Source organism: Bos taurus, chromosome 4 (assembly GCF_002263795.3).
Source record: "Bos taurus isolate L1 Dominette 01449 registration number 42190680 breed Hereford chromosome 4, ARS-UCD2.0, whole genome shotgun sequence".
In the NCBI taxonomy this organism is placed as follows: Eukaryota; Metazoa; Chordata; class Mammalia; order Artiodactyla; family Bovidae; genus Bos; species Bos taurus.
Window position 1 is genome coordinate 52270350 of NC_037331.1, and position 288358 is coordinate 52558707.

At 36.4% G+C, this 288358-nt stretch overlaps 1 protein-coding gene across 9 annotated transcripts; it reads left to right on the top strand.

The window, feature by feature from the left end:
- The first annotated feature begins 11800 nt into the window (after positions 1-11800).
- On the top strand, positions 11801-229273 carry TFEC (transcription factor EC). Of its 9 annotated transcripts, none has more exons than XM_059885686.1 (10): positions 11801-12073; positions 56811-56858; positions 89094-89172; positions 164414-164665; positions 183940-184026; positions 205496-205610; positions 208270-208326; positions 220143-220218; positions 227288-227435; positions 228320-229273. In XM_059885686.1, exons 3-10 carry the CDS (start codon positions 89146-89148, stop codon positions 228695-228697), a joined length of 1140 nt encoding a protein of 379 aa, XP_059741669.1. In that variant the 5' UTR covers positions 11801-12073; positions 56811-56858; positions 89094-89145; the 3' UTR covers positions 228698-229273.
- The last annotated feature ends 59085 nt before the right edge of the window (positions 229274-288358 follow it).

Genomic DNA, 288358 nt, shown 5'->3' on the forward strand with positions numbered 1-288358 from the left:
TAATCTAAACATAATTGTTGATGTTGTTGTTGTTTAAATCACACCATAATACCTCTGCTGATAAATTATATAATAATAATAATAAGCTTTATCTCTTTTCTGCACAACAACCCTTCACCTATTTGAAGGTCTTTATTATGGGTCCCTGTCAGATCTTGATAAGAAAGATGATAAAGAAAACTGGTGGGGAGGAAATAGCCAAAGTACATGGAAGAGTCATTATCAGCAGAAGAATATGAGGAAGAATATGAGTGTGTAGAATCAGGAAACTGGGCGCAGAGGTCCCACTTTGAAGGCATTTTATTTATTTACTTATTTTGGCCATGTGGTGTAGCATGAGGGATAAGTTTCCCAACCAGGGATCAAACCCATGCCCTCTGTATTGAGAGTGCAGGGTTTTAACCACTGGACCTCCAGGGAAGACCCTGAAGGCATTTTAACTTTACTTAGAGTCCTCTCTTTTGATTTTCCCCTCTACTAAGTCAAGTCAAATAGAATCTTAGACTCAAAGGATTGGGAGTAAAATTGCAAATGTCGAACTGTTCAATGCTGAAATTCTAAAATACCTCGTAGTGTCATGGTAAATGTTTAGCTACCAGGTCTTGGGGGAAAACAAAGACTCTTATTTTCAGTGTTTGCTGATTTTTGTGGTGAAAATACTCCCATGGAGGCCAGTTTCAACATACTGAAATGATGTCAGTGGAGTTTGGAAGAGTTCCTAGCAATGATCTCTTATGAGTTAGTACAATCCAGCATTAACAAACCATTGATAGGTTGATTAGAACCCTAAAATGTTACCTAGCCTTAGCTTTGAATTGTCCTGGCATCAAACATTGCCACTCCACTGTTTGATATTAATAGTTTTAATTATTATTGTTCTTTCCCTGGTTGTGCTTCTAAAATTACCTTTGCTCCACTTTGATCCTCTAGCCTTAGTTTTCCTTCTTTATTACCATCTTAAATCTTTCATTTTCCAGGATATATATTCTTTGCTAATTAAATCAACATATATATTATGTATACTCAGTCACTCAGTTGTGTCCAATCATTTGTGATCCCTTGAACTGTAGCTCTCCAGGCTCCTCAGTCCATGGGGTTTTCAAGAATACTGAGTGGGTTGCCAAAATCCCATGGGTGGGGAGCCTGGTGGGCTGCAGTCTATGGGATTGCAAGAGTCGGACATGACTGAGCGACTTCCCTTTCACTTTTCACTTTCATGCATTGGAGAAGGAAATGGCAACCCACTCCAGTGTTCTTGCCTGGAGAATCCCAGGGACGGGGGAGCCTGATGGGCTGCCGTTTATGGGGTCGCACAGAGTTGGACACGACAGAAGTGACTTAGCAGCAGTAGCAGTATATATATATAACGTTTTCCACATGCTGAATCATTCTGATAACCCTGCCTTGGTTATAATTTTTATTGTTAATATTCCTTTACAAATTTAATGTTTTTAACTGACCACATAACACAGTTCAGTAGAACTCTTATCTCCCTTTAGATAGATATTTCTAATACAGACTAAGTCTATATTGTTTCTCTTCTCTAATTAATTAATTTTTAGTACCCACATGACTTAACTGGTTACTTCTGAGCTTGTGATCAACTACCAAAAATCCCCTTGGTCTTTTTCATGAGAAGGGCTGTTTGTACATGTCTTCCTTATCTCAATCAAACAAACTATAGTATGTTATCACAAAATGATCCACTTGTATATTATCTAGTCCAAGCTCCTTATTTTAGAGATGAGGGAATTAGAGATCACAGAGGTTAATTAACTGAAATAAGATTACATAACTTGTTGGTGACAAAGTCGAGTCTAGATCTGATGGCTGCTATCATTTCCTTATACTCTACTATTTCCTCTTATTCTTAGAACAGCATTAGATAGGAAAAACAAATTGTATTAACTCCATTTTAAACATGGTGATATTTAGAATAAGAAATACTAAGTGATTTGCTAAATCTACATGGGCAATAACATCAGATGATTTTTTTCAGCCTAAATGTAAGGCTGTTACAATTTATATTTTTCAGTTACAGCCCCTTATATTAAACTGTGAGATAATTTTTAATTTTGACTCTGTGGCCTAGGATTTTAACATTCTTCCATCTTCCTTTCTTTCACAAGTGTCATAAGCATAGGTTTCTTGTCAGCCAGGATCCTGGCAGAAAGCAGAAGCTAACTCAGATGGTTCAGTAGACTTTAATAAAGGTATTGTATTAGTCTCCTAGGGTTTCCAAAGCAACTTACCACAAATTCAGTGGCTTAAAACAAAAGTTAAGGAGGCCAGAAATCAAAAATCAATGTGTTGGGAGATTTAGTTGCTTCTAGAGGCACCCCACTCCAGTACTCTTGCCTGGAAAATCCCATGGATGGAGGAGCCTGGTGGGTTACAGTCCATGGGGTCACACAGAGTTGGACACGACTGAAGTGACTTAGCAGTAGCAGAGTCTCTAAACGGGGGAAAAAAAATGTTCATGCTTCTCTTCTAACTTCTAGTGTCTGCCAGCAATCCTTGGCATTCATTGGCTTCAAAAGGTATCTTCATATAGCCTTCTTTGTGTATTTTTCTTTTTTTTTGGCATCCTTTCCTCTTTTAGATGAGGATATCAGTCATTGGACTTAAAGTTCACCCTAAGTCCAGGATGATTTTATCTCAAGATCTTTAACTACATCTACAGAAACCCTATGACCAAATAAAATTACATTCTCAGGTTCTGGGTAGACATGAAATTTTGAGCGATACTATTCAACACTATAGGTTCATTTATGAAGTTGTGTGTGGACTAAGAAAACAGGTGGTTAAAGGGGCAAGGAGAGGAATTGTGCCCCAGGATCCTACTGAGCTGGACCAGTGAAGCAGGGGACCATGGCAGTAATTCTAGAGATCTGAGTGGTAGAGATGTGAGTGCCCTGCCATGACACTGGTTTCAGAGCAGGTATAGAACAGACTCAATGGATTCAATCACTGGCTCGGTCACTGACTCAATGGACATGAAACTCCAGGAGACAGTGAAGGACTGGGAAGCCTGGCATGCTGCAGTTCATGGGTCGCAGAGTTGGACAGACTTAGCGACTGAATAATAACAGCAACATAGAGCAGGAAAAAAACATTTTCTCCTTTCAATCTGCACTCTTCTTTGGATGATTCCCATTAGCCACATCCAACCAGAAGCCAGGTTTATGCTTCCTGTTACTGCTGTAAAAATGACTACAAACTTCATGGCTTAAACCAATTTAAATTTATAATCTTATAATTCTAGAGGTTAGAACTCATACAGAGGTCTCACTGGGTTAAAATCAAGGTATCAGAAGGGCTTATTCCTCTAGTGGAGAATCCATTTCCTTGCCTTTTCCAGCATCTAGATGTCATCCTGAGCGACTTCACTTTCACTTTTCACTTTCCTGCATTGGAGAAGGAAATGGCAACCCGCTCCAGTGTACTTGCCTGGAGAATCCTGGGACGGGGGAGCCTGATGGGCTGCCGTCTACGGGGTCACACAGAGTTGGACACGACTGAAGTGACTTAGCAGTAGCAGCAGATGTCATCCACACTCTTTAGCTCAATCCTCCTTCTTTAAGGTCAGCTATGGCAGACTGAGTCTCCATATAGCATCACTCTGACAATCTTTGTTCTGTGAGGAAACATATTTGAAATTTAGGGGTAAGAATGTGGACATCTTAGGAGGAGCCACTCTTCCACCTATGATATCAGTTGACAGTCTTAAAGATTTAGCCTCCTGGGCAGGGTTGGATACAGGTCATGTGGCAATGAACTTTATACAATTAGGAAGTACTATACAAGAAAAATAATTCATGGTCTTCTTAGACACAATGCTTGGAAGGGGCCCTGAAGCAGAAGCTTTATTAGCTCAACAGTAATTCAGACTCTGCTCCTAGGCACAGAGCAGAGCAAAGCAGGGCAGAGGATAATCTGGGATGGGGAGAGAATGGGTGAGAGTCAGAAGACCATGCCTTAAACTTTTCTACAGTTGATTAAACATTTGACTTATGAGGAATCTGCTGCATTCCACTAGGGCCTATACTTCAGAGTGAATTCAGTAGTTTTCAATCAGCCATTAATCAGCTAATTATTGATCATGAGGATAGCATAATATATAGCCAACAGCTTAGTGACATTGACTTATACCATGCCTTCATCGAAGCCATTTTTTCTTCTTATTACATTTAGGCAAATGTATAGTTGGTGTATTCCTACTCAACAGTATTCTTTAGCCTTTTAAGCAGTGTAGATTTCACGAGCACTTTCCCGCCTGTATGTGTGTGTGTGTGCTCAGTCACATCAGACTCTTTTGACCCTGTGGACTGTAGCCTGCCAGACTCCTATGTCCATGGGATTTTTCAGTCAAGAATACTGGAGTGGTTTGCTGTTTCCTCCTCCAGGAGATTTTCCCAATCTAGGGATTGACCCACATCTCCTGAGTCTCCTGCATTGCAGCCGGATTCTTTACGTGCTAAGCCACTGGGGAAACCCATCTTCCCTGCAAATGACCTGTGACAAGTTGTTCACTCATTCCACAGAAGGTACAACTGAACCTTAGATTTTATAATGAAAAGTTCAGTCTTACTGTGCCACCCATGGAAGTTCCACCTAGCCATAGTCTATTCAATTCTGAATTTGCTTCTTTCTTGTGACTACTTGGTACATTTGATACAGAATTTTTCTTCTAGATCCCCTAAGTTCTAGGACTTCACAGTGCAGTCATGTGAGAGTGAGTCAGCAGTTTAATTCCAATATCTGTCTCACCACTGTTAGGGACTTTTTAACAAGAACCAAGACAGTTATTAGTTTTATTATAACCCAAATAGAATAAAGAGGAACTATGTTAACAAGAATAGAGAAGTGAAGAATACCAAATGTCCATGTCTTAATAGTTTAAAAAAAGGGAAAGAAAGAGTAAACTCTGCTGGACATTTTACTTTATGAAAATAGACCGACTTCCCAAAGAAAGTGTGGTTTCCAGGGTATTTTCTTGCTTTATTTGTTTTATTTCCACAGGTAAGATGAATTTCTGATTGCTATAATTGAACCAAACTTCCAAATCAGAATTGCATTGATCATAGAAAAAGTAAAAGAATTAATTGCACTTAAAGACTGAAGAGGTTAGTGTACATAATATAATGATGGACATTATGGCTAATGTTCTTAGGGGATCTAGAAGAAAAATTCTGTTTCAAATGCACCATGTAGTCACAAGACAGTTTAGGGCCATTGAATGAGCAAGTCACAGTTACTATGTATAAAATGCTTACTGTCACCATAGGCAATTATAGTACAGTATTACTAATATCAATTGCACTGAAATTTATAATTAGTTTATGTAACTTTTTTTTTGTATATTTAATCTTAAATAGGATTCCAGATTTTAAAATAATCTCTAGCTGGAGAATTATAAGCATTTGTTTGTTAATAGTAGCAACAATTTTGAGTAAGATATACATCTTTCTCAGTTGAAGGGGTTTTCCTTTGAGGATATGAGCTGAAGGTATTTATTAAAATGTGTCTCCTTATTAGTAGAAGAAATAGAGAGCTCAACTATTGCCATGTTTTACACAGCATGTTCTGTAATTCTTAGTCTTCAAACTCTTGGGCCACAAATAATTTTTATAGTACTTTATGAAAGAATAAAACTATTTTCATCAATATTCTGTGTAATTACAAAGGATATAAATACTTAAGGAAACCAAGTTCTTGTGATTTTATAGTGAATGATAGCAAGGAAACTCACTGATTTTCCAGATTTTTCTGAATAGGTTGAAAGATGTCATAGAACTATATTTTAGTTTCTTCATCTATAAAATGGTGAAGATTAAATCTGTAATCTTTTCCTTTGATGTCTCACATTGTAATACTTTATTAAGTTCTCTATTGCAGAGTTTTTTAGATGTTACCAGGATGCATTCTTTCCTTCTTTATTAAAAGAAATCCTGAATTTTAGTAGGGAGCATGGCTGTCTTCTAGGCCTTATTTTTCCCAGTTTCCCTTACAGATTTAGTCCTGACCAAAGAGATGGGAGAGAAAGTGATGCTTGCCACTAGATGATGATGGAAATGGCACAGGTACATTGGCCAGAAGATGGAAGCCCCCTGTTGAGAATGGCAGATCGTTCATATCAGTCCTGAGACTTCTTATCTTGATATGATTACATGAGCACAAAGCAAACCACCTGTATTTGAGGTCTCTGTTGCAAAAGCTTAGACTATGCCCTCATAATTCAACCCACCAGAGGAGCATAGCACTGTACTAGAGAAAAAGTAGGTGGTTTCTAGATTAACATTGTAGTAGAGTCTCAGCAGCAGAGTCTTTACCACACTGAGTGTACACTCCTGACAGTGAATAGTGGTACTTAGAAACATCGGAGTTCTTTAAAAATTCTAGAGGTTCTTAATGAGCAGCGTAAATTTATAGTGCTGAACTGTGCAAAAATTAATAGTCCCAAAAGTTCTCAGTAGCTATTCTCCAGCCTCTTGGCTGCCTTGACTTTAAATTAACTCTAAGTCAAGGAAACTTTTCCTCTTTACCTCCAGACTGCCCTATGCCCACTGCTTTGGCATGCCCCACTCAGATTATGCCTCTCTGTCTTCTTCCTTACACAGGGCATGACTGCCAACCAAATTGAGCAACTGACATTGTAAACTGTCCTTTAGAACTGCCTGAGAATGTGGGAGAAATGCCTGAGAATGCCTGAGAAACTAGTCTGGCTTCTCTGGGATTGACCCCTGGGTGATATTTTAAGGGGGTCACCTTTCTATTGGGTCAGATTTCCCTGAAGTTTAGGAAATTGCCTTCTATAGAGAGTCTCAGATTGTAAGTTCAGACACTGGTAATGATTCTGCTGACTATATGTAGCAAAGGGACATGTTCTTGCAATAATAGAAACCAACGACTATTGAATATTTTGCAAAATGATGTGTCACAGTAATACTATAATATCTCACGGTTTGCTTTTACCACCTGTTAATATTGGGTTGCATAAAATTGATTTAGAGGCTCATCTTGGACTTCAGGCTGATGTATCTGTTATACTTCATAAGCCTACACTGCCTCTTGCTGGCTGTTCTAAATAACTCTTCTCATGTCTCTAGTAATAGGTCCACAGGTCATTTTATTTTAACTTATTTTGTATAGGAGTATAGCCAATTAACAAACAATGTTGTGACAGTTTCAGGTGAACAGCAAAGGGACTTACCATACATATACATGGATCACAGGCGATTTTTTTAAAGCCATGTGTGTTGCCCCCATGTTCTTCTCACTATTTGGATTGTTTTGATTCCCAGTCTTCCCACTGAAGGTCACTTTTTGAAAATAACCAAACGTTAGCAAATAAACCAGTCCATCCAAAAGGAAATCAGTCCTGGATATTCATTGGAAGGACTGATGTTGAAGCTGAAACTCCAATACTTTGGCCACCTGATGCGAAGAGCTGACTCATTGGAAAAGACCCTGATGGTGGGAAAGATTGAGGGCAGGAGGAGAAGGGGATGACAGAGGATCAGATGGTTGGATGGCATCATTGACTCAATGGACATGAGTTTGAGTAAACTCCGGGAGTTGGTGATGGACAGGGAGTCCTGTGGTGCTGCCATCCATGGGGTTGCAAAGAGCTGGACGTGACTGAGTGACTGAACTGAATTGAACAAATAACATTTCTCCTCTACCCCTACTTCTCTTTCTTCCTCTACACAGACTCTGTTCTTGTGCATCTCTTTATTTCTAAAAAATTTTGTTGAAGTGCAGTTGATTTACCATATTGTGTTAGTTTCAGGTGTACAGCAAAGTGAATCAATCAAATATATATACATATATCCACACTTTTTAAAATATTCTTTTCCCACACAGCTCATTACAGGGTATTGAGTGGAATTTTCTGTGTTACACAGTAGGTCTTTATTAGTTATTCCTTTTATATATGGGAGTGTGTATATGTCAATCCCAATTCCCACTTTATCCTTTCCTACTGCTCCTACTTAACCCCTGGTAACCATAAGTTTGTTTTCTTCATATGTAACTCTATTTCCGTTTTGTAGATAAGTTCACTTGTACCCCTTTTTTAGATTCCATATATAAGCAATATCATACAATATTTATCTTTCTGACTTACTTCACTCTGTATGACCATCTCTAAGTCCATCCATGTGACTGCATTATTTTATTATTTTTATGGCCTAGTAATATTCCATGGTATATATGTACCATATCTTCTTTATCCATGCTTCTGTTGATGGTCATTTAGGTTGATTCCATGTCATGGCTATTGTAATAGTGCTGCAGTGAACACTGAGGTGCATGCATCTCTTTGAATTATGATTTTCTCTGGATATATGCCCAGGAGTGGGATTGCTAAATCACATGGTAGCTCTATTTTTAGTATTTGTTGAGGAACCTCCATACTGTTTGGCATAGTGGCAGCACCAATTTACATTCTCAGTAACAGTGTAGGAGGGTTCCCTTTTCTCTACATCCTCTCTAGTATTTGTTATTCGTAGACTTTTTAATGATGCCCGCTCTGACTGGTGTGAGGTATACCTCTTATAGTTTTGATTTGCATTTCTCTAATAATTAGTGATGTTGAGCATCTTTTCATGTCCTGTTGGTCATCTGTATGTCTTCTTTGGAGAAAAGTCAATTTAGGTCTTCTGCCCATTTTTTGAGTTTTTTCTTTTATAAATTGAGCTGCAAGAGCTGCTTCCCACGTGGTGCTAGTGGTAAAGAGCCTGCCTGCCAATGCAGGAGACGTAAGAGACATGCGAATGATCCTTGGGTCAGGAAGATCCCCTGGAGGAGGGCATGGCAACCCACTCCAGTATGCCTGACTGGAGAATCCCATGGACAGAGGAGCCTGGCAGGCTACAATCCATAGAGTCACAAAGAGCTGGATATGACTGAAGTGACTTAACACTCCTGAATGCAGAGCTGTTTGTATATTTTGGAGATTAATCCCTTGTTGGTTGCTTTGTTTGGAAATACTTTCTCCCATTCTGTGGGTTATCTTTTTGTTTTCTTTATGGTTTCCTTTGCTGTGCAAAAGCTTTTAAGTTTAATTAGGCCTCATTTGTTTACTTTTGTTTTCATTTTCATTACTCTAAGAGGTGAGTTGAAAAAGATCTTGCTGTGATTTATGTCAAAGAGTGTTTTCCTCCAAGAGTTTTTATAGAATTTAGCCTTACATTTAAGTCTTTAATCCATTTGGAGTTTATTTTTGTGTATGGTGTTAGGGAGTATTCTAATTTCATTCGTTTATGTTTAACTGTCCAGTTTTCCCAGTGCTAATTATAGAAAAGACTCCATTGTATATTCTTGCCTCCTTTGTTATAGATTAGGTGACCAAAGGTACATGGATTTATCTCAGGGGCTATTCCTGACATACTTATACCTCTGCACATGCAGCACTTTCCTTGGCTCTCTAGTTTGACTCTTGCCATAGCAACATAGCTCTGAAAATAGCCGCAGAAAGGAAATATGATCCATATATGCTGTATAAATATGTTTACTCCAGTATTCTTGACTGGAAAAATCCCATGGAAAGAGGAGCCTGTGGGCTACTGTCCATGGGGTTGCTAAGAGTTGGACACAAATGAGCAACTAACTCTATATGAGTTTATATTAATATAAATACACACACACACACACACACACACACATATCTGTCCAAATATCAGTGCTGGAAGCCAATTGTCTCACTTGGACTATTTCAATAACCACCTTCTTTTCCTGCTTCCATAGTTGGCCTCCTACAATCCGTTATCCACAAAGCAGCCTTGATGAGCCTTTGAATATGTAAGCCAAACCATGTTCTCCTCTCCTTAAAACTTTCTAATGCTTTCTATGTCATTCAGAAAAAATTCACTGCCTTCATCATAGCTTATAGGAGATTTGGTTCTTTCTCTGCATCTTCAATCTCATCCTTGTATTCATCCTTTTCTCAAGGTATCTCAATCTAAGGGGCTTTCATGCTGGTCTTCAAACACACCAAGAACACCCCTGCCTCATGGCTCTTGTACATGCTGCAACCCACTGCCTGGAACTCTGTTTCCTCAAGTATTCACATGGTCTACATTTCTTCTTTGAATACTCTTGCTTAAATGTCAGCTTAATAAGGAGGTCTTTTCTGACTGCTTATCAAACTCTTCCTTGCCTCCTTCTTTTTCTGCTTATGGCCTCTGCTTGTCACTGTCTGTTTTCCTCCATCACATCAGAGAATTTGCCTAAATGGCTTAATTATCCAGTCCTCCAGGGCATAGAGGGATCTTCCCAGGTGGTGGTAGTGGTAAAGACCCTGCCTGCCAATGCAGGAGACGTAAAAGTCTCAGGTTCGAGTCCCAGGTTGGGAAGATCCCCTGGAGAAGGAAAAGGCAAGCTTACTCTACTATTGTTGCCTGGAGAATTCTGTGGACAGAGGAGCCTGGTGGGTTACAGTCTATGGGGCTGCGACGAGTCAGACAAGACCGAAGCAACTTAACATACACATTGCATAGAACAATACCTGTCATGTGGTAAGTCATTAATAAGTATTTAACACATTAAAATAATTAAATACTTTGCTAGTTAAAAGTATTTCCTGAAAGAAATGTTCTCAGTTCATAAACCAGTGTTAGACATTGATTAAAGGCTTAAATAACTATTAAAATAGAATTTGCCTTTGCCTTAATTATTAACATTTATTTAGTATCCATTGTGGTATTGGTGATTTAGAGAAGAATAGAGTGCATTTCTATCCTCTAGTAAGGGCAGCACATAAAATTTGTACATTATTGTGTTACTCAACTTGGTTGTATAAACAGAGATGCTATTATTGTACCCATTTTACAAATGGGAAACTTAAGGTTAGAGTGCTTAAATGACTTGCCCAAAGTAATGCAACAAGTTAGTGAGAAGTCCAAGCTTTGCTGCTGATTAGTTTGCATTGCTTTGGACAACATGCAGATCCCCAAGCATTGTCCTCTTTCCATACCACTATTCTGCACATTCATTGTAGAAGGAAGGTAGCTCACAGGAGAGTGCAGAGGCTTGTTCTTCTAGACATGGGTAGTTAAAGGTACACTATTTTTGAAAATAGAGTACTTATAATTTCATCCCCTAAACCAGTTAGAATTGACTAGGTTAGACATTTAATCTCCAAATCTCAGTAGTTAATAAAATAGTTGTTTTTCATTTTGGCTATAAGCTCAATGTAGGTTATAGGAGGATTTTGTCCACCAGAGTCATTTGGGGCCCTGGGTTGATGGAAACTGGACACTTGCTTCCACAACCACCAAGGCAGCCAGAAAGTAAGGATGTAGAGCCAATTACCAGCAAGTAAATGTTTCAAACTCCTTTACTTCTCTGTGCCAAAGTTAGTTCCATGGCAATGCCTAACTTCAAGTGTCTGAACTATAAGAGACTGGAATATGAATGAAAACGGTGAGCATTGGTAATGATTCCCACACTCATCCATTGCCAAATACACACACAGACATAGATACACATATGTATGTAAGTTACTTTTTTGTCTGGGAAGATTACTTGCTTTACAAATCTTTGAAGCAAGTTCAGTGTTTCCAACTTGGACTTATTTGTTGACCTTTTTGGATGAAAATTTCTAAAATCCAGAGGAACAAAGCCAGATAATGATGACAAAGGAATAATTTATCTTTTCCTAGGAGACTTCACGTAATGGTGGCAATATTATCCTCTTATTACACATTGAAATTTGTGCTTACTTCTCAGTTTTATATTAATCACTTCTAACTTTTATTTGTATGTAGAGCATTTGTTGGTAAAATATTTGATAGGGGGGAAAAGGAACTGGGTTGTTTTTTGCTATTGCAAATTATTCAAATCATGATCAGTTAAATATTACTCATTCTCTTCAAAATTATAGTCAGAAATATGAGAAATGAATGTAATGCCAAAAAGAGGAACTAAATCATGGTTTATATAGCTTGACCTCCCATAGAAGTAGAACAAGTAGAGAAGTAAGAGTGAACAGAAAGACAATGCTTATAGTACATAGAAAGCAGATGGAGAGATTGACTCTCACAGATTATGTTCCTGAGACATTACAAAGGTAATTTTTTCCTCTAAATAATTTAATTAGAACTATAAAATATAGAATTATATATATCTAGGGATTTAAAAGCACATAACTATAAATTTCAACTTAATTTTAAAGTCATGTATTAAAAACATTTAAATTACATTTTGCTCTATAAGTTAGAAATAGATAAAATTTTAGTGCTATTTTAAAAATTATTGGTAACATTTGATTATAATGTTTCAGTGATGAATTTGATAAAAGCAAAAGGAAACTATGAATTGAAGAAATGATATTTGAGATTTCTAAATAGTTTTCTCTTTCGGCTGTACAAAAGTGGCTTCAAATTTTGTCAAAGTTTATGGAGAATTGACATGAGTTTGTTTATCTCATTTTATGCAATACATGTGTTTAGAAAAAGGTGGTTGAACATATAAGTATTATTTGTAGTGTAAGGAATATAATCTATCATCTATCAATCATTTATCTAATTTAAAGAAAGAGCATCAGATAAAAAAGTTATTTTATAGAGTACATTTTTGATAAAGATGTATATACATTATAAGTTTGAAATTTTGAAAATGATATTTCCTTAAAATGAGGCTAAATAGATTTGAATTTCATAATTTAAATGCATGAAATTTATTTCTCATTATTTATTGCAGTAAATACACCTGTAACTTAAGTGCTCATTTCATTTATCACACTGAATCTTAGTTCAGATAGCCCTTAAATGGAGAGAAATGAGTTATTTAAAAGTAAAAACTACTAAAATAAAATAAATAAATAATTTGAATTATATATGTATGCTCTCAAACACAGATTGTTCATATTTATAATGATAAATTGTATAATAAATTAGCACAACATTTTATAATCTTTTAAGGTCAAAAATTTAATAACATTTGACTATACCTTTTTGTTACTTCATATATTTAATATGAGTAAATATCAAAAATAATAAAAGCAAGTACAATTAAGCAAAGGCCCTCTTCAATTCATAATATTAATCATGATTTGTGGAATATTATAATATAGAATTTGCATTGTTATAGTATGGCATTAGTACTATATATTTATAGCTGTATATAATCATAAAAGAAAGGAGAAATAGCTGTTTATCCATTATGGTTTAAGCAAAGCCAACACAGGTCTTTATAAAATACTTTATAGCTCAGACTTATTTTTTTTCTCCTTTGGATATCATTTAAATTTCCCTTAGTGTTTCTTTCACCTTAGGAGGGAATTTTTTAGAAATAGAAAATAAATTTCTTTGAGAACATAATTAAGATGTGAATTTGTTAAATTTGTCTAGAAATATATTCAGTTGCTTAAATTACATAAGGCCAACAGGAAAAGGGAAGAGACACTTCAGAGGTTCGCATACTTTTTCACACAGCTAAATAGTTTGACTTAGTTTAGATATGTCTTCTCTTGTCCATATTGCTCATTTAAAGCTAAGATCTTTAGTTGATATTTCTTGTTGAAAATGAAGGAGAACATAAAGAAATAATCACTAAAAAATCCTCAAAAGGCTGTGAAACAAGCCAGAAATATCTTTTAATAGCATTCTATTGGAGAAGCTTATGTGACAGATATAGGATTGAATTTCAGAAATAGTTTCTGTTTGCTTATTACCTTTACCCATTCATAGACTTTGTAAAACATTTAAAAAATATTTGTACTTAAATCTGTGAAATTTGAATGGTACTGTTGTTATTTCTTAAAAGACTCTCGTGAGACAAGAAAAATTATTGAGGGAAAATAGTGATGGGTGTGAACCACATTCATTAATAGAAAAAAAATGAATGTGTAAAACAGAGAAAGGATTTTAAATGTATATGGAAAAGCATCAGTTATGGAAAGGTGAAATAATTTAAGTATTTGAGTAGTAAGGATTTTCTGAGATCTTCTATGGGTGGCCTAACACAGAGATTGTGACTTTCAGAGAATATGCTTCAAAAATCTTCGGAAATAATTTCTAAAATGTCAGCTGTTGACTAAAATCCTCCCCAGACTTTCTGCTGGTGAGATTAGTGTAATCTTCTCTAGCTCAGACTAAAAATCACAAAGCTTCTATTAATAGCTAGGAAAAAGCCCCTCCCACTCAGCTTCCTCCAAACAATTAACGGTTCTCTGTACTGTAGTGCCCAAGCTTACACTGACCAGAAACCTCAGGTTTATCATAGGAACTGCTTGAAAATGATGAAGAGACAAGAGTCGTCATATTTCTTCATAGTGCAAAATAAAATAAAATTTCAGTTCCCCAGTCACCAAATCTAGTTATTTTGTGGTTCGTTCTTCATCCTTTGGGTTATTATTGGATTTACATGGTTCAGGGAAGACACTCTGAGACTTTGTGAGTCTGCAGTGGTCCATTCGAAGGTCCTTGCTGTCAGTGCTCTGCTGTTTCCATGCGCTGTGGGAGACCTGTCATGTCAGGGAGCCAGGTCTACTGCACTGTAGAACTTGCCCGCAAACCTCAGGAATCCAGCTACCAGGCATTAGACAATTTGCTTTTTTCATCAACCTTCAGAGGCATTTCCTTCTCACAGAATCCAGTTTAATGTCATTAAAAGTTTGAGGCTTTTAAAAATAAAAGTTTGATAATTCCCCAGTGCTTAAGGAAAGCTCAACCCTAGCTGTTTAATTTTAATCCTGAGGTAGTAGTTTCCTGGGCTCCCCTGATAGCTCAGTTGATAAAGAAGCCACCTGCAATACAGGAGACCCCAGTTTGATTCCTAGGTTGGGAAGATCTGCTGGAGAAGGGATAGGCTACCCACTCCAGTATTCTTGGGCGTCCCTTGTGGCTCAGCTGGTAAAAGAATCTGCCTGCGTGGGAGACCTGGGTTCGATCTCCTTGAAAAGGGAAAGGTTACCCACTCTAGTATTCTGGCCTGGAGAATTCCATGGACTGTATAGTTCATGGGGTCACAAAGAGTGGGACACGACTGAGTGACTTTGGGACTTCCCTGTAGCTCGGATGGTAAAGAATCTGCCTGCAATTCAGGAGTCCTGGGTTCAATCCCTGGGTCAGGAAGATCCTCTGGAGAAGGAAATGGCAACCCACTCCAGTATTCTCGCCTGGAGAATCCAGTGGACAGAGGAGCCTGGTGGGCTACAGTCCCTGGGGTCGCTAAGAGTCAGACACAACTGAGTGACAAACACACACACACAGTAGTTTCCTAATGTTCTAAAAGAGGAGGTTGTGGCTCAGAAAAATCTTAAAAACTAGTGTATGTTTACATGAATAGTAAATAGGGGACATAGAATTTGAAACAAGCTACCTCATATGTGTCAGATGAAGAATTTAAAGTTGAAAACTATACAGTGAGTCCTCAAGGAAACTCATGTTTAGTGGAAAGCAGGACAATGGATAAGCACATAAATAAATGCCTTTCTGTGTGATAGAATTTAAAGTGTGTAGTAATATTAGAATACAAGTGATAAAAAGCAGAGAATAGATAATTCAATATGGGGTGCTCAGGTAAGGCTTCTGAGAAGAAGCAAGAGTTTTGAAAGTTGAGAGGAGACAAAGCTTCCAAAAGAGGGGAGAAGTATTTTCAGTATTTTTGCAGCTGTCATCTATCCCACCTCCACACTTATCTTTATTTTCCCCCATCTGTTTCCTGGTTTCTCTCCCCCTAAACCCTGTTCATTCCTTACTAAATGTATTTTGTCATCACATATTATTTATAATAACTAACCCAGTTGAGTTATGGCTTATATTTTCATTACTATGTTATTCCAAATGCACTGAATATAGTATGCATTGTATCTATACCGTCAAATTAAAATTTGATTTGTAATGCTGTTTTACTTGCTTTTATGTTCTGAACTGAACATTTAGGATCTTCCCAACTGTCATAAGGGAAGTTAATGGGAGATATGGGGAGAAAATTAGGAAAAGCAAGTGAAGGCAGAAAAAAGAAGAGAATGGAGAGAGAAAAGACAGGGGAGGGAGGGAAAGAGTGAGATGGAGAGAAAGGAAAAAGAAAAGTTTCTTAAGAAATATAAACAGTGCTAACCTAGTTCTTTTCATGTGCTTGTGAATCTTCTGCATGTGAAAGGAAGGTGTTCTGAGACAGGACATTTTAGGGAATATGATCCAAGGACACAATTTAACGATAGAACATGAGAAAGTATAGGAAAGATCATCTGAGACATGATGGAGGCCTAAGGTATGATATCAAAACTCTTGCTACTATTGGAAATCCCCAAATTACTTTCTAATTGACAAATTTTAATTGAAGATACTCCAAAATTGGGCTCCCCAGGTGGCTCAATGGTAAAGAATCTGCCTGCAGGGGCCACAGGAGATGTGGGTTTGATCCTTGGGTTGGGAAGATTCCCCTGGAGGAATGGCAACACACTCCAGTATTCTTGCTGCGATAATCCCATGGACAGAGGAGCTTAAAGAGGTGGACATGACTGAGCACTGTGAAGTATAAATAAGTATTGCATAGCCTAGTGGTTTTCCCTACTGCTACTCCAAAATAAAGGTTAGTATTTACATACAAAACCAGAGATGAAGATGGAGTGCCAGTAAGTCCAACTTACACTAAATCTCCCATATGGTCTACAATGCATGTATATAACGGAATTACCTGGTCATAGGCTATGAATATAACAAAGTATGTTAATAATTTTTTCGTCCAAATCCTTTTTTAGGTACGAATAAGGAGCCATTAGGAGTCCTGCCTAGATTTCATAGCCTGGGTTCTCTTCCTTTTAAATTGAGGCTTAATTAACATTAACATGGAAAATGTCAGATTTGTGAGCTACACTCAGGAAACATAAAAAGTAAACCCTTGAGAAACCAAGCAGAAATTCTAGAGAATCACAAGAAAGAGAGGGCTACAATTACATGTGACCCATTTCTACACGGCCAAACTGTTTTAGAGATTCATGGCTGAGGATGGGTAGAGTTATGGGGAAGCCCACATGAAAAGAAGTATTTCTCTGGTTTTTAATATCTTGTTTTCCTATGTTTGAAATGTATTTTGCTAATTGTAATCTTAGAAGTAGTACTGAACAAAGCAAAACAACTCTTTGTTTTAGCCCTCTAAGTAGACCCTGGCAGGCTTGCTGTAGGTTTCAGTAACACAGTAAGAAGTCCACCATGGAACTATGTCAACTGTATAGCAGGGAAGTGCCTTTTGCAGAATAGTCCTTTGATATCTTAAATAATGTGATATTTGATCATCTGACTTCCCTTTACCTGGCTAACTTCTATTCATACTCTATTTCTTAGTTTAAACATTAATTCTTCAAGGAAACTCTCTCTGATTCCCCAGTAGAGATTAGATCTCCCATTATATATGTTCTTTGGCCCGTGTACTTAACATTAATCAAAATGATAAATGTATCAGTCAGGGAAACAGAAATCACACTAGATCGTTCAAGGAAGGTGAATTTGATAGGACAAATTAGTTATACAAGTGATAAAAGCATTGGTTCCATACTCTGGGTTCTTTTTGAACTAGACTGGGGCCAGTTGACAGTGATACGGAAAAAGGGGGATTTGCGGGCTATACTTAGGAACTGTAGAAGTAAAGTGAGGTAACCTGGATTGGGAGTGTGTTTTTGACTTCTTTGGTGCCTACCAGAGTGCTAGAACTGCCAGACGGGACATTTTAGCATGGACTACTATAGCTGAGTTAGGGAAATCAAGAGCCAATTATGGGACCTCAGAAGTGTCACAGCCACCTTCAGAGACACCACCACAAAGAAAGCAAAGAGGAATAAATGCCCAATAGGGAGGAAGACCCAAGACTTTCCCTCTCCTGTCACCTTCCAATATTATATCAATTCCTCTTATCAGCCAAATCTAACTGGAAGTCAGTTAGCAAGGAATTCTGGGAAATATATTTTCTGGGGGTCTCTGGCCCCCTGTAGATACAGCACAGAGCATGGAAGAAAGTGATTGACCTCAGACAAATAATTAATGCTAGTATATGCCTGGAGCCGGTGTGAGGAGCTTCACCCATGGCAAAGGTCGTGAGGAAGGAGGCTCGGCATACGCAAAGGTGGGATCGAGCCTCAGGAGTCCCCCTGGATATTCTCGAGCATCTGCCCCCAAAAACCAGAGTCTGCCTACTTTACTGCTTTGTGCTCTCACCTCTGACTTTACTGGGGGCTATCCCCCACCACCATCTCGCTCTCTCTGATAAAGAGTTAATTTACAGCTCCAGTTAATAAGTTCCTGGGCATTAGGAGTGTTTAAATCCAAACCCCTTAGATAGCTCTCTAACTCGCCTGACAAGTTTACCCAGACTCCTACAGCTATGCATACGATTGTTTACAGTCTCCCAGCCTTGAGAGGCAGGGGAAGCTTAAGATATTCAAATAGCTTAGAGCCTCTCAAAGAGTTAGAAACTGTCAGAATAAAACCAGTAAAAGATTTCATTGATGAGCCAATGCTTGCTGCCAAGTTTCCACATCCCCTGTTTTGTATCCTTGAATGTGTATTAATTAATATAGTTGGTATGTAGAAAAAATAAGTAGTGGCCTTGGTGTTAGCAGCTTTAGACCCTTAAGGTAATAAATTCTTTCCTTTGTTGTAAACCCACTGCACTTCTGCCCTATAGGAATGCAACTTTATCTAGCACCTTCGGAGGATGGCGCCAAACCTTAAGATAATTACTCTTAGAGAAAATAAGTCTTATGGATTCACAAACCTTTGTCAAGAGTCATAAAATGTTAATAGGCCTTCTGGCCAGAAGATGATGTAAATCACCTAAACCATTTGTATAAGATAAATTTGCAGGAAAGAAACCCTGGTTTCGATAAGGATCAAAGACTGCTGACTTTGCATGATTTCACATCCCCTATTATCCTCTATGTGCAACTTAGGGTATAAAAGTCCCTGTTGAAAATAAAGCTACGGGCCTTGCTCACCGAAGCTTGGTCTCCCCGTGTCATTCTTTCTTGTTTCCTTTTCCTCCTTTTCTCTTCTGTTCTTCCTTCATGCCAAAATAATTTGGAACGTGGGGGTCCTCTGCGACCACTTATTTGCCTGGGCTTCTAAGACCCACTTGAGAAGGTGCCTAAGGTGGGGCACCTTCCGCTATTCGAGAGGGCGCCTGTGGCCTCCGTGGTCAGAGCAAGTTTGGTGTCACGAATTTTATTGATTTCCCACGTAAACCTGTTATTATTGAGCATCTAATAAATCTCTCAGCCTTTGCTATCCCTTAATCGCCGACGCCGTCATCCTGAGGGAATCCCTGGATCCAACCGGGGCTGGACCCTGGCAAGTATACTAAACAAGTATATATTAATTAATGCTATTATCAGGGTAATGTTAATCTCTCCAGGTATTGTCATTTCCATGGGTTAAGAATGTATTTGCCTTATTCACTAATATATTACCAACACATTTCATAGTGCTTGGCCCATAAAAGATTTTGAATAAATAAAAAAATACATGGATGAATATTGTTATTGCCTCCATACGTTCAAGAGTCATGATCTCCACTGAGAGTTATGTGCTCCTTCCAATGCCACTGTGAATAAGAGCTCTGTGATGTACCAAGAGATAATAAGGCCTCCATCTGAACAAAGCAGGGTCATAGAGGTGTGAGAGAGGAAGGAAAGGAAGGATATTAGTAAGTGACAGACTTTCAGGTTATAAATTTCAGTTTATAAAATTTTCTTCAGCCTGTCTTAACTGCTTTATCCGTCTCACCCTCACACCTTGTAGGCCATTCCAGGACATGTATCTACTTGGGAAGATTTTTGTCAGAAATGGGAAGATAGGCACCATATAAAGAATGGTCACTGTAGATCAAAACTATTAACTAGAATTAAATGATGATCTTCCTAATGTCAACTGTTGGACAGTGTTTAGTGAACACTGTGTTGTTTAATATTATGCTAGGGCAGAATCACTCTTCTCTCCTTATGGTTTCATCTAATCCTCTGCTTCAAGGGATGGGCCACAGATGAAAGCTTTCAAAACCTAGAAAACTTTTTTATTTCCCTTTTCCTTCTGTGACTCTAATTACATGTATATTAGTCCACTTGAAGTTGTCTCATAGCTCACTGGTAATCCCTTAATTTTTTCAGACTTGTTCTGTTAGTTTAATTTTGAATAGTTTCTGCTATTACGTTTTAAATTCACTGATCTTTCCTTATGTAGTGTCAAATCTGCTTTTAATCCTGTTTTTTTTTTTTTTAAACTTCAATATATATTTTGTTTGGTTTGCTAAAACAGTAAAGGAACAGAGAGCATTTTTTCCCCTTTTTCTAAATATTGCTAATCACTATGGGTAAGGCAAATGATCATAGGTAGAATGAAAAACACAAAACAAGCAACTACAACTATAAAAACTATAACACCACAGGAATAGAATATAGCCAGTTTATAAATGTTAGAAAAAATCTATTTTGAATTTAAATAAGATTCATCAGCCAATCTTTCAAAAGAAATTCAGACTTTGTCACACATTTATTCATTTCCATGTGCTAATAATGGTGTATTTGGAATGCTGCACAAAACTTGCATTATTTTCAAAGGAAATAAATGAAAATATTGTAGTTTGAATAAAATAGTGTTTAGAAGTTGTAATTTTAAAACCTCAAATGTTGATTTTATATTATTAATTATACTCACTTTTAAAAGAGATGCATATCAAAATTAATGTTTAGCAAATTAAGCTTTGAGCCAAGAAATCATATATCATAAGGGCTTTATTTCTATATGAAAAAATATAATTTGAGTTTGAGTCAAACCTACATGTTTTCCAATCATCCTTACTCTACCTCTGAATGCTAATATGAGAACACGAAAACTCTTCTCATGAATTTTTAATGTTAGTTTCACTTCCAGTTAACATAGCATTAAAATAGTATTCCCCTAAATATACACTCTACAAGAAAGTAAGGTGACAGCAATAAAAATGCAAACATATTCTCTAAACATATAGACACCAAGGTAGTTGTTGTTGTTTTTATTGTTGTTGTTTTAATATTATCTTTAACCATTTGTATATCACCATGTGACTGCAGTGGTGTAGCTTTTGAGCAGAAAGGTGAGCTGTGAATTTTTTTTCTCTTTAAGACCATTGAATCATAGTTCTAATGACTCTAAAATAAAATTTAAAGACAAGGAAGTTCATTGTATTCAGTATTGTAATGGAGGCCTCAGAAGATATAATTTATCCCTTGACTTCAAATTTAAAAACAGATTTAATTATTTTTATTATAAAACTGATTCGTGTATATCATTGAAAAATTTAAAACCAAAAAGAAGTTGGGAGTTGGAAAGTCATAGTTTCACTACCCACAGAAGAGGAGCTTTAACAGAAGCAATTTTAAGTAAGAGACAGAGATTAGTAGTAAACTATAAAAATTAAACAAGGTATAACAAAAAGAAACTTTAGACTAAATGTGACAAATGTTTTGGTCTGTTGGAATGTGTAATTATTTGGATTTTAAAAGTCAACTTAATGTCTAAAGTCTGGAATTAATTTACTTGGTGGGGAATCAAGACAGGGAGGAGGAAGTTTTTTGAGTTAGTCTGATTTCCATCTGGTTGCACACTGGCTGTTGTAAAGGAATTACAGTGTGAATGTGCCATTACTTAGAGGCAAGACATAATATTTGAGGAGTTAATGGTAAATTACTGAGTTCAGTACCTCTTAATGTCTTTTTTCCAGTTCTTTATTGTCCCAAGACTGAAAAAGTTATATAAATTTTTGTTGAGTGTAGAATGTGGGAATTGGGAGAATGAGAGAAAAGCATGAATTTTTCTGTTGAAATTTGAAGATATCCCCAAATATAACATCAAATGTATTATTATTTGGAAATAACTCTGAAAGACTCTATTGATCCTTGCAACTTGAGAAATGATGATGCTTGAATTTGTACATACATACACACACCAGTCATATACTCTTCTTACTTGTGTGCTATTCTTTACACAGTATAATAGTTGGTATTAATTATTTATAATCCTCAAAATTGGATATTATTATTGATTTATTTCCATAATTTCTTCTTCTTTGATTGTAGTTGATAATAGTCTCTTTTATTTATTTAATGGTAACAAGTAAACTCATTTTGTAGGCTTCTGATCATTATGAGATTAACCATCTTTGAGAGTCTGAGTTGGCAGTTTCTTGATTTATATCTTAGTTCTCATTTATAGTTGTTTGATTCTTTAGTGTTTGATGGCTTTTCACTGTGAGCCAACCTTGAAGCATTAACTGTGAGACTTTCTGAGATATGTTAAGGTGAGTTTACCTATACATATGCTTTTGCTAGGAACTTGTGTTTCCTACCAAACCTGGATCACTTTAATTGACATTTCCAGATATGGGTATTTTAGACCGTAGAGATAGCCTGATTTTTCTGAGACAGGCTTGCGGTTAGGAAGGGAAGACCATTACATTTCTCTAACCTCTCTCTGCTCTCCACTCAGAGATAAAGCTGTGGCATACAAGTGTCTCTACAGGCTCTATAAACAGGGCAGCTTCTTTCAGGGACTGACCACAGTGTCCTTTCTTCAGGGGTTCTGACTTTGGTGGACTTTTTTTGATTGAATTAGGTCCTAGACCTTTGTCTCTCTCCCCCAACTGTGAGCCTTTCAAATTTTGATCGTTAGTTTGTCAGGGATTGGCAAATAGTCCTGGACAGACTCCTACTCTGGAGTTTATTTCCTCCGAGTATGCAGTTTTTTTGTGTTTCTGGTGGTTGAGGAATTTCTTAATTGTCTCCTCTTGCTCAGATAGACATTAAAGTGATTTCTAAAAATGCTATTCACTTGTATTAGGTATATTACACTGAAAGATTTTTCACTTGATTTCTTGTCCTTCATAGTGCCAGAAACAATTCAAACTTCAGTGTTTTATCTTGTTTATAATTTTAAATTTGTTTTTCTCCATTTTATTTTGAATTTGAATATGTAAAAAAATGGATAATGATTGATTTTTATCATGTATTATACTTGAATCTTGAAATATTGCTTTTTGAAATGTCACAGAAATTAAGGTACTTCAATTTGTAAGCAACTTGAGAAGTTTTGCCTACTCTAGAATTATTAATACCTTGTTTTAGTGGGTGTTATGGGTATTTCTAAGACAAAGTTACTGAGGAATACTGTGTGTGGACCTAAATTAATCCAAAATAACTTTATTTCCTGTAAGTATTTATGAAACTGAAACTACTTGAGACCTGATTATAGCTCCTGCCTCTAATAAATAAAAACTTCATTTTTGGCTTTGGAGTCTTAGTACTTAGTTGGAAATTCCCTGTTTCTAAGAATTGCCTGTAATCATTGAGTCCAGAGCATTTACAGGATGTGAGTCTAGCAATTATGATATTCTATATACATGTAGAAAAGGAAGTGGGCTCTGTGGTGTTATTTTTTGGGTGATGCCTGCTGACCAAATGATTCCCTCCTCTTTTTAACTGTGGTTCAGCAATGACAGTTTTAGCCACTTTACATATACAGCAAAAGCAGGAGTGACTATCTTCAGATAGTTCAGGGAAAGGGCAGGATTTATAGATATCAGCCTGCTCTCTCCTTAGCATGGATTTGATTGTAAGATAAAGTAAATGTCATTTCCCAAGGTTGAGAGCCTAGGGGGAAGAGATTTCGGACAGATATATTTCTAGGGAAAGAAGAGGAACCAATTTTACCTTGTTTGGACAGTTTACTGTTGTGAAAGAATAAGCAGCCAGAATTTTCTAAGATTGGAGGAAAATGGGTAATTAGTAGTAGTATGTATTTTTTTTGTAGTTATTTTTACTTTTTTTTGCCAAAGTAAACCAGGATTGCAGTTTTTCCTAGCAATACAATTTTTTAATTAAACTTTTTATTTTGTTTTGGGGAATAGTCAATTAACAATGTTATGATAGTTTTAGGTGAACAGGGAAGGGACTCAGCCATACATATACATGTATCCATTCTCCCCTAAACTCCCCTCCCATCCAGGCTGCCATGTAACAGTAAGCAGAGTTCCACGTGCAAAACAGTAGTAGCTCCTTACTGGTTATCCATTTTAAATATAGTCATGTAAACATGTCCAACTCCCTAACCATCACTTCCCTCCATCTTTCCTCCCAGCAACCGTGAGTTCATCCTCCAAATTGTTTTGTATCATTTCTTTTTGGATTCCACAGAGATGTCATACGATATTTCTCTTTCTCTGTCTGACTTACTTCACTCATTATGACAATCTCTAGGCCCATCCCCGTTGCTGCAAATGGCATTATTTCATTCTTTTCAACGGCTGAGGAAATTCCATTGGGTATATCTTCTTTATGCATTCATTCCTCTGTTGATGGACATTTAGGTTGCTTCCGTGTCTTGGCTATTGTGAATAGTACTGCAGTGAGCATTGGGGTGCATGCCTAGCAATACAATTTTTATTAGGCAAAAAGTCCTCCACAAAATCAGTTAGGCAGGTTAGGCAAAAAAATTGGTTAGGCAGGTGGAGACAGTAGCAGAATCTTTTTCCTAAAGGTCAACCAGGTACATTGGTTGATGAGTCGGCTCTGTCATCTCAAATGTGTTTCTGTTTCTGGTCCAAGACAGTTGTTCCAGTGGTCACCATTTTCCAGTCAATGAGAAAAGAGGAAAATTCAGGATAGGCTGCTTGTCTGAAGGAGATAATGCTAAAGTTGCATGCATCCATTTCATGTACATCATATTAGTCTGAACTCAGTCATATAGTCACACATAGCTGCAAAAGAAGCTAAGAAGTGAAAGCTTGAGCTTGACAACCATGTACTTATCCAAAACCCAGATGCTACTGTAAAAGAAGGGAGAAGAAAGAATACTGGGCTACAATCAGTGGTCTGTGCTACATTTACGCTTGGCATTAAAGTGTTTATTACTGTTAGATAAGAGACGTTTTTAAAAAATTAAAATAATAGAAACATGCTTAGCTGGCCAAAACAAAAATGGAGAATGTATTATAAAGACACAGAGAGCTCAAGTGTGAAAATGCAGCTGGACTTCAGGAAGAGACTAGAAACAGGAACTGGAAATTGTCACAATCCTCCCATGTCTGCATCTCTGCTTCTTTCTGCAGTTTTGATTTGTTCTGTTGCCATAGCCTGCCTTTTTGTGATTGTCAGGCCACATAAGAAAAAGAGCATGCAGAGTCCCAGAGGTAACCTGCAAAAATTCCAGCAGCATGGAGAACTCATTTGGCTTCTCTGAATCCCAATTCCAGGTTTGGATTCTAGGTGGGGGAATTAGGGTCAAGTCTCTACCTCTGTCCACTTAACTGTGGCAAAGAGGTATTGAATGATGCAATTGCAGCTGGTAGAGCCCCACGATGTGTGGGGATGCATTCTGAAAAATAAGATGGTGCTCCTTAGAATGTGTCCACAATGCCAGCCTTATTAGTCTTTATAGAAATCCATCACTTCAAAGAGAGCCCTTATCTTTTGTGCCTAGCTCTTCCAGTTTACTGATAAAGTGAGTGCTCCTAGGGACAAGCAGGATTCATAGCAAATTCTCATCAGTTGGGAGTTGTGAAGAAAAGGAAGAATTACTTCTGAAGATGTACATTTTCTCACTGTATCATCAAGCTTTGCATCACAGAAAATTGTGCTTGAGGAAAAAGAGCAGCTCTGCGGCTGTCAGTTGGTAGCTGACCTGATTCTAACTTGATTCTAACAGCTAAGGCAGGGTGTTCTGTTTATCCTAAACAGCACCAGCACGTGCTGAGGTCACTCTGGGATCAAATAGAACGAAACAAAAACCAAACCCACAACAATGGCCAAACAACTCCCTCTAATGGCTAACAGGAATGACTACATTTGTTAACCAATTTAAGGTTTAGATAATCCGTGTTTTCCCTGATTCCTATACTGGTATCCAACCACTGAATTATCCTGATAACATTCAATCTAAAACTAAGAATGCGTCTTTGAACTGTTCTTAAAAATCACCTAACACAAGCCCAACCCCTCTAACCAGCTCCCTGTAGCACCCTTGAACTGAGGTGTTTCCTAGTTCCCCCATGGAACATGGTCTCTCTGGATGCAGCAAGTAATTAATCTAACTTTGTTTGACTGTAGCATAGTCCTTGGTTGGTGATGCATCTCTAAGGCATCTGACTGAAAGAAAACCAACAAAACAAAACAAAACACTATAAAAGCACAAGTGCATACAGAGACTCTTTGTCCCTTTGAACTTCTGTACAGATGCTCTGCGCATGTTTTTAGGCTGGTGAGTTGGTTTGTTTGGAAGATGATTGCTTGTGTCCGTGCTCATTCGCTTCAGTTCTGTCCAACTTTTTGCCACTGTGTGGACTGTAGCCTGCCAGACTCCTCTGTCCAGGCAAGAGTACTGGAGTGGGTTGCCATTTCCTTCTCCAGGGGATCTTCCCGACCCAGGGATCGAACTCGGGTCTCCTGCATTGCAGACAGATGCTTTACCCTCTAAGCCACCAGGGAAGCCAAATACCAATTCAAGCAATAGCTTGAATTGCTCCAGCTCCTTTTCACAGTTTCAGATATTTAAAATTACTCAAGTACTTTAAGTTTGGAAATGACAATTAGTCTTTAAATTTTTACTTTTATTCACTGCATCATGACTAACTGATATACCCCTCCTGTGAATTCCTGGAACAACTGCAGCACTTGCTTACCCTGCAGTATTAATTAGCATCTAACAGGTATGATTCTGTTTATGTACTTGTGTAATTTGTTGACTGTAAATTTCAGAGAGTATTGACCACATAAGAGGGTTTCTCCTAAGTGTCTCACAGGGCTTGATACTTTACGCAGAGTAATTTTTTGAATAAATATGTTGCTGATATCTGGATGCTGGGAAAATTCAGTGCCAGGCTGGAAAGGACACTAGATTACAAGTGCCTTGAAGGCATTAGTTCAGTTCAGTTCAGTTCAGTCTCTCAGTTGTGTCCCACTCTTTGCGACCCCATGGACTCCAGCACGCCAGGCCTCCCTGTCCATCACCAACTTCCGGAGCCTACTCAAACTCATGTTCATTGCATCGGTGATGCCATCCAATCATCTCATCCTCTGTCGTCCCCTTCCCCTTCTGCCTTCGATCTTTCCCAGCATCAGGGTCTTTTCCAGTGAGTCAGTTCTTTGCATCAGGTGGCCAAACTATTGGAGTTTCAGCTTCAGCATCAGTCCTTCCAATGAATATTCAGGAGTGATTTCCTTTAGGATGGACTGGTTGGATCTCCTTGCAGTCCAAGGGACTCTCAAGAGTCTTCTCCAGCACCACAGTTCAAAAGCATCAATTCTTCAGCACTCAGCTTTCTTTATAGTCCAATTCTCACATCCATACCTGACTACTGGAAAAACCAAAACTTTGACTAGATGGACCTTTGTTGGCAAAGTAATGTCTCTGCTATTTAATATGCTGTCTAGGTTGGTCATAACTTTTCTTCCAAGGAGAAAGTGCCTTTTAATTTCGTGGCTGCAGTCACCATCTGCATTGATTCTGGAGCCCCCCAAAATAAAGTCTGTCACTGTTTCCATTGTTTCCCCGTCTATTTGCCGTGAAATGATGGGACTGGATGCCATGATCTTAGTTTTTTGAATGATGAGTTTTAAGCCAGCTTTTTCACTACCCTCTTCTGCTTTCATCAAGAGGCTCTTTAGTTCTTCTTCGCTTTCTTCCATAAATGTGGTGTCATCTGCATATCTGAGGTTGTAGATAGGTCTACCAGCAATCTTGATTCCAGCTTGTGCCTCATCCAGTCCAGCATTTTTCATGACTTATTCTACATATAAGTTAAATAAGCAGTGACAATATGCAGCCTTGACGTACTCCTTTCCCGATTTGGAACCAGTCTGTTGTTCCATGTCCAGTTCTAACTGTTACTTCTTGACCTGCATACGGATTTCTCAGGAGGTAGGTCAGGTGGTCTGGTATTCATATCTCTTTAAGATTTTTCCACAGTTTGTTGTGATCCACACAGTCAAAGGCTTTGGCATAGTCAATAAAGCAGAGTGCATAGATTGTGTCATATTCAACATTATGAGACTGCTTTCTAAATATTGGCTAAATGATGGAAAGACTGCAGTGGTATTATCTCTAGAGTGTATATAGTCTGGTGAGGGGCACAAATGGGAAGCGGAAATTGAAAACAGTTTTCACCTGATACATCATTTGCCTCTAAGTCTAGGTATGTGGACTACCATATCCGTTTAAGTAATACATTTAAAATAGTCATTGCTACTCATGTCCTGTAAGACACTGCCAATATGTCACTGTTTTAGTTTATATTGCATATAGCTTCTTTCATTATTGTTTGTTTTAATGATATAATACCTGCTGTGACTATATTTTCAGAACATTCCTTCTATTGCCTCATGTCCCCAGCATAAATATTGTACTGGCTCTCCTTTGCTTTTTAAACCAGTGGACCTTTTCCTCTTAAACTCCCACAATCCAGTCTACTGGAGGCTATGTCCATTCTGTCCAAGTGCTTCTGAATTCCTGGTCCAGCTGGCTTCTTTCTGTCTTTGGCTTGTTCAATGGTCATTTTTGTATCTGTGCCCTTTCACTTGATGATTTCTCATCTGGTCTCTCCCTTTGCCTCCTATTTTCCCTCCCACTTTGATGAATGCTTTAAGATTTAGTTCAAGCCTCCACTTCTTTCTAATCCCTTCTTTTCTAGGACACAAATATAGTCTCCTGTGAAATTACCATAGTAATTCTTCCCAGGATCCCATAGGTTATTACTAAATTGTTTTCTAGTTGTTTCTTATGATTGAATTGACATTCCTAACCCTGATAATTAACTAAATAAATTCAGGGCTCAACGGTTTAAACTCTTCTTTATGACATTACCTCTATTCTTGGCATGCTTCTAAATAATAACAAAATGCTATAGTGATGAAAAGTGAGCTTTAATCAAAGAAAGCATGATCAAGAAGTGGCTCTTGAATGGAGAAGGTTTGTTGAAAGGCTGGCGACACGTTGGGAAGCGGTGAGAATGGTCCATTGTTCCAACACCATGCGGGAAGAAGTGCTGGGCAGTGAATGGAGCTGTCAACTCTGGTTAGACTTGGTCATTGTTCCTGAGAAGCTGGTGTTAGCTCCGAGTAAGAGATAATTCATCAGAATGCTCTTGTACTTTTTCTCTCTCTTGCTCTGGGGCAGAAACTATTCTACTTCACAAGCTGAACTTTTTACCTCTTGCCCTGCGAGGCAGAAACACGCTGCCTGAGTGCTTCCATTTGGAGACACCTTGTAGGAATCCTTATTGAATTGCTTTAGAAGAGTAGATTCTCAGTCCTCTAGAGCAGCCATCTGCCACAGCAACCCCAGAGGGTGTTATTTTTCAGTCAGAGGCAGAAGCCTCCTGTAATATGGGCTCACTGGGCTTTGGGGGAGAAAAAGACTGCATTTTGCAAGCCTAGTTCTAATTGAACATCCCCACATTACAATTATTATTGTATTTCAGTCTTGTAGCCTTTGTTATCGAGGTTTTTGTGTGAGTTAGGAGGGAACGCTTTGGGTGACTGTTCAGGCTTTTACATTTTTTCTTTAATTTATTAAAGTTCAAATTAAACAAGGCTCCTGCTGTTACCACAGTTTTCTGAACTATTTTGTGTAAATGTTATTCACCCTTTGAAACCAATACAATTAAAAGTTGTGTTAAGAGTTGTTCTCTTCAAGGCTATGAACTTTTTCTCTAAGGATTTTGAATTTGTTTCAAGTCTTTGATTTCTTCAATGCGTTTCAGAAAAGAAGATATACATGTTCTTTAATTGCTTCTCAAATTGGCAAAGTTATATTCTGTCTCTTAGACAAAGATCTTTAAATGATTGCATTTCTCTGTAGATTAGCAGCTTGTTAATTTTCAGGATGAAATGCACTCAGGAATAAAAATCACTTGACAAAGTATCTCAGGAACTCACTTCAAAAGGAAACAGTAGATGCAGATTCTAACAAGGCCCCATCTGAGATCAGAGCTTCTGTATGACGCGCTGGGGACATCTAGTGGACAAAAAGTCAGAATGGAACATGAAATTACATCCAAGGATGAGCCTCACTTTCAAATAGCATACTTAAAAAAAAAAAATCAGGAAAAATGTCCCTCCTATACGAAAATCAGTAACTTGCTCTGAAGATAAGATGTTAGGTTAATTTGAAGTGTTTTAAACTTTGTATATTATTTTGACCTATTTATGAATATAATGGCTTATCTTGTTTGATTAATCTGCTATAGTGTATTGTGGCACTGTTAGATGCTAATTTAATACAGTTTACATGTAGAAGGAGATATCTTACAATCAACCTGAGAAAAGAAGATTTACATAGAACAGATGAACCATTGATTAACTATTTGGCTAGTTATGTAATTTTTGGAAAGCCTGTCTGGATCTCTTTTCTTTCAAGATAGGGGCTTAAAAAAATGTTTTCTTCTGGTTTGGAATCTGGGATCTTATTTTTATAATATTACTTTTGTTTTCTATTCTAATGAATACGTTCCAATGGTTTTTCACAACTATTATATAAATTTATAAAATAATACTTAGTATTATTTATATATAATACTTAGTAAAGATGTCCTGTTATTTAATTCAAATCTTATTCATTGATGCTCAGGAAGGTGAGGGGACTTGTGAACTGAAGAAAGAATCCAGGTTTCATGGCACTTAATCTGACACCCTTCTAGGAGATGTCACTCTTGGTGCAATGCCAGTAAATTTCTTAATGTTTGGGGGGCCCAGCTAAACAGGCAATTAGAAACTATCAGCTAGCATCTACCATTATCATATCCTTTAAAAATCATTGCATCCATCTTAATAACCTTGCAGAAAAGGATTGTTTAAACCCTGTTTAAAGTTAAGAAAGTTAAGACTCAAAACGAAATAACTTGCTCAAGCTCATCTGAAGGTCTGTGACTGGTCCTGTGTTCACATCCAGGTCTCTGACTTTGTTATACTAAACTGAAAAGCATCCCTTAACCAAGCCAGGGAACCCCAGAAAGCTGGTGCCTCATGTGTTTATTTCATCTGACATTTTAGAATCATGTGGGTAGACATTCCTGAAGTTCAAACTAGACCTCTGGAAACATAAAAACATAGGCACATAAATACAACTTAGAGCTGAATATCTCAGAAGACCTGGTGAGTCTTCTACTGAGGGAAAAGACCAAGAAAATTTATGACAATTGCTGGTCCCTGTAAACTCTATATTAATAAAAAATGATATTTAAGATATGATAGAAACACAATAGGACATGTAAGTATATTTCAAGATTAAAATAATCAAGGACAAATTTATGGAAGAAGCAATTCTAAATAGCAAAATTGATTAAATTTGAAGGAATAGTACATTGATTAGCAATTTTTACACATTCTCATTTGCTTTCAAAATGTATAAGGCAACAAAAATTATTCATTAAGAAGCAACATGGAACAGAGAAAAGGATCACTTAAGTAGATGGGGTGACTTAAAAAGTCACATAATTTATTTTGATAACATTGATTTGACTAATTTTACTTGGATAAAAATATTTTTAAAATATCACCAGCATTAATATTGGTCATATCATTAGAAACAACACCTTTTTGGTATTTCATTTATTTTCATACAAATGCTTAATTTTACAAATAAATTGAGAAACTATTTGGATGAATTGCATATTTATATAAAACAGTGCTTAAGAATCAACTGTCTTTCGAGAACTTGAAAGTCAATGAGTTAATATTTTAAATAATATTAGCATTTAAATTTCTATTGTTTTTGAAGACATACTGTGATTTACATTAATGGTGAAATATTTACATTATTATCTTTGATTATGTTAAGAGAAATTTATTGTTTTCAGTAATTACATTTTGAAAGAGTAAATCTTTCATTGTGGAGAAAGAATCCACTTGCTGCTGCTGCTGCTGCTAAGTCGCTTCAGTCGTGTCCAACTCTGTGCAGCCCACCAGGCTCCCCCGTCCCTGGGATTCTCCAGGCAAGAACACTGGAGTGGGTTGCCATTTCCTCCTCCAATGCATGAAAGTGCAAAGTGAAAGTGAAGTCGCTCAGTCGTGTCCGACTCTTAGCGACCCCATGGACTGCAGCCTACCAGGATCCTCAGTCCATGGGATTTTCCAGGCAAGAGTACTGGAGTGGGGTGCCATTGCCTTCTCCCAAGAATCCACTTATTAGTGTGTAATTATAGATTTCACCTTAACTAGATCTATAATCCTTGAAGTATGTCTTATTTACAACTTATAATTGGCTTGATAAAATTTACCAAAAATTAATAAGTTGTTAGCATTTAGCCATATGTGAGTTTTTATGCAACTCCAATTAATATAAATTAATATACATTTTAAAGCAATACTTTTAAATCATTGAGTGTTTTGGAGTTATTTTCATTAATATAGTTCAAAATATTACTACTTACAAATCATATCCATTAACAATGTCATATTATGGTTTCCCCCAGCCCTTCTGTTTTCTTGAGTAAATTAAATGCATGGCTTAAAATCAATTTCCTGTGTAATGCATACAATAATCTCAACATCTTCTCTGTAATATAGAAAAATACATAGAAAAGATTTATGTCACTGAATCAAAGAAACAGTAAGGGTAATCAAAATAAACAAATGAATCACATACATACTAATAAGCTTCAAGTAAAGCTTTCTTTTTTCACAGTGAGGAACCAATCTGTCTTTGCAGAGAACTCTAAAAGCTAATTTTCTAAAGCTATATTTTTTTCACATAGTTTTAGTGATCATGCACATTATAGGAAGGTAGTAACTAAATACATACCATTTTAGTTTAATTGGATTAGAAATTAGAAATGCAAATTCTCCTTGTACTGTATCTACAAGCCCTCATCTCTGTTTTTATGGTAATACCCTTTTAATGGTTTAAGCCTATGAAGAAAAAACACTGAAGATTTTTAACTAGCCGCTTTGCAGGGGGCAGAAAGGAGCAAAGAAGATTTAGTGGTGAAAAGAGCAAATAAATAGGTGCTCCAAGATTAAAAAGAGGGTAGAAGTGCATGCTGAGCTGTTGAAAGACCTCTCTGTGTTTAAAGAAAAATATTGTTTGGTGCTTTCACCAGTGCATGATCAAAATAAGAGGTACAAATTAGTTCATGGCTGCTGAAGCTACAAAACATCATGCAGAGCGCTGTCTTTGGGAACGTTTTAATGAGGAGAAGAGGTCATCAGACTGTGACATTGCTTTTCAGAATTCTTCAAGAACAACACAGACTTCCTGTTCCAAATGTGGTAGAGAATAAAACAACCTTAGTAGTAATCGTACAACTTTTGAACCATGTTCCTTGGAAATGCCGTACAGTGCTCATTTTGTAGCTTTAGTTAGCCATCTCAAAGGAAACGCTTCCATATTTTCCATGTGCCCTTAATTCAAAAGTACAGTGAAACGGTGGAGCTTTAACATGGATTATATTTATAAAATAAAGTTTTATTCAGGCTTCTGAAGAGATTTTAATGTTTTCATTGCTCCAGGTGAAATGGTACACGGTGGCTCTGTTCATTAACATTTAGCATCAGTGTAAAAAATCAAGGATTACCACATACAGTGTAAAAGCAGGGATAGTATGACTTTGAAATTAAATTCAGTACAATCTTAGTTTTGCTGCATTTCAAAACGTGATTTTAAAATGTATAAGTTGTTAATGACATTCTAGGTCAAATATTCATAGTCTAATATCAGTCCTACAGAGACTGGCATTATTCAAATGTTGCAACATATTTGAACAGAAGCTGAAGAGGCTTTCCTGACTCTTAATAAATAAGGCATTTATTTTGGTTTCAAAGACGAGTATTATAAATTTTCTGATACTTCAAATATAGGTTAGTACATTTTTGCCACTCTGCTTTGTAGCTAAAACATACCTTTTGTTTTCCATTAGTATGACCACATTTGTAAGATTTCTATAGATAGAGAAGTATTTGTGCCCTATGTTTAATTCAGATATCCAAATAAAAGACACAAAAGCAGGACTTCTAATTTTTCATATAGTAATGCTTATAATCTTATTAATCTCAAAGTTTTCTAACAAAATTTTTCTTCCTCCCAAAATAAGAGATTCACAAATAATCACATTTCCTCTTGATGTGTAAAATTAATTGTCAAAAGCATGAAAATAATGTCAGAGACCTACAGAGAAGAATTTGAACTGAAGCTGAGAGGGAAGACAGGTCATTGCTGTACGCGGTAACATTTCTGATAAACTTCTAAGAAGTAATGCAGTTTGTGTACAATTCACTGATTGAAAGGGTGCATCTTTTTGTTCCCTCTTCTTTTTTTTAATGTCATTTTCTGTTTTATTTTTAGCATAGAATGGAAGTCAAGCATAGACTCCCTGTTTAACGTGTGATAAAGGATAAAAGCTGTAACAGCTTTTATCTAGTTTAACAGCTTTACAACTATTTAGTTGAAAAGTTTCTGAACTTACATAGATCACTTACCTGACTCAGTCTTTTATATTAATTTTATTTGTTTTAACGTACGCAGTCTTTGTTCTTAAATAGTCTTATTCATAAACCAGACACATTTACGTTGACATGTTTAGTATGCAGACTTTTTCTACAAAGACTAGTGAGGTAGTTATTTTTAGCCTCAGCTTTCAGATTGGTTTGCCTGGACTGCTGTCTTTTGCCTTGATTTGCAGGCTTTTCCTGTCAGTGATTACATGTTAGAAGCTTGTGTCAATCTTGAGTTTTTTGGTTTGCTTTTTGCGTTATTATCTTTCATGACCCATTCTCTTTTATCTGCTCGATGAATTCAAATGTTCTACTTCATCAGCATTGTTTTAAATCTTTAAAAAGTCTTAGGCATCTAATAAGCTGCTACACATTAGGCTTCAATTAGCACTTACTACAATAGCATAGGTTAAACCTTAGAAAATAACGTGAGGAAATGAAAAATAGAGGTAGAAATTTAAAATTTTCTTATAACTTTTTCAAAGTACACTTCAGTCAGGATAGTAAAGGCTGAATTTTTTTGGAAAACAACAAGGTTAGCATGAAAAACCTTTAAATGATTAAGTTATGTTATAGTTTCCAAAACACATTTATCAGTAAAGAAATTTTTCTAATAAAGAAAGGAATTACTTTTTGGTTGCTAAAAAAGGAATTTTTGCACTTTTTTTTATCACCAGAAATCTTAACATAAGGCATTGTTATTTAAACAAATATTAAAGTACTATTTATCACTATATAAATAACTATATAACTTTTGAAAATCAACAGAAACCTAAAATATTATAAGCACTAAAATTTATAAGCATAAAGATTTATGACAGCTTGTATTGCATATATTTATTTCACTTTTAGTTACTGTAATAATGGCTTTCTTCATCTCCTAGTCTAGAAAAAAACTATTTTGAAGAAAAAATTAAACAGTAACTGGCACAGCTTTAAATTGACGTTGTTATCAAAAAAGGACAAATAAATGGGATAAAGCAAGAATAAAAGTGATTTCAAAGTATTACCTATTATATTGCTTAAATTTTATATGTTTATCACATAAACATTCACAATAAAATTACTTTTTTCAGCTACTAATATTCTATAGTTTGTTAAAATTTTGATTAAATGCTATAGTTCTCAAAGAGTGTTCCATAATTCCCAGTGAATCTCCAAGACCCTTTTAGGAGGACGACATTGTCAAAAGTACTTTCATATTAATTGTAAGATGTTCTTTGCCATTTTCACTCTTGATACGTTCACTGATGATGGTTCAAGAGCAATAGTGAGTGAAATGTCTGATACATGTTCATGAATCAAGGCAGTGGCACCAAACTGCTAGTAATTACTAGGTTATTTACTGCCATTTACTCACAGTTAAAGAAAAATATTGCCAGTTTTACTTAAGAATGTCCTTGATGAGGCAGTAAATATTAACTTTATTAAATTTTGATCCTTGAGCATATTCATTTTTTGAATTGTAATTCGTTGATAATACTCCAAGTGACTCCTGGATAATAACTTTGATCTCTTTTGCACTTGTAGTTTTCATTCAATGTAGACTTAGATGGCCAAATATTTCATCTGATGTCCAAAGAAGTAGAAATTCTCTCAAATCCTTGAGAAAACATTGAGAAATAGTATTTTTGAACAATGTTGTATGGACAACACTAAAGTATACAGATTATGGTTGATTGAAGGGATTTCCATAAGTAATTTTTTGGATTTATGGGTCAACTGTACATTTTTTTTTGTTTTTGGATTTATGGGTCAACTTTAGGCACTAACTCCAAAAAATGATGCTACTGGCTGCTCCATAGTATTTCCCATCACCTGCTGTTCATGTGGTGATGGAACATCATCTAGAACTAGTTTATCATTTAAAAAAAGCAATTATTCCTACCTCTCCATCAAATGCTCTACAGATTTTTGGAGCATAAAGTGAAGTATAATGATCTAATAAGATTACAGGCAAGAGTAAAACTTAAAAGGAACATTTTTAGGAGTGCTGAAACTGGCAACCATAATTGACTACCTGTTTCCTACCATCTTATTGTGCCATGTAGAGAAAAGCTCCTCTCAGGCAATTTTATATTTAATATGTGTTAACTTCTCAAGGGTACGAAATACTGCATCATCACTGGCAGTGAGTGCTTCTAAGGCAAAGACGCATCCTAATTGTTACTATTGCTTAGAGATCTCCTTCTTTATGATAATGGAAATTATATAAAAGCCAGAGGAAACAAAATATTTGAGGAAACAATTTTTTTCAAGAACTGTCATGTTTTCTAGAAAAATATGTTTAAATATAAACAATCAGTTCAGTCGCTCAGTCGTGTCCGACTCTTTGTGACCCCATGAATCGCAGCACGCCAGGCCTCCCTGTCCATCACCAACTCCCGAAATTCACTCAAACTCACGTCCATCGAGTCAGCGATGCCATCCAGCCATCTCATCCTCTGTCGTCCCCTTCTCTTCTTGCCCCCAATCCCTCCCAGCATCAGAGTCTTTTCCAATGAGTCAGCTCTTCTCATGAAGTGGCCAAAGTACTGGAGTTTCAGCTTTAGCATCATTCCTTCCAAAGCAATCCCAGGGCTGATCTCCTTCAGAATGGACTGGTTGGATCTCCTTGCAGTCCAAGGGACTCTCAAGAGTCTTCTCCAACACCACAGTTCAAAAGCATCAGTTCTTTGGTGCTCAGCTTTCTTCACAGTCCAACTCTCACATCCATACACGACCACTGGAAAAACCATAGCCTTGACTAGACGAACCGCTGTTGGCAAAGTAATGTCTCTGCTTTTGAATATGCTATCTAGGTTGGTCATAACTTTCCTTCCAAGGAGTAAGCGTCTTTTAATTTCATGGCTGCAGTCACCATCTGCAGTGATTTTGGAGCCCAGAAAAATAAAGTCTGACACTGTTTCCATTGTTTCCCCATCTATTTCCCATGAAGTGATGGGACCAGATGCCACGATCTTCGTTTTCTGAATGTTGAGCTTTAAGCCAGCTTTTTCACTCTCCACTTTCACTTTCATCAAGAGGCTTTTTAGTTCTTCACTTTCTGCCATAAGGGTGGTGTCATTTGCATATCTGAGGTGACTGATATTTCTCCTGGCAATCTTGATTCCAGCTTGTGCTTCTTCAGTCCAGCGTTTCTCATGATGTACTCTGCATATAAGGTAAATAAGCAGGGAGACAATATGCAGCCTTGAAGTACTCCTTTTCCTATTTGGAACCAGTCTGTTGTTCCATGTCCAGTTCTAACTGTTGCTTCCTGACCTGCATATAGGTTTCTCAAGAGGTAGGTCAGGTGGTCTGGTATTCCCATCTCTTTCAGAACTTTCCACAATTTATTTTGATCCATACAGTCAAAGGCTTTGACATAGTCAATAAAGCAGAAATAGATGTTTTTCTGGAACTCTCTTGCTTTTTTGATGATCCAGCGGATGTTGGCAATTTGATCTCTGGTTCCTTTGCATTTTCTAAAACCAGCTTGAAAACCTGGAAGTTCACTGTTCACGTATTGCTGAAGCCTGGCTAGGAGAATTTTGAGCATTACTTTACTAGCGTGTGAGATGAGTGCAATTGTGTAGTAGTTTGAGCATTGTTTGGCTTTGCCTTTCTTTGGGATTAAAATCATTCTTTTCACCTTTATTTATTTTAGATTATTCTTTCTATGAGGTAATATTTTATCTGGATTTAGTAAAAATAATATGAAATAATTTGATTACACTTGTTTTTACAATAAGTATAATGTTGTTAGACTGACAAATAAGAATCTTTTCTCTATATGTATTTTCATGGTATCTTTGTGGCCAAAGTTGAAAATATATGTTCTGAATGATGGTATTGTTAATTCATTTTAGCTAGTAACAGATTAATCTTGATTAGTGGATCCATAGTACCCAAGAAAAAAGTCTGTGGTGGCTGATTTGCCAAGCCCAAGTGTGTGTGTATGTTCTTGCATTTGTGGTAGCAGGAATGTGGTGCCATAAAGAAGAATGGAGAAAAAATGTACTGAATCCTTAACATCATGTTGGGAGGACAAGGAGAGCACTGGGAGTTGAAGGTGGTAGGGAACCACCATCTGGGGAAAAAGTACCTCAGGAAAAGACATCTGAGGGAATGACAATACCTTTCCCCTTCTCAATTTGGCTAAGAATTGGCCTCAGAAATTATAAAAATGTAAAAATACAAGGAACCACAAAGGTAACTCCAAAGCATCATACAAAGAGGATTGTGTTCTAGACCTTGTTCTTTCACCACCATGTTATCTTTTAAAAGCAGGCAAGAATACACGTTGGAGAAAAGATAGTCTCTTCAATAAGAGGTGCTGGGAAAACTGAACAGCTACATGTAAAAGAATGAAACTAGAACACCTCCTAACACCATGCACAAAAAAATAAACTCAAAATGGTTTAAAGACTTAAATATAAGGCCAGAAACTATAAAGCTCTTAGAAGAAAACATAGGCAGTGCACTCTAACATAAATGACAATAAGATCTATTACTCACCTCCTAGAGTAATGGAAATAAAAACAAAAATAAACAAATGGGACTTAATTAAACTTAAAAACTTTTGCATAGCAAAGGAAACTATAAACAAGGTAGAAAGACAACCCTCCAAATGGGAGAAAATAATAGCAAATGAAACAATGTGACAAAGGATTAATCTCCAAAATACACAAGCAACTCATGCAGCTCAATATTAGAAAAACAAACAACCTGATCAAAACGTGGACAGAAGACCTAAACAGACATTTCTCCAAAGAAGATATAAGATGGCTAATAAACACATGAAAAGATGCTCAACATTGCTCATAATTAGACAAATGCAAATCAAAACTACGATGGGATCACCTCATACCAGTCAGAATGGCCATCAACAAAAATCTACAAACAATAAATGCTGGAGAGAGTATGGGGGAAAAGGAACACTCTTGCATTGTTGGTGGGAATATAAATTGACAGAACCACTATGGAGAATGTTATGGATATTCCTTAAAAAACTAGGAATAAAACTATCATTAGTTCAGTTTAGTCACTCATTTGTGTCCGACTCTTTGTGACCCCATGAATTGCAGCACGCCAGGCCTCCCTGTCCATCACCAACTCCCGGAGTTCGTTCAAATTCATGTCCATCGAGTCAGTGATGCCATCCAGCCATCTCATAAAACTACCATATAACCCAACAATCACACTACTGGGTATATACCCTGAGGAAACTATAATTTAAAAAGACACATGTACCTAAATGTTCACTGAAGCACTATTTACAATAGCCAGGACATGGGAGCAGCCTAGATGTTCATTGACAGATGAACAGATAAAGAACATGTGGTACATATAAACAATGGAATATTAGTCATAAAACGGGACTCATGTAAGCCAGTTCTAATGAGGTGGATGAACCTAGAGCCTATTATACAGAGTAAAGTAAGCCAGAAAGAGAAAAACAAATATCATATATTAGCACACATATATGGGATCTAGAAAGATGGTACTGCCAAACCTTTTTGCAGGGTGGCAATGGAGACAAAAATAGAGAACAGTCTTGTGCATACAGTGGGTGAAACAAATTGAAAGAGTAGCATGAAAACATATATATTACCATATGTAAAATAGATAGCCAGTGCGAATTTGCTGTATTACCCAGGGAGCTCAAAACCAGTGCTCTGTGACAACCTAGAGGGGCGGGAGGTGGGATGGAGGTTCAAGAGGGAGGGGACGTATGTATGTGTGTGGCTGATTCATGTTGATGCATGGCGGAAACCAACACAATATTATAATGCAATTATCCTCCAATTAAAAATAAATTTAAAACAGACCACACACACACAAAAGGAAGTTATAGAAATGTAAAAATACTAGGAAGCACAATAGTGTGAAAGTGTTGGTTGCTCAGTCGTGTCTGACTCTCTACATCGACCCTGTGGACTTTAGCCCACCAGGCTCCTCTGTCCCTGGAATTTTCCCGGCAAGAATACTGGAGTGGGTTGCATTGTCCTTGAACCACAAAGTAACTAACAAGTGGTTACATACAAAACACCATACAAAGAGGGTTGTGTTCTAACCTTGTTCTTTCACCACTTTATTGGTTAGTCTTAGTAATCAATTATATTACCTTCAATACACAGATTACATTTGATAGTCTCTGTATGCTTAGTGAAATATGGTGTGCCAGTCTAAAGGCAACATATGCAAAAGAAAATGTAAATTTGTGTTTGTTTCCCTTACATCTCTCAGTTAACGACTCTTACTCCACATTATACAGGTTGCCTTCTCAAGCCCAGTCATCCACATACCACTTTTATATTAATCTTTACTCACTTGCATTTTTTTTTTTTTTTTGGTCAAAATAGACTTTTTTTTTTTTTTTTTTTACCGTATTCTTTGGGTTTATAAGGCCTTTCTAAATAAACAACCAAAGCTAGAAACCACAGAAAAGATAAGAAGGTAAACTATTAAAAAAGAGGTAACTCAAAAGGGATTATATATATAGCTTTTTGAAAACAAAATAAACATACTCTGAAGCAACATTCAAAATGGCCAATAAAACTGAGGCTGTGAGCATACTAGTTTGGAGCCATATAACCCATATTCAGGAAGTTAAACCAATCTAAATGGATACCCAGCAGAACATCATATATGAAGCAGAAATATTTAAAACTAGTAGAGAGAAAAGAATAATTACCTTTTTAAAAGAGTGAGAATTAGAATAATTCTAATTATTGAAGATTTCTTATCAGAATAATTGAAGATTTCTTATCAGCAACAATAGAGACCAGAAGACAATAGAGTAGTGGATGGAAAATAACTATAATGTAAAATTTATATACCTACCTAAATTACGACTCTAGGGTTGGAGCCCCAGCTTTTGTTTATTTTTTTCAACTTTTAGTTTTGAATCCCACTTTCCTCTTTTTCTTGATTTACTTCCACAATTGACTAAAGTGGCTTATTCAGTAGTAGTCAGAAGAGTATACAAGGGAAATGAAATTTCATGATCTCACATGTTTGTAAGATTTTTTATTTTTTTTTTTTGCCTGAAACCTAGGCCTAGTAACTAACCTCATATTTATTTGTTTAGTTAGTTGAAATGGATTTTTTCCATTCTAGTGCATTCTGATTATCATTTCATAAAATATATTCTTTTATCGCTCTGAGGCTAATTTCAAGTCTTTTTTTTTTTTACCTTTTACCTGCATGTACATTATCTCATTTACTTTAAGTCTTTTTTTGTTTGTTTGTTTTCCTGTGATGTTCTTACTAGTAAGTACTTTTGTACTGCTTGGTTTAATTTCTCTAGAGTGAATTTCGCACCTCCTACCATGTTGGAAGAGTACTAAATGTAGAACAAGGACATGGGGAGCTAACTGATAACTGATTCTATTTACCCTTTCTCATGATCTCCCTATTTTTACTACTAGGCTTCTTGGGTATCAAATTGCCTTTTCTTGCTGTCCTTTGTATAAGGTCTGAGATTCCAGTTGTTCAGTTCTTTTATACTCATTGTGGATGTTTTCCAAATCAACAACTTTAATCTCTGATCTCAATTGTCCTACATTGTAATTCCTATCTGGATATTTCATTCTGAAAGGCACTTTAAGCTGAAAATATGTCTGAATAAAGTCATCGACTCCTCATAGATACCAAGCTGACCCTTCTTCTGTTCTTAGTTCCTAAGTGGCATCATCTTTGAGATGATTCTCTTGGTTCATATTTCATATAATCAGTCATGTTTGACTCTTTGTGACTCTATGAACTATAGCCCACCAGGCCCCTCTGTCCATGTGATTCTCCAAGCAAGAATACTGGAATGGGTTGCCATGCCCTCCTCCAGAGGAGTTTCCTGAGCCTGGGATCAACTTGCATCTCTTATGTACCGCTAGTGCCATCTGGGACGCCCTCTATAAGCCATAACTGGGCTTCCCAGGTCACACTGGTGGTAAAGAACCTAACTACCAATATAGAAGACATAAGAGAAATGGGCTTGATTCCTGGGTTGGGAAGATCGCCTGGAGGAGGGGTTGGCAACCCCCTCCAGTATTCTTGCCTGGAGAATCCCATGGACAGAGGAGCCTGGCAGACTACTGTCTATAGGGTCGCATAGAGTTGACAGGATTGAAGCGACTTAGCATGCACATGAGTACATGAAGGTGAATCACAAATTTTGCTTCTTCTATCAAGTCCTCTCTTGTCTTAGTTAACATATCTGCCATGTGTTTTGTGTTAGGAATACTGCTTTTGAGGGTCAGTTGTGTAATCGATTTACTTCTTATTCCCAAATACCTAATATAGCATCTTGCTAATTGTGACCTTCTAATATTCGTCCCTTGGACTGCAAGGAGATCCAACCAGTCCATTTTAAAGGAGATCAGCCCTGTGTGTTCTTTGGAAGGAATGATGCTAAAGCTGAAACTCCAGTATTTTGGCTACCTCATGCGAAGAGTTGACTCATTGGAAAAGACTCTGATGCTGGGAGGGATTGGGGGCAGGAGGAAAAGGGGACGACAGAGAATGAGATGGCTGGATAGCATCACCAACTTGATGGACGTGAGTTTGAGTGAACTCCGGGAGTTGGTGATGGACAGGGAGGCCTGGCGTGCTGCGATTCATGGGGTCGCAAAGAGTCAGACATGACTGAGAGATTGAACTGAACTGAACTGAATATTTGTTGAGGTGTAAAAATATAGACTACCTGTGTAAGATGCAGTATATTTAAAAGTTGCCATGGGATTTTTTACCATCTGTTAAATTTTAAATTGCATAGGCCTTCTTGCCCCAGTAAGATACTTGAGGACAGGGTCTCTGTCCTTTATATTCTTTGTTTCCCTCTGCAGTATTGTGCAAAGCCTTGTATATATATCACTCTTTTCTGGTGAAATAGCAATATATATACAGATATAAGTAGTTGTTCTTTTTTAATCCCTTTGAAAATGTCAGTTTGAAGAATTGGCGGGGGCGGGGGGGGTTGGTGGTGATTTACATTGGAGAAGCATTTTTTTTTCTCTCTCTCTCCTCAAAATAGAATCAGCTCCTACTCCTTAAAATAGTCTAATTATTTTCCTGGAGGCCTAGTTATAAAACTACTTGCAGTTGCACTAGAAATAGAATTCTGGTGTCACTTAATGAGATTATTCAAGTTCACATTACTTATTCTGCAGGCTTCTTCATTTGAGTAGATTATTTAATATTTTATTTGTTTTATTATTCACATTTTGGGGGTAAAATATTTCTGTTCACATTCGAAGTTGGTTGAATTGTATGTCAGAGTTTGAGTGCAGAAGACTTTCTCTTGGTCCTGTTACTTCCAACTGTGCAGCTGCCTAATCTGTCTGTAATTCACATCCCTGGAGCAGACTTTCTCCTGCTGCCCAAGAATTAAAACTTAGTCTTACCTTAGAATGCAAGTTAACATTCCATTACCTTTTAAATAACAAATTGTTTTTCCTGTTTTTCCTCCTCTTTTATCTGTAAAGTGAGCTTCTCTCACTGTTTGTACCCAAAGCAACTATATTAACCATATTCTTCTGAAACGTTCATGAATAAATTGTACTACATACTTTGAAATATTAGTTTAAATGTATCCTGGAATTTTGAGGGATACTTTTCTGTTTAATTTGTCACTGCTCTTTTATATGATAAAGGAGGATAGAATTAATATTTTTCAGTTCATAAGGTATAATTACAGCAATCTTTCCCTGTCCCACTTTTCCCCTCCTTTTCTCTTGTCCCTCTCCATCAGACCACCAAAAGCACTTTAATTACAGAAATTCTTTTCTATCCCTTTCTAAATAAATAACTTATTTATTGCATTCTGTTATGTTCAATACCATGCTGAGATTTGTGGGAGATACAGGTATACTTAAGCTACGGAACATTTTTTGCAGACATAATATACATAAAGCAATTAGAAAATAGTTAAATAGTGAACTCAGTGGTAGTAACCATGTAAGTAGGAAGTTAGAGAAGAAAGAAGTAGCCCTAGCAGGGGTGGTAGGTGAAAAACTGATGGAAAAAGTGTAGTTTGAATTGGATCTGAGTACTCAGAGATAGGTAAAAGGGTGGTTGTATCTGAGATTGAAGACTGAAGCAACAGTGGGGAAAGTAGCTTATAGGGCAGGCAACATTAGCTAAGTGGAGTATGGAGTTCTGTGGGTTAGATCAGGCTTGTTAAAGATCACAACAGGACCTACTTAAGAATTTAAGCTTTTAATAGGGGAGTGGTATGACAAAATGATGCTTCAAGAAGCCGACTTCAGTTAAGACTCATAGGGGCTTATGGCATATAATAAAAGAAGAGGACTCAAAATGTGACAAAGTAGACAGCTAATTGTAAAGATTAAATAAAGATAATTGTAAATAGAAGGCTTTAGAGACTATTTAGGATAGTCTATCTAGGAAAGACCAAGACAGAAAGGAAAATAGGAAGTTGGAATCTGAGGGACAAAAGGAGAAGCTTCAATGTTACGTTACATTCTTGGAGGAAAGCCCAATACTTCGAATTTCAATGCGCTTTGTTTAAGTGCAGTTACCCTGCTGGGGCCGCTAGGTGGTGATCTCTGTTAGTTCCTAACTCTTGATTCCTTAATGATACGAGATCAACAGTTGCAGGAAAACTCAATTTTTTGCTTCACACCATTTCTGATGTACATTGAAACCTATGGATATACTTCTAGAAATGTTTTTCCTTCTCCTTTATTCTTTTATGTCTGTGCTCTCAGGTAAGGGAAATAGGAAGGAAATAAATATTTAGATCTCAGTCCTTATACCTATTTGGCTTTCAACATTATTCCTGGCATTTCTGTCTCCTGGTCACTTCTCTATGGGAGAGTGAATCAGGAAAAGGCATCTTTTGTCTTATTGGCCTTTACTGTATTACCTTTATTGGTATCACCTCCTAGGGCTTTCCTCTTGTAAAGCCAGTGTGGCCATGGTATGATGAGTGGGGAGAGGGGAACAGGCAGCTTGGCAGATGGATGGTTCCTATGCCATCACCTTGTTTTACTTGTTCCCAACCCTTATTATGTCTCCTTGCTCTAGAGCCTCATCTTTGCCCCTATAGGAACCCTACCTGATGGAGTTTATAAGCTAGGCCACAGGGTACTTATTCCAGGCTGAAGAAAGTTTCCGACATGTCAAATGGAAAGGGAGACAACATGTCAATGGGCCTGGCCCATAGCAGGTGTTACCAGGTGTTACCAGTCCTTGTTAAATGAGTGACGGAATGATGAATGAATGAATGAGCATCAGTAATGCAGTGGAGGGAAAGGGTGGTCTTGGTCTCAGAACGCTGAATGAACGTTTCCATGGAAATCATTTTACACATGTGTTGTGCTCTTTAGTACTGTTGAGTATCGATTACCTGGTCCTTAGTACCCCATGGACACAACCACTACGCTAACGCTGATCTGTGGGAAAATGTTTTCTGAGCTCCAAACATTTAACTTACTAGTGAACTTTGGTTAACTTGTGACTTTATTCAAAGTTATTATTAAATTAAATAATAGCACAGTTAATAAAAGTCATTTTGAAGTGCTTAGTCACAGCAATATGTAATTAAGAGTAAAGCTTTAAAGTGCAAACAGGGGTCTTATCTATCCAAATACTTTTTTAATGCTAAGCTTCCTGATGATCTTTAATAAACCCTAGCAATTGTAACAACAATTACAACTTCAGTGACTTCAGTAGGTCTGAAGGCTCCTCCTAAATTTATTTCCAACATTTCTCAGTAGAGAAGAAATTCTGGGCACCTTGCTATAGCCATAGTACATCTGTTACCTGTTCTGAAAATTAGGTTGTCAATTTTCTCTTTAGCAGAAGAAAGGAAGGTTATTTCCTTTTCCCCCAATAGCTAAATTTTAATGAATTTTTTATTTTACTGATTTATTCTTGACTGCTTTTTCCTTCCATTTGACCTTTTGGGCCAATCAGGGCTTTTAGCCAAGAATCAAAGAAATCTGAGTCCTGGCTTAGGCAAATCCCAGACTCATTTCTTTTACCTCATTTCCCTGCTTTATCTCTGTCTAGTAGAGATAATCATCACATATCATCTGGAACTCTGACCCCTGAAATAAGTGAGTCTGTAGCACAAAGTTTCTTTCTAGCAAGTCAGTACATTTATGCTACTATATATTAAATTAGTAATTTACTTTTATTTATAAAATTCCCACAACATAAAATTCACCATTTTAAACTGTAGAATTCAGTGACTTACAGTAAATTCACAGGAATATGCAACCATCATCAATATCTAATTCTAAAAGAAACCCCATACCCATTAAGCCGGCTCATCTTTACTCCTTCCCTCTAGCCCCTGACAACTACTAATCTGCTTTTTCTCTCTATGGATTTGCCTATTCTGGACATTTCATATAAATGGAATTAAGCAGTATGTATCTTTTTAATTTTTGTATCTTCTTTCACTTAACATAGTAATTTCAAAGTTCATCCATGTTGTAACATGTATCAGTACTTCATTTCCTTTTATGGCTGCATAGTATTCCTTCATATGTATAAAGTACATTTTGCTTATCCATTCATCCATTGATGGCCTTTTGAATTGTTTCCACTTTTGGCTATTATGAACAATGATGTTAACATTCACGTCCAAATTTTTGTCTGAACAGCCGTTTTCCAATTCTCTTGAGTATTTACCTAGGAGTGGAATTACTAGGTCATATGGTAATTCTAGTTTTAACTTTTAGAAACCTTTTTTTTATTTTATACATGCTAATATTGGTTATTCTTCAGAAAGTTATTAGAAAAGATTTATTACACACCATGAAATATTATTTTCACATGATGTCTTTTGGGTTAGAATATTTATCCATTAGCTTTTGTCTCTATAAACAATAGGAAAGCTTGAAAGACAGAGTAATTTAGATAGCTAAGGAAACATGCAATAGTATTTCTTCAGTCAAAATCATTGAGGTTTTGCTCTCTCTATCCTGTGCTTTCACTCAACATTCACTGGATTCCATTTGTGTATCGAGAATGATTTTGAGAACTAAGGACACAGGCAAAAAGACAAAAAGATTTTTGCCTTAATGGAACTACATGCCAGAATGGAGAAAGAATTTTAGAGATGAATAAGAACTATGAAGAAAATGATGAAAGAGATTGGTGTGGGTTATCTATTATGGACTATAAAGTCAGTGGTTCTCAAATGTTAGTGTGCATGAGAATCACCTGGGGACGATGTTAAACTACAGATTTGAATTCAGTAGGTCTTTGGTGGACCATGAGATTCTGTCTTTGCAACAAATTCCCAGGTGATGACCAGGATGCTTTGGGTGGGCAGAAAAGACCCTGCAGTTTAAAGTGATTTTCTTCAGTGGAATATATGGAATATGCATCAGGAGCCAGTCAGGTTAAAAACTAGAAGAAGAAATTTCTAGGAAGAGAAAATAGCCCTTGCAAAAGCTTCATGGGGAAAGGAGGCTTGGTACCTGAGGGAAAGTGATGTAGAGTAGCAATCCATTTTTTCCCCTACCATATAGGAGGGAAAAATACACTACACTGAATAAGCGGGAATTCCTTGTCCCCTCTTACACTGGTGTCTCCACCAACCTATTTCCCACCAACAAATGAACTAATTCTTTCTTAGACCCTAGTGTGCCTTTGTATCAGCTTCTTTTATCTTGTCCAAAATATTTTTGCAAAAATATCCTCTTCTCTTATACTGTTTATTACAGCTCTAATTCTTTTTAACCTTTAGTTTATTTGTATCTTTCCATTTTCACTTAACATTGAGAGCATTTCCAATGTAATTAACTACTCTGAAGCATGATTTTTTTTTTTTATGGATATGTTGAAGTGTATTTTAGAGTTCCTGGATTTGTGTGGCTTCCATTGTTTTAATTCTTTTGGGAGGGGACCTATTACAAACAATACTATGAATATTATTGGGTTTAAATCTAATGGCTTATCTCCAATTAGTTTCCAAGAATACATTTTTAGACATTTGTTGATAAGAACTAGACTTTTGACAAACAAAGTTTAATTATGCTCTAGAAAAAATGTTCTAATTTACATTTATACCATCAGTAAATATTAACTGGTAGTATAATCATTTACTTTTTAACTTTTTATTGACATGCAATTTATATGCTATAAAATTCATTCTCTAAAAGTAAACAATTCAGTAGTTTTTAAGTACTTTGATAAGTTTGTGCATATAGTTAACATTTTTCTAATTTATTATATTAAACTGGTTATTTAAATTTTTGATTGTTGATTTTTCTTAGGTTTTCTATATAGCTATTTGTATCATTTACAAAAATAATCATGTATCCTTTTAGCAGTCTTAATTCATTTCTCTTTCCTGATCTATTGCAGTAGCTGGATTCAAGTTTTACTCAATTATTGCTAAGACTATTTTGCTATATAATACAGGAGTTTGGAACATATGTTTTGAAGTCAAACTGATATGAATTTAATATTCAGTTTACTAAATATGTAGCATGGGGCAAATTACTTGTGATTGTTGTGTTTCAGTTTTTCCATTTGATAACAATAAAGAACATTTATAAATAGGCTTATTGAAAATGTTGAAGGAGATGGTAGATACAAAGTGCTTAACAAATTTTCTGTATGATATTGATATCTTTTTAAAATGAATTTCTAAAGATTCATTCTGCCCAGGAAAAAAAGAAAACTATGTGAAGATGATATTACAGCAGACTTGTGCTACTATTAAATTACGTTCATATAAGCTCCAGTGTTCTTGCCTGGAGAATCCCAGGGACGGGGAAGCCTGGTGGGCTGCCGTCTATGGGTCGCACAGAGTTGGACACGACTGAAGTGGCTTAGCAGCAACAGCAGCAGCAAGCATACACAGTTGTTGAACAGTTTCTTCTAGACATCCTTGAGCTAGATTATATCTACCTTTTCTACACAGTTATTTTATTTTATTATGCTGCTTGCCTGTAACTAGGATAGTATTTATGCCAGCTCAGAAATGTAACTGTTTATATCATTAAAAACTTCCAAAGAATCTGCATTCTCTCCTAGATAACTCACAGAGGTGCCTCACAGTCCTTATTGCTATAAATTTTTAATCCCTAAATTAGATATTTCCTACTGTACTTTTGGACTTTTTTCTTTGGTATCTCAATCTTTTATGATATGCAACTATTGAGTTTGTTTTTGTTAGAGAAGGACTGTTAGACTATACTAATCATGTCTAAATCCTTTAAATATACCTCATTTATTACTTTCAAAATAATAGGATAGACCTGAACAATTGTGTATAGGTACTGGACTTATCTAGGGAGTAAAAGAGGCACTAGAATGCCTTGAAATTAATTTCTCCATTAGGAAGAGATGCCAGTAGGCAGCCACTTGATCAAAAGAAACTGTTACAACTTTTAAAAAATGCAGACACAATCAGTTGGTTATTTTTAATATATAATTGAGCACAAACATTTTAGTGACGAGCTTAATAATAACTGAATAATGTAGATTATTTTGGAATTTAAAAATAGTTTACAGTTTTGAATGTATTTGAAATGGAGGAAATACATAATTGAGTAGAAAATTTTAGTGTTCTTTAAATGATGAGAAATGTTTTTTCTTTGTTAGACTGACCATCAGCACTGGTATGAAACAATGATTCAGAGGCAGGAATGTCTATTCTTGTCCCAAGTCAAGGCATTCACTGAAAAAATTGCTTCAGGCCATAACTTTGGCATGCCATGGGTTAAATAAAGGTCAGCTCCAAGTGAAAAATAAAAATCAGTTGATCTTTTGGTGTTAAAGGGGCAAAATAGTTATCATTTTAGATTCTTTTAGTCCTCTTATAATTCAAGGATTTTGGATTTCTTTTTCCCTCAACTGAGAATTTTCAGGCCAGTGGTGTCCATAATGTATATGAGTGCCTTGGGGCATTTTGAAGGGGAAGAGAAGAAAATTTACCATATTTTAAAAAAGTTCTTACCTATACAGGCTCTTGCATGATATTTAATAACTCGCTAGCCCACAGGGGCTGACAGTGCTTTTTATATTTAAATTAGTCAATAGTCATTTGGAACACTGTTATCTGGAGAATTAGGTCCTAACCCCATCTTTGGCACACTGTTTATTTTTATAAAGGACATCTAAATACAGACTTGTAATTACGTTTCAATATTTCTTCTAACTTATTGGTCTTTGTTAGGGAGGTGGTTAAAGACTGGTTTATCAGTCAATGGGAGCTCAAGAGCATGTCACTTTGCATTTTAATCTTGATTTCATCGCATTCATTAGACAAGAATAAGGTAACATTTGCTCAACAGGGTGTTGAAAAGATTGCCTATGACGGTTCACATGACGTGACCATCACATAGTAAGACCTCATTAAAGGTCAACTTGTATCAGGGTTATTACTATCTCTGCTTTGTGTCTTCTACAAAGAAAATATCGTGAGCAGAAAAAAATCAAATAGAGGGCTATCCTATTATCTGGTTAATTCTGACACATACTGGCAGTTGTATAATAAATGTCAATGGGTGCCGTGTGATTAAATGTCATATGGGTGGTACACACACTGGGCACATTTTGCACAGTGGTTGGAGACTTTCTTAGATTACCTGTGTAATTTTGGGTCATTCTCCAAAACAGTCTTCCTTGGCCAGAGAGATTAGGTGAGAGGTAGGTAGACAGCTTCTTAATAATTCCCAGGACAAATTGGACTTAGTAGAGTCTTACCATAATTAATTTGTTTGTGAATCCACAAGAGTGAGTAAAGCCTTTGCATAGCTTTGCCAAAGACAATGGCAAAGCACACTCTTCAGAAATGGCATGTGCTTCAGATCAAATGAGAAGGATTCCATTTTTCCCCTTCTTGCCTTAAAAGGTGTTATCATTATACTTGTTTGCCTAGGCTGAAAGGAATATAAACTAACTATTGAGGAATAAAATTCTCTTCTCTCCTTTAAAGAAAAGCCCCTACTATCAGAATGCAAAATGAGTGATTTTTACCTATAAAAAACTGACTCTTTATTGTAGAAAAAGTCTCCCTGTGATTAGTGATTGTGAAAATAAAAGCTTCTGTAGATTACACCAGACCAGAGAGCCTGGAAGCTGAAGAATCAGTAAACTTGTTGAGAGTCAGCCTGAAATGTGCCCATTTTTGTAACATGTGTTATTTGTTTATTGATTGAATAGTAGTTTCCATTATTTTCAGAGTTTTAAGGGGCCTTACAGGCATGGAACACAGAAGATATTCAGTAAATATTTGCTGAATAAATGCATGAATGTATTTTAATATTCCTTTCATGGTTGAAATCCTTTCCATCTTTTATATACTACAGAAAGTCACTTAGCCTGTGCTTGAACATTCCAATGGACTAAAAGCTTACAAAATTCTCAAGCAGCCTTTTCCATTGGTAGATCACTCTAATTATTAGATCTTTCTGTTTTTTTGAGGCAGATTTTATCACCATATAATTTCTACCCTTAGGTTTTAGTTTGGTTTTATGGAGAGACATTAAAATAAATCTACTTCCTATTTCACATGAAAGTTCGTCACATATTTCAAGACAGCTATCATGTCCCCATAATTCTTCTCCAAGCTAAACTATCATTTTCCAGATGATAGCATTTCCAATCCTTAACTATGCTTATTCTTCTTTTCTTATTTTGGGTTAGTCTTTATTTTGGTCAATGCCTCTGATATATTTATTTATTTTACCATTTACAGTGTAATGAGTACATTTTGAATGAACAACACTGATAACTATTTTATATACATTATTTTATTTAACCCTTTTCAACAATCATATAAAATAGAATTTTAGCAGTGAAAACACTGTATGAAGGCCACCACGTTAAGAGGCATGATTTGGATTTATACTGCCTCTAAAAACCCACAAAACTGTCTGCAAGTAATTTATCCTTTCTGTGACTCAGTTTGCTCATAAGTGAAGTAGGGATTATAATAATTCCTACCTCCCAGGACTCTAATAACTCTCATGTGTGCTCAGTCATGCCTGTCTCTTTGTGACCCCATGGACTGCAGCCCTATGGTTCCTCTTTCCATGGGAATTTCCAGGCAAGAATACTAGAGAGTGTTGCCATTCCCTTCTCCAGGGGATCTTCCTGACCCAGGAATTGAACCCACATCTGTGTCTCCTATGTTGGCAGGTGGATTCCTTGTAAGTGAGCCACCTGGGAAGCCCATCTCCTAGGGACTAATATAAAGATTAAACATGTTAATATTTGTAAAGCATTTAGGAAAGCATCTGGGCAATTAAAAAGCATTAGAAGTGTTTGTGAAGCAAGCAAAACTAAATAGTTTATGCTTTCATGAACCTTGCAGATGTGATTAAGGATCTTGAGATGGGAATATCATTCTGGATTATCAGGATGAGCCCAATGTAGTCACCATAGTACTTATAAGAGGGATGCAGAAGTCGGAGTCAGGGAGAAGGACATATGACCACAGAAGGAGATTGGAGTGCCCAATGTGAAGATGGAGGAAGGGGCCACAAGGCAAGGAATGTGGGCAACCTCAGAATCTGAAAAAGCAAGAAAATGGATTCTCTAGTGACTCTAAAAGGAGGCTCTGATGACCAACAGTTGACTTAAGCCCAGGGAAACCAATTTCAGATGTCCTATAAGAGAAAAATAAATTAAAATTATGTTCTTTAAGCCACCAAAGTTTTGGTAATTATTTTATAGCATCCATAGAAACTAGTTCAGTGAATAACTAAAACCATTTGAAACCTGTTATTGAAAAGAACTCAAGTATAAAGAACCTGAGTCACTTTTTGTGATCATTATCACAGGCATTGTGTCCCAGTCAGCATCTAGGAAGGTTGAATACATTCAGCATACATTCAGAAGGTTCCCCATTGCATGTGATATTCCTAACAGCCTTGAAATAGAGGTTTAATTGACAAAAAGCCACACTAACAGCACTAGATCTGCCCTGCTTTGTCCCATTTTCTTGGCCATCACCAAAGTTCGTAACAGTGTGAGCTTTTCTTTGCCTGCCTTTGTCTTTATCCTCTGGCAAATGTCCTGCCTTCCTCTTTACTTTTGGGATTTCCTTTGGATATTGGAGAGTGATGTGCTCCAAAGTCTCTTCCTAGCTGGTGTTTTTCTATTAACCCGTCATATGCCTGTGGCCATGTTTTGCATACTTCTATCTTAGCTGAAGGAGACTCTGATGTTTCTTAAAACTGCTGTATTTCTTGGGTGCTGCTATTATGAGCTTCAATTGCTTCCATTGCTTCAAGTGAAGCAATCTAGCCTTCACCCAAATCTTCCTGTGACATTGATTTGCATGGCTTGGGAGCCTACCTTTTTTATCTTCCTGAAGTTTGGATGGGAATGTACAGAAAACCCCCATCTCCTTTGAAAGTCTCTCTTCTTTTTCCGTCACGTAGACTATTGTCAAATGTAAAGAGGAGAATTGCTGCTTTTAGGGAAAAAAGACCTCTTAGCCTCCCTTTCATTGGATTATCACAGGCTTACTTACACCTATTAATTCATACCAAATTCTTGCTTTTGTTGTTTGTTCTGTTTTTGTTTTAGAGGCTACAAAAACTGGACACTGAGACTTTGCTCAACTGCAATCTCCAGATATACTATATATGCATTTATGGTGAATTTAGACATTTTCCACTTTACATACTTTAATAATTTTGAACCCAAATGAAATACTATGTATTTTCCACCTAAGTGAGTTTGACCCATTATTTAGGCTATTATACTATTAATAATAATAATAATTACTATCTATTATGTATCAAGTACTAGTAGGTGTACTGTTAGGGGTTTAAATTTTTAATTGTTTACAATAGTGATTACTAAATTATACTATAATATAAAATAATAATAAATAGTTATTAAGATAATAATAAGAATTTTATTTTCAAATGTTAAGTTTGTGTTCAATTTTTTTTCTCCCAACTTATTTTTTCCTTATATCTGAGTGGCATTCATTCTGTGTATTTCTTTAAGTCTTTTTAAATGTGTTAAAAGCAACAGGTGAATGAAGGTCCTGTGTCCACCATTACAAGTGTTTCTCAAGATCAGTTTCCCAACTTCTGTCCATTTGTCTGCAAGGGCCCTAGAATACAGCTATCCAAGGCCTGAGAGCTATTTTCAACATATTGATAGGTAGATTTTTGGAAAATTTAACATTTATGTTGAATTATTAATCACCTGCCTTGGGAATGACAGTTTGAACAACTTTGAACCTAACTCATAATTGAGCTCACATAGATTTATTTTATTAGTGAGTGCATTACAAGAAACTTTGTGAAATGCTTTGCTGAAATTAAGAATTGCTAATGAACCAGTCTATTCTAAAGGAGATCAGTCCTGGGTGTTCATTGGAAGAACTGATGTTGAAGCTGAAACTCCAATACTTTGGCCACCTCATGTGAAGAGTTGACTCATTGGAAAAGACCCTGATTCTGGGAGGGATTGGGGGCAGGAGGAGAAGGGGACGACAGAGAATGAGATGGTTGGATGGCATCACCGACTCAATGGACATGGATTTGGGTAAACTCCGAGAGTTGGTGATGGACAGGGAGGCCTGGCGAGCTGCAGTTCATGAGGTTGCAGAGTCGGACATGACTGAGCTACTGAACTGAACTGAACTGAACTGATGTCGTTCTGACAATCACCTCAGAAAGATATATCACTAATCTCATTTTATATACTAGTGGGTTAGTTTTGTAGATGTGTCATAACAAAATACCAAAAACTTGGTCACTTAAAACAATAGAAATGTATTTTCTCACAGTTCTGGAGGCTAGATGTCCAAAATCAAGGTGTTGTCAGGAGTATTTCCTTTTTGAGAATGGAGAGGGAGATTTTCATGCTCCTCTCCTGGCACAATTTCAGTGTCTGCCTCTGTCATCAGAAAGTATTCTTCCATCTGTGTCTGTCTTTTCTGTGTCTTTTCTCCTCTTCGTTTCAGGGCACTAGACACAGACTAAGGGCCCACTTGCCTCCAGTATATGCTGTGCTGTGCTAAGTCTCTTCAGTCGTGTCCAGCTCTTTGTGATACTATGGACTGGACCGTGCCGGTTTCCATGGTCCATGGAATTCTCCAGGCAAGAATACTGGAGCGGGTTGCCATTCCCTTTTCCAGGGGATCTTCCTGACCCAGAGATTGAACCTGTGTCTCCTGCACTGGCAGGTGGGCTCTTTACCACTAGCACCACCTAGGAAGCCTCCAGTATGACCTCGTCTTAATTTGCAACTTAATTACATCTGAAAAGAATGTGTTTCCAAATAAGGTCATATTTACAGGTACCAGGGCTTAGGACTTCAACAGATTCTTAAGGGGAACACAGTTCATCCCACAACAAATAGGGGGAAAGAGAAATCATTAAAGTAACTGGGGTACACATTTATAACAGGAATCCAAGACTTCTGTCTTCATGCAATGTTCTTTTGACTTCATGCAATACTACTTCCTAATGATTTCCGCTTTATTTTTCATGGCTTCCTAGAGTATATGTTTAATAAATCTGCTTTGAATTTCATGGGGGCTAAAAATCAAGATCACTAGTTCTTGGTATCCAAATATATGATTTCCCATTTTTAATAAGTTATTCTTATCACTAACTTTGGTTCCTCATAGAATTTCCTTGTTCTAAGCTTACACAGTTATTCTGGGCCTGGACAGGAATTTAATTTTTTAGATTGGTTTGCTGATCCCTTATTATCTTTCCCCCTATACTAGTCTTCAATTTCATTTTAATCATGGTTCTGTACATTTGAGTTCAAAGCATTGTTCAGAGTTGAGTCGTTCTGCTCTTCTGTGTGTATATCCATTGTTTCTGTGTGTATATCCATTGGGCTGTAATTTTTCACAGAAGTTGTTGATGTCTTCCTAGATCCACCTCCCCTTTATAATTCTTCTGTCTTCCAGGAAAAGATTGGTAGTTCAAAGGGGAATATGAAGTCTCTTTCAATTCCTATTATGATCCAGATGCGGGTTCCAACTACATTAAAAAATAACAAGAAATCTTGCTCTCGAGCAACTTGCATCCTAGTATGGGGGACACAATAGAGCAAATAGGCAATTATAATAATGCCCAGTAATTGCTACAAAAATAGTTGAGGAAAGATGTCCCTGTACACAAGAAGAGGACCATACCTAGCTTTGAAAAAAATAATACCATGTTGTAATTAGCTATACTTTCTGCAATATTATTCCCTTATTTTTCCAGATTATTATCTAATTTTTAAAGGCATATGCTTTTAAAAATATATCGTGCTATGCTGAGGACTGGAGCTATCACACTGAGCATCTAATTTTTATTTTTGCCTTACAGTAATATGGACATAGTAAGCAAATAAAAACAGTATTTTTAGAGCTGAACATTAACCTCTTTCTCTCTCTTTTTTTTTTTTTTTGCAGATTCGTATCAATGATATAGTCCTCTAGAGAAAAATCAGAAAAGCAAAGGTTGGTATGATATCTTATAAATGCTTAAGCCAGAGTTTATCTAAAAGGGGTTATTTAAAGATATGTTAGAGCATTAATTCTGAATTCACTGCGGGTGCATTTGTTTAATCCAGTCACTTCTCATTATTACAGTGTCTTATGTGATGAGAGATTTTAAAGAGACTAGAGAGTAAAAGATGTTTTTTCCCAGAAATACATTGAACAGAAATAATAGTTTTTTCCCAGAAATGATATGAATAGGTATTAGCTACACATTCGGTTCCTCTAGCAGCTTCCTTGTTTTATTTTCATGGCTTTTTAAGAAGTGACTTCTAGGACAGTGTTGCTCTTCAGTCTGTGATAGCTCAAGTCAGAAATGGCCAGCGGAAAACATAGCATCTATTGTGGTCTGTTTTTCTATGTGACAATTGTTCCTGTTTTGTGTTTGTTTCTCCTTTAATGAGGATACAACTTTCATCCAGGGAGATGTATGGGTCACTTGTTAGTGCACTTAAATGCACTTAAGGCACTCCAGCAGCTGGAAATTGTGACTTGTAGTTGAATTATTTTTGTACAGCGAATGGTTTTCCTTTTGACATATTTTAATATACTTGCACACTGAGAGCAAGAGTGGGTGAACAGAAAACAGACTGTTTTATTAACCCAGCAGTCACCTTTGAGGTTTGTACATGTCCACTTTTTTTCTTGCCTTTGTACATAATCCCAAGAGACTGGTACCTGGCTTTGCTCAGAATAACAAAGTCAGGCGCAAATCTCCAAACACAATTGTTAGCTGAATGCCAACTGTTTCTTCTCATCTTCTTTTTTTTTTAACTTGAGCATTAAGAATTGCATCTTTGTGGGTGAACCATAGCCATTAAAGAATGTGTTTGTTTTTCTATTTCAGATGCTTCCCCTATCATTTACTAGATTAAGGATATGTAATCTCAGGTGATAAAAGAAAATATTTTTGTGCATGTTTCTGGCAGAGATTCTTTTTTTTTCTTTTTGGTTGCAAATCATTAATAGTGAAAAGAAGAGAAAAATATGTTACAAACTTTGAGCAGACTCCAATTTTAAGTGTAAGAGCAGTTAGGAGAAAAGGAGAGGAGACTTCAGTTCAGCCAGGAAGCTAGGGCCGAACACAAAATTCCACATACCATTTTCATACAAACCAATGCTTGCAAGACTTTTCCCAATAAGACCAGAAATTTCTTCAAGTCAGTTACCATCCTTTTTCAAGCTATATATCTTAATACATATATAGCCATGATTTCTAAGTAAATGTAGTAGGTAATCACCTACTTTTAAATTCTTACATTTAAATTGTACTCAAAAATTGAAGAGAAAATAAGGATAAAAATCCAGAGCCTCCTCTCAATTCCCAGTAATGGTTCATTTAACAGCATGTAAATAGTATGGCAAAAAACATTAAAAGTACATAATTTTCTATTTCCTATCATCATCATTATAATCAACATTATCATTAAGATAATGCTCAGTTCAGTTCAGTTGCTCAGTCGTGTCCACTTCTTTGCAACCCCCTGGACTACAGGAGCCAGGCCTCCCTGTCCATTACCAACTCTCGGAGTTTACTCAAACTCATGTCTATTGAGTCAGTGATGCCATCCAACCATCTCAATCTCTGTCTTCTTGTCCCCTTCTCCTCCCACCTTCAATTTTTCCCAGCATCAGGGTCTTTTTGAATGAGTCAGTTCTTTGCATCACATGGCCAAAGAATTGGAGTTTCAGCTTCAGCATCAGTCCTTCCAATGAATATTCAGGGCTGATTTCCTTTAGGATGGACTGGTTGGATCTCCTTTCTGTCCAAGGCACTCTCAAGTCTTCTTCAACACCACAGTTCAAAAGCATCAATTCTTTGGTGTTCAGCTTTCTTTATAGTCCAACTCTTACATACATACATGACTACTGGAAAACCATAGCTTTGACTAGATGGACCTTTGTTGGAAAAGTGATGTCTCTGCTTTTTAATATGCTGTCTAGGTTGGTCATAGCTTTTCTTCCAAGAAGCAAGTGTCTTTTAATTTCATGCTGCAGTCACCATCTGCAGTGATTTTGGAGACCCCCAAAATAAAGCCTGTCACTGTTTCCACTCTTTTCCCATCTATTTGCCATGAAGTGATGGGACAAGATACCATGATATTAGTTTTCTGAATGTTGAGTTTTAAGCCAACTTTTTCACTCTCCTCTTTCACCTTCATCAAGAGGCTCTTTAGTTCTTCTTTGCTTTCTTCCATAAGTGTGGTGTCATCTGCATATCTGAGGTTATTGTTATTTCTCTTGGCAGTCTTAATTCCAGCTTGTGCTTCATCCAGTCCAGCATTTCTCATGATGTACTCTGCATATAAGTTAAATAAGCAGAGTGACAAGATACAGCCTTGACGTACTCCTTTCCCGATTTGGAACCAGTCTGTTATTCCATGTCCAGTTCTAACTGTTGCTTCTTGGCCTGCATACAGATTTCTCAGAAGGCAGGTCAGGTGGTCTGGTATTAATATTTCTAAGAATTTTCCAGTTTGTTGTGATTGACACAGTCAAAGGCTTTGGCATAGTCAGTAAAGCAGAAATAGAGGTTTTTCTGGATAATGTTACTACTTCATATTTTGGAGCATTTTATACTATACAAAGAAGTTGTGATATCATCTTATTTGACAATGTAAACCAATTGGTGAGCTGTGCCGTGTAAATAGGAAGTTTATTAAGAAGTGATAAGCTTTCTCAAGTCATTTGAAGACTTTATAACACAAGTAAGTGCTAAAGTGTAAAGAAAGGATACCATCTTTGAGTTGAAATTCTGGGTCTCTATTGCTGACTATGATATTGGGTCTTTTAGAGTATTGCTTTGTTGAATTGTTCAATTTGAAATAACAATTATGTGAAAAAGTGGTTATGAATTTTGAAAATTACTTTTTGTAGAGGGTCTATCTTAGTGTGCAAACCTAGCAAATGCATTTTAGATGGAATTTTTGCACTGAAGTAAGAGGTTAGAGTACCTAACTTTGAAGTCCATTGCAGTGAGTGTATGACTGTAAGGCTAGTGACTTTTAAAAAAGGAAACCACTGAATCAATGACAGAGGCAAAATAGAAAACCATTTCTTCTGACTCCCAGTAAATTTCTAGAGTTCAGTTTAATATTTGAGCAGCTACTTTTGACCAAGTTCTTGAGCTATAGTTATAGTGTACAAATATGAAAAAGAGAGACCTTGCTGCTATGTAGATTTTATACATGTAGAAGGTAAATAAATAAATACAATGAAAAGCTAAAGAACCATAGGTGTGGTGTCTTATAATTGTACAAAGATTTGGTGACATCATGAAAGGCTTTATTATTGTGGAGGCATTTGTATTGGGTCTAAAAGGATTGCTCCATTCTCAGGGAATAACTATATCAATCACATTTGCTTGTTTTTATGTTAAGTGTATTAAAAGTAAGACTATTTCATTAACTTCTAGGGAAAGTTTGACCATAAATGCTTATTTGTTTCAAATTAAGCTTTTAAAAATCATTGCTTCTTAATGTAATGGAGATGTTTTGCTTATAATTATTGCTGGCTATATTATGCTTTTCTTTTTAGTCCGTGTAACTTTCTTTTCTGAAATATGTGTAATTGGGCATCTTTTAATATAAAAATTGCACAAGATTCTGAGTTCTATAATCTTTTTTTTTTTTGAGTCCTATAATCTTTATCTTTTCAGGTAATCATCATCATTATCCTCAAATCCTCTTTCATAAATCTAAAATTTTAGCACTTTTTAAGAAGCACCTGCTAATACTTTCCAACATTATTCTTAATTTTTTAATAATCCAGTCGAGTAGCTATGAGCCTTATTTTTCAGGTAATAAACTGAGGCTCGAGATTTTAAGAAATTAGCTCAAGATTGTACATTTAGAAAAAATGTTATTGTTCTATGACCATTAGAGTGTTGGCAGTTATTATTTGTCCATCTGGTTGAGGTTTACCACTTTCTCACTAGCTTTATTTGGAGAAGGCAATGGCACCCCACTCCAGTACTCTTGCCTGGAAAATCCCGTGGACAGAGGAGCTCCCATCTTGAGTTTAGATGTCAGGCCTCCAGAACTGTGGGAGAGTACATTTCTGTCATTCTAGGCCGGCTTGTCTGTGGTAATTTGTCACAGCAGCCACAGGATAAGGATAAGCCACAGGATAAAGAGATGTACTCCATGCAGGCACATCCACACACACAGGTAGGCTGCAGTCCATGGGGTCACTGAGGGTCGGACACGACTGAGTGACTTCACTTTCACTTTTCACTTTCATGCATTGGAGAAGGAAATGGCAACCCACTCCAGTGTTCTTGCCTGGAGAATCCCAGGGATGGGGGAGCCTGGTGGGCTGCCGTCTATGGGGTCGCACAGAGTTGGACACGACTGAGTGACTTAGCAGCTGCACTAGCTTTATTAGTGAGGACTCAGGTGATGTCCAGTAGGAACAACCCAGTTGGAAGTAGATTAAGTCACAAAGAGAATAATGTTGACCCCTAGGAAGGATAGCTGATATCAGAGGTGACTGTAACAGAATATTATTGAAAGAAAAAGTGAAAGTATTTGTTGCTCAGTCATGTCCGACCCTTTGCGACCCCATGGACTGTAGCTCTCCAGGCTCCTCTGTCCATGAAGTTCTCTTAAGAAACTTCAAATACTGGTAAGGAGTGCTGATTTCTCATCTGTATTTTTCTCTGCATGTTGCCAACTCCTCCTTGCAGCACACTGTGTGGGTTTCATTCTGTTTAGGCCCACATCCTCACAACTTGTCACATAGGAAAAGAGAGGCTTATATGAATTACTCAGCTCCAGTGTGAAAAATTTCAGATAAAAATTTGCTGGGATCTCATTTCCAGCACTTGACCTGGTTATTAAGGTGATGGTGATGATATGATCAGTTTTCATTAGTCAGGTATTCACTTTTGTGGCTATAGGGAGAGATGGAAGGAAAAATATGTTATTAGAATAAGGAAGACAGCACTTTGCAAACATGGCTCCAGAAATTACTACGAGTCAGGCAGTCATTCCAGTTTGTGGCTATTAACACAGGCCATTATGATACTCATTCTTGTTACCAAAGTTAATTTTCTACCCGTAAAAACATTCAGTTCTGTTCAGTTCAGTTCAGTCGCTCAGTCATGTCTGACTCTTTGCGACCCCATGAATCACAGCCCACCAGGCCTCCCTGTCCATCACCATCTCCTGGAGTTCACTCAGACTAACGTCCATCGAGTCGGTGATGCCATCCAGCCATCTCATCCTCTGTCGTCCCCTTCTCCTCCTGTCCCCAATCCCTCCCAGCATCAGAGTCTTTTCCAATGAGTCAACTCTTTGCATGAGGTGGCCAAAGTACTGGAGTTTCAGCTTTAGCATCATTCCTTCCAAAGAACACCCAGGGCTGATCTCCTTTAGAACGGACTGGTTGGATCTCCTTGCAGTCCAAGGGACTCTCAAGAGTCTTCTCCAACACCACAGTTCAAAAGCATCAATAACTGATTATATTTGTTAAATCACATCTTCAGCGTAGGGGGCTTTGTCTAATTTGTCTATTAAGCTGAGGTCTGTCAAATTTGTTTTGAATATATGAGGCTGGTTTGAGCCAGATATATTTTATATTTCTTAAACATTTGTTATTTATCTAAGGTAGAAAATTCTGTTTCTGACTTAAAATAGGACCAACTTCTAAAATAAAAAGAGCTAAAGATAAAAATGTAATGGATAGTTTTTAGATTTTGTATAAATAATATAGGGACAGGCACACCTTATACAATGAGCCCATTTTGTCACCTCCGGCTTTTGTTAGCATGTGCTAGTGTCTCAGAAACTGATCAGTGCTCCGTGATGTGATAAAAATTTAATTTCTGGGTTTAAATAGCTGAGGATCAGATCTTTGTCTGACTATGAAGTCCTTCCCACTTTGAAGCTCTGTTTGACGTCATCAGAGCACACTTTTGACTTTTTAAATGTTGAAGCACACTACTCTAAAAGAGGCTAAACTTTAGTGACTCATACTATGCTAAATGCATTTTAAATACTGTGAAGCTTCTTAATATATTTAATATAAGTTTCAAGAAATATTTATAATTTATTTTAAAGAATGAAATTTAGCTCTTTTAAATTACGTGAAACAGAGTCCTGTTTAAAGTAGAACAATTATTTCTTTCTAAGCACTGTCATGAGCCAATCCTGTGCTGAATGTGAGTGTAGAGAGTCTAAGTGAAAAGCTCTATCCTCTTTGTCGTTGTTTTTCAGTTGCTAAATCATGTCCAACTCTTCAACCTCCATGGACTACAGCATGCCAGGCTTCCCTATCCTATACTGTCTACCGGAGTTTGCTCTAATTTATGTCCAATGAGTCAGTGATGCTATCAAACTGTCTCATCCTCTGTTGCCCTCTTCACCTTTTGCCTTCAATCTTTCTCAGCATCTGTCCTCTTAGATTGTCTAATTTTACTTTGTTGATAACTTGTAGAGAGAATAAAAACTACGAGAAAACCATACCCTTTTGTTTTCTATAATGATTTAACATTTTCCTTGAATTTCTTACTCCCAATATTGTATTTTACTGGGTAGTTGTGAATGTTAATAGATGGAGAGGATGAAATGGCTAATTACTGGGAAAAAATTTAACTCTTTGACCTGGGTAACTTCCTCCCTGATGGTCTTTGCTTGGCATGGCTAGTAGGCTTCCTGTTAGCTCCCACTACCAAGTTGACTGGGGGCTTCCCTGGTGGCTCAGACGGTAAAGCGTCTGCCTGCAATGTGGGAGACCTGGGTTCGATTCCTGGGTCGGGAAGGTCCCCTGGAGAAGGAAATAGCAATCCACTCCAGCACTCTTGCCTGGAAAATCCCATGGACGGAGGAGCCTGATAGGCTACAGTCCATGGGGTTGCAAAGAGTCGGACACGACTGAGCGACTTCACTTTCACTTTCACCAAGTTGGAGCTAATTAGATTCATGATCTGCCTCCATCAGAGGTAGCATCAATGGTCAATGCCAGTGGACCTTGGACATCAGTTACAGAGCCTAGGGATCTGCTGGAATATTTGTCAAGTCATCATTTCTGATCGGCTGTGGTGACTTAACACTATCATAAATGGAAAATGGAGCTAAATCCCTCTTGTTTATGTCTCTTCTCTCTAACGTTTCACTGCATGCACAAAAATGGTTTTGTCCCAGAATAGGGAATTATTACCCTCATATCTGTCATCTTGTCTCCTTTTGTCCTCTTACTATATATATTTTTTTCTTTTGGTGAAAACATATTACTTCTAGCTTGATCTGCCAAGAACTTCCTATGTCTTCATTTTTCTGGTGTTGGCATTTGTCTTTACTTTTCTCTGGAGTCATAGGGCAGGAGGGCTGCAGGGAAAGAAGCTGGGATACAAACAATGAAAAATCCACAAGAGGTGTGTATCAAGGATATTAATTCTGTTGGCTGCGCTGTGCTGTATTCAGTCGTGTCCAACTCTGAGACCCCATAGACTGTAGCCTGCCAGGCTCTTCTGTCCATGAGATTTCCCAGGCAAGAATATTGGAATGGGTTGCCATGCCCTCCTCCAGGGGTCTTCCTGACCCAGGGATTGAACACACATCTTTTATATCTCCTGAATTGACAGGAAGATTCTTTACCACTAGTGCCACTTGGGAAGCTCTATATTAACTCTGATGCAGAGGTAAAACTTAAAGAAAAAAAGAAAAGGCTAAAAAACCAAAAATCCAATCACAGAATCAGTTGCTAAATCTTTCATGCTTAGATCATTTTCTCCAGTTTTACTTTGGATGTTCTAAATTTGTTAAATAATCAATAGGATTTAGCCATTTCCTCCAGACATAGATTTCATTTACATTTATGCTGAAGAATTAATGAAGTTATCTATTTCAGAAACTTCTTAAAACCCTTCTCTTTTTTCCTAATAAAACTCAGACTTAAAAAAGAAATGATATCAAGTGGCCTGTGTATTATACCTAACATACTCTAAAGGCCCCTCCGCCTCTAGTGTTGATGAAAGGGATAGAAATTACAGAAGCTGAAGAGCTGCAAACATAAAGGAAGAACTATAAACTGTTTACTTGGACAGTGAGTTTGAGCAGGCTCTGGGAGTTGGTGATAGACACAGAAGCCTGGAGTGCTGCAGTCCATGGGCTCGCAAAGAGTCAGACACAACTGATCGACTAAACTGAATCTGATGCACTGTTTATAAAAATATGTTTTTGACCAGAGTGGGGAGATGTTTTCCACAAAGTTCCCTTTTGTTTAAATGTGAGGAATGAATGGTTGGATCTGAGCAATAGGAGCTACTACTATCTGATTAAGAGTAATGGATGAACTGAAATGGTAGCTGTGGCTTCACTAAGTTCATCCAAGTTATGATCAACTTCATAAGTCTCAAGAAGACACCCAATCCCCATGGTATTTTCTGAATAACACTTAGTATACACCTGAGACTAGTAGCATCTAATACCCTGTGAAATATCTTCATAGCTCGAAAGCTTACCAACGGAGTAGAATGGCTCACTGAAGTCAAAGGGCACAAGAATGGGAGATATCTGTTCTCTTGGAGACCTCAGGTATAAGATAGTCTGGCACTATGATCCTTATTAATCCTCCTTTTCAGGGCCTCTCTTGATTTAGGTAATGAAGTAGAGAGAATTTTGGGTAATATATTGTGGCATCTACAGAAATTATAATATTAATGTTTTTATTCACTTTGATTGGCCTGTAAGTTTAGCCTAATTTCTTTTTATTTATCTTGAAACATAGGAGATAGGTCACCTTTAACTTTACAGTCTTCCTCTATAAAGGTGAATACTGTTGTCCATTTTCAACTTTTCCTTGTATGTCTCCTTTTGAAGCTTTTAATAAATTATTATGATTTCAAATTCCAAGGAATCTTCAAATTTCTCATAGCTACTTGAGATTGCATCATGGGGATTAACCAAAAACTTTTGTTAGAGTTTTAAAATAATATGTGTTCAACCTATAAATTTGTTTTGCTAATTCTAATGGCAACACAGCTATCATCATTAAAAATTACTTCTTAAATATGTAAGTCCAGATATACAGAGGCTAATTATTTCAGTAGCTTCCAATAGATAAATCATGGTGTCTAGATGTGGTAACTAATCCTGTGAGCGAAATATCAAACATGAATAATTGAGAAAAGCAGGAATAGTGTGCATTTCCATTCCAAATTACACTTTTAATATTAATATATAACTATATTAAGGAAAGGTCTCACCTTGGTGTTTTGTTAATTGTTTTAGCTCACTAGATTCAACAGTTCCCAATTCCTCTTTAGCTTCCTTTTAACTTTCTAGAGTTTAGATTCAAGGCACTTTTTTTCTACAACTTTATTGAGACATGTCCAGCTTGACTGCACGCTGTGTAAGCAGCAGTATGGGCAGAGAAACGTTTTTACTTTCTGGTGGTTTTATTGGAGAGAAACCTATCTGTTTTCTGCATCTTGTTTGGCTTGTGAATTGCAGCAGCTTCTCTCTGTCCATAAAGAAGCTATTCCTATTCCTGCTGCATTTCCCTGGAGTCCCAGCCCTTCTCTCCTGCTTTCCTTTGTGTGCTGCATTTTCTCACCTCTCCTTTAAAGTGTTCCACTATCTTTCGGGCACTTGTTATCACCATGTGCTATTGTATTTTCTATACAAATCCTCAGAGTATCTATCATGTTGGAGATTTTTGCTCTTATTTATTTACAGTTTAACTGGCTCAATCCCTGAAAATGTATGTTACATGAGTGAATGGACCTTATTTGTGTTATAGATGGGGATTAGAACAGAGTAGGTGCTTACAAAATATTTGTTTAATAAATTGTTTCCCTTGAAAATGTTTTTGAGATTCATTGCTTCTGTCTTTTCACATTGTCCTGAGGCAAATGTAACTGTTACCGTGGTTTCAATAAAGTAAATGCTGCTTACCTAAAAATATTTGTCTTCAATTTACAGCCCTCCTCTGAGCTACCCATCCAAATATCCAACTGCTTTTATCTAGATACCTCTTCAAATTTAATCCAACTGGATTAATAGTCTATCCCAATGCGTTCACAAAAAACCAAAACAAAGACCCTGCTCCATCTTCAGAATTTTGTATTTCATAACTGGAATACTTTTCCATGCCCTTGCTCAAGCCTTAAACAGAGATCATCCTTACATCCTCTCCCTCTTTCATCTCTGTTATTGCAAATTACTGCCTGAGTCTTCCTTATACTGTTGAGTCTCCCTCATAAATAGTTTTCAAACCGCTCCACTCCTCTGTTGCTGTAGCCACAGTCCTAGTAAGGTCATCATCATTTCTCATCTATGTTACTCCTGTGCTCCACATTTGTGTCCTTGCTTCCTGTCATGTCACTCCCCAGTCTTTCCCTAGCATGTATTCCCAGGGATTTATCATGTTGTAAGGGTGACTGTGATACCCTTCTCCCAAGCACACGCCCAATGAAAGCTTTTCAGTGACTTCTCATTCTTTTTAAGTTAAACTCTAAACTCTTTAAGTGGCCTGGAGATGATGGCCTATCTTTATTCCTCTTACCTTTCTGGCTTTGAGTCCTCAGAAGAGTGTATGATTGATCCTTAGGCAATTTCCCCTACATTCCCCTACATTATTGTCAACTGGACTATAGCTAAAATAAAATTTTGAGATTATAGTCTCAAATAAGGACTTTGTATCCTGTTTTTCCATATAGACAATTGTGGATGGATGATTAAACTTTGAAAACAGATGAACATGGTAGGATTAATATCTTATGATAAAATTATATTTCTAAAGGTTAAATTACATACAAAGGGATACCAGCAAGCAAACCTTAGAATTTTCTTTAAGAATCATCTTTGGATCTGCTCTAACACACAAACAAATGTTGACTCAGAGTTTTCAGACAATATTGAATGGCCAATTACTTTTGTCCCAAAATTTTCTAAGTACTTATTACTTGTGTCTAATTATACTCATAGAAATATATCTGTAACATCCTGAAGCATTTTGTAATTCTGAGATTTCACTTGATTCCTGTTAATAATTTATACTATATTTATTATGGTTCCCCACTCCAGCCCCAAGTTCAAACTAGGGTCTCCTGTATATCAGGCAGATTCTTTATCTCTGAGCCATCAGGGAAGCCCCTTTTTTCTGCAGTCAATGCTATTTTAAAAGTAAAAATTCCTTTTCTGGTTCTTGTGAACAAAAACATTTCTCCTCTTTCTCCAACCAATTATTTAGACAGTCAATTAGGTCTGCTATTGAGGCAAATAGTTTGAATAATTTTAAAACTTTAATCCTTGAAATGTGAAAGCTACATATATGTTAAATTTATTTAAAATGGTTACTTTCTGATTCTACCTTCATCTTCTTTTCTTCCATTACAGTTGGAGCATACTGCAATTGCCTTCTTTCTTCACTGTTATTAACTTTTCCCCTTTTATCAGAAAAAGGATCTTGATTTCTTTGATTCTCTTACTGATATTTTAAAAGAACTTTTTCCCTCTCTTGCTGTCTGTCTCAGGCAAGTCTCATCTCAATTGTACTTTGTCATTCATTGTTAGTCTTTGTGTCCCTCCTCTTATCCCAGCGTAGTTTTTTCCTCTTTTTTTTTGGGAGGAGGGCGGAAAGGAGGGGGCACTGGTGTTGGCACATCAGTTTCAGGCCTACAGCAAAATGCATTCATTTCAAATGGAAATTTCAGTTTATATAAAAAAGGCAAAGTTTCTTGATTTCAATAAACTGAAGTCTTATGTAATACATTTTCATCTAAAGAAATTTTAGAATAGAACTTCTAAATAACTAATAGCTGGAAAATTTGGATCTTGGGCTTTAGTTGCTGCAGATAAGGAAAGACATCTGCTTCAGTACCCCCATCTGGCTTTTACACATGCCTTTCAGACTCAGTATGCTCTTCTTCTTCCTTTTATATTTGCCCATCTGCTTGTATGGTGTGTTCCCACCCTAACATATTTTCAGACCCTTGCCATAGGGCAGAAGTGCCAAGCAATTATTTGTTGAGATAGATAGCCCACATAATACTGTAAGTGACATCTGTTCTGTAGGAAATCCCTCCCTTGTGGCAGCAATGTCATATTGGCAGCTCATAGGAATATCGGAATTGACATACACAGGAACAATTGAATGTTTCATCTTGTCCTGAATTCTCACTCAGAAAGCATCCAATACCAGATGCTTTAGAGGGTCATGTAACCCCCTGACTCTTTCTCTTGTTCTCTCTACACCTATGATAATTGGCAATACTATACTATGGGGAAAATTTCTTCCTGACCCCAGCTGGTAACCAAATTATGCCCTAAAGCATGAAGATTGGCATATTTTAATGTTTATTGTAGCAAAGATGGTGAAAAGGAGATTTTTTTCACATTAATGTTCTTATTAGATTGACCTAAATAATAGCTTGAATAATAAATTCCACAAATTACTCTTAATAACATTATTTGGCACAATTACAATGACAGATGAACATTTTAATCTTTTTAGTGTTGACCTCCATGTTTGGCAGTTAGTTCTTGTTCTTTAAACTATTTCAGAAGATGATAAGAAAGACAGTCGAAGTCCACTGTGCTTTGAGACTTGAATGTTCATATTAAGGTATAGTTGGTAAAACTTATATTAATTGGTTCTGAGTAAACTCTGCCAATTTATTGATCTTTAGCCATTTGATATACAGAAAGCAGGCAGAATTTGAAGCCAAAATCAGTAGTGGCAAATTAAAAATATGTTATGTAAGGTGGGTCCCGAATAAATTCACACTTAATTCAATTTCCCAAATCATCTACATTGATATTGTTACTCTCTTTGGTGATCCTCATAACACTATGAACAACTTCAAATTTAAAAAGGTTAGACTGTATAACTATGAAGTGCTTTCAAAATTAAAGTCAAAAGTACTCAAGTACATAATTAAATCAACTCATTTACATAAATTTAAATAAGATTTAATTATTTAGTAATAATAAGCTATATCAATTTTGTGTGTTGCAATACCTACTGCTGTGAAAATTAGTGGCCAAACCAACTATTTTACTTCTTTATGATTCTCTGGGTCAACAATATGGGCAGTTCATTTTAGTGATTCCTTTGCTGCTAATTTTGCATAGTATCTGGTGACTATCCTGGGGATTGATGTCTAAGACAGCCTCACTCAAAAGTCTGGTTGTTGGTATTGGTTGTCTTTAGTAGGATAACTTGGCTTCTTCGTACCTAGCAGGGTTCTTAAAGTAGGAAGAGACGGGGCCAGCCTTAACGTAAAAATTATTTTAAACTTCTGTTCTGCATGATGTCTCATTGGCCAATCCAACATGGCTAAGCCCAGGATCTCTCCTTCCTTCCTTCTTTCCTTCCTTCCTTTCCCTCTCTCTTTCTTTCTCTATTGTTTTTGTCTGACTTCGATATCAGGATAATACCGACTTTGTAATAAGAATTTGAAAATATTACTTTCTCATCTGTTATCCAGAAGAGATTATGTAGCTGGTTGTTGTATGGTGATAAATGCTCAGTCATGTTTGACTCTTTGCAACCCCGTGGACTATATAGCCCACCAGTCTCCTCTGCCCATGGGATTTCCCAGTCAAGGCTACTGGAGTGGGTTGCCATTTTCTACTCCAAGGGATCCTCCTGACCTGGAGATCGAACCTGCATCTTCTGCATCTTTTGCATTGGCAGGTGGAATCTTTACCACTATGCCACAATTCTTACTTATTGTTTGGGGATTTCTCCATTGAAGCATCTGGGTTTAGAGATTATTTTTTGTTAAGTTTTTAATTCACAAATTCAATTTTATAACAGATATGGAGTGTTGAAATCACTAGTTAAATTGATTTGCCTTCTCTTCTTTTTGGTTCTGTTACTTTTTGTTTCATGTATTTTGATCCTCATGTAAGACTACTATGTCTCGTTGGTATGTGACCCTTGCATTTTCTGGGACATCTGGGAAGATGCTGTAAAGCATTTGTAAAAGGGAAAATCCTTGGCTTATTTATGATCTTAGTGAGAAAGCTTTGAGTTTCTCACCATTAAGTATGATATTAGCTGCAGATTTTGTGTAGATTTTTTTTTTAATCAAGTTAAGGAAATTCCTCTTTATTCTTAGTTTGCTAAAACTTTTGTCATGCAAGGGTGTTGTATCAAATGCCTTTTGCACCCATTGATATGCTTATCTGATTTTTCTTCTTCAGTTTTAAAATGGTGGGCTACATTAATTGATTTTCAAATGTTGAACCAGCTTTGTGTAAGTGGGTTAAATTGCACTTGGTCACAAAGTATAATTATTTGTATGCACTGTTGGATTTAATTTGCTAATATTTTGTTGAAAAATTTTTCATTTATGTTCATAAGAGATATTTGTCTATAGTTTTCTTTTCTTGAATTGTCTTCTCTGGGTAATGCCATCCTTATACAATAAGTTAGGAAATAGTCCTCTGCTTTTGTCTTCTGGATGAAATTGTAGAGAATTGGTATAATTTCTTTCTTAAATATTTGGTAGAATTTACCAGTGAGCACATCTAGGCCTCATGCTTTCTATTTTGGAAGGTTATTATCAATTCAATTCATTTAATAGATATGGGTCTATCAGATTGTCTATTTCTTCTTATGCAAGTTTTTGCACATTATGTCTTTCAAGAAATCAGTCCATTTAATCTAGGTTATCAAATTTGCTTATAGAGTTTTTATAGTATTCATTGTCTTTTTATGTCTATCAGCCCTCTAGTAATGTCTCTCTTTTTCTTACAGAAGCTTATTGCTTTTATTCATATCTTCAAAGAATCAGCTGTTGTTTTTATTGATTTTTTTTCTCTATTGAGTTCCTATTCTCAATTTACTGATTTTAGCTCTAACTTATTACTTATTTTCTTTTCGTTACTTTGGATTTAATTTGCTCTTCTTTTTCAAATTTCCCTTAGCTTATTGATTTTAGATTTTTTTTTAGTCTCCTCATTCAATGCTATGTATTTCCCTCTAAGCACTGCTTGGAGAAGGAAATGGCAACCCACTCCAGTATACTTGCCTGGAGAATCCCACAGACAGAAAAGCCTGGTGGGCTGCAGTCCGAGGGGTAGCAAAGATTCGGACACAACTAAAGAAACTTGCTGCTAAGTCACTTTAGTTGTGTCCAACTCTGTGTGACCCCATAGACGGCAGCCCACCAGGCTTCCCCGTCCCTGGGATTCTCCAGACAAGAACACTGGAGTGGGTTGCCATTTCCTTCTCCAATGCATGAAAGTGAAAAGTGAAAGTGAAGTCGCTCAGTCGTGTCTGACTCTTAGCGATCCCATGGACTGCAGCCTACTAGGCTCCTCCATCCATGGGATTTTCCAGGCAAGAGTACTGGAGTGGGGTGCCATTGCCTTCTCCATAAAGCAACTTAGTATAGCATAATCACTGCTTTCATGGCATCCCATAAATTTTGATAAACTGTATGCTTATTTTCATTTAGCTTAAAATATTTTTTACTTGCTCTTGAATTTTCCTCTCTGATTCATGTATTATTTAGAAGTATGTTGCTTAATCTCCAAGTTTTTTGGGATTTCACACTATCTTTCTTTTGTTGATTTCTAGTTTAAATTCACTGTGATCTGAGGAAATACAGTGTATGATTTCTATTCTGTTAAACTTGTTAAGATGTGTTTTATGGTCCAGATATTGGTAAATGTCCCATGTGAGCCTGAGAAAAATGAACATTCTGCTATTGTTGATGGGGTACCCTACAGATGTCCATTATATCCAGGCAATGGGTAGTATTATTGAGTTCAACTATGTCCTTAGTGATTTTCTGCTTGCCTGGATCTTTCCACTCTGATTGTGGGATGTTAAAATCTGCAACTATAATAGTGGATTCATCTGTTACTCCTTGAAACATCAGTTTTTGCCTCATGTATTCTATTTTAAGGATTGCTATGTCTTCTTGGAAAATTGACTCCTTTCTCATTGTGTAACACCTCTCTTCTTCACTGTTAACTTTCCTTGACTGAAGTTTACTCTGATGAAAATTAGTATCAGTTCAGTTCAGTTCAGTCGCTCAGTCGTGTCCGACTCTTTGTGACCCCATGAATCGCAGCACGCCAGGCCTCCCTGTCCATCACCAACTCCCATTTTCTATTGATTACTGTTAGTATGGTATATCTTTCTTCCTTGATTTACTTTTGATATATGTTAAGTGAAGTGAAAGTGTTAGCCACTCAGTTGTGTCTGACCCTTTGCAATCCCATGGACTGTAGCCCACCAGACTCCTCTATCCATGGAATTCTCCAGGCAAGAATATTGAAGTGGGTTGCCATTCCCTTCTCCAGAGGATCTTCCCAACCTGGGGATTGAACCTGGGTCTGCTGCATGCAGGCAGATTCTTTACCATCTGAGCCACTGGAGAAGCTCAGGTGGTAATAAATATATATGTTTATTTATTTGTATGTTTATTATAAAAATATAAATTTATTTATTATATATTATATTTATATAATATTTATATTTAAAGTGAGTTTCTTATAGACAGCCTAGAGTTGGGTCTTCTTTTTGATGCACTTTGGCAATCTTTTAATTGATGCATATAAACCATTGTTGGGCAAAGTAATTATTGATATAGTTGGATTAATATCTACCATATTTGCTACTGTTTTCTCTTTGTCATCCAGTTCTTTGTTTCTGTTTTTCCCTTTCACACTTTTCCTACCATTTGTGGTTTTCACTGAGCATTTTATATGATTATAATTCATCTCCTTTTTAAACATATTCATTATACTTAAATTTTTTTTTTAATATTTGACCTAGAGTTTGCAATATATATTTGCAAATAATCCAAGTCCATTTTCAAATAACACTGTATCACTTCAAGAGCAAGTACCTTATAATAACAAAATAGTTCTAATTCTTCTTGCTCTTTATATCTTTGCTATCATCCATTTCACTTACACATAAACATACACACAAATATACAAAATTTATAAAACATTGTTGTTATTATTATTTTGAATAAACTCTTTTCTGTTAGATCAATTAAGAATCAGAAAAGCAAAATATTTATTTTACCTTCACTTAGTTCTTCTCTGACGCTTTTTCTTTATATAGATCTGAGTTTTTTTCTTTATATAGATCTGAGTTTTTGACCTATATAATTTTTCTTCTCTCTTAAGAACTTCTTTTAGCATTTCTTGCAAGGTAGGTCAACTGGCCACAAACTTTCTCAATATTTGCTTGTCTGAGAAAATCTTTATTTTGTCTTCACTTTAAAGGATAATTTCACAGGATATAGGATTCTGGGTTGGTGGGTTTTTTTTTTTTTTTTTGTCTCTCAACACTTTGAATGTTTCACTATTGTTTGCTTGCATGTTTTCTAAAGAGAAGTTGATGTTAATCTTATTTTGCTCCTTTGTAGGTAAGGTTTTTCTATCCTATGACTTCTTTCAAGATTTTTTCTTTGCCTTTGATTTTCTAAAGTTTAAACATGATATGCCTAGGTATAGTCTTTTAGGCATTTATCCTGCTTGATATTCTGTAAGCTTCCTGGATACATATTTTGGTGTCTAACTTTGGGAACGTCTCAGTCATTATTGCTGCAAATATTTCTTCTGTTCCTCTTTCTCTTCATTCTCCTGGTATTCCCATTACCATGTACATTATACCTTTTGTAGTTGTCCCATAATTCTTGAATAGTCTTTTCTGGCTTTTCAGCCTTTGTCTGCTTTCCTTTTCAACTTTGGAAGTTTACATGGTCGTATCCTTAAATGCAGAGATTCTTTTCTAAGTTATGTCCAGTATGGTTATGATTCTGTCAATGACTTTCTTTATTTTTGATACAATTTTTGATTTCAAACATTTCCTTTTTATTTTTTTTAGTATTTCTACCTCTCTGTTTATATTATCTACCTGTTCTTACATGTTGCTTACTTTTTCTACTAAAGCCCTTTTTCTACTAAAGCATGTTAATCACAGTTTAAAAAAATTTTTTTTGGCTTTATATAACAAATCCCTGCCATATTGTATTGTGGATCTGACACATTTAATCTTCTCAAACTGTTTTTTTTTTTCACCTTTTAGTATTCCTTATAATTTTTTGTTTTTGTTTTAAAGTGGACATTATGTATTGCATGAAAGAATCTTCTATAAAAATGTCTTCAGCAATATAGTGGTAAGCTGTGGGAGTAAGGGAAACATTTTAAAGTCTGTGATTCAATCCCGGTCTTTTGGTGAACCTAAGTCTCTGTACTGCACTTCACACATTCTTAATCTCCACTTCCACATACCCTGGTGGGACAGGATGGGTTGGTGAGGCTGAAGTTGTATGTTTCCTTCTCTTCAGTAGGTTAGGATCTGGTAAAGCAGTGTCTTGTGAGGGAAGGTCTTGTTAAGAATGATAGAATGCTCTAGTTTATTTTAAAATTGCTGCTGTCCCCTTCCTTTTGCCAGAAGCAGGAGGGAATTTGTTTCTGGTTATTCACTATGAGAACCTGGTAGGACTCCTGGGGGTAAAATTCATGAAAGTGGGAAACCCCTTTATGTCTGGGTTCCCTCAGAGCTTGTAACCACAGTCCCGTACTCCCTGAGCTTCCAGTGATTCACCAGTTACAGTTCAGGTGTTTCTACCACGCTTCTGGTGCCCAAGGAGGTTTCTGCTTGTGGATATCCGCTTGAGTAAGTTGTGATTCTTTGTATTCTGCTTATCTATCCCTCCACTTTGGGTGGCGGGCAAGAGTTTCCCTGTGACTTCATGTTTTAAACATATCTAAGAAGAATTGTTGATTTTTTAAAATTTGTTCAGCTTTTTACTTATTTTTAGGAAGTACGTCTAAGCTTCTTATATTTGGACTAAAACCCAGAAGTTAGGCACTTGTTTTGTTTTGTTTTTGCAGTTGGTATAGTGGCATTAGTGAAATAGTTTTTTCATTTCAATGAAACAGAAATACTTCACAGAAATAAATAGATTTTGAGGTGAGCTAAGGCAACAGAGTTTTGAAAATTCAGTGGTTTTATGGTTAAATATTAAACTGCATTTTGAAAAGGTCAACCTTTAAAAGGAATATTAAGTAACCAACTTTGTATAATAAATTCTATAAATCTTGGATACAATTTAATGATATCTTTGCAAGTGGGTATTACACCTGTTAATTAAAGTTGAAAAAAAATAACCAACAGCCTCATTATTAGTAACTATAAGTAGCAATTCATCTGCTAGATATCCCAGGCATATATATTTAAAGCACAATGTGCTACACAAAGTCAGTGATAGTCAGTTTAATTAGCATCTGATGGGAGTTAGCAATTTAACTTCAATTTACAGCATAAAGGTTAGGTATGGTGAGCTCATTCTATAATACTGGTGTTATTATAATAATGAACAGTAAATTGACCACTGAATAAAAAATAAGAGTAGAGAAAAACCATACATAAGTTTGGTAATCTGTAAAGCTACTACATTCCAATAAAAAAGCATTCTGATTTTTAATTTTAAAATACGTTTGTCATTACATGGTAGTGCTTATGGGAAGCTAAAACCTGAAAGCTAGGCTGCTGCTGCTGCTGCTAAGTTGCTTCAGTCATGTCCGACTCTTCGTGACCCCATAGACTGCAGCCTACCAGGCTCCTCCGCCCATGGGATTTTCCAGGCAAGAGTACTGGAGTGGGTTGCCTTTGCCTTCTCTGGAAAGCTAGGCTAGTCCTAGACAAAAAAAAAGTAATCTCATTAATGGAAGTTGGTCTTAGCCATCTGACTTCAAACTAATTCCGATTTTTGTAAAATTGTCCAGGTTACCAGATGTTGAGGCAAATTCTCTGTAGTATTTATAATCTCATATTCAGAAATCAAGATAATTTGTTCCTTTTTACCTCCTTAATGTAAAACTACTTCATATATTATTTTGTTGATCTCCAAACTATCTCAGCAGTTTTAAAATGTGTTCTTTATCCTTTTAAATACCTCTTGTGATATTTGTTTTTGTAAACTTACCTCACTTTTATAATAAATTCTGTCAACTTGTACAGTTTGGGGGAAAAAAGGAAAATGAAACAAAATAACAACAAAACCCTATGTTTTGCAACTTAAAAATTCTGGTATCTCATGTTAAGTGAACGTAGCTCAATTTCTGATATTGACCTTTTTCTGGGTGGGGCTATGTCTATAACAAACTTAGAGCTAATTTATATCTACCTATGCATGTATTTCTTCAATTTAAGTCTGAATTTGGCAATAAGGAGTTCATGATCTGAGCCACAGTCAGCTCCCGGTCTTGTTTTTGTTGACTGTATAGAGCTTCTCCATCGTTGGCTGCAAAGAATATAATCAATCTGATTTCAGTGTTGACCATCTGGTGATGTCCATGTGGAGAGTCTTCTCTTGTGTTGTTGGAAGAGGGTGTTTGCTCTGACCAGTGCGTTCTCTTGGCAAAACTCTATTAGCCTTTGCCCTGCTTCATTCCGTATTCCAAGGCCAAATTTGCCTGTTACACCAGGTGTTTCTTGACTTCCTACTTTTGCATGGCAGTCCCCTATAATGAAAAGGACATCTTTTTTGGGTGTTAGTTCTAAAAGGTCTTGTAGGCCTTCATAGAACCATTCAACTTCAGCTTCTTCAGCATTACTGGTCAGGACATAGACTTGGATTACTGTGATATTTAATGGTTTGCCTTGGAAACGAACAGAGATCATTCTGTCATTTTTGAGATTGCATCCAAGTACTGCATTTCGGACTCTTTCATTGACCATGATGGCTACTCCATTTCTTCTGAGGGATTTCTTCCTGCAGTAGTAGATATAATGGTCATCTGAGTTAAATTCACCCATTCCAGTCCATTTTAGTTCGCTGATTCCTAGAATGTCAACGTTCACTCTTGCCATCTCCTGTTTGACCACTTCCAATTTGCCTTGATTCATGGACCTAACATACCAAGTTTCTATGCAATATTGTTCTTTACAGCATTGGACATTGCTTCTATCACCAGTCACATCCACAACTGGGTATTGTTTTTGTTGTGGCTCCATCCCTTCATTCTCTCTGGAGTTATTTCTCCACTGATCTCCAGTAGCATAATGGGCACCTACCAACCTGAGGAGTTCCTCTTTCAGTGTCCTATCATTTTGCCTTTTCATACTGTTCATGGGGTTCTCAAGGCAAGAATACTGAAGTGGTTTACTAGTCCCTTCTTCAGTGGACCACATTCTGTCAGACCTCTCCACCATGACCTGCCTGTCTTGGGTGGCCCCACACGGCATGGCTTAATTTCATTGTTAGACAAGGCTGTGGTCAGTGTGATTAGATTGACTAGTTTTCTGTGACTATGGTTCGTGTGTCTGCCCTCTGATGCCTCTCCCAACATCTACTGTCTTACTTGGGTTTCTCTTACCTTGGACATAGGGTATCTCTTCACAGCTGCTCCAGCAAAGCACAGCTGCTCCTCCTTACCTTGGACAAGGGGCATCTCCTCACAGCAGCCCCTCCTGACCTTGAAGGTGGAGTAGCTTCTCTTGGCCCCACTTCATGGGAAATAGATGGGGAAACAGTGAAAACAGTGAGACTTTATTTTTGGGGGCTCTAAAATCACTGCAGATGGTGATTGCAGCCACGAAATTAAAAGACGCTTACTCCTTGGAAGGAAAGTTATGACCAACCTAGATAGCATATTCAAAAGCAGAGACATTACTTTGCCAACAAGGGTCCATCTAGTCAAGGCTATGGTTTTTCCAGTGGTCATGTATGGATGTGAAAGTTGGACTGTGAAGAAAGCTGAGCGCTGAAGAATTGATGCTTTTGAACTGTGGTGTTGGAGAAGACTCTTGAGAGTCCCTTGGACTGCAAGGAGATCCAAACAGTCCATTCTAAAGGAGAACAGCCCTGGGTGTTCTTTGGAAGGACTGATGCTAAAGCTGAAACTCCAATACTTTGGCCACCTCATGTGAAGAGTTGACTCATTGGAAAAGACTCTGATGCTGGGAGGGATTGAGGGCAGGAGGAGAAGGGGACGACAGATGATGAGATGGCTGGATGACATCACCGACTCGATGGACATGTTTGGGTGAACTGCGGGAGTTGGTGATGGACAGGGAGGCCCTGGCGTGCTGTGATTCATGGGGTCACAAAGAGTCGGACACGACTGAGCAACTGAACTGAACTGAACTGAACTGATGCATGTATTTTCCTAACAACTGCTTAGATATTGTTTCACTATTAAAGCTTCATAAATCAATGAAGTTTTAATAGTTAGAAAAAAGGTAGAATGTCTTTTTTAAATAGGTGTCAGGAAGATCCCCTGGAGAAGGGAATGGCAACTCTATATTCTTGCCTGGAGAATTCCATGAGCAGAGGAGCCTAGCAGGCTGAGCAACAGGACAAAGTTATAAAATTAAACAGAAACAAAAAACAAAAGCAAAACGGCTCTAAAACCATGTAGCAGGATAAGTCATGTATTTAAGTGTAGATTAGGTAAATTTAATCTTTGGAATTCAAAATATCCGATTCCACATTCTTTATTTTTCTTGCTAGTGCCCATTTTCGCTTGTTTTATTGCCTTGTGACTTTAGGATCTCTCTTCCTCACATGTGTGTCCTTGAGAAATTTTGCTTTAAAAAAACAAAAATGAGGTCTCTTGTATAAACTGTAACTGTAGATTTTTATTTTACTTTCCATTTTTTAAAGCATGTGTTTTCTGAAGACCACACTACAGAGTTCATGTGCCCTCTTAACCGTGGTTTCATGGCTGTCATATATTGGCTCTTAATAGGAAAGTTTCCTTTGAGGACAAGATCCAAATCTACTGCTTTCTTGCAACTTCACAGTATTCATTTTCTGATATATTAACTCAATAGGTACTCAGTAAATGTTAATTGGTTGAATAAATGAACCAATGAAAGGGATGCAAATTCTTTCACCTTTGTTAAGACTGGTTAATCTGTTCTTGCTCAGGACTGGCTTAAATTGCTGAAAGGGCTTTTGGTGGAACTGTTTCTTAATTTAACTTGCTTTCTACTTGTAGAACCTGTGGGAAGTTGGCTAGTTATCTAATGTTGATCATATTCACTTTGCATATATTTTTGGCCAAGGATTAGAGATCCAATTTGGCAATTATTCAGTGACTATTCAAGTAACCTATATTTTTTACATCAAAAAAATATGGGTAAAGAAAGCAGTAGTGACCATCAGGAAAATATGTCTTGTTTACTTGGTGGAGACTGCCCAATTCAAATTAATTAAAATTATTAATGTGGTGAGTATCTCCTTTAGCCATGTCTCTGATTTTAAGTCAAAAGAAAACTACCAAGCAAGAGTGCATATTGAGTAAAACTTACACAGAGACACATCAAGCTTTCCTTTTAAACTTTGTTTTAAAATTTTAATAATGGGAAAAAATACTTTTAGCTAAAAAGCAAAATGCTGAAATATCTGATTATGCTTATTTTGCCTCAGGTAGCATATTTATTTTAGAATTCATGGGATACATGAAAGATGTATTTGCCAAGATTCTTGTCTATTAAAATCTGCAGTTCCAAGGCAGTGTTTTAATCCTATTAAAGCTAATTGAATGGATTCTACAGGCTTTGTCAGTTAGGTGAAGTTCAAATTGTAACTAGTATTAAAGGAAGAAAAATATTGTGTAAGAACCAAATAGTAACGTCTAACTTCTGCCATTTATTCTTTCCACTTGAACCTAGGGCAATGTGAAAGAGTGCTTTCTGAGTTCACAGGGCAATTCATTGGAGACATTGGGATGAGATCTGGTTTCCAAAAGGACAATTAGTACGTAAAAAAGGCCTCGGTGTTTGGAAGTTAAATTATGTCTTTATGGGTCCAGTAGCTCTACTGGAGACAAAGGTCTGACAGTGTTTCCATTAAAACACCACTTTCCAGAGCAAACACTGTCAGTGTAAAAATTTGCTCCAGGCTAAAGTTGGCATCAAGATTCTAGCCTAGAAGCTATTTTGTTTCAGAAATTCATTTGGGCCAGTTTAGCTTAATGGTTAAAGGGGATGGATATATATGTGTCCTGTTACTTTTTTTTTTTTTAGTGAAGTTATGAAATTCTTTTTTCAATGGAATGTGCACTGGATAGTTTTTTTCCATACAGCAAAATAGACGTGTTTATAAAAAGAGCAGTTTGGAACAAAACACATTTTCAGTCTTGGATAATTTTGTATATTGGGCTAAAGGATTAGTGTTCTTGTTTATTTTTATTTTCATTAAAAAAAATTCACATTGAAGGTGTTTCTTCATTTAAATGCAACTCAGCCCAAGTTGACATCAATTTGAAAGCCAAATATTTGTTTATATATGGAAAGATTTTATATGTAAATAGTACTGATTTTCTAAAGGCAGAAATTACAAATATTTATAAACTGTTTTATATTAAAAGTCTCCTGTTAGTGATGACTTAACTGAGAGAAAAATTAGCTGGGAAGAAACGCAATTCCAAACTTTTATGTAACAGGCAGGACTGATAATTTATTTCACCATTTGCACAGTGTTTTTATTTAGGATCTTACATCATTTAATAGGGTTTATAACAACTGGAAGCTCTGTATAGTCTAAACTATAAGATTTTATAAAGACCATTTTTCATGATAAGACTATCTCCCACTGTATTATTCAATATTCTTCACATAATTCTGATCTGTATAATGAATTTTCCTAGAGGATTTTTTATGCATGAAGTCTTGGAAAAAAGAGTATTTTCTGTGTATTCTCTTTTAAGTCCACAGTTCAAATCTCTAGAATAACCTCTGATCTTTTAACATTGCATGACTATTGGTAAAACATTTTTGAGCATCTATAAGTTATGTATTATTACATTTAAAAATATATACTGATAATATCATACTAATATAGTTTCAAATAAAAATAGTTTTATATTTTTGTCTTTGAGAACAACAAAAAAATAGGAGTAAGAATTCTAGTGCTCTCTGCTACCACCCCGGTTGTTAAGACCTTATGTTGAAGACCCACATCCTTGATATCTGGGAGAAGTTGTGCTGATCCTCTGAGGTTAGGGACTTCGTCCCAGAGGACTGGATTTATGTAATCCAAAATATATGAAATATCCAGAGATACTGATTAGTAGAACAGAGAGAAGGACTTACCTTCTTTGTTTTAAAATCAGCTTCTTATTTGTGTGCATCCTTCTACCATAGCTAGTGGTTGACATCCACCTACCTCAAGACCCAGCTTTAATAATCCTTCTTCAGAGATATTTCCTTAGTCTTTTTCACCCTCAGTGGGAATTAATATCTCTTCTCCTAAATCATCATTTGAATTTCTATTTTAAGAGTAGCCATAGCTGCCCTCCATTAGAATTTTGAAAATGTATATATATATATTCCTCAGTTTACTTGATTAGTTTTTTTAACCTATAAGGCTAATGTATATTTAAACATTATATGTCAATGTTTGTGATTTGTACCTGATGGAGGTTCAAGAAACGCTTTTGGCTAATCTCTTGCTCAGACCACTACAAAAACTTTTAAATGGCCTCCTTGCTTAAGAGTCCACCCTCTCCCATCATCTTGCATATTGTGACACATTACATTCCGGAAGTAGAGATCCAGTTGTGTCAATCTTCCACTAAAAGTTTTCACTGGCTACTCTTCCAAATATTATTCATCCTTGTATTGTAGGCCTTAAATAATCTGTCCCTTTCTCATCTTTCCAATGTTACTGCTTTACTACTTTTTATATACCATATTTTCAGGACCAAGTATGACACTAATTATTCATCAAATATACTTCAGGTTTCTCTGTGATAAATTCTGTAGAGTAATTGTAGGTTCAGAGGATAGAGATTGTTTCTAGTTACTATAGATTTAAGCAAATGCATGCCAAAATCATAATGAAATATTGATCTGGTGATAATTCACTGCCCTGTGGTAAATTTATAGTTGGTTAAACATCTACAGCAAAGAGATTAATAATGGAAGCAAGCAAGCAACTTTTTCAACTTTGTACAATCATTGGGTGCAAGAACTGAGACTTAGACCTGTGGTTGATTATGTCCAAAATCCCTGTACTTAACTAATACATTTCCCTCTCTACCTGTCCCATTTTCTCTTTCTCTTCTCACTTCCTTCTCTCTGTCTTTGCTTCTATGTGTATGTGTATATATATATACACGTACATATATATATATATAAAACATACAAATAGTATATAGTATGTATGGACTTCCCGGGTGGCGCTAGTGGGAAAGAACCACCTGCCAGTGCCTGAGATATATAAGAGACATGGGTTCAATCCCTGGGTCTGAAAGATCTCCTGGAGGAAGGCATGACAATCTACTGCAGTATTCTTGCCTGGAGAATCCCATGGAGCCTGGCAGGCTACCGTCCTCAGAGTTGCAGAGTTGGACGTGACTGAAGTGATTTAGCATGCATGTACTCATATATATATATATATATATATATATATATATATTTCTTTATTAGTATTTTAAGTGAAAACACTTAACAAATACATATTTCAATTACCTCGAACAATTGGGTAAGATGACAAGTAACTAATATAAATGTTAAGCTTTTCACTTATTTTTTAAAAGTCAACACTAAAAGTACAAAATTGTTTAGTCATGGTTTGATATTATGTGAAAAAGAAAGGGGTTTTAGTTGACCACACACACACAAAATAACCATTTATCAAAACTTTCCTATGTATTAGGGACTTTTCTAAGATTTTTTATATAGTGACCCACTTGATCTTTTCAACAATCTCAGTGAATGGATACTGGTCTGATTTCACTTTATGTATAAAGAAACCGAGGAACACCATGTTCACTATTCCACCTCATTCATTAGTTTTCCAGTTATTTCACAAATGTTTAGCTGATTTCTACCATGTGCTCAGTTTTGGAGATGTGTCAGTGATTAAGGCAATTGCTTTCATCAGAGAGCTGGCTGTCTATTTGGAAAATAGAGGAAAACAGAAGAATTATAGGACAGTATGAAAAGTTCCATAATGGGTCAGCACACAGTTCTATAGTAATATTATGGGTGAGGGTGTGAGTGGTTATCCAATCCAGTTTTTGAGACTAGGAGAGACAGCATCCCAAAGAAATTTATCCCTAGGTTAAAATCTGGTGAATGAGAGAGAGGTGGCGTGGAACAATAGCGGGTGAGGAAATAGTGCTCCTGGCAGAGGGAACAGCAGGTACAAAAGTTCTGAGGTGAGAAAAATCATGAAGAACTTGACAATAAAGTCATACAAAGAATCATGAAAGAATAAGTGCAGTATCTCAGAGATCAAATTTAAGATTGGATCGATGTGATAGCAAGTATTTTTTGAAATATTTGTGTATGGGGAAAATAATCTTTCACATTCATCTGAATGAAGAATGAGAAACAGAAATTAACATGTTTATCACCATGTTAACTTGTTAGAATGTGGTGATTTACAGTTTAAACATAAACATTTAAACTATTAGATTGATCCAACAGCAGAATGGGTTTGGCGTCTTTGTTACTGGAGGCGCTTAATTGCAGTTTGGAAAATTTTCCAAATTTTTCTTTTTTCACGAATAATTGAAAAACATGTTTTTCTTTCTCTCATTAGGAAGTAACTTAAAATGTTCTCAAAGGTACTTTCTACCTCATTCACCCCTGAAAACATTACTAGATTGGAGATAGTGTTGTTAAGAAAAATGACAGTGGTATGTAGCAGTCTAGAGTTGCTGACTATAGAATCCATGGAAAAGGACATATAATAATTGAAGTTCAGTTTGTAAGCAGTCTTACAGCTCATGGACCCCTATTTTGAAAAAATAGTGAATGAATATAAAATTATGGTCTTCTATTGTATACAATTTCAGTTTAGATATGAAGAGTAGGATATTCTCACAGGCAATAGTGAAAGTGAAGTTGGTCAGTCTGTCCGGCTCTTTGCGACCCCGTGGACTGTAGCCTGCTCGGTTCATCCCTCCATGGGATTTTCCAGGCAAGAATACTGGAGTGGGTTGCCATTTCCTTCTCCAGTACTAGTCAGTATATTTTAGTGTTCTAGACATTCTATCTTGAGAGGGCATTTGTTTTGGAAGGACCTAACATTAACATTCCTAAAGGAGATCAGTCCTGGGTGTTCATTGGAAGGACTGATGCTAAAGCTGAAACTCCAATACTTTGGCCACCTCATGTGAAGAGTTGACTCATTGGAAAAGACCCTGATGCTGGGAGAGATTGGGGGCAGGAGGAGAAGGGGACAACAGAGGATGAGATGGCTGGATGGCATCACGGACTTGATGCACATGAGTTTGAGTGAACTCCAGGAGTTGGTGATGGACAGGGATGCCTGGCGTGCTGCAATTCATGGGGTCGCAAAGAATCGGACGCAACTGAGTGACTGAACTGGACTGAACATTAACATGCAGTGATTTTTATTTTTTAATTTATATCTGAAATTGTCCCTTAAAAGAGAAATAATTTAATATATTTTAATAATTTAAAATTACCATATGGAATGATTTGGTACAATGTTTAAATACCATTTTAAATATAGCTTATGCTGAAAAAATGTATTTTAAAGATAATTTTATTGGTATAAAATTCAGGACCCAAAGGTTTGAGTTGGAGGTATGGAAGTTTTTAACATTAACTGAAATGCCTTCTCTTCTTTGACCTTTGACTGATTGCAGATCATGTACCAAAGAGTTTTGCCATAAAATTCCCAGTAATGGTTCAAATAGTTGCAGATTAAGTCAGATAGATAATAAAATTACCAATGGAAAATAACTCAAATATTATTGCTGCTGCAGTAAGGATGTCATTTCACTTCTTTTTATGCATTTGGCAGATTCAGAACTATCTCACTCATACATCCAGGAGGGACTATGTCAGAATGATATCTTGTGAGATATTAGGAAGCAAATGTGGAGGCAGAAGTTACCTAATTATATAGTTTCCAATCTATTTTAGTACAAGCAGTTTACTAGTAGCTTATAAATAGAGGAGGGAAGTTTAGAATCATGAGTTGGCAGAACATTCTGCTTTCTCTTTTTCCTGTGGATTGCTGAATTATTCTTCTGGAATCTTATACCTAACGATAAAATCCACCTTTCTTGAAGTATTGGTATTGTTACCCTGCATTTGCTAGCAATTCATTGAAGGACAGTGAATTTATTGTGTGTTATAAGATTACAACTTGGGAAACAGTGGAGAGGGTAATCATAAAAGAAACATTCAAGATCTTAAAAAATGAGGACAACAATTGAATGGTCCTTTGGAGTTGGTCTTTTTTCAATTTCCCTGGTCCTAAATGTAGCCTCACTATTTTAGAATAGCACCTATAACATAACTAGCCAGAAATAGAGAAAGAGAAATATTTAGTGTGACAAACTGGGCCAGGGGAGATGAAGGGGTTTGGAATGAAGCAAATAAGTTCTTTGAATTCTGCAGGGGGCAAGAGGGAGTTGGGGAGGGGAGTGCTAACATCAATCTAGAGCACATCTCTTTACTTCAAGTATAGAACTTTGAGTTAAGAGATGAAATCATTAGAATGAAACCACATTTTAAAACTATCATTTACCTTTCACTAATATTAAGAAAAATGGCTTAATATCTTAATCACGAGTGAAAGAAGTTAAATTTAAAAGAGAATACTGCATTCTAAAGATGAGAAATAGGCAAGCCACAAGTCCTGAAAAATGTATTTTTACAGATGTTATGTAAGATTCAATTAATTCATGGAACTATTTTTGCCATCCTAGTGTTAATGTTAGAGCATCTTATGAAAGAGAGGTTAAAAGGATACATTTAATAACTTTGGAATCATGGTTGGTTATTTTTGTGTTAGCTTTATCAAAAGGTCAATCTGAAAAGTTCTGTCATGGATAGCACTGTGAATGAACTAACCAAACACATTTAATACAGGGTTGCAGTCAAAGGTGACATCTATGTAACTTTGAATGAATGATTGGTATAACTTCACTGGCACTAATCATTTCATTTTGGCTTCATCTTAGGCTTATTTTATTCTTCTGACATTTAATAAAATCTATAAACCAACTTAAAAAACAAATTCAACAATTATGTACTTTGGGCTTTTAAACATATTTTATTTAAGCCAAGAAGTTATTGGCCTGTTCTTTTGACACAGTTGCTTTGTGGACTGTAGGATTCTATTTATCATCTGTTTAATGGAGATTAACAAATAGAATCTATGCGGTCAAATTGGTTTTGTAAAGTAGAATCAAGTAAGTTTTATGTGTATGTGCAAAGAATGCTGTCTACCACAACAGTAATTAGAAGATTTATGAAACTTCTATTTAAATACTGATCTCTGGCTTTGCTTCTCTTTTAGTTTAAAAAATGTTTTGATGTATTATTCTTCTCAACAATGTAAAAATAATCATAAAAAAATAATGTAAAAATAATAGGCATGTTCCTTAAATAAAACAAATTTGTATCATAGTCTAAAACACCCTGCATGATCTGGTTCCTATTTTCCTCATCTAGTATCCAGTCATTCTTCTTTCCCTCACTATACTGCAAACTGGCTTAACAGTTTTTCAAAGTCAGCTTGCTTGCCTCTAATGGGGAGCTTTTTCATATGCTGTTCCATCTGTCCTGCTCTTGCATGCCTGCCTCCTTTTCATTCCCGAGGTTAGTGGTTCTGTTTGCTAATGGGCCTCCTTCTTCAAGGGAGCTTGTTTGTTAGTATTTATGTTAGCATTTGTTTATCTGTTGAAATTTTGACAGCTCCATTAACCTAAAGTTCTGTGAGAGTAAAGACTCTTTTAAACTCTTTCACCCTTTGTCCATAGACGCCAACAAATGCTGGATATGTAGTAGCTCCTATTCAATGAAAACGATTGCATTAACTGAAAACAGAGTACTGAATTAATGAGCTTCCCTGATGTCTCAGATGGTAAATAATTCACTTGCAATACAGGAGACCTGGGTTTGGTTCCTGGATCAGGTAGATGCCCTGGAGAAGGGAATGGCAACCCACTCCAGTATTCTTGCCTGGAGAATTCCATGGACAGAGGAGTATGGCAGGCTACAGTTCATGGGGTTGCAAAGAGTCAGACGTGGCTGAGCAACTAACACTTTCTTAACTTTCTTTCAATTAATGCATAACTCTGAAACAGATGCCTTCAAACAGTTGCCAGATACTTACTGAAACTGATAACATGAAATGCAATGAATTCTTGAAGATTTTGAAAAAATATAAAGACATATAAGGCAAACTCAGGAAGTGTTACAAGATAGGATTATTTACTTTTGGAATTCTTTAAATATCCTGATAATATTGGGATTAGTTCATATATTATGTTGCTGTTGTTTAGTTGCTAAGTCATGTCTGACTCTTTTGCAATTCTATGGACTATAGCCTGCCAGGTTCCTCTGTCTATGTGACTTCCCAGGCAAGAATACTGGAATGAGTTGCCATTTCCTTCTCCAGGGGATATTCCTGATCCAGGGATTGAATGCACATCTCCTGTGTCTCCTGCATTTCAGGCAATATTTTACCTGCTGAGCCATATAGAAACCTCACTATGATGTATAAAAACTAAATCTCATTCAGATCTTGGTTGACAAATGTGCAAAAAGTCATTTATATTAGAATGGGCTGTGACTCAGTGTAAGAAGATAGAATGAATAATTTAAAATTGCTAAATGTTTAGCAATTTGTGAAAGTATTTTTGTTACAAATAATGTGTTTATGACAATTAGTACAGAAGAAAATGTAATTGTATCATTGGAAGTTTATGAAAGATGATATCATAAAGTAAGTTTTAATCAAATTTTAAAGTTGCTTGATGTATTTTGTAGGTAACCCAGCGAAAATATTTTAGGCAAAGCTCGAAAAGATGCTGGAAGTCCAAGCAAAAATGCCAAGAATTGGGTTAATTGGCATAATACAAGGTGGCTGGGCACAGTTGGGGAAAGTGTCAGAGTAGGGAGAATCCCTACCAAGAAAGACGGTTTGTGCAATTAGCTCTCTGAACTTTAACCCTTCAAGAATAATTAATGAGTAACAGAGGGGATCAAGACAAAGACACAAAGTGATATGGTGGGTGCTAGCAAGTAATACATCAAAGAATGCTCATAATTGGCCCTGTGGCTTTCATTCTTTGCCCTATTTCTTTCAATTCATTGACTCAAAATAATGGGTTCAGGTTCATTATCAACAGGTTTTTAGCTGTAAGAGTACAACATTACAACAAAGCTTGGATTGTGGCAGTGTTGATGTCTAAGAAGTTGTAGTTGGTAACCACACTTTGAGGAGGGAAAATAACAGATTCCTTCTAAATGAATCAACAGCTTTTACAGACATATTCAGGATCTTGAGAACCTTATATTCTCCAACTCTACAATGCTGGAATTTGGTTGGTGTGGGCAGGTATGTGTATTTCTATTTGAATGATTGATGTTTGAGACTGTGGGGAAAGGTTTATCCTCCCTATATTATTTTAAATGAAATGGAATTATTGACATATGATGCACAAAGATACCAAGTGTTTTGTCAATCTATGCATGTAACTATAGATTATTTCTTATATTTTTGCATTATAAGTTTGTAGAAGTTTTGGTTTCCTTTGATTATTTACTTTAGGTCATTATGGGAGAAAAAGTAGAAAGTTTTCTGAGAAATTGCTCAGTGTTCTGAATTCTTTTAATTTAGTAAGCTAAATTTAATAAGAACTTATATTGTTATGTACAGATATATATACATTTTCAAGATTTATGCTTTTCATTTTATTTAATTTTGTGTGGTCATTATGTAAGACAGTAAATCTTATTTTTGTACTTGAATATTAAAAAATATCTTTCTTGATTAATAACTCCAGAGCTTTTGGAAGTTATCATTGCAGCTATTAATTTATATTACCATATTAGTACAGCTAATTTCAATTTTAAAAATTATTATTATTATGTAATTGTAAATATCAGAGCCTATTAATGCATCTAATGTTTATCATTTAAAATTTCAAATATTTTCATAGTGCTTAATATTAGCATTTTATTCAACTAAAAGCTTAGCTATGTCTTTTGAAATAGAATTTTATTAAAAGCTTCTATATTTTCAGTTACTTGTTATATTGTCTTTCTCAAAATGGTACCGTTTACTGGTAAATAAGCCATTTATTTATCATTAATGTTTCAATCAATTTCTCTCAACTTGAAATACGAACTGGAGCCAAATACTGAATATGTGATTGATTGAGTTAGACATTTAGCTCTGGGATTCCCATTAATTAAACATCCATTAAAATGTATTGAAAATGCTTGATGGAGATAAAATTGACCAGAAACATATATATACATGTGTGTGCATATATATATATATGTATTTCATTATTGTATGCATTATATATATTATATATGTATTATATACATATATGTATTGTATACATTATATGTATTTCATATATATATGTTTTTGGTCAATTTTGTCTCCATCAATCATTTATATATATATATATATATATATATATATCATTATCTCATAGTAATGAAATCAGTACTAATTACCTAGCATGTATCTACTGAGAATATAATTTGTGCCAATAAAAACTGTATGACATTATCACTAATTCATATGAACATACTGTTGGAAATCATAGTGCCTATGATCATTATGATTCACTCTAATAACTCCATGAATTTACAAATTTAGCTTGCATATTTTCTGGTGGACAGTGTTTAACAATGTATTTTCTTTTGTTTTCAGTCATAATGGTACATTCGGTTTTAAATTAGGAATGTAACAGAAGTTTTTTATCAGTTAACAGAAAGCATCTTTCATTTTGGTTAGTAAATAGTTCACTAATATATAATATTGGCCAAATATTTCCTGTAGTGAATTAAAATTTTCTTGGACTTAAAATTTAAGAGTTTTAAAGATTCTAGAGAGTGTCTTTTGACTTTAGGTTATCAAGCTAATCTAGCAAAGATCCTCCTAGCTCTGATGTACTGTGGTAAATCTGGGTGAAGTAGTAAATTTAGGACTGAGGCTTTTGGAGGATTTATCTCCCAGTTTTAAATTCTCCACTTACCCTGAAGCAAATGTGTATGCATACACATTCATTACTTCTGTATACATTTCATAGTTAAGTATTAACTAAGCATTTCCTGATATAACAAGCATTCTAGTTGATGGATTGGAAAATCAAAGATGAATAAAAGTGTCATCATTAAGCTCACAGTCTACTGGGGGAGACAGATATATAAACAAATAATAACAATACACCAGTATTCAGTACTATAATGAAGATATGAAAAAATTCTTTCCAATCAGAAGAAAGGAGCCACTAAATATGACTGAGGAGTCTCCTGTAAGACTTCATTAAGAAGGTGGCCTTTAAACTTGCATCTTGATTGATAAATAACCCTTAGTCTAATCAGACAGAAAAGGTGAGAGTGGAGACAATGTATTATACAAAGTTATTAAGTCATAAAGAGCACTGCTGGCTCAGATGGTAAAGAATCTGCCTACAACGTGGGAGACCTATGTTCGATCCCTGGGTTGAGAATATATCCTGGAGAAGGGAATGGCTACCCACTCCATTATTCTCGCCTGGAGAATTCCATGGACAGAGGAGCCTGGCAGGCTACAGTCCATAGGATTTCAAAGAGTTGGACATGGGTGAAGTGACTTAGCACAGCACAAATTCAAATAGTAGCGAATTGTTTGAAAGATTACTTTGAGTACTGAGTACTGGTTGGAAAGTTGTAGGGACATTAGGCTAGTTTGTTGTATGGGGTCAGGTTGAAAAGTACCTTGAATCTATGCTAAAAATTTTGGACTTAATTCTGGGAGCTATAGAGTAACTCTGGAATATTTCTAAGAACACGTTTAGAAAGACAAGTGTATAGGCAGTGAATAGCTGGTCTGGAGAGAGCAGAGACTGGTGGCTGACAGCAAGGACTTCTGGGAGTCTACTGTGATTGTTCAGATAGTAAACTATGACCTGCTTAACTGAGGCAAGGGCAATGAGTCTGGAAAAGAGTAGGGCAGATTTAAAGACTACTGAATGAGTTGCACAGGATTTAGATACTGCAATGTAAAGAAGCTGGTATAGCTGAGAGAAAGCTCCAAGATTTTGTGTGTGTGTGTGTGTGTGTTTGAGATATTGTAGGTATAGTGTTTCTTGTGGGAAAATAATGAGATAGACATTATGTTTTAATAAAAAGCATCTTTGAGATATAATTCATATAATATACCATTCAGTTCACCCACTTAAAATGTGCCATTTAATATTTTTTTCTAGAGCATATTCACAGAGTTATATAAACATCACCACAATCTAATTTTAGAATATTTTCATCATCTTCCCCATAAAACACCATAGCCATTAACAGTCAATCATTACCCCCATTTCCCAACTCTGGGGAACTACTACTATGCTTTCTGTTTTTGATCTATTCTCATCATTTCATATACATGAACACACAGTATGTAGTCTCTTGTCCCTGGCTTCTTTGACTTACCATAATGTTTTCAGGGTTTAGCCATTGTAGCATGCATGAGAACTTTGTTCTTCATTCTCTTTTATTGGAAAATAATATTTTATTGTATAAACATATTTCACTTTATTCATCCCTTAATTGGTTTATGAACACTTGGGTTGCTTCTACTTTTTGGCTATTTTGAGTAATGCTGCTATAGTGTATAAGTTTTTATGTGGAGGTATTCCTTCATTTTCAATTCACCAAGGTGTTAACTATGTCTTATAGTAACTCTATATTTAACATTTAAAGAACTGCCAAATTGTTTTCCAAAATGACTGCACAAATTTGCATTCCTACTAGAAATGCATGAAGGTTCCAATTTCTCCATATCCTTATCAACACTTTTACTATCTTTTTGCTGTAATCATCCTGGTGTATGTGATATCATGATTTGGTTTTACATTTCCCTAAGAGTTTTGCCAAGAAAATGCACTGGTCATAGCAAACACTCTCTTCCAACAACACAAGAGAAGACTGTACACATGGACATCACCAGATGGTCAACACCAAAATCAGACTGATTATGTTCTTTGCAGCCAAAGATGGAGAAGCTCCACACAGTCAACAAAAACAAGACCGGTAGCTGACTGTGGCTCAGATCATGAACTCCTTATTACCAAATTCAGACTTAAATTGAAGAAAGTAGGGAAAACCACTAGACCATTCAAATATGACCTAAATCAAATCCCTTATGATTATACAGTGGAGATGAGAAATAGATTTAAGGGCCTAGATCTGATAGATAGAGTGCCTGATGAACTATGGAATGAGGTCCGTGACATTGTACAGGAGACAGGGATCAAGACCATCCCCAAGAAAAAGAAATGCAAAAAAGCAAAATGGCCTGTCTGGGGAGGCCTTACAAATAGCTATGAAAAGAAGAGAAGCGAAAAGCAAAGGAGAAAAGGAAAGATATAAGCATCTGAATGCAGAGTTCCAAAGAAGAGCAAGAAGAGATAAGAAAGCCTTCCTCAGTGATCAATGCAAAGAAATAGAGGAAAACAACAGAATGGGAAAGACTAGAGATCTCTTCAGGAAAATTAGAGATACCAAGGGAACACTTTGTGTAAAGATGGGTTCGATAAAGGACAGAAATGGTATGGACCTAACAGAAGCAGAGATATTAAGAAGAGGTGGCAAGAATACACAGATCAGATCAGATCGATCAGTGGCTCAGTCATGTCCGACTCTTTGCGACCCCATGAATCGCAGCACGCCAGGCCTCCCTGTCCATCACCAACTCCCAGAGTTCACTCAGATTCACGTCCATCAAGTCAGTGATGCCATCCAGCCATCTCATCCTCTGTTGTCCCCTTCTCCTCCTGCCCCCAATCCCTCCCAGCATCAGAGTCTTTTCCAACGAGTCAACTCTTCGCATGAGGTGGCCAAAGTACTGGAGTTTCAGCTTTAGCATCATTCCTTCCAAAGAAATCCCAGGGCTGATCTCCTTCAGAATGGACTGCTTGGATCTCCTTGCAGTCCAAGGGACTCTCAAGAGTCTTCTCCAACACCACAGTTCAAAAGCATCAATCCTTCGGTGTTCAGCCTTCTTCACAGTCCAACTCTCATATCCATACATGACCACAGGAAAAACCATAGCCTTGACTAGACGAACCGCTGTTGGCAAAGTAATGTCTCTGCTTTTGAATATGCTATCTAGGTTGGTCATAACTTTCCTTCCAAGGAGTAAGCGTCTTTTAATTTCATGGCTGCAGTCACCATCTGTAGTAATTTTGGAGCCCAGAAAAATAAAGTCTGACACTGTTTCCACTGTTTCCCCATCTATTTCCCATGAAGTGATGGGACCAGATGCCATGATCTTCGTTTTATGAATATTGAGCTTTAAGCCAACTTTTTCACTCTCCACAGAAGAACTGTACAAAAAAGATCTTCACGACCCAGATAATCATGATGATGTGATCACTGACCCAGAGCCAGACATCCTGGAATGAGAAGTCAAGTGGGCCTTAGAAAGCATCACTACGAACAAAGCTAGTGGAGGTGATGGAATTCCAGTTGAGCTACTTCAAATCCTGAAAGATGAAGCTGTGAAAGTGCTGCATTCAATATGCCAGCAAATTTGGAAAACTCAGCAGTGGCCACAGGACTGGAAAAGGTCAGTTTCCATTCCAATCCCAAAGAAAGGCAATGCCAAAGAATGCTCAAACTACCGCACAATTGCACTCATCTCACATGCTAGTAAAGTAATGCTCAAAATTCTCCAAGTCAGGCTTCAGCAATACATGAACTGTGAACTTCCTGATGTTCAATCTGGTTTTAGAAAAGGCAGAGGAACCAGAGATCAAATTGCCAACATCCGCTGGATCATGGAAAAAGCAAGAGAGTTCCAGAAAAACATCTATTTCTGCTTTATTGACTATGTCAAAACCTTTAACTGTGTGGATAACAATAAACTGTGGAAAATTCTGAAAGAGATGGGAATACCAGACCACCTGACCAGCCTCTTGAGAAATCCGTATGCAGGTCAGGAAGCAACAGTTAGAACTGGACATGGGAACAACAGACTGGTTCCAAATAGGAAAAGGAGTACATCAAGGCTGTATATTATCACCCTGCTTGTTTAACTTACTGTGTGGATCACAATAAACTGTGGAAAATTCTGAAAGAGATGGTAATACCAGACCACCTGATCTGCCTCTTGAGAAATCTGTATGCAGGTCAGGAAGCAACAGTTAGAACTGGACATGGAACAACAGACTGGTTCCAAATAGGAAAAGGAGTTCGTCACGGTTGTATATTGTCACCCTGTTTATTTAACTTATATGCAGAGTACATCATGAGATATGCTGGACTGGAAGAAACACAAACGGGAATCAAGATTGCCGGGAGAAATATCAATAACCTCAGATATGCAGATGACACCACCCTTATGGTGAAAGTGAAGAGGAACTCAAAACCTCTTGATGAAAGTGAAAGTGGAGAGTGAAAAAGTTGGCTTAAAGCTCAACATTCAGAAAACGAAGATAATGGCATCTGGTCCCATCACTTCATGGGAAATAGATGGGGAAACAGTGGAAACAGTGTCAGACTTTATTTTTCTGGGCTCCAAAATCACTACAGATGGTGACTGCAGCCATGAAATTAAAAGACGCTTACTCCTTGGAAGGAAAGTTATGACCAACCTAGATAGCATATTCAAAAGCAGAGACATTACTTTGCCAACAATGGTTTGTCTAGTCAAGGCTATGGTTTTTCCAGTGGTCATGTATGGATGTGAGAGATGGATTGTGAAGAAGGCTGAGCACTGAAGAATTGATGCTTTTGAACTGTGGTGTTGGAGAAGACTCTTGAGAGTCCCTTGGACTGCAATGAGATCCAAGCAGTCCATTCTGAAGGAGATCAGCCCTGGGATTTCTTTGGAAGGAATGATGCTAAAGCTGAAACTCCAGTACTTTGGCCACCTCATGTGAAGAGTTGACCCATTGGAAAAGACTCTGATGCTGGGAGGGATTGGGGGCAGGAGGAGAAGGGGACGACAGAGGATGAGATGGCTGGATGGCATCACTGACTTGATGGACATGAGTCTGAGTGAACTCTGGGAGTTGATGATGGACAGGGAGGCCTGGCGTGCTGCGCTTCATGGGGTCGCAAAGAGTCAGACACGACTGAGCGACTGAACTGAACTGAATGAATAATGATATTTATCATCTTTCCTTGTGCTAATTGGCTATTTTTTGGAAAAATGCCTAATCAGATTCTTTGCCCATTTTTAACTGGATTCTTATACTTTTAATTTTTTGAGTTGTAAGAATTCTTTACATATTTTAGGTAAAAGCCCCTTGTGAGCTATATGATTTGCAAATATTTTCTCATATTATGTAGGTGGACTTTTCACTTTCTTGATAGCATCTTTTGAAGGACAAGTATTTTTAACTTTGGAATTCCAGTTTATATATTTTTTATTTCATCACTTGTGCTTTGAATGTCACTTCTAAGAAAGCATTGCCTAACCCAAGGACACAAGTGAAAGTGAAAATCGTGCAGCTGTGTCCAGCTCTTTTTGACCCCATGGCTTATACAGTCCCTGGAATTCTCCAGGCCAGAAGAGTGGGTAGCCATTCCCTCCTCTCCTCCAGGGGATCTTCCCAACCCAGGGATCAAACCCAGGTCTCCCGCATTACAGGCGGATTCTTTACCAGCTCAGCCACCAGGGGATCCCAAAAATACTGGAGTGGGTAGCCTATCCCTTCTCTAGTGGATCTTCTCGACCCAGGAATCAAACCAGGGTTTACTGCATTGCAGGCGGATTATTTACCAACTGAACTACCAGACAAGCCCACCCAAAGATTTCTATAATTTTCCTGAGAATATTATAGTTTTAGCTTTTAGAAAGTCTAAGGTCCCTTTTAAATCAATTTTGGTTTTAGTGTGAGTGAGGTATTCAGCTTTATTCTTTAGTGTGTGGATATCCTGTTGTCTCAGTACCATTTGTTGAAGAGATTATTCTTCCCCATTTTATTGCCTGAGCACCCAGGTGAAAATCAATTGACTATAAAGGTAAGAGTTTATTTCTGGATTTTCAATTCTAGTCCCCTAATTTATGTCTATCCTTGACTAGTACCACACTGTATTGATCACTGTAGCCTTGTTGTAAGTTTGCAATTGGGGATAATAAGTCTTCCAACTTAATTCTTTGTTGTTCTTTTTTAATACTTGTTTCGATTATTCTGGGTCCATTAAATTTCAACATGAATTTTAGGATCAGCTTGTCAATTTCTGCAAAGCAGCCTACTGGGATTTTAATAGGGATATTTTTGAATCTTAGATCTATTTGGTACACATTACAGTTTTAACAGAGTTAAATATTCTATTGGATAGGAGGAATATTTAACTCTGTTAAAACTGTAATGTGTACCAAATAGATCTAAGATTCAAAAAAATCCCTATTAAAATCCCAGTAGGCTGCTTTCTTGATGTTTTGTAAATGATATTGTTTTCTCAGTTTAATTGTTTGTATTCTCATTTTGGTTTATGGAAATATAATTGTTGTTTATTAATCTTGTATCCTTCAACCTTGCTGAATTTGTTTTAATAGTTTTTCAGTGGATTCTTTAGGATTATCTATGTACAAGATCATGACTGAATCAACTTAGCATGCATGCATGTACAGGGTCATGTTATTTGCAAATGAAGATAACTTTTTTTCCTTTCCAATCTGGACGCCTTTCACTTATATTTTTAGCCTAATTGTTCTGACTAGACTTTCTAGTACAGTGTTGAATAGAAGTGGTACAACATCCTTGTGTTGTTCCTGGTCTTGAAGGGATAGCTTTTAGTCTTTCACCATTAAACATTTAGTCTTTTCACCATTAAGAGCTTGAGTGAAACTCTTTGTGACCCGACTCTTTGTAACCCCATGGACTGTAGCCCTTCAGGCTCCTCTGTCCATGGGGATTCTCCAGGCAAGAATACTGGAGTGGGTCTCGATGCCCTTCTCCACAGTCTCTTCCCAACCCAGGGATCAAACCCAGGTCTCCCACATCGCACACAGATTCTTTACCAGATGAGCCACCAGGGAAGCCCAAGAATACTGGGGTGGGTAGCCTATCCCTTCTCCAGCGGATCTTAACCCAGGAATTGAACCAGGATCTCCTGCATTGCAAGCAGATTCTTTATCAGCTGAGCTACCAGGGAAGCCTGTGCTTTTTTTTCAAAGATACCCTTTATCAAGTTGAGGAAGTGCCCCTCTATTCTTAATTTGTTGGGGTTTTGTTATTGTCATGAAAATATGTTGAATGTTTTCAGATTCTTTCTCTGCATATACTGAGATGTTTGTGTGGTTTTGATGGGATGGAATGAAAATTTTTAAAAAAAATTAGCAGTTCATGGAGACACATAAACACAACATTTTAAAGTTACTTAAACATTTTTATAACAAACTTTTTATTTTTAATAATATGTATTTAAAAAAAATTTGGGCCCAACTACAAAAGCATAATCTGTGTATCCCATAATTCTGGATCTCGTACTGAATATATCTTTGTATAAAATTTAAAATACATTCTTTTTGTATATAAAATAAAAATTAACCAATTTTACAGATACAAGTATGAAGCTGCAGCTATATTTCTTGCATTTATGCATTTTTAATAGAGACAAAATAATGGCTAATCTTTGGGAAAGTAATGAACAAGGAATAAATTTACTTCATAGAGTCTTATTTGTATTTCAATTATGACAAATAAGCATTTTCTTGTTTAGGTAATACTATGTATTTTGCTAAAATTGGTGTCATACATTACTAAAAATGAGTTTCTGCTTTGATACATGGTATTTAAACTTGAGAAAATCAAGCACATTGTCATAGACAGTGAGACATTATAAACAGATGTTTAGGTCAGAATATGAAGTTATTAGCATTTATAGGAGAATTATTTAAAATGAGATTTGTGTATTATGCGGCATTTGCAGAATTTCTCTCACCATATCCTTTACATATATAATTATGTAAACGATATGGTGAGAGAAATATAAATAGAATAAAGAAATCACTTTATATCTTTTAAACTACATTTTTTTAAGAAAAGGAAGAAGGAATATTTTTGAAATTTATTAGTTATTCTTAAAATACTAAGTCATTTCTTAAAAGTACCTTTGATTATATAGTCTATTAAAATCTTAAAGATAAATATTTCTGTATTGCTACATACCTGAGTTTCCCTTTAAATGTCTAATACTTTGATTCATATTCAGGATTTTTTTTTTAACTTTAGTCTGCCTGCTGGGATGAAAGAGTCATCTCATCTTGTATTAATTTCATTTGATATATAGAATATCATTATGTCATAGCTGTTGGGGTAAGCTTAAATTCCAGAGACTCTCTAAACTTTAATATTTTAAACTTGTTTGTGTTTGGCATACTTTCTCTTTTCATTAAAGTGTCTATTTTAGCATCACCTAATATAGTAAAAATATTAACTTGTTGGAGCATCAGGATATTTTAGGAATTCCGCTTCTTACACAATAACCAAATAAACTAGCTTAAAGTTTATATGTACATATACTTTATTGTTTGGATTTTTTCCCCTTTCCCTTTAATCATTATGTTTGGAGAATACAGATCATGTTCAGATTTATAATTTAGAGGAATATTTTAAGTCGATTTCATTGTGTATTACTTGAGTGAGTGTGTGTGTGTCTCTGTGTTACTTCTGAGTTTATGCCCTTACATTTTGTTCTGTCTTGCTCTTCTTAGGGGATTATTTCTTCAAATATATTGTTGAAGAAGTATTTTTTTCATGCTTCACTGATAATAGTAACATGGATAGTCACATTGTTAGGTTTTATTTTAACTACATGATAGAAATATTTAACAATGTACCATAATTTGATCATAAAAGAACAGTATTACTTTAAAACAAAATTTTGTCATTGAAATTCAATTTAGATCTAATAGACACTCATGTTTATATTAAAAGATGATGTTTCTAACCAACTGCCAAATAGAACATATATGTTGAATGTGTTTCTTTTTATTTCCTATGTGTTCTTATTTATGTTTTCTTCAGATTTATCTCATAACCTAATGATACTCATTTCTGAGTATAATACTAGATTATTAAGTACCAAAACACTAAGCTACCTATCACTACAACTTTGTTATAGGTGATCTGAAGGAATTTATTTGTTTAATATTTGTTCATAAATATTTCACTCATAAATAATAATTTTCCAAATAAATACATGTTAGGAGATTTTTGTATAACTCAACAAAAATGATCCATTTGTTTGCTTTATGGATCTTGTTTTGTCTGGCCACAAAGAATTAATAAATGAATATACTTGACATTTTAATACAAGAAAGCATATTGAATTTTATACATTTTACTAAGAATTAACAAAGTTGAATTTCTTTCGAAATTTGGAAAATGACTGTGTACTTACATGCAAACATTTATATTGCTTTGTACATGTATATACTAATGTATATATAAGAAAAATATGTATGTGTATTTATCATATATATGTTTACATATATTTATACTGTTAAAGTATATCTGGAAGAAGGAGAGTATACATCATCACTGGAGCTAAAAATGGTTAAATATCTTGATAGATTAAAATTGCCCCAGATTGGTAATTTGAGGTAAATTTCTAAAAATTAAATTTGTTTAGTAGAAAAAGACCATTTAGCTAGCTTTTATAATTTTTCAGACAAAAAACCATGAATCCATCATCTAAAGAAGGAACTGTAAAAGGAGAAAAGTGGGAAGATTTTTAAACTACTGATTAACACATAATGGTATAGGATTAAACATTAATTATGATGTCCCTGAAAAAAGAAGCAGTGCTCACTAAAAACCTACATTAATAAATCATACCAATCTAAAATTATACTTAAGAATCATGACAGCAGGCTATTACATTGTTGATTAATAGTGTTTTACCAACCTGGCAGTAAGGCTCTGGCAGCATCTTATAGAATATAGTCTTTGAACTTTTCCTCTTCAACATTTTTTGTCATCAACATAAAGAGGAAATGTGTATCAAATATGTGCATAGGATTACTCGACCTCTTCATTTCTTATTGAGTCAATTCTGATGAGAAATATTTTTCGGAATTTATAAATTTTGTTTTCAAAATGAGAGTCATATAATATTCTATAACATTCTCTCATTACTTTTCTAGTCTCTTCTTTATCTGTCATTATGTCACTCTTTCAATGTATTATACAGTTTACTTTTACTCTATTCTTTTGATCAGTTTTGCTAGAGATTTGTATGGGTGGTTAGGCTTTTAATTTATTGAAACAACCAACTTCAGCTTTATTGATCTTCTCTAGAGTACACCAAAGTACTATTTCATAGAATTTTTAAAATTACCACTCTTTCTGAGAGTTCAACATGGTAGCCAAGAATCAAGTATAAAAAAATATATTTGCAAGTCCCCAATTTAACAAATATTAATGAATTATTTGTATCTATCTTTCCTATTGTCTATAAGCTGAGCTCTTATTTCTGTTATTTCTTCATGTTGTGTTTGTATTCATATATTATTTTACTATGTTCAAATGTAGTATATCCTATTCTTAGAAACATCCTTAGAAAATATAAATGTCTTTAAAAATGAGAAAGTGGAGTTTTGTTAAATAGTCTGAATATAGATTAGAGAACAAGATATATCTAATAGATTTTCTGCAGTTGTTTTATGACTTTAGGATGTATTTTTTGCCTTTGCCTTTTAGATTTATTATTTATTTTTAAGTCTTGTGAAAGTAAAGTATTCTTTTCTGGTAGTGTTAAAATAATCATTAAAATTTCATTTCAGATCTGTTCATATATGTCAACTTTCCTCTCACTGTTAGTTATTCCAAAAACTTCCAGTCAAATTATTCAAAAAACTGTAACTATATATTGTACATATTATTTGGAATATTAGGACTTTTCTTTGTCATTTTGTTGTTGGTGTTTTTTTGCTGTCCGACTCTTTGTGACCCTATGGACTATAACCCATCAGGCACCTCTGTCCATGGTATTTCCCAGGCAAGAATACTGGAGTGGGTTGCCGTTTCCTTTTCTAGGGGATCTTCCTGACCCAGGGATCGAACCTACATCTCTTGCATTGGCATACAGATTCTTTACTGCTGAGCCACTAAGGAAGCCCAGTGGACTCAGTTTAATTATTTCTTTGACATAAATGGTATGTTTTCCAGCTTTTTGCCTTCCCATTTATTTATACATCCACATTATACACCCATAAATTACTTTCCTACCCTTTTATATTGTTAGAGTCAGATTGTCTGAATCCTAGTTTTTAGGTTGCACTTGGTAATAAAGTATTTCCAGGCTTAGCAACATTGAAATAGTTATTTACCTTGATTTAGGGATATCAGGGCTGGGCTTATAGGGAAAAGAGTTAATCATCCTGGTATGGAATGTAAGGGAAGCAGAGAACTCCATTTCCCCACCTCCTTCAAAAATACAAAAAAGTAATTGCTCTGTCTTGCTTGATATCTTCATTTCATTTGGCAACACTCCTTGAAATTCTGCCAACTAAACATTCATTTGAGATACTAAGTACTTCCTTTCAAAACAAAGAGGAAAAAAATTCTCAAATAGTGGACATTTATGTGGATTGATTCTTTTTTTTTTAAAGAATCTTAGATAAATTGGAAAGAATTTTTGAGAGGAGAAAATCCTAGGTCAAGATTTTCAGTGAAGGAAGGGCTTAGGTGATGTTAGTAATGCATTCTAGTTTACACATAAGAGGAGAGCTCCTCCCTTTCCTCCTCTCTCAGGGAGTTTAATTTACCAAAGAGCTGCTTGACAGCACTGAATGTTGCAGGTTAATGACCAAACACATTATTAGGTGGAGGAGGGAAGTGGTATTAGTGGAAGAAGGATTTTAGTCAAGGACACTGTCCATTTTCACTAAAGATAGGTTATCTAAGAGTGAGTTTGGGAATAATAGCTACAATTAGTACATAGTAAATCTTAATAAATATTTGCTTAGTTAACAAATTCATAATCAAAAAAGTAGAAGCAAATATCAACATTCAAAGCAATTGAGATAGAACAATGCATCATTAATTGCCTTGTGCACCCACTTTAAGAAATACAATGTGAAAATCAGTCAAGGGGAATGCTTGTAGTCATGGGGATCTGACGTTTTTGGTGGACTGACTGCAGGTTTCTACATATTTCTCTTGTTGTCCTCATTTCTTGTTTTACCTTCTCTTCCATAATCCAGAGCTAAGAATGTTCAACATCTCACTCAATGTGCCATTGTGTTTTTGCTGAAATTAGAGACTTTATGGACATTCTCCAATTAGTACTTGAAAATCATTGGCTCATCTCTTCATTATACATAGAAACATCCATGAAAAATAGGTCTTGCCTAATCATCTAAAACAAGTAAATCAAAGTTTGTAGACAATCAGGGAATCCTGAGTAGTAAAAGCGATGAAAGATAAAGAGCTTTCCCAGGTCCTGCCTCTTGTTTTACAACTTTATCTTTCTGCACTAGAGGGACTGTACCAAAATCCTTCTAACTCTTCCCTTTATGAAACTCTGTATTAGAATAATATTAGAATCTAAGAAGTGTTTATAGAGAAATCAATATTTTACATTTTATTTACATAAACTGATTACAAAGTTCAGTTATAATTATAAATATATAATTATATCATTGATTATAATTATTTATATAAAAATAATTATATCAGTTATTTTTTTCCCCATAAGTACAAACGATTCTTAGATGAGGGCAAGGTAAACTCTCAATATTTCACTTGAAATCACCTCTTAGTGAAGATAAATTGTGGTCTTTACATAAATCGTACGTTGACTTTAATGGATCATATATACCTACTGTTTAAACTATGCCTAAGGAACAATTTAGTAAATTGTAAATTGCATTACTGTCTCATTACTACTAGGCTACCACTCAGCTTCCTGAAGAGGCTTACACAGTAGACATAACCAATGTTATATATTCAGTTTCATATGTTTAAAAAAAATGTAAGTGCATTTTTTTAAACACCACACAAAATAATTACAACTTGGTTAAATTGCTTTATCTGAACTATTTAACACTTCCCTAGCTAAGTTCAAAGCTCTCAAGCATTTTAGACTTTTCCCAGAATCATTACAATTCAGAGAAAAAAATTATTCTCAAATGTAATTCAATATTTTAAAAGTAGAATATGTGTAGCTTTTAAGATTTATCTCATATACATACTCCCTGACACTTATAAAAACATGATCTATTTCATTCCCTCTAAACCAGAATTACAAACTAAAAACAAAGTCTTATTTTCTAGCATATTAAATATTGACTTATTGGAAAAGACTCTGATGCTGGGAGGGATTGGGGGCAGGAGGAGAAGGGGACAACAGAGGATGAGATGGCTGGATGGCATCACCGACTCGATGGACATGGGTTTGGATGAACTCTGGGAGTTGGTGATGAACAGGGAGGCCTGGCGTGCTGTGATTCACGGGGTCACAAAGAGTCGGACGTGACTGAGCGACTGAACTGAACTGAACTGAAATACTGACTAATCTCTTAGGGAGGAATATACTTTAACTTAGATCTAAAGAAACATTATAGTTATTTTCAATAAGAAATGCAACTACCAAGGGTATAACATATATTTGTGTCCTCTAATGAGTTGCCTATGATTTTTATAGCTTTTGTGATAGGCCTATCAGAATAAAGGGGGATTGGTTAAATGATTCAAATGTCTAACGGCAGCAGGTAATGAAAGATGGGTAAATTAATTTCCTCAAAAGGGACAGAAGAGCCACCAGGGCCCTCAGGCTGTGCTGTGTAAATGGGACATCTTCCTTGGATAGTCCTTGAATAGATGTTGCCAACAGTCACCAGGAAGATTCTAATTTTACTTGGCTTCCTTTGCTGAGAGGGCCCCTTCAGCTTGAAATGTACGCTTTCTTTAGGTAAGATAATAGCCTCAATAAGGTTGCATTGAATTTTCTCTAGCTAGCTGGGAAGACACTTTCTCTCTTTAAGATGACACTATAACTTGGTGTGGTCCGTCATGTCTCACTTATCCTACAGATGATAATCTTATGATCCTAGTGGAACATCAACCACATCAAAATCATGTGTAAGTGTGCACATATGTACAGACACTTTTGTATTAGCCACTATCATACAGTAGGTGAAGAAGGCTGTGGCGATTTCAAATGGTGACATATCCTATGGTTTAAGAATCAATTTATAATTCATGCTGTAGTGAGTGAATGTGTTATAATAAAGTCTGTAATGGATAATGCATACAAAGTCTTCCCAGCCTCCCATTGCTCATTTCCCTAAATGATTATGTTATTATTTAGGTTAGGTCAATATTATGTGTTTGCATTCTTATGACCATGGTAAATGCTATTCAGAATTGAACAGTATGGTAAATCATGATTAATTTCTTTTCCTGGTCAATGTTCTGTTCTTCCTAGACTTATCACTTTCATTCCTCCTTAAATGATTTTATGCATTTGTAACTAATTTAGTGCCCAAACTCCTCAGTGTTGTATCTTCCTTCAAGATGTTCACGTACATAAAGTGAAAGTGAAGTCGCTCAGTTGTGCCCAACTCTTTGCGACCCCATGGACTGTACCTGCCAGACTCCTCCAACCATGGGATTTTCCAGGCAAGATTACTGGAGTGGGTTGCCATTTCAATTTCATCTTTTTTTGGAGAAGCCTGATATTCTCCGGTACAGTCTAGTAGTATTTTATACCTGATGCATAACAGTCATGTGGAATCTCCTTCACCATTGTCCTGTGTTCAGTTCAGTTCAGTCGCTCAGTTGTGTCTGACTCTTTGCAGTTCCATGGACTGCAGCATGCCAGGCCTCCCTGTCCATCACCAACTCCCAGAGTTTACTCAAATTCATGTTCATTGAGTCAGTGATGCCATCCAACCATCTCATCCTTTGTCATTCCCTTCTCGTCCCTCCTTCAATCTTTCCCAGCATCAGGGTCATTTTCAATGAGTCAGTTCTTCGTATCATGTGGCCAAAGGAGTTTCAGCTTGAGCATCAGTCCTTCCAATGAATATTCAGGACTGATTTCCTTTAGGATTGACTAGTTTGATCTCCCTGCAGTCCAAGGGACTCTCAAGAGTCTTCTCCAACACCACAGTTCAAAAGCATCAATTCTTCACCATTCAGCTTTCTTTATAGTCCAACTCTCACATCCATACATGACTACTGGAAAAACGATAGCTTTGACTAGAAGGACCTTTGTTGGCAAAGTAACATCTCTGCTTTTTAATATGCTGTCTACATTGGTCATAGCTTTTCTTCCAAGGAGCAAACGTCCTTTAACTTCATGGCTGCAGTCACCACCTGCAGTGACTTTGGAGACCAAGATAATAAAGTCTATCACTGTTTCCATTCTTTTGCCATCTATTTGCCGTGAAGTGATGGGACCAGATGTCATGATCTTTGTTTTTTGAATGTTGAGCTTTAAGCCAACTTTTTCACTCTCCTCTTTCACTTTCATCAAGAGGCTTTTTAGTTCTTCTTCACTTTCTGCCATAACGGTGGTGTCATCTGCATATCTGAGGTTATTGATATTCCTCCCAGCCCTGTGTATGTCCATCTTTGTCACCATGTTGGATCTACTATGTCCTACCCCGTGCCTTCCTTGTAGGTTTAATCTTTTCTCATGTACATAAACCAGCATATCGATTTTTGTATGCTACAAATATCTTTTGCTTGGAAATAATTTTCTTCAGAATTTTTATGAACCAATTCTCAATGATGGTTTATTGAGCAGAACACTTAATCTGATACTTAATCTTTTGTATATGTTCTTTCTGCCCTTCTCGCTGGACACTTATAAGGTCTTTTTTGGTACCACAGTTCTTAGTTGGGGTGGGCATATTTTCATGAATTATCTCTGTGGGCTGCTTTCTCCCACTGCCATTTCCAGGCAACCTCTGATCTGCCTTCTCTTACTATGCATTAGTTTGTATTTTCTAGAATACTATATAAATAGAATCAAACAGTATGTACTATAATTTTTTTCTGGCTTCTTTCACTCAGTATAATAATTTTGAGATCCATGCATGTTGTAGTACATTCCTGTTTTACTGCTGAGTAGTGCTTTTTTGCACAGATACATCTTGAGGGATATTTGCATTGTCCCAGCTTTTGGATTTTATGAATAAAGCCATGATGAATATTTTTGTACGAGTCTTTGCATGGACATATGGTTTCATATCTCTTGAATAAATACCCAAGAATGAAATAGCTAGGTCATAGAGTAAGTGTTTATCTTTTTTATGAGTAAGTCAAACTTTCTCTACAGGTTATACTATTTTACATACATACCAGCAGGGTTCCCATTCCGTCACAACCTGACACTCAGTATGGCCAGTCTTTTACATTTTAGCCATCCTAATTGCTGGGTAAGTGCACTGAATGTTAACTTCATATTCTATTTTTTTTTAAATAGACATAGGTTATTGAGATTATCCATTTCTTCTTGAGACTTTGTTTATGCTTTTTAAGAAATCTATCCATTTAATTTTTTAAAAGTCGTGAGGGTTCTTTGGCATGGAGTTATTTGCAATATACATTGATCTTCTTTTCTAATAGCTTTAGTATCTGTAGTGATATTATCTCTTTCATTCCTTATTGAGTGATTCGTGTTCTCTGTTATTCTCTTTTTTCATCAATATGGCTAGAGTTTTATCAATTTTATTGATTTTCTCAAAGAATAGCTTCTGGTTTCATTGATTTCTTAATTTTTTATTTTATTAACTTTCATCCTGATCTCTATAATTTCCTTTTTAAAAAGGAATTTATAACTTGTTTCCTTTATCTAGTTTTTTAAGGTAGAAGCTGAGGTTTGGATATGAGAACTTTCTTCTTTAAATATAGTGATTTAGTGCTAAAAATGCATCCTTAAGTACTACTTCACCAGTATCCCATTTAGTTAGCTTACATATTTGTGTTTTTATTTTCATTCAGTTCAAAATACTTTCTAATTTCCCTTGTGATTTCTTTTTGATCATTTGTTAGTTAGAAGCATATTATTTTGTTCCAAATATTTGGTGATTTTCCAGAAATCTTCCTGTTTTGATTTCCAATTTAACTATATTATGTAGAGAACCATACTTTGTATGACATGATTTCTGTTATACATATTAATATTTGTTTATTGCCCCTAGGGCTTCCCTAGTGGCTCAGATGGTAAATGGAGTGTTCTATAAATATCAATTAGGATAAGTTGGTTGATAATGTTGTTCACATCTTTTATATTTTTACTGATTATCTGTCTTCTGTTATTAAAACAAGGTTCTTAAAATTTCTGACTAAAATTGTAAAATATTTATTTCTCATTGTAGTTCCATCAGTTTTTGTTTCACATATTTTGAAGCTTTGTTGTTAAGTGTGTCACTGTTTAAAATCATTATATTGGTTTAAATGAATTGACAGTTTCATTATTATGAAATGACCTCTTTTTCCATGTGGGCATTTCTTGCAGGAATCATACAGTTGGGTCTTGCTTTAGAAAAAATTCAATCTTACAATCTTTGACTTTTAATTAGGGTGTTAAGACCATTTAAGTTCAATGTGATTAGTAATTTGAGTGGTTTAAAACTATTATTATTTGTTTCCTATTTTTTCCATTAGTCAATTTCCATTTGACTAATTTTTTTAGATTAGTCAAATTAAACAAATATTGCTTATGATTGTACCTTATCTCCTTTGTTAGCTTATTCTCTATAAATCTTTGTTATTTCACTGACTACTTTAGGGTTTATAGTTTTGTCTTTGATCTCATACAGTTTTCCCTCAACTGATATAATACCTCTTTATGTATAGTGAAGAACTTCACCATAGTATAATTCCATCTCTTTTCTCCCAACTTTTGTGGTATTTTTTGTTAATTTTATTTTTATATTATAAACCTAGCCCTGCATTATTATTAATTTTGCTTAGTCAATTATCTTTTAAAGAGATTTAAATAATAAGGGAAAATATTAAATATGTACTCATAAATTATGACTTCTAGTCGTTTAACATTTCTGTTAGCATGGGTCTATTAGTGTGGAATGCTTTCAGATTTTGTGTGTCTAGAAAAGTATTTCACCTTTAGTTCAAAAAAGGATGTTTTTATTGAATTTGGAAATCTAGGTTTGCCATTTTTATCTTTCATCATCTTAATGACACTGTTTCACTGTCTTTAGTGACAGGAATCTGCTGTCATCCTTATCTTTGTTCCTCTGTATATAGTATGTTTTTCTTCTCTGGCTATTTTTAAGATTTTGTCTTTATCACTGGCTTTGAGCAATTTAGCAATCATATGCCACAATGTTTAGGGCTTGGAGTTAATTGATCTTCTTGGATATATGGGTTTATAGTTTTTGCCATATTTATAGAGTTTTTAACTATTATTTCATTTTTTTTTTCTCTTATCTCTCTCTTTCCTAACTCTAGGAACTGCAATTTCATGTCTTTTAGGCTACATAACATTTTCCACAGCTAGCTGGTACTCTACTCATTTTTGTTCTTATTATTCTTATTTTATTCAGTTTCATTTTAGATTGTTATTTTATTATGACTTTTAAGTGTACTATTTTTTTTCTCCTATTTTTGCAGCAGTATCTTATCTGCTGTCATTCCCATCTGGTACACTTTGTATCTCACACATTGTAGTTTTTATCCCTGGAAGTTCAAGTTTTATCCCTAGAGTCCTTTTTATATCTTATCTGTCTTTACATAATTTTTCAAACACACAATACAGTTAAAATGTTTTAATGCCATTTTGTTCTAATTTTAACATCTTTGTCAGTTTGTATTGTTTGATTGATTGATTTTTATCCTCAATATGGGTTGTGTTTCCTTGTTTCTTTGCATATTTGACAGATTTGTATTGGATATCAGATGTTGTGAATTTTACTAGATGCTTGATATTTTTGTATTATTATAAGTATTTTCAACTTTGTTTTGGAACACAATTTAGTTACTTGGAAAGAGTTTGACTTTTGACAGTTTTATTTTTAAGATTTCTTTTAAATGGGAGCAGAGCAGTGCTAGATCTAAGCCTGTAATTATTCTCATAATTGAAGCAAGATCCTTCTGTGTTCTCTTACCCCATACCTATGAGTCATATGCTTTTCACTATGGTTCTCATCATTTACTGTTAATCATTTCAAGTGGTTCTTTTTCTGGTGTGGGGTATTTTCCTACATGAATGCACTAATCAGTACTTAGCTGACTGCCTTGAGAGAGCTGCCTACAGATATCTGAAGTTCTCTCTCTGAGCAGCTATTTCTTCTCCAGTATATTGGGAACTCTGGCCACCTTCAGTTCAGTTCAGTTGCTCAGTTGTGTCTGACTCTTTGTGACCCCATGGACTGCAGCATGCCAGGCCTCCCTGTTGATCACCAACTCCTGGAGCTTGTGCAAACTCATGTCCATTGAGTCGGTGATGCCATCCAAAGGTTTCATCCTCTGTCGTCCCCTTCTCCTCCGGCCTTCAATCTTTCCCAGCATCAGGGTCTTTTCCAATGAGTCAGTTCTTCGCATCAGGTGGCCAAAGTATTGGAGCTTCAGCTTCAGCATCAGTCCTTCCAATGAATATTCAGGACTGATTTCCTTTAGTATGGACTGATTGGATCTCCTTGCAGTCCAAGGGACTCTCAAGAGTCTTCTCCAACACCACCATTCACTTGATCTTGCTATATTTTCACTCATAGAGTCTGCCAGCTTCTACCTGGGTTAACTTACTATGTACCACAGCCTCAAACTCTCTCATGGCAGTAAGTAAGGAAAATCATTGAGCTCACTTTTTGTCTGGAGTGTTTCCTGTCTCACAGGGATCATTTTCTTTTATTGACTGGTACCCAGTCTCTTGAAAGTTGGTATGTTTCAAGTATTCTGTTTTTGGTTGTTTTCATTAGGAGGTTAAATTTGGTCCCAGTTACTCTTTTTTGGTTAGATGTAGTAATATCAAGAATATGCTTTCTTAATATTTTCATTAAGATTTTGCTGAGATTTCACTAGTGTGCTTGAATAATTATAAATTGATCTTTAACAGCTGCTAATTATAATATCAATAAAACAGAAACAATGTGGCAAAGTATGCATCAAATAGGAACATCTAAGGATGTAGGTTATTGGAATAGAAAGATCACAGAAGCAATAAAAGTATCTATCCTTGAATGAAACTTCCTATTGATTGGCGTGTCGCATTTTAAAGCTTTATGTTTATTCTTGATTGTCTTATTTCCACCAAAGTGATTATTACATCTATAGTATCTTCTTCCAAGACTTGTGAAATCATTGGGATGTTTCATGTAAATTTTCTTTGAAAAATAAAATTTTATTTACACAAACCTCTTTAAATATTGTCAATATTAATTTTATAAAAATTTGTTAGAAATATTTTTGCAGTATATAATCCATGTGTAATTCCTATATTACTTACATATTTTTCAGGAAAAACACATAGTATGAAAACACTTAAACTCCTAATAGAGTATAAAATCATTATGTAAGTAATATCAGAACATATTTGTATATTGAATTTATTTTGAATTTAGATTTCTATTCTTCTTTTGTACACATGTTTTACTTTCCTGATTTTGTCTACATCATTCAAAAATAATTTAAATTAAATATGAGATAGCATGAAATAGCACGGAAAAAGAAAAAAAAGCCACAAAAACCACATTTAAATGACAGATAATACTATAGCACTGATTGATTCCAAACTGTGGTACCTACTGCTTTTAAAAGCATGACTTCAAACACAATGCAAAATTGTTTTAAATATAACTATGGAATTACCGAGAGAACTCTTTTTCCATTTATGTCAAAGATGAAAGATAATTTGTGATAATGCATAGCTATTTTCCTGTCATCATAACTGAACTTATTCTCTAAACTGTATTAACAACAGGGATCATCAGGGGGCCTACCCACTGATATCTTACTACACACATAACTAGTGATAAAACTTTTAGATCACAGTTCGTGTTTTCAAAATGCATTTACTTTCATAAAATGCCACGTTCACTTATATATTAATATATGAGTATCATACTTAAGATCATGAAATACATTTGCTCTAATTTAGCAACTAGGAGTATAAATTTGATTTGATAAGATTTTTTCATTACTTTATTTGATTGAACTAATACTAACAATAAAATATATTATTGGGTTTAGGAACTAAATTTGTGGTTGCAAAAATCTGAATTCAGATGCTGACTCTGTTAGTAGGATTGCCAGATAAAATACAGGATGCTCAGCTATACATATGAGTTTCAGGTAAATGACACGTTATTTTTTGGTATACGTATGTCCATACAATATTTGTACATACATAAAGAAAATTTAAAAATATAAAGAAAGCTGAGTGCAGAAGAATTGATGCTTTTGAACTGTGGTGTTGGAGAAGACTCTTGAGAGTCCCTTGGACTGCAAGGAGATCCAACCAGTCCATCCTAAAGGAAATCAGTCTTGGGTGTTCATTGGAAGGACTGATGTTGAAGCTGAAACTCCAAAATTTTGGCCACCTGATGCGAAGACCTGACTCATTTGAAAAGACCCTGATGTTGGGAAAGATTGAAGGCAGGAGGAAAAGGGGACAACAGAGGATGAGATGGTTAGATGGCATCACCGACTCAATGGACTTGAGTTTGAGTAAACTCCGGGAGTTGGTGATGGACAGGGACACCTGGCGTGCTGCTGTTCATGGCGTCACAAAGTGTTGGACATGACTGAGCGACTGAACTGAACTGAAAGAAGAATTATTTTTCTTATCTGAAATTAGATTGTATCTGTGCATATTATATTTTCATTTGCTAAATCTGGCAACCCGATCAATCAGTCACCATTAGAATGTCAGCCCCCTTTATTCTTGAACATTTGAGCCCCTGGATCTGTGTTAGTTTCCCTTCAAATTGCTCTGTCTTCATTATTTCAATTTTTCTGTAAATAATATCTCCAATACTTTGGTCTCTTGTGTCCTTAATCTCTTGTCCTCCAGTGATGTGATTCTATTATGTTAACAACCCTTCTGGATAATTATATTTTAGACTTCATCATTTCAAATATATGCACTTCCTTCATAATTTTTAATTCCAAGAATTCCACTCTCAAACTAACACTTCCAATTTTTTTTATTGAACATTATTGAAGACTCACAGCTCTAGCATTTGTTCTTTTTCACTCCACTGGAAACTACAATCCACTGATCCTTCCACAATCCTTTTTCATGTTCTTAACTCTCTCCTTATTTCATCTATTCCACAGTTGTTCATGGCAGTATGGAAGTATTAGTATATCGAGCCAGACTACCTGGAGTTAAAGGACTAAATCTTGCCTTTGCCATTTACTATCTATAACTTACTTATCTGCTTAATCTTTTCACCTCAGTTTCAGATCAGATCAGATCAGATCAGTCGCTCAGTCGTGTCTGACTCTCTGTGACCCCATGAATCGCAGCACGCCAGGCCTCCCTGTCCATTACCAACTCCCAGAGTTCACTCAGACTCACGTCCATCGAGTCAGTGGTGCCATCCAGCCATCTCATCCTCTGTCGTCCCCTTCTCCTCCTGCCCCCAATCCCTCTCAGCATCAGGGTCTTTTCCAAAGAATCAACTCTTCGCATGAGGTGGCCAAAGTACTGGAGTTTCAGCTTTAGCATCAGTCCTTCCAAAGCAATCCCAGGGCTGATCTCCTTCAGAATGGATTGCTTGGATCTCCTTGCAGTCCAAGGGACTCTCAAGAGTCTTCTCCAACACCACAGTTCAAAAGCAACAATTCTTCGGCACTCAGCCTTCTTCATAGTCCAACTCTCACATCCATACATGACCACAGGAAAAACCATAGCCTTGACTAGACAAACCTTTATTGGCAAAGTAATGTCTCAGCTTTTGAATATGCTATCTAGGTTGGTCATAGTTTACTCATCTATAAAATCACAATACTAGTAGTTAAGCATTCTACATAAGGCTATTGTGAAGAATAAATAATTTATATAATGTGTGTTTAGAACAGTTCCCTCCTAGAACAAAGTTTGCATTATGTTATCATTATCATCATTAACATTATACCTATGAGTTCAGTCGCTCAGTCGTGTCTGACTCTTTGTGACCCCTTGGTTTGCAGCATGCCAGGCTTCCCTGTCCAACTCCTGGAGCTTGCTCAAACTCATGTCCAACGAGTCGGTGATGCCATCTAACCATCTCATCCTCTGTCGTCCCCTTATTCTGCTGCCTTCAATCTTTTCCAGCATCAGAGTATTTTCAAATGAGTCAGTTTTTGCATCAGGTGGCAAAAGTATTGTAGCTTTAGCATCAGCCTCAGTCCTTCCAATGAATATTCAGGACTGATTTCCTTTAGGATGGACTGGTTTGGTCTCCTTGCAGTCCAAGGGACTCTTGAGAGTTTTCTCCAACACCACAGTTCAAAAGTATCAATTCTTTGGCTCTCAGTTCTCTTTATGGTACAACTCTCACATCCATATATGACTACTGGAAAACCATAGCTTTGACTAGATGGACTTTTATGGCAAAGCAATATCTCTGCTTTTTAATATGCTGTCTAAGTTGGCCATAGCTTTTCTTCCAAGGAGCAAGTGTCTTTTAATTTTATGGCTGCAGTCACCTTCTGCAGAGTGACAATATACAGCCTTGACATACTCCTTTCTCAATTTTGAACCAGTCCGTTGTTCCATGTCTGATTTTAACTGTTGCTTCTTGACTTGCATACAGATTTCTCAGGAGGCAGGTAAGGTGGTCTGATACACTCATCTCTTTAAGAATTTTCCACAGTTTGTTGTGATCCACATAGTCAAAGGCTTTTGCATAGTCAATAAAGCAGAATTAGATGTTTTTCTGGAACTCTCTTGCTTTTTCTATGATCCAATGGTTTGGCAATTTTGGCAACATGAAAATGCCCTTATTTACACTCTGAAATCCTTTGTCCATCTATCTGTTCCTTCACTTTTCTTGCCTGGCGAAACCTCAATCTTTTTCAAATCCAACTGTACTTTGTGCATGAACATAGAAAGTCAAGGGGAAAATCCCAAAACAGGCTGTCTGATTGCACTTTGAATTAATAATTGTGAACTTCAAATTGTCCCTTACTACTGCCCAGAAATCCAGTTATATGTCCAAGATTCATTCCATCTCCGTTTCACACCTCTCATTTTCACCAACCTTGAATCGCTCTCGTCACTCTTCACTGAGGAAATGTGAGCCACTAGTCAAGAACTTCCAAAAACTCTCACTACATGTTCCCATCCTCTTTGAGTCTGTCCTCTGACTTCCCTCCTTTCACTCTAAAGGGATTCTCTGTGCCCCTGCCTTGACCAGTCCCCCGATTTGTGCACTGCATCTCTTCCTCTCTTGGATGTGTGCATTTAGATACGTAATAAGCACCTCAAAGTTAATACATCCACAACCACACTTCTAATTTCTCAGAAGATTATCCCATCTCAGGAAATGGCAACCCCAGCCTTACAGTTCCTTAAGACAAAGTACTTGGCTCATCCCTTCCTCTCACACTTCACATCCTTTGCATGAGGCTCCAAAGAGCACCTGATGTACTAAAAAGTTATTTTATTCAATCTTTAGTTTTATAATTTGGGAAAAGTAGATGAAACAAAAATTGACATCTATTAAAATGTTGGAAGATAATTAAACCAATAATCTCTGAAAATTTCTGACCACTGTGTCTGGTGTCAGTTCAGTTCAGTTCAGTTCAGTCGCTCAGTTGTGTCTGACTCTTTGAGACCCCATGAATCACAGCACGCCAGGCCTCCCTGTCCATCACCAACTCCCAGAGTTCACTCAGACTCACGTCCATCGAGTCAGTGATGCCATCCAGCCATCTCATCCCCTGTTGTCCCTTCTCCTCCTGCCCCCAATCCCTCCCAGCATCAGAGTCTTTTCTAATGAGTCAACTCTTCACATGAGGTGGCCAAAGTACTGGAGTTTCAGCTTCAACATCATTCCTTCCAAAGAAATCCCAGGGCTGATCTCCTTCCAAATGGACTGGTTGGATCTCCTTGCAGTCCAAGGGACTCTCAAGAGTCTTCTCCAACACCACAGTTCAAAAGCATCAATTCTTCAGCTCTCAGCTTTCTTCACAGTCCAACTCTCACATCCATACATGACCACAGGAAAAACCATAGCCTTGACTAGACGGACATTTTTTGACAAAGTAATGTCTCTGCTTTTGAATATGCTATCTACATTGGACATAACTTTGCTTCCAAGGAGTAAGCGCCTTTTAATTTCATGGCTGCAATCACCATCTGCAGTGATTTTGGAACCCAAAAAATAAAGTCTGACACTGTTTCCACTGTTTCCCCATCTATTTCCCATGAAATGATGGGACCGGATGCCATGATCTTCATTTTCTGAATGCTGAGCTTTAAGCCAACTTTTTCACTCTCCACTTTCAGTTTCATCAAGAGGCTTTTTAGTTCCTCTTTACTTTCTGCCATAAGGGTAGTATCATCTGCATATCTGAGGTTATTGATATTTCTCCCGGCAATCTTGATTCCAGTTTGTGGTTCCTCCAGTCCAGCATTTCTCATGATGTACTGTGCATACAAGTTAAATAAGCAGGGTGACAATATACAGCCTTGACGTACTCCTTTTCCTATTTGGAAAAGGAGTCTGTTGTTCCATGTCCAGTTCTAACCGTTGCTTCCTGACCTGCATACAGATTTCTCAAGAAGCAGGTCAGGTGGTCTGGTATTCCCATTTCTTTCAGAAATCCAACAGTTTATTGTGTCTGGTGTAGTAAATATTTAATAAAGGTTTGCCTCCGTTTTTGGTATTATTAATACTGCTTCTTTTGCTTGTTTCTCCTTCTCCAGTCTATGCTAATGTAAATAAATATACAAACACATGCCATGAGCTTAAATGTCATTAGATATGTATTAATACAAAATAGGCTGTTTGTTCCAGTTTTGTAGAAAAGTATTTCCTTTCAGACTGCTTATATGAATATAGTTTGAGATATGCAAAAAATCTCATCACTTGGTAATAATGTTATGTAATACAAAAATTCAACTTTAGCTAGACTTCCTGATCTTGAATTTTGCCTCTAGTATGAATTTGGTCACTTTCTTGGACTCTATACCTCAGTTTTTCTCATCTGTAGTATGGGGATTATAATAGACCTCCTAATAGGATTGTTCCAAGTTTTTCATATTTGTGCAGTTTTAGTATGGTTACTGAGACCGTATAAGTGCTTTGTAAGTGGTCACTACTTTTGTTTCTATTATAATAAAGGATCTTCTTCATAAGAGTCCGAGGCATAAATTCACAGGATTGTATTATAGATGTTATGGTCTATGTCTATGAGCATTGTTTTTTACAACTTCAGCAATGTAAAATTACAGTGTGATTTTGCCCCAGATGCTTTGCCATTTTTTGACATACCTGTTTCTGAAACAAAAATGTATAACTTAGGCTGCATTTAAAATATGGGGGGTATGAAATATTTGTCAATTCCATTCATTCCACAGAGAGCTATTAAGTGATAGTATATATATTTTAGACAAAGATTTGTAAGTGGGTACAATGGTAAAATTAAACTGAAAAAGCTTTTTCCCTCTTTTAACTTATGGTATGAAACAAAGAAAAATATTTTTCATATAAATAACTATAAGACAGTTTCTTCTCTTTTTAATAGTTGTGTTGGACTGAGTATCTGGTCGATTTAAGTAGCATCACACTGTGCCAATTTTTAGGCAGCATTGTAACAACACTGGGGTATTTTGGATTCAGGGTGCTAGTTTGCTCATATTTTGCCCATGTAATTCCTTATGTCACTGGCAAAATAGAATTTGGTCTCCCTTCCACTGAAGTGGACAGTACTGCTCAGTGGAAACAAATTTGGAAAAGAGAAACCTCTCCATGGGTGCTTCTTGTCCCTGCTGAGTATTTTGCATCTTACACAGGCAGGTTCCAAGTAGAACTATAGATCATACCTCCAAGCCTGAGACTGGGAAGCTGTCAGTTGCCTGAAGTCAGCAGGTGTAGGTAGTTAAAATATTGAAGAAAATAACACTCAGCATCCGGCTATTTACCAGGAACTAGCAGATGACACCACCCTTATGGCAGAAAGTGAAGAGGAACTAAAAAGCCTCTTGATGAAACTGAAAGAGGAGAGTGAAAAAGTTGGCTTAAAGCTCAACATTCAGAAAACTATGATCATGGCATCTGGTCCCATCACTTCATGGGAAATAGATGGGGAAACAGTGGAAACAGTGTCAGACTTTATTTTTTTGGGCTCCAAAATCACTGCAGATGGTGACTGCAGCCATGAAATTAAAAGACGCTTACTCCTTGGAAGGAAAGTTATGACCAACCTAGATAGCATATTCAAAAGCAGAGACATTACTTTGCCAACAAAGGTCCGTCTAGTCAAGCCTATGGTTTTTCCTGTGGTCATGTATGGATGTGAGAGTTGGACTGTGAAGAAAGCTGAGAGCTGAAGAATTGATGCTTTTGAACTGTGGCATTGGATAAGACTCTTGAGAGTCCCTTGGACTGCAAGGAGATCCAACCAGTCCATCCTAAAGGAGATCAGTCCTGGGTGTTTTTTGGAAGGACTGATGCTGAAACTGAAACTCCAATACTTTGGCCACCTCATGTGAAGAGTTGACTCATTGGAAAAGACCCTGATGCTGGGAGGGATTGGGGGCAGAAGGAGAAGGGGACAACAGAGGATGAGATGGCTGGATGGCATAACCAACTCGATGGACATGAGTTTGGGTAAACTCCGGGAGTTGGTGATGGACAGGGATGCCTGGCGTGCCGCGATTCATGGGGTCGCAAAGAGTGGGACACAACTGAGTGACTGAACTGAACTGAACTGAGTGATTCATTTTATTACCTAACTTCTAGACCCTTAAATATGCTTCCCAGTGGTTGTTGCTCAAAATTAAAAAAAAAAGCATAACTGAAAAACTAACACTAAAAGATTTGGATGATATTCAACTGATATATAGCCAGATGAAAATAAACTTGCATTCTAATAAGATTTTATTAAAAAAAAGTGTAGGTCAGTTTATCTATTCCAGCTGATAATCATAACACTGTAAAAGGGAAAGAATATTCCAAATATTTAAATTTTATGTACAGAGCATGTAATAAATCTCCTATTTTGAATTTAAGGAGCTGTACACTTAGTACCAATTAAGAGTAAATGCCTATTCTCATTAAATTGTGTCCAATACAATTGGTTAAATTGATTAAAGAATCAGTTAGAAGGCAGTAACATTATTATACTGTATGATAGCACATAAGCCTTGTTCTAATCATGATGGAGAATATGCATAGAAGGAGTTTAGAATATTTAATGAATCTCACTCCTCTCTTCGTTGGGGCAAGTCACTTCTTTGTTTAATGTTCAGAGGCCCAAGTTTTATAACTTCTGAGTAAAGTTTAACATCATTCACATTGGAAGACATAGATTCTAATTCTGCCATAAATTTAGACTATATACTTTTAGAAATTGTAGATTACAGTTTTATTTTTGAGAAAAGAATCAAGCATTATGTGGCACCTGAGGGTCCTGAAATTGGATGCTAGTGGTTTTATAGTTCATGTTCATAAGAAGGCCCCAAATAGCACTCAAAAGAGTTTTCTTTCATTGTGTCATGATTCCCACCTATATATTATAATTCAAAGAACTCAGTAATGTTTAGTTTGTTTTATGAGCCTCAGTAGACTGAATATGCATTAGAAGTTGACCTTTGCTTTGTCAGGGCACGAGTAAACCCACTGGTGACCTCTCATGACATTTTTAAAGTACATCTCAAATAGTCATACTCTGTTAAATCATTTTCATATGGGTTTCTTTTCCTTTGTGTTCTTAACTATTACTTGTAGGTAAAACTATCCTGTTTTTAATACTTTTTCTTTGAAAAATAAATTGTTTATATTTAACACATTTTGATAAATGTAAAAATAAACCTCAAATTTAATCATAGCTTGTTTAGTAAGATTTTCTAGGTGAGAAACCCTTATTTTTATTTAAACCCATATATACTATGACTCAGTTTTAACAATTTATGTTTTTTAGGCTGCCATCTTCTCGTAAGAATTTAATGAAGAATTTTTAAGTGATTTTTTTCCATTCATAAGCTTATTCCCCTTTGTATAACCTTCACTTATAGTGCATATAGTTTTTCAAAAACTTTGGTCCTCTGTTTGTAGAGTGTGAGGCATCTATTATTAATGAAATATTGGTAGATTTTTTTTTTCTGAATTGTCTTGAGAGATGATGTTCTCTTACTCAGAAAAAAGTCCTTCAGAATGAGGTATTCTTACAAAAAAATCATTATATCCACATATGTTCATAAGACACACTATTAAATTTAGTAGTCCCATCACATGTAAGCTTCAGATATTGTTGCTTTAATGCATTCCCTCACTACTTTGATAAAAGCCTTAAGATGTTGCCACTAGTTCTTTGATGATTTCCTCTGATGTTACAGTACCTTTCTTTTTTTCCTCCAAAAAATCTGTTTTGCATAAACATGAGAAGTCAAGGCAGTTTGAGTTAACGAGTAAAAAATTCAAGTTTTTGCAACAAAAGTACATATATTTGTACTTAGAGCCCTCTTTCTCAACATAAGAGAAGTTTATTTTCTATTTCTAGAAAATATGAACCTTTAGGTCTAAGAGAAACCCCAATATGTTATTCAAGTTTATAACTTTGAGCTTTATTCAGCTATTTCCCCATTGAATTAATGAGATTTATTAATGGAATTAGAGGGGGAAGAGGTATATTGACCTAGATATTGACACAGTTATTTTCCCCATCACGCCTGCCTCACTCCTGGAGTCCTGCATTCTGTTGGATTCAGAGATGGATGAATTTGTTTTTAATGTTTAGTTCTAGCTTCCAAATCATTTTGTAACAATTACATTTAATAAAATGCCATTTTTGTTAGATTACTTATTATATCCATAATTAGGTTTAATACTCCTGTATGGATTAAATATTAACAAATTAATAATCAACTTGTTTGTCCATTTGAACAACAAAGTTCTGCTTTCAACTGCTGCTGCTAAGTCGCTTCAGTCGTGTCCAACTCTGTGCGACCCCATAGATGGCAGCCCACCAGGCTGCCCTGTCCCTGGGATTGTCCAGGCAAGAACACTGGAGTGAGTTGCGATTTCCTTCTCCAATGCATGAAAGTGAAAAGTCAAAGTGAAGTCGCTCAATCGTGTCTGACTTTAGTGACCCCGTGGACTGCACCCTACCAGGCTCCTCCGTCCATGGGATTTTCCAGGCAAAAGTACTGGAGTGGGGTGCGGTTGCCTTCTCTGCTGCTTTCAACTAGACTATAGTTAATAACAAGGTATTGTATACTTGAAATTTGCTGAGAGTGGGTAAGTGTTCTCTGCATTTAAAAAAAGAGTTAACTATCAGAAGCAATTGGATATGTTAATTGTTTTGATCATGGTGATCATTCCATAATGTATATGTATATCATATGCATTTTTAAAAGCCAAGTGTCATCTTGTGTGACTCTCTTCTATTAAAAAATGCCATTCTACCAGCTCTCAGTGGTACCTGTGAATTTTTATTCATCTCATTGTGCTAAGATGCCATTTTTTTCATTTTGCCCCCTATATTCTGTGACTTGATAGTATAAACATCTAAAATCTAAGTTTTGCATCTGATACGTTTACTTGTATTTTCTTTTCTTTAAAGTGACATTTACTAGGCACCACTTTAACTATTGTGTTTTCCTTGTCACACCTGTTATATTTCTCTAATACCTGATCTGTTGCTTTATATGCACTTGTCAACAAAAGATGAAGTTGTAGAGTCTGCATATGGTTTGAGAGATACATCTCTTGCCCTTTGCTTAAGGAACTGACTGATTATGAAGCTTTGTCTGAGTAAGAGTCACCAACAGCCATGTTATTGTGTGTTCTTTGTTTCAGAACTGCCATCCAACACAGGGAGTATACGCATGAAAGTGCTACTTGCTCAGTTGTATCTGACTCTTTGCAACCCCTTGGACTGTAGCTTGCCAGGCTCCTTTGTCCATGGAATTTTCTAGGAAAGAATATTGAACTGTGTTGCCATTCCTTCTCCAGGGGATCTGCCTAAACCAGGGATCAAACCCAGGTCCCAGCATTGCAGGGGTATATTTTATGACTGAGCCATCAGGGAAGCCTAGAACCTGTGAAATCCCTGGGTTTTACTAAACTTGGCCCTTCCTGCTTTGAGTTGAAACCAGAAAATGAAGTACAGTTTTATACATGATTAGCAAGATCCATACACAGGAGGTGGAGAAGGAAATGGCAACCCACTCCACTATTCTTGCCTAGAGAATCCCTTGGACACAGGAGCCTGGTGGGCTGCTATCCATGGGGTTGCACAGAGTCGGACACGACTGAAATGATGTAGCATGCATGCATGCATTGGAGAAGGAAATGGCAACCCACTCCAGTATTCTTGCCTGGAGAATCCCAGGGACAGAGGAGCCTGCTGGGTTGCTGTCTACGGGGTCGCACAGAGTCAGGCATGACTGAAGTGACGTAGCAGCAGCAGCATACACAGGAGGAAAAAAAACACTTCTCAGCATACTATTAGTTGTCATAGATTTTCAGAAATATTGATACAAGCATGGTTACTGCCACTTATTAGCTATCTTTTTCTCTTATTTAATGTAGGAGGTTTTCAAGGGGGTGAATGTTCCAATCTTCTAACTTTAAAATTTCTGAAGTATGTGACCTTTTAAAAAACTTTTAAGTCACTGTATTCCATATTCAAGTAAAAGAACCTAGCACATAACACATGTGACCCAAATTACTTGAATCTAGAACGAATATCTGAATAGAGTTGTGTTTATATGTTGTAATACTTGGCCAACCTTCTGTAGCATTTCAGTTGGATTTGTTGTTCTGTCGCTCAGTCATGTTTGACTCTTTGCAAACCAGTGGACTGCAGCACATCAGGCTTCCCTGTCCTTCACTATCTCCCAGAGTGTTCTCAAACTCATGTCCATTGAGTCAATGATGCCATCCAACCATCTCATTCTCTGTTTCCCCTTTCTCTTCCTGCCCTAAATCTTTCCCAGCATCAGGATTTTTCTGATGAGTCAGCGCTTCACATCAGGTGGCCAAAGTATTGGAGCTTCAGTTTTAGCATCAGTCCTTCAATGGATATTCAGGGTTGATTTCCTTTAGAATTAACTGGTTTGATCTCCTTGCTGTCCAAGACTCTTGAGAGTCTTCTCCAGCACCACAATTTGAAAGCATCAGTTCCTCAGTGCCCAACTTTCTTTATGGTCCCACTTTCACATCCACACATGACTACTGGAAAAACCATATGTATGTATGTATGTGTGTGTGTGTATATATATATATATATATATATATATATATATATAATTTTCTACTTTTTCCTCATTAGTTGATAGCAAAATTACAGGAAGCATTACCATATGGGAAATGTAATAAATACGAATGTTATATTGAAAGAGAAGGCAGCTCATATAGCTTACACCTAGTGTAATTAGTATGCTTTCATGCTAGTCTAGATACACCCAGTTATTTATGTTTCAGCAAATGTTTCATTATATTTAACAGATCCTTCTCATTTCAGTGTTACAACAGAAGAGAGATACTCAAGGATCCTGGGAAATTAAGTATTAACATTCCCTTGAGGGAAACCTCTACTTAAAAAAATATATTCCATTTTAAATTTCCTAAGCATGGTAGTATATTTAATTTATCCTAACATTTGAACTCTGACAAAATAAAAAGTGAACAGTTCAATGTTAATTCTTTAACATTTGGCATAAAAATCACATGCTCAGTCATGTCCGACTCTTTGCAATCCCATGGGCTTAGCCCAGCAGACTCCTCTGTCCACGGGATTGTCCCAACAAGAATACTGGAGTGGACTGCCATTTCCTCCTCCAGGAGATCTTCCCAACCCAGGGATCAAACCCATGTCTCCTGTGGTTCCTGCATTGGCAGGCACATTCTTTACCACTGAGCCACCTGGCAAGTGTAAAAATCACAATTCCTACAAGTGCAGAAGCCACGCATGGATTCTGGCAAATCTGGGTTAGTTTAGATATGTCCCTGATGGCAAAGGTGGGGATGGGAATGTGGCATGGAAAGTGTATGCTGGTTTTCACTGGTCATGATGTTAGTGGCTCTGTGTTATGAACGTATGACTGCACATTTGTGCTTGCCAGGTTCAATGTCATCAGCTGAGGAACTCAGAGCTGACCACCACAATACTGTGCAATTTAAGCATAACCTGGGAAGAGAAAATAAATAAAATTGAAGTACTTAAAATGCATTTCTAAGACAAAAATAGTATTAAAATATCAGGTCTTTCTATTTATAATTTCTATTTTATGTGCTCTGTAAAATTTGAAAGGAAAGGATATTTCCAATGCTGACTTGTGAATTTAATTTGCTGTTTCTCTTCTGAGCCCAAATGAGATTAAAAAAATCTTGTTAATAAAGAATATTAATCCTCTTTCTCTTTCTTCAAATGTGCATGTCTTTCTCAACTTATGATGGGGTTATGTCCCAGTAAACCCATTGTATGTTGAAAGAATTATAAATCAAAAATTCATTTAATAATCTAACTTACTGAACATCATAGCCTTGCCTAGCCTACCTTAAACATGTTCAGAACAATTACATTAGCCTACTTTCGGGCAAGATCACCTAACTCAAAGCCTATTTCATAATAAAGTGTCAGATATCTCATGTTTTCTATTGAATGCTGAACTAAAAGTGAAAACCAGAATGGTTTCAAGTGTATCAGTGTTTATCCTTGTGATCATGTGGCTGACTGAACCCTCTGACTAACTGATGCTGCAAGCATTTGGAGAGAGCAGCTTACCACACATAACTAGCCCTGGCAAAGACCTGATCTCAAAATTTGAAGCACAGTTTCTACTGAATTTGTGTTACTTTTGCACCATGGTAAAGTTGAAAAATCATAAGTTTAACCATTGTAAGTTCGGAACCATTTGTATACATTTTTTAAAAAAGCTTTAAATAAAAACAAATTATATGGCTAATTCCTAAAACGTTATCCATTAAACAAGACTATTGCTTAATATCCACTCAAAAAGCCTATTCCTGCCAGTGTCATCATTTTCTTGGCATTTTTTGACACCTTTATGGAAGTCCCATGAGTCTCATTTTCTTTTGTCTTATTCCCACATCATGATGCACCTACTGACCAAAGTTAAATACCACTGACCACTGGCACTTCTTGTCCCCATGAGTATGAATTAACCGCAAGAGAACATTTATACCTGGCTTCAATCTATTCTCTTTGTCTAGGTCACATCTAGATTTTGTAGATTATTTGACAATTCCTGTCTTACTTGAGGAACAAGACAATCTTACTTCCCCTTTCCCACTTCTATTTCTTTTTCTTTTACTTTGACAGGGTGTAGTTTTATCATAGTTAAAAATGTCAACCAAAAATTATAAATTAAAATAAGAAGTATGCTTTGATGATTTTTTTTTGGTATGCATGGGTATTTTTTTCAAATCTCTAAAGGAATTTTAAAAACCTTCCAAATGAAAATAAGAAAAACATTTATATATATATATACTTTATTTCTGAGCTTATTATGTTTCCAGATTCTATTCTTTTAAAATTTATAATGTTGTTATAAGTATTATAGTTTCCTCAGGAAAACTTTATGTTTTTTTATAGCAAAATATGAAGTTGCAGTGTCTCATATTTTTACACTCCTTTGAAAGATGACAGTTCTTTCCTTGAGGGTAGATTCTGGAAGGTGTTTTTGACATAGATCTTAAAAAATATAATAATAATACTGATAAACACACATATATTCATTCAGAGAGTTTTATTTTAGTTTTTATCTCCCCAAATCATGATAATCAAAATTATCATCTCCATCTTTCTGCCGATCCACTTCCTCCTTATTCCTTATTCCTGTAACTGCTCTCTTTTCTTATTTGTATTTATAATGAGTTTCAGAATATAGCTCATAGCTTTTGTTTGAAGGACTGGATTTAGTTCTTAGTGATATTATAGAAGGACTAAATTTTACTAAAGAGTGATTTCCTGGGGAAAAAAAATGTTGATAAGTTAGTCTATTAGAAGAGTTTTATAGTCACTGGTCCTAATGACAAATATTCCAGTTCTCTCAATATATGGAAGGATTGCAAGTTAATTTCCTTTGAAATAGATATGATCATTGACAGCTTTGGTCAATGAATGATAAACAGAAGTGATGGGTCTCACTTCCTGTAGAAGCTTGAAGAACATGCATATGGTTCACTGCAGTTTGCCTGCCTCAGTGGTTTTGAAGGCACATATGGAGATGGAACCTCAATTATTCTTTTACCCCTATTACCCAGGGATTGAACCCAGGTCTCCCACATTGCAGGCGGATTCTTTACCAGCTGAGCTATAAGGGAAGCCCAAGAATAGTGAAGTGGGTAGCCTATCTCTTCTCCGGTGGATCTTCCCCACCCAGGAATCGAACCGCAGTCTCCTGCATAGCAGGCGGACTCTTTACCAACTGAGCTACCAGGGAAGCCCCTTCTATTATCCTGGGTTCCTAAGTAACTGTATGTAACAGAGTCCTCCTTCTTCACCCCTCCTCTTTCCTAAGTCCATGTGCCTGCTAAGTTGCTTCAGTTGTGTCCTAGTCTTTGCGACCCCATGGACTGTAGCCTATCAGGCTTCTCTGTCCATGGGATTCTTCAGGCAAGATTACCAGAGTGGGTTGCCATACCCACTACAGCCTCAATCCACAGAGTATAAAATAATGTTTTGTTTTTAACACTCTGGAGTTATTTGTTACCACAGCATATCTTTCCTCCTTGTCTGCTGCTGCTGCTGCTAAGTCACTTCAGTCGTGTCCAACTCTGTGCGACCCCATAGACGGCAGCCCACCAGGCTCCCCCGTCCCTGGGATTCTCCAGGCAAGAACACTGGAATGGGTTGCCATTTCCTTCTCCAATGCATGAAAGTGAAAAGTGAAAGTGAAGTCGCTCAGTCGTGTCCGACTCTTAGTGACCCCACGGACTGCATGCAGCCTACCAAGTTCCTCCGTCCATGCGATTTTCCAGGCAAGAGTACTGGAGTGGGGTGCCATTGCCTTCTCCACCTCCCTTGTCTGTTGCTGTTAAGTTGCTTCAGTCGTGTCTGACTCTGTGTGACCCCATAGACGGCAGCCCACCAGGGGCCCCCGTCCCTGGGATTCTCCAGGCAAGAACACTGGAGTGGGTTGCCATTTCCTTCTCCAATGCAGGAAAGTGAAAAGTGAGAGTGAAGTCTCTCAGTCATGTCTGACTCTTAGCGACCCCATGGATGCAGCCTACCAGGCTCCTCCGTCCATGGGATTTTCCAGGCAAGAGTACTGGAGTGGGTTGCTGTTGCCTTCTCCACCTCCCTTGTCTAGCTGAGAGCAACTGTACAGTTTTTGCAGACTGTAAAAGAATTGTCGTTTCTCTTGTCTCTAGGGAGCTGCAATGTCAATCATGGGAAATACCATCTCATTTGGAACTCCCCGCAATGGCTCCCCACTCCAGTACTCTTGCCTGGAAAATCCCATGGATGGAGGAGCCTGGTGGGCTGCCGTCCACGGGGTCGCTAAGAGTCGGACACGACTGAGCGATTTTTCTTTCACTTTTTCACTTTCATGCATTGGAGAAGGAAATGGCAACCCATTCCAGTGTTCTTGCCTGGAGAATCCCAGGGGCAGGAGAGCCTGGTGGGCTGCCGTCTATGGGGTCACACAGAGTCGGACACGACTAAAGTGACTTAGCAGCAGCAGCAGCAACATTACAAAGGAACAAGCTTTATACTTTTACTTATTTCATGGATAATAAATACATTGTCTTGTCTGAGTATAGATTAGATGGTAGCCTCCATGGAATATTTTTGATTTCTGGAATTTTATATATATTCTTCCCTTCCCAATTTTGAATTTATCTTCCCTCTTCACCTTAAGGATTTATTACCTTCTAAATGCAAATCTTTGGAGAAAGAGAATATTTTAAGTCTTATTAGTCATTTACACCTTGGTGGATAAAGTACATAATGAAATAAGAAGAGAGTTTCCTAAAAATAGTTTTAGATGGTGGCAAAGTAGGGAGATGATAAGGGATCATGGCACCTATCTGGCAAAAGGGAGAAAAGAGATTGCATGTTTAAGACAAATTTTGCCTATTTCATAATTTTTAGAAGAACTGGCTCTTGTTTAATGCTCTAGTGTATGCCAAGATTAAATATAAGCTCTAGAGAAATCTTAAAGTCCTTGGCATCATAGAAGAATTAAATTATATTACTGCCTTAAAAGTTTGTAGAGACTCCTTGTTCTTGAAAACTGATTTGTTGGGGACAGAAAAACTTGTGAAAGGCATTTGATTCTCCATTTCTCATGGAGCAATGTTAATCATGCACTTCTGCTGACACTGTGGAATGATGAGTTAATGTTTCTAAAGTTCATTGAAGTAGATGAAGAGCATTTTAGAACTGAAACAGCACTACTATTACAGTTGTATATTTATACTGATTTTACAATGTTTCACAACCCATGTGTCTGGTGTGTTTCTTATTAAGGACATCATAACTTTCATCGAATAAAACTTAAATGCAGTTTTAAAAGATATATTAAAAATTTACATATACTACACTTGCTAGTGTGCTAGTGAAGCAATAGAAATCTAGATACATTTCAATGTTATATTTTAGTGGGATAAATGCCTATTTGTTAGGTAGTTTGTAAATCTTATATGATATTGGAATTTAAGATCAGATTTGATATTTAGTGTTTATCTTAAAGTGCTATAAAGGCAAAGTTTGGAGTAATTACATAAAACCAGGGACAGTTCACTTTCTAATTTATGTACTTCTCCAAACTGGTAATGAAATCTGACTTTCAAATAATCAATATTATTTGGCAAAGGGCTTAATGATAATATTAGTCTCTGTAAAAGGAAATTTTCTATTCATGCTGGTGTGGCTGCTGCTGCTAAGTCAAAGGGCTTAATGATAATATTAGTCTCTGTAAAAGGAAATTTTCTATTCATGCTGGTGTGGCTGCTGCTGCTAAGTCACTTCGGTTGTGTCTGATGCTGTGTGACCCCATAAATGGCAGCCCACCAGGCTCCCCCGTCCCTGGGATTCTCCAGGCAAGAACACTGGAGTGGGTTGCCATTTGACATATAAATCCCAGGTTTATATACTCATATCTGATTTTGTTCATTTATTTTCTATGGTAATATTGATTCTGAAAATTTTCTCCAAACCTCTTAGAAGAGTTATATCTTTTCTTTGAATTTAGCTTTTTAAAGGAGAAGTTAGATATCTTCAGGGTTTATCAGGCTGAAGTTTTTCAAAAATTAATAGTTGTCTTAAACTAGGGTACTTGTTGGTAAGATAAAAGACACTTGTGGGCATAATGGTGTATATGAATAAAATCAGTTGCCATTGAAAATAGTTTTTTACCAATAATCTTTTACCTTTGAGACTTCTATGAAAGCAAGCTGAAGTTACAATGAATGCATTTTTCTTTTTCCTTTTCCTGTTTGAAGAGCTCGTATGCTAACTTCTTGTCTGCTTTCTGCTTACTTGTAGAACTATTTTCTGAGTCCATTTCCAAAAAGTACATTAGCTGACATGTGGCAAACAGTACTTTTTCCCTCTATGGTCTATTTATATGTTTTTAACTTAAATATTATTTATTTTAGATATTACCTATTACTCATTGTTACCCTAGTGCCCCCAAATATGTTTGATTTTAGAAACCAAGTATTCTCTACTTTTGTGGCATTTCTCATTTCAATATCCTGTTCCTTCACAAAATCAGGTATAAGAAAACAACCCATTTATTCTTTACATCATTTTTGTTTGCTATTTCATATATTGCTGTTTTTCTGCCTTTAACTAATTTAAATAGTGGAAAATTTATCTTCCAAATTCTATTTGATTTTTAGTTTCCTTGAGGATAAGGATCACAGCAGCTTGTCTGGATAGTATACTGCCTGATACATGGTAGACAGTCTGCTGCTGCTGCTGCTAAGTTGCTTCAGTCATGTCTGACTTTGTGTGACCCCATAGATGGCAGACCACCAGAATCCTCTGTCCCTGGGATTCTCCAGGCAAGAATACTGGAGTGGGTTGCCATTTCCTTCTCCAATGCATGCACGCATGCTACATCGCTTCAGTCGTGTCTGACTCTGTGTGACCCAATGGACAGCAGCCCAACAGGTTCCTCTGTCCACAGGATTCTCCAGGCAAGAATACTGGAGTGGGTTGTCATTTCCTTCTGCAGGTAGACAGCCAGTAGAAGCTTATTAGTGACTAATAAATAAATATATAAAGTACTGATTTTGATGGAGAAGCTATTGTGAAGAACACAATATTCTTAGTACCTAACATATATTGTCTATAGGACTGTGTGACAGGACTAATTCTAAGTACTTAGAGCATATGCTGTCCATGTTCTGTCTATACTCTCATATACTACTTATCATCTCAGTCTTCCAACCATCTGCAAGGGAAGTTTGTCAGAAGGCTGCCCTCAGCATGACAGATTCCACTTTGCTAAGGTGTAACTTGGGCAGGGTATGCTTGGGATTTAATGTTCCCATGAAGGCAGCCTAAAACCAATGACTAATGGCTTTAGGGGTCTAAATATCCCAGGTCTTTTTCTCCCTGCCTGGAATAAGTCTAAGCGTTTCACATAATTTTCAGTGTCATGAAACTAAGAATTACTAATACAAAGAAGAGAATGTTATGATCCAGTTCAGCAATATATTTTCAGGTAAGAAGATAAATAATCAAATCTTGATAATACAGTGTAACAATTACCTACATATTATATGATTAAAAACTATGGAAAAAATCATTTCCTCAGGTTTTTTTGTTAGTCATTAAAATATTTCTTTATTAAAAGAGGTTTTAATCTCTATGTGCTCAAATATGTTAGAATTTCTTGATATTTTTCTCTACTTTATGGATTACAAAATAGTCACATTTTGGAGGGTGATTTTTAAAATTTTATATTTGTATCTTTAAGATTTTGAAATTAAATTTTTGGTGTAGTAGAAGTATGGGTCTCTGTCTACCCATTTTAGCTGTTTACCCTTAAAATATTTATTGAGAAATATGTTTCCTACTGATGTGAAATGCAATCTTCAATATATACTAAATTTCTAAAAATTTAGGTTTGGGTTTTCTATCTACTGTATGTTAGCAGCAAACTGTTTTAATTAGTGTAGTTTTACAGTATGTTCAGTATCTCATTGGTCAAGTCCTTCTTCACATTATTTTTTATTTTCAAAATATTTTGGCTATGTTTTTCATTTTTTTTAGTAAATAATAATAGAAATACCAATAGAATATAACTAGAATTTTGATTGATATTCTATTGAATTTATAAATTTATTTGGAATTAAAATATACTGACTTATTAAAATATACTGACTTTAATACTTATTATATTTAGATGTGTTAAGTTCCATCTTTTCACCCACTCAAGAGCATTTAACTCTTATGTTTCAAAGGAAGCTTATAGACAGGAGGTCAGATACAATTTACAGTTTGAAAAAAAGGAGAGTCTTGCATTAGGACATTCTAAGTAGAATAAATTCATAGAATTCTTAGTAGTAGGGCTTCCCTGGTAGCTCAGTTGGTAAAGAATGGCCTGCAATGCAGGAGACCCTGGTTCCATTCCTGGATTGGGAAGAGACACTGGAGAAGGGATAGGCTACCCATTCCAGTATTCTTGGGTTTTCCTTTTGGCTCAGCTGGTAAAGAATCTGCCTGCAATGCAGGAGACCTGGGTTTGATCCTGGGGTTTGGAAAATCCCCTGGAGAAGGAAAAGGCTACCCACTCCAGTATTCTGGCCTGAAACATTCCATGGACTGTATAGTCCATGGGGTTGCAAAGAGTCCAACAGAGTGACTTTCACTTTTACTTTCAAGTAGAAGGAAGGAAGGAAGTTTATGATGAAGCTTGAAATCCAGATTTAGATTTGGTTGTGAGGACTTTTATATGCTATTCTAGAGGAATGGGAATCGTTTAGGCAGTAGGAAGTTTCTGATGTTTACCACTAAGGAGAATAAACTGATCAAATCTGTGATTTAGAAAGACTAATCATGTGGTTGGGCTCCCCCGATGGCTCAGAGGGTAAAGAATCCACCTGCAATGCAGGATACCTGGATTCAACGCCTGGGTTGGAAAGATCCCCTGGAGGAGGGCATGGCAACCCATTCCAGTATTCTGGAGAATCCCCACTGACAGAGGCATCTGGCTACAGTTCATGGGATCACAAAGAGTTGGACATGACAGAGCAACTAAGCACAATCATGTGGTTGGTTCCACTGAAAACCAGTCCTCATGCAGAAGCTATTTTGGGGACCATGAAATCACTTCTTCAACATAAATTCATGTATGGTTGAAAGGGGCTTTTATGATTAACATGGAGAAGGCAATGGCACCCCACTCCAGTACTCTTGCCTGGAAAATCCCATGGATGGAGGAGCCTGGAAGGCTGCAGTCCATGGGGTCGCTGAGGATCAGACACGACTGAGCGACTTCACTTTCACTTTTCACTTTCATGCATTGGAGAAGGAAATGGCAACCCACTCCAGTGTTCTTGCCTGGAGAATCCCAGGGACAGGGGAGCCTGGTGGGCTGCCGTCTATGGGGTCGCACAGAGTTGGACACGACTGAAGTGACTTAGTAGTAGAAGCTATAGGTAAACAAAAATTTTTTAAATATCTTAAGTGTTCCACTGGAACACCATTAGCATATAAGCACCATTAACACATTGGTGGCTTTTGCTTCAGGAGTGTGTATCCATACATTTCTAACTTTTCAGAAACCAAAATGTATGCCTTTATAGTAATAGAGCTTCAGCACTTATGAATCCCACAAATGTGTTTTAAACTATATTTCAATCTAAAGTCAAAATCTCAGTGTTTCTCTTTCTTAAAAGTGTTTCTTAATTTCCAAAATTAATTTTACTCTGAAATAAGTATTTACTCCTTCCCATCACCTTTAGAGATTTAAATGTATCAGAACACCATCAGAAATTGTAAAATGGCTCAAAAATTATTGATGATGAGAGAACTTTAAAAATTTTTGCTCAATAGTTTTGCAGTTCTTCATGGAAGACACAGTGTTGAGACATTGTTATATAGCCTTCACTGTTTGACAAACATAAATGTCAATTTAATTGCATGATTTTTATAAAACACAAGGGTAGGAAGAATTTGAATGTAATCTTTGCATGAAACTTCAGTAATTATACTATATGTAATGATGTAACTATTATAAAATAAATGCAAAGTTTCATAGCACAAATTGTAGTGTAGGAACAAAGATGTATCTTTAGATTTTTACTTTCATGTAGGTAACTGATAAAGGAAATGAGACTTCTTTAGATGTTTCTTTTATAAAAGGCAGCGAGTGAGTAACCGGTACTCATGTCTTCTTAAAAATATAGATCACATTGGGATGTTAATAATAATAAATTAGAAATCTTGTAAGCTGAATTAAATATCTTCCATCCACACAGGGAGATAAAATATTGCTGTACAAGATTAAAGTTATCCTAGAATTTGAGGGCAAAATCATATGTAAGGAAAATGTGATTATATGAAATATGGGAAAATTGATGGCCTAAAGCAGAAACTCAAAATCTATTAATACTCTCAACAAAAGTGCAATTCTTAAAAACTGGAAATCAGTGCAGGTCAGTTTGTTGAAGAAATATTAAATGTGAGACTTAATATGATGCAATAAAGATGGGATCTTAGTCTACTTTGATAACAACCATTTACTGCTTGTGCATATTCTGGGAAGAAATGTTGATTATGGGCAATGGGATCAATGAGAGCTTTTATTCTGACCACATTACTGGGGAGTACTTTTGTTGGAGTGCTGTTTCTCAAGTTGGTAGCATATTTCAGATAAAGAAAGGAAGTCCCCAGTGTGAAACTGCTGTGTCATTTCTTCTTCCTTAACTGAAATTCCAACCAAGGTTCAGGAAATGCCCTAATGAGCCACTTCTCTTTTCTCTTTCCTCAACTAAGTGGATTCCAACCAGCCCAAACTATTCATTATTCATGATTGTGTCGTTTACTTTGGTTGTCTCTTTTAGCATGGTGCTTATATTATGGGAAGAGTGATTATAATTTGTTGCTGTTTGTAAAGGTAATAACACTGATAGAATCCAATCATTGCTGGTAGGTAACCAAACTGACAAGTTAATTTTCTGTACTTTAAACTGTGAAAGCGGAGTCTAATCAATATCTGCTTTACTTTGATATTTGTGGCTTACTGATAATTATAGTTTTATCTTGCATGATCACTGGGTATCAGGATGTTATAGTAGTTGAGCTGTGATTTTCTGTAATTTGGGTAAAATATATCTAAAACTCTATTAATGCCTTATTTTAATCAAGATGTAGAAATCACTGTTTTATTTCATAACCAAAGCAATTTCTTCTTTCAGTTTAATATTCTAGAGTATTTACTAAATTGGAACATGATTTGACATTTTATTGCATCTTATATGTTATTTTATGAGTAAATGTTAATTTCTGTTTACATTTTAGCAATATATATTTTATTGGCTTTTAAATGTAAGAAAATATGAGTACTCTTCAGAGCAGAAATAATATCAGATAGTACTTTAGCATATGCTATTTTTCAAGCATCAAAGTTATTCTGTTTTTTATGAAAATTTGAATCTGAAAAATTTGTATAGGGGATGTCAAATATCCCAAAGCAATAACTTTTTATTATAATAGTTTTCAATTACTTTATTAGTCATAGTTTTTAATTGTAATAATTAGCAGAGTTGTAGTAGGGACTGGAAGATTATATATATATTTGTATATATATGCACATAAATACACATATATTTTGTATATATTTGTTTATATGAATTATAACCCATGCTTTTAGTAACATCTTAAAATGTTTAATTGGGAATAGACATTTTGAGAAGAAAATAAACCTGAGATAATCTTTAATTCATTTTCGATAACTTTTTAGTAACTTATTTACTAGAAATTCATTTAAAGTTAAGAGACTTTAAAATAACCTTCACAGTTCTTCCCTATTCAGGCTGTGTCAACAAAACAAAGTGAAGCAGAATATGGAGTTCATTATCAAGATTATTTAGACAATTCCGCTTCACTTCTATTTTAGGTGAATCTGAGTCTAGCTTTACACTTTGAAGTAAATTTTGAATTAATACTAAATCTTTTACTTTTTTGGTAGAAGCTACCTTAAATAGGCCAAACTTTGTAATCTCCAGCTTGAGAATAAAAACTTTTTTTTAGCTATAAACCAGATGGAATAGAGATAATTTTCATGTTGTTTATGTCTTTGGTTTGATTACCATTACTTTTCTTAAAAGATTTCTGTTTCATTACAAAGGAGTAGAATATTTCAATGTATGTGTAATTTTGTTGAACTGGAAGTTGCAGCTGATGTCAAAAATGAGACAAACTGAAAAAAATTCATTCAAAATCAGCTTAATTTTAAAGACTGTGACACAAGGATTTATTATGTTTTAGACAACCAAAATAATATGAGATATTTAAATCTGATGGAAATTTCTCTTCAGTCCATGGAATATTCCAGACAAGAATATCCTAGCATTAGTGACATTTTCAGAAATTGTAGTAATTTTGAAAGTGGAAATAATTTTTAAAACAATGGTTTGAATAGTTAGAAAGGAGAAATAAGAAAAGGAGAAACTGAAAGAAATAAAATATTCTTATACAATAGTTTCAAATAAACTAATGAAATATGATTCTAAAGAATAACTATGGCTACTAATAAAGTAGTAAACATACATGTGGAAATATAATGGATTCTTTATTAATCAATGTATAAATAAAATTCAATTTTATTTTTCTAAAAATAAGTGTACAAAATGAAATTCACTCAACATGCCAGATTCTTCACAGAGGCAAATCTGATTAATTCTTTATAGTAAAAAATGTTAGATTAAGCAATGGAGTGATAGCAGATCCACAGAAGTGATGTTTACAAATAGCAGATTGCAAAATTTACACTATTGGCTAAAACAAAACAAGTGAATAGTGAAATGAATAATGCAAAATAGTTGCTCAGGTTTTATTGATTATATTTACCAAGATCAGGAAGAAGAGTCAGTGAAGCATAGATAGCCGAAGATGTATGAGGAAGTGTAAGAATCACAAGTGTTTTTGAAAACATAACTTGTGAAGGGAGACTTTAACAATAGTTTTGTAGAAAAATGAATATTAATAATGTACAAAAATATTCTTAATTTTGGTTAGATATGAATTTCCAGCCTGTTAAGGAATCTGTAAATCAGTGTGTAGGTGTCTGGCGATATACCAAAATCGGCAGACATTTTGCTTGTGAGAACTTAGCTGATGATAGATAATTTAAATCTTGTCCCATTGCTTATCAGCAAATAAGAACGGTATGCGAATGTATTGTAGGTGGAGCTAGAACATGCCAGCCAATGCAGGAGACATGAGAGACGAGGGTTCGATCCCTGGGTCGGGAAGATCCCCTGAAGGAGGATACGACAATATGCTCCAGTATTCTTGCCTGGAAAATCCCATGGACAGAGGAGCCTGGCAGGCTACAGTCCATAGGGTCGCAAAGAGTCATACAAGACTGAAGCAACTTAGTACATCTGCTAAACATTAGGAAAATTGAGGGATCTGTGTTACTGAAAAGTGAGATAGTACGATAGATTGTAGAATTTCTTTAGATGACCAGTTTTAAGAACAGATGGGTTAAAAAAAGTAAGTCCTAGGTTCTAATTTTGTTATTGTTCTTAGGATACAGCTAGAGGTTGAGCTTAATGACCTTAAAGCCTATTAGGATGCTGTTTTTCTTTTTATCACTTTAAGTTTGAAAGAACATGTGGGTTTCAAAAATAGAACTAAAAAAGACAGTTGAAGGGAATGAATCTGGGAAAGAGATTGAGTTTTAATTCGAATTCCCGTGTCTCCTTACTTCATTCCCAAGAGTTACCATGGAAGACTATTTCCAAATCATTTCTTGTCGTTCCTGAAACACTCCTCCTTAGCCAATGTACTGGAACAGATTGTAATTCACTTACTAGCTTCTTCCACTGAGCCACGAATCCTTCTGTTCCTCCCTTTCTTTATTCTTTCTTTTGCAAACATGTTTCTAATACAGAAGTTTGTACATTCATGAACAACTAATTTCTGAAAGATATTTAGCTTCCTTAGATGTATTTCCAAGTAAGAATTTGAGCTAGGGTTATCTGTTCAATCAGGTATTTGACTGTATCTCTTTTTACCTCCACTGGTGAAAACTGGTTCTATCAAACATCTTTCCATACGCTTAAAAAATCTACAGCACTACCTATTTGTCTTGAAAATCTGTCTATAGGCAGGTAATGCTCTCAGCTAGTGCTTGCAGGGAATTCCTCAATAGTTAGGATTTTGACATTCTCTGCTACCTTTGATCTTGTGTAAATTCAAATAGATTTGAACTGAACTACTGAGGTCTGCAACAGAAGTTTTGTTAGTAGAATTTTTACCATTAGATTTTAAGGTCTGATAAACTTTTAGCCTTCTCCTTAGTTAGTCTTAGGCAAAGAAACATCTGATCCTCTAGTCATTCTCTCAAATGTTTTGCTCCATTTTGTCAATCACTTGTCCTCTTCTAAAGCTTCTGATTGTCCTGCACATATGTAAGGTACTTTTCACATGATGGATGATTTGCTCTTTCCATCAGAGCAGACGTGTGAAAAGCATGGCATATTCAGGGGTCTTTGATTAGAGCTTGGAATCATTGTGGGGAATAACATAAAGAAGAGCTGGAGAATTAAGGTAGGGGCAGATCATAAGAGCTATGCTTTTAAGGGTTATATGATTTTAACAAGAGTAACTTGATCTGATTGTGTTTTAATCAAGGTTATCCCTGGCCATTTGGAACATGGATTGGTGGGACGAAAGACCAAAGTCATGTTTTAGATTTTGTTTATAGAGTCCTCCTGTATTTTAAGCCAGCAAGGACAGGTATGTAGGTAATACTTTGTAAAGTGATTGTTTGTACCTCTGGCAAGAACAGAAGACAAGATCTTTGCTAAAAATATGATAGAACATCATAAGAAAATCAAAGGTGATGAACTGTCCTTTTTCACTGTAGAAGTAACCACTTAAACTGAACACAAATTAGCTCCCAAACAGTGGGCCAAGCAAATATTTGCAAATGATTCAGTGATTTCTTTGTGGTTGCTTGGTTTAGAGCTGATAGAACACACTGTAAAATAGGAAGTCAGAAGTTCAGCATTTTTAGCTTGCTACTAACTTGCCATGTGACTTTGAATAAGTCTGTGTGTTTGGGAGGGGGGAGTGTTTACTGAATGTTTTAAATTGAATTAACACATAGCGTGGAGAGTGAATGAAGGGCTGAGGCTGAACTTGAGTGTGAAGGAAGAGGGATCTGGTGGTGTTAAGGTTTAAATCTCCCATGCTTGAGGGGTAGTTCTAAATTTATTCCAGGGATATCAAACTTAGATTGGTCATGAGAGCTCTAAGATTGGAAATCTAGGTCACAACCCAAAGGGAGGACTTGTCTGCTTCTCCCTATGTGATCCGTAATCTCACATTTATGACAGATTTATAGAGCACAAAACATAATCAGGGGTTACTATCTCATATATCCTCTCCTACGAAAATAGCCTTGGAGGACTCTGCTTTAGGACAGAGCTCTCAGAGCAAAACAAAGTAGAGAAAAAAGCAACTCTGCATAACTTGGCTTTTCGTCATAGGTCATATCTACTTTTCCGTATTTTCCAAAAATATATTGTCAGTTCATTCTCATTTCTATTTGTTTCAGAAGGAGACCTTTCACTAGGTAGTATCTAAATTCATTTAGATTCAGCCCCACTGAACATACCCAGTGAAATATATAACACAACCTTTAACCAATTACTTAAGATATATTTGTCCAAAGACAAAACAAACAGTAAGGACAAAATAACAAGTAAAATATCCCATAATATGCTAGAAGAAGGAAAGAATTTATAAAGTAAATGCATAAGCTCAAACATTAAGACCTCTTCTGAGGGATAAAAGAAAGACAGTAGAATATTAACTATAATACTTCTGCTTGAGTTCAGTCATTGTAGGAGTTTTAGTGAGTATCAAAATCAGATATTGTACATGAAATCATCTCTTCTCTTCCCTAGAGTTATCATCCACTGAGCTTTCATCATATACTAAAGACTTTATCACCTTATTTGAGCTTGACATGGTCTTAAGGCAAGTCCCACTCTTTACATTGCTGAGAAAAGTGAGGCTTCTGAAGGATAGGTGACTTTCCCAAGGTGACCAGTGGGTAAGTGATGGGGCAGCGACCTGAATCTAATTCTATATAGGCTTTGTGTGTGTTAGTTGCTCAGTGATGTCTGACTCTTTGCAACCCCAGGGACTGTAGTCCACCAGGCTCCTTTGTCCATGGGATTCTCCAGGCAAGACTACTGGAGTGGGTAGCCATTCTCTTCTCCAGGGGATCTTCCCTAAGTAAATTCTATAGTGTTTTCTGGGGAACTTTTAAATTTAAACTTTATATTTGTTGTTCTACTTTACTCATTTTGAACAAGATCCGATCTTTAAAGCAGAGAAGGGGAAACAGTTCAAAGGACAAGGATTGGGGGAAATCAGAAATCACAGCTATTTAAGAAGTGGTTTCTAGGCTTAAACATGGATAATGAGGTCTTGGACTGCATTAAATTTGCAAAAATACCAGTTGTAGAGGTAACAAGGGACCAGAATAGATGGCTCTATTTCATAAAATAAAGGGGCAAAGTGAAGAAACTCATTAATGTTGAAGCAGTAGATGGATAACCAGTGACAAATATCACGTAGATATGCTTCAGTTTGGTCAGAGAAAGGTCATTGATTATTTTTGGTTAAACTGGTTCACAGAGGCCAGGTTTCCACTAAAAAAGGGAATTAATTGCTTCCATTTCCCACTAATTGCCTCAACGTTTCCCTTTGCTTTGTCATTGGAGATTTGGTCAGAGAGGCAAAAAGTCAAAAGTCAGAGTTTGATGGAATCTACATAAAAAGGGAATCTGAGGAGACCAAATTATGGCATTTGGTGTAATAACTATAATGATATTTAGCATTTTTCCCTGGGAGTGCTGTGGATTTTTAGAGACCTTTTCAATCTTTAATCAGACCATAGGGCACATTTAAGAGAGTTCACTGTTTTTATTTCCATCTAGAGAATAAGGCATCACAGAGAGTTGAAATGACCCAGGGCAAGTCTCCTGAGATGTTAATCCTGTATGTTGGATTACAATCTGTATGTTGAGTTTTAGCTGAAAGGCTGGGCTTTCCCCAGACATATCATTCATTCATGCTCCTTCAGAGTTTAGATTTTTTGTGCATTATTCTCTGAGGTTATTACTTCTATCAATGACAGAAAAATTACCCAAGAATATGCCATGAAATAGTTTTGATTGCATAGACTTGCTTAGTTTTCAGGCAATTAATTGATTCTTGAGCCATCTTCAATTAATGAGATCTTCTACCTCTTATTTTCTTACTTAATCTTTAAAATCCTTTCTAGCTCTAACTCTTTTGGAATCTGGGTTTTGTCTTCCAGACAGCTTTAAATTTTTTTTTTTTTAATTTTTGGAACTCAAAGTAACAGTGTAAAAAGTTGGAGGAACATGGGATCTGGACATGCCAGGTCAGTGTTCAATCATCCTGATTCCTCTATTGTTGTTCAGCGCTAAGTTGTGTCCAACTCTTCGCAACCTCATGGACTGTAGCATACCAGGCTTCCCTGTCCTCCACCATTTCCCAGAGTTTACTCAAATTCATGTCCACTTAGTCAGTGATGCTGTCTAACCATCTCATCTTCTGCTGCCCTCTTCTCCTTTTGCCTTCAATCTTACCCAAGATCAGTGTCTTTTCCAATGAGTCAGCTCTTCACATCAGGTGGCCAAAGTACTGGAGCTTTGGCTTCAGTATCAGTACTTCCAATGAACATTCAGGGTTGACTTCATTCAGGATTGACTGGTTTGATTTCTGGTTTACTTCAGAGGTTCAAGAGACAAATGTTTCTCTCTAGGAAGTCCCAATCCCACAGTATCAGCTACTCTTCTTTTCTGGAAGAACCAGAAATATATAATTACTAATGAGATATTTATTATACTGTAGGTTCTTAGAAACATGGTCTATTAGAATGAGCATAGGTTTTAAAGCAAAATGACTAGGTTTGAAAGCCAGCTTTGTCATAACTAGCTGTGTGATCTCAGAGAGGTCATGTAATTTGACTGAAATTCAATTTCTTCATGTGTAAACCTGATATACCACATTGTGTTTCAGGATTATTAAGTGAGAAAGTAAAGGTAAATCACCCAGCTCAATGCCCACATAGAATGCAGACCTAGAGACTTTAGCCATATACTTATTAACATTGTTATTAGAAATTATAATTATTTTAAATGATAAAACTATTAATTGGGAAATGACTTTTAAAAAAGTAAAGCCCTAGAATAGAAGAAGTCTGCTGTGTACTTAGTCACTCAGTCATGTCTGACTCTTTACGACCCCATGGACTATAGGTCTCCAGGCTCTTCTATCCATGGGGATTCTCTAGATAAGAATACTGGAGTAGGTTGCTATGTCCTCCTCCAGGGGATCTTCCCAACCCAGGGATTGAACCCAGGTCTCTCACGTTGCAGACGGATTCTTTGCCAGCTGAGCCACCAGGGAAGCCCAAGAATACTGAAGTGGGTAGCCTAGCCCTTCTCCAAGGTATCTTCCTGACCCAGAATCGAACCAGGGTCTCCTGAACTGCAGATAGATTCTTTACCAGCTGAACTAACTGGGAAGCCCATTAAAGTACTAAAAGAAGTCTAGACTTTATAAAAATCTTTTATTTGAATAAGATGCTTTCACAGTTATGGTGAACTTGAGCTGGACCATCTTCTGATCAGATGCTTCTCTACAACAAATTCTCCTTACCTTCCCCCATTGAAAGGGCTTTACTCACATTAAGTCATTTAGTAATCAGAATGATTCTGGAAATTAATTGAACTTCCCTGGTGACTCAGAAGGTAAAGAATCTGCCTGCAATGCAGGAGACCTGGGTTCGATCCCTGGGTTGGGAAGATCCCCCGGAGGAGGACATGGCAACCCACTCCAGTATTCTTGCCTGGAAAATCCCCATGGACAGAGAAGCCTGGTGGGCTACAGTCCATGGGGTTGCAAAGAGTTGGACACAACTGAGTGACTAAGCACAGCACACACACTGTGCCCAGTGTTCAGATAAGAGTAGATCCTCTAAGGCATACAACTTATCAGCACAGTTTTGAAATTAGGTAGGCTGATTCTAAAACTTATAATTCTAACAGCTCCTCTAACACTGCTTTGGAGACATCAGACTGTAGTTCAAGGTTGTCATTTGTGCAAGATGAAAAAATAAATAACCCTCATTTTTAAATTAAGGAGATTCTTGTGTGTGTATGTTAGTCGCTCAGTCATGTCTGACCCTTTGCAACCCCATGGACTATAGCTCTCTAGGCTCCTCTGCCCATGGAATTCTCCAGGAAAGAATACTGAAGTGGGTTGCCATTCCCTTCTCCAGATCTTCCGAGCCCAGGGAATGAACCCGAGTCTCCTGCATTGTAGGCAGATTCTTTAGGAGATTCTTAAAGCCTATCTTTCATCTGACAGAAATGACTACTTACACCAAGAATCAAAAACTGCTGTCAATAGTGATACCTATGTCACCAAACCCTGCCTTGGATTCTTCTAAGTGTTTTTATTTAATTTCAAAAGGCACAACCAGCCCATTCCCCTGTCAGAATACACCTCAGTCCTCTAATCAAGAAGTGTCAGGAGCTGGGCGTATGGCTTCTTCCTGCTCCCATGGTGCTTTCCCTTTGTCTGCCCCTGCCCTTGCCGCCCTCTGGAGCCCTCAGCAGGCCCCGTGAGCCTGCTTCCCCAGTGCTGATGTTGGGGTCCAACTCTGAGGAGAGCCCTAATTGTCAAACTGGTTACTCACAACTTTTTTGACTTGTTTCTCTTAAACAATGTAGCTTAATAAAACTCTTCAAATATACACACAGGGCACACCTACTAACACAGGAAGAGCTAAGACCGTGTTCACAGGGGAAAGCTGGTTTGACTGTTTTGATTAACTTGACTGCTCAAGTCAGTCAAAAAGTAATCACCAGTTAAGCAAACCATTTTGACAGATTTTTGGCCCACTATGACTGCTTATTTGACTGGCTTGCCTGTCATTTTGAAGTGGTCAGATTGACTGGAGACAGTCTAACTGGAAAATTTAACTTTGGAGTACGTGGGTGTCTGTATACCAGAATCTACTTTAAATAACTTTATTTGAAATCTGTACATATTTTCCTGGGACCAGTGAGAGAAGTTTGAAAATGACACATTGCAGCATTTGACTTTCTAGAGTGAGATGTCTTACTGCTTGCACAGCCTGGCAATATATTTATAGGCTACAAAACAATCACATTTCCCCTATGCAATATAGAATTCAATAAGATTGAAACTCTCCCCTAACTTGGCCAAGTCCTAGTAAGGCATCATATTCTCTTACTCCTCTGAAGAGTTGGTGATAGATGTATGACAGCAAAAGACTTCTCAGGTATCAAGTTACCAATTCAGTCATTAGTGACTTGTGGTAAGGCAAAGTTGACCTTGCCACTAATAGTAGCCCTTCTAAGAATTTATGAGAGACAGAAAAAAACAAAACACCAAACAAACCTTTGATGAGAGGCAAGAGAATCTGATTAACATTATCTGAGCTGCTTTTTAAAAGCAAGCCCCCTTTTATCTATCTTATGTTCCTTTAGGAAATTTACTTGGAAATTAGCTGCCAGGTTTGGGCAAGACAAAAACCTGGATGGAAATAATGATTGATTTTCACATTATCGTGTGGGATTTTATGGGAGAACATAATGAGGTTATTGTCTACTGTAAGCAAAATTTTTTGAAGTCCGGTTTACATTGGTTGAACACCCTAATACATTTTTTTTGAGAATTTGAAATATCTTGTTATTGTTTGAAATACATTCACGTGCTTCTCTTCAGCACTCCTAAAAAAGATCCACTTTTTCTCATGGAAATGTTTTGTGAATGTTCTGGACTTAGGTGCTATCTCACATGCCTCTATTAAATAAGATCAGTGGTAAAATAGCAATGTCTCTTGCTCTTTCTGTTCGCTCATCCCTGTAGCATTTGACTCTGTTAACCACTTATTTTCCTTGAAATTCTATCCTACTTTGGCTTTGTTATATCATTCTACCCTAATTTTCATTATACTTTCTTGAGATTTCTCTAGTCTTCCTTGCCCATTACACATTCCTCAGGGTCCTTTACCTGGCTTCTGTCTTTTTAACTCTAACTCTTTGTTTGGTGTGATTTTAAGTAAAACCCTGATTCAGCGATTTATTCTGAGATGGCCACCAAGTCTGTTTCTGTAAGCACACACATCTAGGTATTAACTAGGCCTTCCTCTTGGACACTTTACAGTCACTCTGATTTCATTATGTCTAACACTGAAGTTATCATCTTTCCTTCTAATTGTTTACCTCCATTTTTATTCTTTATTTAGATTAAGTGCCATCTTCTCCACAATTTCTCATTTCAGATGGAAGCATTATAGGTGAAGCATCAAGGTGAATCTTCCTTCTCCTTCACCACATGTATAAATCAATAAGAAATCCTGTACATATTTTTCAAAATTTATCCTCTGTATTATGGATAGTATTTGACCTACCTTTAAAATATCAAATTCTATTGCCATAACTTGGGCCCTCTAGTCTCCTCTCCTGGAATATTACTAAAAACTCCCAATTGTTCTCCTGTGTCCTCATCTTTCAATAATCCAGTCTCCGTATTTTTGCCTAAGGGATTTTTATGAAATACTAATTGATCATCTTACTAGCCTGCTAAAAGTCCAGTATGGCACACTGGGGCTGTCAGTACAAAGCTCAGGGTGGTGTTTGTTCATTTTTATGAAGTGACTTCTGCCCAGTTTTCTATTTTCATCTGTTCTCACCTATACTAAAGCGACTTATCATGCACACATACTATATTCAGATCACATTGAGGAATAAAGAAAGGAAGGGAGGAAGGGGGTAGGAAAGCAACATTTTGCTTTTATAACTTCTGCTATTGGAGCATTTTAATGACATTGATAGGTTAATTAAACATATTAGATTTGGGGAGTTCATGATCTGAGCCACAGTCAGCTCCCAGTCTTGTTTATGCTGACTGTATAGAGTTTCTCCATCTTTGGCTACAAAGAATATAATCAATCTGATTTTGGTGTTGTCCATCTGGTGATGTCCATGTGTGGAGTCTTCTCTTGTGTTGTTGGAAGAGGGTGTTTGCTATGACCAGTGCATTTTCTTGGCAAAACTCTATTAGCTTTTGCCCTGCTTCATTCTGTACTCCAAGGCCAAATTTGCCTGTTACTCCAGGTGTTTCTTGACTTCCTACTTTTGCATTCCAGTCCCCTGTAATGAAAAGGACATCTTTTTTGGGTGTTAGTCCTAAAAGGTCTTGTAGGTCTTCATAGAATCCTTCAACTTCAGCTTCTTCAGCATTATTGGTTGGGGCATAGACTTGGATTAACTTGATATTGAATGATTTGCCTTGGAAATGAAGAGAGATCATTTTGTCGTTTTTGAGATTGCATCCAAGTACTGCATTTCGAACTCTTTTGTTGACTCTGAGGGCAACTCTATTTCTTCTAAGGGATTCTTGCCTACAGTAGTAGATATAATGGTCATCTGAGTTAAATTCACCCATTGAAGTCCATTTTAGTTCACTGATTCCTAAAATGTCGATGTTCACTCTTGCCATCTCCTGTTTGACCACTTCCAATTTGCCTTGATACATGGACCTAACATTCCAGGTTCGTATGCAATATTGCTCTTTACAGCATTGGACCTTGCTTCCATCACCAGTCACATCCATAAGTGGGTGTTGTTTTTGCCTTGGCTCCATCTCTTCATTCTTTCTGGAGTTATTTCTCCACTGATCGCCAGCAGCATATTGGGCACCTACCGACCTGGGAAGTTCATCTTTCAGCGTCCTATCTTTTTGCCTTTTCATACTGTTCATGGGGTTCTCAGGGCAAGAATACTGAAGTGGTTTGCCATTCCCTTCTCCAGTGGGCCATATTTTGTCAGAACTCTCCACCATGACCCGTCCGTCTTGGGTGGCCCTACACAGCATGGCTTATAGTTTCATTGAGTTAGACAAGGTTGTGGTCCATGTGATTAGATTGGTTAGTTTCCTGTGATTGTGGTTTTCAACCTGCTGCCCTCTGATCAGTTTATTTCAGTTCAGTTGCTCAGTCATGTCCCACTCTTTGTGATCCCATGAACCGCAGCAGGCCAGGCCTCGCTGTTCATCACCAACTCCCGGGATTCACTCAAACTCATATCGGTGATGCCATCTAACCGTCTCGTCCTCTGTTGTCCCCTTCTCCTCCTGCCTTCAATCTTTCCCAACATCAGGGTCTTTTCAAATGAGTCAGCTCTTCACATTAGGTGGCCAAAATATTGCAGCTTCAGCTTCAACATCAGTCCTTCCAGTGAACACCCAGGACTAATTTCCTTTAGGATGGATTGGTTGGATCTCCTTGCAGTCCAAGGGACTGTCAAGAGTCTTCTCCAACACCACGGTTCAAAAGCATCAGTTCTTCGGCACTCAGCTTTCTTTATAGTCCAACTCTCACATCCATACATGACTACTGGAAAAACCATAGCCTTGACTAGACAGACCTTTGTTGGCAAAGAAATGTCTCTGCTTTTTAATATTCTGTCTAGGTTGGTCATAACTTTCCTTCCAAGGAGTAAGAGTCTTTTAATTTCATGGCTGCAATCACCATTTTGGAGCTCAAAAAAATAGTCAGCCACTGTCTCCACTGTTTTCCCAACTATTTGCCATGAAGTAATGGGATTGGATGCCGTGATCTTAGTTTTCTGAATGTTGAGGTTTAAGTGAACTTTTTCACTCTCCTATTTCATTTTCATCAAGAGGTTCTTTAGTTCTTCACTTTCTGCCATAAGGGTAAATAGATTTAAGGGACTAGATCTGATAGACAGAGTGCCTGAGGAACTATGGACGGAGGTTCGTGACATTGTACAGGAGACAGGGATCAAGACCATCTGCAAGAAAAAGAAATGCAAAAAGCAAAATGGATGTCTGAGGAGGCCTTACAAATAGCTGTGTAAAGAAGAGAAGTGAAAAGCAAAGGAGAAAAGGAAAGATATACCCATTTGAATGCAGAGTTCCAAAAAATAGCAAGGAGAGATAAGAAAGCTTTCCTCAGCAATCAGTGCAAAGAAATAGAGGAAAACAATAGAATAGGAAGGACTAGAGATATCTTCAAGAAAATTAGAGATACTAAGGGAACATTTCATGCAAAGATGGGCACAATAAAGGACAGAAATGGTATGGACCTAACAGCAGAAGATATTAAGAAGAGGTGGAAAGAATACACAGAAGAACTATACAGAAGAGCTCTTAATGACCTAGATAACCATAATGATCACTCACCTAGAGCCAGACATCTTACAGTACAAGGTCAAGTGGGCCTTACAAAGCATCACTATGAACAAAGCTAGTGGAGGTAATGGAATTCCAGTTGAGCTATTTCAAATCCTGAAAGATGATGCTGTGAAAATGCTGCACTCAATATGCCAGCAAGTTTGGAAAACTCAGCAGTGGCCACAGGACTGGAAAAGGTCAGTTTTCATTCTAATCCCAAAGAAAGGCAATGCCAAAAAATGCTCACTACTGCACAATTGCACTCATCTCACACACTAGCAAAGTAATGCTCAAAATTCTCCAAGCCAGGCTTCAGCAATACATGAACCATGAATTTCCAGATGTTCAATCTGGTTTTTAAAAAGGCAGAGGAACCAAAGATCAAATTGCCAACATCTGCTGGATCATCGAAAAATCAAGAGAGTTCCAGAAAAACATATATTTCTGCTTTATTGACTATGCCAAAGCCTTTGTGTGGATCACAATAAACTGTGGAAAATTCTTAAAGAGATGGGAATACCAGACCACCTGACCTGCCTCTTGAGAAACCTATATGCAGGTCAGGAAGCAACAGTTAGAAGTGGATATGGAACAACAGACTGGTTTCAAATAGGAAAAGGAGTTCGTCAAGGCTGTATATTGTCACCCTGCTTATTTACCTTATATGCAGAGTACATCATGAGAAATGCTGGGCTGGAAGAAGCACAAGCTGGAATCAAGATTGCCAGGAGAAATATCAATAACCTCAGATATGCAGATGACTCCACCCTTATGGCAGAAAGTGAGGAGGAACTAAAACGCCTCTTGATGTAAGAGAAAGAGGAGAGTGAAAAAGTTGGCTTAAAGCTCAACATTCAGAAGATGAAGATCATGGCATCTGGTCCCATCACTTCATGGGAAATAGATGGGGAAACAGTGAAAACAGTGAGAGACTTTATTTTGGGGGGCTCCAAAATCACTGCAGATGGTGATTGCAGCCATGAAATTAAAAGACACTTACTCCTTGGAAGGAAAGTTATGACCAACCTAGATAGCATATTGAAAAGCAGAGACATTACTTTGCCAACAAAGATCCGTCTAGTCAAGGCTATGGTTTTTCTAGTGGTGATGTATGGATGTGAGTTAGACTGTGAAGAAAGCTGAGTACTGAAGAATTGATGCTTTTGAACTGTGGTGTTGGAGAAGACTCTTGAGAGTCCCTTGGACTGCAAGGAGATCCAACCAGTCCATCCTAAAGGAGATCAGCCCTGGGTGTTCTTTGGAAGGAATGATGCTGAAGCTGAAACTCCAGGACTTTGGCCACCTCATGCGAAGAGTTGACTCATTGGAAAAGACTCTGATGCTGGGAGGGATTGGGGGCAGGAGGAGAAGGGGACGACAGAGGACGAAATGGCTGGATGGCATCATTGACTCAATGGACGTGAGTCTGAGTGAACTCTGGGAGTTGGTGATGGACAGGGAGGCCTGGCGTGTTGCAATTCATGAGGTCGCAAAGAGTCGGACATGATTGAGTGACTGAACTGAACTGAAAAGTGAATCAAGCTAAGTCAACTAATAGTGGGGAAGCAACTCCAACAGTTCTTTCATTAGAGAGTAGAATCAACTGATTCATATACAAAGGTGGGAAACATTTTTTCTAATGCTGGGGGTGGAGTTTTACTATCTTTGTATGCTGATAATAAAAAAACATGTAATTGAGAAAATACTCTCCTTGTAATCAAAAGATGTGAAATCAAATTCACTTTTCTGCCTTGTGATTGTGAGTGAGTCTGATAACCTGTTTGAGCTTCAGTTTCTTTATCCATAAAATGAGGATCAGTTCAGTTGCTCAGTTGTGTCCAACTCTTTGTAACCCCAAGGACTGCAGCATGCCAGGCTTCCCTGTCCATCACCAACTCCCAGAGATTACTCAAACTTTTGTCCGTTGAGTCTGTGATGCCATCCAACCATCTTATCCTCTGTCGTCCCTTTGTCCTCCCACCTTCAATCTTTCTCAGCATTAGGGTCTTTTCCAGTGAGTCAGTTCTTTGCATCAGGTGGCCAAAGTATTGGAATTTCAGCTTCAGCATCAGTCCTTCCAATGAATATTCAGGACTGATCTCCTTTAGGATGGACTGGTTGGATCTTCTTGCAGTCCAAAGAACTCTCAAGAGTCTTCTCCAGCACCACATTTTGAAAGCATCAATTCTTCCCTGCTTAGCTTTCTTTATAGTACAACTCTCACATATGTACATTACTACTGGAAAAACTATAGCTAGAGGGACCTTTGTAGGCACAGTAATGTCTCTGCTTTTTAATATGCTGTCTAGGTTTGTCATAGCTTTTCTTCCAAGGAGCAAGCGTCTTTTAATTTGATGGCTACAGTCACCATCTGCAGTGGTTTTGGAGCCCAAGAAAATAGAGTTTCTCACTGTTTCCATTGTTTCCCCATCTATGTGCCATGAAGTGATGGGACCAGATGCCATGATCTTAGTTTTCTCAATGTTGAGTTTTAAGCCAACTTTTTCACCCTACTCTTTCACTTTCATCAAGATAAAGGTGTTTAATCAAATTATTGGTTTGATTCAACTTGTGACTGTGGCTACTATTATTTTGCATTCTGGGGCTTTCAACTAGTCCATGAGGTCCTGTGATCAGTCTTCTCAACAAATTAGTATTTCGTGGCTATATACTTACTATAACATAAACAATTTAAGTTGGAATTATATTTTTTTGATTCTAAACAAGAACCGTTCTTCAGTGATAAAGAGAAAGTAAAATTACAACTTTGTTTGAAGGTCTTTCATACATGAGAACACATTTACTTGGGGAATTTGTTTTATGTAAATAATGTAGTAACAGGTGCCTTTACCAAAAATAATTCTATGTACTAGTTACGTAAAACAAAGACAAGATAAATTTTACTTTTTTTTCCCCTCCAGAAATACTAGTAGTATCTACAAAAGTTGAATGATGAAATGTACTTATGAAACAGAGCTATTTTCTGCCATTTGTCAATCATAATGAATAATTTTAAAGTCTCATTTTCAATTAGATTATTTTAATATTTAACAACCTAAAATGCCCCAATCATATTCTTTAGAAAATGGTTAGGCTGGAATACTGCAGTTCTAATGATGACATTTTATTATGATAAAAATGACTTTATTAATTGATGACCATATATCAACTCATAAAGTAGATAAGGGATATAAAAAGTTTTCAAGCCTAAGACAATATAAACCAGTCTGAATTATTTAGAATTTCTTTTTAGAAATAAGCATTTATGGTCCTTATATTCTTACAAAAATACATGTTTATTTATTGTAAATTAATCTTAAAAACTAAGTGGCCTGTGAATTTCTTTTGTAAGGTCTGCATAAGTTGGCAATATATTGATGTTATCCCAAATTGTACCATTAACATATACTAAAAAATAAAAAAAATATAATGCATTTGTAGCAGAATGATACAAGAGATAACAAGTATTATAGGAAAGTTTGGATTTTTGTTCCAAATATTCCTATTTATGACTTTGGCTCTATTTTAAAACATGTAAAATGTTTTTTAAAAAATGCATTGATGACTTTCCAAGATATTTGAAATACGACCTTTTAAAGAAATCAGTCTTGTTTCTGCTTTATTTTCTGCATCCTTGAAAGAACATTCACAATTTCATAATAAAAATGATATCAAAATGTCACTATACAGAGGAAGAAAAATAGTACATTTAAGCATTACATGAGAGCTTTGTTTTAAGTTGAAAGTAACTGAAGTATAAAGCTTCATCTAAATACAACGGTTGATTTCTGAAGAAAAATGTCTTTTGTTTTATAATAGTTTCATTAATATATGTTTAGGCCTTAATGAATTTAGATAAACGTGTCTTTTTTTTAGAATTTAAAACTTATTTTACTGAATCTAGCTTAAATAATTAACTTGTATATTTTCACATTTACATGAAAAAAATTTAATTGCATGATAAACTTCTAAAAAGAATATAAACTGAAGTACTGACTTACTTAAATATAGCCATAAACACTAAACTTAAATGTCACAGTTCAGTTCAGTTCAGTCGCTCAGTCGTGTCCGACTCTTTGCGACCCCAAGAATCGCAGCACGCCAGGCCTCCCTGTCCATCACCAAATCCCAGAGTTCACTCAGACTCATGTTCATCGAGTCAGTGATGCCATCCAGCCATCTCATCCTCTGTCGTCCCCTTCTCCTCCTGCCCCCAATCCCACCCAGCATCAGAGTCTTTTCCAATGAGTCAACTCTTCGCATGAGGTGGCCAAAGTCCTGGAGTTTCAGCTTTAGCATCATTCCTTCCAAAGAACACCCAGGGCTGATGATCTCCTTCAGAATGGACTGGTTGGATCTCCTTGCAGTCCAAGGGACTCTCAAGAGTCTTCTCCAACACCACAATTCAAAAGCATCAATTCTTCGGCGCTCAGCTTTCTTCACAGTCCAACTCTCACATCCATACATGACCACTAGAAAAACCGCCTTGACTAGACGGATCTTTGTTGGCAAAGTAATGTCTCTGCTTTTCAATATGCTATCTAGGTTGGTTTCCTTCCAAGGAGTAAGTGTCTTTTAATTTCATGGCTGCAATCACCATCTGCAGTGATTTTGGAGTCCAAAAAAATAAAGTCTGACACTGTTTCCACTGTTTCCCCATCTATTTCCCTTGAAGTAATGGGACCAGATGCCATGATCTTCATCTTCTGAATGTTGAGTTTTAAGCCAACTTTTCACTCTCCACTTTTGCTTTCATCAAGAGGCTTTTTAGTTCCTCTTCACTTTCTGCCATAAGGGTGGTGTCATCTGCATATCTGAGGTTACTGATCTTTCTCCGGGCAATCTTGATTCCAGCCTGTGCTTCTTCCAGCCCAGCATTTCTCATGATGTACTCTGCATAGAAGTTAAATAAGCAGGGTGACAACATAAAGCCTTGACGAACTCCTTTTCCTGTTTGGAACCAGTCTGTTGTTCCATGTCCAGTTCTAACTGTTGCTTCCTGACCTGCATATAGGTTTCTCAAGAGGCAGGTCAGGTGGTCTGGTATTCCCATCTCTTTAAGAATTTTCCACAGTTTGTTGTGATCCACACAGTCAAAGGCTTTGGCATAGTCAATAAAGCAGAAATAGATGTTTTTCTGGAACTCTCTTGATTTTTCGATGATCCAGCGAATGTTGGCAATTTGATCTCTGTTTCCTCTGCCTTTCCTAAAACTAGCTTGAACATCTGGAAGTTCACGGTTCACATATTGCTAACAGTATCAAAATAAAATTTTATAACTGACCAATTCTTTCCTATTAAGGGAAGAATACATCTTTCATGTATTCAGTTGGTTTATTGAATTGGAAAGAACATTTGCTCATCTATTATTTCTCCAAGAGAGAAAATGCTTAATTTTAATTTATGATATGCTGTAATTTCTGAAAATAAAATAGTTAAATATTGTACTGAAGTTTTAGAAAATAATTGCAGAGGACCAACTGAGTATTTATGATAGTATATTCCACCACAGCCTCCAGTATCCAAAACAGCATCCCATAATCAAACACTATTGTACCTTCAGCTGTGCATATGAATATCTACTGTTAGAGGGCTAAAGAAGGGTTATAAGGTTGTCTCATTTCAGGTTTGATTTTACCACCAAATGAGTTTGTGCCAAAGTTAAAAAAAACTCCTACTTCTAAAACTTTTTGGATTTTGGAATTGTAGCTAAGAGGTGGGAAACTGAGAATATTAGAATTGTAGTGTTATTGGACTAGGAAAATAGCTCTGTATTTACATTAAGAGATTGAATGCATAATTTTGGAAATAGGGCAAACTAATAACTATTTTGTTAAAGAGGATTTACCTGACAATGTAACACACACAAACTTCAAATAAGCATTTTGCAAAATGTGAGGGAGAAATTACTGGAACCCAGGGGAAAAATAAAAGTTTAGAATCAGAATAGATTTCCCTATGTGTAATTAGAACTTGTGAGTTCACCATCTTTGACACTAGGCTGTCTTTTATCTTCTCTTCTGTACATCCTCCAAAGATCATCTTGGTTATCACTTAAGCATAAATGTTTTGTAAACTTTATTCACAACTCATACCTTACCTCTGAATTCCAGACCCGTGTATGCAGCCGTGTACTTCACATACCTTCTTGGGTACCTTCAAAACATCACAAACTCAGTGTGTTCAAAACTAAACTTATGATTCTTTGTTGCCCTCAAAAAACCCAGTCTTCTCTGTGAAGAGCATCACTATCTATTCAGTCACTTAAGCCAGAACCTCAGATGTCATTTCTTAATCCATTTCTAAACATCACTTGACTCCATATATTTGTTTCCATGTGACTGACAACCCTTATCACATGACCCTAATTCAAGCAGCCCTTTTTTCTCTCCTAGATTCTCATATTTTGCCCCTCTAAAATTCATCCACTTAACTGTTACTGCCATCATTCTTGTGATAAAGAAAATAAGATATCTTTATATACTGAAAATATTGCATGAATTCATGAATTGGCCCTGCTGATCTTCTCAGCCTTATATCACACTCTGGTCTAGTCATGTCATCTCCTTTCAGTGCATTTTTCTCATCTCATTTCTTCCCACCAGGGTCTTCCCACATGCTTCTTTATCTCCATGGAATGTTTTTTTTTTTCCTATACTCTGCCTCTCCTTCCTTCTTACTCACCCTCCAATCTAACCATACCATTCCTTCTTTAGGGAAATTGTCCCTAACTTCTGTCCAGATGATCTTTTTCTACAAGATCATAGGCATGTGCATCTCACTTGTCCCTCACTTGTAATACTTGAAAGTATAGATTAAAGTCTGTCTCTTCCACCTGTTCGTAAACTTCATGAGCAGTGGGACCATGTTTCAATTTGCTCACCATTTTTCCCACACAACTGGCTCTCTATATAGGCATATACATATTTATTAAGTGAATGAATTAGTGAAATTAATAGCAGAAACTATCATTTGAATGATTTATTCCCATTTTATTGAGGCCTTTCTGCTTGATTTTGTGACACCTTTTACTTTCATAAGGTTTATCATATTGTGTTATAATTATATTTTAATTATCTATCTCTTCTAGTAGACTGTGAACTCTGAATACTGGGTTGTACCTATTTTGTTCATAATTACATCCCCAGAGCTTATCACAGTAGTGTAAAACCTGATGTGTAGTAGGCACTCAAATATTTGTAGAATTAATGAATGCTAAGCCTGTAAATGCAATGTCATATATATTTTAAAACATTATCACTTAAGTTATCTGCATTTTTCATATTAACTTATTTCAGTTAGTGGTGATATTGCAACATGACTTTAATGTGTGTGTGTGTGGCTATTGTGTCATTTTGAAGTCAGTAGGAAGTGGTTAGTGTCTGATGTGATTCTTAGTTGATACTTATTGGTCTCAATTTCTAAATACACATATTCTTAAAAAGCAGATAAACTTCAGTCATTTCTGGCATTTGTTCTAATTCTTTTAAAGAGGTATGCATGTGTGCCTGCTAAGTCGCTTCAGTCGTTTCCAGCTCATTGCAACCCTATGCACTTAACTCGCCAGGCTTCTCTGTCCATTTGTATTCTCCAGGCAAGAATACTGAAGTGGGTTGCCATTCCCTCCTCCAGGGGATCTTCTGTACTCAAGGGTCGAACCTGAGTCTCTTATGTCTCTTGCATTGGCAGAAGGATTCTTTACCACTAGTGCCAGCTGGGATACAAAATGTAATTTTCCTGAGATGCTGCTGCTGCTAAGTCACTTCAGTCGTGTCGGACTCTAAGTAAATCAAAGCAAGTATAGGTGGAGCTAGATGGAGTTGTTAGGGAAACTAACACTTTACAGTAAAAATATGAGGGCTTGTGGAGTGCAAGCATTTTTCCTGCTAGAATACTATTGAATTAGGAACACTCTGCTTAATAATATTCATGCTTCTTTAAAGTCTCTTAAGTGTGGGTCTCTTCTAAAGACACACCATTGGAATTATCCAAATTCAAATGATTGGGAGTGAAAGAATATGTTACAATCACATTTTATATTATTATCCATTAAATAGCTTTGGATTATATAATGTTCAGCTGAAATATGCTGACAGCTATTTAGAAATCTAAGTAGAACTTTTGATGAACCCAGCCTACTTTGTTCAGTAGTTATATCTCAATCAGACAAGCTCGACTGTATAATTTTAGGTTTAGTCAAGATGAGATTTATGGGTATATCATATCCAAAGACTGCTGTGAAGAAAGTATGATTTGAAGAAATGAGTTATTAATCTTTGCTACAGAATATTAACAATGTCATGTGGCTTTTATGAGTAGGTATCTAGGAGGTAGTAGATTCATAAGCTCCCCAAAATAGATTTCTTCTTATATACCTCTGCTACTGGGAACATAATTAATAGTTACCTATTACTCATGAAATCCAAGCTTTTACTTCATTTATTAAATTCAACCTTAGTACAAAATTAGCAAAATTAAATAAGTACTGTCATGTTGTAGTGAATGAGATTGTCTGTCTTGCTTTTTTATGTGTATATACATGCTTGTTGGAGAAGGCGATGGCTCCCCACTCCAGTACTCTTGCCTGGAAAATCCCATGGGCAGGGGAGCCTGGTGGGCTGCAGTCCATGGGGTCACGAATAGTCAGACATGACTGAGCGACTTCACTTTCACTTTTCACTTTCCTGCACTGGAGAAGGAAATGGCAACCCACTCCAGTGTTCTTGTCTGGAGAATCCCAGGGATGGGGGAGCCTGGTGGGCTGCCGTCTATGGGATCGCACAGAGTTGGACACAACTGAAGCGATGCAGCAGCAGCAGCAGCATACATGCTTGTGTGTGTGTGGTGGTAGTACATGTGTTTTTGTTTACTATGACCAAATAGTAAATATGTATAAAATAAATGTATTTCTTGCTGAGTATGTTTCTGTTTCTGTTTTTGCAAGTAGTCATGCCTGACTGTTTTTTTTTTTTTTTGCGAGTCAAATTAATGATGATAAAATGTTACTGAGACAATTGCTTGTGTGATGTTTGCCACCACTTTTTAGTTTTGAATTTCAAAAGGCCAGTACCCAGAAGGTGTTTCATCTCCTCCCAGGTTCTGTGCCCTCAGTTAAGATAAGCGGTCTCCAGGGATGGTGACACATGGGTCACAGACCTGCTTTCTGGAAAGGAATGATTTTCCCTTGGGACTAGCTTTAACAAAGAGCACATTCTCACTGCTGAGTGAATGTTGAAAGAATTAGCTGATGGCTTTTATAATTATCTTATGATTTCTCTGTAAAAAGATAACTTTTTAAAGAGGCTATCTTATATATATTTGCATAAATATGAATTATGTTTAAAAGTTTTTATATGATCTGTACCAATACTTAAGAATATATGATAACAGTAGACAATATCATAGACAGAGAATCACAGGGTTGATGAAGTCCTTTGCAGTTTTTGTTTTTTTGTACAGCCACCCATCGAATTGTTTCTAAAATTTCCTCCCACAAAATACCCTTCCTGTTGCTATCCACTAGATAGGATCTGAAACTCATCTGAGGACTAAGTCAAAAGGCTATTGTGTGGAACAATGAAATGTAAATTGGGGTAATTCATGTGGCAACCCACTCCAGTACTCTTGCCTGGAAAATTCCATGGACAGAGGAGCCTTGTAGGCTACAATCCATGGGGTCACAAAGAGTCGGACACGACTGAGCGGCTTCACTTCACTTCACGTGAGAATAAGAATGCCTCCACATGGGAACATAGAGAGCTCTTCTAGCCAGAACTGCTTGCCTGGCCTGTATTACTCCACAGCTCTACTACCTACCAGGAGATTTTAAATACAAACACAAATAGGGCCACATAACACTTTGTTAGTTTTAATTTCTAACAATATTTACTGATTTATATAGGTGAAACCATCCAAGATTGATCTAAACTCTGGAATTTAAAATAAACCTCAGATATCAGATATTCTTAATCATCTTCTGCTGTGTCAGAGAATATCTGACTTTTTGTCTGTAGTATTGGCTGGCTTGCTCATGGATTTCCATCATTCTCTCAATAATCAGAATTTTCCTGCATCTATTCTAGTCTAAAAATAGGAATAGAAATTAAAAAAACATAAACACATATATTTTGCATTTGTGATTCTCCAGTGATTATATTTTCTACAACCAGAATAATGCTTTTTTCCTCTTCTTGACCAACTTCTTTAGCCTCTTGTACTTGTAGGAATTTGTGTATTTCTAATTAAAAAAAATTCTTCAATAGACCCATTAAGTACATTCCCTTGGTTATCTTATTAATGAATGTAAGCATTTTTATAGCATATCAACACATGCATTTCTAGTTTTTAAAAAGATCCACAGCTCTCTATTAGATTATGAGAGCTTAACTACATTTGAAACACATTAAAAAAATAATTGGATGTTTTAAGCTGTTTCATTTTTGTAACTCCAAATAATGGAACTTCTGAAAAAAACATAATTTCTATCAAAAGCCTAGCTTGAGAAAACTGATATTGGGTTTATGATCTAACCAGCTGATCATCTAGGTTAGTGTGCTTAAATATGGAGTCTGCTGTATAAATTGGTTTGGAAAACATTGTTCCACCTGCTCTAAGTGTGATCTCTGGTATCTAAGGGTCAAGTCACATTAGTATAAAGTTTTATGTTTGGGCTTTCACTTGAGATGATTCATATTATGCTTTGGGCTTTTGATCAAGAATAAATGTGGTGGAAGTTATGGTGCTTGGCCAACATTATCCCCTTCATGACTGAATTACACTTGCTTCCATCTGATCCTGCTTCCCTCATTCTGTTGTCGAACTGGTTTTGAGAGCAGCCCCCAATAAACCTCCCATAGTCAAGTTTCAGATTGTTCCTGGATGACTCTTTTTTAGATAATAAATAAATAAATAATATATATATTTAAATCTGAGCATGTAAAGAATTTCACTGCACATATTACAAATCTGCTACTAGAATTTTATCAATTATGTCTTTTGTGAAAAAATCTAGTTTATAAATTCTTGGATATTTTTCTGAAAAATATATGTCTTCCCTAAGAGCTGGCATGATTTAATTACTTTTAAGAAATATACATTAGGTTGAATTATAACTGTGGAAAATTCTTTAAGAGATAGGAATACCACACCACCTTACCTGCCTCCTCAGAAACCTGTACACAGGTCAAGAAGCCACAGTTAGAACCAGACATGGAACAACGGACTGGTTCAAAATTGGGAAAGGAGTATGTCAAGGCTGTATATTGTCACCCTGCTTATTTAACTTATATGAAGAGTACATCATGTGAAATTCCCAGCTGGATGAAGCACAAGCTAGAATCAAGAATGATGGGAGAAATATCAATAACCTCAGATATGCAAATTACACCACCTTTATGGCAGAAAGCAAGAGGAACTAAGGACCCTCTTGATGAAAGTGAAAGATGAGAGTGAAAAAGTTGGCTTAAAACTCAACACTCAGAAAACAAAAATCGTGGCATCTGGTCCCATCACTTCATGGCAAATAGATGGGGAAACGATGGAAACAGTGTCAGACTTTATTTTCTTGGGCTCCAAAATCACTGCAGGTGGTGACTGCAGCCATGAAATTAAGATGCTTGTTCCTTGGTAGAAAAGCTATGACAAAGCTAGACAACATATTAAAAAGCAGAGACATTACTTTGCCTACAAAAGTCTGTGTAATCAAAGCTATGGTTTTTCCAGTAGTCATGTATGGATGTGAGAGCTGGACAATAAAATAGGCTGAGTGCTGAAGAATTGATGCTTTTGAACCATGGTGTTGGAGAAGACTCTTGAGAGTCCCTTGGACTGCAAGGAGATCAAACCAGTCAATCCTAAAGGAAATCAATCCTGAATATCATTACAGGGACTAGTGCTAAAACTGAAACTCCAATACTTTGGCCACCTGAGGCAAAGAACTGACTCCTTGGAAGAGGTCCTGATGCCTGAAAGATTGAAGGCAGGAGGAGAAGGGGATGACAGAGGATAAGATGGTTGGATGGCATCACCAACTCAATGGACATGAGTTTGATCAAGCTCTGGGAGATGGTGAAGGACAAGGAAGCCTGGTGTGCTGCAGCCCATGGGATTGCAAAGAGTTGGAAACAACTGAGTGACTGAATAACAATATGGAACAGACATTTTGTAGATCAAAATGGTCAAGTATCTGTGATTCCAGAAGGTTCCACCTAATATGTTTTAATAATTTTCCCTTTTCCTTTGTTGTCAGGATGCTCATGGGTAAATCTGGTACTCAGCTGCAATATTAATCTTCAGCCTACATCTAATTGTGTAAATACCTTTCACCACATTTACATGTGTGTGTGCTCAGTTGCTCAGTCATGTCCAACTCTTTGTGACCCCATGGACTGTAGTCCACCAGGCTCCCCTGGCCATAGAATTTTCCAGACAAGACTACTGGAGTGGGTTGCCTTTCCCTACTCCACACTACATTTACAGCTCATAGTTATTTATAATATTTTGGAAAATAGGGAGAATAAAGTAAATAAATCCTTTTACATGAAATAAAACGATTTCTGCACATAGACAGTCTTGAACTTAAGCTGATCATTATTTTTAGTTTGCAGTAACAGCATTCCAGAGAGATAATGTTGAGACATAATTCAGAGATTATGAAAACAATAATAATAATAATTATTATTTGAGTAATTCAGAGTTCAAGAGATGTGTTTTACTTATTATTTTTAATAGCAAAACTTCCTTACATCTTAGTGGTCTTAATCTCTTTGATAATCTAAAGAACCAATTCACAATCTGCAACTGCTCTGGCCTTACAGGTGAAGGCTTTGAAACTCTGATTATGGTTTACCTCCCAGGTGGCTCAGTGGTAAAGAATCCACCTGCCAAGTGGGAGGCATGGGTTCAACTTTGGGCCTGGAAGATCCCCTGAAGAAGAAAATGGCAACCTACTTCAGTATTTTTGCCTGGGAAATCCCATGGACTGAGGAACCCGGGAGGCTACAGTCCATGGGGTCACAAAAGAGTCAGGCTTACTGACTTTACATTACTGAGCTTTTTGCTTTGTGTTCCAGTAATTTCAATCAGGAACCAATATCCTGTAGTGCTTAGGGAGCCAGGCCCTGTATTCCGACTCCCCCTTGCCAGTGGGATGATGACAGCCACGCCATTTAACCTTTCTAAGTCCTAGTGTCTTCAATTATAATGTAGATATTATTGATATCTATATCCTAAGACTGTAACAAAAAGTAAATGAAATAATATGTATAAAAGGCTTAGCAGAGTGCTTGATACTTGTTGCATATTTCTACATTTATCATTATTGTCATTTTTGCTGTAGTTGATGTTAATATTGCCCAAGTATATTGTAAATTTCTAGAGCCCTAGGGTCACAGCTATGACTTCCCATGGACACTTGATGTAACACAAACTGAAATAAGTACTCTAAGGATGCTTTTAGCATCAATGAATGGTGAAAAATTAGTTAATGAAAGTTGTATATTCTGATTCAACATACTTTTCTTAGAAAAATATACAGTGTTCTTTAGCATTCATTTGCATTGTGTGAAAATCAATCAGATTTGTGAATCTGAAAATGTTATTTATAATGTATATTTTGTAGATGTATGTGGATTAAGAAGGATTAATTTAAAACTGTAGAATAATCTAAATAGCTACCCTAAAAAATTACCACTGGCATTTTAATGAAATGTTATTTTACAACTTAAAGCTCATAGCAATATAATTAGTAATATGTGTAATCTTTATTACCAATCTTAATCTTTTTTATATGACTGAAAAATTATTTTATGGTAGTACAATTAAAATAATGCTAAAAATGTCAGCATAACAGAATTAAACTGAAGTAACTACTACAATATTGTAACCCAAACCAGCTAATTTAAATGCAAAATCCTTTGTAAAGGCTATTTATCTGAGCTAATGCATGTTAAGGGATTTAAGGAGTAGATTGTGAAACTGAAATAAAAGGAAAAATAAGCACTGTACAGCAATCTTTGCTATTGTTTAACATGAGGGAAATATTAAATAGGGTTATATATAGGCCACTTGAGGAAAATGTATTAGAAGCCATATTGCAGCATAGTAAATATAACGGGGACTGGTGGGCAATCCTATTTTTAGAGGCTTTTAAAGGGAAAGCTTAGAATACTTAAAGTTGTCCTTATATAAATAATGGTATATCATTAAGTATGATAATTAGACTGAAGATGCCCAGAATTTTAAGTCTATGTTTTGAAAGAGGAATTTCAAAATACTGGATAGTTGCTTAGTTGGCACATGACACTAGTTAGATTTTTCTCTGAATGCTTTTCTTTCTGTCAATTCATAATGACTTTAATAAAGTATTGTTATTATAAAGTGAGAATACAGAAGGGTTTAAAATTAAGATTTTTTAAAGCTGAAAATGAACTCAGTATCAAACATTGAAAATATAGAAAATTGAAAAAAAATCACCTAGGTTTTCATCACCTGTAAAGTATCAGACAATATTTAGTATATTTATTTCTAGTCTCTGTTCCTTCATGGATAATTTTTTAAACTTTTAATTAAAAATAATTATAATTATATTCAATATAATATTTATATGTAATACAAAGGAATCTAGGAGATATATAAAAATCCCTAATAATAGTGAATTAGCTGTATATTCCTTATATTATTTTAGTCATTCTTATCAGATCCTCAAAAAGTTTTGATGCCTATATATTTATTCCAGGTTTGGTACCAGTTGCATGTTATTTTAATGGCTGTTCTTAAACAGTTAGTTAACATTTAAAATATTTTCAGTTCAGCTCAGTCGCTTAGTCATGTCCGACTCTTTGTGACCCCATGGACTGCATCATGCCAGGCCTCCCTGTCCATCAACTCCCAGAGTTTACTCAAACTCATGTCCATCAAGTTGGTGATGCCATCCAATGATCTCATCCTCTGTTGTCCTCTTCTCCCACCTTCAATCTTTCCCATCATCAGGGTCTTTTCCAGTGAGTCAGTTCTTCACATCAGGTGGCCAAAGTATTGGAGTTTCAGTGTCAGCATCAGTCCTTCCTATGAATAGTCAGGACTGATTTCTTTTAGGATTGACTGGCTTGATCTTGCGGTCCAAGGGACTCTCAAGAGTCTTTTCCAACACGACAGTTCAAAAGCATCAATTCTTCAGTGTACAGCTTTATTTATAGTCCAACTCTCACATCCATACATAACTACTGGAAAAACCAAAGCTTTGACTAGGTGAACATTTGTCGGCAAAGTAATGTCTCTGCTTTTTAATATGCTGTCTAGGTTGGTCACAGTTTTTCTTCCAAGGAGCAAGTGTCTTTGAAATTCATGGCTGCAGTCACCATCTGCAGTGATTTTGGAGCCCCCCAAAATAGTCTCTCACTGTTTCCATTGTTTCCCCATCTGTTTGCCATGAAGTGATGGGACCGGATACCATGACCTTTGTTTTTGAATGTTGAATTTTAAGCCAACTTTTTCACTCTCGTCTTTCACCTTCATCAAGAGGCTCTTTAGTTCTTCTTTGCTTTCTGCCATAAGGTGCTGTCATCTGCATATCTGAGGTTGTTGATATTTCTCCTGGAAATCTCAATTCCAGCTTGTGCTTCATGCAGTCCAGCATTTCTCATGATGTACTTTGCATATAAGTTAAATAAGCAGGGTGACAATATGTAGCCTTGACATACTCCTTTCCCAATTTGAAACCAGGATGTTGTTCCATGTCTGGTTCTAACTGTTGCTTCTTGACTTGCATGCAGATTTCTCAGGAGGCAGGTCAGATGGTCTGGTATTCCCATCTCTTGAAGAAAATTCCACATTTTGTGGTGATCCACACAGTCAAAGGCTTCTGCATAGTCAATGAAGCAGAAGTAGATGTTTTTTTTTGGAACTCTCTCACTTTTTCAATGATCCAACAGATGTTGCCAATTTGATCTCTGGTTCCTCTGGCTTTTCTAAATCCAGCTTGAACATCTGGAAGTTCACGGTTCACGTACTGCTGAAGCCTGGCTTGGAGAATTTTGAGCATTACTTTGCTAGTGTGTGAGATGAGTGCAACTGTGTGGTAGTTTGAACATTCTTTGGCATTGCCTTTCTTTGGGATTGGAATGAAAACTGACCTTTTCCAGTCCTGTGGCCACTGCTGAGCTTTCCAGATTTGCTGGCATATTGAGTGCAGCACTTTCACAGCATCATCTTTTAGGATTTGAAATAACTGGAATTCCATCACCTCCCTAGCTTTATTTGTAGTGATGCTTCCTAAGGCCCACTTGACTTCGCATTCAAGGATATCTGATCACACCATCATGATTTTCTGGGTTGTGAAGATCAAAAATGATCTTCTGTGTATTATTGCCACGTCTTCTTAATATCTTCTGTTTCTGTTAGGTCCATACCATTTCTGTCCTTTATTGAGCCCATCTTTGCATGAAATGTTCCTTGGTATCTCTAATTTTCTTGAAGAGATCTTTAGACTTTTCCATTCTATTGTTTTCCTATATTTCTTTGCATTGATTGCTGAGAAAGTCTTTCTTATCTCTCCTTGCTATTCTTTGGAACTCTACATTCAAATGAGTATATCTTTCCTTTTCTCCTTTGCTTTTCACTTCTCTTCTATTTCTCTTCTCTTCTATCTTTTCACTTCTCTTCACTTCACAGCTATTTGTAAGGCCTCCTCAGACAACCATTTTGCCTTTTTGCATTTCTTTTCCTTGGGGATGGTCTTGATCCCCGCCTCCTGTACAGTGTCACAAACCTCCATCCATAGTTCATCAGGCACTCGTCTATCAGATCTAATCCCTTGAATCTAATCCCTGTCTATCAGATCTAATCCCTTGAATATTTACTAAAATATTTTAGTAAACTGTAAATTATTCCTTAAAACTATAATCCATTAATATGTAAATTATGACAGATGTATAGATAATAAATAAGAAAGAAACTGGACATTATAGTGTTTGCTGTCATGATTCAATTGTCAAAAGTGGAACTCCTTTACCAGGTGATGCTACACATTGCATATGTTTGTTTTCTATTTGGTAGGTCCCAGCACACTTTGAAAGTCCTGCAAGGACTCAGCTACAGAAGGTTCAGCGACAGCAAGTAAAACCCTTCATGACCCTTGACCACCAGATTCTCAACCAAAGTTTTAAAAGGTCACATCCTCCCACGCCAAGCAGTGAACTTCTGGTGCAGCATGGACACCCGTCTCCCGAGAGTGACACTGGTCTCACTGGAAATCCACTCACCAAGTTGCTAACTCTTGGCAAAGAAGATGACAATACAGAATGGCATGTATGTCTAATGACTAACTTAAGAAAATATATAGTTTTTTGAAAAAAAAAAAAAAAAAAACACTTCAAGAAATTGAAGTCAGTATTTTTATAGTAAACATTCTATATGCAAATTCCTTTAACAAAAAGGATATCTTATTAATTTTTAATAATTAGTTATTCCCATAAGAATTGTTATGCATAAAATATAACAATTCACTTAAAAATTTTTATTTCAGTTTGTATCAATGTGAGTCAAAATTGGTTAAGAAAATTTAGCTTGAATTGTACTGGTTTTCTGATAGCTTTAGTTAAAACATTTATCAACAGTTACATTTTCTGAAGTACCCATTAAGACAAAATAAGTGGAATTTAAATAGTAGTAAAAATTTATTCTAGAAATGTTTATCAGAATGAGACTAATAGTCTTCTTGCACTTAATATTTTATAGTATTGTATCTGAGTTTTTAATTACTGATTATTCATTCCTTTCTATTTTCAACAAATACTTGCTTTCCATTTACTAAGTAAGAGAAAATTTGAGGTGCTGAAGATATAAAATGAATGAATGTTTAGCTTTGTGGCGTTCAGAATTACTGTGACTTGCTTGTAAATGGACCTTAAAAAAATCCTGAAAAATCAGTAGAAGTGGGAAAGAACTTGAACTGGGAAAAAGACTTCCTTTAATATTTCAATGTAGAAAACCTATATCAATAACTGAGTTTTCTATTCTTTTCTTTTTTTCCATTTGATTAGTTAGATGAAGCTGTGGTCCTATTTGCTCCTAGATTTAATCTACCAATCTACATTCCTGGTGATTTTTACTGAATTCAGGTCACTGCTTTTTTTTTTTTTTTTTCACATTTTTCAAAGGAATTTATTAAGAAACAGGGGGGGGAAAATTTAAAGTACACAATCAAAGGAATCAAAGCGTTTACAACATAGCTTCTTCAGGCCAAGGGAAATCTATAGTCTCCAGGTGCAAAAGAATAATACTCAATATCTAAGTATTTAAATTCCAAATGATAGAGGAAAATTTTCTTTTGCAAATATTATGTTAATCTAGAAAAGAGAAAAGAGGAAAGATCTAGTAGATTGTTTAATAAAATATAAAGCAATCACAAAACATGACTAGTTAAAATCCAAAACTGAATATAAATCTCTACATGTATATTTACTTAAACTTTTCAGTAACAAGTATATAAAGAATTTTCCAAAAAAAATGTAGAACTAGATTCTCTGTTCACTCTATGAAGGTCATAAAAATATATGTAAGATGAGAATCATCTGTTCATCTGTATAGTAAATATTAGAACTCACCCAATACAATTGTCTTATAATTTTCTTCTTTCAAAGTTTTCAAAGTTTTTCCCTTGTGTGGAAGGTTGATTTACAAAGGAAAAAACAAATTCCAAAAGATATGCATATGCCTGTCAATTCTAGGCAAAACCCAGAAAATGATCAGAGTATGTATCTTATGAAATATGATGCTGTGATCGTACAGTGGTTAGTACTCTGTGTTGTGAAATATGTTTTCTAAAAAATGAGAAAGGATGAGTAACATATGTTAATTTTCTTAGTAAGCAGTTTTATTTCTTAGGAACACAGCTTTCCTTTTATTTTATAATAAGGTTGTACATTATATGAGAAATTTACCTGATCTTAGGGGTCCTTTAGGTGGTGTCAGTCAAAAGGAGTTGCGTGGCTGGGAAGGGTAGAAAGCTTCAGTATGTGCCGTGGTCTAGGGACAACATGCACGCTGGCTGCAGATAAACATTTTTAAAATTTTTAACCATTTTTCTTTAAACTGTGTATTAAAAGGCTCTTCTGTCATTAATGTCCAGTTAATCATAGTTTTATTTCATCTGTTATAGTTTTAATGTGTTTTTGAATTTAATTTATCATAGACACATTTTCACATACTGCCATCAATTCCAGTTTTGCTGCCTTTAGTAGCTAAGATACATCCTACTTTTTTGCCATTTCCTGATATTCTTTGATTAGTTCTAGGAGTCCTTGTCACAAAGCAGAAAGTGTGCAGTCTTTAGAGTCAGACAGCATGAGGTTAAAACCACCACTTACTAGTTGTGGGGTCTCAATCCTTAACCTCTCTTACTAACATTTCTACAGCTTGAAGAGTTCTTTTGATACTTACATTTTCTGGGTGGGTTGTAGGGAACTTCTGTGATCTTTTACTTTTATGATTAAATTATTTTTTATTGAGGAATATTTGACATAATAACTGTATACGTTTGAGGCATATAGCATGATGATTTAATATGCATATATTGTGAAATGATTAACCACAATAAATTCAGTTAACATCCATCTTGTCATGTAGACACAATAAAAGAAAAAGAAGAGAAAAGAAGAAAAAAAAAGTCCTCTTGAAAACTTTCCTGTATATCATATAACATTGTTAAATACAGTTGTCGCATTGTGTGCATTATACCCCTAGTAGTTATTTATCTTATAATTTTAGTTTGGATCTTGTGACCACCTTTCTCCAATTCCATACCACATTCCCCCACCCCACTTCTGGTAGCTACAAGTCTGATCTCTTTTTCTATGAGGTTTTTTTGTTTTTGTTTCATAATCCATATATAAGTGAGATCACACACTATTTGTCTTTCTCTGTCTGACTTATTTCACTTGGCATAATGCCCTCAAGGCCTATTCATGTTGTTGCCAATGATAGGATTTCCTTGTTTTTTTCATGCCTAAATGGCATTCTTGTTTATTTCACAGTTTCTTTAGCCATTCACTGATGAATGGACACAGGTTGCTTTCATATCTTGGTTTTGTAAATACTATGAACATGGGGCTGCAGATATCTTTTCAAGGTATTGTTTTTATTAGCTTTGGGTATATTCCCAGGAGTGGAATTTCGTTATCATATGGTAGTTCTATTTTTAATTTTTTTGAGGATCCTGAATACTGTTTTCTATAGTAGCTGTATCAATTTACAATCTCACCAATATCATAAAAGGGTAACCTTTTCCCCACATTCTTGCCAGCATTATTATCTTATCTTTTTGTGATTGGTATTCTCACAGGTATAAGGTGATATCTCATTGTGGTCTGAATTTGCATTCCCCTAATAACTAATGACGTTAAGCATCTTTTCATGTACCTGTTGCCCTTTTGTTTATTTTTCCTTGGAGAAATATGTATTCAGCTCCTTCTCTCATTTTTTAAATTGCATTTTTACTGTTGTTTTAGGAGCTTTTCTATAGGTCTTGGTTATTAATTCCTTATCAGATGTATGGTTTGCAAACATTTTTTTCCCCTTTCCATAGGTTGATCACTGGTGAATTATGCTTTTAATATGCACTGAGTTTAGTTTGCTAGTATCTTATTGAAAACTTTTGCATCTATATTCATCAGGGATATTGGCCTGTAGCTTTCTTTTTTAGTAATCTCATTTTCCGATTTTAGTATCAGGATAATGCTGGCCTCATAAAATCAGTTAGAGAGTGTTCCCTCCTCTTTGATTTTTTGGGAAGACTTTGAGAAGGATTGGTGTTTATTCTTCTTGAAATGTTTGGTAAAATTCACCAGTGAAGCCATCTGGTCCTGGGTTTTTCTCATTGGGGGATTTTTTATTACTAATTTAATTCAATCTCCACTAGTAATTGGTATATTCAGATTTTCTACTTCTTCTTGATTAAGTCTTAATAAGTTTTATGCTTCTAAGAACTTTTCCATTTCTTCTAGGTTTCACAGTTTTTTGAAAAATATAGTTGTTCTGTGTTGCCCTTTATGATCCTTTGAATTTGTTCAAATCTACTGTTTCTTTATTGATTCTCTGTGTGGATAATCTGTCCACTGTTGAGAGTGGTAAAAAGTCTTCAGATATTATTGTTTATAATTATTATACTGTTTATTTTTCTCATTAGCTCTGTTAGTTGTTGCTTTATATATTTATATGCTCTGATGTTGGGCTCATAAATTGTTATATCAGTTTGTTGTATTGACCGCTTTACCTTTATATAATGACTTTCCTTGTTTCTCTCTCTCTCTCTTTTTTTTTTTTTTGCCATTTTTAGTTTTGTCTGTTTTGTCTGATGTAATCAATGTAAACGATTCCTACTTTCTTTTAGTTGCCATTGTTTGAAATGTCTTTTTCCATCCCTTCACTCTCAATCCCTGTTTGTCCTTACAGTGAAAGTGAGTCTCCTAGAGACAGTGGTTGTTGAATCTTTTTTTTTTTAATCCACTCATTCACACTATGTCTTTGAATTGGATAATTTAATCTGTTTATATTTAAAACAATTACTAATAGGTAAGGGCTTGTGTGTGCTTGCGCTCAGTCATGTCTGACAACCTCCTGGACTGTAGCCCACCAGGTTCCTCTGTTCGTGGAATTTTCCAGGCAAGAATACTGGAGTGAATTGCCATTTTCTACTCTGAGGGATCTTTCTGACCCAGGGATCAAACCTGTGTCTCTTGCATCTACTGCCTTGGCAGGCACCACCTAGGAAGCTGTAAGGGCTTACTACAACAAAATGTTATTAGTTGCTTTCTGGTTGTTTGGTAGCTTCAACAGTCTCTGTTTCTTATCCTGCTATCTTTTTGTTTTGTTTTGTTTTGTCTTTTGGAATCAACATACTTTGACTTCTTTATCAAGTTCTTTTGTGTAATTAGTATAAGATTTTCCCTGTGTTTTCCACGTGCTCAGTTGCTTCAGTCTCTTGCAACAATCAACTGTAGTGATCCAGGTACGGGATTCTTCAGGCAGGATGCTGGAGTGAGGATGCTATGCCCTTCTCCAGGGGATCTTCCCAATTCACAGACTGAACCCCTGTCTCTTATGTCTTCTGTGTTGGCAGATGGGTTCTTTACCTCTAGCACCACTAGAGGTATCTATCTAGCTGTGTCATAACTTTTCTTCCAAGGAGCAAGGGTCTTTTGATTTCATGGCTGAAATCACCACCTGCAGTGATTTTGGACCCCAAGAAAATAAAGTCTGTCACTGTTTCCATTGTTTCCCCATCTATTTGCCATGAAGTGATGGAACTGGCCATGATCTTCATTTTCTGAATGTTGAGTTTTAAGCCAACTTTTCCACTCTCCTGTTTTATTTCCATCAAGAGGCTTTTTAGTTCCTCTTCACTTTCTGCCATAATGGTTGTGTCATCTGCATATCTGAAGTTATTGATATTTCTCCCTGCGATCTTGATTCCTGTTTGTGCTTCATCCAGCTGGGCATTTTGTGTGATGTACTCTGCATAGAAGTTAAATAAACAGGATGATAATATACAGCCTTGACATATTCCTTTTCAAATTTTGAACCAGTCCATCGTTCCATGTCAGATTTTAATGGTTGCTTCTTGACCTGCATACAGGTTTCTCAGGAGGCAGGTTAAGGTGGTCTGGTATTCCCATCTGTTTAAGAATTTTCCAGTTTGTTTGATCCACACAGTCAAAGGCTTTAGCATAGTCAGTGAATCAGAAGTAGATGTTCTTCTGCAATTCTCTTTCTTTTTCTATTATCCAACAGATGTTGGCATTTTGATCTCTGGGTCCTCTGTCTTTTCTAAATCCAGCTAGTAACACCTTATTTTAAATTGATAGCAAGTAACTTCAGTAGAATTTGTATTCTTTGTACTTCTCCTCGATTATTGCTATTAAAATTTATATGTTTTTGTATTGAATTATTAATAATAGATTATTATATTTCTTAATTTTGTTTCAGTATTGACCATCTGGTGATGTCCATGTGTAGAGTCTTCTCTGGTGTTGTTGGAAGAGGGTGTTTACTGTGATCAGTGCATTTTCTTGGCAAAACTCTGTTAGCCTTTGACCTGCTTGTTTTGTACTCCAAGGCCAAATTTGCCTGTTACTCCAGGTATCTCGACTTCCTACTTTTGGATCCCAGTGCTCTATAATAAAAAGGACATCATTTTTTTTTCATGTAGGTTACTAAACTTCCTTAAAAGGATTATTTTGAATTCTTTATTGATTTATCAGACAGTTCAAAGATCTCCATTTATTTAGAGTTAGTTATCTGAGTTTTATTAGTTTACTTTGGTGGTACCATATTTACCTGACTTTTTGTGATCCTTAATGCCTTGTGTTGGTTTCTGTGCATCTGATTAATAGGGCTGCCCTTGCAGACTTTACAGGCTTGCTTTGTCAATGACAGTTCTTCACAAGGCTGCTCAGTTTTGGTTTCTGGGTGAGTCTGCCACTAAAGTCTTTGTGCAGGTAATTCCTGTTATTATGATCTATTTGTGCCAGACATGGATTGGGGGTTGTGCCACCAGCTGACAGCAGCTGGATAGGACTGCTGACTTTGTTCCTTACACAAGTGAGGCTGTTGAATGGACTTCGTAGTTGCTTGAATTCTCTGATAAGGCTTACAACAAAAGTCTGTCTAGTCAAGGCTATGGTTTTTCAGTGGTCATGTATGGATGTGAGAGTTGGACTATAAAGAAAGCTGAGCACCAAAGAATTGATGCTTTTGGACTGTGGTGTTGGAGAAGACTCTTGAGAGTCCCTTGGACTGCAAGGAGATCCAACCAGTCCATTCTAAAGGAGATCAGTCCTGGGTGTTCATTGGAAGGACTGATGTTGAAGCTGAAACTCCAATACTTTGGTGACCTGATGTGAAGAACTGACTCATTTGAAAAGACCCTGATGCTGGGAAAGATTGAGGGCAGGAGGAGAAGGGGACGACAGAGGATGAGAAGGTTGGGTGGCATCACCGACTCAATGGACATGGGTTTGGGTGGACTCCAGGAGTTGGTGATGGACAGAGAGGCCTGGCGTGCTGGGGTTCATGGGGTCACAAAGAGTCGGAAATGACTGAGCAACTGAACTGAACTGAACTGAACTAGATAGTTGGGATTGAAATAGCAGATATAGCAGATGGAGCTATGAATTAGCTTCCCTCTCCTGGCAGAGAAGCAGGCCAGGGCCCTGGGCCTATGCAGTTCATTGTCTGGGGGCCTGACTAAGGCCTGAATATGCACTGAATCCCTTGGTAGGGTGAGGCCACTGATTTTGCCCTAGAGAGGAAATCATGGGTTGTGTTTTCTGTTCAAGTGCCACTGTATGTGGGGCTATTGAATGGGCCATGTATCTTCCTTGTGCTCTGGTTAAGCTCCCTGAAAGGATAGATTGAAGGCTGTATTCAATGATGAGCAAGACTATTAATTAGATTCCCTGCCCAGACAGTAAGAGAAGCTGCTCTAAAACCAGTAAAGCTCTTTGTGATCTTAACTCAATCTGATCCACACCCAAGTTCCTTGGCTGAACAGCGCCACTGGCTTTGCTCTCCAGTTCTGTTTGCTTTTTGCTCAGCTTGAGTGTGGCTCTGCTGTACAGCTTTCAGGTAATTTTGCTAACCTTTCTGATCAGTTGGAGTCAGAGGACACTATTCACAGTGGGTGAAGCTATTTTCAGCCCCTATGCCTGGGAGGGAAGGGATTGGGCCTCTCCAGGCTATTTTCAATTTTCCAAAGATGTTTTCAGGTTAGAGAGAGGCCAGGAGCTACCCTCAGCCTTGGCTATGAATTAATCTTTTTGTCTGTGCCTGCATGGGAAGATCCATGACTGGTATTGGCTTTGCTCTGGGGGTGATCTGCTCTGCTTATCCACCTGCCTCTTGGCTTGAGCACCACCATACCACACAGCTTTCAGGAGTTGTCCCTAGCTCTTCTGGTCAGATGAGGCTGCCAGGGGCCTCTGACTCATCATCTTGCCTGAGTATGGGCAAATGGGCTCTACAACTGATAAAACTCCTTTGAGGATCTGAATCAGTCAGATCTGAACCCCCCTAACCAATTATCTGGTCAGAGCGTACCCCTGATTTGGTTCTGCTGACAAGTGAAGCTGCTGGTTGGGGTTGCTCCTCAGGCATTAAAGGACTATCTGCCAAGATCTGTGTGTTGGTGTTACAAGCCCTCCCTGCTTCTCTATCATAGATTCTCAGCGACTGGATCCCATAGATTCCTCTCAATTCCCATGGTAAGAAATCAAAGTAGGGGCTCCCACAAAGCAACTTCACAATGTTGAAGGTGACTGATTGTCCCCGCTGAGTTCTCTTTTCCCACTGGAGCAACAAGGGGTCAGAGACCTCTCTGCATAGCGTTGTACTGTCTTAGTGAAACCAATAGGTGTCGTTTCCAGGGCTCCAAAGAGTTCTGGAACCACAGTACTTCATGTCTCAATGCAAAGAGTCCAGCAAAAGCAAAGTGGTAGGTGAGAAGAGATTTACTAGAATAGGATGCTTTTGAGACTTACAAGTTGGTGAGCAAGAAATGCTGCACCCTGAGAACTTAGTGGGCTATAGTTATAACCAAAGGAAAAGTGGGGAGTGGGAGAAGACCTTCTCTGTCTTTCTTGAGTAGACACCTTGTTTCCATCATTAGTTCTTCCCTCACACAGGGCAGTGGACTTTACTTGTCCCTTCCTGTATGGTTAGGGCGGGACTGTCATAGCACTTTGGAAAAATATTTTCAAGTCTCAGTACAATGAGGGTCTTTCATTTTGAAAAGTCACCTTCCCATAAATAATTGTTTGTTGTGTTCACAGAGCCTGTTTGGGAGGGTCATTAACTTATTGAGCTTATTGGGAAGGATGCGGGTCTCATGCCACCATTGCTTTATTGTTTGGGGGCATGTCTCGTGTTTCTGTTGTATGGTTTTGTTGCTAAGCAAACCTGCTTGGTTTTTGGTTTAGCAAACCTGCTTTCTTTAGTAATGCTTAATTTACAGGAGCTTTCCATCTTTTTCTACCTATATTCCCCTAGTGGGATTAAGTATTTAATCACCTATTTTGTCCCTTCGTTCTGTCCCTATCACTAGGGGAGGGTCAATGAGATCAACGTGCAGCTGCTTCTCTCACCTTCTGATGCAGTCTGCCTTGATCTCTGAGGTTCAGGGGGTATTTCAGCCTCACCCCCATGCTCTAGGATTCTCTTAGTGGTGTTTTGTTTTTGAATAGACATTAATTGTTCTTCTCAGGAGGTGGATTGAATTCAGGAACTACCTGTGTTTCCATCTTAGTGATGTCACTTAGTGATGTCACTTACATTTTAAAAGTTTCTAACACAAGGGCAGTGTGAATGCTCAGGAGATGGTGGTTGCCAATTTTTGGGTATTTCTTTCTTCTATGCTTATCCTCCTGTGACATCAGGGATCAGATCAGATCAGATCAGATCAGTTGCTCAGTCGTGTCCGACTCTTTGCGACCCCATGAATCGCAGCACGCCAACACATCATTAATTCAAATAAGACCCCAGAAATCAAAGCTACCACAGAATAAATCTGTGACAGCATCCATAGATTCAGGATTTAGGAGTTGGAATTAAGAGTAACTTGGTGATTAAAGGTAAGACAATCAAGTATAAAGTCAAATAAGCATTTTATAGCCTGGGTCTTTCCAGGATAAAATTCAAATTTGAACTCATGGGTACACAGGACTCTTTCCCACTTAATCCTTGCCACCTGACCCAAACTTATCATTTCACATTTGCATGGAGCTCTGTTCTTCAACTATATGGTCCATGTGTGACTTTCACAGTGGCCAGGTTCTTTTCCTTATAACCTTTCTTTACCAACTACTCATTCAGTCTCCACTTATAATTCCAACTGACTCTTTGGAACTCATTTCAGGTTTCTTCTTTCCCTGGGGATACTCTATGTGGATTAGGTGCCTAATTCTCTGAGTTTTCATAGTAACAGCTATGTCATATGAATAAAAATTGCTCTTATCATAGCATCTTTATAGTAACAGCTATGTCATATGAATAAAAATTGCTTTTATCATAGCATCTTTATAGCATCTTTATGCTGAAAGTGAAAAGTGAAAGTGAAGTCACTCAGTCCTGTCCTACTCTTTGTGACCCCATGGACTTTAGCCCACCAGGCTCCTCCATCCATGGAATTTTCTAAGCAAGAGTATTGGAGTGGGTTGCCATTTATTATTCCTTGTCTTGTTTTTCTTATCCTCTATACTTTCTAAAAGTTCTAAGTTGAAGGGAAGAGAAAAAAAAATGAAACAAATATACTATTATGTAGAAAGGACAATGGTATATGTAGGAGTGTAGAAGTACCATGCTGATTTGGAGGTCTGTCAAGTAGACTTAGACAAAGATGACTAGTGGGGCAATTTATCTAAGTAAGATTGCATGAGCAAAGAAACATGAAGTGAGGAGAAAATGAGAGGCAAAATTGACAGAAGGTGACACCAGAGAACTGGGCAATAGACAAATCACAGAAAGGCTGGTACTCCATGTTAAGTAATTCCAAATACTTGAAACGCTCAAATGTGGGGACTATGGTGACATAATCGGATTTGACTTTAATATCACTCTGTCAGCTAGTAGGAGAAGAAGCCTGGAGTGAGAGAGGGATCAGTGGGGAGGTTATTTCCATAGCACAGTGAGAAATGAGGCCTTATATTCAGTTCAGTTCATTTCAGTCGCTCAGTCTTGTCTGACTCTTTGTGACCCCATGGACTGCAGCACACCAAGCTTCCCTATCATCACCAACTCTGGGAGTTTTCTCAAACTCTTGTCTATCAAGTCGGTGATATCATCTAACTATCTCATCCTCTGTCGTCCCCTTCTCCTTCTGCCCTCAATCTTTCCCAGCATCAAGGTCTTTTCAAATGAGTCAATTCTTCGCATCAGGTGGCCAAAGTATTGGAGTTTCAGCTTCAACATCAGTCATTCCAATAAATAGTCAGAACTGATTTCCTTTAGGATGGACTGGTTGGATCTCCTTGCAGTCCAATGGACTCTCAAGAGTCTTCTACAACAACACAGTTCAAAAGCATCAATTCTTTGGTGCTCAGCTTTCTTTATAGTCCAACTCTCACTTCGATACATGACTATTGGAAAAACTGTAGCTTTGACTAGATGGACCTTTGTTGGCAAAGTGATGTCTCTGCTTTTTAATATGCTGTCATGGTTGGTCATAACTTTTCTTCCAAGGAGTAAGTGTCTTTTAATTTGATGGCTGCAGTCACCATCTGCAGTGATTTTGGAGTCTGCCAGTTTGGAGTCTGGCAAAGTAAAGTCTGCCACTGTTTCCACTGTTTCCCCATCTATTTATCATAAACTATGGGACTAGATGCCATAATCTTAGTTTTCTGAATGTGGAGTTTTAAGCTAACTTTTTCACTCTCCTCTTTCACTTTCATCAAGAGGCTCTTTAGTTCTTCTTCACTTTCTGCCATAAGTATGGTATATCTCCATATCTGAGGTTATTGATATTTCTCCCAGCAGTCTTGATTCCAGCTCGTGCTTCATCCAGCCCAGCATTTCTCATGATGTACTCTGCATATAAGTAAAATAAGCAGGGTAACAATATATAGCCTTGACGTACTCCTTTCCTGATTTGGAACCAGTCTGTTTGTTGTTCCACATATGGTTCTAACTGTTGCTTTTTGACCTGCATACAGATTTCTCAGGAGGCCTTATATTAGAACATGTTAGAACTGTGTATCTATGAGACCATCAAGCAGAAATGATAGTGAGTGCTAGATATACAAGTTTGCCTTGAGGAGGAATAATCAAGAGGGAGAAAGAGATTTAAGAGTCTTCAGCCTCTAGCTAGTACTTGAAAATTTGGATGAGAAAGAAAGCTCCTGGAGAACATGAATACAATAAGAGTAGTAAACCAAGGTTGGGAATGAGGGAATCGCCAACATTTAAGGAGTGGTGAGAGGAAAAGGTCTGTAAAGATAAACTAAAAGGATAGCTAGTGCGGTGCCACTGAAGGAGCTGATTTAAAGAAGGAGGAAATGACCCCCACACTCAAATGTGGTGGAAAAAATAGGACTGATAAATGTCTACTGAATTGATCAGCCAAGTAGTCAAAGAAAATAGCAACAAAAGACATTTCAGTAAGATGGTGGGCAAGAGCCATTCTACTTTGAATTCAGAGTTAACCGAAGTGGAAAGATTGAACTCCTGGGATATTCATGATGATTGGGCAAAAAGTTAATAGGGTAAAGGCATAGAGAGTCATAAAATAAAAAATTTCAGCTGATCAGTCATAGAGAGTCTAGACTGGACTAACTAGAATACTGCATTTGATGAGTAAGATAATGGAATTTAAGATTTCAGAAGTGATGTGATATAGAGCATGACAGGAACCAGATATGGCCTATAGAATAGGTGAAGAGAAAGTTTAATTCAGGTTTATGATTTGAAGAGGGGTGAACTAAAGTATTCAACTACAATTACTGATTTTTTTCATAGATTTCTGACAGATGTTGCTATAGATTTTTTATTTTAGGTACATATGTATTCATGGTCACTTGTATTTTTCCTTCAATGTATCTTGAATTTCATATAGTCTAATATTAACATTCCTACTGTTGCTTCCCTTTGGTCATCGTTGTAGTACACCTTTGCACTTTAATTTCAGCTTTCCCCATTGTTTTATTTTAAATGTGTCCCTTATAGACAAAACATTAAAATACCTTTGAAAAAATCCAGTTTGAATAATAATTTCTCCAGCAGTATGTTAACTTCTTTGTTGTTTTTGTTGTTCAGTCCTTAAGTGGTCTCCAACTCTTTTTGACCCCATGAACTGCAGCATGCCATGCTCCTCTGTCCTCCACCATCTCCCGGAGTTCACTCAAATCCATGTCCATTGAATCAGTGATGCTATCTAACTGTCTCATCCTCTGCTGCTCCCTTTTCCTTTTGCCTTCAGTCTTTCTCATCATCAGGGTCTTTCCCAATGACTGGCTCTTCACAACAGATGACCAAAGTATTGGATCTTCAGCTCAGCATCAGTCCTTCCAATGAATGTTCAGGGTTGATTACCTTTAATTTTGACTGGTTTGATCTCTTTGCAGTCCAAGGGACTCTTGAGTCTTCTCCAGCACTTACAATTTGAAAGCATCAATTCTTCAGTGTTTTGCCTTCTTTATTGTCTAACTCTTACATTTGTACATGACTACTAGAAAAACCATAGCTTTGACTATCACTTTATCAGCAATGTGATGTCTTTGCTTTTTAATATGCTGTCTAGGTTTGTCATAGCTTTCCTTCCAAGGAACAAGTGTCTTTTAATTTCATAGTTGCAGTCACCATCCACAGTGGTTTTGGAACCCCGCCCCCCAAAATAGAATCTGTCACTGTTTCCACTTTTCCCCCATCAATTTGCCATGAAGTGATGAGTCCTGATGCAATGATCTTAGCTTTTTTGAATGTTGAGTTGTAAGCCAGCTTTTTCAGTCTCCTCTTTCACCCTCATCAAGAGGCTCTTTAGTTCCTCTTCACTTCTTGCCATTAAGTGGTATAATCTACATATCTGAGATTGTTGATAATTCTCCCAGCAATCTTGATTCCAGCTTATGATTCATCCAGTCTGGCATTTTTCATATAAGTTAAATAAGCAGAGTGACAATATAAAGCCTTGTTGTACTCCTTTTTCAATTTTGAACCAGTCTTCCATGTCTGGTTCTAACTGCTGCTTCTTGACCCGTTTATAGATGTCTCAGTTTCTCAGGAGACAGGTAAGGTGGTCTGGTACTTCCATCTCTTTAAGAATTTCCCACAATTTGTTATGATCCACACAGTCAAAAGCTTTAGTGTAGTCAATAAAGGAAAAGCAGATGTTTCTCAGAAACTCCCTTGCTTTCTCCGTGATCCAATGAATGGTGGCCATTTGATCTCTGGCTCCTCTGCCTCTTCAAAACCCAACTTGTACATCTGGAAGTTATTGGTTCATGTACTGCTGAAGCCTAGCTTGAAGAATTTTGAGCATCTTTGCTAGCGTGTGCAATTGTATGGTAGTTTGAGCATTTTTTAACATTGGCCTTCTTTGTAACTGGAATGAAAACTGACATTTTCCAGTCTTATGACCATTGCTGAGTTTTCCAAATTTGCTGACACATTGAGTGCAGCACTTTAACAGCATCATCTTTTAAGATTTGAAATAGTTCAACTAGCATTCTGTCACCTCCACTAGCTTTGTTCATAATAATGCTTCCTAAGGCCCACTTGACTTACACTCCAGGATGTGTGGCTCTAGGTGAATGATGACAGCATCATGGTTATCTGGGTAATTAAGGCTTTTTTGTGTGTAGTTCTTGTGTGTATTCTTGCCACCTCTTCTTAATATCTTCAGCTTCTGTTAGGTCCTTACCGTTTGTGTTCTTTATTGAATGAAATGTTTATCCTTGAAATATCCTTGAAAGAAATGTTTCCTTGATATCTCCACGTTTCTTGAAGAATTTCTAGTCTTTCCCCTTCTATTGTTTTCCTCTATTTCTTTGCATTGTTCATTAAGAAAGCCTTATCACTCCTTGTTATTTTCTGGAATTAATTCACTTGAGCATATCTTTCCCTTTCTCCCTTGCTTTTCAATTCTTTTCTTTCCTCAGTTATTTGTAATCTTCCTAAGACAACCATTTTCCTTCTTGCATTTCTTTTTCTTTTGGTTACTTTTGGTCTCTGCTTTTGTACAATGTTACAAGCTTCCGTCCATAGTTCTTCAGGCACTCTTTCTACCATATCTAATCCCTTGAATCTGTTTGTCACCTCCATTGTATAATCATAAAGGAAATGATTTAGGTCATACCTGAATGGCCTAGTGGTTTTCCCTACTTTCTTCAATTTAAGACTGAAGTTTGCATTAAGAAGTTCATTATCTGAACCACAGTCAGCTCTATGTCTTTCTTTTGCTGACTTTCTTATAGATCTTCTGCATGTTTGGCTGCAAATTTCATAATCAATCTAATTTTGGTATTGACTATCTGTGATGTTGGAAAAGGGTGTTTGCTATGACAAGCATGTTCTCTTGACAAAACTCTGTTATCTTTTGCCCTGCTGCATTTTGTACTCCAAGTCCAAATTTGCCTGTTATTCCTGGTATCTCTCAACTTCCAACTGTTGCATTCCAATCCCCTATGATTAAAATGACATCTTTTTTTGGTCTTAGTTCTAGAAGATGTTGTCGGGCTTTATAGAACCGGTCAACTTCAGCTTCTTTGGCATCAATGATTGAGGCATAGACTTGGATTACTGTGATACTGAATGGTTTGCCTTGGAAAGAAACCAAGAGCACTCTGTTGTTTTTGAGGTTGCCCAAAGTACGACATTTTGGGCTTTTTTGTTGTCTATGAGGACTACTCCATTTCTTCTAAGGGATTCTTGACCGTGATAGTAGATGTAACAGTCATCTGAATCAAATTTGCCCATTCCCATCCATTTTAGTTCACCAGTTCCTGGATGTTGATGTTCACTCTTGCCATCTTCTACTTAACCATGTCCAATTTACCTTGATTCATGGACCTAGCATGCCAAGTTCTTGGGCAATATTTTTCTTTACTGCATCAGACTTTACTTTCATCAACAGACACATCCACAACTAAGCATTGTTTCTGCTTAATAGAGGTCTTATTGTCCTCTGCTCTTCCCCAGTACTTTACTGGACACATTCCTACCTGGGGGACTCATCTTCTGGTGTCATATCTTTTTGCCTTTTCATGCTGTCATTTACATTCTTATAGTTATTTTACCATTAGTATTTAATTGTTATCTTTTTCACATTTTTATTTACTATGCTTTCTGTTTCCTTATTTGCAATCTTTTTTTCTATCCTCCATTGGCTAAGGTTTTCTTTTTTTGTTACTCCTAACTTAAGATACATAGTTATATTTTTTTCTTTATCTGTATCACTGTTTAGCAATATCTGTGTTATATCTATAGGTAAACAGCTCCCTGAGTTTGATCTTATCTCCTTCTTCTCACCTATCTTTCTGAATTGATATTTTTAGAATAAATTTATATATTCAAATATTAATATGTATACACATACACACATTTTTCTTATTTAGATCAAAAATGTTTTACTGTTACTTGGGCTTCCCAGGTGGCTCAGTCATAAAGGATCTGTCTGCCAATGCAGGAGACACAAGAGATGTGGGATCCTGGCTTGGGAAAATCCCTGGAGGTGGAAATGGCCACCCACTCCAATATTCTTGTCTGGATAATCCCATGGACAGGAGCCGGGTGGACTACAGTCCATGGGGTAACAAGGAGTTGGACATGATGAGCACTCATTCTTATATTTTGTAGTCATTTCATAGTTTATTATATGACTAGTTTATTTTCTAAAAGTGTTTTCCAAAGGTTTTTTTGCTCTAAAAGTTCTGAGTTTTCATGTCTAAGAAAAATTTTATCTTATGCACATATTTGAAGAATATTTTATTGGTTATAAATGTCTAGGTTCAAAAGTCTTTATCTTTAACACTTCATATGTTATCCTGCTGTCTTCTTGCTCCCAGAATTGTTGAAAAGCTTAATTCTTGGTCTTTTGTAGACCTTTACTTTTAATCTTTCAAATCTTATAAATCTCTTCCTTTGTCCTTGAGTCTCATTTTTCCATGCCTATTATCACCATTTTTACTTCAGTCAAAATATTTTGTGGTTCCTTTGTATTTTATCATCTTCATTTATTACTTTTATGATGCTTATTTTGCTGATTTCTTATATCTAATCTGTTAACTCTGTTTCATCTGGTAAAAAAAAAAATGTTATGTTTGTTGCCTTTCTTAAAATAACAATTGGATTCCAAGGTGACTAGTTATGAAGATTCCTGGAAGCTGTGAAACAATGCTTTGGATTAGACTTTAAAGTCAATTTAGGATAATAGAAGAGCCAGCATCTCCAATAAGCCAGCATCTCCAATAAGCCAGCATCATTAGGTGAAATAATAGTCATGTTGGTGGATGACAGAAATGAGGAATAGAGGTGTTATTAAAGGCAAAAGCAGAGTCTCCAAGAAAGATGAAATTTGACATGTACAAAAGCAGGGTTTCTATCTAGAATAGAATAAATGATCGTGTTTATAGACAAGAGGGAAAAATTATAGATGTAAGCATGCATGTGTGCTAAGTCACTTCAGTTGTATCCAACTCTTTGTGACCCTATGGACTGTAGCCCACCAGGCTCCTCTGTCCATGGGATTCTCTAGGCAGGAATTGCCATGGAGGCAAGGTTGCCATGCCCTCCTCCAGGGGACCTTCCTGATCCAGGGATTGAACCCACATATCTTATGTCTCCTGCATTGATAGCAGGGTTCTTTTTTTTTTTAAACCACAAGAGCCACCTGGGAAACCCCCACTAATGTAAGAGACTGGATCATTTATATTGTAATCTTCCAGAAAGAAAGGGATAAATTATTTGAGAAATTTTTAGGGAAACTATAAGTACTCCAAAGTTAAACCATATACCATGAATTGTGTTTAGCATCCTTCTTTCCTCAGGTCTTTTCCACATCTATTCAATACAAATTTGTTGTCCATTCAACGGTGGAATATTAATAAGAAAAATATCATAAAACTGAAACTTGAGGTAGTTAACAATCAATAATATACTTGAAAACTTTCAGAGAGTAAACAGACCAAAGGAAACAAAGTATGCATATTTATTTTCCTAGATGCTTTAAAGATCACTCAGTGCACACGAACATCTAAAGTTCCAAATAGGGCCTAGAGCTGCACTCTGGTATGGTACCCAACGACACATGTTTTTGTTTGTTTGTTTGTTTTTAAAGTTAATCCAAATTCAATGTAATCTTTAAAAATTGAATAAAATTAAAACTTCAGTTCCTTAGTAACATTGGCCACATTTCGAGTGCTCATAGCCATATGTATTTGCTATTGTATCGGACAGTGCAGATATAGGACATTCCCACTGTTGTGGAAATTTATGCTGGACTCTACTGGTCCATAGGATTCTACAATGTAAATTCCTTACCTACGTTTCATCTTTATCTCAACTCTTTCTTCCTCTTGCTCACTCTTTTCTATTCCCCTTGGCCCCTCACTCTTCCTCAAAGACATGAGCTTGTTTCTACCTTTAGGTCTTCTTTTATGCTTTCTTTCAAAGCACAACCATTTCCTCATGTTATTCTTGTCTTTGTTCAAATATCAGTAAATCCTTGGATCATTCATATAATAACATTCACTCTTATCAAGCTCTATTCCTAACCTGCTTTAATATCTTCATACCACTGTTTGTTATTAAGCTGTTTCTTGTCTGTTTCTTCAGTAGTTTGAGTTCTATGAAGGCAGATACTTTGTGCTCTTTGCTTTTATAGCATGTACTAAACCAAGGTCTTGAAATAAATATTGTTTAATAAATATTTATTAAATAAATATATAAATAATAGTCCAATTTTTTGGCATATCACCTTTGGGAGTATCTTAGTAGATGTTTGTGAATATTTGATTCTCTAAGGTCCTCAGAAATCTTGCTTAGAGGATAACATTAACAAAATCATAAAATATTTTTTATATCTCCCAGAGTTGTTTATTCCTAGTTGTTTCTGCACATGTCATGGGAAATTTAGAGTATTACAGTTACATAAATTCCACATTCTTACTATCTCTGCACCTACATTATATTTTAAAATTTCACTAAAGATAATAAATATAATGGCCAAGAGGAGAACTAGAGCTGTAGGGGGATAGAGACAGTGAGAGAGAAAGTGATGGTATTTTTAAAAATATAAGCTTTAATATTCCCTCCAGCTGAAGTACAGAAGAAAAGGAAGGTTGTTTTAGAAAGGAATTGAGAAAGGAAGTGAAAAACTGATTTAAGTTAGGACTGTAGAATCAGATTTCTAGATTTCAATTCTGCCTTTGTCACTCTTTAGCTATATAATCTGAAACAGGTTACTGAATTTCTTTCCTCATGTATACAGTGAAGACAATGATGTTGTCATTGTGAAGATAAATGAGCTGATGTGTGCAAAGCATTTAGAACAGCTCCTGCTGCATCATATGTGTTAGTTACTATTTATGGTGTCTACAATTAGTATTGTTGTTGATAGTATTATAGTTATTATTATTAGTGATCATTGAAGAAAGTTGGATAATACATTTCCATGTAGTTTCTATTCATGTGGACTAATTGGATGAAGTTTGAATATCCACCTATAAGATGCTATCAAAATATTTTAAAAGAAAAATAAAATTTGTAGGCAGTCATCTATCTGCAAATGAAGTATATAAGCTCTGGCTCAAGGTATTCATGATAACTACTCTGTTTATGCAGACACTGGAGTAGCCAAGGGTGATTTGTTTAGCCATCACCAGCTGGTAGGCAGAAACGAATGTAAGGAAAAGCAACACAGATCACAGTGTTAGGATTACTTCAAATTCTAAAATATTCTGCGTTTTGATACACATATAACCTTAATTGAAATATTCTAAAATTTACTTTTAAAGATTGCTAAAATCTTTCTCTCTGAATTCAGACTGAAGAGCAACTTTTATCATTATGCACAATATTCTAAATGCATTATATTTTGCTAGATGGAGGACATTATTGAGGATATAATCGGTATGGACCCAAGTTTTAAAGAGGAAGGAACAGATTCTCCTCTGCTAATGCAAAGAACAGTAAGTGTTTCCAGACCTGAGGAGGTCAGTGAGATTAAAATCAATAATAGCACCTGATGACAAAAAAAGAAATTTCATTTGACTAGTAAATGGTGTTTTCTTCTGCCCTTTTGAAGCTGGTACAGAATAGATAAACATTTAAAAACTATTTATTGGTGCAGGAAAAAATGCATAATTTTATAGGGCTTATACTATTCTATCTATCTACGTACCTACTTATCTACCTAATCTCTATAAACATCCATCTAATTACATATCTTATCTGCTATAGCATTTTCTGTGAAATCTTCAGATTTCCCATTTGAAGCACAACATACCATAATACTCTCATGAGTTCATGGCTAAATTTTAACTATTTTAGCATTACTAACAGCTACCAGATTCAGAGGCTCTATACCTTATAGAAAAAGGAAAAAATTATAACACAATATAACTTTACTTTTGAGCCAAAAATCAAAGGTTAAAGATGAAGTGAAGAAAGACAGAAGAGGCCTCACACTACTCTAAGGCATTTAGACAGACTTCTATGTTGAAATCACAAATTCCTGGAATAATAAGCAGGGAAGAGATAAGATAATATCTCTTTGATTGCTATTGCCTTCTCATTGTTCATTTATTAATCTCTAGAATCTGTAAAGCGTGTACAAGCCCTTTCTACACATTTTGAAGGGGCTGTTGTTGGTTTGTTTATGGTTTTAGAGCTTTTAGAAAATGAGAAAAATTATGAAAGATTTTGATTGTTACTTTAAACATTTCATCTAAAGAAAGTGAATTCTGACTATTGTGTAGTGTAGATACTGCTCATCAGTAAATCAGTGGGCTGAGTTGTGTTAATGTTAATAACGGACATTTTAAACCTAAAACTTTAAGAAAAGTTTGGAGAAAGCATCTCTTTTCTATTTATTAATTCCCAAATAGACTACAAAAAAGGAGAATTATATCTTTCCTCCTTTTCTCTGGTACAAAGGACTTCCACTTTATAACAAGTCACTAACACCAGTATTATCAGACAAAGATCACATGAGGTTAAAAATCTAGCTTTTTAATTGAAAGTTTATTTTTTTGTGAGTTTTTTGTTTGTTGTTTGAATGATGTGACAATTCTTTTTACCTCGTCTGTTTTCAGATTTCAAGAAGTATATTTACAACAAATTTGACTAATTCTCTACATAAATATGTTATTTATACTAATTTTCTCTGTCTAATCCCACAGCATAAGGTTACTATTTTCTTAATCATTATTCAACTTTTGGGTTTGAGGAAATGATACTAATTTCTTTTTTTTTCTTTTTTTCACATTTCTGTTTTGTCATTTTATTTATTTTTTTAAATTTTATTTTATTTTTAAACTTTACATAATTGTATTAGTTTTGCCAAATATCAAAATGAATCCGCCACAGGTATACATGTGTTCCCCATCCTAAACCCTCCTCCCTCCTCCCTTGATAGTAATTCCTTTCAATCTTCTCTCCCTTGTATGTGGTATTTATTTCATTGAAATTGTATGCTGAAACATTCTCTTTATCAAATTAGCTTACTTGTTTTGTAGTGGTTGCATAGATTGCTTATTCAGTGCAAACTGGTGACAATGATGATTGGGAATTTGTTTTTTGTAAACAGAATGTGGGTTTCCCAGGTGGCATAGTGGTAAAGAATCCACCTACTAATTCAGGAGACATGTGTTTGATCCCTGGGTTGGAAAGACCCCCTGGGGGAGGGCACAACAACCCACTCCAGTACTCTGGCCTGGAGAATTCCATAGGCAGAAGGAGCCTGGTGGGCTATAGTCCATAACGTTGCAAAGAGTTGGACATGACTGAGGTGACTTAGCACAGCACAGCACAGCGTACAGAATGTACTTCTAAAAAGGTAGACACTACTGGCCCATGTGTATTCATATAAAGAAGTATCTTCTGTTGGCCAACCAACAATTATTGATAAATCAAGAAACAAGATATAAAACCAAGCAGTTCAACTAACCAAAAAATTATTCGATACTTGTTGTATGCAAAGAATCATACATGTGCCATAGGAAACTAAAAGTCAAGTGAGACACTATTTAAGAGACCACATGATGGTGAGTCAGTGAGGTGAGGCACATCCAAGAGACAGTGAGGGAAAGGATATGGATCTCAATATTAACCCAAGTTGTCATCTAGATATTGTATAAGTCACTTAACTTTTGTTTGCTTTCTTCTGTGTTATGAGAATAATTAAAAATATTTATTGCCAATACTGTTTTTATAGTAAATCTTAGTAGATACACACACACACACACACACACATATATATATGTATATTTAATGCTAGTCAGAGAGTCTCCCTGGAGTTTGAGTAAAGCAGAAACCTTGCTAAATTGAGACATTTCTGAAATACTTTAGGAAAAGATGACATTTGAAATACAGTTATGAAGGATAGTTAAGATTTTAAGAGGTAGACATGAAGGCAGCAAAGTAGCAAGAAGAGGACAGCATAAGAAAAGGCAAGAAGTGAGAAAAAAGAGAATGTATAAGAATAGCTGGTAGAACAGAGATAGGAAATGCTGAAGGATTTTTATAGTTCATGTGGGTAAAAATAAAGACCTGTTAGATTCAGAGGAATGCTTTGAGTAAGCATTTTAGCCAGTGAACTTTTGGTTTTAGATGATAGAGCCTAGCTTATAATGGGGTGTAAGTATGAAAGGAATTTGTTGGCTCATCTCATCCATAAATTCCTAAGTAATATTGCATGTGAACATCCCTCCATAAGTTTGCCTTTGTTCTGTGCTGGCTTTATTCTCAGCTATTGAACAGACAGTCTCACAGCTTATTCCCAGCCATGCACACAGCTTGTCCTTGCTAACCCAGCGGTTTTTTTAAGACATCCACTCTTTGACAAGGAAGAGGAAGTTTCTGATTAATTTAAGCCAACCCTGGTGGCCCCGTTTCCTTAGCCAGAGATTGTTTTAAGAACGAGCTTGTGTTGCAGTTCTGGAGGTTTAGCAGGTTACTGGAGTCTTCTAGGAATTTACTCAGTCTTTAAAGGAGACCCACCAAAGAGAAGGTTTTGTCTCTCTATGATGTTGTAAGACAATGCGACTTATGTGGTCATTTGATTGCCCAGAAGATAAATAAACTGAGGAAAAACAAAAGGTACAGAGAGGAAAATCCAAGAGGAATGCAAATAAATCCTGCTTATATGCCCCTGGAGAATTCTTTACCTATGGATTGCACACATCATGTAAGATTTTTTTCCTTTATTTTGTAAGCTAATTGTATCAGGATTTTATGATTGTCGTAACCAAATGTACACTGATAGATACATTCAGTCAGACTTAAAAACTTAAGAGGAGAGCTCCTTTTTTCTTTAGATCTAGTTAAATCTCTGAGATAATTCTTTTTGGAGCAATTTTTGTCACAGTTCTATCTCTCAGACAATTTTTCTGGGTCTTGGGCCCACCCTAGAGTGACTTAGCAGCAGCCAAAATAGATTATCTAGATTAATACTGAAAACTAGGAGTATAGGAATTGTTACCACAATTCAATAATAATTATTATTATTTTAAAATAATTATTCTTAATGTCTCACCTACTATACCACAGGCACATTGCCAATTATTTTACATATAATCTCTAGTTGTCATAGAGACTGCAAAGTCCAAGGGCCAATCAAGGATTCCCTGGTAGCTCAGATGGTAAAGAATCCGCTTGCAAGGCAGGAGACTGGGGTTCAATCCCTGGATCAGTCAGATCCCCTAGAGAAGGAAATGGCAACTCCCTCCAGTATTCTTGCATGAGAAATTCCAAGGACAGAGGAACCTGGTGGGCTGCAGTCCACGGGGTCTCGAAACCCCGTGGTTTAGTCTTAGTGACTAAACAACAACTGGGGCACTCTATTGACTGTGCTATTAGTCACTTTGGAGTTCTTTTCTGTGACTTAAACAGAAAATCTTGAGTGTCACTTAGCCAAGATTTATCCCAGGACCACCGCATAGAGTAAGAGTAACTAAAATGAGTTAACATGAGTTAACTCATATTCTAATTTCTGTTGGTGGAAAGCTTGGAAGCTGCTCTGGGCTAGCTTGGGCCACTTGTGGGGTCCTTCAGATTCCCCCAGATTGAAGGGAATAGTTCAGGGTTTTCATAGTTCAACTTAGTGCAAGTATTTCTGACACAGAAATGAATAGTGTGCGATTAGTGACTAGACTCAGAATAGTTAAGGAGAAGTTACCTCTTAATTTCTATTTAAACAAGAGATCTAGCTACTTGCCGATTAGTTCTTACTACAACAATTGTGTAAATTGGACTGAAAAGACCCCAAGTGCAAGAAACATTCAGCCAAATCAGCTGTGCTTTCATCAACAACAAACCTCTCAGTTTCTCAGTCTTCTTGGGGTCAATGGTATTTCTCTCCTCACTATCCAGCCATCCTTCACATGATGATGTCCCAGATCTCATTATGTATATTTCTATTCTATAGCATTTTTCTTTCATATTTTTTAACCATTATGTTCCTTTTTTTTTTTCAGTGCACCTAGTCTAATTTCTTACTTCAACAATTGCTCAAGCTTGTGGAGACTCCAAGTTAATTGACTCTATCACTCTTTTCAATAGCTATTATTTCCCACTCATGACATTTTGAAAATTTCTTCCTTAACCTATTCTTGGTTAAGCACTATAACCATTTCTTTTGCAAACACTCTTAACATATCCCCATTTTTCTTCATTTTCTTTTCCTGACAAAAGCCCAACCCTCACTAAACTTATTTTTCATCTTATTCCACATCTTTACCTGAGCAGCTGAATGGATAAAATTTCACTACATTGCTCATAGTACTCACCTCCAATACATCACCAAAATTTCACAGGGGCTTTCATTATTACCAGACAATACTACAGCTATTCCTTGGTTAAAATTCTCATTAAATGAGACAACATTAATCTACTTTCTCTTCTCAAATCTCCACCATTCTCCATGTTCTAGCTGATTTCTCTATCACAACATATTTCAGAGAGAAAATATATGCAATCAGATCAGGACTCACTTGTTAGCTTTGTATCACAAATTCTACAAAACCACCAGTATCTGTTTTGATTTTCTCTGCCATCACTTCTATTTGAATCGAATTGGCCCAGCTCATAATCTAAAACTAGTCCAACTACTTGTGTCCTAAGATCCCACTAATTCTTACCTTTGCAAATACTTCCCTCTTTGAATAGCAGCTCCTCCTATATCATTAGTCTATTATGATGTATTGGATTACAAATATCAGCATTACACTTGCCTTTATTAAGATTCCTCAAAAATAAACCAAATCAAAGGATTGCCTTTGGATACAGTTCCTCTCTGGCTACCATACCATTTCATGACTCTGCTACCTCCCTCCCAAATGTCTCTGCTTCCATTTTCACCCTGGTTCCATTTCCTCACCTCCCCTTCTCTACTGTCCAGTACAGCTATGTCCCTTATGATTCCAAAAGAGCTCTTAAAACCAACCAATACTGAAGCCAATAGTAAATTCTCCACCCTCACCACACTTGATTTCTTTGTGGCCTTTGCCATGGTTGACCACTCTCTCCTTCTTGAAGTATTAATTGGGATTCTGTGGCACCGTATTTTTTGCCTTTTCATCCACCTTTCTGGTTCTTTCTCTTCTAATAGACTTCTAGATGCTAAAGTGCTCTTAGGCTCAGAATTTAATTTTCTTTTCTCATGTACCTGTATGTTCCGTCAGTAATCTCAACATTTCTCTGGCCTAGCTCTCTCCCCTAATGCTAGATTCACATGTCTTACTACTACTCTAACATCTTTTGTTTTTCCAACAGAGATCTCAGACTTAATATTACTGAAAAGAAGTTTTTGTTCCCCTCCCTACCTATCTAGAACTACCCTCCCTCAAAAAAGTCATTCTTCTTCATTCTCTTACTCCAACATCCCCACATTTATCAGTATGCTGTTCTAATCAGGATCCAAGATTTCCTGATTTCCACAACTTAGCAGCTGCTCTACTGAAACCCTTTTCCAGGCCATCATCGTCTCTTACTTGAATGTCAGAAACTGACTCCAGCCTAATTTCTCTGCTACTTCTGTCCCCTGTACAGCTGTGGATCACACAGCAGCCAGAATGATCTTCACACAGCAAAAATCAGATCCTGTTTCTCCTTGCCTAACATTCTGCTAACTTCCTGAAATCCTCAGAGTATAACCAAGACACTTCATAGTCAGCACTTCCCTTTAACTTTAGGCTCTGGTCTTGATAGCCTTCTTCCTGCTCACTGAATGTGACATGCATGTTATCATTTTAAGACTACTGAACTTCCTTTTTTAGGCTTGGAATAGTTTTGTCCCAGATCTTTGCATGACTGTCTTTTTATGCTTCAGATCTTTAGTCAATATCAACTTGTCAGAGAGGCCTTCCGCAATAACCCTAGCAGAAAGACCCCATCCCACACATCCTACATCTGTATCTTATTTAATTCCCTCTGATGGTTAGGATTAGAGTTGCAAAAATTATTTGGTTTATTGTATTATTTACCCATTTATTGTCTGTTCCCACCCCTAGAATGTGAACTCCTTGAAGTTGGTGATTTTGTCTGCCTTTTCATTGCTGTGTCCCTAAAGCTGAGAGAGTGACCTGTTCATCAGTTTATTCTCAGCACCCAGTACAATGCCTAACAAATGATAGGTGCTCAGCAAATACACATGAAATAAATATTTTAAAATTCACACATAATATTTTTAAAAGTTGTTTCCATTATGCATTACCATTTAGAAATTTTTTAAATGGCCATAAGCAGCAATAAGGATAACAGTAGTGATAGCTACTATGTCTTGGGTACTTGCTGTGGGACAAGAATTGTGTAAAACACTTTTCATGAAAATTTAATTACTACAACAATCATGTGAGATAGAAACTATTACCTATTAGCATTTTACTAATAAGAAAAGAGGCTTAGAGAAGTTCAGTAACTCACTCAAGCTCATACAGTTAGTGAATGTCAGGGTAGGGGTTTGAATCCAATCCTGTATGATACCAGATGCAATAATCTTACCCACTCTGCGGCACTAGCAGCTTCAGAAGGAAGTCATTTCATAGAACTGTAAAAATCTTAGGATCTGAAGGGACCTTAGCCTGATCTGACCCTCTGCCACATTCCAGCCAAAGAATTGTTAGCTTCTGAGTTTAAACCTGTCTCTCTATAACTTCTACCCTTTGGTCTTCATTTCACCTCTTCCTTTCAAAGATGGTTGTGCATAGTAACTTATTTATTTTATCATAGATGGGTATTTTTCAATCATAGCTTTGTAAATGCTGGTGGCACTTGGAAAGCTCAGTAAACTATTATAGTTCAAGACTATTTCAGAGACAGAGATTGAGTAAATATTAACAACCCCCTGTGCTTGGTTGGAACTTGAAAGGACTGCGTAACACCAGCAAGCAAGCTTTTGTCAATCACAGTCTAGACCAGATTAGACTTAAAGTCCAAGGAAGAACCAAAGTTCACCTTAGAAGTTTCTGCACAGCTCTCCCAGTTATTGTTTGCAAGTGTAAGGAAAAGAAAATGATGAAGGAGAAAGAGAAAAACATTGCTATTGTGAAGGTTATAGACACTTCAAAGTTAAAACTGGTGAGCAAGTGCATTTTGGAATTCTTTCAATGTTTGGAGATGAAACCACCTTAAATACTGAATTTAAAGTTTATAAACTAATAGTCAATAAAATAAGGTATGTAGAAGTTGAGCTTTGAAAGTGTAATTTATAATCTGCTGTATTGACAAGCTTGTTTTCTTACAAGATAGTTTTTTAATGCTCTGGCTATAGTAAAAATATTTTTGTAGTCTAGTTAAAAATTGTTTAAAATGCTCTTTTATTTGAACTTGTTTTCAAAAAGTGAGGGTTCCATTAATTATTTGTTGTAGTGTTTACGTTAAATTACTATTCTCATTAATTTAGTACTAAGTAGATTATGTATATATACAAAAAATAGATTTCTTATACATAAGAAATATATGATGCAAAAGCAGTTTCTATGTTACTATTCTCTGTTTTGTATTTTATCTTTTCTATTTGTGTTTTGAGCCAGCTGGTCAAGGAAAGGAATCTCCCACTCCCGCCCAACAGATTATTTTTATTCACTTATAATAGAACAAAAAAATAATAACTCAGTGGGACTTCTCTTTTCAATGTTTATCATTCAAACCTCATAGCCCTGCTTCAACAAAGAAAATAAAGTCAGAGAAAGATCAATTGTGAGTGTCCTAAAACTGGAAAAATCTAGTTTACCATGTTTAAATGAATAAACACACAAAAGGAAATAAAATAATCTTTTAAGTGCCAGTTTTTGTGTGTGCTTACATTGTGTGATATATGCAGTCCTACAGTGCTCACTCTTTATTCCTGAAGTTTATCTTCTTTCTATGCCGCCAGTTATTCTATCGAATAGTTTAATGTTCAGTTTTGCCATTTTGCATTCACAATAAATGTCTTCAGAGAAAAGCAAAATAGGGAATCCAAACAACTTAAAATTTCCCCTCATTTTCCCATGAGACTCCCACTAAATATCTGGTATAGATATAGAAATATAGATATCACATATGCACATCTAGGTATGGATTTATAAGTTTTTTTCTTTTTGTATTTATTCTGAAAAATTATCTGGAAATATAATATGTAAGTATATAGATGATTTTATTTCTTTTTCCGTATTTATAATGAGATTATCTGGCAGACAGATACATCATACACACGACATGCACACACATATGTAATATATATGCATATTGTGTATGTGTGTATATATATGTATCTATACACATACAAATGAGCACAGATATATCTCCAGAAAATTATCGGTTTTAGATAATCAATTTTCAGAAACATGATGAGTATATACTATGGTACCCTCTCCCTTGATGAGTGATTATAAATGAAGAGGGGTGCAACAATAAAAACAAATTAAATTATTAAATTTGTGGTCGGTTTTCCAGTACTATAGTGTTTTGGTGAAGAAAAATATTAAACCAGGATGCCATTAGGGAGAGTGTTGGAGATGGTTTGAATCTTAAGTTGAGCCTGTAGATTGTATTTTGATATTTAAAGAAGGTATAAGGACATTTGAGGTGCAGAAAATAGCAGTGGCACAGAATAACACTGAGATAAATATTCTCCAATGGCTTCCAACATTTTGAGTTTTCAAAATACTTTTTACAATTAAAAATGTTAAGGCAGGATCCCTTCCACGATAAGATAGGTAGTAAAGAATCTAGCCTCTGTGTTAGACCTAAATTTTAACCCTAAGTCTTCTATTTATTACAAGTGTATGATCTTGAGATAATTACTTATTTTTTCAGACTTTTAATTATTTATATTTAACATGGGAACTATGAAACTTCACTCATAAAGTTGTTATAAAGATTACTTGAAATTCTGCTATTTGTTATTACTATGAGACATGCTTAGCTGAATATCGGGCATATAATAAAAACTCAACTATCTATGACTTTGCATATATATGTTATGATAATGCTTGTATTTTATTATGTTTAAAAAATTCTTCATATGTGGATTCATAGGTTCCATTTGACAACATTCTATCCTCTTTCTTCCTCCCTCCCACTGGAGTGGAAAATCTATTTTTGGACATAGTCTACATATTTGTATGTGGTGATGAGAAATCTTTCAGAACTTGTTAGTAGTAGTAAATAATATTGACTAGATAATGTGGGACCATTGAATGAAGCTTTTGAAAACTAGACATGAGCGTTTGAGCTTAATGTATGAGCGTAATATATGAGCTATATGAGGGGAAAGACTTAGATTTCATGTTTTTGAGCTAGGAGAGATCAGAAGAAAGTTGTATTTCAAAACATGTTTGTGTGAGAGGAGCATTTGGGAACTAATTGAGAGGGATGGAGGGATGCTGGAAGGAAGGACATAATTTAGGCTGAAGGCCTTGGGGATCTTGAGATGTGAGAGTATGGAAGAAAATTTAAACTGACCAATGTTTTAATCAGTCAGTACTAAAGAAAATCAACTTTGAATATTCGTTGGAAGGACTGATGCTGAATCTCCAATACTTTGACAGGCCTGATGTGAAGAGCCAACTCATTGGAAAAGACCCTGATGATGGGAAAGATTGAAGGCAAAAGGAGCAGGGGGTGGCAGAGGATGAGATGATTAGGTAGCATCACCCACTCAATAAATTTGAGCAAACTCCAGGAGTTAGTGTCTCTCAAAGCTCGGTTGGTAAAGAATCCACCTAGAATGCAGAAGACCCCGGTTCAATTCCTGGGTCAGGAAGATCCACAGAAGAAGGGAGCTACCCACTCCAGTGTTCTTGGGCTTCCCTTGTGGCTCATCTGGTAAAGAATCCACCTGCAATGCAGGAGACCTGGGTTTGATCCCTGAGTTGGGAAGATCCCTTGGAGAAGGGAAAGGCAACCCACTCCAGTATTCTGGCCTGGAGAATTCCATGGACTGTAGTCCATGGGGTTGCAGATTGGGACACAACTGAGTGACTTTCACTTTCACTTTTCAGGAGTTAGTGTAGGACAGAGAAGCCTGGTGTGCTGCAGTCCATGGGGTCGCAATGAGTCAGACACAACTTAGTGACTGAACAACAATGAACAAAATAACTTAAAAGAAAAAAATATCACAACTGGGTAATAGATTGGATCTAATATATGGAGAGGGAAGAAGCCAAACAGAAAAAAACACGTGTGGAATTTAGGTCAGATCATTTATGATGTCCTTTATTGTATTTGGCCTGATGAGAGTAAATGGATATATGAACAATTAATTCTCATAGGGAAGTACTGATTTTAAACAGGCAAAGAAATATTTTTCTATTATTGAAAATTGTTGCCTTCTCACAAACTAATATTTTTTAATAAATGGGGTTGAATTTTATCAGATAGTTTTTTAAATCTACTGAGATGATCATATGGTTTCTTTTTCTTTCTTAACATCATAAAATATATTTATGGGAAACCCAATTTGATTATGACAAGTTACCTTGTTTATATTCTCTTGAATTTAAATATGTAATAATATTTTGCTTAAGATTTATAGTCATGATTAAAATGGGTCTGTAATATTTTTTCTTATAATGTTTTTATATGGTTTCAGTCTCAATGAATTGGAACATATTCTGTCTTGTCTCTATTGTCTGGAAATGTTTGTACAAAATTGAGATGGCATGTTTCCTGAAAATGTGGCAGTCTTGCCCATAAAACTGTCTAATCCAGATATTTTCTTGTGTAATATGTTTAAAGTATTTTTTATTTCTTCAGTAATCATAAGACTATTCAAGCTCTTAATTATTTGTTGTCAGTTCTACTAAATAATGTTTTTCTAGAAATTTATGTATTTCACCTAAGCATTCAGTTATTAGAAAATTATTATAGGTAATCTCTCTTCTCTTTTTTATTATGGTAAAATATGTTTAGCATAAAATTTGCCATCCTAAACATTTTAAAGTGTACAGTTCAGTGCCATAACATAGATTCACAATGTTGTGCAACCATTATCACTATACACTCACAGAGATTTTTCATTCTTCCAAACAGAAAACAGTGTCACCAATTAAATAATAACTCCCTATTTTCCTTATCTCCAGACTTTAATAGCCTTTATTCTCCTTTCTATCTGTATAAATTTGACTTGATAGTGTCCTTTAATGTACAAAAGTTTTAAATTTTATGAAATCCAGTTTATCTGTTTTGGTTGTTGCTGTTGCCTGTGATTTTGATATTATACCTATAAAATCATCACCAAACCAAATTTTTTATGAAGATTCTCCCTTATCTTTTCTAGGAAAGTTATACCCTTAACTCATATAAAGTTGTTGATCCATTTTGAGTAAATTTTGTTTATGGTCTAAGAGTCCAACTTCCTTCTGCATATGGCTCTCTAGTTTTTTCAAGATTATTTGTTGAAGAATTTGTCCTTTCCCTATTGAATAGCCTTGGTACCTTACCAAAAATCATTTGACCATATATTTGAATAATAATTTATGGACTCTCTACCCCACTCTCTACATGTCTGTCTTTATGTCAGTGCCACACTCTTGATTACAATTGTTTTGTAATAAACATTTTGTTTATAACAAAATGTTTTTTGGTTTATAACAAAATGTTTGTAATAAACAAACATTTTGTTTTGAAATATGGAAATTTAAGCCCCCCAACTTAGTTCTTTTCAAGGTAATTTTTACTATTCAGGGTCCCATGAGACTTCATATGAATTTTAGTGTGGGTTTTTATATTTTTGCAAAAACCACTGTTAGGATTTTAATATGGATTGGAGGCATTTGTTGATTGCTCTGGATAGTACTGCCCTCTTACTGATACTAAGTCTTCTCATCAAAAAACATGAGATATCTTTCCATTTATTTATGTCTTCTTTAATTTCTTTAAGCAATGTATTTTTTAGTTTTTGGTATCTAAGTCTTTTCCTCCTTGGTTAAATTTATTCCCAAGTATTTTATTCTTTTTGATGTTATTGTACATGAAATTGATTTCTTAATATCCTTTCCAGATTGTTCATTGTTAGTGTATAAAGATGCAACATATTTTTGCATGTTGATTTTTTATTCTGCCACTTTGCTAAATTCATGTATTAGCTTTCATACTGTTGTGTGTGTGTGTGTGTATGTGTATGTATGAATCTCATGATTTTCTAAATGTAAGATCATGTCATCTGTGAACAAAGATATTTTTACTCATGCCTTTTCAGTTTGGATGACTTTCTTTTCCTTGACTAATTGTTGTGGCTAGGACTTCCAATACTGTGTTAAAAAGAAGTGGTGAAAGCAGGTATCCTGGTCTTGTTTGTTCCTGATCCTTGAGGAAAAAACATAAATCTAAGTTGTACTATGGTTATATCCCTCTTTGATTTAAAATATCATTTGTTTAGTCTTTATTCCTTTAGTCTTACAAGAGGCCTGTCAAGTTTGCTAACTGAAAAAACAAAACAAAATTTTGTCTTTTGCATTGTTTTGTTTTTCACTGATTTATGATCTTATATTACTATCTGTTTTACTTGCTTTGGGGTTTTTTTGGTGATTTTTCTGACTTCTTGAGAAATACACTCAGTCTATCAAATATCAAAATTTTAACTATTTTTTCTCATATTTAAGGGTATAAATTTCCTTCAAAATATTAGTTTGCCAAATTCCAAAAGTTTCCTTACATGTGTTTTCTGTATCTTTCATTTATTTTTGAATTCCAGTGTGATTTGTCTTTACTCTTGAATCATTAAAATTTTTCTAATTAGGTAATCAAGGACTCAATGAAATTTTTGAAGTTTTTCATTTTTTTTGTTTTTGTTTTTGGTGATGTTTTTGGTGATCAATATTTATATATGTTCTGTATGTACTTGGAAAATATGTGTTTTCTGTACTTTTTAGATACAGAACTATATACATGTCTACTAGGACAAGATTTCACTTTTATTGTTCACAACTAGAACATTACTGATTATTTTTGTCTACTTGACCTTTCAAAAATAGGAAGAAATATCTTGAAATCTCTCACTACTTTAATGGCTTTATTCATTTTTCCTTGTAATTTAAACATTCTGCTTCATATTTGCTTCCAATACTATATTTCCCTATTGTCTCTACTGTCTGGAAATATTTGTACAAAATGCAGATGGTATGTTTCCTGAAAATGTTATAGTCTTCTCTATTTTATTAGGTACACATCTGCTTATAATTGCTGTGCCTTTTTGGAGAATTGAATTCTTTATTTTTAGATAGTGACTATCTCTAGCCCTAATAATTTTTCTAATTTTAGTCTATTTTTTCTGATATTAATATAGCTGCATCAGCTTCCTATGTTTATAATTTGCTGGGCATATATTTTCCCATCTTTTAATTTTCAATCTTGTGTGTCCTTTTGTAATGCAGCTGTGTCTCTTGTAAGCTACATAGATCTAAACACTATCTTTTTAACTGAACTATCAAACTTTTAGCTGAGGAATTTGATCTATTTACATTTATTATCACTATTGATATTTTTCACCTGTATTTCTCATTTTTTTATTATGTGTGACACATATTTTAATATATTTTTTAGTACTTTTTTCCTTTTTACCACTTTTACATTCATTCACTTCCTTACTACTCCAACCCTATCATACTGATACTATCTAGATTTAATATGGAGTTATATGGTTATATCAGTTCAGTTCAGGTGCTCAGTCGTGTCCGACTCTTTGCGACATCATGGACTGCAGAACGCCAGGCCTCACTGTCCATCGCCAGATCCCTGAGTTTACTCAAACTCATGTGCATTGAGTCCGTGATGCCATCCAACCATCTCGTTCTCTATTATCCCCTTCTCCTCCTGCCTTCAGTCTTTCCCAGGATCAGGGTCTTTTCAAATGAGTGAGTTCTTCACATCAGGTGGCCAAAGTATTGGAGTTTCAGCTTCAGCGTCAGTCCTTCCAATGAATATTCAGGACTGATTTCCTTTAGGATGGACTGGTTGGATCTCCTTCCAGTCCAAGGGACTCTCAAGAGTTCTACAAACAACATAGTTCAAAAGCATCAATTCTTTGGTGCTCTGTTCTCTTTATAGTCCAACTCTCACATCCATACATAACTACTGGAAAAACCATAGCTTTGACTAGATGGACCTTTGTTGGTAATGTCTCTGCTTTTTAATATGCTGTCTAGATTGGTCCTAACTTTTCTTTCAAGGAGCAAAGTTCTTTTAATTTGATGGCTGCAGTCACCATCTGCAGTGATTTTGGAGCCCCCAAAAGTAACGTCTGTCACTTTTTCCATTGTTTCCCCATCTATTTGTCATGAAGAGATAGGACTAGATGCCATGATCTTACTTTTCTGAATGTTGAGCTTTAAGCCAACTGTTTTACTCTCCTCTTTCACTTTCATCAAGAAGCTCTTTAGTTCTTCTTCACTTTCTGCCATAAGGGTGGTGTCAGCTGCATATCTGAGGTTATTGATATGTCTCCCGGCAATCTTGATTCCAGCTTGTGCTTCATCTAGCCCAGCGTTTCTCATGATGTACTCTGCATATAAGTTAAATAAGCAGGGTGACAATATACAGCCTTGACATACTCCTTTCCCTATTTGGAACCCGTCTGTTGTTCCATGTCCAGTTCTAACTATTGCTTCCTGACCTACATATAGATTTCTCAAGAGGCAGTTCAGGTGGTTATATAGTTTATTTTATTATCTTGATTCTCCTATTTTCTTTTAGACTGCAGCCACTTTACCAAGATGTTTAATATTCTATTTATAACATGTTTTATTTATTTATATCATATTTACTTCTTCCCAAACTGTCTTCAGTGTTTGTATTTGTGGGTAAGCATTCTTAAGCATTTTATATTTCTCAGCATATTTTTAATCATGACCTCAGATGTAGATGATATTGGGCTGGATATAAAACTGTGCTTTAAGATCTTTTCATTTACTTTCTTGTTTCATTCATTTTGCTATTTAAAATGTTTATGTTAATAAGATTCTTATTCCTTTGAACATAATCTCTTCTTACTATTATGCTCATACATTTTCTGTCATTGTACATTCCTAAGTTTAAACCTACAGGATGTAGGTTTTTCTTCTTTGATATTCTATAGGCCCTTTGATTTTTAAGTCAAAATGAAACAACAAAATAAGATGAGATTAAAGACAATAGTTTCATCTTTGACTTAGTGTTAATTCTGGAATGCATATCTATTCTTTCTTAAAGTATTTTCTTCCTTCCAATTTTTATTTTTTTTCTCCCTGACTCTCTTAATACCTATCTATATTTTAGTTCTAATAATTCTGTCCTTCATACTAATTAGATTTTATTTTATATGTTTGGTTTCTTGGTTCTTCATCCTTCTGAGAGATTAATTTGGTTTTTATAATTTACTAATTCCTTTATTTCTTTCTCAGCTTATGTATTATGCTATTTTTCCATTTTATGGTTTTCTTCTTTTTTCAGGTATTATATTTTCATGTCTCCTATTTCTTCATGATCACTTTGGCCATTTTTATATTTATTTGTTCTTATTTTTGATTATTACTGTTGTTATTTAGTCACTCAGCAGTGTTTGACACTTTTGTGACCCCATGGATTGTGGCCCGCCAGGTTTATCTGTCCATGGGATTCCCTAGGCAAGAGTACTGGAGTGGGTTGCCATTTCCTTCTCCAGGGAATCTTCCCAATTCGGGGATCAAACCCACATCTCTTGAATTAGGAGGCAGATGTTTTACCACAAAGCCACCAGGGAAGCTCCATTTTAGATTATAAATTATTGCAAACATCATCCTTTATTTCATTAAAGTATGTATTAGATCAATTTTTAAAACTTGGTTTCATGTAATCTTTTTTTATTTCTAAAATTTTTGCTTTTGATGTTATTTCTAACATTACATGTTGCTTAACTTTTAAAATAATCATTTTTCTTGAATGCTTTGATATTTTGACCTGTAAGCTCATTTTCTTTAGGGAATTTTGGCTACTGTGAAAGGTAGTGTTTGTACAGGAAGACCAGTTCTCAGTCCATTTCAGTCTCTATGAACTTAGTAGGGAGATGTGAAAAATCTAGGGTAGAGAATTTTCGACACCAGGAATCACTTTTGGTCACTTCTCACTTCAAAACAATTTCTTAGATCAAGCATTCACTTTTGTCTACAAGAAAGAATTGTCTTAAGAAAAGACAAGATATGTTCTACCTTGCTGAAAATATTTTATAATAAATTATTTACTAGGTGTTTTTAAAATTTGTGAGTTTGTTTCTAATACTTATATTTCCCTATTGCTATGTCAATGATTTTGCTTTACTGAAAAAAGTAATAATTTTTAACCAGAATAATAAATATTTCTTTATAAAATATCTATCCGGTTGCCTACTAGTCTGTAAGATAAAGCCAAGACTTAGACTTTAATACCTAAGTAGATTATAACTTTGGTTTGTAAGCCTTTTCTGATATGCATGTAATCTTTAAATTTTCACTAACATTTTACTCATATCTTTGAATGGAGAAAAGGCTCTTTAGATTATGTGAAATATATTACATATTTTGAAATTGAAACCAATTGTCTAATGATATTTAAAAAGTAATTAGCCATTCACATGAAATAGAGTAGTACCTACAACATAAAATTAAATAGGATATTAATCATTATGCTTCAGGGCATAAATTAGACAACAACCAAGGTCATAGCAAACACCCTTTTTCAACAACACATGAGATGACTCTAACGTGGACATCACCAGATGGTCAGTACCGAAATTAGATTGATTATATTCTTTGCAGTGGAAGATAGAGAAGCTCTATACAGTTAGTAAAAACAAACTGGGAGCTGACTGTGGCTCAAATCATGAATATTGCAAAATTCAGCCTGAAATTGAAGAAAGTAGGGAAAACCACTAAGCCATTCAGGTATGACCTAAATCAAATCCCTTACAATTATACAGTGGAAGTGACCAATAATTCCAAGGGATTACATCTGATAGAACAGAGTGCCTGAAGGACTATGGACAGAGGTTTGTAACATTGTATAGGAGACAGTGATCAAAACCATCCCCAAGATAAAGAAATGCAAAATGGCAAAATGGTTGTCTGATAAGGCCTTACAAATAGCTGGGAAAAGAAGACAGGTGAAAGGCAAAGGAGAAAAAGAAAGATATACCCATCTGAATGCAGTTTCAAAGAATAGCAAGGAGAGATAAGAAAGCCTTCCTCAGTGATCAATGAAAAGAAATAGAGGAAAACAATAGAATGGGAAAGACTAGAGATCTCTTCAAGAAAATTAGAGATATCAAGGGAGCATTTCATGCCAAGATGGGCACAATAAAGGTATAATAAAGATATGGTAATAAAGAAATAAAGAATAAAGAAATGATATGGACCTAACATAAGCAGAAGATATTAAGAAGACGTAGCAAGAATACACAGAACTATACAAAAGAGATATTAATGATCTAGATAACCATGATGGTGTGATCACTCACCTAGAGCCAGACATCCTGGAGTGGGAAGTCAAGTGGGCCTTAGGAAGCATCACTATGAACAAAGCTAGTGAGGTGATGGAATTCCAGCTGAGCTATTTCAAATCCTGAAAGATGATGCTATGAAAGTGCTACACTCAATATGCCAACAAATTGGGAAAACTCAGCAGTGGCCATAGGGCTGGAAAAGGTCAGTTTTCATTTCAATCCCAAAGAAGGACAATGTCAAAGAATGCTCGAACTACTGCACAATTGTACTTATTTCATACACTAGCAAAGTAATGCTCAAACTTCTCCAAGCTAGCCTTTCAACACTAAGTGAACTGAGAACTTACAGATGTTCAAGCTGAATTTCAAAAAGGTAGAGGAACCAGCAATCAAATTGCCAACATTGGATCATAGAAAAAGCAAGAGAATTCCAGAAAACATCTACTTCTGCTTCATTGACTACGCTAAAGACTTTGACCGTGTGGATCACAACAAATTGTGGAAAATTAAGGAGATGGGAATACCAGACCACCTTATCTGCCTCCTAAGAAACCTGTATGCAGGTTCAGAAGTAGCAGTTAGAACTGGACACGGAACAATGGACTGGCTCAAAATTGGGAAAGGAATATATCATGGCTGTATACTGTCACTTGGCTTATTGAACTTATATGCAGAATACATCATGAAAAATGCCAGGCTGGATGAAACACAAGCTGGAATCAAGATTGCAGGGAGAAATATCAATAACCTCATATATGCAGATGACACCACCTTTATGGCAGGAAGTGAAGAGTAACTAAGTGCCTCTTGATGAAAGTGAAAGAGGAGAATGAAAAAGTTGGCTTAAAACTCAACACTCAAAAAACTAAGATCATGGCATCCAGTCTCATCTTTTCATGGCAAATGGACAATAAATGGAAACAGTGAGAGACTTTATTTTCTTGGGTTGTAAAATCACTGCAGATGGTGACTGAAGCCATGAAATTAGAAGACACTTGCTTCTTGGAAGGAAAGTTATGACCAACCTGGACAGTGTATTAAAAAGCAGAGACATTACTTTGCTGACTAAGGTCCATCTAGTCAAAGCTATGGTTTTTCCAGTAGTCGTGTGTTGATGTGAGAGTCGGACCGTGAAGAAGGCTGAGCACCAAAGAATTATGCTTTTGAACTGTGGTGTTGGAGAAGACTCTTGAGAGTTCCTTGGACTGCAAGAAACTAAACCAGTCACTCCTAAAGGAAATCAATCCTGAATGTTTATCAGAACGACTGATGGTGAACCTGAAGCTCCAATGCTTTGGTCACCTGATTCAAAGAGGTGACTCACTGAAAAATATCCTGATGCTGGGAAAGATAGAAGGCATGAGGAGAAGAGGATGACAGAGGATGAGATGTTTGGATGGCATCACTGACTCAATGGACATGAGTCTGATCAACTTTGAGACATGGGGGCAGAGAAGCCTGGCATGCTGCAGTCTACAGGGTTGCAGAGTCAGACACTACTGGAGCAACTGAAGAACAACCGAAGATCAGGAGAAGATGTAATAGACCCACAGTTAAGCAGGATTGAATTCATTATCAGAACTCCAGCCCCATTTCTACAGAAAAATACATTGGGTACGCTCTGACCAAGTAATAATAACCCAGTGTAATGTTTTAGCTAGGAACCTATCACTTTATTGTTGCAGTGCAAATGTAATATGGCTCCTCTTAAACATTTCTACTGTTTGCTACCGCTGCATTCAATCTATCTGATTTCAAGCTCTTTAGAGAAAAATGCCCTTTTCCTAGTTCTTTCCCCCTTCTTTCTCCCTCCTTGTCTTTTTGTTCAGCATGTCATTATGTTTCTCAAAGGCACAGTGCAAATGTACAATTCAGGTTGGTGATGCCTCCACTTATAACCAACAGGGTTTTCAAAAAAGACCTGGAAGCTTTAAAATTCTACATATATAGCTAAATGACTCACATGTTAGGGAAATGTGTGCTTCTAGAATTTCTTTCTAATTGTATTATTTTGATACTTACACTCATCATTTATCCAATTTGATAGGTTTTCTTGTCCCTACTTTTCAGATAAGAAAATTGAGAGGGAATAAATATCTCAGTAGCTCACTTCTAATATCCAAGATGCAAAAACACATTTTAAAACAATGTTGTTGTTGTTCAGTCACTTAGTCATATCCAACTGTTTGCGACTCTATGGAATGCAGCATACCAGACTTCCCTGTCCTTCATTGTTATATAATCAATGAATTTATATAAAATAAAGATGAGGAGTCCTCACAGAGTAAATAATGAAGAGAACCAATATATGAAAACATGCATCATAATACCATATGCAATCTATAATGTTCTTGTTGATATGCATATACAATTGTATATTAGCCTGATTTCCACTGTATTTTCCAAGTATTTTTCCCTCGGAAATATACAATATTAATCACATAATTTAATAGATTATTATTTCAGAAACTAATTTTTGTCTTCATGTGTCCTTTCTTCGATTATTTTCAGTCTGATTTTATAAGTATTAAAAAAATTTCCTTCGGCTTGGAGTTCTACAAAAAATGGGAATAAAGAGTTCAAGTTTCCATAATAATCTGAATATAGCTTTGTTTGATAATTTCTTAAAGGAAAGAAAACAGGTACTGCTTATTCGGCTCTTGATTGACTTCTCAGAAATGAAATAAAGATAACTAGAATGGAAATATTTTAAATGTTCAAATCTTGTATTTTAAATATAGGTTGTTCTGGAATAATAAATATTAACTTGAGTTGTGAATATTATTTAAATTTAATTTTCTTAGGAGATCAATCAATAAGCACATTTTCAATAAAATTTTGAATTGTGTATAAAGCATCTTAGCTTTCTGAAAAATTGCTCCCAAGGAGCACTTTAAGAATTGCAGTGTTGCTGTAATTAGATATACCCTATATCCACTTGAGGCAAAGCAGTTTTAGACTACTTTTGGTTACCAGCTGGATATTTATAATAATCTAGAACATTAAGTGTACAATGAGAAAAAGTATGCCTTCCAGGAAGGAAAGTTTCTCACTTAATTAACAGTATAAAACACCTCTTGACTGTGAATTGCTGGTAGCACTGATAGTATTAAGGTTTCCAAAATATTCAACTATTATGCCTAATTCATGATATGTAATGAATTTTCGAGCTTTACTAATATGTATATTGATTTTTGTCTAAAGTGATATTTTTAATCTTATTCATTTATAACCAGGTACTGTGCTGGATCAAATGCCCATAACTTTGTAAATATTAATAAAAATTTTTCTTCATGAGTGAACTTTTTCCTTTTTCTTAAGTACAAATAGCTTTTTTCAACATATCTTATCCACAAGCATTCCCCAAAGATTTTACAAAGTTAATGCATATTCATTTTTGTTTAAAATTAAAAATGCTATATATTGCAAGTTTCTATTAACAATTGGTCAATTTAAGGTAATACAACTAAATATATCAATATTAACCAAAGACTTAATTGCTCTTTTCTACATTTTTTCCTTTAAAGGTATCTGGAAGTATTTTGGATGTGTATAGTGGTGAGCAAGAAATTTCGCCAGTTAATATGGGCCTTACAAGTGCTTCTTGTCCAAGTAGTCTACCAATGAAAAGAGAAATTACAGGTAATGCTGCTTTTATAGTTTTCTTTAAAAAAAAAAACAACACCTTTGTAAGACATGAGTGACATATAATTCCAATCTAAAGACAATTTTTGAAACATTATCAAAATAGTTATAGTAAGTCTTCTACATATGAACCTTCAAATTGCAAACTATCAAAGATGTGAACTTGCGTTTGCATGTTCAATCATGTAAGTTAGTTCACTTGTCTGGCATACATTGTCACAGTGTGCATCCTCTTCAAGTGGCTGTGCTTTTGTGTACTTTACTGTACAGTACTGTATAGAGGACAGTAGTACAGTATCTTTATTTCAAGTCCAGGATGTCTGAAAGCAAGTGTAGAAGCAATGTGATTTAGCTGGTACTGCTAAGAATTGCCAGTTATTGTACTGTACTACTTTATTTTCCAAGGTGCTGTACTATGAGATTAAAAATGTTTTCTTTATTTTTGTGTTTTTTGTGTATTATTTGTGTGAAAAGTATTATTAAACTATTACAGTACAGTACTCTATGGGCTGATTGTGTTAGTTGGGTACCTAGGCTAAAAAAACAAATTGGACTTTTACTTGGAAAGGAACTCATTCATAGGTAGGAGACTTACTGTAGTTAAAATGGGAAACATTTCAAGAGTAAATCCACCTTCTTTTCCTTTATAACAACCAAGCAACAAGTTAGTATAACTTACAGTTCAACTCAGTGATTTTAGGAATTGGACAAATACGAATATACACACATAACCTCTAGTCATATGTATACGACAGTTTGACTAAGTTCCGCTTTCACTTTGGGCTTCCCTGGTGAATCAGATGGTAAAGAGTCTACCTGCAGTGTGGGAAACTCAGGTTCGATTGCTGGGTCAGGAAGATCCCCTGGAGAATGAAATGGCAACCCACTTCAGTATTCTTGCCTGGAAAATCCCACGGATGGATGAGCCTGGCGACTACAGTCCATGGGGTTGCAAAGAGTTGGATATGACTGAACGACTTAACTTAGCTAACTTTCACTTAATATAGGTTAATTTTGATATTGCAAATATTCAATTTATTAACACGTTTGCAAAATAACAGATTAATAGATTAGGAAAAAATAGATTTTCCTCTTTTCAACTTGTTTCACAGATACCATGATTCACATTTAACTTTCTCAAGTGTGTAAAAACCCCTCTGTTTTCAATAATAAATTTCAAAATTGTTACAACTTAAAGGAATTACAGGGGCACTTTCAAGTTCCTTCAATAGGTAGATGAGGAAGTAGTCAGAGGAGTTATTTCCCAATGGTATTCTGATTAGAAGCAGAAGTTGATCAAAATAAGGATCTCCTGACTTACAAGTCTAGTGTTAGTTTCTCCATAAAATAAAATAAAATTTAATAGAAATTTCTGTAACATGTTTTTAGTTCGGCATTCAAACATTGATCTTTTAGTATTTTTCTTTAGTTAATATCAGCATTTTTAATAAATACAATATTTCTATTCTTGGAATCTAACAAATGACTCAAAAATATCTATGCATTCAAATTATTTAGAGTAAAATTAATTAATTTAATCTTAAATAATCAAAATTTAATAAATATATTTATATATTTCTATTTTAAAACTAGAATAATTCAAAGAACATTGTATTAATTATCCATTGATATATAACAAAGTACCCCAAACTTAACAGATTGAAATAATAAATGTTAATTATCTCACACAATCCCTATATTTCAGAAATCCAGGGGTGATTTATAAAATTGCTTCTAGCTCAGAGCCTTGCGTAAGGTTGCAGTCAAGATGTTGGCCAGAGATACAGATATTTGCCTGGAGGATGCACTCCCAGGATGGTTCACTCACACATCTTCCTAGTCAGTGCTGCTTGGTTCTTTACCATGTAGAACTCTCCACAGGGCTGCTCAAGTGTCCTCATGATCTGACAAGTAGTGATTCAAGGAACACCCAAAGGGGAAGCTGAAAATGTCTTTTATGACCTAGTCTTGAAAGCCACACTAATCATTTCCACAATATTATATCAGTTTCACAGATTGATCCTATTCAGTATGGAAGGGAACCATCAAAAGTATGACTGTCATGAATGAGAATCATGGTGGGCCATTTTGGAGTCTGACTATCACAAGTGCTAACAACCACATAGCACATAAAGTGTCTGTTACTTAAAGTATGGATTTGTTTGATAGGTATATGAGAAATGTCGTTAGTTCCAATTCTTTGAATTTAGAAATCATAATATTTATAAAAAAAATGTAGGTTGTGAAAATTTAGATTGAAATAATTTTGAATAATCTTAAAGTTCTGAGAAAATTCTAATAAAAATGATTAAGCAGGTTAATATTTACTGTATGCTCTAATTCTTTTAATCACAATAATGGTATTTAGTAGGTATCATACCAACTTCACAGATGAGAACTTAGGTAACCTGAGACCCCAAGGCTACTAAATGGAGGGTCAGAATACAAATTCAGATTTTACTATTTAAATCCCATAGGTTTTGCCACTGCCTTCTTACTAATATGTTGTTTCAAATTTCTAAATATTTGTAAAAATTTTTGTTACACCACCTGGAGTAAGTAATATTATATTTTCACTTGTATTTCTGAATTTTGTTGACTGGAAGGATTGTAAGGTAGAAATAAGTACTGTTTCAATTATTTTCCTTTTGATCAGAAACAGATACTCGAGCTTTGGCCAAGGAGAGACAAAAAAAGGACAACCACAACCTCAGTGAGTATATTTTCCTTTTTTCTAAGCAAAATGAATCAATGCAAGAGGAAATGGAAGGAGGTTAAAATATGTGGTGTTTTATTGTCACCTGTATATATTTTGAAGTCAGATGACCAAAATTAAGTGTACACGCTCACTAGTAGAGCTATTTTGGGGCAATTTAGACAATGCAAACTCTCAGAAAAGCTAGACATTTTTATGAAGTGAAACATCTCAAGTTCTCTCCTTGATCATTTTCTCTGAAGAAGAATACTAATAAGGGAGATGAGTGCACTGAGTTACATTTGAACTCAATTGACTCCAAAATTTAAAGAGATAAAAGTGACTTTAGAAAAAGGACGCCATTCAGCCAAAAGTCACACCAAACCCATAGACACCTCAAAACTCACTACTGGACACTTCATTGCACTCCTGAGAGAAGAGATCCAGCTCCACCCCCCAGAACAGTGACACAAGCTTCCCTAACTGGGAAACCTTGACAAGTCACTAGTCCAACCCCACCCACAGGGAGCAACCTCCACAACAAAGAGGAACCACAAACTTCCAGCATAAAATAAGGCCACCCCAAACACAGCAATCTAAACAAAATGAAAAGGCAGAGAAATATTCAGCAGGTAAAGAAGCATGATAAATGCCCACCAAACCAAACAAAAGAGGAGGAGATATGGAGTCTACCTGAAAAAGAATTCAGAATAGTGATAGTAAAGATGATTCAAAATCTTGAAAACAAAACGGAGTTACAGATAAATAGACTGGAGATAAGGATTAAGAAGATTCAAGAAAGGTTTAACAAGGACCTTTCTTTTTAACAAGAAAATAAAAGTCAGTCAATAGTGAATAATGCAATAATTGAGATCAAAAGCACTTTGGAGAGAACCAACAGTAGAATAATTGAGGTAGCTGATAAGTGAGGTGGAAGATAGAATGGTGGAAACAAATGAAGCAGAGAGGATAAAAGAAAAAAGAATTAAAAGAAATGAGGATAACCTCAGAGACCTCTGGGACAATATAAAGTGCCCCAACATTTGAATCATAGGAGTCCCAGAAGAATAAGACAAAAAGAAAGGCCATGAGAAAATACTTGAGGAGAAAATAGTTGAAAACTTCTCTAAAATGGGGGAGGAAATAGCCACCCAAGTCCAAGAAACCCAGAGAGTCCCAAACATGATAAACCCAAGGCAAAACACCCCAAGACACATATTAATCAAATTAATGAAGATCAAACACAAAAAGCAAATATTAAAAGCAGCAAGGGAAAAGCAACAAATAACACACAAGGGGATTCCCATAAGGATAACAACTGATCTTTCAACAGAAACTCTTCAGGCCAGAAGGGAATGGCAAGATATACTTGAAGTGATGAAAGAGAAAAACCTACAACCCAGATTACTATACCCAGCAGGCATCTCATTCAAATATGAAGGAGAAATCAAAAGTTTTACAGAAAAGCAAAAGCTGAGAGAAGTCAGCATGACCAAACCAGCTCTTCAACAAATGCTAAAGGATCTTCTTTAGACAAGAAACACAGAAAAGTTTTATAAACTTGAACCCAAAACAACAAAGTAAATGGCAATGGGATCATACTTATCAATAATTACCTTAAGTGTAAATGGGTTGAATTCCCAACCAAAAGACAAAGACTGGCTGAATGGATACAAAAACAATACCCCTATATATGCTGTCTACAAGAGACCCGCCTCAAAACAAGGTACACATACAGACTGAAAGTGAAGGGCTAGAAAAAGATATTTCACGCAAATGGAGACCAAAAGAAAGCAGGACTAGCAATACGCATATCAGATAAAATAGACTTTTAAATAAAGGCTATGAAAAGAGACAAAGAAGGACACTACCTAATGATCAAAGGATCACTCCAAGAAGATATAACAATTATAAATATATATGTACCCAACATAGAGCACCACAGTATGTAAGGCAAAAGCTAGCAAGTATGAAAGGGGAAATTAACAGTAACACAATAATAGTGGGAGACTTTAATACTCCATTCACACCTATGGATAGATCAACTAAACAGAAAATTAGCAAGGAAGGACAAGCTCTAAATGATACAATGGACCAATTAGACCTAATTGATATCTATAGGACATTTCACCCCAAAACAATGAATTTCACCTTTTTCTCAAGTGCACACAGAACTTTCTCCAGGATAGATCACATCCTGGGCCATAAATCTAGGTTTGGTAAATTCAAAAAAATTGAAATAATTTCAATGCAGTAAGATTAGATGCTGGGAGGGATTGGGGGCAGGAAGAGAAGGGGACGACAGAGGATGAGATGGCTGGATGGCATCACTGACTCGATGGACATGAGTCTCAGTGAACTCCGGGAGTTGGTGATGGACAGGGAGGCCTGGCGTGCTGCGATTCATGGGGTCACAAAGAGTCGGACACGACTGAGCAACTGATCTGATCTGATCTGAAAGTAAAAGTGGAGAATGAAAAAGTTGGCTTAAAGCTCAACATTCAGAAAACGAAGATCATGGCATCCGGTCCCATCACTTCATGGGAAATAGATGGGGAAACAGTGGAAAGAGTGTCAGACTTTATTTTTGGGGGCTCCAAAATCACTGCAGATGGTGACTGCAGCCGTGAAATTAAAAGATGCTTACTCCTTGGAAGGAAAGTTATGACCAACCTAGATAACATATTCAAAAGCAGGGACATTACTTTGCCAACAAAGGTCCGTCTAGTCAAGGCTATGGTTTTTCCTGTGGTCATGTATGGATGTGAGAGTTGGACTGTGAAGAAGGCTGAGCGCCAAAGAATTGATGCTTTTGAACTGTGGTGTTGGAGAAGACTCTTGAGAGTCCCTTGGACTGCAAGGAGACCCAACCAGGCCATTCTGAAGGAGATCAGCCCTGGGATTTCTCTGGAAGGAATGATGCTAAAGCTGAAACTCCAGTACTTTGGCCACCTCATGCGAAGAGTTGACTCATTGGAAAAGACTCTGATGCTGGGAGGGATTGGGAGCAGGAAGAGAAGGGGATGACAGAGGATGAGATGGCTGGATGGCATCACTGACTCGATGGACATGAGTCTGAGTGAACTCCGGGAGTTGGTGATGGACAGGGAGGCCTGGCATGCTGCAATTTACGGGGTCGCAGAGTTGGACACGACTGAGCGACTGAACTGAACTGAACTAATGGGGAAAAAACTATTAAAAACACAAACATATGGAGGCTAAACAACACGCTTCTGAACCGACAAATCACAGAAGAAATCAAAAAAGAAATCAAAATAGGCATAGAAATGAAAGAAAATGAAAACACAACAACCCAAAACCTAGGAGATTCAGTAAAATCAGTGCTAAGGGAAAGGTTCATAGCAATACAAACTTATGTCAAGAAACGAGAGAAAAATCAAATAACCTAACTTTACACCTAAAGCAACTAGAAAAAGAAGAAATGAAGAACCCCAGGGTTAATAGAAGGAAAGAAATCATAAAAATTAGGGCAGAAATAAGTGAAAAAGAAACAAAGGAGACTATAGCAAAAATCAACAAAACTAAAAGCTGATTCTTCGAGAAGATAAATAAAATAGACAAACCATTAGCCAGACTTATCAAGAAAACAAAAAAAGGAGAAGAATCAAATTAACAAAATTAGAAATGAAAATGGAGAAATCACAACAGACAACACAGAAATACAAAGGATCATAAGAGACTACTACCAGTAACTATATGCTAATAAAATGGACAACCTGGAAGAAATGTACAAATTCTTAGAAAAATATAACCTTCCAAAACTGCACCAGAAAGAAATAGAAAATCTTAACAGACCCATCACAAGCATGGAAATTGAAAATGTAGTGAAAATTCTTCCAACAAACAGAAGCCCAGGACCAGATGGCTTCACAGCTGAATTCTACCAAAAATTTAGAGAAGAGCTAACATCTATCCTACTCAAACTCTTCCAGAAAATTGCAGAGGAAGATAAACTTCCAAACTCATTCTATGACACTACCATCACCCTAATACCAAAACCAGACAAAGATGCCACAAAGAAAGAAAACTACAGGCCAATATCACTGATGAATATAGATCCAAAAATCCTTAACAAAATCCTAGCAAACAGAATCCAACAACATATTAAAAAGATCATACATCATGACCAAGTGGGTTTTATCCCAGGGATGCAAGGATTCTTCAATATTCACAAATCAATCAATGTGATACACCACATTAATAAATTAAAAAATACAAACCATATGATTATCTCAATAGATGCAAAGAAAGCCTTTGACAAAATTCAACATCCATTTATGATAAAAACCCTCCAGAAAGTAGGCATAGAAGGAACATACCTCAACATAATAAAGCCATATATGATAAACCATAGCAAACGTTATTCTCAATGGTGAAAAATTGAAAGCATTTCCCCTAAAATCAGGAACAAGACAAGGGTGCCCACTCTCACCTCTACTATTCAACATAGTTTTGGAAGTTTTAGCCACAGAAATCAGAGAAGAAAAAGAAATAAAATTAATCCAGACTGGAAAAAAAGAAGTAAAACTCTCACTGTTTGCAGATGACATGATCCTCTACATAGAAAACCCTAAAGACACCACCAGAAAATTACTAGAGCTAATCAATGAATATAGTAAAGCTGCAGGATATAAAATTAACACACAGAAATCCCTTGCATTCCTATATACCAACAATCAGAAAACAGAAAAGGAAATTAAGGAAACAATTCCATTCACCATTGCAGTGAAAATAATAAAATACTTAGGAATAAATCTACCTAGGCAATGGCACCCTACTCCAGTACTCTTGCCTGGAAAATCCCATGGACGGAGGAGCCTGGTGGGCTGCAGTCCATGGGGTCGCTAAGAGTCAGATACAACTGAGTGACTTCACTTTCACATTTCACTTTCATGCATTGGAGAAGGAAATAGCAACCCACTCCAGTGTTCTTACCTGGAGAATCCCAGGGACGGGAGCGTGGTGGGTTGTGGTCTATGGGGTCACACAGAGTCGGACACGACTGAAGTGACTTAGCAATAGCAGTAGCAGTAAAGAAACAAAAGACCTATATATAGAAAATTATAAAACACTGATGAAAGAAATCAAATAGATGGATAAATATACCATGTTCATGGATCAGAAGAATCCGTATAGTGAAAATGAGTATATTACCCAAAGCAATCTATAGATCCAATGCAATTCCTATCAAGCTACCAACAGTATTTTTCAGAGAATCAGAACAAATAATTTCACAATTTGTATGGAAATACAAAAAACCTCGAATAGCCAAAGCAATCTTGAGAAAGAAGAATGGAACTGGAGGAATCAACCTTCTTGACTTCAGGCTATCCTACAAAGCTACAGTCATCAAGACAGTATGGTACTGGCACAAAGACAGAAATACAGAGCAATGGAACAAAATAGAAAGCCCAGAGATAAATCCACACACCTTTGGACACCTTATTTTTGACAAAGTAGTCAAGAAAATACAGTGGAGAAAAGATAATCTCCTTAACAAGTAGTGCTGGGTAAACTGGTCAACCACTTGTAAAAGAATGAAACTAGAACACTTTCTAACACCATACACAAAAATAAACTCAAAATGGATTAAAGATCTAAATGTAACACCAGAAACTATAAAAATCCTAGAGGAAAACATAGGCAAAACACTCTCTGACATAAATCACAGCAGGATCCTCTATGACCCACCTCCCAGAGTAATGGAAATAAAAGCAAAAATAAACAATTGAGACCTAATTAAACTTAAAAGCTTTTGCACAAGGTGAAAAGCAAGATGAAAAAAGACACCCTTCAGAATGGGAGAAAGTAATAGCAAGTGAAGCAACTGATAAAGAATTAATCTCAAAAATATACAAGCAGCTCATGCAGCTCAATTCCAGAAAAATAAATGACACAATCAAAAAAAATGAGCCAAAGAACTAAACAGACATTTCTCCAAAGAAGACATACAGATGGCTAACAAACACATGAAAAGATGCTCAACATCACTCATTATCAGAGAAATGCAAATCAAAACCACAGTGAGGTACCATCTCATGTCAGTCAGAATGGCTGCTATCAAAAAATATACAAACAATAAATGCTGAAGATGGTGCAGATAAAGGAAACATTTTTACACCGTAGGTGGGAATGCAAACTAGTACAGCCACTATGGAGAACAGTGTGGAGATTCCTTAAAAAACTGGAAATAGAACTGCCATACGACCCAGCAATCCAACTGCAGGGCATATACACCGAGGAAACCAGAATTGAAAGAGACACGTGTACCCCAATATTCATTGCAGCACTATTTACAATAGCTAGTACATGGAAGCAACTTAGAGGCCCATTGGCAGAGTAATGGATAAGAAAGCAGTGGTACATATAGACAATGGAATATTACTCAGCTATTGCATTTGAATCAATTCTAATTAGGTGGATGAAACTGGAGCCTATTATACAGAGTGAAGTAAGTCAGAAAAAACCACCAATACAGTTTATTATGCACATATATGGAATTTATAAAGATGGTAACGATGACCCTATATGTGAGACAGCAAAAGAGACACAGATGTAAAGAACAGACTTTTGTACTCTGTGGGAGAAGGCAAGGGTGGGATGATTTGAGAGAATAGCAATGAAACATGGATATTACTGTATGTGAAATAGATCACCAGTCCAGGTTCAATGCGTGAGACAGGGTGCTCAGGGCTGGTGCACTGGGATGACCCTGAGGGATGGGATGGGGAGGGAGGTGGGAGGGGAGTTCAGGATGAGGAACACATGTACACCCATGGCTGATTCATGTCAATGTACAGCAAAAACCACTACAATATTTTAAAGTAATTAGCCTCCGATTAAAATAAATAAATTAATTAAAAAAAAGAAAATGTACACTATTTAAATAGCTAGAAATGTAACACCAGGTTCTTATCTTTCTGTGTCAATCTACTCTTCCTTTCCTAATGATAAGTTATTTTAAAATACTGCTTATGTTGTACTGCTGAATTCTATGACTGTCGCAAAAAAAGTTTGGGGGGAGGCACTCTGATGCCTTCCTGGGGGTCCATTTGCCTTCAATAATGATTACATGAGGTGAGTAAATGCATTCAAGGGAAGTTGTTTAGGGGCAAGGTGAGCTTTAAAGTGCTTTTTCATGTCTCTTAAGATAGTGCTTAACTATTTTAAGTCAGCTTGACTAGTTGAGTATGAAGCATTTTTGTTCTGAGAACCAAATAAAAAATGAGAAAAGAATGCAATGAAAATAAATAAAATCTTTAAAGCTCTAAAACCAGGAATTTCCTTACATGTGGTTAGCTTAAACTGATGCTAGATGTACCAGCAAATTTGGAAAACTCACAGCACTGGAAAAGATCAGTTTTCATTTCAATCCCAAAGAAAGGCAATGCCAAAGAATTCTCAAACTATCACACAATAGCACTCATCTCACACGCTAGCAAAGTAATGCTCAAAATTCTCTGAGCCAGGCTTCAACAGTACGTGAACCATGAACTTCCAGATGTTCAAGCTGGATTTAGAAAAGGCAGAGGAACCAGAGATCAAATTGCCAACATCCGTTGGATCATCGAAAAAGCAAGAGAGTTCCAGAAAACATCTACTTCTGCTTTATTGACTATGCCGAAGCCTTTGACTGTGTGGACCACAACAAACTGTGGAAAATTCTTAAAGAGATGGGAATACCAGACCACCTGACCTGTCTCCTGAGACATCTGTATGCAGGTCAGGAAGCAACAGTTAGAACTGGACATTAAACAGACTGGTTCCAAATAGGGAAAAGAGTACATCAAGGCTGTATATTGTCACCCAGCTTATTTAACTTATATGTAGAGTACAATATGAGAAACTCCGGGCTAAATGAAGCATAAACTGGAATCAAGATTTCCGGGAGACATATCAATAACCTCAGATATGCAGATGACACCACCCTTAGAGCCGAAAGCGAAGAAGAACTAAAGAGCCTCTTGAAGAAAGTGAAAGAGAAGAGTGAAAAAGTTGGCTTAAAGCTCAACATTCAGAAAACGAAGATCATGGCATCTGGTCCCATCACTTCATGGCAAATAGATGAGGAAACAATGGAAATAGTGGCAGACTTTAGTTTGGGGGGCTCCAAAATCACTGCAGATGGTGACTGCAGCCATGAAATTAAAAGATGCTTACTGCTTGTAGTAAAAGTTTTGACCAACCTAGACAGCATATTAAAAAGCAGAGACATTACTTTACCAACAAAGGTTCGTCTAGTCAAAGCTATGGTTTTCCAGTAGTCATGCATGGATGTGAGAGTTGGACTATAAAGAAAGCTGAGCGCCAAAGAATTGATGCTTCTGAACTCTTGAGAGTCTTTTGGATTGCAAGGAGATCCAGCCAGTCCAGGACTGGTGCTGAAGTTGAAACTCCAATACTTTGGCCACCTGATGTGAAGAACTGACTCATTAGAAAAGACCTTGATACTGGGAAAGATTGAAGGCAGGAGAAGAAGGGGACGACAGAATGAGATGGTTGGATGGCATCACAGACTCAGTGGACATGAGTTTGAGTAAACTCAGGGATTTGGCGATGGACAGGGATGCCTGGCATGCTGCAGTCCATGGGGTCGCAAACAGTTGGACATGACTGAGCCACTGAACTGAACTGAACTGTACCTGTGAAACCTGCATCTATCTTTTCATAAAGCACCCGTCTTATTCAGAGGGTAGGCTGACTATATGAAGGAGGAGAAGGCTAACCCCTGGTTATAACAGTCCTTAGAGTAGTTGTGGAAAGGGAAATGATTTGCTTTTGATCACATAGTGGTAGAGCAGACTAGCATTGGTGCATTTTGTGAGATAAGAACCTGAAAGACAGGACTAATTATTAACAGAAAGAAGTTACACATCAAGGAACTAAAGCCTTCTCTCTTAGTTTTAAGGCTGCTATTACCTTCCTTTCTCCTTTCTTCTCTCCCCTATGTTTGCACTTTAAATAACAGGTCGTTTAATGTTAAGTATGATAGGTGCTTGGTATGATCATTATAGATGGCTCAGTGGTAAAGAATCCACCCTCATTACAGGAGGCACAGAAGACATGGGTTCAATCCCTGGGTTGGGAATTTCCCCTGGAAGAGGAGATGGCACCCCACTCCAGTATTCTTGCCTGGAAAATATCATGGGCAGAGGAGTCTGGTAGACTGCAGTCTATAGGGTTGCAAAGAGTCAGACACAGAGTGACTGAGTGCACACATGCACATTATACAAGTATAAAAGTATTTTCTACTAATAATCTGGATTACTTGGTGATCTTACTTTTTGAAGCTATCAGTGTTACCAAAAACTAATATCACATTTTAAGTATGAATCTAAATATCCTCTAACATTTGAGAGGATCATGGCCACTTAACAGATGTCTAAATACTTAAAAGCTATAACTCAAGCTAGAAATACTAAATTATGTTCTATCCTTCCTAAAGATAGGAAGGCCAGGTTTGAAATATGAGTTCTCAGATCCTCAGAATTTTGTAAAAGTACTGTGCCACTAACAGATTGGGCCACTAATGGATCTCCACTTGATGGAATTTTGAGTGGGAAGTCATGGTGGGGCAATGTCAGCCCTGACTCAATGGCCCCTTTCACTTCTCTTTCTATACCCTATTACATTCTATGGTGCACATGACCTCAAACAGGAGTGTGAACCCCTCATCTTGTATATTCAAGTTCCATACATATCTGCAAACAGTTGACCCTTGTCTGCATCTTGGGCCTGGGGAGAGCACCTTGGTGTCATGATCTTCCTTCAGGAGGATGAACCTCAGACACAGCCGGCACAGGATCAGGGCATTTGGGAGAATATTCCTGGTGTAAATTACCTGGAGTGTAGTTTAGAAGGGAGATCCCTTTGCCTTGTGGCTGCCTTGCTCAGTGAGGATGGATGTGGTAAGAGAAGGCAAAGGGGGTCCTCAAGTATGGAGTCTGGGAAAGAGGCACCTGTTGCCTGTTTCTAAGGACAGGAATGAATGAACATATCAAAAACTTTGTAAAAAGTGAAATCACATATAACATGAAGTGATTTAGTAGTTAATTTCTTAAAGCTTGACTCCTTTACAAATAACTAGTACTGGATATGAAAACAGTGGGAAAACAAACTTCTCATTATAATTAACCATTAAAATTTTATGAGCGCAATCTCATAAGGTTAGACTAGGAATTTCTGATATTTTACATAAGGTACATTTAAATAATAGACTTTGAAAAAACATTATAGGACTACACGAGTCTCCTATTTTGAGATAGAAATGTGAACATCCTTCATAGCTGATCTTCATCTTATATTTGAGTCTGTTTTATAATATGAGAGTATGTGTGAACATAGAATTATTAATAAATTCTCAGTATAAAATATAAATGTATTTCTATCAGCTTTGCCTTTATTTTCTTTTCAGTTTTTTATATGGTGTCAGTTTTTTCAATTACTTGCACAGAGAAAACAAAACTGGCAAAGAAGGAAAATAATCTCTCCCAAGAATCAGTTATATCCTAATTTCAGAGGAATCCCAATGTATTATTCCAGAAGGTCAAGTTCATTCATGGTAAACTGCTTCATAGAGTAGATTCACCAAGACAATTGATATTTTTTAGGACTTTCTTTGTTTCCAGTAGCAGTTTGTATTTTTCAAACATGTATTGCTTAATGTTTCAACATACAGTTTTTTCTTCTTCATGACTTTTTACTTCCTTCATTTCCCTAAAAAGCTTTAAAAATGTTACCTACTGAAAAAGGATTATATGTAAGTCGTGGTTCCTGATCCTGCAAGTATAGAGTAGATTATACAACTATTCTGTGCTCTGTAAGACTGGTTTTAGGTAAGGGTCAATATAGGAAGCTCTGCTTTTTTGTATATTTGACGTTTATTGAACATTTATTAGATGCATATCCATTGTCATAGGCAATGGATGCATGGGAATATAAACAGAGAAATAATAATTTCTGAATAATAATTTCTGAATAAAAACCTTTATCAGTCATTCTCAAAGTGTGGGCCCTCAACAAGCAGCATCAGCAACACCTGGGAATTTGTTTGAAGTGCAGATTCTTGGGTCCCAACTTAGTCCTAATAAAATCAGAATTTCTAGGTGCAGAGTACAAATTTATTTTTATTTATTTGACAGTCCTTCCAGATGTATCTGATGCATGCCAAAGCTTAAGAATCACTGTTCTGTGTATTATTGAAAGCTGTTAAATTATAAAAGTATATTTATGGTCTAATAAACATACATTTATTTAACATCTCTTGCATGCCAAGCCCTCTGGGTATACAGAATGAAGTAAGAAATGGTCCCTGCCCTCAAAGAGGTCATAGTCTATTTGGGCACACATATCTACCATGAGCCAAGCTTTGTGTTAGCTTTTCAGTGGAGTATATGAGAAGAAAAAGTGTATATGTACACACATATATGTATGTGTGTATATATATATATATATATATACACACATATATATATACACACCCACCCTGATATATATATATATATGTATGTATGTATGTATATCAGTATGAGTAAATATAGCATTTCAAAGAATGATAAAAATGTTATTTTTGAGAGAAAATGTTTCAAAATGATTTAAAATCGTTGTGAATAATAGAATCACAATTCTAATATTGTTATTTTTTACTTTTAGAATAAAATGTATTTGAATTTTTATGTTATTGTTGAGAAGTACACTTGTAACTAAATGGAAATTTTTTGCTCATTGTTTTTCAAAGGTTATTAAGGAGGTTTACAGTTGACCAAAAGTTAATTGTGCTTTAATGAGAATAATCAATATTTCTTTTTTAATAGTTGAAAGAAGAAGAAGATATAATATTAACTACCGAATCAAGGAGCTTGGCACTCTTATTCCAAAGTCTAATGATCCGTGAGTTCAATAATCATTTCTTAATTATGTTATGGTTTCAATACTACACAAAACAGGTGGGAGGGAAGAGGTGGAGGGGTGAACCAATGCTGAGTAAAGTAAGCAGCTTATGGTAAAGACAAGGCTACTACTGGTGTCATTTTAAAATATCTACTCAAGGCTGATAATTATTAAACATCAGACATCAAAATTGTTACTAACACTTATCCTATTGAGCTTTAGGAAATAAGTAAATTATTTCTTCTTAGTACATAACAAATCTTTCTGTATGGCACCAATATTTTCAAATGTAGTGATAGTAACATACTCTCATGATATCAACTAGAATCCTCAATTTATAGTTATAGCAATTCTTCCAATTTAAGATTTATATGTACATGAAAATTGGAATGTTGAATTCTCAGAGGTTCCAAAATTCAAGCAAAAAATATACACGCAAAAAATAAGAATTGTAAAAACATGCTTATTGATATTAGTCAATAATTTGTTGTTGTAATTAAATTTTCAGCTAGGTTTTGATGCCATATAGTTACAAAGTCAGTTGAACTAGATGTTTGAGGTTGTAAATTTCAAGAAATAGTTGATTAATCAAAATGTCAATTTACCATGTTTCTCTAAAACCATGAAAACATTGTAGCATTAATAAGGACTTGAAAAAAAAAATGTTTTGTTCGGACAGAATTGGACTCTCCAAACACTGGCATTATCTGTTATTCAGAAATGATGAGGTTTGATACAGTGGTTTTTGTGAAAAGTGAAAGTCCTCTTTCCCTAAATGCAAATGTGCTATTCACTCAGATGATTCAGTCATTTATAATGGAGGAAATGCCATATATTTATTCTTATGGGCATAGTAGATAATGAAGGCTTCTTGAGTAGAATGGCAGAAAGAACACTGGATGGGGAGTCTGAAGAGCTTAATCTTGGCTAGGATCCACCACTAACTTTTCAAATCTTTTGAAGTCTCTCAGCATGCAACTCTTTCTATTAGCAGAACAGAACACCCATTTTCTAGATAAAAATTTAACACTTAAAACATAAATGCACATTTATTTGCCAAACATTTGATATAAGGTCAAGACTTTGTTGTTCGAATATATGTTTCAATTTTCTGACTTACATAAACTGCACAAAAATATATAGTCTATTTTAATTTCTTGTAGATAAAACAAAAACCTAAGTGCCAACACCTAAGTGTAGATGGATTTTTTAAATGATGCATCCTAATTTGTAACAGCATATTTTTAGCAAACTATCTTACTGACATTTTACTTTATTTTTTCTGAGGCTTTTAATATATTTTTCCTAAAAAACAAGAGCTGTTTTTATAAATGCTTTTTTCTTATTTTGTATTCATATTTCATTAGTTAACATATATCATTTAGTTATACTATCACAATAACAAGTACAACGGGCATTCATTTAACACCCTGTCAGTAAGCACTGTCACCAGAAGGATAACAGAAGTACCTGGGTGTCTCAGAAGGTAGCCTAGTGGCCTCTATTATCTACTTTGTCTGACAACAGTCAGTGAGCATCACAAAGGGAATGGAGAACATTAATTAATCCTGAAAGTGATCAGATAAAAGTCAGTTAAGAGAGCTTCTCTTGTAACTGATAGAGCTAACTCACAGTGCCAGGGCCAGGTTATATGAAGAAAACAAACGATAAGACTGTAAGATTAAGACTATGAACCCTGACTGAACATCTTTCGATATCACCATGCCTATAAAGCACGACTTATGGATGGAGTTTTATAAAAATAAAATAAAATAATATGTATAACCTCAAAAATGATAAAGCTTATGTGAGGGGTAATTATTACTCTATACTTTTATAGAGTAGCTATGGCTATAAAATGGCGGTTCTAATTCATTGTCAAGAAAAAGGGATGGCAAAATTTTCATTGTTAAGACCAAAGGATGGCAAATTTTTTCTTTAAAGGGTCAGATAGTAATTATTTCAAGCTTTGTGAGCATAAAGTCTGACAATTACTCAACTCTGCCATTGTAGCATGAAAGCTGCTGCTGCTGCTAAGTAGCTTCAGTCATGTCCGACTCTATGCGACCCCATAGACGGCAGCCCACCAGGCTCTGCCGTCCCTAGGATTCTCCAGGCAAGAACACTGGAGTGGGTTGCCATTTCCTTCCCCAATGCATGAAAGCGAAAAGTGAAAGTGAAGTCGCTCATTCGTGTCCGGCTTTTCGCGACCGCATAGACTGCAGCCTACCAGGCTCCTCCATCCATGGAATTTTCCAGGCAAGAGTACTGGAGTGGGTTGCCATTGCCTTCAGACATAGACAATATGTATATGAAAGAGGATGACTGCATCTGATGAAACTTTATTGACAAAAGCAGGCTGTGGACTGATCTAGAATAAGGAAAATCAGTTTATCCATAATCACATGTGAAAGGGACCATAGTTGGGGAAGCTTCATTGTAAGCTTTCTTAAGTGGTTTTCTCGTCTTTGTATATTTCAGAAAGGAGAATTAGTAATTGTTTTAATTCTATCGTATCATATGTAGACACTGGAAATATAAAAGTATTATATATTATACATATTAGGAGGATAGTAATACCTCATGAAAACTTTGTTGCAGTTTTATGTACAATGTATGCACTAGGTCACAATAGAAAACACATTTCTTATGGCAGATGCATTTGAAAGAGTGGGAAAACCACAAATTTGCAAAAACAGTGCTAAATAGAGACAGGAGACCTAGATCCCAACTTCTAAACACATGCGTTTGGGCAAGCAGAAAGAACTCTGAAGCTTTGGTTCTACTGGATCAGTTCTTCTTCAGTTCTTGTCTTGTACACTCTCCAGACGTGAGAGTGGACCAACCCCTGTAGGAGTGGTCTAGACTTGCTCAGTTTCCCTCTTTATATCTTTTGTTACTTCCTCTTTGGTAGTTCTGGGGGCTTGATTGGTTGTGCTTCATGCCAATGAGGCATGAACCAGATACCAGTCAGGGAAGAGGGTAAGAAGAGGACATTATGCAAGTGAAGCATGACCTCAGTGTTGAATCAGGGAAAGGAGTGTCAGTATGTTCTCCCATAACTGTTTTTGACCACTATTTCGGACTGCCGTTTTGGGCCCTGTTTCCCTCTTCTAACTAGCCAGCAGTTCTAAAAAGGCTCTGAATGCCTTTCCAGCTCATGACTGGAATAAACTTAGGATTTGGTCTAGGAAGGGCTTCCCTTGTGGCTCAGCTGGTAAAGAATCTGCCTGCAATGGGGGAGACCTCGGTTCGATCCCTGGGTTGGGAAGATCTCCTGGAGAAGGGAAAGGCTACCCACTCCAGTATTCTGGCCTGGAGAATTCCATGGACTCTGTAGTCCATGGAGTCACAAAGAGTTGGACATGACTGAGTGACTTTCACTTTCACTTGTTTTAGGAAATGAAAGCTAATACCTGAAGGTGTTTTGAATTCTATGAAGTTGCCATTTTTGTGTATCAAAAACTTTCAGAAATTTTTACTTCTTTCGTCTTTCCTGGATCAAAATAGTATGGTCAGAAGGAAAACAAATAGTAAACAGTTATAGTTGAGATAAATATGTTGAGAAAATGAAATGAAAAACACACTACCAGGGAATGATAATATCTTAACCATTAGTGAAAAATCAAACCAAACAGAACTAACAAATAAGAAGGTGAAACATTTCTACAGATGTGTGATAGTATCTACTTCATATGTGCTTTTTATTAATCATATTTATAAAAATCATATTTATAAATATAAACATGCTAGCAGAGCATGCCTTGTGCTATCAAATTATTATTTTTTCTACTTTTTTTTAAACTAGTTTGTCTACTTTTTTTATGACTTTTTCTACTTTTTTAGATATAAACCTAAAGGTTTTTTTTTTTTTCTACTAAACTGATTTTTTTATCTTCTACAGTCAAAACTTTCTTCTGCTTTTGTGTAAGAATGGCAGTTGAACTAGTAAATGAGACCTAATAAGACTTTCTAAATCAGAAGTTATAAAATACTGATCAAAGGAAGAAGAATCAGACCTCTCATGATGTTTGCTTTCTTTTCTTTTTTGTAATACTTTTAAGTGGATGTGTACTCCTAAAATGACAACAGATCATACATTTGCATAGTTTTGCCTGGCAGCATTCCTATTCTAACTTACATATTTCTAATACCTGCCTTAGCCCTACAGACATTCAAGGTTTTAACTTCCCCAAAGATTTAAGTTCTTCAAAATAAATTATTTTGTAGAAAATGATAAGCCACTATGAATATTCACTCCTTAGGCAAGTCTTTGTATGTGTTAATGTTTACAGTATACTGTCATATATAATGTTTTTAAGGCCTAACTGCTTGAAATTATCTTGGGAGATATAATTAATATATCTCTTTAACAACAGACTGGTTCCAAATAGGAAAAGGAGTATGTCAAGGCTGTACACTGTCAGCCTGCTTATTTAACTTATATGCAGAGTACATCATGAGAAACGCTGGACTGGAAGAAGCACAAGCTGGAATCAAGATTGCTGGGAGAAATATCAATCACCTCAGATATGCAGATGACACCACCCTTATGGCAGAAAGTGAAGAGGAACTCAAATGCCTCTTGATGAAAGTGAAAGTGGAGAGTGAAAAAGTTGGCTTAAAGCTCAACATTCAGAAAACGAAGATCATGGCATCTGGTCCCATCACTTCATGGGAAATAGATGGGGAAACAGTGAAAACAGTGTCAGACTTTATTTTTCTGGGCTCCAAAATCACTGCAGATGGTGACTGCAGCCATGAAATTAAAAGACGCTTACTCCTTGGAGGAAAGTTATGACCAACCTAGATAGCATATTCAAAAGCAGAGACATTACTTTGCCAACAAAGGTCCATCTAGTCAAGGCTATGGTTTTTCCAATAGTCATGTATGGATGTGAGAGTTGGACTGTGAAGAAGGCTGAGCACCGAAGAATTGATGCTTTTGAACTGTAGTGTTGGAGAAGATTCTTGAGAGTCCCATGGACTGCAAGGAGATCCAACCAGTTCATTCTAAAGGAGATCAGTCCTGGGTGTTCTTTGGAAGGACTGATGCTAAAGCTGAAACTCCAGTACTTTGGCCACCTCATGTGAAGAGTTGACTCACTGGAAAAGACTGATACTGGGAGGGACTGGGGGCAGGAGGAGGAGGGGACGACAGAGGATGAGATGGCTGGATGGCATCACTGAGTCGATGGATGTGAGTGTGAATGAACTCCGGGAGATAGTGATGGACAGGGAGGCCTGGCGTGCTGCAATTCGTGGGGTCACAGAGTCAGACACGACTGAGCGACTGAACTGAACTGAACTCAATATATTTGGAAAACAAAATATTTTAGGATGAAATCTCATACATTAAAATGGCTTTAAAATAGAGTAAACTTTTAAAAATTTAGTGAAATGACAACAAATAGATATTGTAGGAAAACCTTTGTGTGTTTCCCTTTTTTTAAAAATATTGATTGATTGATTTGGGCTTCCAAAATGGCTCCGTGGTAAAGAATCCACCTGCAAAGAAGGAGACACAAAAGATGTGGGTTTGATATCTGGGTTGGAAAAATCCCCTGGAGGAGTGCATGGCAACCCACTCCAGTATTCTTGCCTGGAGAATCCCAGGGACAGAGGAGCCTGGCGGGCTACAGTTCGTGGGGTTGCAAAGATTCGAACAGACTGAAGCAACTGATCGCATTTATTGATTTGGCTGCATCAGGTCTCAGTTGTGGTGTGTGGAACTTAGTTGCCCCACAGAATGTGGGATCTTAGTTTCTTGACCAGAGATTGAACCCGTATCATTGGAAGGTGACTGCTTGTCCACTGCACTACCAAGAAGTCCCCATTGTGTGTTTCCTACCAAAACTTCGAATATTTATTTTAGACCTAAATAAACAGTACCTTAAATTTCAAAGCTGGCGAGAATATTGTTTTCATCATATTCCTTCTGTCCTTCTAATTTTTTCTTTCCATGAGAAGAAATGAAACAAAATTATGAGGCATATACCAGTCAGATTTTTCAAACTATATTTTTCTACTTCTGAGTACTTAGTAAATACATATTAAGTTGCATGTATTTCAAGTAGATCACATAAACTAAAATCACATGCAGTGAAATGTCTTTTAAAAATTTTCCTACAAGCTTACTTTCTGTTATATCAAAACAAATCTCATTATTCTAAGTTGAAAATTCACCCAGATTTTTCAGCTGTTCTGATTAACTTTTAGCAATTAGCTTGGCCTTATTCTCCATATATATTACCAATTGTCAGATAGTATTAAATTGATTGATATATGTTTTTAGACATTAAAATAAGTAGCCAGTTCTATAATTCTGGATTTATCATTTTTCTCATTTAAAAATAAGTTTTAATAAAATATTTTTCTATGCTATAGCCTGAAGATTATCAGCAATATTTAATTGTATTTACTTACCATAAACTTATTTAAAAATAGATATATAGCTTTTTATAAAAAATGTGTTGATGCTTTTGTGTGGGAAAATTTGCCTTATGAATCTAGAAAGTTTTGCTCTATTGCATAAAGTTGCCAAAATGATTTGTTTCACAATTACTCAGGATCACCATTCAGGACAGACACGGGACCTTATTTTTTTTCCCTAGAAGCATAAAAGCAACCTTATAGAAAGTATGTTAAAAGATTGGTACATATGAAATGATCTTAAAAAATTTAGGCTTAAGTCTTCAGTAATGTACATTTCCTAGTTCATTAATGCAGAAATACTGCACATAGATTTTAATCTCGGAGTTAATAATAAAAGCAATTTTCACTAAAAATATAAAAACTGTAATGGTAGAATCATGATATTGCATTTAGCTCTCCCACAAAAAGTCACTTTATTACTTTCTTTTGACACTTATTTTCATTCTGGGATTAATTTTACTATATAAGGGCTTCTTAACTATTCTATTAAAATTTCTATTCAGAAGCAATAATATCTAAGAGTGAATAATAGTCATGTAAATCATTATTTCATATTAATGTAAAAGATTTTGTAAGTTCTTATGAATTCTGCTGACATGCACAATTGTGAAAAGGTTATCTCTCCGTTCTACAGTGATATGCGCTGGAACAAAGGAACCATTCTAAAAGCATCAGTGGAGTACATCAAGTGGCTACAAAAAGAACAACAGAGAGCTCAAGAATTAGAACACAGACAGAAGAAATTAGAGCAGGCTAACAGGCGCCTTCTACTCCGCATTCAGGTTTTCATAAGAATGTTGCCATGAACCACGTACCTTACATATGACTTACCCATCATCAGTTCTATTCATTGGTCTTGTTTCTTTTTTTCTTACTAACAATTGTTTTTTGCCTTCTCAAGGATAATTTTTATTGCCTTTTAGAAGTTCACAAATTAGACTGATTCAATTAGGTTTTGATTAGAAATCTAGGATCAAGCTGGCTTTAAAAATATATAAGGAATGACAATAACTAATTGCAAAATGCATAAAATAGAACCAATTTTATAAACACACAAATATTATCCCAGTCAAAAAATAATAGTAAATAGGATCTTTGTTTCTTTCGATAATATTGGACATTAAATTTTCCTCTCCCTCTTTTATTTGTTTAGTAACACTGCTATGGATTTTGTAGCCTTAAGGCATATTGTGCTAATTTATATTAAGTCACTTCTCATCTTCTTATGTGACACAAAATCTCAAAATATAGATTTTCATAACTCTCAATAATTTTTTCTTTATATATGTGAACAAGCTTATTGCCAGGTAAAACACTTGTTTCCATAAAATGGTCTTATATTGAGAAATTAATCAGGAAGAATAACTGAAAGATTTCTACTATCTCCAAATAGTTGTCTTGTAGTCTGAGCCACTGTGAGACCATTATATGTCATGTATTCTTTTAACGAACAAATGGGGGAGGAATTTTTTAAGAAATCTGAGTATTTTCCTCAGGATTATTTTTCAGGCATTAGAAACATACCACACTCTGTTATTTGCAAAGAGTATTTCTAATTTATACTACTCTTCATGTTGAGTGCTTGTTAAATCTATTTCTGACTTACTGTCTAGAGTTGAGTTTACTATCAAAGTCATTATTTAACTATTCTTGTTTGATATTGCAGGAACTAGAAATACAGGCTCGTGCTCATGGTCTGCCAACCCTGGCTTCACTTGTCACAGTTGATTTAGGTGCTCACATCACCAAACAGACCCATCTAGAGCAGAATTCAGGAGACTATTGCCAACAATTGGTTCTGTCTCAGGGGACAAGCCCTGAACTCTGTGATCAAGCTATGGCCTTCTCCGATCCTTTGTCACACTTCACAGATTTATCATTTAGTGCAGCTTTGAAAGAGGAACAAAGATTGGATAACATGCTACTGGATGACACAGTATCTCCGTTTGGAACAGATCCTCTGCTATCTGCCATTTCTCCTGCAGTTTCTAAAGAGAGCAGTAGAAGAAGTAGCTTTAGCTCAGAAGATGGTGATGAGTTATAAAAAAATAAACAGGCTCAATTGATCAACTAGGAAGAAATTTTGTGCTGGTGCTATGCAATTACATTCTTGTTTCATATATTTCTCTCGCTTAATTTTTCTGAAGGGAATATATTGGTCATGAAACACTGATTGGTTAGAAACAGCAGAATTTACAGGAAGGACAAACACGGTGTTGAAGAATTATGGACAGAAAAAAAGTTGTTTTTTTTTTTTCTCTTTGACCACTAAGTCCAGATCTACTTAAATTTTGTTTTTCTGGAAAGAGGTACAACATAAGAAATAGCTCTCTACTGATGTTTTAAAAGTAGTCACTTAATGATATGCTATTGGAACTAACAGACTGCAAGAATAAACCTTCTGAAACATACAAACGTTTTTTTCCTTTTGAAACATGCAAACGTTTTCTTACTTACTTCCGTCTCTTTCCTATTCAAGCTCTGACTACATTAGTTTTCAAGAATCAAGATCAACAATCTGGTGGTTCATTGCCTTTCTCCATTGTCTGGTGGATATGTTGTCTAAAGTTCAAGTCTTGTAAAGGAACTAAATAAAAGATAGATTATCTACCACTTATAATTGAAGAGTAAATCTATAATAAACTCTAGAATTTTCCACAATAAAACACAGAAAATGTATAAAAAACTGGATTCTAAAGACTCAAATTCCCTTTGTCAGTTCAATTACACAAATTCTAAAAGCTTCTTTGCATATTTATAGAGAAGACACACATGGTCCAGAAAAGGAACACATTGAATCTTTTCCTCAAGAATATTGTCTGGAATTGTATCAATCACTTCACACAAATATACTCCCCCAAACAGGTACAAAGTGGAGAAAATATATGTTCTTTATTCCCCTTCGTTCTTCTGATTTTCTAATCAGCATCTGAAATTACATATTAGATTGTTTTTGCTTCATCAAGAAGAGATATTGTATAATAAGTCTCAGCAAATAAAATATTGAAAGTCCACCTAAAGGACAGTTTGTTAATTTGTTAAATAACACTTATCACTGTTTCAAAAACTGGATTTAAATTAATTAGTTGATACAGTGTTCCTTTGAATTCATGAAATATTGAAAATTGGATTGCCAACTGACAAAATAATTAGTAAAACAGGAAAGCTTTCTTACTACATTCAGCTCTGAGTAGAAGATATCTGCTATTCCTATAAGTACTTAAAGTACCTTATGATCTTTGTTAGCATTTAAGAACATTTATACCTATGGTGATTTACTCAATTTTTTTCTCTTCAGCTTCTTCAAAGCTTTGGGAATTGACTTACCAGGAATATTGCTCTGTTATTAGACCTGCATGAACAATCATCTGATCAATGAGCATTTAGGGAGAGATATTGAAAACTGCAATAAGTTTTATGAAAATATAGAACAGAAGAGCAAGATATGGTCTTACTCCTCGGGGAGTTAACGAGACTACATAAGAAACACAACAAAAGATGGAAGACTTTTAAAATTAAAGTCTACACGGTGTGGTATAAACTGCAAATACTGAAGTTCAGAAAAAATAAAATTGAAGGCTGGAGAATCCCAAAAGTGTGTGGGAAGAGCAGAATTTAAAACTTCTTTTAAAAAGCATACGTTTGGTGGAGGGGGGGCTATACAGGAGAATAATATCAACTAAATGATAAAATGAGAATAAGTTGGGAAAGCATCTTCATGAGACATTCATTAGAGAGATCTAGAAGACATCTGTTGGGAATCCTGAAAACTATTGACAACAACTTATGAAAGTCTCTTTGAAAACCAAGATGAAATAATGTAGTAGAAATATACATATATATTTAACCAGGAGGGATAAGTCTAAAAATTAAAATCCTGCTGTGTATTACTATGATTGAGATGTAGTCATTCATGAATATTAACTTTGGGATACATTTTTGAAAGGGTGCTTCAGGTTTTACTCACATGAAAAATACGTCATCACAAAATTTGAGACTTATTGCTAATTAAAGTGGACAAATACTAAATCCTTATGGTGTATTAATTATCTCAGGCTTGGTTTATAGCACCAATTCAGAGTTTGGAGATTTGAAATAATTTTCACTTTTTGACATGAAAAAACTCTTAATTATAGGAATAGTCATCAAAGCCAGATAGATAAATTCATCTGAAATAGGTCATGTGAAAGAAAGAATAAGATACATTTCCTCAAGAATTTGAGAACATTATATTGTTCAATTGCTAAGTCATGTCCAACTTTTTGTCACCTCATGGACTGCAGCAAGCCAGGCTCCCCTGTCCTTCACTATCTCCCGGAGTTTGTTCGAACTTATGTCCATTAAATTGGTGATGCCATTATATACTTTATTGCAAAATTCTACTTTATTATCTGAGTTGATAATTTAACATTGCAAATCATAGAGAAGGAATATATCTTAGAGTCAATGAAAAACACATCATTCTAGACAGAGGCTAATTTCTGTATAATTTTGCACATTATTCTAATTTCTTCATATTCTAGAAAAATCACACTATTGATGTCATTAATTTGTCATCATTTTCCATTCTGCTAAAATACTACTACTCAGCCCTGAAAGCCATTTCTCATAATCTCAGCTAGTGAATGGCTTGACACAAGATGGTAGAGTCTGGATGAGAGAGATCTGATAGAGGAAATATTTGCTGGAAAAGGTAATATTTGCTGCTACTTGCAGATTATAATAGCTATTAGGGGATTGTGAAATAGGTAATGGAATTTTAAAGACAGAGTAAAAGATAGTGTTTTATAACAGTCAACTGAAGTAGATTAAAAAAATTAATTTTAGTTCTTACTTTTGAAGGCCTTGAGAATTTATGGAAAGTTATAGACCTTCTCTCCAGAAAAATGCAGAGTTTATATGCTGCTGCTGCTGCTAAGTCACTTCAGTCGTGTCCGACTCTGTGCAACCCCATAGACGGCAGCCCACCAGGTTCCCCCGTCCCTGGGATTCTCCAGACAAGAACACGGGAGTGGGTTGCCATTTCCTTCTCCAATGCAGGAAAGTGAAAAGTGAGAGTGAAGTCTCTCAGTTGTGTCCAACTCTTAGCAACCCCATGGACTGCAGCCTACCAGGCTCCTATATGCAGCCCTAAATTTATATGCACTAAGGGTTTTGTAGGACTTCCTGTATATCTCCTTGGATCCCAGATGAAAAATTCTCACATCAAGAGCAAAGCATACAGTTAATGTCATATGTAATGAGGGAAGACGGAGCCCTAGTTATCTGAATATCATTATTCAAGCTCCAGAAATGATAAAGTTGCATTGGTAAGTGAAAGTGTACCAAACACTAGCTGCTTTCACTAAAAAAGTTGTGAATTCACTTATAAAATAGACCCTTTCCAACAACCCCTGTTATATATATGGCTCTGTCATATATTTACAGATTTATGGCTCAGTTTCTCTGTGATAATTAGATGTTGCAAGTATCTGACAATGACATTTTAAACTTATATATATGTATATATTTATCAAAGTAGAGATAAGATAAATTCATGGCAAATTATTTGGCTATCTAAGAATCAAGAATTATCCTTGGGAAAATCGATGCCTATAATATTTTTGCAGAAATGAGATGTACAACAGTACATGTGATTTAGGAGAAGTGAAGTTTCTCCGTTGTGTGCCACCTCTTTGCAATCCCATGGACTGTAGTCTACCAGGCTTCTCCATCCATGGAATTTTCTAGGCAAGATTACTGGAGTGGTTTGCCATTTCTTTCTCCAGGGCAACTTCCCTACCTGGGGATTGAACCCAGGTCTCCAGCACTGCAGGCAGACCCTTTACCCTCTGAGCCAACCAGGGAAGCCCACGTACAACAGTAAAATAGATATATTGTCTAAAATAATTTTATCACAATAAACATCAGCTATCACTGGACTATTAATACACAATTTAACCAAGTCTTGTTCATGCAAATAATTATATAATTGCTATCATAATAAAAAAGCTTTGCTAAAATGAAATAAAGCAATTTAAAAATTACTTTTATTTATTTTTCAAGATAAGGTCCCATGCAATCTTTTTTCTCTGAAGTATTGGCTTCCTTTCCCTGGATTCACATTAAACAACCCTTCCAACTCCTAATTATCTTAAAATAACAAGGACCACTTACAAGTAGATGTAGCTTTTTGTATGTTTTTTCTTTTTAGTGTTCTTTCTTCTTGAATTTTCCCCAGAACTGGAGAATATATATACAGATAATATTTCCTCAGTTTACAGATGTGAAGTCAGTGGATATGGCTTTCTATGTGTGAGTGCAAAAGTTCTAAGTAATAATCAGCCAGATGGACTGGGAACATTGAGAAGCAGACTTCCTCTACTTTTTAAACTCATTCTTTGCTACTCACATCACTGTAAATAAAATATTTAGTAGCTCTTTCTTTAAAAAATAAACACAATGAGTTTTTAAATTTGGTATGCTCATTTACCTTCATGTCAAGGGAGAAGTTAGATTTCACAAGGTAAAATATAATTTATTTTTTCTTTGTTTTGATAGATTGAGTCATAATGGAATTTTCTTATACTTCACTATCATGAAAATATTTTTTACTCTTATGATATTATGAAATTTTGATATTTTATAATGTCTCTAGGCTGATACTTACCTACCTTATAAGGTCTAAGATGTAGATGAAAACTGGAATTAGTTAATCATTTTGCTATGTTATCAACACTAGATCAGCCATCTGGGTCTCTTGAAAATACCTGAAGAACTGAATTTTGCTACAGTATTGATTATGGTATATCATATATCTGTTACATGGAATTACATCATTCGCCTTTCTGATGCCCTGCTTATTGATAAGTCCAAGATGTCAATTTGATTTAGTGTAAATTACATATACAGTGATTTCATTACATTTACTTAATAAATACTTAACACAAAATTTAGAGTGTTGCATATCTAATGCATCTTACAACCTTCCTGTAATAATTATTCATTGTATACATCAATATTTTATCATTTGTATGATTTCTAATTTGTATATGAAGTATTTAAAACCTGATAAAAATAATTTTCTTAAAATTTCTCTGTGCTACACTTGTTTTCTGTGAGAGTCAGACTATTTTAGTATATAAGAGATTATCCCAAAATAATTATTTTCATTAAAAAACTTCCCACTGGATTCAACCAATTTAATGATGAAATACTTTATCTGCTGTTTTATACATAAAAGGGAACTTTTTATCTTTTTGTTGTAAAGGGATTTGTGTAGGTATTTCTACATATTCAAATTTCTTTTGTGTTTTCTACTGATGAAATCTTCAGTTACATGTCTTTTTTCCCTACATTTATCTAACATGCTTCAAGAATAAAGTTAAAGACTTTTGTGTTTCCAATTCTACCTCTCCTATTCCTGCACTACCATTTCATTTCAAAAAATTCTGTATTCTCAATGCTGCTTTTTCCACAGAAATAAATTTTATTTGTATGACATTTAAAGCTGGTGATTATATATAACAGATAAAATAGAAAATATGCAAAATGTGCTGAAAGAATTATATGCAACCAGTTATATTATTCTTTATTACAGGAATACTGAAGTTTAAAAGCTAACTAAATTCAAGGATCTTACCTAAGAGCATTGAAGTTGCTTATGGCATAAAATGCTAAAATTAATTCAGCTATTTAATCTTAATAATAACAATGTAGTTAAAAATCTTTGACTTTAATAGGATTTTGTATATTTGAATAACTGAAATAATATTCCTATAATTTTGATCTAACATTGGTTGTATCAAGAAAAAATTGTTATTATAATAAGACTGTAGCATTTATAACTATTGCTATTTTTCATTTTTAATAGCAAAGTAATATGTCTTATTTTCTAAGAAAATAGCACTGGTGTTCTCTGATAAGTACATGAATCTTTGTACACATACTGTAAAAAATGAACCAATATTTTCTTTGCATATATATATGTATAAAATGAAAGCATAGAATTGTTAAATGCTTTAATATACTTTTTTTTCTGACTTTGTACATAAACTGCACTGGAAAATACAGAATGTAGGGTAATCATCTAAAAGGATACTTGGCAGCCATGAGACTTCACAACTGGCAACTGCTTACTTGATAGTCCTTGCTGAAAACAGTAAGCCAATATTTCCTTATTAATGAAAGTAATTGTTACATTTTTCAATATAGTTTCCTACCATCTGCTTCTTCATGCTGTTATGGTTTTGATTTACAGAAAATATTTATCAAAATGTTGCAAAATTGCTAGCAGGCATAATTGTAGCAATGAAATTACTAAGAAACTCTGCAAAATTTTTTAATATACTAGATAGTCCCCAGACAATCTAGGATAAATAGAATACTGTATTTTAATATGTAAAACATTTTAAAACTGCTAATTGGTATTGACTAGACCTATCCCTTGATAATGAAATTAATAAGAATTTCAGTTAAATGTTAAGACTTCTAATATTTAATACCATGCTTATGAATTTTTTGCTACATACCTGCCTAAAAAATAATAAAACAGAATGGCTCTAAGTTGACTATAAAAATGCTATTCTATGTTCAAATATAGATTCTTTAATTTTTAAAGAAAGGTTCTATCAGAAAAATTTTTTTCATAATGAATTATCAATGCTAAAAATACTGATCAAAAATATAATAATTTCTGTGTAGAAATTAATAACCAACCTAATGAGGTAAAGGTAATTTAGGATGATCTTTTGACACTGTATAGACTGAAAAAAGGATAACTGAATGGGTTCTATACTTGATTGTTTATTGTATGTATATGTACATATGCAGTGTATTTGAGTATAAGTGCATCTCTGCCTATGCAGGAGCTTATAAAAGAATTTTCTAATCTCTTGATATTAGGAATGACTCCACATATAAGAACATTTTATGTTCTTAAATGAACATTTGTGTGTGTGTGTGTGTGTGTGTGTGTGTGTGTGCTCGGTTGTGACTGACTCTTTGTGGCCCTACCAGACTCCTCTGTCCATGGAATTTTCCAGGTAAGAATACTGGAATGGCTTGTCATTACTCCAGGCTGCTGCTGCTGCTAAGTCTCTTCAGTTGTGTCCGACTCTGTGCAACCCCATAGACGGCAGCCCACCGGGCCCCGCCGTCCCTGGGATTCTCCAGGCAAGAACACTGGAGTGGGTTGCCATTTCCTTCTCCAATACATGAAAGTGAAAAGTGAAAGTGAAGTCACTCAGTCGTGTCCGACTCTTAGCGACCCCAGGGACTGCAGCCTACCAGGCTCCTCCATCCATGGGATTTTCCAGGCAAGAGTACTGGAGTGGGATGCCATTGCCTTCTCCGTAAGTCGCTTCATTCATGTCCAACTCTGTGCAACCCTATGGACAGCAGCCCTCCAGGCTCCTCTGTCCACAGGATTCTCTAGGCAAGAATACTGGAGTGGGTTGCCATTTCCTACTCCAGGTAATCTTCCCAATCTGGGATTGAACCCTGTTAAGTCTCCTGCCTTGGCAGATGGGTTATTTATCACTAGCCCCTTGTTACTTTTTATTGGAGCCTACAGCTAGGCAACAGATGAGAGAGAGAAGAGAAGTAGTGCAACTCAGTTATGTCTGACTCTTTTGCAACCACATGGACTGCAGCCCACCAAGATCCTCGGTCCATGGAATTTTTCAGGCAAGAATTCTGGAGTGGGTTGCTATTTCCTTCTCCAGGAGATCGTTTTGACCCAGGGATTGAACCTATGTCTCCTGTATCTCCTGCATTGGTAGGCAAATTCTTTACCACTGCCCCCCAAATTTCTTCTTCTTGAAAGGGATGCACACACACACACACACTCATTATTCAGAGTTGAGTCAAAAAGATGGAAAAGATGAAGAAAGTTGTAACATGTTTTAACATTTTTGTTAAGTGAGATATGCAGCTGCAAACAACTTAGATATAATACAAGCATTGATTTTGTTGACCACCAAAAGGAATATTGAAACCCATTTAAAAAATTATTATTATCACCTGCGGAGTTCTAGCTGTGGGGTGGTTAAGTGGTAAAATAGAATAAGGTTTATTGGTTAAGCACTGGATACACATCATGTTAAATATATATCGGTTTCATTAATTGGCAAGACCATTAAGACAAGAGTACAACATTCTAGATGGTGATGATTTTGATAGGATCGACCTCAATGTGGTTAATTATATAATTCATGTAATAATAAAAAGGTGCCTGCAGGCTATTGTTCCTAGCATGGATTAAAATTTACATATTGCTTCTCCTTATGTCAAAACATCTGGTGCCTGCAAATGCTAACATTTCGTTAAAAAGTTTCACAAGCCAATAAAACTGGATTGGAAACATTGCATGTGAATCATTCAAGCATTATAATAGAATAAGAGCTACATTCAGAAGAAATTAAATTGCTGCAAACAATACCATAGTCAAGATTATAATTTATTTGCTTACACAAGTGAAAGGTGGTGCTGTGTGTTTCTGTGGAGAAAAATAGTATTTGAGTTATATGATTGTCTCTTCAAAAATACTTAGTTCATATAATTACATAGAACAAGTAGGTTTCTAAGTCCTTTAAGACTTTATAATCACTCTATGTTAGAAGTAGTATGTAGTTGTATAAAACCCATTCTAATATTCCTAAGGACAGGAAGAGGGGACCCCTGAGACTTTATTCATTCTGGCATTAAATTCTACTTATTCATTGGTAGATATAAAAAGCAGATACATATGAATTAACTTTTCTTTAATTTTTTTTTTTTGAGTACATGAATTGCCTTTTCTACCTAGGCCCTCAAATCAATAAAGTTAGTTCTTCCAACTTCTATAGCATCACCTTTCTCTTGTGTCAGCAAATAAATTATAATCTTGACTATGGTATTGTTTGCAGCAAGGTTTTCCTACTTCAAGAGTTTTTCTCATCACCCCAATCAACCGTTACCCTTGTCATGGTCCTTGCTGGCTATAGCAGCTAGCTGCTACTTAAAATCTATCTTTGTATTGCTGCTTTTCTTAGCCATGCATATATTACTTTTTTCAGTAGATGAATGGGCATTGAAAGCAAAGATTATACCTTAGCTTTCTCTGTGTCTCACATTATTTAAAACAGTGTCTTGTTTATTGTGCTGTTTTATTAATAAATGATTAAGTGATGGTTAACTGTAGGTAAAGAAAGTGTGCAAGTGTCAGATTCTTCAGATAATGATATGGTGCTCACTCAAAGCTGTGACCATTCACTGAAATGCATCTCTTCCGATCTCTCTCTTCCGATCTCTCTTTGTCAGTTCTTTCAATTGCAGTGAGGGAAGTATGTGTCTTCTTTCAGTTTATTTAAAAAATGAGTTCCAGAAGTGAAAATAATATCAAAAGCTACAACAATGGATATAGAGAAATGTTCTACTCTAGAATCCATCCACTTACTCATTCATTCTTTCTTTAATAAATATCCCCCCAAAGAACAGTGGTTGTTGATAAGGGGGCTATAAAAGATGATCTTTCAATAAGGTGTAGTATGTGCTGTGCTGGCAAGATTAAGTGTGCTGTGGAAGCAAAGTTCAGTTCAGTTCAGTCGCTCAGTCGTGTCTGACTATTTGCAACCCCATCCAGTCAGGGTATCTGGACCAGCCTCAGGAAACCTGAGATCTAAAGGCAATGTGGGGGCTGGCCTTGTTCAAGAAGGGGAAGTGAGAAAGAGAAGGGGGAGGATTCTTTAAGTAGAGGCAATCAGTCAGACTCCTATGATTAGTTAGAGAACTCATGAATGCTTTTGGTGTAACTCTTTGAGGTTAGAAAATTTAGATTTATTTGGAGTAATTAGCCTTAAAATCTTACTTCTTTATCAAGCAGGACACAAGTTATTCAGGCACTTGGTCAGAGGACTTTTCCTCTGCCCAAAGTAAGAAAACACTTCCTTTGTGTCTATGTGAAGAGGAGGTGTAGGAGGAAGAAGTATACTGAGATGGTAAACTGAGGCATACTGTTCTCTAATAGCTTCCAGAGGGATCTTTTTCTTATTAGTATTAAACATATAGTAGCCCCTATGTTTACCTTTTTAATACTTTTTCCATACTGTCTATGAATGCCCAACAATCCACAATAACACCATGCCTCTTTCTATTAATTTATGTGTGTGTGTGTGTGTGTGCGTGCTCAGTCGCTTCAGTTGTGTCTGATTCTTTGCAACCCCAGGGACCGTAGCCCACATGGGTCCTCTGTCCATGGAATTCTCCAGGCAAGAATACTAGAGTGGATTGCCATTTCCTTCTCCAAGGGATCTTCCCAACCCAGGGATCACACCCATGTCTCCTGCATTTCAGATGGACTCTTTACCACTGAGCCACTGGGGAAGCCCTTAATACCCTCAATACTCTATACATTTTATTTAAGAAACCTAGTGCAAAAACTATTGACACATAAGTAGAAAGGTATACTATATCCTTGAATAGGAAGACTCAATTTAATAATGTTTTCAATTCTCCCTAAACAAATTTATAAATTTCATCAAATCAAATAAGTTTTTATTAACCAAGCAAGTTGATATTAAACTTTATAAGATAAACAAATAAGAAAAAAGGGAAAGATCTGAAAAAAAGAGCAATGAGGGAAGACAATGGCTGCTGCTGCTACTGCTGCTAAGTCGCCTCAGTCGTGTCCGACTCTGTGCGACCCCATAGACAGCAGCCCACCAGGCTCCCCCGTCCCTGGGATTCTCCAGGCAAGAACACTGGAGTGGGTTGCCATTTCCTTCTCCAATGCATGAAAGTGAAAAGTGAAAGTGAAGTCGCTCAGTTGTGTCCGACTCTTAGTGACCCCATGGACTGCAGCCTACCAGGTTCCTCCATCCATGGGATTTTCCAGGCAAGAGTACTGGAGTGGGGTGCCATTGGCTACCAGATATTAAAACATAGCTTTCAGTCTGATTATTTAAAGTTCTGTGGTCTGGGACATAAGTAAACAGACAATCCAAAGCATAGACATAAGCCTAAGTACATATTGGAATTAAATATAAAGGAAACAGTTTTTACTTAGCAATACATATGTGTGTGTATTATATACATATTGCATGCATATGATATATGCATGCATGCATGCATATCATATATGCATATGATATACATATATCATATCACTTAAGATATACATATCATTTAAAGGAGAACATTTCTATTGCAAGCATAGAAATGTTCTCCTTTAGGTGATAAAGCGAAAGATAGAAATATGTATTTATATTTGCTATATATGTGAAAATAAGCTGTTAAAGGGCATACAAGAACCTAATGCCTATGTTAAAGGTGGAGCAGCTCTGGGGGTGCTTTCACTACATATCTTTTTATTATTTTTTCCTAAATTTTGAAGCATATAAATGCATTTAGTCAATAATTTAAGACATGTGGTATGTTTATATTAAAAGTTTATTGGCCCAGCTGTCTCTATTTTCATTCTCTTCATTCACCCATAGTACTGTCGGCAGTCTTGGTTTTCAAATCCCTTTGGCCAGTGACAGTCCTTACTTTCCTGTTTGAAGACAAGAAAGGCCAAATTAAGCAAAACATAAGTAGATATGTATACTTATTTGGAGGGATATTCTCAGAAGTAATTAGATCGCCAGCCTGATACAAACATCAGCTAAGACCTCTGCAGTAGGCAGAATAATGGCTCACTCCTGCCAAAGAGTCCACATTCCAATTCCTGGAACCTGTGAGTATCTTAATGACAAAGAGGACTGTGCAGATGTGATTAAATTAAGGATTTTAATTTTATTTTATTTTTAAACTTTACAATATTGTATTAGTTTTGCCAAATATCGAAATGAATCCGCCACAGGTATACCCGCGTTCCCCATCCTGAACCCTCCTCCCTCCTCCCTCCTCCCTCCCCTACCCTAAATTAAGGATCTTAAAATGGTAGATTACTTTCTAAGTGGACCCAGATTAGTTATCAGTTCAGTTCAGTTCAGTCGCTCAGTCGTGTCCAACTCTTTGCAACCCCATGAATCACAGCGCACCAGGCCTCCCTGTCCATCATCAACTCCTGGAGGTCACTTAAACCAGAGAACCTTTCCAAGCTATGGTCAGAAGGAGATGAAACTTCATCATTTTCTTGACAAACAGTACTTAACTGAAATAGAAGTTGTGTTAGCAGTCACCATCACAGAACTAAATGTAGGGTTAGAATCCCAGGTCAGTTGATTTCAGACCAATGTGCTATTACTCATATTGTAGAATCTCAGTCTAGCTACAGGAGCAACTGATACAATGCTTGCAATACAATTATTTCCTCAATAAAGGTTTACTGGATGAATATGACTTGGAATTTGTCAATACATGAAGGCATACACAGTAAAGAATTAGTTCCAGCTTTTACATTTTAAAAATGAGGAAAATAATAATAGGTATGTAAACTGGGATTTTAAAGATGTCCAACTTAGAGTAGTGTGAGTAGTATGGATAGATCATTAGTGAGTATGGTGGAATAGGTATAGTTTTTGTAGATCACTGAATACAGCATCAAGGAGATGAAGACTGCTTGTAGTAGACTTGATATTCCAAGTTATGAGTATGAGTGTGGTCTCAGAAAAAGGAAAAAGAGAAAAGAAGGATGGAAGAGCTAAAGTAAAAGGAAGTAAAAGGATAGGAAAAGAAGAGGGAAGGCCAAGGAGAGGGGAAAGAGGGAGAGGAAGAAGACAAGGATAAAGAAGAGATGAAGATGTATCATTTCAATAAAAAACAAAGACTATCTATTTTCATTTAAATTACTCAGAAGAGGAAAGAAAGAAGGTTGAGGGTTTTATTATTTTTTTTTAATTGAAGGATAATTGCTTACAAAATTTTATTGTTTTCTGTCAAACCTCGGCATGAATCAGCCATAGGTGTGTATGTATATATATATATATATATATATATACATATGTATATATCCCCTTCCTTTTCAACCTCCTTCCCAGCTCCTTCCCCATCCCACCCTCTAGATTGATACAGAGCCCCTGTTTAACTTTCCTGAGCCACACAGCAAATTCCAGTTGGCTATCTATTTTACACATGGTAATATGTCTCCATGTTACTCTTTCCATACATCACCCCCGCTCCTCCCCTCTCCCCATGTCTATAAGTCTATTCTCTACATCTGTTTCTCCATTGCTGCCCTGTAAATAAATTCTTCAGTACCATTTTTCTAGATTCTGTATATGTGTTAGAATATGATATTTATCTTTTTCTTTCTGAGTCACTTCACTCTGTATAATAGGTTCTAGGTTCATCCACCTCATCAGAATTGACTCAAATGTGTTCCTTTTTATGGCTGAGTAATATTCCATTGTGTATATGTACCACAGCTTCTTTATCCATTCATCTATTGATGGACATCTAGGTTGCTTCCATGTTCTAGCTATTGTAAATGATGCTGCAATGAACAATGGGATACATACGTCTTTTTCAATTTTGGTTTCCTCAGGGAATATGCCTAGGAGTGGGGTTGCTGGGTCATATGGTGGTTTTATTCCTAGTTTTTGAAGGAATCTCCATACCGTCTTCCATACTGGCTGTATCAATTTACATTTCCACCAACAGTGCAAGAGTGTTCCCTTTTCTCCACACCCTCTCCAGCATTTATTGTTTGTAGACTTTTTGATAATGACCATTTTGACAGGTGTGACGTCATATCTTATTACAGTTTTGATTTGCATTTCCCTAATAATGAGTGAATGCAGAGTTCCAAAGAATAGCAAAGAGAGATAAGAAAGGCTGCTTCAGAGATCAATGCAAAGAAATAGAGGAAAACAACAGAATGGGAAAGACTAGGGATCTCTCCAGAAAATCAGAGATACCAAAGGAACATTTCATGCAAAGATGGGCTCGATAAAGGACAGAAATGGTATGGACCTAACAGAAGCAGAAGATATTAAGGAGAGATGGCAAGAATACACAGAAGAACTGTACAAAAAAGATCATCACGACCCAGATAATCATGATGGTGTGATCACTGACCTAGAGCCAGACATCCTGGAATGTGAAGTGAAGTGGGCCTTAGAAAGCATCACTATGAACAAAGCTAGTGGAGGTGATGGAATTCCAGTTGAGTTATTCCAAATCCTGAAAGATGATGCTGTGAAAGTGCTGCATTCAATATGCCAGCAAATTTGGAAAACTCAGCAGTGGCCACAGGACTGGAAAATGTCAGTTTTCATTCCAATCCCAAAGAAAGGCAATGCCAAAGAATGCCCAAACTACCGCACAATTGCACTCATCTCACACGCTAGTAAAGTAATACTCAAAATTCTCCAAGCCAGGCTTCAGCAATATGTGAACCGTGAACTTCCTGATGTTCAAGCTGGTTTTAGAAAAGGCAGAGGAACCAGAGATCAAATTGCCAACATCTGCTGGATCGTGGAAAAAGCAAGAGAGTTCCAGAAAAGCATCTATTTCTGCTTTATTGACTATGCCAAAGCCTTTGACTGTGTGGATCACAAGAAACTGTGGAAAATTCTTCAAGAAATGGGAATACCAGACCACCTGATCTGCCTCTTGAGAAATTTGTGTGCAGGTCAGGAAGCAACAGTTAGAATTGAACATGGAACAACAGACTGGTTCCAAATAGGAAAAGGAGTTCGTTAAGGCTGTATATTGTCACCCTGTTTATTTAACTTATACGCAGAGTACATCATGAGAAACGCTGGACTGGAAGAAACACAAGCTGGAATCAAGATTGCCAGGAGAAATATCAATAACCTCAGATATGCAGATGACACCACCCTTATGGCAGAAAGTGAAGAGGAACTCAAAAGCCTCTTGATGAAAATGAAAGTGGAGAGTGAAAAAGTTGGCTTAAAGCTCAACATTCAGAAAATGAAGATATGGCATCCAGTCCCACCACTTAATGGGAAATAGATGGGGAAACAGTGTCAGACTTTATTTTTTGGGGCTCCAAAATCACTACAGATGGTGACTGCAGCCATGAAATTAAAAGACGCTTACTCCTTGGAAGGAAAGGTATGACCAACCTAGATAGCATATTCAAAAGCAGAGACATTACTTTGCCAACAAAGGTTCGTCTAGTCAAGGCTGTGGTTTTTCCTGTGGTCATGTATGGATGTGAGAGTTGGACTGTGAAGAAGGCTGAGCACTGAAGAATTGATGCTTTTGAAGTGTAGTGTTGGAGAAGACTCTTGAGAGTCCCTTGGACTGCAAGGAGATCCAAGCAGTCCATTCTGAAGGAGATCAGCCCTGGGATTTCTTTGGAAGGAATGATGCTAAAGCTGAAACTCCAGTACTTTGGCCACATCATACGAAGAGCTGACTCATTGGAAAAGACTCTGATGCTTGGAGGGATTGGGGGCAGGAGGAGAAGGGGATGACAGAGGATGAGATGGCTGGATGGCATCACTGACTCGATGGACGTGAGTCTGAGTGAACTCCGGGAGTTGGTGATGGACAGGGAGGCCTGGCGTGCTGCGATTTATGGGGTCGCAAAGAGTTGGACACGACTGAGCAACTGATCTGATCTGAATAATGAGTGATGTTGAGCATCTTTTCGTGTGTTTGTTAGTCATCTGTATGTCTTCTTTGGAGAAATGTTTGTTTAAGTCTTTTTCCCACTTTTTGATTGGGTTGTTTGTTTCTCTGGCATTGAGTTGTATGAGCTGCTTGTATATTTTGGAAATTAATCCTTTGTCAGTTGTTTCATTTGCTATTATCTCCCATTCTGAGGGTTGTCTTTTCACCTTGCTTATAGTTTCCTTTGCTGTGCAAAAACCTTTAAGTTTAATCATGCCCCACTTGTTTACTTTTGTTTTTATTTCCATTACTCTAGGAGGTGGGTCATAGAGGATCTTGCTTTGATTTATGTCATCAAGTGTTCTGCCTATGTTTTCCTCTAAGAGTTTTATAGTTTCTGATCTTACATTTAGGTCTTTAATCCATTTTGAGTTTATCTTTGTGTATGGTGTTAGGAAGTGTTCTAGTTTCATTCTTTTACATGTAGCTGTCCAGTTTTCCCAAAACGATTTATTGAAGAGGCTGTCTTTGCCCATTGTATATTCTTGCCTCCTCTGTCAAAAATAAGGTACCCATAAGTGCATGGATTTATTTCTGGGATTTCTATCTTGTTTCATTGGTCTATATTTCTGTTTTTTTGTGTCAGTACCACTGTCTTGATGACTGTAGCTTTGTAGTATAATCTGAAGTCAGGAAGGTTGATTCCTCCAGCTCCATTCTTCTTTCTCAGGAATGCTTTTGTTATTTGGTGTTTTTGTGTTTCTATATGAATTGTGAAATTTTTGTTCTAGTTCTGTGAAAAATCCCATTGATAATTTTATAGGGATCATGTTGAATCTGTAGACTGCATTTGGTAGATTAGTCATTTTCATAATATTGATTCTTCCTACCCAGGAATATGGAATATCTCTCCATCTGTTTATGTCATCTTTGACTTCTTTCATTAGTGTCTTATAATTTTCTGTGTACAGTTTTTTGTCTCCTTCAGTTCAGTTCAGTTCAGTTGATCAGTCGTGTCTGACTCTTTGCGACCCCATGAAGCGCAGCACGCCAGGCCTCCCTGACCATCACCAACTCCAGGAGTTCACCCAGACTCACGTCCATCAACTCAGTGATGCCATCCAGCCATTTCATCCTCTGTCGTCCCCTTCTCCTCCTGCCCCCAATCCCTCCCAGCATCAGAGTCTTTTCCAATGAGTCAACTCTTCGCATGAGGTGGCCAAAGTACTGGAGTTTCAGCTTTAGCATCATTCCTTCCAAAGAAATCCCAGGGCTGATCTCCTTCAGAATGGACTGCTTGGATCTCCTTGCAGTCCAAGGGACCCTCAAGAGTCTTCTCCAACACCACAGTTCAAAAGCATTGATCTTTGGCACTCAGCTTTCTTTATAGTCCAACTCTCACATCCATACATGACCACTGGAAAAACCATAGCCTTCACTAGATGGACCTTTGTTGGCAAAGTAATGTCTCTGCTTTTGAATATGCTATCTATGTTGGTCATAACTTTCCTTCCAAGGAGTAAGCGTCTTTTAATTTCATGGCTGCAATCACCATCTGCAGTGATTTTGGAGCCCCAAAAAATAAAGTCTGACACTGTTTCCACTGTTTCCCCATCTATTTGCCATGAAGTGATGGGACCAGATACCATGATCTCCGTTTTCTGAATGTTGAGCTGTAAGTCAACTTTTTCACTCTCCTCTTTCACTTTCATCAAGAGGCTTTTCAGTTCCTCTTCACTTTCTGCCATAAGGGTGGTGTCATCTGCATATCTGAGGTTATTGATATTTCTCCTGGCAATCTTGATTCCAGCTTGTGCTTCTTCCGGCCCAGCGTTTCTCATGATGTACTCTGCGTATAAGTTAAATAAGCAGGGTGACAATATACAGCCTTGATGTACTCCTTTTCCTATTTGGAACCAGTCTGTTGTTCTATGTCCAGTTCTAACTGTTGCTTCCTGACCTTCATATAGGTTTCTCAAGAGGCAGGTCAGGTTTGTCTTCTTAGGTAAGTTTATTCCTAGATATTTAATTCTTTTTGTTGCAATGGTGAATGGGATTGATTCCTTAATTTCTCTTTCTGATTTTTCATTGTTAGTATATAGAAATGCAAGTGATTTCTGTGTATTGATTTTTATCCTGCAACTTTGCTAAATTCACTGATTAGCTCTAGTAATTTTCTTATACTATCTTTAGGGTCTTCTACGTATAGTATGAAGTCATCTGCAAACAGTGAGAGCTTTACTACTTTTCTGATCTGGATCCCTTTTATTTCTTTTGCTTTTCTGATTGCTGTAGCTAGGACTTCCAGAACTATGTTGAATAATAGTGGTGAAAGTGGACACCCTTGTCTTGTTCCTGACCTTAGGGGAAATGCTTTCAGTTTTTCACCATTGAGGATAATGTTTGCTGTAGGTTTATCATATATGGCCTTTGTTATGTTGAGGTAGCTTCCTTCTATGCCCATTTTTTGAAGAGTTTTAATCATAAATCGGTGCTGAATTTTGTCAAAGGCTTTTTCTGCGTCTATTGACATGATCATATGGTTTTTATCTTTCAATTTTGTTAATATGATGTATCACACTGATTGATTTGTGCATAATTAAGAATCCTTGCATTCCTAGAATAAACCCAACTTGATCATGGTGTATGAGCTTTTTGATGCGTTGCTGAATTCTGTTTGCTAAAATTTTGTTGAGGATTTTTGCATCTATGTTCATCAGTGATATTGGCCTGTAGTTTTCTTTTTTTGTGTTGTCTTTGTCTGGTTTTGGTATCAGGGTGACGGTGGCCTTGTTAAATGAGTTTGGAAGTGTTCCTTCCTCTGCAATTTTTTGAAAGAGTTTTAGAAGGATAGGCATTAGGTCTTCTCTAAAAGTTTGATAGAATTCTCCTGTGAAGCCATCTGGTCCTGGGCTTTTGTTTTGGGGGAGATTTCTGATCGCAGTTTCAATTTCAGTGCTTGTAATTGGGTTGTTCATAATTTCTATGTCTTCCTGGTTCAATCTTGGAAGATTAAACTTTTCTAAGAATCTGTCCATTTCTTCCAGGTTACCCATTTTATTGCCATATAGTTGTTCATAATAGTCTCATAATCCTTTGTATTTCGCATTGTCTGTTGTAACCTCTCCTTTTTCATTTCTAATTTTGTTGATTTGATTCATCTCTTGTTTTCTCTTGATGGGTCTGCTAAAGTCTTGTCAATTTTGTTTATCTTTTCAAAGAACCAGCTTTTAGTTTTATTAATCTTTACTATTATTTCTTTCATTTCTTTTTCATTTATTTCTGCTCAGATATTTATGATATCTTTCCTTCTACTAATTTTGGGGGGATTTTTGTTCTTCTTTTTCCAGTTGTTTTAGGTGTAAAGTTAGGTTATCTATTCGATGTTTTTCTTGTTTCTTGAGGTAGGATTTTATTGCTATAAACTTCCCTCTTAGAACCACTTTTGCTGCATTCCATAGGTTTTGAATTGTTGTGTTTTCATTGTCATTTGTTTTTAGAAAGTTTTTGATTTATCTTTTGATTTCTTCAGTAACCTGGTGGTTATTTGGAAACGTGTTGTTTAATCTCCATGTGTTTGTGTTTCTTACAGTTTTTTTCTTGTAATTGATATCTAGTCTCATAGCGTTGTGGTCAGAGAAGATGCTTGATATTTCAATTTTCTTAAATTTACTGAGGTTTGATTTGTGACCCAACATGTGGTCTATCCTGGAGAATGTTCCATGTGCACTTGAAAAGAAGGTGTATTCTTCTGAATTTTGATGGAATGTCCTGAAGATATCAATGAGATCCATCTCATCAAAAGTATCATTTAAGACCTGTGTTTCCTTATTAATTTTCTGTTTTGATGATCTGTCCTTTGGTGTTAGTGGAATGTTAAAGTCTCTAACTATTATTGTGTTACTATCAACTTCTCCTTTTATGTCTGTTAGTGTTTGTCTTATGTATTGAGGTGCCCCTACGTTGGGTGCATAGATATTTACAATTGTTATGTCTTCCTCTTGGATTGATTCCTTGATCATTATGTAGTGTCCTTCCTCATCTCTTGTAATCTTCTTTATTTTAAGGTCTGTTTTGTCTGATATGAGGATTGCTACTCCAGCTTTCTTTTGCTTCCAGTTTGCTTGGAGTATATTTTTCCATCCTCTCACTTTCAGTCTATACCTGTATTGAGGTCTGAAATGGGTTTCTTGTAGACAGCATATATATGGGTCTTGTTTTTGTATCCATTCAGCCAGTCTGTGTCTTTTCGTTGGAGCATTTAATCCATTTACATTTAAAGTAATTATTGATATATATGTTCCTACTACCATTTTCTCAATTGTTTGGGGTTGATTTTGTAGATCTTTTTCTACTCTTGTATTTCTTGACTATATAAGTCCCTTTAACATTTGTTGTAAAGCTGGTTTGGTGGTACTGAATTCTCTTAACTTTTGCTTGTCTGAAAAGCTTTTTATTTCTCCATCAATTTTGAATGAGATCATTGCTAGGTACTGTAATCTTGGTTGTAGATTTTTCCCTTTCAATACTTTAAATATATCCACCCTCCCTTCTGGTCTGCAGTTTCTGCTGAAAGATCTGCTGTTAAGTGTATGGGGTTTCCCTTGTATGTTACTTGTTTCTTCTCCCTTGCTGCTTGTAATATTCTTCCTTTGTATTTAGTCTTTGTTAGTTTGATTAGTACGTGTCTTGGTGTGTTTCTCCTTGGGTTTATCCTGTATGGGACTCTTTGTGTCTCTTGGACTTGATTGATTTTTTCCTTTTCCATGCTGGGGAAAATTTCAACTATAATCTTTTCAAAAATTTTCTCATACCCTTTCTTTTTCTCTTCTTCTTCTTGGAGCCCTATAATTCGAATGTTGGTGCGTTTGATATTGTCCCTTAGGTCTGAGACACTCCTCAGTTCTTTTCATTCTTTTTACTTTATTCTGCTCTACAGAAGTTATTTCCACCATTTTATCTTCCAGTTTACTGACTCGTTCTTCTGCTTCAGATATTCTGCTATTGATTCCTTCTAGAGTATTTTTAGTTTCCGTAATTGTGTTGTTTGTCTCTGTATGTTTATTCTTCGATTCTTCTAGGTCTTTGTTAATTGATTCTTGCATTTTCTCCTTTTTGGTTTCAAGATTTTTGATCATCTTTACTATCATTATTCTGAATTCTTTTTCAGGTAGTTTGCCTATTTCCTCTTCATTTATTTGGATTTCCATGTTTCTAGTTTGTTTCTTCATTTGTGTAGTATATCTCTATCTTTTCATTATTTTTTTTTAACTTATTGTGTTTGAGGTGTCCTTTTCCCAAGCTTCAAGTTTGAATTCTTTCTTTCTTTTGGTTTCTGCCCTCCTAAGTTTGGTCCAATGGCTTGTGTAAGCTTCATATATGGTGAGATTTGTGCTGAGTTTTTGTTTCTTTGTTTGTTTTTCCTTTGGTGGGAAAGGCTGAGTGAGGTGGTAATCCTGTCTGCTGATGATTGGGCTTTTATTTCTGTTTTGTTTGTTGTTTAGATGAGGAGTCCTACACAGGGTGCTACTGGTGGTTGGGTGATGCCTGGTCTTGTATTCAAGTGGTTTCCTTTGTGTGAGTTCTCACTATTTGATACTCCCTAGGGTTAGTTCTCTGGTAGTCTAGGGTCTTGGAGTCAGTGCTCCCACTCTAAAGGCTCAGGGTTTGATCTCTGGTCAGGAACAAAGATTCCACAGGTGGTTTGTTATGGCATTAAGGGAGATTAAAACAAATATCCAAAAATGAGAAATCAAAGATGAACCCCAGACAAATGGCAGTTATAAAATCTGGCAAATAATAATTAAAATAATGGAATATACACATATACATATACACCGATGAACAAAGTGAAAACAGTCTAACAAAAAATAAAGTATAGTAGATGGACCTGGTGAACAAAGTAAATCTAAAATTATATTTATCAGTTAAGAACAAAACTAAGTAAAGCACAAACTGGAAAACAAAACTAGAGCAAGGTGCCAATTGGGGAATATAGCAATGAAAATAAAAGTAGCAATATGTTGAGAGGGAAGGAAAGAAAGAATAGATATGCAAAGTTAAATAGAGGTAGATAAAGAAGATTTATATATATTAAAGATCAACTGCAAGGGGAAAAGAACAGTAGGAAAAAAAACAAAGGAATAAATGTAGAAAAAATAATAATAGGTTTAAAAAATTAAAACTAAAAAAAGAGAGAGAAAAAGAAAAGGAAAACTCCACAGAACTGCAAAAGGCCAACATAGAGATAGAGGTTTATAACAGCAATAAAATGTGACTGAGGAAAAAAAATTGAAAAGCTTAATTAGATTTCATAGTGCCAATAAAATTGACAACTACAACAGAGGAAGGAAAAAAGGAAAAAACAAAAGAAAAGAAAATCCAAAAGAATCTACAGAGCAAGTGAAAACATAAGAATCATAAATGTTTTCTTGAGTCACAGCTGTTAGAGTCCTTTCCCTTGCTGGGAGTCACAGTCCACCTCACCTCCCTCGGATGCCCTCCAACACTGTGCTGATCTCTAGACCTGCTGTGGGGGCAGCTCAGATTCTAATCTGGTCCTACTCCTCTGTGTTCTTGCCTCCAATGTCCACAGCTATCAGGATTAGTGTGTTTTCTTTTGTGGGAGCTCTCAGTGACCTTTTTATATTCCATAGACACAGAATCTGCCTAGTTGATTGTGTGGATTTAATCTGCAGCTTGTACAGCTGGTGGGAAGGTTTTGGGTCTTCTTCCTCAGCCACACTGCCCCTGAGTTTCAATTATGGTTTTATTTCCACCTCTGAATGTGGATTGTCCACCGGGGTTTACTCCTGAGGCTGCCCTGGAGGCCTTGGTCTGCCCCTGTGAGGGCCAGGTGTGGAGGTGGTGCAGCTGTTTGGGTCGCAGGGGTTCTGGCAGCACCAGGCACTCAGGGGAGTTGGTGGCTAGGGCAGCAGGAAATATAGTGCTCTAGAAGGGTATGGCAGCCAGTATTGGCCAATATGCTCCAGTATTCTTGCCTGGAGAACCCCCCTCTCTTACAGAGAAGCCTGGCAGGCCACAGTCTACAGGGTTGCAAAGAGTTAGACACTACTGAAGCCTGTGTGCATAGATGCAAAACACTTTTTTGCCTGTGGCAGCTCTGCCCCAGTTAGAGTTGAGCGTGAAGGTGGCGCAGCTGCTTAGTTTGCAGAGACCCTGCTGGCACCAAGTGTGCAGGGACACGGACTGCCTCCACCACAGGAATTATGGCCCTATCAGAGTCTTTTCCCAAGCCTCTTGTAGCTAGCGATCAGAAGGGCTCTGGCCAATTTATCTCTGCTGCTCTGCTCGTTCAGACACTTAGAGGGCTCCCTTGCCTGAGGTCCTTCTCTATTGTTCGGCGTGTCACGCACATAGAGCCGCCCCTGCTGGGGTACTACTCTGTAGATCCTCAAGTCAGGCACTTAAAGGAGCACCCTGGGTGGGGTCCTGCCCTGTAGTTCAGTGCCTGGGGTGTTTGATGGGCCAGACTCTATTGTTCAGGTGCTGGTGCTGGCGTGTGGGGTGAGAGAGGCTATGGTGATGGCTTTACCTCCTACGTGTGACTCAGCAGTATCACCTTGCTTCCATGGCTGCCTGGCTTTCTTCTACAGGCATTTCCCATTAGTCTCCTCCCTCACCTCCCCTCGATCTCTCTCTCTGCAGTCAACAGCAGCACTCACCCTGGAATCGCTCCACACTCCCCAAACTCCAGCTCCCAGCTGCTGTGGCTTCCTGGGGACCCTGTCGGGGGTATGTATGGCTGCTGCAAGGACTGATTCTGTCTTATTTAGGCTATCACAAATTAGCTGTTTCACTCTCAGCCTTAAATGTTTCTCCTCTGACTCAGACAATTGCCCTGATGTTGGGATTGGACCCCTGCTTCTGTTCCCCCACCCACCAAGGGCGGGTCCAGTCCTACTAACATTCCTGTTTTCCCCCCTAATTCCTTCATCCTACCGAGTTTTTCATGGTTCTATATATTCTTTTCCTCTGGTCAGGTACTTCTGTCCGCTCTCAGCTGGTGTTCTGCAGGCACTTCTGTGTCTGAAGGTGTATTCCTGATGTATCTGTGGAGAGATGTACTCCACATCCACCTACTCCTCCGCCATCTTCAGGTTGAGGTTTTAATGACTTTTTACTTTTCAATTTGTATTCTCCACACTAGATCCTATTGTTTTCAGTAACTCTTTTGAGTAACCCTAGTCACTTTAAGTGGGTGCTTCCCTGTTGGTTCAGTGGTAAAGAACATGCCTGCTAAGCAGGAGACGTGGGTTTGATCCCTTGGTTAGAAAGGATCCCTTGGAGAAGGAAATGGCAACCCACTCCTGTATTCTTGCCTAGGAAATCCAGGGACAGAGAACTGGGCATGCTACAGTCCATGGAGTTGCAAAGAGTTGAACATGGCTTGATGACTGAGCACGTGCACAGTCACTTTAGGCATTTTTCCAGACAGGTTACATTTATCGAGTAGAGAAGAAAATGAGAAGGGTCTTAGAGAATCTCCTTCTCCTTCTGCCTCTGTAACTCAGCTTACCCCTTGCAAAGTCTAGATTACATAGGTCGTGTAGTCTCAGAAAGTGGGGACTTGTAATACTAGGAGCTGGAGTTTATCTCACTCACCCTTGTCCTGCTCTTTGCAATTTCCCAGCCCCTGCAAACTTGCTTAATCATGCCTGTCCAGGCCAGGCATCCCCTCTCCATCTTGAGTGCTGTTCCCGTGCACATGAAACCCCTTAGTTTAAACTAGCCTATTAACAGCTAGTGTTACCCACTACTGTTTGTAAAAACTCTGTAATCCCTTTGTTCGAGGCTCAGAGCTTGGGGTGTTAACTCCTCTAGGCTGCTGATGTAATAAATCTGAGTTCTATAACTCTCCAAGTGTGGTGCTTGGTTTCTCCAGTACTGGTTTCTGCAACAGCCCCTGCTTTACAATTTAAGGGTTGTATGATCTTGAGGATTCACTTAATCTCTCTGTGCAAAACATAAATTGGCAACTATTCTAATAACCACCATATTAAGTTGCTGGGTTTCCCTGGTGTCTCAGATGGTAAAGAATCTGCCTGCAATGCAGGAGACATAAGTTCAGTCTCTGGGTGGGGAAGTTCCCCTGGAGAAGGAATGGCTATCCGTGGACAGAGGAGCCTGGCGGGCCACAATCCATGGGGTCACAGAGTCAAACACAACTGAGTGACTGAGCATAATATTAAGCTGTTAGTGAGGACTAAAAGAGAGAAACTGCAAAAGAAATTTAGCACAACCCCACTCATATGTTTAGTTTAGTTCAGTCACTCAGTCCTGTCCAACTCTTTGTGACCCCATGGACTGCAGCGCGCCAGGCTTCCCTGTCCATCAACAATTCCCGGAGTTTACTCAAACTCATGTCCATCGAGTCAGTGATGCCATCCAACTATCTCATCCTCTGTCGTCCCCCTCTCCTCCTGCCTTCAATCTTTCCCAGCATCATGGTCTTTTCAAATGAGTCAGTTCTTCACATCACGTGGGCAAAGTATTGGAGTTTCAGCTTCAGCATCAGTCCTTCCAATGAATATTCAGGATTGATTTCCATTAGGATGGACTGGTTGGATCTCCTTGCAGTCCAAGGGACTCTCAAGAGTCTTCTCCAATACCACAGTTCAAAAGCATCAATTCTTCAGTGCTCAGCTTTCTTAATAGTCCAACTCTCACATCCATACACGACTACTGGAAAAACCGTAGCTTTGACTAGAAGGACCTTTGTCAGCAGACTAATATCTCTGCTTCTTAATATGCTGTCTAGGTTGGTTATAGCTTTGCTTCCAAGGAGCGAGCGTCTTCTAATTTCATGGCTACAGTCACCATCTGCAATGATTTTGGAGCCCCCCAAAATAAAGTCTCTCACTGCTTCCATTATTTCCCCATCTATTTGCCATGAAGTGATGGGACAAGATACCATGATCTTAGTTTTCTGAATGTTGAGCTGTAAGTCAACTTTTTCACTCTCCCCTTTAACTTTCATCAAGAGGTTCTTTAGTTCTTCACTTTCTGCCATAACTGTGTGTCATCTGTATATCTGAGGTTATTGATATTTCTCCCGGCAATCTTGATTCCAGCTTGTGCTTCTTCCAGCCCAGCGTTTCCTATGATGTACTCTGCATATAAGTTAAATAAGCATGATGACAATATATAGCCTTGAGGTACGCCTTTCCCAATTTGGAACCAGTCTGTTGTTCCATGTCTGGTTCTAACTGTTGCTTCTTGACCTGCATCCCGATTTCTCAGGAGGCAGGTCAGGTGGTCTGGTATTCCCAATATCTTTAAGAATTTTCCATAGTTTGTTGTGATCCACACAGTCAAAGGCTTTGGTATAGTCAATAAAGCAGAAATAGATGTTTTTCTGGAACTCATGTGCTTTTTAATGGTCCAGTAGATGCTGGCAATTTGATCTCTAGTTCCTCTGCCTTTTCTAAATCCAGCTTGAACATATGGAATTTCATAGTTCATATACTGTTGAAGCCTGCCTTGGAGAATTTTGAGCATTACTTTGCTAGCATGTGAGATAAGTGCAATTGTGTGATTGAGCATTCTTTGGCATTGCCTTTCTTTGAGATTAGAATGAAAACTGACCTTTTCCAGTTCTGTGGTCTCTGCTGAGTTTTCCAAATTTGCTGGCATTTTGAGTGCAGCACTTGCACACCATCATCTTTTAGGATTGAAATAGCTCAACTGGACTTCCATCGCCTCCACTAGCTTTGTTGGTAGTGATGCTTTCTAAGGCCCACTTGACTTCGCATTCCAGGTTGTCTGGCTCTAGGTGAGTGATTACACCATCATGATTATCTAGTTCATGAAGATCTTTTTTGTATAGTTCTTCTGTGTCTTGCCACCTCTTCTAAATATCTTCTGCTTCTGTTAGGTCCATACCATTTCTGTCCTTCATGGAGCCCATCTTTGCATGAAATGTTCCCTCGTTATCTCTAATTTTCTTGAAGAGATCTCTAGTTTTTCCCATTCTATTGTTTTCCTCTTTTGCATTGATCACTGAGGAAGGCTTTCTTATCTCTCCCTGCTATTCTTTGGAACTCTGCATTTAAATGGGTATATCTTTCCTTTTCTACTTTGCCTTAATCTTCTCTTTTCTTCTCAGCTATTTGTAAGGCCTCCTCAGACAGCCATTTTGCCCTTTTGCATTTCTTCTTCTTGGGGATGGTCTTGGTCCCTGCCTCCTGTACAGTTGTCATAAAACTCAGTCCATAGTTCTTCAGGCGCTCTATCTATCAGATGTAATCCCTTGAATCTATTTGTCACTTCCACTGTATAATCATACGGGATTTGATTTAGGTCATACTTGAATGGTCTAGTGGTTTTCCCAACTTTCTTCAATTTAAGTCTGAATTTGGCAATAAGGAATTCATGATCTGAGCCACAGTAAGCTCTTGGTCTTGTTGTTGCTGACTGTATAGAGCTTCTCCATCTTTGGCTGCAAAGAATATAATCAATCTAATTTTGGCATTGACCATCTGGTGATGTCCATGTGTAGAGACTTCTCTTGTATTGATTGAAGAGGGTGTTTACTATGACCAGTGCATTCTCTTGGCAATACTCTGTTAGCCTTATGATCTGCTTCACTTTGTACTCCAAGGTCAAATTTGCCTGTTACTCCAGGTATCTTTTGACTTCCTACTTTTGCGTTCCAGTCCCCTATAATGAAAAGGAGATCTTTTCTGGGTGTTAGTTCTAGAAGGTCTTGTAGGTCTTCATAGAACTGGTCAACTTCAGCTTCTTCAGCATTAGTGGTCAAGGCATAGACTTAGATTACTGTGATATTGAATGATTTGCCTTGGGAACAAACAGAGATCCTTCTATCATTTTTGAGATTGCATCCAAGTACTGCATTTCGGACCCTCTTGTTGACTATGATGGCTACTGCATTTTTTTTCTAAGGGATTCTTGCCCACAGTAGTACATATAATGGTCATCTGAGTTAAATTCACCCATTCCAGTCTGTTTTAGTTCATTGATTCCTAAAATGTTGATGTTCACTCTTGCCATCTCCTGTTTGACCACTTCCAATTTTCCTTGATTCATGGACCTAACATTCCAGGTTCCTATGCATTATTGCTCTTTGCAGCATCAAATCTTGCTTCTATCACCAGTCCCATCCACAACTGGGTGTTGTTTTTGCTTTGGCTCCATCTCTTCATTCTTTCTGGAGTTATTTCTCCACTGATGTCAATAGCATATTGGGCACTTACTGACCTCTGGAATTCATCTTTCAGTGTCCTATCTTTTTGTCTTTTATACTGTTATGGGGTTCTCAAGGCAAGAATACTGAAGTGGTTTGCCATTTCCTTCTCCAGGGGACTACATTTTGTCAGAACTCTCTATCTTGACCCTTCCATCTTGGGTGGCCCTACATGGCATGACTCATAGTTTCATTGAGTTAGATAAGGCTGTGGTCCATGTGATCAGTTTGATTCGTTTTCTGTGATTGTGGTTTTCATTATGTTGGCCCTCTGATGGATAAGGATTAGAAGCTATGGAAGCTTCCTGATGGGATCCACACAGTCAAAGGCTTTGGCATAGTCAATAAAGCAGAAACAGATGTTTTCCTGGAACTCTCTTGCTTTTTCCATGATGAAGTGGATATTGGCAATTTGATCTCTTGTTCCTCTACCTTTTCTAAAACCAGCTTGAACATCTGAAAGTTCACGGTTCACGTATTGCTGAAGCCTGGCTTGGAGAATTTTGAGCATTACTTTACTAGTGTGTGAGATGAGTGCAATTGTGTGGTAGTTTGAGCATTCTTTGGCATTGCCTTTCTTTGGGATTGGAATGAAAACTGACTTTTTCCAGTCCTGTGGCCACTGCTGAGTTTTCTAAATTTGCTGGCATATTGCGTGCAGCACTTTCACAGCATCATCTTTCAGGATTTGAAATAGCTCAACTGGAATTCCATCACCTCCACTAGCTTTATTCATGGTGATGCTTTCTAAGGCCCACTTGACTTCACATTCCAAGATGTCTGGCTCTAGGTCAGTGATCATACCATCGTGATTATCTTGGTCTTGAAGCTCTTTTTTGTACAGTTCTGTGTATTCTTGCCACCTCTTCTTAATATCTTCTGCTTCTGTTAGGTCCATACCATTTCTGTCTTTTATCGAGCCCATCTTTTTATGAAACGTTCCCTTGGTATTTCTCATTTTCTTGAAGAGATCCCTAGTCTTTCCCATTCTGTTGTTTTCCTCTGTTTCTTTGCATTGATCGCTCAGGAAGGCTTTCTTATCTCTCCTTGATATTCTTTGGAACTCTGCATTCAGATGCTTATATCTTTCCTTTTCTCCTTTGCTTTTTGCTTCTCTTCTTTTCACAGCTATTTGTAAGGCCTCCCCAGACAGCCATTTTGCTTTTTTGCATTTCTTTTCCATGGGGATGATCTTGATCCCTGTCTCCTGTACAATGTCACGAACATCAGTCCATAGTTCATCAGGCACTCTATCTATCAGATCTAGGCCCTTAAATCTATTTCTCACTTCCACTGTATAATCATAAGGCATTTGATTTAGGTCATACCTGAATGGTCCTGTGGTTTTCCCTAGAAAAACTATGTTTAGAAAAACTAAACTATGTTTAGTTAGCATTCTGTAAATAACTATGGCAACTCTTATCAACTATGTTGCACAGAGTGGGACACGACTGAAGCGACTTAGCAGCAACAGCAATAAATTTTTATTTATATAATATTTTTGTAAACTATTTGGCAGCATGCTATTATCATAATTTTCTATTAATATATTCTAGCATTTCTGTCTATCTAGCCATACATACTCTTGCTTGGAAAATCCCATGGACGGAGGAGCCTGTTAGGCTGCAGTCCATGGGGTCGCTAAGAGTCGGACACGACTGAGCAACTTCACTTTCACTTTTCACTTTCATGCATTGGAGAAGGAAATGGCAGCCCACTCCAGTGTCTTGCCTGGAGAATCCCAGGGACGGGGGAGCCTGGTGGGCTTCCGTCTATGGGGTTACACAGTTGGACACGACTGCAATGACTTAGCATAGCATAGCCATACATCAAGCAACTTGATTATTACAGAAATAATTTGAAGTGTATAGAATTTTATAATTTTTAAAGTACTTCACTATACAATAGTATTAGACTTTCTTGGTGGCCCAGATGGTGAAGAATCTTCATGCAATGCGGGAGAACTGGGTTCAATCTCTGGCTTGGGAAGATCTCCTGGAAAAGGAAATGGCAACCCACTCTGGTATTCTTGCCTGCACAATTCTGTGGACAGAGGAGCCTGGCAGGCTACAGTTCATGGGGTCGCAAAGAGTTGGACACAACTGAGCAACTCATATACATATACATAATAGTTCATTTATATGTCATAAATATTCAAAATCTCAGCATTTATGTGATGAATGACAGGTGTTAGATCATATAACCCAGATCACAGCTTGTCACGCTAAGCTATTTGCACTTATCACCACGAAAGTGGTATTTGTGTTTTGTTGGACATTATTACAGATGCAGGGACATTATAGCAAATAAAATCAAGATGCTGCCTTCATTTTATTTAGTTTTAAGTAGGAATTATAGGCAATTAACAAATTTTTAAAAATAGTAAAATGTAGTAAAAAATACATAATACTTTGATGTACTATTAGTCCTGTGATGAAAATAAAGGACGATAATGTTATGGACAGTGATGAGAATCAAGATATATGCTTTGGACACATGATCAGGGAGAATACTATAGAATAGGTGACATTTGAACAGAGATCACAAAGCTATGAGTGTACAAGTTGCACAAAGGACAAGGCCAGGAACAGAGAGAGCAAATGTTAAAAAGGCTGACTGTGGAAACAATTTAGCCTGTCTGAGGTATTGAAAGGCCAATGTGCTCTATTGTGGAGAAAGTGGAAGACTGTATTAGACTTGGGTATAGAGACAGGCATTGCTTCTGGGTTAGAATTATGGCCACATGTGTCTGATAATATTAAGATATTTGTTCCCAATTTTACCATGACTAGATTACTTAGGATATAAGCAAGTTATTACAGCTTCTCCTTCACAATACTAACTGAAGTAGTGTGATTGGTGCACTGATAACTAGGATATTTCTGGAGCCAGTCATTTGTTGTATTGAATGTCTTTTTCTGATACATACTTTGCACAGAGAGATGACTCATGAGTATAAGAAGGCAAAGCATACTCTAAAACATGTGAATGTTGGCAAAAGCTTTCAGGGCCTTCTTCAACAGTGTGGAAATGACATAGACCATGATTCATTCCAGCCCTTCTCCTTTGGGAAGAAGCTGAGTCACTTTGGTAGAACTGATTCCACCCCAAGTCTCAAGTGTATATTTTTGCAATAGGGACTGGTTCAGGTAACTCAGGCTTATAAATGACTCATGGCTTTTCCTTGGCAACATAATTGGTAGTAAAGTGTAGTAAAGCTCAGGAACCTCAATACCTTCATTTAATGGTGTTGCAAAGTGATTTGCTTGCTATCTGTCCGTGTTTGTGAACAGGGCAGCATGGAGCACTGGTTACTGCTGGAAGCCATATTGTCATCTGGAGGACAGTCAGCCCAAGGACAAAGTTGATGTATGTGGGGAGGAAGAAGCTGTGAGAAATCCAGAGAAACATGGCTGGCACACTAACTGACTCCCACCTAAATCCTACTTTATCACACGTCTTTTTAACTTCTGTTGTTTAAAAGAGTTCTCCTTTAATACTTCACCTAGCTTGGTTGGGAATTTCTGTTACAAACAAAAGATGCTAATAGATACACAAAACAGACTTGGCCATGTGTGTGAGACATGGTCACTGGCAGAGCAGCAGGCATGATTCCCATGTGTTTATGTTTAAGATGGGAGCAGAGGATTGAGAAATTCTCCATCTGAGCTCTTTGCAGGCATCATAAAGTCATTCTCATACTAAAACCCCCATTTCCTTATCTTCAGGACACGTATCCAATGTGATAAGTCCCTGTAAGCCTGAGATATGTGAAAGAGGAAATTTAGATGTCAGACAGACAGCTGTTTTTCCTTTTCAAACCCAGGGAAACCTGGTCACAATTCTTTTTTGCATCCCCTTTACTGTTCCTAGATTATTTCTCTTATTGATGAAAATAATTTAAAATGATTTAAAAAGCTGTTCTCTTGATAGTCACAGAATGCACATAATTCTGAATGCAAAAAGGACAGGATCACGTGAAATGTAGCTTCACACAGTCACTCATTTATCAAACATCTTTTGATTCCCTGTGAGATGTTTTACATTCTATCAGTGGTTAACAGATAATTCTTAAGGAACTCATTGGTGGAGAAGAGGAACCAATATAACCACAGTTAAACACAGGATCTCATAGGAGGACCAACTAACCCAGACTTATGAGAGTCAAGACAGCATTCCTGAAGGAAATGGCTTCTTTCCTGAGTATATGGTGAATGCCACTAATTGAAATCACGGTAAGCAGATTTCTTAAATATTTTACCAAATTATTTATTTTGTTGTTTTTAAAGTAAACTAATACTTATCATTTTTAAAAGAAATAATTAAAAAATAAATAGCCCAAATATATAAAATAATACGAACAATGTAATACATAAATAAAAAGATAAATATAAAATTATATACAATAGTACAAATTTCTAAAAAATGTGCCACTATGATTTGTTAGTAAAAATAAATACAACAAAATTTAGTTATGAACATACATATTCTTGTAGAAAGATTTCTACTGATCTTTTCCTATTAATATGCATATATATTTGTGCATATGTGTGACTGTGTGACTCTGTATAACATGTGTAAGATTTCTTTTTGCAAAAATAACATCACATTGAATTTTAGTTTTTTTGCTTATTGTGTTAGGGATATCTCTTTTGTCATGGAATAATCTACATTGTTATAATGGCTTCCTAAGTATATCTCCTGGTACACATATAGGACTTTTTCTCCAGGACACAAATATGGATAATAGCTAGAATATGGGATAATATTCTTCAAAGTAAGAGTATCATTTTGTATCCCTAGTTGAAGCATTTGATCATTCTCTGTGGCCACAGTTCGCCAATGCTGTATTTTGTCTTCTGTTTTACCTTTTTCAATTGAATGGGATAAATGTTGCTATTTTGACTTATTTTACATTTCACTGACTACTACTAGGACTAAATTTTTAAAATACCTTTGGCCATTTAAGTTTCTTTAGCAAGTATTCTCTTTCTATTCTTTGCCTCTTAGATGTTTTATTGTTTGTTGTCATGAAACTATTTTTAATTGATTATAAGGATTCTAAATATGGGTGGAAATATTTTGTTGGTTGTACCTTTGTAGGTATGTTTTGCTAGTCTGTGGGTTTTTTTTTTTTTTCAACTTTGTTGATATCATCCATATTTGTGCCTTTTAAAACACAAATTTTAATTTCTGATATAGTGGAAGTTTTCAATTACTCTTTCTGAGACATATTTGTTATATCTTATCTAGGAAATTTTTTGCTCTTTTGTTTATTAAAGATAGTTCATCTGACCTTTTGATAGTTTAAATATTTTACTTTATACATTTATATCAAAATCTTCTGGATCTTATTTTTGTATATAAAGTAAGGTAGTAATCAAATTTTCTTTTGTTCCAACTTATTTCAATATTATTTATTAAATAATCTAAAATGATTATATTATACTATGCCATGGTATATACTTGGACAATTTTCTGTGTTCTTGTCCTTTAGTTTTTTGTCAAGTATAATTTTGTCAGCCCACACTGATTTTCTGCTATGGTTTTATATTGTCTTAATATATAAGACAAACCACTTCAGTATGCTTCCCTTGAGAACCCCATGAACAGTACAGAATATGTGGATCACAATAAACTGTGGAAAATTCTGAAAGAGATGGGAATACCAGACCACCTGATCTGCCTCTTGAGAAATTTGTATGCAGGTCAGGAAGCAACAGTTAGAACTGGACATGGAACAACAGACTGGTTCCAAATAGGAAAAGGAGTACATCAAGGCTGTATATTGTCACCCTGTTTATTTAACTTATATGCAGAGTGCATCATGAGAAACGCTGGACTGGAAGAAACACAAGCTGGAATCAAGATTGCCAGGAGAAATATCAATAACCTCAGATATTCAGATGACACCACCCTTATGGCAGAAAGTGAAGAGGAACTCAAAAGCCTCTTGAAGAAAGTGAAAGTGGAGAGTGAAAAAGTTGGCTTAAAGCTCAACATTCAGAAAATGAAGAGCATAGCATCCGGTCCCATCACTTCATGGGAAATAGATGGGGAAACAGTGGAAACAGTGTCAGACTTTATTTTTTGGGGCTCCAAAATCACTGCAGATGGTGACTGCAGCCATGAAATTAAAAGATGCTTACTCCTTGGAAGGAAAATTATGACCAACCTAGATAGCATATTCAAAAGTAGAGACATTACTTTGCCAACAAAGGTTCATCTAGTCAAGGCTATGGTTTTTCCTGTGGTCATGTATGGATGTGAGAGTTGGACTGTGAAGAAGGCTGAGCGCCAAGAATTGATGCTTTTGAACTGTGGTGTTGGAGAAGACTTTTGAGAGTCCCTTGGACTGCAAGGAGATCCAAGCAGTCCATTCTAAAGGAGATCAGCCCTGGGATTTCTTTGGAAGGAATGACGCTGAAGCTGAAACTCCAGTACTTTGGCCACCTCATGCGAAGAGTTGACTCATTGGAAAAGACTCTGATGCTGGGAGGGATTGGGGACAGAAGGAGAAGGGGATGACAGAGGATGAGATGGCTGGATGGCATCACTGACTCGATGGACATGAGTCTGAGTGAACTCCGGGAGTTGGTGAGGGACAGGGAGGCCTGGCGTGCTGCGATTTATGGGGTCGCAAAGAGTCGGACATGACTGAGTGACTGATCTAATCTGATGAAACTTGCTAAAAGTTTTTAGTAAATTGTTTTTCATTGGTATAGGGAGGTTCAATCTGTTCATATATGTGGCAGCTGTAGGGAGTATTTGTCTCTCTCTCTTTTTTTTTTTACTTTAGTTTTATTTAGTTTTTTCTTTTTTTTTTGAATTTTATACATATGGATTTCCAATTTTCCAAGTACCATTTGTTGAAAAGACTATTCTTCTTCCATTGAATTGTCCTTGTGCCTTTGTTGAAAATCAATTTTTCATGTATTTGTAGGTATTTTTCTGGACTATCCTGTTCTATCGACCTCTTCAACTAATGTATGCCAATACTACACTGTCTGGACTACTGTACCTTTATAACTTGTCTTGAAAGCACATAGTGTAGGTTTAGGAACTTTTTTTCATCTTTCAAGATCCTTTACTTTTCCATGTGAATTTTAGAACCAGCTTGTCTGGTTTGCACATTGACAGCTGAAATTTTGACTGGGTTTGTTGTGACTATAAATCAGTTTTGGAAGAAATAGATTCATAATGGAGTCTTTAGACCAACCACTGAATTTTGTAGAGTTCATCAGATTTTCCACATGTTATCTGTTAATAAAGACAGTTTTACTTATCTTTTCTCAATTTGAATTCCTTTTATTTCTTTTTCTTGCCTGACTATTTCATTGGCTAAACCCATAGCAGAAGTTGAACAACAGTGGTGAGAGCAGAAATCCTTGTATGTTTCTGACCTTTTGGGTAGAAAATATACAAAATATGTGAAGAATTTTTTTTCAATCTATTTCTGAAGGCAGAGACTGATATTAAAAAATTAAAGTTCAGACTCAGAATCCTCAGAAAATATACCAAGCTTTTGTCTGAAAAAGTCTATGCCCAGGAGTTGAGATTATACTCTATGTGTTGGATTTGCCCTTGAAATATAGCAAAACTGGAATCATATTCATTTTTAGTCAGTTTTAGTCACTAGGTCATGTCCAACTCTTAGCCACCCCATGGACTGCTACATAACAGGCTTCTCTGTCCATCACCAACTCCCGGAGCTTGCTCACACTCGTGTCTATTGAGCTGGTGGCTCCATCCAACCATCTCATCCTCTGTCATCCCCTTCTCCTCCTGCCTTCAATCTTTCCCAGCATTAGGGTGTTTCCTAATGAGTCAGTTCTTTGAATCAGGTGGCCAAAGTATTGGAGTTTTAGCTTCAGCATCAATCCTTCCAATGAATATTCAGGACTGACTTCCTTTAGGGTTGACTGGCTTGATCTTACAGTCCAAGGGACTCTCCAACACCACAGTTCAAAAGCATCAATTCTTAGGCACTCAGCTTTCTTTATGGTCCAGCTGTTACATCCATACATGACTACTGGAAAAACCATAGCTTTGACTAGACAGAACTTTGTTGGCAAAGTAATGTCTCTGCTTTTTAAGATGCTGTCTATGTTTGTCATACTTTTCTTCCAAGGAGCAAGCATCTTTAATTTCATGGTTTCAATCACCATCTGCACTGAGTTTGCAGCCCGAGAAGATACAGTCTCTCGCTGTTTCCATTGTTTCCTCATCTATTTGCCATGAAGTGATGGGACCAGTTGCCATGATCTTAGTTTTTTGAATGCTAAGTTTTAAGCCAAGTTTTTCGCTCTCCTCTTTCACTTTCATCAAGAGGCTCTTTAGTTCCTCTTCGCTTTCTGCCATATGGGTGGTGTCATCTGCTTATCTGAGGTTATTGATATTTCTCCCAGAAATCTTGATTCTGGTTTGTGCTTCATCAAGTCTGGCATTTCACATGATGTACTCTGCATATAAGTTAAATAAGCAGGGTGACAATATACAGCCTTGACGTACTCCTTTCCCAATTTTGAACCAGTCCATTGTTCCATGTTTGATTCTAACCGTTGCTTCTTGACCTGCATACAGATTTCTCAGGAGGCAGGTAAGGTGGTCTGGTTCATTTTAACAAAGCCTAAAACAAAATTTTGATAGCTGCAGTTTACCTCCAATGATTTAACCTTTTGCTGAAAGAAAAGTTTATACTCTACAGAGGAAAATAACATAATCCAGAGTTTTTCCGCTACAACTTTTACAATAGTTGTAATATCATTCACTATCACTAGACCCGTGAAAAAGTAGAGAAAAATTACTGATAAAAAAGAAATTATTTTAAGTCAAAAGGTACAAATCCAGGTATAATCCTGATATTGGATTTGGCAGAAAATGACTTAAAAACAACAAATTTTCAAAATTTTTTATTTCTGAAAAAATCCTATTTTGGATTTAGAAGCTAATTGAAAGCTTGCTTTCTCTTTCTACTTCTGGTGAAACAATTCTGACATTATCATTAGTAAGTGAATGACCTCATAATAGTAGGAAATAGATCAGTTTCACAAAATTAAAAGAGAAACATGATAAATAGAATTAAAATGCATTATTCTTGCTGAAATTGCAAATTTAAAGATAAATAATATACAATGTTCTGTCTATCAAATTCAGAAAGGTGAAAATAAATATTAAGATGGCATTCTGTTACTACTTGGAGGCTTTAAATTGTATGTACTCAGCAGCATGACATTATATGCCAGAAACCTTAAGGTTGCTAACATTTTTGATACAAATTTCACTTCCCAAAATATATAATAAGAAAACAATGTTGAGTGCAAGCAAATATTTATATATGTTTGTTTATTCTAACCTTATTGACAATAGCACAATGTGAGGAGCACATACATTTCCTATAAAGTTGGATGATTAATTAATTGCTCATCTTTTTTAAGTATGCAGTCATTTAAAATATTCATTTATTTCAAATAAACAATATATATGTACATGATTGGTGACTCAGATGGTAAGGAATCCACCTGCAATGTGGGAGACCTGGGTTCCCTTCCTGGGTTGGGAAGACCCCTGGAGAAGGGACTGCAACCCATTCAAGTATTCTTACCTGGAGACTCCCCATGGACAGAGGAGCCTGGTGGGCTATAGTCCATGGGGGTCACAAAGATTCAGACATTACTGAGTGACTAAGCACAGCACATGTATGATACATATATACATATATGCATATAATTATATAATCATAAATCTTATATTTTCAATCATTTAAATAAAATTATATTCATGAAACAACTAGAAAAATGTATGTGTGTGTTTGTGCTCAGTTGTGTCTGACTGTAGCCCACCAGGCTCCTCTGTCCATGGGATTCTGCAGGCAATAACACTGGAAGTGAAGTAGCTCAGTCGTGTCTGACTCTTTGCAACCCGTGGACTGTAGCCTACCAGGCTCCTCCCTCCATAGGATTCTCTAGGTAAGAATACTGGAGTGGGTTGCCATTTCCTTCTCCAGGGGATCTTCCCAACCCAGGGATCGAACCCGGGTCTCCTGCATTGCAGGCAGACACTTTAACCTCTGAGCCACCAGGGAAGCCCCTGGAGGAGCCTACCAGGCTCTTCCTTCCATGGGATTCTCCAGGCAATAATACTGGAATGGGTTGCTATTTCCTCCTCCAGAGGATCTTCCCAACCCCGGGACTGAACCAATGTCTCCTGCGTCTCTTGCATTGGCAGGCAGATTCTCTACCACTGAGCCATCTGGGAAGCCTTGGAAATGTGTATAGCAATATTAATATTGATCATTTTTAGCTGCACAAAACTATAATTCAAAATTTCTTATATACATGTTTCTGTATCTCCAACAATGCTGGGCTAGAGTGTCTTATCCTCTTTCACACAGAGTCTCTCACTTTCTTGCCCTTGTGCCCTAATATCCTCCAGAATGAGCATGCCTCTTAACTCTGCATGCTAATTAATCTTCATGAATCACTTAAAATTTCTTCTCCTTAAAGAATCTTTCCATAGACCTTCTGGCTGGAAATAATTTTTACTGTGTCTAAAATATCATAGCACATTGTCTCTACCTTCTTATGGCCTTATTACTTGCCATCTTGGACTATAACTATTTATATCTTAATGATTCAAAGAATAGTAGACTTTAAGTTCACTGAGAATAAGGATCTTTTAAAACTTTTTGTGTATTTTATAGCATCTATCTTACTCTATAGCATGTATGTTTAAAAATTCTGTTGAATTAATAAATTTATGAAACATAGATAACAATCAAAATCAATAATTCAATAATCCAGAATGTACTTTGTAAAAATATGTATATATTTCAGGATATCGTCTAATTAAGCTATATCTTTCTTAGACAACAATTTACTATCTTAATAACAGATATATGCATGATGATTTTCACTTATTAGTCATAGTTGTGAGTACTCTATATAAATACTAAATACACTAAGGACTAAATATATTAAATACTAAAAATATTAAATCTTTTATATTACTCTATGGAGAAATTTAGACATGGAGAAATTAAGTAGTTTGGTCAAATTCACACAGCTATCAAGAATTGGAACCTAAGCAGTCTTATTCATGAAATCTTGCTTTTAGATGTATTACAGTGTCATGAGGTTTTCCTGAGTTTTCTAAAATGTTGTATGCCTTTGAATATTAGTGGTTATGAGAAAATTTTCATGCGAGTATAATTAAGGATGGGTTACATATATAAATATTTGAATTTTTTAATGTTTACATGATATATGTGTATATACATGAGGATGTGTGTATAAATATACATACATATTTTTTTCATGATGAATGATGTTCAGTGCCCAAACAATTCAAATTAAGTGCTAATACTGGTTTCCCACAGTATCAACTGCCCATTCTATTTGCCTTCATGTTTAATCTTTGTAGTAATTGACTCTAGAGTTATTCCCAGAAAGTCACTTAAATACTGTTGAAAAGTAATTGATGTCTTTGCAAATAAATGCAGATAGTTTATTAGGCAATGCAGATAGTTTATTAGGATAGTATTAATTACCATCCTTCTTATGCAGGAATAAGACTAGAATAAATTTGTTTCTGTGGAAGGGAAATATGGCAGCAACAAGCCTAAAATGATAAGACATGGCTCTGACAGGTATAACCGGGGGAATAATTTGGAGTGTCCTCTCTGAGTTTTGGGAAATTAGGGAGAAACGCTGGGCTGGAAGAAGCACAAGCTGGAATCAAGATTGCTGGGAGAAATATCAACAACCTCAGATATTCAGATGACACCACCCTTATGGCAGAAATTGAAGAGGAACTCAAAAGCCTCTTGATGAAAGTGAAAGTGGAGAGTGAAAAAGTTGGCTTAAAGCTCAACATTCAGAAAACAAAGATCATGGCATCCGGTCCCATCACTTCATGGGAAATAGATGGGGAAACAGTGGAAACAGTGTCAGACTTTATTTTGGGGGGCTTCAAAATCACTGCAGATGGTGATTGCAGCCATGAAATTAAAAGATGCTTACTCCTTGAAAGGAAAGTTATGACCAACCTAGATAGCATATTCAAAAGCAGAGCCATTACTTTGCCAACAAGGGTCCATCTAGTCAAGGCTATGGTTTTTCCTGTGGTCATGTATGGATGTGAGAGTTGGACTGTGAAGAAAGCTGAGTGCCGAAGGATTGATGCTTTTGAATTGTGGTGTTGGAGAAGACTCTTGAGAGTCCCTTGGACTGCAAGGAGATCCAACCAGTCCATTCTGAAGGAGATCAGCCCTGGGATTTCTTTGGAAGGAATGATGCTGAAGCTGAAACTCCAGTACTTTGGCCACCTCATGAGAAGAGCTGACTCATTGGAAAAGACTCTGATGCTGGGAGGGATTGGGGGCAAGAGGAGAAGGGGACGACAGAGGATGAGATGGCTGGATGGACTCATGTACTCATGACTCGATGGACATGAGTCTGAGTGAACTCCGGGAGTTGGTGATGGACAGGGAGGCCTGGCGTGCTGCGATTCACGGGGTCTCAAAGAGTCGGACACGACTGAGCGACTGAACTGAACTGAACTGAACTGAGGGAAAGCTTGGGGATGATGATCATTGCTGGTCAATGCCTGGGAGAGAAAACCAGTAGGTGCTTAAGTCTTAAACGATATTAGAATATTGCTGGGGAGTGACTTCATTTGGGATAATTAATTAGAAGAGCACTCCTAGAATATTCTGAAATTACTTGTGATATCTCACTATATATTATCTTAGTTTCTTGGGAAAAAATTAAAATAACAAATGCAATAGTTGTTTGGCTACAATCCAGGCTATCTGGTTTAGTAACATCCACATCCACTAGAAAAATTTACTCAAAACAGAGGAACACAGCTAAATGAGCTAGAAGACTAGATTTACTCTTCATCATCAAAGATATGTCCAGAATAGTTAACAAATTGCCAATGTCATTTTATCTTTCCAGAAAAAAACAAAAACAAAAACAAAAACTTGGAAGTACATTACTTTAGAGCTTCAAAATGCCTGTATGTCAACAAAAATAAGTCCATTCAGTGGAAAATGCCATCATAGTTATAATTTTCTTATAGAGAACACTAGCAGGTTGGTTGATATTTTACACTCTTCAATTTGTTTTTATAACATCATATTGTCATGGTCATTGTGGTGGTGTGTCTACAGACCTTATCAAGTTTGCTGGTAGCACATATGGAAATAGTCTTTTGTGCTTCTAACAATTGGGTTATGTATAACCTGTCAGAATATATTCCAACTATTATGGTTTACTCCCAGAGCACACACATGCTTTCTCCAGAATGATGGATATTCTACAAGCCTGAATGTCTTATTTTTATCCAAAAACACATCTTTTCTTTTGAAGCCTGTAAATACCACGAAAAATGACATTCCCATATACGTGTTTTGTAATTCTTTATCCTCAATTACAAATAATAATACTTGCACATGGTACATAATTCTAATGATATAATCCAGTCTTAGTGTTTTACTGCCATTCATAAACTGCTTCAGCAGAACTCCTTGTGATTTACAGCATCAATAGGACCCTTTAAATTACATCCTATATTATATTGTAGGGCATGTATTGCCCTATGGTCTCACATGCAATGTCAGAGACAGAGCGAACAGGAAATGGAGAATTGTGATTTCACTGTAAATCAAAAGCTAAGTGTTGTTTATGAGCACTGGGGTTTTAGCTCATGAGGTCATTTTACTTTTGTTCCCTTATAGCAGTTAACCTGATGTGGGACGAACTTAATCCAATTAATAATTATTTACCCTTTGACGTTTGGGGCATCAATAAGTAAAGGCAAATACTAAACATATAATTTATTTCCCTAAAACGAGTCTGTTATTTAAAAAATTGGCTGGATATTTACTGTAAGAATGAAAGGATGGTGTCAACTTGCTCCAATGTCATGTATACCTGGTAGTCACTCCATAAACATTTGTTAACTTTTCCATTAGATTTAAAAATAAAATTTCCCAGTTAAACCAATGTATTAACTTGTATTTAACTAAGAATATGAAACAATGAAGGTTGCACTTCAGAAGCTATCTATAGTTACTAATGAACTTTTAAAATTTTTACTTTGTACAAAATGTTTTAATAAGTGAAGTCACAGATACCCAAACATTAAAGTTGGATTCATAGGAGACACAGTTTGTTTCATGGCCAAGTATTTGAAGTGATCACATCATCTTCAGTGATTTAAGACTTAAGATGACAACTATGATTTTTTCAAAGCATTTTAGGATAGCTTGACCTTTATTTTTCACAGAATAAAGATGTCTTTTGACCTCAGATTTCCCCACAAAACCTGGGCCCAGTAATCAGTAGTTAGAAATGAGGGCAGTGATAATTTGTAATTCAAATGCAAGCATTTCATCTGAGCATAACCAAATTTACTTACCTGAGGATAAAATAGTGTAAGACAAAATCAGGGTAAAAAGGGAGGAAGAAAAATGAACCATTTTGGTCTTGTAACCATTCCTTAGCTCTGGCATGCACATAGGGAACTATGCCTGCTTCCTAATGAATACTATCTTGTCTCTTCCAGTTGTCATTTGATGTCTCCAAATACTGTTCATACCATAAGCAGCAACTCTGTGAAATTTCCATCAACAAAAAGGTATGTATATAGATGGAAAGAATCATTTAAAAAATAGATTCTCAAGGCCACTTGGATTCAGATAGTCTCTAAAGAGGCTGGTTAAGAAATCAAAGAAGTTCATGGGATTCTTTCTATATTCTAGTGTCTAATATTTACCTGCAGGCATATATGAAATAATTCTTGAATAGCTATGGCTACTTAAAATTTACAGAATTGAACCTGTGCAAAGAGTAGTTGATCTCAAACTGACACAAACCAGATAGTCTCTTAATGTTACTCTAAGGAATTTTAAACTGACTCTGTTAAAGCTGAGGTTATTTGCCTTGGGGATGCCTAATGGAAGAGTTATTATAACACTGTCCACAAATAGGGGCCTTGAGAGAGTCAGGCCATAGCACTCCACTGACAGCTGATACACTGGACCATTGCCATGTCACAGAGAGCTCCAAGGTCAAAGGTCATATCTCTCCCTTAATATTTAAATAAAGATACTTGACAAGAGCAAACAACACCTTATTGCCAGTGATGGCTGTTGCTCAATTTATAAGAACCTTTACAAAGTCATGCTAATTCTTGGCCTTCTTAGAATGCATGGTAACATTTCATAAATCCATCTTTTTCAGATGTCCTTGGAAATGACAGTTATAAAACTACAAATGATTTGTAATGCAAAATGGGACTGGCAGACTTTAAAGATTAGGGATCTATGTACTAAAATGACTGTGGTTTTAGCTAACAAAAGGCATAAAGTGCATCAATAAACAGCTGATGAAGTAACTCAAAATTGTTTTAAATACTCTTAGTAAATGCCAGGACAACAACAATAACAAAAAAAAACTTATGCTTATAATGTTAGCAGTAGCAGTTCACGTCAAGATAATGGAGCAAAATTCCTCTGTGTGGGTCTGCTGGAAGACAGATAGCAAACCAGTTATGCTTTTTTCCCCCCTAGGCAGTAGAGGTGTTTTTTTTCTTTTCCTCTTATGTCATTTTTTTATATGCCAACCTGTGAACCCGATATTTTATATCTTTAAGAAACATTGGACAAGTTGAACTTAATTATATATTTTTTCCTTAACTTTTTAAAAAACAAATCAACAAAATGCCTTATCCTATTAACTTAGCTAAGATGAGTCACACATTAAAACCTGATGAAAATAATCTGCATACTTAATCTTCTCTACCAAGATAACTTACATTAACAGGATAGGTTGAGGCTATTTGTTTAAGCAACACACACCAATGGTGTTTTCAACTGCTTGTTTTCAGGGAAACTGAAAGTCAGGAAATAATTTGAGACAAAACTGGGATGCTGTAACCTGAGTTTTTGAATAATACTTGAAGAAATGACTAAATACTACCTTTTTGTATGATTTTGAAAAACCTAAATGATAATCTTCTTACCCTGCTGCACTTTCAAATATCAAGTATTAATAGAAGGCCTGCCTCTTAAAGCATCAGATGCATTCTAAGAGCTTGAATCCAACATGATCTTCTGCTGGAGAGGAAGCTCAGAGCAAACCTGTTTTCAATGCTTTATTTCTGTTTGCTTCAAACCCCTTTTTTCCCCACGTGTCCTCTACTTGAACTTAATTTCTTCCATTTTATTCTCATTTCTCCTCTGCCTAATGACTGTTCAATAAAAATGAGATCGAACCCATAGCTGTGATACTGCTAGGCAAGGGGGGAAAAAACAATTTAAAATAAATCAAAACCTTCAGATTTTTTTCCTTTATTTGCATTCTGAGAGCTTAAAAGTGAGCCATAAGCCTTTCAATATTAGTGACCTAGAACTAGAATTATAGTAGACTTTTTCTATAGAAGAGCTAATATATCTTTGGAAATAGGAATTAATACATTTTCAAGGAATCTCTAAGTTTTGCTGTGAATAGTTGCATTCATTAGATCAACTTTACTCAAAGTAGGAAGTTCATTTCTCAACATTTCTGGAAACCCCATGTGTGCTAAGTTTAGGTAACTATAAAATATATTTGACCAAAGCACGAAGGAAGGATATTTCCTTCCCTTGTTTATTTTTCCAATGCCGTAAAATATGCTATCCTGTTTACAGTATGTCAGAGTGATGTCATATGCAAACACTAAAACAGATTGTTTCCAGTATGTGGGTAAAAAAAATGACTCACTAGGAGCCCTAAAACCAAAATATTATACTGAGACTGTCTGGAGCATACCAAGTAAGAGAGGCCCCTGTAGAAAACAGGGAGTGACTTACCTGTCACATGGCCAACTTATTCTCATTTCTCACTTAGTCCATTTTATTAAATTATTAGAATGAAAACACTGTACAAGTGGAGTCAAGCTACTCATGCAAGAAAACTGGTCATTTCTAGATATTTTGAGTATTATGTCTGCAGTATATGCCCTTGACATTTATTTATTCACAAGAGCCAAGAAAACTGATGTTTTTGGGGCTCTTTTCATGTAATGTTTATTCAATCACTCATTCATTTATTCACTCAACATTTATTGTTTCCCTTGTATCGGAAAAGTCTCTAGGTACTGTGGGGATAAGATGAACCATACAGGGCCTCCTTCTTTAAAGGCCTAATAATTACCTTGGCATTATACCCTCATCAAATGACTTGGCTTTCTTCTTTATTTTGACTCTCATCCTCTCTATTAACTGATATACTTTCACTGAAAGAGATAATTGCATTTATCTTACCTCAATAAGCTGGATTTCTGCAGGGAAAGAACTATGCTTCATCATTTTTATAACCCCAAGGTAAATGATCAATAAAAATGTATAGAATGAGTGAATGAATAAACAGGATACATGGCAGCAGAATTATATTTTGTGATCTACAGCTTGCTAGTATTCAATCTGAAATACTCAAATTTCCTGTGACACAGTATTTTCAAAAATCTTAAACATTCTTTTATTCCAAACCTCAGTTTGGGGAAATTTCAAAGAAAAGCAGAAGAGGAAGCTCATGATTTGTTTATGGACAGAGGTGCCACTGCTTACTGTGTTGCTATACTTGAGAATAAAATAGACCCAAAGTCAGGATGAGATCCACAGAACTTTCTGCATTTATTCCAATCAAGATGTATCATATTGATGTTTAGAACATTTAAAGCTGTTTAAATGATTCCTCGGTTGTTGTTTCCTTATGCGGTTGTACCTGGTTTGATCTACTGTTTACTCTAATTAACACGCATATCATATGGTCTGATTGTCTTAAACGATTCTTTGTAATATTTCTGCTGTATGTACAGGATGTCACCATTGCCCCAGCCCCCCCCCACCACCCCTCTGGTTGTAACACAGAAGCTTTTTGAGTAACATATTCTTTTTTCTCTTTTTAATACAAATCCAGCCTGGCAGGCACAGTGCTATGTGGAGACTGGACTGAATCAAAGCAACATTCTCCTACTTTTCCCGTGTATAGGAAGTGATACTAACAAGAATCAGATTTGCCTGGACCCGTAACAGAGGAAACAACTTCTGGCACAGTAATTCTTTGAACTGGAACCATGAGGGCAAGTACTAACGTATCCTTCTATTGCATGCAATGCCTTATGCACCAAAGCAGTTTTTTTGACTGTTGAAACGGACTGAATCAGATTTGTGGTACTAAGTTTTTTAGGGTATGTGAATATTTTGATTTATTTTGAAAGATTCTGTGTTCACAATTCATCTGGTCAGAGCAGGAGTTTTGATTTTGATTCTATGTAATTTACTTATGGAATGGATTTAAGACAGATGTTTAGGAAGAGGTTTTATAAATATTTGCACTTGATCAGAAGAAGAAGACAACTAATAATCCAAGAATATTAATAATCCAATAATGCAATCTTGTATTGTTGGATTAGTATTTGTTAAGCACCCACAGGATTTGGAGTAAGAAGCCTAGAGCTCGTGATCTGCCATTGATTAGTTGAGTGACCTGAAGCAACATAATTAACCTCTGAGAAACTCGCTTTCCTCATCTGTAAAAATGGGGCTAATTATACCAACCTCAAACGGTTGTTAAGGTTCAAAGGATATCATGGAAGTAAATGTGTTTTTCAAACTGTACAGTTGCTAAAATCATGTAATATAATATCATTTTATTTCCATTAGACTGTGAGTTCTTTTAGGGCTAGGATCATGTATTCATCTTTATAAAAATTTCTACACTTAACAATATTTCTGTCATATACCAGGTGCTCAATAAATGTAGAATGGATGCACAAATGAATAAATTCAGGATATTAAAGCCACAAAATTTCCTCTGATCCTTACTCTCAGACAACTCACAGTCTAATAAAGGAGGTGAATATATCCAATATATTATAACATAATTTAAAATTAAACCTGCACAACCTCAGCAATTTTATGTTAATTACTCATCTGGTAATTTCTCTATCCTTGTTTTCTGTGAGCAAACATCTGCAGAACAATATGCAAACACAAATTCAAGCTCACACTGATATGTGCTATTTACAAATTACTCTAAATTTTACCATATGTGCAAAGAGCAATAAAAGAAAAAATAAAAATAAGATAAAAAATCATTTAGAGTTGGAAAAACACTTTAGATAACATATCTAGTGAAGAAAGCAAACCTTTATTATATGCATGCTCTTTCAAAGAAGATAGGTGGACACCTCCACTTCCTAGTTCCCTATATTTGATGTAGGAACAATGGTCTTCCAGAAAATCTATACTGACTGACCTTTGTGATTTCTCATGATAAAGGGAAAGTAAGTGTAACGTTTAACTCTAGTGAAAAATCTTGAATTGATTAAGATGTCGGTTATAATAACTTACATCTCAAGGATATTTCCTAACAGAAATGTTCTTATTCACAAACCAGAGAAAGCTCTGCTTACTTGCTGCTGCTGCTGCTAAGTCGCTTCAGTCGTGTCCGACTCTGTGCGACCCCATAGACAGAAGCCCACCAGGCTCCCCCGTCCCTGGGATTCTCCAGGCAAGAACACTGGAGTGGGTTGCCATTTCCTTCTCCAATGCAGGAAAGTGAAAAGTGAAAGGGAAGTCGCTCAGTCGTGTCGGACTCTTAGCGACCCCATGGACTGAAGCCTACTAGACTCCTCCGTCCATGGGATTTTCCAGGCAAGAGTACTGGAGTGGGGTGCCATTGCCTTCTCTGTCTGCTTACTTAGTAGGTACTTAAATAATTCTTGCTGTATGAATGAACCAGATAACCTCTTGGGTCCGTCTTTCCTCTGAAATTCCTGGAGGATGAAAAGCCTAGAACAACCAGGGGTTAGCTACTCCGCGCTTCTTTGATGCAGCTGCATCTGGAACCTGAAATCGCTTCTCGGCTGGAAGATGGTGTTGAACACTAATTGGCCGCAGCTGCTTTATTGGCAAAGGGACGAAAACACACACAGGTGACTTCAAAGTTCGACTTGGTCTCACCCCCAATTCAGTGTCAGTCATTTGTGTGGCTCTTGTAAGATCCCAGAGCATTGGGCATCGGATTTAAGCTGGAGGATTTCAAGTATAGCCACCAAATCTATTAAGCAGAGGAATTCTCCTAACAGGATCCTACAGCTGCTGTCTTCATTTTCAGATGCATAATGTTACCTTGTATTTGTATTTCTTCCAAGCACTTTATATCAACACTCCAATAGGGGAAATAGTGATGTCTTTATGTTGAGGATAGAGAAACCAAAGACTAGTTAAGTACCTACTAAGGTGAACCTGTTTAGTAACAGTGCAGCGACAGTAACCCAATGCTGCATAAATGAGAAATCCGGTCAACTGAGTGCCATTCTACGGGTGTTTGTTTTTTTTTTGCTAGAATGCTTTTCTAAAACAGGACATCTGGTACCTACTTGGTGGTTCCTGTTGTTGGAACAGGATTAAAGGTAAAGATGACATATAAATTCTGGATCATTTTATTGCAGTCTGAGAAATGTATATGAAAACACAGTCTCAAACTAAAAAAGTAAAATGAAAAATAATGCTCGTGTTTAGGGCAGAAAGAACCCTAACTCTCTTCCTTCCTTCTTTTCCTTATTTATTCCCCGCCTTGTTTGGTTCCAAAAAACGCAATAGCAGGTATGTAAAAATTAATAATTAAGACTAGGTTCTGTTATACACTTAAAATAAGAATGAAATTGTATTTGTAGAGTTCTTTCTTGTTGTCGGTGTGTATGTGATGTGTGTGTGTGTGTGTTTAAATGTGATCTTCAAGAAAAGCATAATGTGGTAAGTGAAGAATGGTTGGTATCTTCAGCCCCTTGGTCAGACAGACCAAATTGTGTCTTTTCCTTTTCCAATGAAAATTCTGGCAAACTTGGAAGATGTTTATTTCCACCTTCACTCTTTCTCGAGTCTTGAGGTGCTTGTGGAAATTATCTTTTTGTGGAACATGAATGGTGAGCCCTATTACGATCAGGAAGAGTGCAAGGAAAGTGTTCACGAGGTGCACATGCCGATAGAAACAGGGTTCGGCGTTGTTAGTGGAAACAGCTATAAACTGAAATGTGAACTTGTATTCAAAGCACACACAGCAACCTAGGAATGTGCATAGCTTTATTTTAAAGAGGGAAGAATCAGAAAGGAAGACAAATATGTTGCTTTATATTCTTCTCTCTTAAGATGCTTTTAGCCATTATAATTATTTTTTAAATTAAAAAAAAACTTATTTAAAGCCTATTTACAATTTGAAGCTACTTTTTTCCTCTGAAAAAAAATGACATTCTAAATTGGAAACAAAGTTAGGGAAATACAATTTGAGCGATGCTCTCGAGCAACCCCCCAACCCCACCCTCTACCACCAATTGTCATTTAACTGGCTGCCAGCCACTAGCCCAAATTTGAAAAGATTCATGAAGCACGCTTCTTCGGAATTATGATGTCCTGTTTTATGGGACGTTCAGATTCTGGTAGGAATGGAAAGATAGATCCTCTTCAGCATTAACTGAGATATATAAGCATGAAGAATACAAGGGCTGTGAATAACCTGCCTTGAAAATAGGCTCTAAAATTTCATTGTCCTGAGGAGAAATTGAAGAGAGTTTTATGAAAGACAATAGAATGAATTAAAAATGGGTAAGAACACTAGGGGCTACACTGAAAGTAAAAAACTAGCCCATGAAAATACTTTTTTCCTAAATTTGGATGAAGATCTAAACAGTAACAAAACCTAAAGCTCTATTGTGGATCAATTTTTAAAAAGGTATATGTAACAGTCATTATAGAAGCAAATTTCAGAAATTGTTACTGTAAGCAACTGGCTCCCACGGCTATAATACTTTTCTTAAAAACTGTGACCATATTTCAGTGCTGAGTTAATACTATACCTTTGGATTATCAACTTTGTTCACTTTCTTCCTTATGCCTGGAGCTCTTTCTTAAATCATGTAGCTCTGGGTCACGTTGTTTCTCTGAACTCAAACTGATGTCCTAGTTTAAATTAGAAGAAGTTATATTACTACGTAATTGGTAAACACAGTCAGTATACACAGATTTCTCTGAGATTTACTGTGAGATCTCTAACTAGAAAACATATCCTAATTATCATATTTATCATTACCATTGTTTATTGTAAAAAATCATAATTAGTGATTAAAATTAGCTATATATCAAACAGCAAATTAAATGCAGTTGTATGAAGAGCAGAGGAAAACTAATTTTAAAACTAAGGAGCACTAGTTGAATGAGACACTCTAATTTAGAGACAACTCTTTTCTTAAAGTAACCCGTATTTGGATACTTTATTACACTGCATTTTCCAGTCTTTGCTGTTTCTCTTTAAAAATGACATTGAATTAATGTTTTATTGTTAAAGTTATGATTTGTGAGAAAACGGAAAATCCCCAATCCCTGCTCCACCCATAGAAAAGTGCTTTGATATTTTATACATAAAACAATTATCTACGACTAAGGTATAATTCAAGAAACAAACAGCTTATGCAATGTCTCCAAACTCCGGTTGCTCTCTTTTACAAATCTTGTCTTTCTTCTTAGATACCTGTAACAGTTTTCAAAACTGAATGTCAAAGAACTTAAGTCTCCCTCAAGCATTTTGTTGGCTCCGTTCTCAAAAGCATTATTTGCTTGAACAAACCACATATACTCAGGATGAAAGAGAAATTTAGTAGTTGTCTCGCGGACGCTGTCTTAAACAGCGTATCCAAGTTCCGTTTCTCAGATGAAGCATAAACAATAAAACCCCTTTCCAAGGCACTTGCATTTTTTTCCACTAGAGGTCTCTCTCGTAACAGCTTTCCTTTTGTTGGGCTCATTAATTATTTTACTCAAAGGAACAATTCTACCTTTCAGATTGGAATGCTGCACTTAACATGTTATGCTAGAGAAAGATATAATACCTCCTCAGCTTGCTCTCTTCCTTGATGAGTAGATATCAGGTTGACTGAATGAATTATCTTGGGTATTTTATTACACCATGGTTACACTTTGGTAAAGAAGTTTGAACTTTAACCCGATGCTTCCAAAAGTCTCAAAATTTGACCAGTTGCTACAGTAAATATGCCTTATCAAACGAGCACTAAGCAGTTACACTTTGAATTCTCCAGAGAACATCCATGATTTTGGTGCCAACTTAGATCATATAATTGCAAGTCTGAATCATCTTACATTCATTTCTTCCACTTTTGCAAGAAAACATTTTCTCATTTGTGTAGGGGTATTTAGTTTTTGCTCTTTCCTTGTATAGCCCTTTTATAGAAAATAAACTATTGAAACATATCCATATTATATTATGAAGGGAACATTTTCTTTTTAATTTGTTTTCTGGGAAAAATGCTAATTAAGAACTTTGTTTTTAACCCTCCCCCCAATTCTCCTGTTATTAATTCACGCAAAAAGACCAATAAGATTCAACAGCATTAAAACAGAAAAAAATCTAGAATGAAAATGAACCCTGAATACTCTCAAAGAATAATACAAAATCGCATTGAACAGTACTATAGAATGAAACACACTGACATCAGTCACAAAGCCACTTAAATATTCAGAAAACCCAAAGAGTGTTCAGATTTTTAAGGATGGAAGTAGAAAGATAGCACTGTGCTCCTGACACAAAAAATTCAATGGGAAGATGTGAAATGTGAAGAAGCAAAGGAGCGCCTAGCAAATCAATTTTAGTGTTACACTGAAGGTAGAGTGTGTCTGCATGCACGGATACAGTGGCTAAGCACAGAGCAATGCTATATAATGAAAAAGGGCGTGAGGAAATTTGACAAGCTGAAAAACCTACCACCACCTGGCCAGGAGAACACAGACCTCTCAGGCAACTGTTTGGAGAATCAAAAACTGCACTGTAGCAGAAGCAGAAAATAGATAATGCTTTATTTTACGTTATCGAAATTTTATTCTGCTATCCTGAGTTTACCTGATAGCCTTTCCTCCAACTGTAATTTATTAAGCAGCTAAAGTACATGTTTTCTTTTAACATCAGTTCAGACATTGATATGACAACAGCATAATGATATGTTTTATTGATGATATAACAATCAATATTGTTATAGCTGAATTACCAATTAATAACAAAAAAATTTGGTGAAATTAAATATGAGGTTGACTGGCACACTTCTCAATTTGAGTGGCTAGATTGAGCAGATATTTTTATAAAGTTTTGGTCTCTTTGTGTCAGTGACAGCCCTCCCCTTCACCTGCCTCCCCCCTCCTCAGAAAAAAAGCACAAGCAGGTGATCTGTTTGAACTATTCAGACGGCTGAAATAATAGCATAGGCATGACAAACAGGAAAGAGTCTTAGAGGCCAGGTTTTTATTTTGCATTTGAAGAGACTGCTCAAAAAGGATAAGTGACTGCTGAGGACCCGGACCCTTATATGACTGGATTATTTTGGTAGTTGAGAAAAAGACCTAATTTGTTGAAAAACAAATACATGGCAGCTTGGTAGCATCATAGACAGAGGGTATATACTACAGAGATATATAGATTCTAAAAGCTTTGAGAGTTAAGGACATGTTTAATAGCATTTTATTATGGAAAAACTTGTTTTTGAATATTTTGGCTTATTTTAGAGGAATGTAAAATCAGTACTATTTTTAAGAAAGATGGTTATTCAGGATAGGCATTCAATGCAGGAGGGTTTTTATCTATCAGAGGACATTGTGCCTCTACATGTATTATTTCTTTCCTGTTTCTGTTTCTAATTTATGAACTATTATCTCTGGTTTCAGGCAGATTGTCTTTATTTTTTATTTAATTCAGAATATTCTAATTAATAAGAGGATAGATTGACCCAGTAATCCACACCCAATAAAACCAACAACAATATTATCCAAATTAGAACAATGAAGAAGGGTTCTATATAAGTCATCCTTTTTTATTTCTTTTCTTTTTCTCTTTCCAAACCAGTTTGTCACTGAGTTTAGTCCACAGTCAAACTTGTGCATTTCGAAGAACAATTTGGAAAAAGGATGGCAAAATAAATTGTCATTAAAACGTAGAAGCTGAACAATTTCTACAATCGAAATTAGTAGTGAAGGGACAAAGCAGACTGACTCTTCGAAGAATAGGATATTGCATCTTTATGAGATCTATTCCCCATGTATTTACCTAAGCAAGGTAGTTGATAACTATGTTTCTCTGTGTTTGTCAAATCACTTTTATTCAGACAGATTATTGACATTCTGATGTTGAACTTACTATAGAAGAAAAATATTATAAGCAATTTCCAAACTGTAAAAAGTCACATGTCATTTTTTTTCTTAGTAGCCCATTAGATAAAAACAATGTTTTTATTCTATTAGTTACCAGGGAATTATGAAAGTGAAAGTGAAGTCGCTCAGTCACGTCCAAGCCTTTGTGACCCCATGGACTATAGCCTACCAGGCTCCTCCGTCCATGGGATTTTCCAAGCAAGAGTACTGGAGTGCGTTGCCACTTCCTTCTCCAGGGGATCTTCCCAACCCAAGGATGGAACCTGGGTCTCCCGTGTCGCAGGCAGATGCTTTACCATCTGAGTCACCAGGGAAACTCAAGGAATACAATTGATTTGAACTAGATTGGTTCAAACTTCAGTGCAATCTTAATAATTAGAAGACTTTACTTTTAATATGTTTTGAGTGAGGGAAACAGCCTAGAACCACCTCCCTGAAATGCTTTTCTCATTTCTTCCTCTTTTTTCATTATTTCTCCCTCTATCTTTTAATCCTTTTTTAATCCCTTTCTGTTTCATTCTCCTCTGACATTTTAGAAAGTTATTTGCTTAACTTTTGTTCCCACTTCCATTTTAAATCCTGGATGAGTTTCATGAGGTCAGTGAAAACCATTTGGAAGGCAACATAATTCATTTTGGTGATTTTTTAAAGAATGTACTTCTTAATTCATATGTATATATGGATTCCCCCCCCCCCCCTTTTTTAGTCTACCATGGGAATAGAACTATTCAGGTACACCCTTACAGTATTAAACAGCTATACATTGTAGTAATCCCTGATCGGAGATAAACATGCTGAGAATATATGGATCAGTAGTGTGTTCCCTCCCCTGAGACGACTGACTTTATTGCTTAGGCAGTAAGTTGCGCCTTCTTCCTGTGTGGCCAGGCAGGGTGTGGGTGCAATTTATTAGATAAACCCCGAAATAGGTTTTTGTTTTCCTTTTGGAAATTTGCATGTTTTTTTCTCTGCCCATTAAGCTTTTAACAAGTGTTTCACTTGATGGAGTGATTTATAGCTGCTTGTAAAGGTAAAACAGCACTTTACCCTGCCAGTGGAGTGACTTTTCACTGACTAAATCATGCAGAAGTTTGTGTAGGAAGAGCAAGAGGCAGTTGGATTTAGCTCTGACTTGAGTGAGCTTAAAAGGAGAATTTGTCTTTTCTTTCTTTAAAGGACTCTTTCTTAGTGGAAAAATTATTTTTCTGAAGCAAATGATTCAAGCCATCTTATTGACAGTTCTTTCAGTCTGGCGGATAACTAAAATGGTAGGGGAAACATAATGATGGAATGTCATTGGATTTATTTTACTTTTAAAAGGAGCTACTTTATTTTCATAGGACTTTGACATATTTATGTAGTTTCTTTTTCTTTTGAAGTATGAGTAGTTTTAAAAAACTCTGTCAGTAGCCATCTGATACATCATTTCAATCGCTTTGTTTACAGCAAAGTCTTGACAAGAGTAAATAAGAATATTGAACTAGTGCAAATGCCTTGAGTAGTCAGCACAGCGAATCATGTATCAACTGTCATCATGAGCTGAAACACATCTACATACTGAGTAGCATGTTTGGTGTGCCTAATCAGAACAGTATGTAATCCGTGAGTACATATGAGGACTTGCCAAGTCAGAATTATTTACAAGTTGCAGTTTGTGTTCTGGAAAGTTTCATAAATGAAGAAAACAATACCGTAAAAAAAATAAGAAAAAAAACATGTTAGCTTCAGATATACAATTCAAAAAATGAATAACAATTTTTGAGATTTTTATTCAATAGATGCTATCAAACACAGTTTTTTTGTTCAATTCCAATCAAAACAGTTTTCATTAAAATTTCTTTTTGTATTATCTTTTATGCTGATCCTCTACTCCTGGTTCCTTGTGAAAATGACCATGGAAACTCTGCTTGGTTAGTTTTCTGTTTTCCAATTCTCAACTCAAAATGCCAAAGCTGGATTGGTTGACAGCTTAAGTCATATAAAAGAGTATGTCTGTGGTTGTATATTCCATATAGGTGAAGGTAAACCTTGCTTGTTGAAGGTAAAACGACATGTGCAATATTAAGAAGGGCATAGATGAATTCTTGAAGGAGAAGGAAAGAGACAGTAAAGTTTAAGAAAAGCTTGGAATTACCAAAATTTATTTTTAAGGACCTCAGAGTCCTCTTCTATATCCTTCTTTCTGCTTCAAACACTCAGTGTTTGTATGCTTTTTTTCTTTACATAATTTTTTTCCTGACCTCACTCACTCTTTTCATCCTGCTTTTAAATCATTTTAATGACCATTAAATTGTTAAATAAAATGGGACAAAAATGTGTCTTTGATATTTTAGGAAAATTGTACCTACTTCATGTCCCTAAATTCATATTACAGATTATTTCCCATATATTAGTTTGTGGGAGCTCATTTTGCATGCGTATGTGTGTGCGTGCTCAGTTGCTTCAGTCATGTCTGACTCTGTGCGACCCTGTGGACCACCGGGCTCCTCTGTCCATGGGATTCTCCAGGCAAGAATACTAAAGTTGGTTGCCATGCCCTCCTCCAGGGTCTTCCCAACCCATGGCTCAAACCTGCATCTCCTGTGTCTCCTGTATTGCAGGCAGATTCTTTACCCACTGAGCCACCTGGGAAGCCCTCTTGCATACATATATGTATTTTCACACACAGTATTAAAAGTTAGATCTCTATTTGAGTAGTTTAATTCTATGTTTATTAAATAATAAACAATCATGATAAGTAATATGGTATTTTGGGGGTTTGGGGGGTTTTTGTTGTTTTTATAAGTAGTATGGTATTTTAAAAATACAACTTTGAAAGAAGTAGCTAATAACTGATAAAAGATAATAATTTCATAGAGTTCAAGTCACTTTTTCTTCTATTACATCTGAAGGTAGCTGGAATATTAAATATCAAAATATATTTTGATACAAACTATGTTTATTTTGAGTATCTCTTCTTAGAAAAGATTTTAACTTATGATAGCTTTTCATTGTCTTGTTTTCACCTTATTTTCTCTTATTTTTCACCTCTTGTGATAAATTGTTTCACACATGAGACACAGCTAGATAGAAGAGATAGGGATAAAGGCATTTTGTGGTAAATAGGTTATCAGTTAGTAATTATATGTACATGAGGTTTTCTTTTTAGTTTAACAATAGCATGTCTAAAACTGTCTTTTTTGAAAAAGGTTTGCAATTTTATGTCTCACACTGCTTAATAGTTATCACCTAGAAATAGTCAGTAAATAGATCATGTAAACTTCTTTAAACTTTGTCTTTTAAGTTTAACCCTTTCTTCTTTCTGTTAACCCTTTCTTACCTTCTGATATTTCAGTTTGTTAAAATCTAGTATCTTTTCTTAAATTCATGCTGCCAGATTACTGTGAGAATCATCATTAAAACAGCTTGAAAACATGGCATTGATTAACTTGATTAGAAAAGTTACGGCTTTTTCTGCCCAGGAAAATATAAGATTTTATGTAACTTTGAAATAAAGCTTCAAAATCTGTACTGGTAGAGAAAAAAGCAGAGACCAATCTCTTTCTTGTCTAGTAAGAACTTCACTTTTAGAAGTGCGGGCAACAATATTGGATAGTGATGCTCTTTGTGGAATCTTACTAAGTGATTGCTGTGTCTGTAGGATATTTGAAGATACTGGTAAATCAAATAGTTCTAGGTAATTAGAAATTTCAAGATGCTAATCATTGTGTCGGGAATAATGTGGATTTGGGAACATTTTTGATTTGTTTTTGCTTTGTCTAAATGCTTGCTGCTGCTGCTGCTGTCGCTTCAGTCATGTCCGACTCTGTGCGACCCCGTAGACGGCAGCCCACTAGGCTCCTCCATCCCTGGGATTCTCCAGGCAAGAACACTGGAGTGGGTTGCCATGTCCTTCTCCAATGCATGAAAGTGAAGAGTGAAAGTGAAGTCGCTCAGTTGTGTCCGACTCTTAGCGACCCCATGGACTGCAGCCCACCAGGCTCCTCCGTCCATGGGATTTTCCAGGCAAGAGTACTGGAGTGGGTCACCATTGCCTTTTCTGGTCTAAATGCTTAGTTTTGTGTGTTTTGTCATTGTTGCTGGTTTTTTTTTTTTTTTTTTTTGTCTTCAGACAGATACATCTTAAGTGACTGGTTGCATGTGTGCGTGCTCAGTCAGGTCCATCTCTTTTCAACAGATGTGTGGTAGCCCGCTAGGCTCCTCTGTCCATGGCATTTTCAGGCAAGAATACTGGAGTGGGTTGCCATTTCCTACGCCAGGGGATCTTCCTGACCCAAGGGTCAAACCTGCATCTCTGTGTCTCCTGGATTGGTAGGCAGCCGCAGTCTTTTATAGTGAAAATGGGCGAATGTGCCCCAAAATCTCATTTTCGCCATTAAAAGTGGAAGAAATTTAAAATTTTATAATAAATGTGATGGTTTAGTTACTAAGTTGTGTTTGACTTTTGTGACTCCATGTACTGCAGCCCGCCAGGCTCCTCTGTCCATGGGATTTCCGCAGCAGAAATACTGGAGTGGTTGCTATTTCCTTCTCCAGGGGATCTTCCCAAACCAGGGATTGAACCTCAGTTTGCTTAATTGCAGGTGGTCTCCTACCATTGCAGGTGGATTCTTTGCCAACTGATCCACCAGGGAAGTCCTATAATAAATAGGATCAATATTTAAAGGAATAAATGGAGAGTTATAAATACAAAGTTTTATATTAATAACTCAAGTGTTCACTCAATAGAAAGTTACTCTATCAGTCCTTGTTTTCAAGTATTCTTAATAATCCATAGCTTTGTTTAAAATAGGTTCTGATAGTAGAAAACAGAAGAAATTTTATTTTTTATTGAAAATAAATGTCCATTAAAAAATATGAGAATACTTATGAAGCCAGAAATTGTATTACTTAAAGATATAAAGAACTTAAAAGCATAAATTTGCTAATAAATTATCAAATACATACTCTCCATTGAAATAAATAAGAATAAATTAAAAATGAGTATTGTAAGATTAGTTATCCCATTTGGAGATGAGCATGTTTCTTGTAGAGGTCTGTTCCAGAAACATTTTTTTAGTGCCCACTAAGATTGTGAATCAGACCTAATTAGTGCTTTTTCTTTTTTTTCTTCTTTTTTCAAACTTTAAACTTCTTGCTTTATACTGGGGTATAGCCGATTCCTAATTAGTGCTTAACTATGTTAAAATTCTGAGGCTTTTCAAGTACTCAATCACACTCAGTACTAAAGATAGTAAAATAATTATTTTGAATGCTATTTAAGAAAAATATCCCTTATGCAGAAAAAAAAAAAGCAGCTACTATACTAGGATAAACAAAGTGCTGTCTGTGTTTTAACGTGCCTTTAAGTGTGAAAGGGTGACAACATTCCAATGCTCTGTGTGGGGTATGCAGAATGCCATGCCACGGGCCCCCTGACCTGATGCTGGAAAAGACTGAGGACAAGGGGAGAAGGGGATGACAGGACAAGGTAGTTGGAGGGCACCACCGACTCAGTGGACATGAGTTTGAGCAAACTCTGGGAGACAGTGAAGAACAGGGAAGCCTGGCGTGCTGCAGCGCATGGGATCACAAACAGTCGAACACGACTGAGCTACTGAGCAACAACAACGACAGCAGCACTGCTCATTGGTAACTACGTAGTCACTAATAATTCTGATGGCTGACAAAATAAATACAGAAAGCAAGCAAGCAGGCATAATTTTCTTCAAAAGTACATCTTGCATGAATTTTCACTTTGAGCCAGATATTTTGGTGTTGCATAAGCACAGCCTACATGTACTTTATGAGCTATGAGCTTAACTTAGTTTATCATATATGCAAGATTTAGCCCAGGTGCTGTTTATCTGCAATAAAACCCAATTTCACTTGAAATATAATTCACCGGTTTTTTAAAGATTTTTCAAAAAAACAATGATTTTCAAAATAATCCTGATCATGTGTATGTATAATGAGTTCCATTTTGGATATATAGAAATGAGGACTCAGAGAGAGGAGATGGCTTTTCCAAGGCCAGATTACTATTAAAGAAATAGAACTAGGTTTAGACATTGAGATCTATTGAACCTGTGCTCTTTTCTGTTAAAAATATTGCCTTTTACATCAGAAGGTATATTTGAATTGCCTACCATAGACTTCATTTAGATATACATATACTTAAAATTAAGTCATTGAAAATAATTGAACTCTGTACTTTTAGGGAAAAAGGGAATATGAAATGTATTAGCTCTTAGCAGGTGGTAGTCCCAACTAAAAGAGCCAGGGGGCACTCTATCAGAAACTCCAAAAATATTTGTAAAATTGTCACAAGAAAAATCATCGCTGGATTCAGATACTAATCTTCACTTCTAGTCCAGAATTCATTCATTAAAAAACAAAATTTATATTTCTCATAATAAAGAGAAATATAAAAGGTATCTGTTTAAAATGCCACCAGAGAAGTTGTGTTGCTCTGAAGAAATACACATTTTATTTCTTCAGAGGGATGTTCAAAGTTTGTAAAACACATTAGTTAATAATGCAACCACGTAGACAGTTGCCTCAATGCCTATTTAGGAATATTCATTAAAACACTTGAAATTTCTAAATTGACTTGATGAAAATCCCAAAGTATTCCTCAGAACTTTAAAATAATGCTAAAAACTAAGAAATGATAAAACTTAAGAATACAGAAACATACCTAATGATGATTGGTCTTCAAAATTGTTTTTAGAGATCCCTAGTTTCTCTATTACTAT

Coding starts and splice junctions, on each gene's coding strand:
- TFEC (XM_059885686.1), top strand. CDS start 89,146: ATGCTGGAATTTGGTTGGTGTGGGCAG. Junction 184,027..205,495: donor CTCTGCTAATGCAAAGAACA/GTAAGTGTTTCC, acceptor TTTCCTTTAAAG/GTATCTGGAAGTATTTTGGA. Junction 227,436..228,319: donor GCCTTCTACTCCGCATTCAG/GTTTTCATAAGA, acceptor TTGATATTGCAG/GAACTAGAAATACAGGCTCG.